Source organism: Bufo gargarizans, chromosome 3, assembly GCF_014858855.1.
Source record: "Bufo gargarizans isolate SCDJY-AF-19 chromosome 3, ASM1485885v1, whole genome shotgun sequence".
Taxonomy (NCBI): Eukaryota; Metazoa; Chordata; class Amphibia; order Anura; family Bufonidae; genus Bufo; species Bufo gargarizans.
Genome location: NC_058082.1, coordinates 518373176 through 518617644, shown reverse-complemented (window position 1 = coordinate 518617644; position 244469 = coordinate 518373176). Strand labels below are relative to the sequence as shown.

The window sequence follows — 244469 nt, the reverse complement described above, 5'->3', positions numbered from 1 at the left end:
GTAACTTAAAAAAACAGTGCAAGACCTCACACATAGGTCTGATGCAGGGGTTTTATATAATGTCAAACCCTTTGGTGTAATACCTGTTTTAAAATAATGCTGTAAAGACTTCACCTTCCACTGTTGTCTTAATTGTTTAATTCGACTAAGTGCATATAATTGGTCCAGGCAGAGACAAGGGTGTGTAATGAAGGTGCTGCCTGTGTCTGCATGGTGGAAACAAAACTGTTGGAGCAGCTTGTGCTTGTCGACAAGTCAAATGACCCTGTCCACCAGAGGTCTGTCTGGGACATCCAGAACCTGTTGGCCGTGTGACTCCTCACAAACACTGTTCCCAACACCTCCTAAGAGCTATGTCAGAACGACCTTGGCATGCAATTTGTCAAAACAACCACGCTGCTTCTATCAGTCCAATGATGCACTCCCTCTGAAAGTCTGTCAACTGGGCAAAACGTCTTCAAGTGCGTCATAAAAGCATGTCTACTGGGTGTGGATGTTGGGGATGTATATTTCTGGACTTTGTGATTATTTGCTTCCCTATATGAGCTCATTTATTACACTGTTCACTCATGAACCAAGTGCATCACTTTTGGATGCATTTTATATTTAAAAAAATGATGGAACAAAATAGTTATATATATATATAAATAAAAAAATAAATAAAAAAAAGGCTTCAGTATGATCAAACCATTTCTCTCAAATAACAGCACCGCGCATGTGTGGCTGCTATTTATTTGTTCCTATGGGAGCAACGAAAATAGCTTTTCGGCAGTCCTGTTGAAATGAATGGGAAGCACAATATGCAAGTGCGGCCACTACTCTATTCACTTGGGGCAGATGGAAATAGCCAAGCCTGCACTCGGCTATTTTCGGCGCTCCCATAGGAATAAATGCAAGTGTGGCCACCCTCCTTCACTTTGCGGCTCCGTTCTAAAGATAGGTGTGTGTCCTAGCGATATGCCCCCAATGTCATAGGTGATACAACTCCGTTAAGCCATGTCCCCAAACCACAACCCCCTTTTTCCTGCATAAACTTGGCTGGTATTTTGTGTTGGGAAAGGGGAAAACCCTTTCCTAAAGTCAATAGGAATGTTCATGGAAACAGTTACTTTATGTAGGCATGGTATTTGAACACTTTCTGCCAGTTCACATTGAGTTTTTTGGGCACTGATTTTGGATCATTTCTGCCTTAAAACAGTCTCCTATTCATTTTAATGGGAAGCAGCACTTGCTTTTTTTCCATGTGGAAAAAAGAGGCAACTTGCCCTATATCTTGGGGCAGAATCCGCACTGAATCTCCTATCAAAATGAATGGGAAGCATAAAAAAACTGCTCTATTTAAGTAATAAATTTTTTGGTGCAGCTGTGCGCAAAAAAACCTCAAGCTGAAACTTTGTATTAAAAAAAAACAAAAACAAAACAAAAAACAAAGAAAAAAGCATAAAAACTCCATAAAATCTGTTGTGTGAACAGACTTATCACACTGACTAAAAGAAATGGCAACCAATCACAGCACAGCTTTTATTATGTATTCACCTCTCAAAACATAAAAGCTGCACAGTGATTGGTTGCTATGGATGGACAACAAAGACAGTGTCATAAACCTGCCCCTTACTGTTTTTATCCCTGTTTTATATGATTTGAACTTAATGAAAAAGAGCCAAGGAAAATCAAATAAATGAGTCAATGCATTCTTAAAAAAATAGTTTTTTTTTATTTTCCAGAAATCTATCTTTTGTTTAACATAGAATATAGAATGTAATAATCCATTAGAGGAGTAAAAGCAGCAGGTTCACGGAAACACTCAATATAAATAATGCATAATAATAGTGAACTACAAGAATCAGATAAAATGAAATTACATAGACGGCAAAAGGAATAAGAAAATGAAGGTCATGTTTAACCAGGCCTAGTCTAAAGATTACAACTTTAAATAATGTACCTTTTATTGTTCTACATGAGGCATTTCAACCCTAAAGGCCTCTACTAAACACATTGTAGCATAAGAAGTTATAATGCTTTTATATAAAACATGAACACAAAGATAGGATTTGATGCAGATGAAATCAAGACATGATAAGGCCAAGGTCACACTTAGCAGTTTTGTTATGTTTTAAACCCGTCTTAGCCAAATCCAGGAGTGGATCCTAAAGGTACAACAGAGGAAAGATTTGTGTGTCCCTGGTCTAAGACTTGATTTACACATATGGGGGGTCATTTATCAAACTGTTGTAAAGAACTGGCTTAGTTGCCCATAGCAACCAATGAGATTCCACCTTTCATTTTTGACAGCTCCTTTGGAAAATGAAAGGTGAAATCTGATTGGTTGCTATGGTGCAACTGATCCAAACACAGCAGTGGCTATAAGTGACAGGTGAAGTTTCTGGGTTTAAAAAAATAAAATAAAAATGTATTTGTGAATGCAGCCTTAGGGCCAATTCAGACGGCTGTAGTGCTTTGCGAATCCGCAAAACACGGATACCAGCCGTGTGCGTTCCGCAATCTGCACATGGCTGCAACCATAATTGAAAATGCCTATTCTTGTTCTATCTTTACCACGGAGCCACGGAACGGAACCATTGATGCAGATAGCACACAGTGTGCTGTCCGCATCTTTTGCGGCCCCATTGAAATGAATGGGTCCACACCCGTTCCGCAAAATTGCGGAACGGATGCGGACTCATTCATGTGGCCGTCTGAATGAGCCCTTATACTTTAATTGCAGACCGCATCTGTACACATAAAGGAGTTGTGAACTCATATCCAGACCTCTCAGACTGATGGGAGCCACGTTGGTGATCATACTCGCCTGGCCCCGATGCTGCTTCCCAACTTTCTTGCTCGTCTTAGGTTCTTCCATGTAAACCTTCTGTTTGACGCAGCTACAGCCAATCACTGCTGCTCCCTTGCCTCATGTCAAATGGGCACATGACTCAAGGGGAGCAGATTTGTGATTGGCTGCAGCTGCGTCAAAACGGTAGTTTACATGGAGGGACTTGAGACAAGCAGTGGAGGCTGGGGAGCGAATGAGCCAGAACCCAGCTCCAGGGATCAGGCAAGTATGATCACCAAAGCGCCTCCTGCCAGTCTGAGGGGCCTGGAAATTAGTGAACAACCCCTTTAATGTTCGGTCCAAAAGATAAGAGACGTTATATTGTAATTGTACATCTGTCATCATGAATAAATCAGCAATAACAATTGATCAGGCTTGTGCCAGACAGATACCCAAGCTAAGTTCTGTGTACTTTAAATGTTTTAGTAAAGGCTCATGCATACAACCGCGTGCTGGCTGGGCCCGTGCTGCGGACCGCAAATTGCAGTCCGCAATGCACGGGCACCGACCGTGGGGCAGCCGCATGTGGATTGCGGACCCATGCACTTGAATGGGGTTCGTGATCAACATCTGACGGTCCGCACAGCAAAAAAGTAGTGCATGCACTACTTTTTGGCGATGCGGAGGCACAGACAGAAAACCTACGGAAGCACTTCGTAGTGCTTCTGATCTGTGCCTCCGTTCCGCATTTCCGTGATTGCGGACCCATTCAAGTGAATGGGTCCGTGATCCGTGGGGCAGGGTGCACACAGCCGATGCCCGTGTATTGCGGACCCTCTGTATGCGTGCTCCAATACAGCCACGGCCGGGTGCATGAGCCCTAATTCATAATTTTTTTTTTTTAGCCCATCAACCGTATGATTTTTTTTTTTTTATTAATGTATAAAACAGCTAAAACACAGTGGCATGCCTTCCATGGAGGCAGACCATGCAACTGTAAAGGGGGGTAAAAGGGGCCTAGCGCTGAACTCTTTCCTCCTCTTTTCTCCAACAAGAAAACTCAGGGGCACATTTATTAAAACTGCCGTTTTAGACGCTGGTCTTAATAAGACCCTATTGCTGGATCCGCCAGAGTTATGAACAGACCGGCCTGTCCCTTTCCCTGCCCATCCCATGGCCCCTTTTTAAGACCTGACTTGAGCGGGGAGAAGTTGCAGATTCCGGCACTAATTTAGGCGTATTTCTGTTTGATTAATGACCCCCTCATTATTTTCATGCAACTACCAGGGAAGCTCAGTGAAAAATGATTTTTAACGCTTCTATTGCATTCAATGGTAACTGTATAAATTCCTAGGCACGGAGCTTCCCTAGTGGCAGTTTCAGACAGTTTTATAATACACTGTATGAGGCAAGCCACAGACATAGAAATGGATGGGGAGATTTACCATTGTATTTATGGCAGTTCTGTGGCTCAGAATGGGCACCATATTTACGTAGCAATTGCTAAAGTGGGTGAGGCAGAAAGTCAGCTTCTCTATTCCAATTCTTTTATTATTATTTATTCTGCTTAAAAAAAAAATAAAAAATCATAAGCCAGAAATATGTTGCCTGTAAGCGTTTGCTACATGCATACTGGGAAATAAGGTGGGCCATGCTAAGTTTTCCTACAGGGCCCTGAACGATCTATGTACGGTACATCCCGTCTGAAACATATTGTTTATTCTATTTTCTGTATAGGATTATGGAGGCAACCATCATGCTTGGGCTGCTGCCCTGCAGAAGAGATGACTCAATTCTGAAGGAAGCTTGGGGGAATGCTTTTCTGAATGGTGTGATCTTGTGTCACCTATAAATAGGTGTCATCTGCCAATGTCATCCTGCCAGTGATAATAATGAGATGACTGCTGAAAAGAGATCACTAGAGAGGTGGCAGTACCTGACTATTGTGAGGCTTGCACAGTGAAACAAATGGAAGATTTTAGTATTATTTTTAAATATGGATAATGAAATGAGAAGTAAAAAAAAAAAAAAAAATCACCAAAAATGATTAAAGGGGTTGTCCAAGTTATATTTATTAATGACCTATCCTCAGGATAGCTCATCAATATCAGATCGGCTGGGGTCCGACACCCAGCACCCGCGCCGATCAGCTGTTTGAAGAGGAGGCGCGCGCCGTGCCAGCGCTGCCTCCTCTTCACTGTTTACCTGCTCGGGGTTGCATCTGCAGCGGTGAGCAGGTGTAATTACACCCAAGCCGTCCCATTCACGTCACTGGTACGGATCGCTCCTATACAAGTGTATGGGAACGATCCGTCCAATTGAAATGAATGGGACGGTTAGGTGTAATTACACCTGCTCACCGCTGCAGATGGAACGGCGAGAAGGTAAACAGTGAAGAGGAGGCAGCGCTGGCACGGCGCGCGCATCCTCTTCAAACAGCTGATTGGCGGGGGTGCCGGGTGTCGGACCCCAGCCGATCTGATATTGATGACCTATCCTGAGGATAGGTCATCAATAAATATAACTTTGACAACCCCTTTAACATAAAATGTCATGTGATTTAAACAACAGGTCATTTAAAGAAACACTCAGCAAAAAGTTTTGCGTGTGTAAAGGGGGCAGTGTATGACACCGATATTCCTTGTGTAATGCTCAACCCACACAGCTTGCACCAGGAATAACCAGGTGTATAAATTAAATATTCTCTGTGTCAGAATATTGGGTCAACATGGCTGCTGTTATCGGGGCACTACACACTAAAGGGCAGCCTCATCCTTTGACTGTGGACACATCTACATATGTGCCAGATAAATAGTGTAATTTATGCAAGTGAGGTTATACACAATCTTCTTTGGTAATGAAGTGTTTTGGAACTGAAAACCACATCAGAGAAAATCAACTAAATTGCCATTATCAGGCTATTCACGTATTCGAGAATTAGTACACATCCATATTACATGCGATAGAGCCTGACCCGAATTCAAAGTATCATACAGTCCCATGATGCTGTAAGTTCAGGTCAGTTAAAGCCATGGTGTGCCATGACACACGTGAATAATATGGATGTTTAATACATCCAGAACACACTAATGTGAAAAGCCCACAAGTTGTATTGCAGACGCCCCCCCCCCCCCACCCCCATTAACAATAAGACCATTTTAAGTAATTAAAATTAGGAACACAATAAATACAATGCATGTTTCATGTTTCTACCCGTTCTCAATTACGTTTCTACCCGTTCTCAAAGTATTGCCAAAAAATACTACTGTAGGTAAGCAAACAGTAGAATGTGCATATCAGCAGAGATATATACACCGAATAATTTAACTGTCCATTACATAATAAGGTCATTCTTTAAAGTTGCTCATTACTGCAGCTTCACACTGGGTAAAACTTCAGCTATTTTTCAAAACAATATTCCCATTTTTTAACTTACATGGAATAAAAATAACATTTCAGACTCAAACAAAGCATTGTCCACCGGACAAGTGGCATGTTTTCTTACTATGTCCACCGGACAAGTGGCTTGTTTTTTACTTTGTCCATTGGGCAAGTGGCATGTTTTTTATGAATTATAAAGCTACCCCAATTTCAGCGATCAAATGACCACTCCAAATGGGTCAATACCTAAACCACAATAGCAGTGCTTGCAAGTTTATGAACCCTTCAAAATGTTCTACATTTCTACATGAATTTGACCTAAAACTACATCAGATTTTCACACAAGTCCTAAAAGTAGATAAAGATAACCAATTCAGTCAAATTAGTAAAAATAATAAACTTGGTCATCTATTGAGGAAAATGATCCAATATTACAGGTCTGTGACTGGCAAATATGTGTGTCAACCTTTGCTTACAGTATCTGGTGTGACCCCCTGGTGTAGCAATAACTGCAACTAAATGTTTCCGGTAATTGTTGATTAGTCCTGCACATCGGCTTAGAGGAATTTAAGTCCATTCCTCCATACAAAACAGCTTCAACTCTTATGTTGGTGGTTTCCCCCCATAAACTGCTCACTTCAGGTCCACAACATTTCTACTGCCTAGTGTTATGTCAAATTTATGTCAAAATATAGAAAATTCGAAAGCGTTCACAAAACTTTTAAGAGCCACTGTACTATAAACAAAGTTATAAAATATGGCCAGCATCTCTTTTACCCATGCTGCAGATAGCTATATTCAGTTCCATTCTATTCATCACTGTTCTTTGCTATCTACACTGTTTTACTAAATATTATTGCATATGCAATTATCCATTACTTAAAGTGAACTTAAAAGGGCATCTGTCAGCAGATTTGTACCTATGACACTGGCTGACCTGTTACATGTGCACTTGGCAGTTGAAGCCATCTATGTTGGTCCCATGTCCATATATGCCTGCATTGCTGAGAAAAAATGTTTTATTATATGCAAATGAGCCTCTAGGAGCAAAGGGGGCATTGCCATTACACCTATAGGCTCTGCTCTCTCTGCAACTGTCGTGCCCTATCCACTTTGATTAACCGGGCCAAGCAGTGAAAATGTCGTCACTGCCTGGCCCTGTCAATCAAAGTGGAGAGCGTGCGGCAGTTGCAGAGAAATCGGAGCTCTAGGTGTAACAGCAACGCCCCCGTTGCCCCTAGTTTACCATTTGCATAAATTAAATATACTTTTTCTCAGCAATGCGGGCACATATTAACATGGGACTAACACAAATGCCTTCAGCTGCCAAGTGCACATGTAACAGGTCAGCCAGTGTCATAGGTACAAAGTTGCTGACAGATGCCATTTAAATACCATCTCAAAATAATATAGTGTCAATCCTTGTTGAACACCAAGATAAAATAGCAGTTAATGCCACAAATCAACTGTGCATAAAAGCTAATCTAATAACAGCAGCGAACTGTTGAGGTACAAAGATCCATAAACAGCAGTGCAAACCTTCAGTTCTGGTTAAATTGAACCAAGCCATCTTTTGTAAGTCACAGAAGGTGTTCTGATCAGCAAGTACTGGCTTTTTTCTTGTAACTAAGACCACTGATAATTCTAAGGCTGGTTTCACACGGGCGTTGCGGGAAAAGGTGCGGGAACATGCTAAATTTTTCCGTGCGAGTGCAAAACATTGTAATGCATTTTGCACGCGCGTGAGAAAAATCGCGCATGTTTGGTACCCAAACCCGAACTTTTTCACAGAAGTTCTGTCTGTCTTCTGTGCTGTGTGGAGGAACAGGACCTGTGGTGACGTCACTCCGGTCCATCACATGATTCATCACCATGGTAAAAGATCATGTGATGACCGGAGAGACGTCACCACAGGTCCTGTTCCTCCACACAGCACAGAAGACAGACAGAAGAGAAGCCGGGCTGCGCGAGCAAGTGGATTAAGGTAAGTTAATTTTTTTTTTTACCCCAGTGCTATTTTACTATGCATTCTGTATTCAGAATGCTATTATTTTCCCTTAGAACCATGTTATAAGGGAAAATAATAATGAACGGGTCTCCATCCCGATCGTCTCCTAGCAACCGTGCGTGAAAATCGCACCGCATCCACACTTGCTTGCAGATGCTTGCGATTTTCACGCAACCCCATTCATTTCTATGGGGCCTGCGTTACGTGAAAAACACACAAAATAGAGCATGCTGCGATTTTCACGCAACGCATAAGTGATGCGTGAAAATCACTGCTCATGTGAACAGCCCCATAGAAATGAATGGGTCGGGATTCAGTGCGGGTGCAATGCGTTCAACTCGCGCATCGCATCCGTGCAGAATACTCGCCCGTGTGAAAGGGGCCTAAGAGTGTTCCCCATTATTATTACAGTGATTTTGTAACCCCAGAAACTGCCCAAATATAAGAGCAATACACATGTCGATCCTAAAGGCGGCCTATTTATTAGCCTTGTACTTTGAAGCATCCCGTGGCTCTCTGCTTGGGTTGCTCCAGTCGTCGGCTTCTGCCGCATTCTTGTAGTGTCGCCATGCTGATTTGTTAAATACTGGCAGTCTCTCAAATGAGTCGCCGGAAACAGCCTAAACGTAAAAAAAAGGTAAAAGATTATTATTAAAAAATCTATGAAAATGTATAAATATATGAGATTTGATGGATTAAAGATCCACAAATCTTTAACCTCTGTAAGTAATACCTTAAGGTAGATAACCGCGTCTGTACCAACACCTTCCATGGAATAGAGTTTAAGGTCACCTTGGAAATAACGAGCATAGAGTCGAGAGATGGGTAATCCATACCCAAAACCAGCCTAAATGTAAATAAAAAATGTGAATTAAGGCACAATGACTTTCTTCTAGACCAGTAAATACATTATTACAGTGGGATTGATAGAAAAAGGGAGAAATATTATTTTGCTCCATCATTGAAATAGAGATATGATTGTTTAGTTTTAGTACGCCAATCCCGTTAAATGAACATTAACTTATGCATTTTCTGTAGCCAAATTTGTAACTACCTAAAAGGACAATGACAGTATGCAACTGTATAGACATACATCCAAAGAGAATGAGCAGACAGTTGTGTGGTTGCCTGCAGACAGGAGAAAATCTACAAGGCTTCACCGGGGGCCCAGGAAGACTTGAGACACTAAGGCCTCCTGCACATGACTGTAGCAGGGCCATGCCTGTATTGCAGCCTGCAAACAGCCACTGACTTGAATGGGTCCACAATTGGGAAGATACGGTGCGGAATCGATGCACAGATCTGAAGCCATTGAAGCACTACTAAGTGCTTCTGTGGGTTTTCTGTCCATGTCTCCGCACCAAAAAAAGTAGTGCATGCACTACTTTTTTGCTGTGCAGACCGCCAGACCGCCGGATGTGTATCGTGGACCACATTCAAATGAACAGGTCCGCGTCCGCAAACAGCGGGCACGCGGTCGGTGCCAGTGCATTGCAGACCGCAGCACAGGCACGGCCGGCCCACAGATGTGTGCATGGGGCCTTACAAGCATTGTAATGTGTATCTCAGTACGTAGAATTTGTTCTGCAAATGTTCAGCACAGATACGAAGCAGCCTTAGCCAGGCCACTTTCCCTGCACATTCGCCATCTTGGGTGAATGCAGGGGCACTATGGGAATACGGTTCAGATATCCCATCAGCACACATAGCTTTGTGGGGAAAGCATCATCATGATCAGACAGCCCACCCGTGCAACCTGAAATGATACAGATCCCATGGGGAAATTAAAAGTTGGAAAAAGTAAAAACAAAAACAAAAAAAGCTGACTATTTGTATGTATAACTATTGCGCACGTGGAGACATTAACATCTTAGCAACTTGTAGTAGTGGGAGGACCTGTCCATATCGGTGTCACCAGTTGTGGTGTGTCCTGCACAGTCTGACACTGGCAGCACTGATTGAATAATGTGAAACTGTGAAGGGACACTTTTATTGTGGACTATTGAACCAAGCGGTGGGGACCAGATAAGTATGATCACCACCGCTGGACGGCCACTCTGTGAGGTCTGATATAATGTTTGATATCCCCAAATGATCGCTAATATTTTTTCTAGTAAGAAAGACCCCTTTAACTATCTTTCAACTTAAAATAAGTAATGGAACAGTTGATACTAAAAACAATAAGTTGTGTAAAATGCTTTAGTTTGCTCAGTTTTCTTACAAAGCTGGGAAGAACCTACATACAGTGGATATAAAAAGTCTACACACCCCTGTTAAAATTTCAGGTTTCTGTGATGTAAAAAAATTTGACAAAGATAAATCATTTCAGAACTTTTCCCACCTTTAATGTGACCTATTAACTGTACCACTCAATTGAAAAACCAAACTGAAATCTTTTAGGTAGAGGGAAGAAAAAATATAAAAATAAACTAATACTTTGTTGAAGCACCTTTTGATTTTATTACAGCACTCAGTCTTTTTAGGTATGAGTCTATCAGCATGGCACATTTTGACTTGGCAAGATTTGCCCACTCTTCTTTGCAAAAACACTCTAAATCTGTCAGATTGCGAGGGCATCTCTTGTGCACAGCCCTCTTCAGATCACCCCACAGATTTTCAATCGAATTCAGGTCTGTGCTCTGGCTAGGCCCTTTCAAAACTTTAATCTTCTTCTGGTGAAGTCATTCCTTTGTTGATTTGGATGTATGCTTTGGGTTGTTGTCATGATGAAAGATGAAGTTCCTCTCCATGTTCAGCTTTCTAGCAGAAGCCTAAAGGTTTTGTGCCAATATTGACTGGTATTTGGAACTGTTCATAATTGCCTCTAGCTTAACTAAGGCTCCAGTTCCAGCTGAAGAAAAACAGCTCCAAAGCATGATGCTGCCTCCACCATGCTTCACTGTGGGTATGGTGTTCTTTTGGTGATGTGCAGTGTTGTTTTTGCGCCAAACATATCTTTTGGAATTATGGACAAAAAGTTCCACCTTGGTTTCATCAGACCATAACACCTTTTCCCACATGCTTTTGGGAGACTTCAGATGTGTTTTTGCAACATGTAGCCTGGTTCGGATGTTTTTCTTCGTAAGAAAAGGCTTTTGTCTTGCCACTCTACCCCATAGCCCAGACATATGAAGACTACGGGAGATTTTTGTCACATGTACCACACAGCCAGTGCTTGCCGGATATTCCTGCAGCTCCTGTATGTTGCTGTAGGCCTCTTGGTAGCCTTCCAGACCAGTTTTCTTCTCGTCTCTTCATCAATTTTGGAGGGACGTCCAGTTCTTGGTAATGTTACTGTTGTGCCATATTTTCTCCACTTGATGATGACTGTCTTCACTGTGCTCCATGTTACATCTAATGCCTTGGAAATTCTTTTGTACCCTTCTCCTGACTGATACCTTTTAACAATGAGATCCCTTTGATGCTTTGGAAGCTCTCTGTGGACCATGGCTTTTGCTGTGGGATGCGACTAAGAAAATTTCAGGAAAGACCAACTAGAGCAGCTGAACTTTATTTGGAGTTAATCAGAGGCACTTTAAATGATGGCAGGTGTATGCTGACTCCTATTTAACATGATTTTGAATGTGATAGCTTAATTATGAACACAGCTACATCTCCAGTTATTTTAGTTTTTTTTGTTCTCTTTCCTCCACCTTAAATATTTAAGTGTGTTTTTCAATTGAGTGGTGCAGTTTATAGGTCACATTAAAGGTGGAAAAAGTTATGAAATTATTTATCTTTGTCTCATTTTTTTACAGCACAGAAACCTGACATTTTAACAAGGGTGTATAGACTTTTTATATCCACTGTACATACAAGATGTTTTCAACTTACCAAAGGAGCTGCTCTGCTTGGCTCTAAACTGGGTCTAGGTGCTGTGGAATACATGTAATTGAACAGGCGATCTATCTTCCGCAATGGCACTCCACCACCTTGGTCACTGATCTAGGGAAGGGTAACATGTTACTTCTCACAATGATTTAACCTGAGGTGACAGTATGCAGTGAGCTCCCAATAACACCTACTGTTTTAGATTTAAAAAGACTATCAGCATGATCGATTCTAAGCATACTGTCTGGTGAGGTTGATCACGCTGATTGAAATGATACCCATCTTTTGTCTGTATGTTAAACAGCTGCAGAAATATCAGTGTTTTTATTCGTATGCAAATGAGCACTTTGGAGCACCATTTGGCAGAACTGAATTCTTTGAAAAGTGCCTGGAGGTAAGTGGTCAGCCTTGCAAATACATGTCCTAGGTTCAAATCCCAGGAGAAAATTCCGGAACTGTTTCTTCAGTTATTTTTTTTCTCCCTCATTTAACCCATAATAAAAGGCTATAGCCTTAATTTTTTGAGAATAGAGGTTGTCTATACTAAGGAAGCTAATACATATTACTGGTGTCTTTATATTCATATATTGTGCCTGTGAGTAAACCAACAATATGTATTAACTTTCTAAGCATAGAAAACCTCTATTCTCAATATATTAAGGCTATAGCCTTTTTTAAAGAAACAGATCCAGAATGCTCTCCTGGGATTTGAACCTGGGACATGTACTTGCAAGGCTGACCACTTACCACCAAGCTATAGCCTTATCATACTGCGAGGAATAGTTTTCTATTCTTAGAAAGTTAATACATATTACTGGTGTCTTTATAATCATATATTGTGCCTGTGAGTAAGGCAGTAAGATGTATTATCTTTCTAAGCATAGAAAACCTGTATTCTCAACACTGTGAGACTAAAGTAAGTAGTGTATATGATATATACATGCTAGGACACAGCTTTGCCCTCAGCATGCTGATGTCTAGCCATGTCATTCAAGGGGAGATGGGAGTAAACAGCACAGGGGTGTTATAAAAGCAGTGCTCCAAGTATTCAGCCCCGCCTGCTGGTGCTCCAACTTGCTCATTTACTGATGAATAAAAACACAGCTATCTCTGCAGCTGTTTAATATACAATGAAAGGTATCATTTTAATAAGAATGATAAACCCTAAAAGCCAGTATGGTTCATTAGGGTTGATAATGCTGACCGGGGCTGTTTAAGGCTTTCAATATGTATAAACTATAGTGACAGACACAAACAGCTTTGTAATTATTTCTTCTTATTTGCCTATTACACGATTAAAAATACTAATTTAATGCATATAGGAGGGAGGATAATATATAGTATGAACATGCCTTTATAGATAGATCTTCCTTTCCAAGTGTGACCAATGTCTTCACAGGTGGCAGGGCCTCAGTGCGGCCTTCATGTTGCTCCACAGTGGCTCTCATTGAATTCTTGAGGGAACAGAAATGTGAGATTTTATGGCATGAATTCTTGAGGGAACAGAAATGTGAGATTTTATGGCATATTTGGACCTAAGAACAGACACACACTGAGTACAGATATACTAACTAGCTAAAAAAAAAATTACAAGGAAAATAAATAAAATGATCATAGATTGCTATTAAGCTGTGCATTGGGAAAATTCTTTAGAGATACATAACTAAAATGAGTTACTAAATGCAAAAAAATACAAAAATTACATGCAATGGCTTACTCATCATTAAGAATACTGTAATATGTTAAAGCAGTAATACAAATTAATGTATTGAGAACATGAGGTCCGGCCGACAGCCTAATGTTTATGGGAGATCCCAACTCTCCTTTGATAGATGATGTTGGGAGAGAGAAGGATCAGGCAAAGTAAATATTTTTGCCTGATCCTTTTGTTCTCCCGGGAGACGAGCTACAGTCAAAAATGTCTAGAAGCGGTTTTCTCCCCTCTTCCTATTGAATACACATTCATATTCAGCCAAACCGAACGTGAAGGTCTATAAGCAAATCATGGGGAGTCGGGAGAGAGAGCTGTCGTACTGCTGACCACTATCAAATGTGTATGGCGCCTTGAATTTCAGGATCCTACAAAGATGGTTTCAGATACATACAGTAGTGGGACACTCACGTCTATCTACAGCATAACTACTCATAATACCTAATGCTTAAACATGGAGACTAACATTTTAAGCACCACAAGCAACCTGTTAAGAGCTTTATACTTCATGCCCATGGTTCAACCAAGAGGGTTCCTGGTTACAAACAAAATCTGAATGGAGAGGCGTTTCAGAGAAAAGAAGCCAGGAACAGGGAGAGGCGTCAACTTTTCTCTGCCTGGTCTTTTTTTTTTTTACTATAGACAATAGGGACAGACCTGTCAACCAGGCCGAGCGGAGTGTGGTAAAAACGGAGAACAGAACCCCCAACTAATCTTCTCCCCATTCTCGGTTTCTTTCTAAACTAAGCTTTCTTTGAAATGCTGCAGTGCCTCAGAGTGCATCATGGCTGTAGCCAGTTAAACTTGTTATTTGATTTAGTGCATGGTTGGCCGAACTGTTCGCTGCGTCGTGAAGACAATGTAATGTGTATGGGGAGCTCCCAATTTAGAATGTGTCGGCAGATAAGAACCATTTGGCCCATCTAGTCTGCCCAATGTACTGAATACTATGAATAGCCCTATCTTATATGAAGGATGGCATTATGCCTATCCCATGCATGTTTAAACTCCTTCACTGTATTTGCAGCCAGTGATGACCAGTTTGCATTGTTCGCCTGCGAACATATGCGGGCTGCCATCTTTTTTCACAAGTCCGGCGAGGCACAGGTAAGCCCTTACCTGTACGCGACCCGGTCTGAAAACAAGTGCGATCAGCGGGAGCAGGCAGTTCTGAGAACAGCCACCGGGGGCCTTCATCAGGCTGTTCTTGGAACTGCCTGCTCCCGGTGACCGCATTTGTTTTCAGACCAGCTCGCGGCACAGGCACAGGTAAGGGCTTACCTGTGCCTCGTCAGACTTGTGAAAAAAGATGGCAGGCTGCATATGTTCGCGGGCGAACAATGCGAACTGGCCATCACTGTTTGCAGCTACCACTTCTGCAGGAAGGCTATTCCAATCTAATGTGTATGGGGAGCTCCCAATTTCACGTTGCCTGATCCTTCTCTGCCCTGGCATCATCTGTCAGGAAAAGAACTGGGCAAGCTGAATTTATTTTTTTTGTCTGACCCAGAGCTGATACACAATGTGATGGCCCCAGTTTTTCCAATGTATTGCAGATCTAATCTTAATGTCGGATATTTACTATACACTAGGGCTTACTTGTAAATGGCAGGTAGCACTCGGGGTGGCCTGGCCCTGCCGGATATGTACAGATATTACTGTGCTGTCCAGCTGACATATGCAAGCTGGTGGGTAAGAGCGGATGCCAGCAACCCAGCAGTGGTGCTGGAGGCGGCACTCCTTGGATCATATGAGGCCCTGACAATTTTTTTTTTAACAGATTAGGTAAATACCCAGCAGGACATTTCACCTTTAACATGACAGCAGTAATAAAAGTATGGAACGATTATGTGTGGGTATGGGGTAATAAGGGGAGGGGGGAGGGATGGTCCCCTGTATTGCCATTGTGGAGAAATGCAAAGTTACCGGAACTAGACACAATTCCAGATTTTGAGTTTTGGCCGAAACATGGAATCAAATACATGACCCAGATATTCTCAGAAGGAACGTATATAGCTGTTCATGAATTAAGGGAGGAGTACTGTTTACCCAGGAACAGTCTCTTTAGATATTTTAAATTAAGACACGCTTCTGTAAAGCAATTTGGTAGCGGCAGGATCGAGATAAAGTATGGAGAGATCGAAAAAATTGTTAGACAAACAAACTTATGCAAGCCAATATCCTCCTTTTATTCAGTACTTATATCCCAATTAGCCTCCCCGTTGACCATAGCTATGGCAAAGTGGCAGAAAGATGTCATCAGATTAGAAGATATGCATGAGAAGGAACTCACACACAACTGGAGGAACACAGTCATAAGCGCTAGAGACCAACTGATACAAGTAAAGTGGCTACAGAGTTCACCTAACCCTGGTCAAATTAGAACAAATGCATCAACTTGAGAGTTCACTATGTTCTAGATGTAATGGAGAGACAGGCACTCTGATCCACATGATTTGGGAGTGCCCCAAAATTGTTAGGACTGGGAGATGATCTATTGCAAACCAAATACTCTAAAAAAAAAATATATCGACATCTAATGTTCTATGCTAGGAAGTCTATCCTATTGAATTGGAAGCCCCCTAAAGTCCCCTCAATCCAACACTGAATGCAACTAATGGAAGAAGCCTTGCCAATGTACAAGATGACATATTTAGCCAGAAATAACCCGGAGAAATTTGATAAAATCTGGGGATTATAGCTCAATGCTAAAACATAGATAGCCTAAAGGAAGGTGGGAATCCAGCGGAGTTGTGGAGGTGTGTATGAGCGAGCGAATGAGGTAAAAATGCATAACATAATTATTATTCAGCAATGGCAAAAACTCTGTTCTGAAGGAAATACAATGACAGACTTCTGTGGTATCTCTTCATTGCTCCAAACCGTTGTTGAAATGTCTAATTGATTGTGTGCATCTACGTTACTGAACTGTTTTAAATGTGTTTTTTCCCTAAAAAATGAAAGAAAAAAAAAAAAAACACACAGCAGGTAACATAAAAGAAAAATAATAATTGAGAATATTACAGTACAACATATGTACAGCTGTGCAGCCCTTCTATAAGTAATGACAGAGCCCCTATCCATTAAGTGTATTTGAAAATGTGACTGCTGAATAGTTTTGTTTAATTCCTAAATTTTGGAGAGGGCCCAACAACCAGATTATGGTGTCGATATCGGCCGAGAGAAGTATTGCGTGCTTCGTGCCAGTAGGGGAATACTGCTGTAAGCAACAAGAAGACTGAACTCAAGTCTTCTTTGAGTCAAAATTACTACTTTCTGCTACTATGATTACTAATTATAAAAGTAAAATAACAAGGTAATAGGCTTAACTTCAGAATAAAGTAGCTATTTAAATGCCCAATTATTAATAAAATTGTTGCTCAAGGACTGCGTGTAACAAGGCACCACAATATATCATTGTGGAAACTGCCAATCTCTTCTCATGAAATGAAATGCTTGCTGCTTCACGCCACCCAAGTCGTGTTATCCCTTATTATAGCAGTAAATTACTCTGGAACCAGGTTGAACTGAAGCCAAGATTAGGATAGTGATACCTCTAATTCTAAATAATTATGGCAAGGCATTTTATCCTTAACTGGATTCCAATACACACTGTTATTACTTTGTTCCGGAAAGAATTATGTGAACATTTCAAAAGGCACAAGTTCTGACCCATAATGCTTTGCTGCTCCTTCACCAAGACATATTTTTAATATGCCTTAAAAAGAAGAATTTCCAATGACCATGTTTTCTCATGAGTCTGGGATTAACTTTTTATTATCCTTTTTTCCAAGTCTGGGCAGTGACCTAAGTCCACAGGAATTAAACCACATAATGCTTGGCTTAACCATTAAAGCAGATATTATTGTAGAGAAGGCTGAACATTGAAGGGAATTTCTGGGACTCATATTGGTTTATCCACAGGATAGGTCATCAGTATCTGATCAGTGGGGGTCCAACTCTTGGCACCCCTGCAGATCAGCTGTTTGAAGAGGCTGCGGGACTCCCATTAGTGCTGCAGCCTCTTTCTAGGCCAGTAACGTAACATAAATCTGTCCCATGGTCTAATTGCAGCTCAGTCCATTCAACTGAATGGGCCTAGGCTGCAATATCAAGCAAAGCCACAATACAATTTACTACACCAAAGTGCCATAGCCTCTTCCAACAGCTGGTCGGAGGTGGTGCGAGGTGTCTGACCCCTAGTGATCAGATATTGATGATCTATCCTGTAGATAGGCCATCAATATCAAAAACCTGGAAACCCTTTTAGACTAATGTAGAACAGCAGATTTGGAAAAAAAAATTGGGATAACCATTGAGTCCCTACCCAAGACTCCACATTACTGTATGATAGTCTCTCAACATTACCAAGGGGCCTGTAATACCAAATCATTGCTCTATGCTAACACACAAATCCAGAACAGACAAACTTTAATGTAACTGTCTTTTTCCTAATAAGGTGGTGCTAAGAAGTTAAAGTGTGACATGATAATTTGCATCTGGAAAATGATATAAAGAATATTTATTGAGAAGGAAAAAGCTTTTTTCTGAAGTGCTATTTTTTTCTGGATATTTGCCCTCATCACCCCAGAACACATAGGCATACTATTTCCCAGTGAGGTGTGTAAATGCCATCTCATGTAGCCATCTACTGTAAATGTCCTAGTGAGACTGGGGAGTTGTGGAGACTTTCCTGCTCAAGGAGGAAAAATATCATTCCTGCTGCATTCTTCTACGTTATTACCCAGTGAATGAACACACCTTGAATAAAAGCGTCCACATGGAGTCTAACTTCTAATTTGCAAAATTGCACACATTAGAATACCCACAAATGGCTCACTGCAATGGACTTCGGCCTTTCTAAAACAAAAATAATTGTAGTACAGAAATCTGCTGTTGACCACAAAGGGTGCAAGTTTCTCTTTCCAGTAATTGGATTTCCCATTAACCTCCACAACGGCACGAACAGGAGGATCTCCCTAACTCTCAAGGGACAGGAAACGACAAAGAAGCCCCAAATAAAAAGCCTCCTCCCTCTTACCTACTTCAGTTTTAGTGACAGAGAAATCAGAGTGACACATAAAAAAATATGTATTTCAACACAAATTTTAAACAGAACAAAAAACATAAGGGTGGGAATCCCCAGTGTTGTTGTCAAGGTTAATGGGAAATTCAATTACTGGTAACAGTAATTTTCATCTTTACCTGACACCTCCACAATGACACTGAAAGGAGGATTTACAGAGAAAAACCAAATATTCATTTGTTAGAATGTCCAAATTATAATGTTTAAAAAAAGGTAGATGGACATGATGCAGAAATAGCTCTGGTTGAATGTGTCCTAAGCCCTATTTGAGGAGATAACGCTTTTTCCTGATAACAGAAAAAATAGCATGTCAGATCCATTGTGTTATTTTAGCTTTACTTGCCGATTTCCCTGTGTTGGGCCCTTCATACTTCACGAGAAGTTGGTGCATGTTTCTGAATGATTTTGTAACCTCCAAGTATGTTATAATGCATTTATGCACATCCAGATTTTGCCTGTGCACAAAAGGAAAAAAGATACTTCCCGCTGGCAATGAAATCTGGAGAAGACCTTTGGGAGAAAAAGCTTGGAAATGTTTCAGGATTATCCTATCCTCTATAATAGTAGGTAATGGTAGTCTGCATGAGAAAGCTTGAAGTTCTTCCACTCTGCAGGCTGTGGGTAGGGAAGGTGGTCTTGTAAGTAAGGTTTTAAAGAAATGTCTGATACAGGCTCAAACAGAGGGAACATGAGGACTGTCAAAACCAGATTTAAGTCTTATGGCGAAACCTGTAACCCTGTTCGATGTTTTTAGGACCCAGGTCGATGAGGTTATATTCTCCTATGCCTGATGGAAAATACAGCCGTCCACTGGAAACCTGGCATTATTGTGATTTTTTGGTGGATCTGTCAGGATTAAACAGGAATTCCTTCGCTCTGCCCTTTGCTGGTTGCCACCTGTGAGTAGATTCCTTTTTTCTTTGTTCTTGTCTTCCCCTTCCCTGGATATTATTATTATTTATTTTAAGGCGCCATTAATTCCATGATGCTGTACATCCAGATGGGATGCGAAAGGAACGCCTCTGCTGGAAAAAACAGGACTCAGAGGGAAATTATTTTTTCTTGTCCGATGCCTTTTCAAAAATGTTGTCCAAAGCAAAACCAAATAATCTGTCTCCTTCACAGGGTATAGAAAAAAAGTCTGATTTTTGACCCTGAGTCTCCTAACAAGGATCAGAGCCAGACAGCTTTGTGTGTGGCATTGGACAAGGCAGCCGATCTAGTTGTCAGCCTCCCCAAGTCTGCGGAGGCATCTGCTAGAATGTTAGAGGCTTGCTTTACTACTGAAAGGGATGCAATCATCTATGCCTGGCCTAAACATGGCTGTATTTGTCTCCCCGAGAGCATAAGGGCTTTTTATATGCGGTGGGTAAGGCTTTCCTACAAATAGCACAATTCTTCCTGGACGTGTCACTGGCAGCAGATTTAGGCCTCATGCACACGACCGTTGTTTTGGTCCGCATCCAAGCCGCAGTTTGTCACCGTAAGTACGTCACAAGCCCACTGGGAATCACTATCTGCAATAGCCGCAGTGACGGACGATCCTGTGAGCACAAAGCGCTAACCCGGGGCTGCCTTAATAAAAAGGGCTTACTGTAAGCCAAGAAGCGGTAAGAAGAGTGCATGAGAGTGCACACTCCACCCAGAGCCCCTGTTCAATACCCAGTCCTCCCAGATTACTGGGAAAAAGTATAGACTGGGTGAAAGGATTCCTAACAGGAGGACTTCCATGCATCCCTCAAGGGACAGGAAACAAAAACTGAAGTAAGTAAGAGGAGGCTTTTTATTTGGGGCTTCTACGTAGTTTCCTGTCCCTTGAGAGGAAGGTAGATCTTCCTGTTAGTACTGTTTTGGTGGTGTCAGGGAAATAGTAATTTCAATTATTGGCCTAAAGGGTGCTATTTAATATGTCACTATTAATGGTGCCTTCAGATGCAAATGGGTAGTACACCTGCCCAAAGCCCTATCTAACTACTTTCCTAGGGATCAATTGTGTTTTACAGTTATTAAAATCAAGGGTCTATCCTTCATATAAGGCTATCAATATTAGGCTCCATTCACACGTCCGTTATAACACTCTGTTTCCGTTCCATTTTAAATCGGAACGTTTTTTCGGATCCATTAATTTCAATTGCCTCAGTAAAAATGCGGACACCAATCATAGTGCTTTCCGAATCACTGAATCCGTTCCGTTTTCCTATTTTCGAGTATGCGGATCCTGAAAAAAAATGAAGCTTGTCCTACTTTCTGTCAGTTTTTCTGGTCCGTTGTCCATTCAAGTCAATGGATCCGCATAAAAACTGATGACATGCACAAAACCATCCGAATGTCATCAGTTTTTTAACTGATCAGTTGACAGGAAACTAAAAAAAAAAAAATTAAGTCCAGCCCTCAGTGCCTGTGGTGAGAGAAGTTCAGGTCATCTTCTGCTCTCCTGCAAAATGGCATATGAAGTGGACCGATTGATCACTATGATCCAGGTACATTATCCAAGTCTTCAGACATGACGATCGGGGAGATAACTGTAGAAAACTAAGCTAGCAAGGCAGAGATTTCTTACACAGCTCCTACTACACCAAAAGCCCAATAAATTGGCACCTGTTCTAGAAGATGTCCTCTGTTTTCACCAGTTTTTTTTTTTTTTTTGGTACCCTAGCAACATCTATTCCTCCTCTTTATTCTTTTGGGAAAAAAAACAAAAAACAAAAAAACGGAATCACAGAAACACAGAACGGATTCGGAAGCACTTTAGTAAAAAAACTGAAGGTTGTACTGAAAAACGGATCCGCAAAAAAAAGGAACGTTTATCTGGAAAGGTAAAAATACTGATGTGTGAATGGACCCTTAGGTGGAGGTTCAATTCTCGGCACCTTCTCCAATTAGCTGTTTGAAGTACCAGCAGCCCTTTGGCAAATGCTGTGTCTTCTTCATTGTTTACACTTGTCCGTTTGTTCCATTCACTTGGGTGGCACAAAGCTGCAATACCCAGCACTGTCACTATTAAATGTAGGCATAAATAATAAAGAGGCTGCAGAGCTCACTGCAGAGCCCTGCCCCCATTAAATAGCTCATTGGCAAAGGGGTTAACAATTGGACTTCCACCAATCTAATACAAAAGGTCAACGATTTAAAAGAAATAGGAAAATTGACAAGTGATCCCTTGTAGACAATGGCAATCCAGGGGTTTCATTTAATGGTTGTCTAGAATGGTTTAGGGCAGTGATGTCGAACCTTTTAGAGGCCGAGTGCCCAAACTGCAACCCAAAACCCACTTATTTATCGTAAAGTGCCTACACGGCAATTTAACCTGAATACTATAGTTCAATATAGTATATATTCCATGTACTTTATCATTTAACTATTAAAGCCTGCCTACATTCAGTGCCCTGTCTGTGCTGTACATAGTGCGCCCTACGCTGATGAATGGCAGGAAAAGTCTAAGGCATATTGGTACACCATAGACTTTTTTCACAGTGCGAGTGCCCACAGAGAGGGCTCTGAGTGCCACCTCTGGCACCCGTGCCATAGGTTCGCCATCACTGGTTTAGGGGATAATAGTTTGGGTGGTCTATGGTGGCTAATAAATATTATTCCTGGCAGGTAAATGGTAACATCATTGGTATTCTGATGTGGAAAAGGTTTTAGTGGAACAGCCATTAATTACTTCACTAGACTCCAGTGCTGTCAGAGATCAGTGCATGGAAATGGGTAGAGAGGACTGCATGCTCATCATTTAAAGTTGGTCTGTTAAAGGGGTTCTCTGGGAATTAAGAAAATGAAAATACTTAAATATTACTTTATAATAAATATATTTCCAAATACCTTTCATTATATATTAAGGCTTGTTTTATCGGGGGAGCAATCATCAGGAGAAACAAAATGGCCGCTGTCCTGTTAGTTCACACAAAACCTGTCCTAATCACACAGGAGAACAAGTTACTTCACAACACTGAGGTAAACAGTTGCCTCATCCTCCTCTCCTACTTGTCAGGGATTATGATCCTGAATACAGCGGATAAGAACTTTAGCAGAATTTTTGGGGAATTTAGTTCAGAGGAGACATGACGTACAGAGAGGACAGACAGGACAGTTTGTGATGACATGGAGCTGTGGTAATGGAGACTGCATACAAGTGCTGCTGCTCATTATCCCCACCCTCCTCTCTGTACTTCATGTCTCGTCATCATTTAAATTCTCACAGAGCAGAGAGGAGGATGAGGCAGCTCTTCAGCTCAGTGTTGTAAAGTAACTTGTCCTCCTGTGTGATTAGGACCTGTTTTGTGTGTACTGGTAGGACGGCGGCCATTTTATTTCTCCTAGTGATTGCTCTGTAGACAAAACTAGCGACTTTAACTAATGAAAGGTATTTGGGAATATATTTATTATAAAGTCATATTTAAGTATTTTTATTTTCTTAATTCCCCGAGAACCCCTTTAACCCCTTAAGGACTCAGCCCTATTTCACCTTAAGGACTTAGCCATTTTTTGCAAATCTCACTTTAAGTGCTGATAACTTTAAACGCTTTGACTTATCCAGGCCATTCTGAGAAAGTTTTTTCGTCACATATTGTACTTCATGACACTGGTAAAATGAAGTAAAAAAAAGTAATTTTTATTTATAAAAAAATACAAAATTTACCTTTTTTTTTTTTTTAAATTGCAAATTTCCAAGTTTCAATTTCTCTACTTCTATAATACATAGTAATATCTACAAAAATAGTTATTACTTTACATTCCCCATATGTCTACTTCATGTTTTGGAATGATATTTAATTTTTTGGGGATGTTACAAGGCTTAGAAGTTTAGAAGCAAATCTTGAAATTTTTCAGAAATTTTCAAAAACCCAATTTTTATGGACCAGTTCAGGTCTGAAGTCACTTTGCGAGGCTAACATAATAGAAACCACCCAAAAATGACCCCATTCTATGAACTACACCCCTCAAGGTATTCAAAACTGATTTTACAAACAATTTAAAATTTTCACTTTTTTGGCAGATTTTCCATTTTAATAATTTTTTTCCAGGTACAAAGCAATGGTTAACAGCCAAACCAAACTTCCAGAAGGAAAGGAATGCCATACGGTTTTTGGAAGGCAGGTTTTGCTGGACTGTTTTTTTTTTTACACCATGTTTTGAAGCCCCCCTGATGCACCCCTAGAGTAGAAACTCCATAAAAGTGACCCCATCTAAGAAACTACACCCCTCAAGGTATTCAAAACTGATTTTACAAACATCGTTAAAGGGAACCTGTCACCTGGATTTTGTGTATAGAGCTGAGGACATGGGTTGCTAGATGGCCGCTAGCACATCCGCAATACCCAGTCCCCATAGCTCTGTATGCTTTTATTGTATCAAAAAACTATTTGATACATATGCAAATTAACCTGAGATGAGTCCTGTCCCTGAGATGAGTCACATACAGGACTCATCTCAGGTTCATTTGCATATGTATCAAATCTGTTTTTTTACACAATAAAAGCACACAGAGCTATGGGGACTGGGTATTGCGGATGTGCTAGCGGCCATCTAGCAACCCATGTCCTCAGCTCTATACCCAAAATCCCGGTGACAGGTTCCCTTTAACCCTTTAGGTGTTCCACAAGAATTAATGGAAAATAGAGATACAATTTCAAAATTTCACTTATTTGGCAGATTTTCCATTCTAATAATTTTCTTCCAGTTACAAAGCAAGGGTTAACAGCCAAACCAAACTCAATATTTATGGCCCCGATTCTGTAGTTTACAGAAACACCCCATACGTGGTTGTAAACCGCTGCATGGGCACACAGCAGGGCGCAGAAGGAAAGGAATGCCACACGGTTTTTGGAAGGCAGGTTTTGCTGGACTGTTTTTTTTTTTACACCATGTTTTGAAGCCCCCCTGATGCACCCCTAGAGTAGAAACTCCATAAAAGTGACCCCATCTAAGAAACTACACCCCTCAAGGTATTCAAAACTGATTTTACAAACATCGTTAAAGGGAACCTGTCACCTGGATTTTGTGTATAGAGCTGAGGACATGGGTTGCTAGATGGCCGCTAGCACATCCGCAATACCCAGTCCCCATAGCTCTGTATGCTTTTATTGTATCAAAAAAACTATTTGATACATATGCAAATTAACCTGAGATGAGTCCTGTCCCTGAGATGAGTCACATACAGGACTCATCTCAGGTTCATTTGCATATGTATCAAATCTGTTTTTTTACACAATAAAAGCACACAGAGCTATGGGGACTGGGTATTGCGGATGTGCTAGCGGCCATCTAGCAACCCATGTCCTCAGCTCTATACCCAAAATCCCGGTGACAGGTTCCCTTTAACCCTTTAGGTGTTCCACAAGAATTAATGGAAAATAGAGATACAATTTCAAAATTTCACTTATTTGGCAGATTTTCCATTCTAATAATTTTCTTCCAGTTACAAAGCAAGGGTTAACAGCCAAACCAAACTCAATATTTATGGCCCCGATTCTGTAGTTTACAGAAACACCCCATACGTGGTTGTAAACCGCTGCATGGGCACACGGCAGGGCGCAGAAGGAAAGGAATGCCACACGGTTTTTGGAAGGCAGGTTTTGCTGGACTCATTTTTTTTTACACCATGTCCCATTTGAAGCCCCCCTGATGCACCCCTAGAGTAGAAACTCCAAAAAAGTGACCCCATTTCAGAAACTACGGGATATGTTGGCAGTATTGTTGGTACTAGTTTAGGGTACATATGATTTTTGGTTGCTCTATATTACACTTTTTGTGAGGCAAGGTAACAAGAAATAGCTGCTTTGGCACCGTTTTTATTTTTTGTTATTTACAACATTCATCTGACAGGTTAGATCATGTGATATTTTTATAAACCAGGTTGTCACGGATGCTGCAATATCTAATATGTATACCCCCCCCCTATTTTTTACCATTTTTTTTTTAACTTTATTTGGGGAAAATTATGTTTTTGTTTATTTTAACTTGAAACTTTAAATTTTTTTGGGGGGAAAACTTTATATTTTCAACTTTTATTTTCACTTTATTTTTTGTCCCACTTTGGGACTTGAACTTTTGGGGGTCTAATCCCCTTTAGAATGCATTCCAATACTTCTCTATTGGAATGCATTGGCTGTATGAATACTGTGTGTATTACTCATACAGCTTCCGGCCTGTGATGTCCAGGGGGCTGGATCTCACAGGCACGTCACAGGAAGGCAGCGGCGATGCCTCTGGAAGGCATCGCGCTGCCTTCCATGCCATCGGGTCCCCCTACAGCCCCATGGGGACCCGATTGCACCGCCGATCGCCGCCGCAAACCTCAGGTAAAGCTGCAAACTGCAGGTCTGAATTGACCTGCGGTTTGCGGCGATCACCGCCCCCCGGCGTTGTGACAGGATGCCCGCTGAATGGTTTCAGCGGACATCCTGTTCCTATTAACCCCCGCTGCAATCTAGTTTTAAAGTTATGATGCACCGGTACGTCATGGGTCCTTAAGGACTCGGGAAATATGTCGTACTGGTACATCATAAGTCCTTAAGGGGTTAAACTAGTCACAATGCCTTGTAGAGCTAGCTCAGCCGAATGCAATGATACCTTTTAATTGGTGATCCATTGCTTCCTTCTAGAGAAAGAGTACATTTGATCCTAATCTAAATGACCAGTTAAGTACACAAAAGGCGTGTCCAAGCCACTCTGTGCACCCTTGCTCCTTCTGTTTCTTCTGTCATCCCCTCCTTCTCCTTTCTGATTGACAAGGAGAGTGAGATTACTAGACAACAAACTGTGGGGGAGGGTGTACAGTACTGCTCTTTGTTTTAAATGCAAAATGGTGCACACCGAAAAAAATCACACGATTAAATCACAAATTTTATTGTTATCCAAAAAATGATCACAAAAACTTGTAAAAAAACATTAAAAATGAAATATTATTTCATGAGAGGTGTAATACCAGATGAGTAAAGTGACCAGCGCATATAACGTGCAAAAAGTAAAAGTGAACATGTATCGCCGCTCCTGTGGATTCGACAGGGGTCGGCAGGAGCAGCGATATGTGTGGGGCTTTGGTCCTTCCACAACGACCAATATGTGAAACTCTCTTTGCACTGAATATTTTGTTCGCTAATTTCTGTGTATGCTTAATCAGTTTTCTTTACAGATATTTGTCATTCTTAATATACATTAATTGATGTAATTTCAGAGTCGTCAAGTTCACTTATAGGACCTTATTAGGGGTAGATTATGTGGAAGGAGAGAGGTGTAGGTTTTTATATCTTGTTTACACTTTCCATTAAATATTGTTTTTAATGGTTTTTAAATGTTCTTGTGATCAGGTTTTAGATACCAATACAATCTGTGATTTTATCATGTGATTTTTCGATGTGCGCCATTTTGTTTTTTTCATTTACTTCTTGTAATTTAATGTATGCATTTGTACACATGGGCAGCACCTTTGAGTTTTTGAACTGATACTGTGGTGGCCGCTTTCTGCAATATATTACACTCTACTACTATTTGTGACCCAAATAATGTGGAACACAAAGGATGTTATTCATGATGAGGGAAGGTTTAAGAGTTTTAACACTAATCTTGCATCCATCTGGAAAGCAGAGCATTCGGAGACCTGCGATTTCTCTTTTCTCATATGACTAAGCACTAAGGTTGGGTTCACATGTGGCAAAAACTGATTGCACCTAAAAGCAGTTCATTGTTAATGGGTCTGCAGTTGTGCAGCTTACCAGCAGTTTACCACAAGGCCTTTAACAATAAAATTACCCTTAGCTGCACTTCTGACAACCACACCGATCTACATGTCACAGTGGTTTTGGTTGAAATGCAGGACGCACTTTGTTTGCACTTCATCTGCAATGTGTGAATCTAGCCTCAAAGTGAAAATGTCTTCTCTATGGTAGGGTTTTAACGCCACCATAGACATTAGTGGCCTTAAAGGCTATGTACACCTTTCGGAGCAATTTTTTTAAATTATTATTGCATTGTACTAATTTTGAGCTAAAAACAATTTTTTAAATTGGTCTTTATTAAAAACATGGTGTCCTTTTTTTCTGTACATAGCTGACATGCTCTAGTAGCACCCAGGGGTGGGCTGAGACAGGCTGGGACTGGGACAGGCTGGGACATTTTTTATTTATTTTTTCCTCAGGGCCGCAACGCCGATCACCACAGGCGGCGCGGCCCTGGATGTAATTGCGGCACCGGCGGGCAGTAGGAGATGAGCGCTTCCATTGTGGAAGCGCTCATCTCCATATTCGTCTGTATCTCTGTCCTCAGGACAGCGATACAGATGCCTGTGCTGCTGGGCAGGGGAGGGAGAGCTGTCTCCCTTCCCCTGTTCTTCTGATAGGCGGTAGGCACTAATGCCTTCAGTCTATCAGAGGCCGGCTCAGGAGGCGCAATGACTTCATTATCATCGCGCCGCCTGAGCCGGGCAGCACACAGCGGGGGGCACAGGCCGGAAGAGGCCTGCATCGCACTGCTGCTGATGGAGGTAAGTATTAGTGTTTTGGGGGGGGGGGGAGCTGGCATTTCTTACAGCCCCATTTTTTTGGGGTGGCATTCTGGGGGCATTTATTTCTTGCCCATTTGGGGGGGCACTATGGGGGCATTTCTTACTGGCACAATATGGGGGGCACCATGGGGGAGAGAAGCACTATGGGGGCATCTGGGGGCTCTTATTATTATTGGCACATTATGGGGGGCACTATGGCATCTGGTGGTACTAAGGGGGCATTTTTTACTGACACATTATGGGAGGCATTATAGGGGAGAGCGGCACTATGGGACATTATTCGGGGGCACTATGAGGGAGTGGAGCACTATTGGGGCATCTGGTGGCACTAAGAAGGGGCATTTTTTACTGGCACATTATGGGGGAGAGGAGCACTATAGGGGCATCTGCTGGGGGCACTAAGAAGTGGCATTTTTTTACTGGAATATTATGGGGGACACTATGGGGAAGGGGGAGAGGAGCACTATGAAGGGATTTACTGGGGCACTATAGAGGGGTATTTTATACTGGCATACATTATGGGTACATTAGCTCAACTGCAAGCACTAAGCGGGGGTATTTAATGTACTGTCATATTATAGGGAGAATTATTACTACTAGGAGGTATTATGGGGAGCTTTACTACTACTGGGGGGCTATGAGGAACATAATTACTAGTATGAGCACTATAGGGGCATTATTACTACTAAGTGTGCTCTGCCAGACAATTATTTGTTAGTGGGATTTGGGGGAGCACTGTTACTTTGGGGGACACCCTGGCACAGTATCAGCTTAGCAAAATTATTTTTGGGGGACATTATCTTTATACTATTATTGTCTGGGTGCAGTTATTTTTTAGAGCACTGTGTGCCAATAATTGTTGAAGGGGGCACTCTCTGTGTGGTAGTAGTATTTCCAGGGGGACTGTTTCTGCAGTATAATATTGGGGGCACTATCTGTGTGGTAGTAGTATTTCCAGGGGGACTGTTTCTGCAGTATAGTATTGGGGCACAGTGGGCACAGTATTGGGGGCACTATCTGTGTGGTAGTAGTATTTCCAGGGGGACTGTTTCTGCAGTATAGTATTGGGGGCACAGCGGGCACAGTATTGGGGGCACTATCTGTGTGGTAGCAGTATTTCCAGGGGGACTGTTTCTGCAGTATAGTATTGGGGGCACAGCGGGCACAGTATTGGGGGCACTATCTGTGTGGTAGTAGTATTTCCAGGGTTACCGTTTCTGCAGTCTAGTATTGGGGGTGGCAGGAAAGGGTGTTCAGAAGATGTGAAGATGATGGAAATGTGGGAAACTAATGTCTGTTTGTCAATCTCTGCAGAGACGGGAGATGGCAGAAAAATAATCATGGCTGTCTGGTCTGAATGGAGAAGATTAGGAAAGAGAACGTCTACAACAAAGGTGACATCACTGGATGTAAGAGGTATGTGGCACTGTGTAGGAGAGGAGATGCTTTGGCTCCTCCCCCTGCCATTTGCAGAAGCAGGATTCAGAGCTGGGTGAGAATGGCCAAAGGGGGCAGCAGGCCACGGGCAGGTGGCAGATGGTGGGGGGGGGGGGGACCACAGTCCTTGAGCAGGATCTGGGGAGGGAGTAGAGAGGAGGAGCTTCCTGGCTGTAGCCTGCTGTCTAACTATTGTATAATGTGAAGCAGGCAGTGCAGCCAGGACATGCCCTCCCCTCTCCGTATGATGTGTAGAGACAGGCCTCAACAATAGAATTTCAGCTGTACAGTGTTTGTTGGGAGTGGCCTATTATATGTAGGAGGGGCTTTTAATAATGGGTGGGGCTAAAAAAAACGTCCACTTGACTGGATTTGCTCCCCAGCACTAAGGCTGCCAGCCCTCCCCTGGACTAGCACCCTTTGGATTTTCTGTTTTTTCCGTCAGACCAGGAGCTGACGGACTCCTCATCTCTGCTCTCTGACCTCCTTAACACTCAATATAGCTTAGTTCTTATCTTAGTGTCTTAGTGATAAGAATGTGGCTTAAATAAGTGTTTATGACCTCTCAGTAGCTTACAAATAAGGTTTATTAAATGACCGCACAAAGTCAAAGTACCAGTCACGTAGTTAGAAAAACAGTTAACCCTTTGTGACAATACAGCTCAATATTTTTAATAAAGGCCAATTAAAAAAATGATTTTTAGCTCTCTGCCTCCTCCCATTGTATGCATGGTTACATGCTGGAGGTTACTGGGAGATTGCTTTGAGTCAGACCTTGCACTCCTGTAATTCGCCCACTGGCTCCTGGTATTGCCCACACGGCCCAGGTAGGTTTAGCGTTAGGTCCCGAGCTACTTGAGAAACCTTGGCACGGTGCTCGGGCTCAGACATGGCCTAACGTAGGACATGTTGGCTAATCTCTCAATTTTAACACCAGTTTGAGGGCTTAGTAAGACCGCAGAGTGCACCTGTCTTTGTTATATTATTTATACTGTTTATCACATCCACACATTTGCTATCCTGTGTAGGATGTCCATTGTGGTACTTGTGGTCCGCTGCAGGCATCCTCCATTGTATGCATTTTTGCTGGGGATTGCCGTTAGCAGCGTACCACAAGTGCAGGATCTGTCCCCCGGTTTAGATGCACCACTGCATATGGGGTTGAGCACTTCCTGCTTTTTAATAGCATGCCAATTTGTAGTTTGTACCAAAAATAAGTAACAAGCAATCATAAAAAATTGCCTCCAAAAGTGTACATAGCCTTTAAGAACAGCAGGCTTGGCTGACAACCTAATGTGTATGGGTATCTCCAATGACCTGAGTACTAATTGGCGGTCAGCTGATCTATGCCCAGCCAGGACAGTCTTTAATGCAGGGCAAAAGGGGCAGCTGCCCCGGGCCCAGTTCCTTCAGGCGGAACCCAAGGCAGCTGCCTCTTGAGCCCCGCTGGCCACTGGTGACGTGAGGAGCGGCGGCAGGGAACAGGAAGATGAACGCTTCCATTGTCGGGCAGCGATACAGATGGAAATGCTGCGGCAGGGAAGGGGAGGGAGAGGCCTGCAGCCTATCAGAGGCTGGTGGAGGCGGCGAAATGATGTGATCGAGCTGCACACCGCGGGACACAGGCCGAAAGAGGCCTGCATCACATCGCTGCCAGCCTGATGGAGGTAAGTATAAGTGTTTTTTTTTATATGGTACTACTACTGGCATATGATTAAGGGGCATCTATGGGAGCACCTGTTACTGGCACATGATTAGGGTCATCTATGGGGGCACTTGTTACTGGCACATGATTGGGGGGCACCTATGGGGCACTTGTTATTGGCACATGATTGGGGGGCATATATGGGGGCACCTGTTACTGGCACATGATTGGGGGGCATCTATGGGGTACCTGTTACTGGCACATGATTGGGGGGCACCCATGGGGGTACTTGTTACTGGCACATTATTGGGTGGCACTATGGGGGCATTTCTTACTGGCACATATTTGGGGGCATCTACTGAGGCCACAAAGAAGGGGTATTTTATATGGGGGCTCTGTGTAGGGGCATTTTATACTGGGGAGGGGAGAGAGGAGTACTATGGGCTCATCTATGGGGGACACTAAGAAGGGGTATTTTATACTTGCAAATTATGTGGGACACTGAGGACCTCTACTGGGGTACTATATATGGGGCATTTTATACTGGTACATTATGGGGGGCACTAGGAAGAAGGGGGAGAGGAGCACTATGGGGGCATTTACTGGGGGCACTATATAGTGGCATTTTATACAGGTACATGATGGGGGCACTATGGGGACATTAGCTCAACTGAGGGCATTAAAAGAGGGTATTTTTTGCACTGGCACATTATAAGGAGAATTATTACTACTGGGGGGCATTATGATGGGCTTTACTACTACTGGGAGTCTATGGGGAACATGATTACTAGTATGGGCACTATGAGAGCATTATCACTTGGGGTACAGTGGGGACATGTTTGGGGCACTCTAGAGGCACTATTACTACCGTGTGTGTTCTAGCAAAGAATTATTCCCATTGGTGGGACTTTTGGGAGCACTATTACTGTGGGGGCACCTAGGCACAGTATCTGCTTACCACAGTTATTTTTGGGGGACGTAATGTTTACACTAGTAGTATCAGGGGCACTATTTGCTGGGCGCAGTTATTTTAGGGCACTGTGTGCCAATAATTATTAAAGGGCACTATCTGCATGGTACTACTATTATCAGTTTTTTTTTCTGTTTCTGCAGTATAGTATTGGGGAGCACAGCAGCACAGTATTGGGGTGGTGGGATGATTTGTCAAGAAGATGGGAGGATGATGGAGAAGTAGTAAACTAAGATTTTGTTTGTCAAACTGCAGAAACGACAAATGGCTGAAAAATGGTGGTCTGGTCTGAAGGGAGAAGATGAGGAAAGAGAACATCTACATCAAAGCGACGTCACTGGATGTAAGAGGTATGTGGCGCTGTATTACCCTGCATGTAGGGGTGGATCGAGGGGTTAGTAGTACACTACTATCTGCACATTGTAAAAATAAAAAGTAATCTGCAAAATACTATATATTTGTGTCAGAAGTTGTGCTTTTAAAATGTTTAGAATAATGGTACAGCCATTTTATTTGATACTTTAGTGCTGATTCTTTTTAATTCTCTATATTAAGGGACACTATAGTCACCAGAACCACAACAGCTAAACATAGTAGTTCTGGTGTCTATAGCATGTCTCTGCAAGCTTTTTAATGTAAACACTGCCTTTTCAGAAAAAAAGGCAGTATTTACATTACTGCCAAGGAACACCTCTAATGGCCACTCATCATCATTAACTTTACTACTCTATGAGGAGTGTGGATTTTTTTTTTCTGTGTGTGTGTTGTGGTGGAGGACGTGATTGCATGCTAGGGTGTGGGAAGGCGGGATCCAGGGGGCCCAAGTAAATTCTTGCCCAGGGTCCAATCAATATTAACCCCTTAAGGACTTAGGGCGTATCGGTACGCCCTATTTCCTGAGTCCTTAAGGACTCAGGGCGTACCGGTACGTCCTAAGTTTAAATAGTGATTGCGGCGACTCGGGGGTTAATCCGAACAGGATGCCGACTGAAATCATTCAGCCGGCATCCTGTCACAACGCCAGGGGGGGTCATGAATTGACCTGCGGTTTGCTGCGCTTTCTGCAGTTTCTGATCCCCGCGGTCAGATCAGAAACTTTAGTGTGCCTAAAATAAAGATTTTGCACCCCTGCATGATTGTGGGCGGTTGGGGGGTTGTGGGCGGTGGGTGTACAGTGGTTATACCAGAGTGTCAGCACATTGCTGACACTCTGGTATAAACGGCTGACATCTGTGCAGATGTCAGCCGTTTAACCCTTTCCATACAGCGGTCCGTACGCACCGCGGTATGGAAAAGGTTAACTGTCAGGGTCAAGGGGCTCCCTCCCTCTCCCACCGGGGGGCTGCTGTGCCTTTGCAGCCCCCAGACAGGATGGGGTCACAGAGGTAGGGAGCCCCCCTCCTTACCTTTCCCCGTCTGCGCAGTTCTGGCCACTACTGAGCAGGCGTCCTGCTGTCCATGGTGCTGAACAGATCTATGCTAAAAGGCATAGATCTGTTCAGACAAAGTGTAAGTAAAATACAGTACAGTGCACTATATAGTGTACTGTACTGTATTATACAGACATCAGACCCACTGGATCTTCAAGAACCAAGTGGGCCTGGGTCAAAAAATGTAAAAAAAAAAGTGAAAAAGTTAAGATAAAAATAAAAAACATTTATCACTGAATAAAAATGAAAAAAATAAAATACACTACACATATTAGGTATCGCCGCATCCGTAACGAACTGATCTATAAAACGGTCATGTTACTTTCCCCGCACGGTGAACGCCATAAAAATAAAAACTATGAAAAAATTGAAATTTTGCCCATCTTACTTGCCAAAAAAGGTAATAAAAGTGATCAAAAACGTCGCATGTACGCCAAAATAGTATCAATCAAACAGTCATCTCATCCCGCAAAAATCATACCCTACCCAAGATAATTGCCCAAAAACTGAAGAAAATATGGCTCTTAGAGTATGGAAACACTAAAACATGATTTTTTTTGTTTCAAAAATGAAATCATTGTGTAAAACTTACATAAATAAAAATAAAGAATACATATTAGGTATCGCCGCATCCGTATCGACCGGCTCTATAAAAATATCACATGACCTAACCCCTCAGGTGACCACCGTAAAAAACAAAAAAACAAAAAACAAAACGGTGTAAAAAAAAGCAATTTTTTGTCATCTTACATCACAAAAAGTGTAATAGCAAGCGATCAAAAAGTCATATGCACCCCAATATAGTGCCAATCAAACTGTCATCTCATCCTGCAAAAAATGAGACCCTACTCAAGATAATCGCCCAAAAACTGAAAAAACTATGGCTCTTAGACTATGGAGACACTAAAACATGTTTTTGGTTTTAAAAATGAAGTCATTGTATAAAACTTACATAAATAAAAAAAATTGTATACATATTAGGTATCGCCACGTCCGTGACAACCTGCTCTATAAAATTACCACATGATCTAACCTGTCAGATGAATGTTGTAAATAACAAAAAAAAAACGTGCCAAAAAAGCTATTTCTTGTTACCTTGCCGCACAAAAAGTGTAATATAGAGCAACCAAAAATCATATGTACCCTAAACTAGTACCAACAATACTGCCACCCTATTCCGTAGTTTCTAAAATGGGGTCACTTTTTTGGAGTTTCTACTCTAGGGGTGCATCAGGGGGGCTTCAAATGGGACATGGTGTCAGAAAAAAACAGTCCAGCAAAATCTGCCTTCCAAAAACCGTATGGCATTCCTTTCCTTCTGCGCCCTGCCGTGTGCCCGTACAGCAGTTTACGACCACATATGGGGTGTTTCTGTAAACTACAGAATCAGGGCCATAAATAATGAGTTTTGTTTGGCTGTTAACCCTTGCTTTGTAACTGGAAAAAAATATTAAAATGGAAAATCTGCCCAAAAAGTGAAATTTTGAAATTGTATCTCTATTTTCCATTAAATCTTGTGCAACACCTAAACGGTTAACAAAGTTTGTAAAATCAGTTTTGAATACCTTGAGGGGTGTAGTTTCTTAGATGGGGTCACTTTTATGGAGTTTCTACTCTAGGGGTGCATAAGGGGGATTCAAATGGGACATGGTGTCAAAAAAAAACAGTCCAGCTAAATCTAGCTTCCAAAAACCAAACGGCGCACCTTTCCCTCTACGCCCTACTGTGTGCCCGTACAGTAGTTTACGGCCACATATGGGGTGTTTCTGTAAACGACAGAGTCAGGGCAATAAAGATACAGTCTTGTTTGGCTGTTAACCCTTGCTTTGTTAGTGGAAAAAATGGGTTAAAATGGAAAATTAGGCAAAAAAAATGAAATCCCCATTTGCCAATAACTCTTGTGCAACACCTAAAGAGTTAACGAAGTTTGTAAAATCAGTTTTGAATACCTTGAGGGGTGTAGTTTATAGAATGGGGTCATTTTTGGGCGGGCACAGGGATAATACTTATATGAATTGGAAACTTATTATAAGACCTAGGGGGGCATATAAAGAGCTAATTATGCTCAGAAGGCCTGTCAGTGTCCCTTTAAGGTGAAGTAAGGCTGAGTCCTTAAGGGGTTAAAGACGTCCCTGTGCCCAGCAGTTTATATACCAGGCAGTTATCTATGGTAGTAGCTGCGAGTGGCTGCACATTTCTACTACATACAGAGAGGTTTTACATGATGTTCAATGACATGAATGGGTCATCTATTTAAATGCATGGTCACGTTGAATTGAGTCCTCCAGAGTGGTAACAGCAGTTTGCTGCCTCCTGTCTGATATCCACTAACCCCAATAAGGCATACTGTATGGACAGGGGTTGAGTTTATAAAGTGTGTAGTCACAATACAACAGATGCAACCTGTATATATTCAGGCATAACTGGTATGATCAAAAGATGCCCACGGAGTATATACATTAAGCATAGACATACTGTATTATGTGCAATATAATGATATGCGTGAAACCAGCCTCTAAATTTTCTTTATAGCATGAATAAAATAAGGCCATGCTCAGGAAGCAGATATCAAAACAGCTGACATACTATACATGTTTAAAGAACTATTTAAAATGCTGAAAATCAAAAAAGTAAGGAACCAACAAATCTTGAAATGTAAAATTTACGTTTATTTAAGCTGACATACCTTAAACAATTCAAACAGCATATGAAACAAATGAGAGGGCACATACACCACTTGGAGCGGTCTACCAGGAGCTTTAGCTACAAAAGAAATCAAAAGAATATATAAAAATCTAATAAGTAAGTGAAATATAATAAGTATAAATGATAAGTCAGTAAACTTCAAATATTCAGTAATGGCAGGGACCGCCAAGATGCCAGATTATTGGACATGAACACAGTACATTCTCCATATACACACTCATCCTATTCTCAGTGGCAGATCCAGGGGTGCAATGTTTTGGAGATTCAGGGCTGATGTTGGTCAGTTGGGAACACTGACAATGATGCAAATGCACATGGTTGATAATATGTACAGACATTGATGATGAAGTATCACAGCCGACACGCACATGTATCCTATAGACAATGAATAGGGTGGCAGGAGGCATACCTGATCTGTTGCTCCATCAGGACGGGGGAATGGGTCAGGCCCCCACTATCAGTTAGTTATCCACTAACCTGTAGATGGTGATAGCTTTAATGTTGGCCACAACTTCTTTAACATTAACTTTGGACCTGTCATTGAGGGCTTAAAGTACCTATCAGGTAAATTTCCGGTAGTCTGGCATGGTACTGGTTTTGTTGCATGTTGGACCATCAGGTGCTAGACTAACTCCATAACATGCAGTGCCACCATTTTTTTAATGATAGCACCAGTCTTTATCTACAAGTACTTGTATATATCCTCACAGAAAGGCTCCATTCACACGTCCGCAATTTAGTTCCACAAACGGAATTGCAGACCCTTTTATTTCTATGGGGCAGCACGATGTTCTGCCCGGATACGGAATTGCAGACCCGCACTTCCGGGTCCACAATTCCGTTCCCCCAAAAAATAGAACATGTCCTATTCTTGTCCGCAATTGCGGATTCTATTAGTGCTGGCAATGTGCGGTCCGCAAAATGCGGAACGCACATTGCCGCTGTCCGTGTTTTGCAGATCTGTGGATCCACAAAACACACACGGTAGTGTGAATGGACCCAAAAAGATAGGAATATATTACTTTCAATTAAGCATCCAAAAATATAACAGACACATTTTCATCTTTTTAGTACATTTGAGTTTGAAAGTTATCCATTTTCTACACATTCGGTTATTCAAATAAATCTTTCTTCAGTGATACATGGAGCTTTATTTTTATGTAATTTTTTACTTTAGTTACTGGTATTTTGTATTTTATTAATACTTAAAATTAAAGAGGACCTTTCACTTGAATAAAACTTCTAAACTAACTATACAGACATGTAGAGCGGCGCCCAGGGATCCCCCTGCACTTACTGTTATACCTGGGCGCCGCTCCGTTCTCCTGGTATAGCCTCGGGTATCTTCATAGTTAGGCTCCACCCAGTTGACCCCGCCAGCGTCTCATTCTCCCATGCTGTAGCGCTGGCCAATCGCAGCGCTCAGCTCATAGCCTGAGAGGCTTTTTTTTCTCTCAGGCTATGAGGTGAGCGCTGCGATTGGCCAGCGCTACAGCATGGGAGAATGAGACGCCGGCGGGTTCAACTGGGTGGAGCCTAACTATGAAGATACCGGAGGCTATACCGGGGGAACGGAGCGGCGCCCAGGTATAACAGTAAGTGCAGGGAGATCCCTGGGCGCCGCTCTACATGTCTGTATAGTTAGTCTAGATGTTTTATTCTAGTGAAAGGTCCTCTTTAAAAGTACTGGTATTCTGTTGCAGTCATTTTTTGTATAGTTAAAGAAAGGTAAAGATAGGGCTGAGCACTCAAATACTGGAATACTGCATATATAAGGTAATAAATTAATAATATTTATTCTCTGCAAGGCATACACAATAAAAGCGATATAAAACTGACATATATAACAAATATGGACATGTACGTCCTAAAATAAACTCTGCATTAAATGGATCCAAATACATTTGATGATATATTGCAATGTAATATCAGTTGATTCTCTCACATGAAGGGGTTAAAATACATGAAGTAGTAGAATCAGCAAGGTTTGGTATGTATCCACCTCAAGTTTAAATGGTGAGTGTGTATACACCTCAAGTTCAGTTTGTTTGTCCACCTGCAGGAAAATACCCACACTGTTCCAGGCCAAATTAGTAAAATGTGAAGCGGTCATATAATGAACAGTAAAACCGTCATAAAATAAGGCAAAATGGCAGAAGGATTCGTAGTGTATTTGTGGCGTCCCACTACAAGGCCATACAAGACATTTTGGGAGCAACATAGCTTTCCAATATTGATTTTTATGAGTGATTTCCTTTATAGCTGGGGCTTAGACTAGTCCCAGTTACAGGTTAAATACAGGTGCTGAAGACTCACTGCAGAGAGGATCTGGGTCTGCTAAGAGCCAGCAGCTACTGCAGTTACTTTGCACCCTGTGATCACATGATCACCGGAATGAGAGCAGGAAGCTACTTGAGTGCCATGTATGAAGCAATTGGGAAAGCACAGACCATACTAAACTTCTCTATGGGGAGTACAGTCGTCACTGACAACTGGCTTTACACTCCTGCAGCTGCATGATCTCCATGCAGCCGCAGACGTGTCAGGGTATTCAAAAACATACTTGCAGAGTTACATGACCTGCTGGATGTTTTAAGTTGTCTGTTGGTATGAAAATTGTCTAAGAGAATTTGTGACCAGTGACCTCTCTATCAAACTGTTAACATAGACACATAGCTGTGGTTGATCTGATTAACACCGCTTTTATTTTTTTTTGATCCAAGGCTCAGCTCCTGAGTTATGATACTTTTTTTTTTTTTACATGCAAGTTAGGTATTTGGTGCAATGAGGGAGTCACCATTGCTCGCCTTTCACTTAAGCTCCACTCCTTTCAGTGGCCTGACTGCTTTGAGTCACAGGGACAGTCAGTGGAAAAACAATGATGGAGGGCTGGCCACAGAAAGGAGTAGAGCTTGGGTGCAATGAGAGGAATGGTGATGCCCTGCTATGTGTCTATGCAAACAATCGAATATGGAGATTGCTGGTGACAGATTCCCTTAAGAGGTTTTTCCAGGGAGATCAATTTTTTTTTAAAACTAGGTCAGAAAGAGTAAAAATTAAAGAAAAAGCATTATTCACCTCCACCAATACCCCACCGCTGCTGCTCTCCACGTCCTGTCCCAGCATATCGTGCTGGAAATGTCAGGAATGGTCCACTCAGCCAACTGCTGGCTGAAGCGGGAAGCCCATAAGGTCAAAGATTGGCTGAGTGGACCTTTCCTCACATTTCCAATGTGTCAAGCCTGGACAGTAATGCTTCTAATGTTTCCCTTCTGACCCATCTCTCCAGGAAAAGCTTGAGTTTTTGCACATCACAAACTCATTTTATGAATACATGATATAGGCTATATTACCATTGTACTCTTCAATCTTAAGTTCAGGTGCTGCCAAGTAGTATTGCTCACAAAGCATTTTTGCCGTTTCATAGGCATCTGTCAAGAAAAACATTTGTTAGTGTTGCCTTACTCAAGACAAAAATATAAAGTGAAAAGTTTCTGTATGTAAGCCATGTCAAAATGCATTTACATTCCAACCTTTTCACATAATGCAAGTGCATATTAAAAATATGCACAATCTACAATCAACTACTTAATATGCGTGATCATCACAATGTCATCTTCTGAACTTACACACACTCCGACTCTTGGAGGCCAACTGAAGGGCTTGTCTCAAATGTCACGAGGAGGGTCCCCTGTTCAAGACCGCACTCTAGGAGTATGAGCTGAGAGGCACACACAAAGAGCAGCTCTTACTCTAGAGGACTCAGCATGCAAGGATATAGTCAGAAGTTTGACTTACCGACTCTACAGCCCTGCCAAGGTGTCCATGTACCATACGGAAAGGTTGGCTATTCAACTGAATGGCCAGCACATAATAGTACATTTCCCATGCAGCATCCACTGCAGGGCAAACATCTGAATAGACATCTACCCTACACAGATTATTACCACCTATAGATATAAACAATGCTGCCTAATTGGTTTAGACTTTGAAGGAGACCATATCAGTTATTTGGTATGCCTCCATGATACATCGGTCCTTCGTTTGAAGCTCACAGTGCCCAACCACTCTTGCTTGCTCAATGTTTGCACAAAGCTTGACCCAATGAATTACATTAAGGGAAATGCTGTACAGTAATTTAAAGTAGGAAAAAATGACTGTGCCACTGCATCATAAGAGCTCTGCTAAGCAGTTAGGGATGAGTCGGGTAGTAAGCTTGTCAAATTTCCAATAAAAGCTAGCACAACTGTGAATGCAGCTCTGGATGAGAATGAGCTAATACAAGCTAAAAAGCATTTAGAAAGTCACTTAATTAATTTTACCGAATGTAGATTATTATTACGTTGAGTTTTTAACCAGAATATAGCATAGGTACAGTTCTTGCTATCCCTAAAGAGTCAGCCCTGTGTGGAGACTTACTGAAAGTGCTCCATGATATACAGGCTTACTGGCAATACACTATGGAAAAACAATATACTAAGAGGTATCTCCCAAGGAAAGAGTGCAATCTCACTAGCACCACCTTGTGGAAGTGGCTCCCTATGAGCCAAAATCTAACTTTTTAACCCCTTAAGGACCTCCGCTGTATATGTACGGCGGAAGTCTGGTCCCCAAACATGGCGCCCGGTCGCACGTGCAGCGGGCGCCAATGCCGCCGGGTTTCTGCTATTTTAAATAGCAGAGACCCGCAGCACATGTATGTGATCAGCCATAAGGCTGATCACATACATTTTCCCCTTCAGATACTGTGGCCAAATGTGACCACGGCATTTTTGCAGTCCGGAAGCGGAGATCGGCTTCGGAGCTTATTACAGACCTATACCAATACAGACCACTAGGTGGCAGCATTGTATTGGTATAGTGCAAATGGAGTCTTCAATGATGGCTATATAGCCATCAATGAACACAATGGGCAATCTAATGATTGCCAGTTATTGTCACCCAAGGCTTAAATAAAGTAAGCAAAAAAGTTTAAAAAAAAGTTTTTACAAATATAAAAAAATAAATATAAAAAAATACAAATAAAAGTTCAAATCACCCATACAATTAAAATATAACAATATTAATGGCATACGGCAAATAACAGGAAAAAAAAATGCCAATTAGCCATTTTTTGTCACTTCAACTACCCAATAATTTATTTATAAAAAGTGATCAAAAAGTTGCACACACTTCAAATTGGTATCACTAAAAAGAACAGATCGTCCCGCAAAAAATGAGCCCTCACACAGAATATGGTTATAAATTTTTATTATTTTTTTTCCTCAAAAGGTTTTAATTTTCTTTTCGGTATTAAAATGCAAGAAAAATTATACAAGTGTGGTATCGTTGTAACCGTACTGACCTGGAGAATGAAGATAACAGGTCAATTTTACCGCATAGTGTACAGTGTAAAAAAATAAATAAAAACCTCTCTCAGAATTGTGTTTTTTCCCAATTCGACCCATTTGGAATTTTTTCCTGCTTCCTACTACATGGTATGCAACCGTAAATGGTGCCATTAGAAAGTACAACTTGTCCTTCAAAAAAGAAGCCCTCATAAGGCTTTGTGAATGGAAAAATAAAAAAGTTAGGACTATGGGAAGGCGGGGAGTGAAAAACGGAAAAAGCAAAAATGGAAAACCTCATGGTCCTTAAGGGGTTAATAAGCCTTGGGACACAATAAGGGAAAATAGCCAAGGCAAATATCCATCAGTTGTTTCAGGGTGCTTGCCCTTCATCAGTATGGAGCAGGATTGTGATTCCATACTGATGAGGCACAAGCATCCCGAAACAGATGTCTACGGGTGGATATTTGGCTTGGCTATTTTCCCTCGTCAAGTCCCAAGGCTTGTTAAAAAGTCAGATTTTGACTCATGGTGAGCCACTTCCAGAAGGTGTCGCTAGTGAGATGGTTCTCTTTCCTTGGGAAATACCTCTTTGCAACTAGAAAATATATATGAACACTGTGGACAGCCTTACCTTTCACTACCTCTGGAACATTGCAGGAGGGATCAATGCTGCCAATATGCTTTGGATGTGCAGGATTTATGTCCCCTCCAAACAGAAGAGCTTAAAGCAAACAGATAAAGAGAAGTTACGTCTGCTGATAGGGAATTAAGAAAATGATGAGGCAAGGCATAAAAATTTTAACAACATGGGTGATGTTGGAGAATTTAGGGCATGATCATATAAAAAGGGGAAATTATATACACCAAATGAGGGTTGTTTTCCTTCTGAAAACCCCTTCACCTACATACACCATCACTCCTATGTTAAAGATAACTGTTCCATATTCATGTAGTTAACGGAAGATTTGAACATGATGAGATCCTGGATGGTTACTGGGCAAATATCAGTCCGTGTTAAAGGATCCTAACACGTTTGAAAGATAAGATCTGTGCACGTCCCTGGTATTTGAGAGTCTGTAATAGTCTGAGATTTCTCCAATTGACACATTAATCTCAGCTGCCATAAAGCACACACACCCTGCTAAACTCTCTATACAGGACGGGTTTGTCTCCAATATGGCTACCCCCATAGAAGTTTCTTAGATAAAACTCAGATTTTCACATATCAACAGGATACTCTCCTACGAGGCACATAGTAAAATAGATGGGAAATATAAATGAAAACAGTACAATAGGTAATAAAGATAAAATACTAAATGTAATAGTGCTCACTCTATAGCTGAAGCTTCGCTTTAGTTACATAAACTCTACCTGTTACTATAAGGAACATGATCTGAAACGTGAAATATAGTAAATCAATATATTGTTATTGTTCCTTTTCTTTTCTGCAACATCTTGAAACAGCTTTCATGCATGACCACCTTTGTGCAATTTTTCCTTCAGGAAAAATTTGCAGCCAAACTAGGGAACATCTACATTTTCAACAAGCAGCTTTAGATACTTACTGTGCTGATTAATGAGCATACGAAATGAGATCCTGTTTGTGTAGAACCTGTCCAGGAAATACTGGATATTACTGCTGACAAACGGGTCAAATCCATATTTCTCCTTGTATTCGATCACACCTTGGGCCATGGTGGGGACCACATCATTGTGTCGATTTCTCACTTCAATGAGAATGTTTAAAAAGCTGAAAAAGGGAGGAGAAAGGAAACGGTCTTTAACTGTACTAATATAAGTAGCTTTTTTAGGAGAAAGGAAGCGGTCTTTAACGTTACTAATATAAGTAGCTTTTTTTTTTTTTTTTACACAATGTAGCACAGCAGCAGTCTTCTGTATACAAGGCTCAAGGTGACAGTCTCCTAAGACCTAATGTTAGTGGTCACAGACTAGAAAAGTGGCCATATTCATTAGTCCATCAAAACAGATGATGTGAAATTTAACAACGATTGTACTAGACGACTGATAAAAATCGCCTGGAAGAAGTTAAACATTTTCATCAGATAGTCACCAGTCCGTGACGTGAAAGAATGTTCCATAGTGAAAGCTTGTTAGTCTTGTGCCCGGCCACTGAACACATATGGCCAGTTTGAACAACTGTACTGTCCAATATGGATTACAATGTGCATGGCCGCATCAATGTACGAAATGATCATTCAATCAATGGTTGTTCAACCATCAACCTACTTATATCTAATGTCTATGGCCATGTTCATTCACACAGAAGGACAAAGACCACCCACAAGCAGTTATCGAATATTTCTTCCTGTCCTGGAGAAGGGTGGGAGGACAGTGCTGTAACGGAGGGAAAGAATGTGCAGAGATGTAGAGGTTTAAAACGTGACACTTAACACAGTCGCATCAAACTTCAAATTGACACAAATATTTAAAAGGCCAAGTTTAGGAGGTTCTCTGCTCTGGATAGGTCCTAAATATCAGATCAGCTGTTTTAAGCAGCCGTGGCGGCGGAAACTATACAGTGTAAGGAACTGGAGGCAGACACCGAGTAGTGGCTGTAACCGAGAGACTGCAGGTCAGCTCTATTTCAAGTGAATGGGAAGTGAACTTCAGTATGCCAGCGCTGGAAACTACACAGTGTATGGAGCCTTCTGCTTCTGTCCATACACTGTATAGTTTCCAGCACCTCAGCTACCCCAAACAGCTGATCGGTGGGGGTGCCAGGTGTCAGACCCCCATTGATCTGATATTGATGACCTATCCTGAGGACAGGTCATCAATAACCGTAGCCTGGAGAAACCCTTTAAACTTTGATGCAACTGTGTATTTAATATGTCAATTATTAAGTTAAACACTACTACATCTGTATGCAAGATACAAGGTAATGTACCAAAAGTTAGGGATTTTGTTAAATTCAGAATAGGGAATTTTTGTTATTGAATTAGGTTTTAAAGAGGACCTTTCACCACTCCTGACATTCCTGGTAACCAGTTGGGGGGGGGGGGGGGGGGGGGGGGAGGGTGTACCTGCAGAGATTGACTCTATCCAATCAGTGCTGCCATTTTCAGACTGGTTACCTCGCCCCCCCAAACTGGTTACCTCGCCTCTGTACCCTTACTGAAGGCTAATAGCAATTCATTCATAAATTCTAGTGCAAATAATAAAGGAATGACACAACATACAGACATAAGATGGGATGCTCCCGAATTGTTAGTACGTGGGGAATGTATGTAGCTATTAAAATAGACATGTCAGGAGTGGTGAAAGGTCCACTTTAAAGTCAATGAACAACTCAGATATCCAATGCACAATACACAGTAGTTCTACATTTGTTTTGTCATATTTGTTATAATTCATTATACCAGAGTTAAAGGCTATGTACATCTTTGGGGGCAATTGTTTTATTATTGCATTCTACTCATTTTGAGCTACAAATCATTTTAATTGGTCTTTATTACAAATATGGAGCCCTTTTTTCTGTACAGAGCTGAGATGCTCTAATAGAGGGATGAACATTTCCTCTCTGCTCAGTCAGCCAGCTAATCTGACGGTTCCTTATCTCTGCTCTCTGACATTATAAACACTCATAGCTAGGTTCTTATGGGTATATTACTGATAAGAATGTGACTTAAATAAGTGTTAAAGAGATCAGGGTTATTACATGACTGTCACAAACAGTTAACCCTTTGTGACGGAATTCCTCAATAAAGACTAACTGAAAAAATTATTTTTAGCCCAAAATGAGTAAAATGCAATTGTAAAAAAAAATTGCCTCAGATTCTTCACCAATCATTATAAGTTGAAAAAAGAAGTAATATATATTTTTTGCAACAAGATGCAGATTGTAAAACTAATAGACCAGATGTGTTGATGAGTCAATTTTTAAATCCATTTTTATTTGCTGAATACATCTGAATACATCTTATTTATGTAGGAGGGATCAGGTTATAGGCCTGCAAGATCTTCGGCTAGGGCTACACGACGACAATAAGTCGTGCAACACATAGGGCACAACTATACTACCACATTGATGTTGCGCGACAATTTTTATAATGATAGTCTATGGTGTCGCACTGCGACATGCTGAGACTTCGCCATTGGTAGAAAAATCCATCTTGGATGGATTTTTTGCTACTGTCGAAGTCGCAGCATATCGCAGTGCGACACCATAGACTATCATTGTCATCGTGTAGCCCTAGCCGAAGATGTTGCACCATATTGTGCAGATGTTGAAGATGTTGCACCATAGGCTATCAAAATTACAAATGCCGTTGTGTAGCCCTAGCCTTCCACTCACATTTACTGTTATTACCAGAAACGGTTTTTACTGGGAAAGTGCTACTCATGAGAAGGACAATTTACTTACTCATACAGGACATCTGGGTCATCAGGGCTCTTATTCTCATACTCTAAAAGTTCAAGAAAACTCTGCATATACCTAAAAGGGAAGCAGAAAGTACATTTCACTACAGCATCTCCCTATCTGAAATCTGCAGAACTATTTGTGTACAATCATGTTACATTATTTCTTTCATTAGGTCAAATCTTCAAATAAATTAAGTTTTGCAAAGTTTGTAGACTTCTGCTTCAAAGATAATTTTGCTTTTACATTTTCAAGACTAGATGGGGGCATTTATATAAATCAGGGCTCATGCACACGGCCGTAGCCGCTTTTTGCAAAATCAGGGGGACCTTGAATCAGCTAGACATGGTAATATATCATGTTTTTAAAAATCTATTTGATCCTGGACAACCCCTTTAAGGTGGTCATACACATTAGCCTAAAGCCTCATGCACAAGACTGTATTTTCCATCAGTGTGCAATTCACATTTTTGTATGGGTTGCACAGACCCATTCATTTCCATGGGTCCACAAATAAAAATGGCCAGCACACAGATGTCATCCGTGGTTTGTCTGCATCCATAGGTCTGTTCCACAAATTATAAAACATGTCCTATTCTTGACAGACAAGAATAATAATTTCTATAGATGGGAGTAAGAACAATGTGGATTGCACAGGTATCCGTATTTTGTGGATCCGTGGCTTGCAGGTTGCAATACAGATACTTTGTGTGTGTGAGGCCTAAAGTTTATCATAATGGATGATCTCAACCAAAACAATCATCCGTCATGTGAAATTTAACACCGTTTTAGACGACCGATGACAGACCATTACTTTCTGAAAAGTTGGCGGGGTTTAATATTTTCTTCTGATATTTGAACAAAATATCTTTCATTCAAATAAAAATTATTCATGGAGCAAAGATCTTTCTTTGAAAGAAGTTTCCCAGAAAAATCTTTTGTCCACCACCCGGTTTCATTTCATCTATTGTCAGCTTGAACAGCTGTAACAGCCAATGTGGACTACAATGTGTATGGCGGCGTCTGTGAAACGATTGTTCTCTAGATGTTTGTTTGTCCAACTGCTGTTCAACCATCAACCAACTTCTATCTAATGTGTATGGCTATTTCTCATAGCCAATTTTCTGACAATGTATATATTTCAGTATCAAGAGAATCACTGCCTATAGAAATGTCTAAAACAAAAGGAAAACATTTTTATTGATGTGAAAATGTATATGAAATTAAGGTAGGTTCCACCTGCAAGTCCATGTGAACTAGTCTGGAGAAACAGGGATGTTATTATCGAGGTTGTAACCTCACACTTTGTTTGGTGCGGGTGGCATCTACCTTTATTTTAATAATTTTCACATCAATAACATTTTTGGTGGTTTTAAACGTTTCTATAGGCAGTGATTCTACTAATGTGTGTGGCCACCTTGTGAATCAATAGGTCACCAATGTAATTTGTGAAAAATCTCTTTAACCTTATATGAGGTGCAACTCACCAGGTCCGGACTAATTTCACAGATGGCCTTTGGAGCAGGTTTTCAGGCAGCAAATTAACTTCCTTTAGTGTATTTGCAATACGTACTGGTAATTCTTTCCGCAAAAAGAGATAAGATGTTTTCTCACAGGCATTGTTGCGACCTGCAATGGAATCAAAAGAATCACTCATTTGGTAAGGGTTTGTGGTAAAATTCTGTTGTATCTATACATGATGATAAGCTGCTAACACTGGGGGAAGCAATGACTGTCCATACATGTCTTATTACATAGGGGCTATTCGAATAGTTGACTAAACAATGCATGAATGCACCAGGACTGCCATAGGGGTAGCCAGTCTTAGATAGCAACTCACCGTTTTGGCCCATAGTGGTGTAGTCCCGTAACAGACCACATGGAAACTATTAAAAGGTTTTTCCAGGATTGCTATGGTTTTTAAAGGTATGCACATGAAGTTGCTTACCTCATGTACATCTTCCCTATGTATTTGGACCCTCCTGACCCGATTTCACGATGTAAACAAATCCCTCTGGGGGGCGTGGCCAGCCGCGGGAATGTACAGACGTGCTTAAGTGAGCTCCGCTCCACGCTATCTCAACTCTTATCATCCTGAACCTTAACAGCCGTCACAATTCCTTAATACAGAGGCAGGAGGTCGGGCAACCCCGGGGACGCAGTATGGCAAGGAACAAGTCCCTCACAGCAGCAGAGAAGCTAAAATTATTTGCACGCACAGAAGCTCAAGATGGCACTGACTCACCATCCAGACCTTCCTCCCCGGAAGCTGCAGATGCAGAGGCGGGAGAGACAGTACCAGACGCTGAACCTACTTTGAAACAGGTCACCGACCAACTACTACATGCTATCTCAGCCTGCAGATAGTTATTATTGGGTAAGATGGAGGAGGTTAAAATGGACCTAGGGCTATTAAGGCACGATATGCAAAACTTGCGTGACAGGGTCCGAGAAGCTGAGTCTCTGAGCTAGAAGACCGTACCGCACCTATCCCTGCGCAACTTGCCTCTCTTAAGAAAAAAGTCGACTTTTGGCTGCAAAAATGTGACGATTATGAAAATCGCTTAAGGAGAAATAACCTGAGAATTATCGGCCTGCCTGAACGGGCTGAAGGCTCTAACCCCTGTGAATTAATGATTCAGTGGCTTAAGGCCACGTTTCTAGAAGCTAAGTTTTCCACTGCATTCGCCATTGAGAGGGCTCATCGTGTCCCAGCTAAGCCTCCTCCAAGTGCTCCTCCTCACCCTATGCTTGCCCGCTTACTTAACTCCACTAATCGAGACCACATCCTACAACTAGCCAGAAGAAAACAAGAAATCAGATTTGAGAACACTTCCATTATGCTGTTCCCGGATTTCTCAGCTGAGCTACAGAAACGAGAGCAGTGGTCAAGAGAAGACTCAGAGAGCTAAACATGCCATACTCGATGGCGTATCCTGCCAGATTGCGAATAGTTGATGGGGAAACACACCCACTGAAGCAAGTGCCTGGATCGACGGCAAGGAAGACCTGCCAGGCCTGTGATGTGAGCCAACATTCTGGAGTCCACTGCCTTGTAGACATAGGACTTTCACTCCTCGCTACCTCCTTGATGCATGAGATATACTCAATTTAGCTAAAATGGCACTATTCTCATTGTTACATGTTTGCACTTTTCCCTTTGTTCACGTGGCAACATTAGTGCAAGTGACGACAACAGTCACCAGCACTCCGTCATGACAATTATTGCACAAACAGTTATGTGCATTTTTCACTTATGGTTTACACACTTTTCTTTTTCCTTTCTAATTTTTTTTTCTTGGTTTCTTTGTAATGCTGCTATACTAGTCATGCATGTCATACGTCTTACTCTAAGGCCCCTTTCACACGGGCGAGTATTCCGTGCAGGTGCGATGAGCGAGTTAAACGCATTGCACCCGCACTGAATACTGACCCATTCATTTCTATGGGGCTGTTCACATGAGCGGTGATTTTCACGCATCACTTGTGCGTTGCGTGAAAAACGCAGAATATAGAGTAACGCAGGCCCCATAGAAATTAATGGGGTTGCGTGAAAATCGCAAGCATCCGCAAGCAAGTGCTGATGCAGTGTGATTTTCACGCACGGTTGCTAGGAGACGATCGGGATGGAGACCCGATCATTATTATTTTCCCTTATAACATGGTTATAAGGGAAAATAATAGCATTCGGAATACAGAATGCATAGTAAAATAGCGCTGGAGGGGTTAAAAATAAATGAATAATAATTTAACTCACCTTAGTCCACTTGTTCGCGTAGCCGGCATCTCCTTCTGTCTTCATCTTAGCTTTGTGTAGCAACAAGGACCTTTGGTGACGTCACAGTCATCACATGAGCCATCACAAGATCTTAACCAAATCTCTTTTTATTGAGATAGCAAATAGTTAGAAAGTGCCACAGTACAGCATATACGCCATACGCAGATGGCATCAGAATAGTGCAATCAAATATAACAATAGTCAAACAAATGAGGGGGAAATAAACACATATAGACAAACAGGACAACGGACAGGGATAAAGAAAACACATACAAGAAGAAGGGAGGAAGGGGGGGGGGGGGGAATGCCATCACATGATCTTTTACCATGGTGATGGATCATGTGATGACTGTGACATCACCAAAGGTCCTTGTTGCTACAAAAAGCTAAGATGAAGACAGAAGGAGATGCCAGCTACGCGAACAAGTGGACTAAGGTGAGTTAAATTGTTTTTTAATTTCACTGCTGCCTTTCCACAGGCCTTGATTATATGCATTGGTGATTATAATATGCTTTTAGACCCTTCAATAGATAAACTTAACCCAACAAACAATGCAGAACCCATCTCCCATACCCCCACCCCGCTAGCTAACCTACTACAGGAGGTGGGATGGGTAGACATATAGAGACTCAGGAATCCTAATATCGCTACCTCCTCTAGTCATTAATCTCTCTCGCACAGACTATGCTTTGGGCAACCCTCTGCTGTACGGCAAAGTTTCAGATGTAAATTATGGGGTACGAGGAATATCTGATCACTCACCCATACAATTAACCATATCTACTTCAATGGATCAACCAACTGTCTCCATGAGAATACATCCATTTTGGCTTACACTTCTAACACCGAATGACCAGATACTTGATCAGCTATCCATATTTTTAACTAATCTGGAGTCCTTTGAAAATCCATCAGTACTATGGGGAACCCTGAAAGCTTTCCTTAGTGGTTGCCTGAAGTCAAACATAGCATATGTTAAATGAGCTTCAGCCCCTCAGGAGGGGGAATTGGCAGAGGAATGTACTAGACTAGAGGCGGCTTATGTAGCTGACCCCACTGATCCCAATAGACAGGAATGGTTATTTAACTCCTTAAGGACACAGCCTTATTTCACCTTAAGGACCAGGCCATTTTTTCCAATCTGACCAGTGTCACTTTGACTTATCCAGGCCATTCTGAGATTGTTTTTAGTCACATATTGTACTTTATGACAGTGGTAAAATGGAGTAAAAAATTATAATTTTTATTTATAAAAAATACAAAATTTTCCCAAAATTTAGAAAAATTAGCAAATTTCCAAGTTTCAATTTCTCTACTTGTATGATACATAGTAATACCTACAAAAATAGTTATTACTTTACATTCCCCATATGTCTACTTCATGTTAGGATCATTTTGGGAATGAAATTTTATTTTTGGGGGACGTTACAAGGCTTAGAAGTTTAGAAGTAAATCTTGAAATTTCTCCGAAATTTTCAAAAACCAACTTTTTAAGGACCAGTTCAGGTCTGAAGTCACTTTGTGAGGCTTACATAATAGAAACCACCCAAAAACACCCTCAAGGTATTCAAAACTGATTTTACAAACGTTGTTAACCCTTTAGGTGTTCCACAAGAATTCATGGAAAATAGAGATACAATTTAAAAATTTCACTTTTTTGGCAGATTTTTCATTTTAATATTTTTTTTTCAGTTACAAAGCAAAGGTTAACAGCCAAACAAAACACAATATATATGGCCCTGATTCTGTAGTTTACAGAAACACCCGATATGTTGTCGTAAACTGCTGTATGGGCACACGGCAGGGCGCAGAAGGAAAGGAATGCCATACGGTTTTTGGAAGGCAGATTTTGCTGGAGTGTTTTTTTTTATACCATGTCCCATTTGAAGCCCCCTGATGCACCCCTAGAGTAGAAACTCCAAAAAAGTGACCCCATTTTAGAAACTACGGAATAGGGTGGAAGTTTTGTTGGTACTAGTTTAGGGTACATATGATTTTTGGTTGCTCTATATTACACTTTTTGTGAGGCAAGTTAACAAGAAATAGCTGTTTTGGCACCGTTTTTTTTTGTTATTTACAAAATTCATCTGACAGGTAAGATCACGTGGTATTTTTATAGAGCAGGTTGTCATGGACGTGGCGATACCTAATATGTATACAATTTTTTTTTATTATGTACATTTTACACAATGATTTCATTTTTGAAACAAAAAAAAAGTTTTAGGGTCTCCATAGTCTGAGAGCCATAGTTTTTTCAGTTTTTGGGCGATTATCTTAGGTAGGGTATGATTTTTGCGGGATGAGATGACGGTTTGATTGGCACTATTTTGGGGTGCATATGACTTTTTGATCGCTTGCTATTACACTTTTTGTGATGTAAGATGACAAAAAATGGTGATATTTTTATAGAGTAACTTATTACAGACGTGGCAATACCTAATATGTATACATTTTTTTTTATTTATGTAAGTTTTACACAATAACAGCTTTTTTAAAAGAAAAAAAAAATGATGTTTTAGTGTCTCCATATTCTGAGCCATAGTTTTTTTTATTTTTTGGGTGATTGTCTCAGGAAGGGGCTCATTTTTTGCGGGATGAGGTGACGGTTAGATTGGTAATATTTTGGTGGGCGTGCACTTTTTTGATCGCTTGCTGTTGTACTTTTTGTGATGTAAGGTGACAAAAAAATGGTTTATTTAGCACAGTTCAGCTGAGGGGTTAGGTCATGTGATATGTTTAAAAGCTGGTCGATACGCACGCGGCGATACCTAATATGTCTATTTTTTTTACTTTATTTGGGGAAAATTACGTTTTTGTTTATTTTTGCTTTAAACTTTACATTTTTTTGAGGAAAACTTTATTTTTTCAACTTTTTTTTGTCCCACTTTGGGACTTGAACTTTTGGGGGTCTGATCCTTTACAATGCATTCCAATACTTCTGTATTGAACTGCAGTTTGCGGCGATCGCCGATATGGGGTGGGTCTCGGGACCCCCCGCGCATTTAGCCGAAGTGCCTGCTCAATGATTTGAGCAGGTACCGGCTTCCGATCACCGCCCGCTGCGGTGATCGGAAATACACAGGGCGTACAGGTACGCCCTGTGCCCTTAAGTACCAGGACATAAGGGCGTACCTGTACGCCCTGTGTCCTGAAGAGGTTTAGGGTCGCCAATACCTTACTCTATTGAAGGAGAAAGCACAACGCAAATTGTTCTTTACTAAACAAACATACTTTGAATTAGGTAACCATTCCAGTAAATTACTGGCACACTTGGTGCATTAAAATCAGAGGTCTCCAGCAGGTTTGCGCATTCAGTCAGTAGATGGTGCCCCGCTGCTTGAGGCAACGGCGATAGTCCACCTCTTTCAGGAATTCTATCATAACTTGTACCAATCCCAAGTTCACGCTACTCTTGAGGAAATAGATTCCTACCTTTCCAAATTACAATTCCCTCAACTTTCCCTTACTGACTCGGCTATAATGGACTCCCCCATCACTAAGGGGGAGATCGCATCGGCGGTGTCCTCTCTGGCTAATGGGAAGTCGGGCGGACCCAGACGGTATTCCATTACAAGCATATGCTAAATATTTAGATCTCCTCTTAGATCTTCTAGAGAAAATTTATACAGCGGCCTTCTCAACAGTCATGTTACCACCATCCCTATATGACGCCACAATAGTGGTTATTCTTAAACCTGATAAGAATCCATTGGAATGTGGCTCGTAGCAGCCGATTTCTTTGTTGAACCTTGACTATAAAATTCTTGCTAAGATTTTAGCAGTCAAGTTGAATAAATGCATCCTCAGTATTATCCACACGGATCAATCTGGATTTATGCTGGGTAAATCCACGACTGAAAATATCAGACGAGTACAAGTACTTACTCAGATAAGAGTTAGACAAGAACAGCGGTAGGCTATGGCGTCCCTCAACGCAGCTAAGGCATTTGACTCAGTTGAATGGCCAAAATTATTGCATACACTCCAGCGATTTGGTTTTGGGACGTCATTTATCAAATGGGTTTCCATCCTATATAGGACCCCAGATCCAATGTGTCCGTTAATGGTGTCTCCTCCCCTTATTTCACTTTGGGGAGAGGAACTCGACAGGGATGCCCATTATCCCCCCTTGTTTGCCCTAGCCTTTGAGCCTCTTGCACTTAAGTTGCAGCAAGACGGCATATATCAGGGCATAGGCGATAGAGAGCACAGAGTTTGGTTGTATGCCGATGATATGATATTATTTATGTCCATTGTGGAAGAAACACTACCTCGAGCCATAACGCTTATCAATGATTTTGGGCAATATTTAGGTTTGTGCATCAACTGGTCAAAATCCTCATTCTTTCCACCAAGAACTATCCATGAACTACCCACAGTTCACCAATTCAAATACCTAGGTATTGTCATCTCCAAAGATTCTGATACCTTTCACTCAGTGAATATACACCCACTTTTAAACTACTGTAAAGATACGTTTCGAGTGTGGGGATCACTTCCCCTATCAGTTGCAGGGCACATAAACCTGATTAAAATGATGGTTCTCCCTAAATGCTTACACATACTGGAACACTCTCCTTACACTATCCCCAAGAGTTTTTTTTCAACGATTAAACTCCTTGATATAACCCTTTATATAGGACTCTACTAGACCTAAGCTCTCCATCTCCACCCTTTGTCGTCCCAGATCTCAGGGTGTCTTTACCTGATCTCTACCTTTATTACCTAGCGGGGCAACTACGTTATCTGAAAATCTGTCTCATGTCATACGAGCAGATGCCGAATTCAGAGGGCCATCTAGCCACGTACCTGAATCGAAGGTCCTTATGGCCAGTGTTGGAGAGACCGCAGTTATTTCCACCAAAATTACTCCCCATTCATAGAGTTGCCATACAGGTATGGTTGGCTGCTAAGAATATACATGACTTCAAAAATGTGATGAGTGACCTGCCGCTTTGGGATAACCCTATGTTTCCGATTTTGTCTGACTTTCCCGACTCCCACTATTGGAAAACACATAACATATGCTGTCTTAAGGATGTATACCAAGACAGTGTGGTTTATCCATTTAGTCACTTTCAACTCAATGTCATATGACCTGTACAGGTTTCTACCGCTACTTGCAGGTCAGACATGCGCTAAAAGCCCAATTTCCTGGCACCGTGGTATCTATATCCAAATATCCTTTAATTGGAGTTTTGAGGTCACAGTGTCCAAGAGGTATTATATCTATTATATACACTAATTTGCTCCCTACTAGAATACAATCTACACAGTTAAAGGTGCTGGATAGATGGAGGACTGTGGTCCCTGACTTGTCTGATGAAGACATTTCTCAATTGCTGAAACTCGCCTATGTATGTGTCCCCGGCGATTAATAATCATTTCATACAGCTATGTATTATCCATCAAAGTTACCTCTCACCAGGCTGCATAAGATGGATAGATTACCCCACACCAGATGCCATCGCTGTGCCAGGGATGGTGCAGATTTTTGGCATTTGCTGTGGACTTGCCCCATTTTCAGAGCATTCTGGACGGAAATCACTCAATTCCTAGCAGATTTGACCAAGCTACCGATTGACACCCACCCTAAGATATGTCTATTCGGTATATTAGATGATGCGGTATACTCTCATTATATCAGAGTATTCCTCCGAGAATCACTATTCTTGGCAAGGAAAGCCATTGCCTTGAGATTGATCGGAGAGAGAAGTCCGTCACTTAACCAGTGGAAAACATTGGTAAATGTCATAATTTCTTATGAATATATTGTATATAAGCATAGGCTTTCAGCACGATACATGAATAACGCATTATCTTCAGCTTAAATAAAATGTATCAATAAAACCCACCTCTGTAACGCCATCATTACCTTCCTTGTGTATGTGCCCTTCCATCCATGTCTGATGTGTTTATAGTCATGTGAAATACGATCATGTACAATAAATACCATGTCAAGAAATGCACGAATATAGCATAAACACTTCAAGTAAGGTAACCCATGTACACCAATTTCATTTTATTTTTTAATAGGGTTGAAATGATTCATCCCTATTTCCTTGCATCGAGGATTCGTTTAAGTCACATGACTATGGAGCATGAGTGAAATTAAGCTTCTCACTCAATGCTCTGTGGCCCCCCGACTCGGCATCGCGCTGCAGGGCCTTGCGTTCACACATCGCCAGCGCGTGTCTTCTGTGGACTCCATGTGTCAGCACATGCCGCACTGCCGGGAAAGGAAAGTATAAAGTTAGCAGCACCAACGGCGGGGGGCGGAAATGGGAGTATCTGTGATTTGGCAATGGCATGTATAAAGCTTTTGGCGGGGGGGGGGGTTAATAGGGGCACCTGTGATTTGGCAATGGCATGTATAAAGTTATTGGCGAGGGGAGGGGTTAATGGGGGCACCTATGATTTGGCAATGACATGTATAAAGTTATTGGCGGGGAAGAGGGGTTAATCAGGGCACCTGTGATTTGGCAATGGCATGTATAAAGTTATTGGAGGGGGGGGAGAGGGGTTAATGAGGGCACCTGTGATTTGGCAGCAATGGCATGTATAAAGTTATTGGCGGGAGGGTGGAGAGGGGTTAATGGGGGTACCTGTGATTTGGCAATGATATGTATAGTTATTGGCGGGAGGGGGAAGGGGTTAATTGGGGCACCTGTGATTTGGCAATGATATGTATAGTTATTGGCGGGAGGGGGAAGGGGTTAATTGGGGCACCTGTGATTTGGCAATTACATGTATAGTTATTGGCGGGAGGGGGAGAGGGGTTAATTGGGGCACCTGTGATTTGGCAATGACATGTATAGTTATTGGCGGGAGGGGGAGAGGGGTTAATTGGGGCACCTGTGATTTGGCAATAGTATGTATAAAGTTATTGGCGGGGGGATAGTGGGGTTAATGGGGGCACCTGTGATTTGGCAATAGCATGTATAAAGTTATTGGCGGGGGGAGGGGTTAATGGGGGCACCTGAGATTTGGCAATAGCATGTATAAAGTTATTGGCGGGGGAGGGGTTAATGGGGGCACCTGTGATTTGGCATGTATAAAGTTATTGGCGGGGGGAGAGGGGTTAATGGGGGCACTTGTGATTTGGCATGGAGGGGCCGATCTGGGGGAGTGGGGGACATGGTGGATGGCATGGAGGCACTGGGGAAGGGAGACATCATGGCAGCCAGTGAACTCCGGCAGTCTGTTCCTCCACCGGAACACACTGACTGAGTTCACAATATAACCTTAGACACACATTCTGGCAAAACAACAGCCTGCAGGAGTATACCGTATTGGGTATATCTAGATACAACCAGCTATATGCTCTCATTGACTATAATGTGGTCCAAGGCTATCTGGCCATGTTTTGGCATACATGCTAGGTATTGTCCAAAGCCTTTTTTTTTGTCCGGGCAAAACCCAGCTTGAATGCTGTAACAAGGCCGGACCCCATTACAGTCAATCGCTGCAGCAGCCGGCAGTATCCAGCTATACCAGATACGGTACATTCCGGCTGGCTGTTCTTCTGACAGAATGTATATTGCTGCTGTGAAAGAAGCCTTATATATGTGTGCAATTATTTTCTATACCACTGTAAGAAATAAAAATATTGTTTTTATAAAGGAATACGTTATTTTATTTTTTATTAGATTACGCGATTAATCGTAAAAATGTAATCGATAGATTACTCGATTACTAAAATATTAGTTTACTGCAGGCCTATTTTGTAACTTATTTTAAATTCCATTGTTCAATAAAACAAGTTTAAAAAAAAAAAATGAAAAAAATGAAAATCCCTCTGGTTTGTTTCCATCCTGTATTTAAAACATCCTGTTGCTGTATCCAACCAAACCCATGATGCACTTCTCCTTTCTCAGCCACACCTCCAGCACTGCCCCCAACAACGCTCAGCTAGTTTATAGCTCCTCCCACCCCGCTAGTTACATAGACACTCTCCTATTATTGCCCCTATTACTGCTTTGACATACCCATGGACATAACATCACACGAAATAAGAAAGAAAGAGCTGCATGGACACAGTCATGCGACCACAGCCCACAACGGAAGATAGGTGCAATAAAGGTAAAATAAATACATTACAAAATTACAGCTATCTTCATAAATGATTACTAGTACATTGACACCAACCAGAGAACCTCTTTAAGTGAAAGGAAAGTACTATTATATATGCAAACACTAATGTAGATAGGGCTCAGATGTATTTAAAGCCATCTGACTGATCTTAGAGAAAAATAAACAACTTAACCTTAGGTGGAGCTTAGCCACTGTGCTTGAAGGCTGCACATTTCTAGGCTCCTGCTTTACATAGGGCTACATAGCTGGTCATTGCATCCCTGCAGCATCCAAATCACCCACCTTCAATTTTGGACAGTGCCCTGTCTTTAACTGGCCTGATGGCAAAAAGAAAAACCAAGTGTGCTTGCAGATTTATTTGACTTAGCTATTCCAAGTTCTACTACCCTCCTGTTCCTCGTTAGATCTCACAATTAATAGAGAGAAGAATCCATTTTATCATATTAAAGATAAAATGGCAGAGTGCAGGAAAAGGAGTTCTTTCCCAGACTTTTCACCAACATTTCAGATGCGCCAAAAATTTGCTCTAATCACCTCCATCCTCTGCAACACTAAGACACAAGTGGAGTTTCCCCACCAAACTTTCTTGAGACCCATTCTCTCACCCCATTTCACCTGTAGTGTGGATCAAGCACAGTGCTTTATTAGTCTAATTGTTTAGGTTAAAATGTTCTGACACATATTTAATGCATCCAGTCAGACAAAAAAGAGAAAGGGGGTACTTATTGCAATTAAAGAGGACCTTTCACCGATCCTGACACTGTGAACTAAGTATACAGACATGGAGAGCGGCGCCGGGGGATCTCACTGCACTTACTGTTATACCTGGGTGCCGCTCCGTTCTCCCGCTATGCCCTCCGGTATCTTCAGTCACTAAGTTATGGTAGGCGGAGTCTGCCCTTGTTCTGCTCTAGCGCTGGCCAATCGCAGCGCAGAGCTCACAGCCTGAGAGGTTATTTTCTCCCAGGCTGTGAGCTCTGCAATGCGATTGGCCAGCGCTACAAGAACAAGGGCAGACTCCGCCTACTATAACTTAGTGACCGGAGATACCGGAGGGCATAGCAGGAGAACAGAGCGGCACCCAGGGATAATAGTAAGTGCAGTGAGATCCCGGGCGCCGCTCTCCATGTCTGTATTCTTAGTAACTTAGTAACTCTTTAAAGATAGCGTTGCATTTACTTTGGATTCCCAATATTCAGACCCTTATGATTGTTTTATTATGTTGGTATGCCATATTAATATTATTCTGTACACTTTTGCAAATGTTAATTTCCTGCATAAGTGACAACATAGATTCTGGTCCAAAAGTATTGACACGTTTAGATAAATTAGGATGGGTCTGAAAATCCTAGGTAGAGACTTATTTCTGTCCTGGGCCCCTTGTTGGATTCTTCCACCACAATCAGGCCTCCTTTGGCTGTTATTCCTCTATTACACAAGAGAGAATTATTTGATGCCTGTCTTTGCCTACAATGCTCTGAGAGGGATTTAACTTTGTTTCTCCTTCAAGAGCATTTTATTCCCGAATAGAACGTGTTTCTGTTAGAAAGTGGAAGAGACTGAGACCAGAACCATAACATGGTTGGACCATGCTCTCATATCGATTACTATAACAGAATGTCTAACTCATGCTTAATGAAGATATACTATCCTATTCAGAATATCAGAGTGCCTTGGAGACTGAGCTTAGAAAGTACTTTGACTCTAATCGTCACTCCTTCTCCAATGTATACTCTGCCTGAGCTGCACGCAAGGCATTTAGGAGAGCGGTTTGTATTAAGGCTTAAAGGGAAAAAAAATGAATAAGGCAAAAAAATAAGTCCTCTGTCAACAGAACTTCAGACTTGTTTAGAGACCAGAGAACTCATCCAGTTAAAACATATGATTCTGATTTAAAAAAAAATATGAATGAACTTTTATGCACCATGGCAACGATTCCTGGGCTTTATTAGCTATAAATCTGAAGGGTTGAGAACAGTTGGAGTCCACATAAATCCCTATCTCCAGTAAAAAAAAAAATGTCTTGGTCTTCAAATCATCTGGTCTGGGCAGATTCTTGAATGGATTCTAAATAGAAATATAGAAAATTCCTTGTACCTTATTTGGCTTCTGTGTTCAATAAAGCTATGGACTTGGATTCATTCCTCTGAGAAAGGCCTCATGCACACGACAGTTTTTTTTCACGGTCCGCAAAAACGGGGTCCGTGGGTCCGTGATCCGTGACCGTTTTTTCATCCGTGGGTCTTCCTTGATTTTTGGAGGATCCACGGACATGAAAAAAAAGTCGTTTTGGTGTCCGCCTGGCCGTGCGGAGCCAAACGGATCCGTCCTGAATTACAATGCAAGTCAATGGGGACGGATCCGTTTGATGTTGACACAATATGGTGCCATTTCAAACGGATCCGTCCCCATTGACTTTCAATGTAAAGTCTGGAGTTCTTTTATACCATCGGATTGGAGTTTTCTCCAATCCGATGGTATATTTTAACTTGAAGCGTCCCCATCACCATGGGAACGCCTCTATGTTAGAATATACTGTCGGATATGAGCTACTTCGTGAACCTCAGATCCGACAGTATATTCTAACACAGAGGCGTTCCCATGGTGATGGGGACGCTTCAGGTTAGAATACACTACAAACTTTGTACAAGACTGCCCCCTGCTGCCTGGCAGCACCCGATCTCTTACTGGGGGATATGATAGCACAATTAACCCCTTTAGGTGCGGCACCTAAAGGGGTTAATTGTACTATCATATTCCCCTGTAGGAGATCAGGGCTGCCAGGCAGCAGGGGGCAGCCCCCCCCCCCTCCCCAGTTTGAATATCGTTGGTGGCACAGTGTGCCCCCACCATCGCCCCCCCCTCCCTCCCTCTATTGTATTAAATCGTTGGTGGCACAGTGTGCCAACCACCATCGGCCCCCCTCCCTCCCTCTATTGTATTAAATCGTTGGTGGCACAGTGTGCCAACCACCATCGGCCCCCCTCCCTCCCTCTATTGTATTAAATCGTTGGTGGCACAGTGTGCCAACCACCATCGCCCCCCCCCCCTCCCTCTATAGCGGTAACATTGGTGGCAGTGTGCGGTCTCAACAGTAGAAGATTCATACTTACCGGCTTGCTGCTGCGATGTCTGTGTCCGGCCGGGAGCTCCTCCTACTGGTAAGTGAAAGGTCTGTGCGGCGCATTGCTAAAGAACTGTCACTTACCAGTAGGAGGAGCTCCCGGCCGTTCACAGACATCGCAGCAGCAAGCAGGTAAGTATGAATCTTCTACTGTTGAGACCGCACACTGCCACCAATGTTACTGCTATAGAGGGAGGGGGGGGGGGGGGGGGGGGGCGATGGTGGTTGGCACACTGTGCCACCAACGATTTAATACAATAGAGGGAGGGAGGGGGGCCGATGGTGGTTGGCACACTGTGCCACCAACGATTTAATACAATAGAGGGAGGGAGGGGGGCCGATGGTGGTTGGCACACTGTGCCACCAACGATTTAATACAATAGAGGGAGGGAGGGGGGGCGATGGTGGTTGGCACACTGTGCCACCAACGATATTCAAACTGGGGAGGGGGGGGGGTCTGCCCCCTGCTGCCTGGCAGCCCTGATCTCTTACAGGGGAATATGATAGTACAATTAACCCCTTTAGGTGCCACACCTGAAGGGGTTAATTGTGCTATCATATCCCCCTGTAAGAGATCGGGTGCTGCCAGGCAGCAGGGGGCAGTCTTGTACAAAGTTTGCAGTGTATTCTAACTAGAAGCGTCCCCATCACCATGGGAACGCTTCTGTGTTAGAATATACTGTCGGAAATGAGTTTTCACGAAGTGAAAACTTAGATCAGAAAAAGCTTTTATGCAGACGGATCTTCGGATCCGTCTGTATGAAAGCAACCTACGGCCACGGATCACGGACACGGATGCCAATCTTGTGTGCATCCGTGTTCTTTCACGGACCCATTGACTTGAATGGGTCCGTGAACCGTTGTCCGTCAAAAAAATAGGACAGGTCATATTTTTTTGACGGACAGGATACACGGATCACGGCCTCGGCTGCAAAACGGTGCATTTTCCGATTTTTCCACGGACCCATTGAAAGTCAATGGGTCCGCGAAAAAAAACGGAAAACGGCACAACGGCCACGGATGCACACAACGGTCGTGTGCATGAGGCCAAATGTTGTAAGCTCCATAGTTACTTTGTCCAAACCTGGTAAAGAAGCCACCCACTCAGCAAATTGTCATCTTATATTGCTTCTGAACACAGATGTCAAGGTGTTATCTAACAGTATTTATAGAGCGTTGTCCACTCTGACTTCGCCGGACCAGGTAAGGTTTGTTCCACAGAGGCAGGTTCCAGACGGCATTAGGAGATTTTTTTGACATTAAGGGGATCATTTACGAACAAATATATGCCACTTTTTGAATTATGTTGCAGATTGCGGTGCAGTGTTTATTTTAAAATAAATATACATTTAGGGGGAGTGGCGGGGGTAGGGAAAAGGGCGGACCGACAGGCCTGTCTCATTTATCATTTTGTACACCTGTTATAGGCATTGAAAATTGTCTAAATCTATTTCAAACAAGGGAGCTGGCATAGATTTAGACAAGTGTAAAGTCTGAGAACCGCCAGTGCAGGAGGGACTGAGAGCGGCGTCCAAATCGTCAGTCTTCATAAATGTCCCCCTAAGTTTGCGTAGGCTGATCAGACACCTTCTCTGCTGCTTTCACTGGATGTGGTGGAGACGTTTGGCTGGATTCACTGGAGATTCATGCTGGACATTCTGGATAGATTTAGCTTTTCGATGGCTTTTGAAATTACTAATGGGACCCATCAGGATTGCTACATTCTTTCCCGACGGTCGGCTGCTCGCTCAGTGGAGGAGAAAGCTGCATTTACATGCAGCGATCTTCTCCGCAATATGAGAACGAGGGATCGGTATTGCGATTGCTCATCCTCACAGAGCAGCATTGTTTCTGGGCAGCAGATCGCTGTTTAGACAGCATTATCTGCTGATACGAAAGGATAATTTAGGCGCCTGTACAAACAGCAGGGTCACTGATGAACAAGCAAGCGTTTTGCTTGTTCATCGGGTGATCGATGGCACCTTAAGGCCTTACGCACACGGCAGTTGTTTTGGTCCGCATAAGATGCGGACAGCACTCCGTGTGCTGTCAGCATCCGTTGCTCCATTCCGTGGTCCGCAAAAAAAAATATAACCTGTCCTAGTCTTGTCCGTGCTTTGCGGACAAGAATAGGCAGTTATATTGAAGGCTGTCCATGCAGTTCCGCAAATTGCGGAACGCACACGGACACCATCCGTGTTTTGCGGATTCGCTGTTTGCGGACCGCAAAACACACAACGGTCGTGTGCATGAGGCCTAAAGGTTCGAATCCGACCAAAGACCACAACTGCATGAAGCATGTATGTTTTCCGAGGGTTTCCTCCAGGTTCTCCAGTTTCCTCCAACACTCCAAAGACATATTAAATAGGGAACTTAGATTATGAGCCCCATTGCGGACAGCCTAATGCTAATGTCTGTAAAGCGTGCTGGAATATAGTATCGCTATATAAGTGTATAAAAAAAATGAATAAAAACCTCTCACAACAGATTATAAATAGGTATAAGACAAATTGCATTTTATTCAGAAGAATAGCATTAACAAGGGGAAAATACATACCGCTATGTAATTTGCTATACATCAACTACAAATGACCAGTCAGTAATTTCGACAAAAATGGATTCTAAGAAAACACAAGGAAACACTCCCCATTAATAAAGAAAATAACCATCATTTACCGTATATATGTAAACGGACTTACACAATGAGTCCTCTTTTAATAGCTGCCTTGTCCACAATATAAACACTTTAACTAACCCACATTGCACTTACATTATTAAATACCCATTGCTTTCAACATTGGACCAATTACCCTGACATTATCGTGGTCTTTTGAATGAAACCATTCCGTTTAAGTATTTACTAAACAAGCCGTTTTCTGGCTGGATTTCCACTAAGTTGGCAAAATCCATTTCTTTTCTTTTGATAATCAAGGGTTTCTTTCACAATGAATCCAGAGGGAAAAAAAGCAGTCTGGTTTGAGAGCTGCACTTATACAAGCAGTCAAACAACGCGAGTTTGTGAGCGTTCGCGTGTTTGATTTCAAGTGTATGTTTGTATTAAGTGTGTGACTTTAGATTACGTGAGGGAGTATCTGTGAGAGCTAATTATTTGTGTGCATTGCTAAGTTGCTGTGCCTGACTTGATTGTACTCTATACCAAGTCAGAGCAGTGTAGTCTAGTGCAGTGTTTCCCAACCAGTGTGCCTCCAGCTGTTGCAAAACTACAACTCCCAGCAAGCCTGGACAGCTTTTGGCTGTGCGGGCATGCTGGGAGTTGTAGTTTTGCAACAGCTGGAGGCACACTGGTTGGGAAACACTGGTCTAGTGTATACACCATGACTTGCTTTTGCTGCCAGGTTTATTTAATAGCAGCAGAGAGTATACTGTGATTACATTTTTTTTCATTTATTTATATTTTTTCTCTTCCTTCTCCAGAGTGTTGCACAGGTGAGTAATTAGGGTGTGGATAAGGAAAGTGAGGTAGCTAGCTGGATAAAAGTTAGAAAGCAGGTTAGAGGGAAGAGTGCCAGGCAGGCTAGCCCTGATCTGACACACCTCAACAAGTTTGCAAGGTTGGCAGATGAGGGGGATGTCAGTTCAGGGAGACCCCTGCTGCAGTATCTGGTGTGAACCTGCCCGTGTACGTGTGTACCCCTTTGACTGTATCTCTATTCTGTTCGGTTTTCCTGGTTGCCATGGGCAACACCCAGTTACAGTTGCAAGAAAAAGTATGTGAGCTCTTTGGAATTATATGGATTTCTGCACAAATTTGTCATAAAATGTGATCTGGTACAGGTAGTATTACGGAAAGCACTACCTAAGGTCCTTTCCCTAAGTTTGTGACATAAATCCCTAAAATCATTTTTAAGGACACTCCACCTACCTTTAACTTTGTCATTGGTTCTGATATGGACCATGACTGCTGGATCTTCTCCAGCCCCCTCCCCCCCCAGTAATCTGTCAACCCGATCCGCAATATGTCAAACTTGAGCCCCAGGAAGACAACACACCCTTTGACGAGCCCGGTCTTTGTGACAGATCGCCCTATTGTACCCATAATAATTGAGTCTCCCACTACCAGCACCTGTCAGGTCTGCCCTGCTCTTCATCTAAGTCACAACAATAGACAATCACAGTCTGCTTAAACTAATAACACACAAAGACTTAAATGTTACCATGTTTTTATTGAACACACCATGTAAACATTCACAGTGCAGATGTAAAAAGTATGTGAACCCGTGGATTTAATAACTGGTTGAACCTCCTTTGGCAGCAATAACTTCCACCAAACATTTCCTGTAGTTGCGGATCAGACGTGCACAACGGTCAGGAGTAATTCTTGACCATTCCTCTATTCAGAACTGTTTCAGTATATCAATATTCTTGGGATGTCTGGTGAGAATCGCTTTCTTGAGGTCATGCCACAACATCTCAATCGGGTTGAGGTCAGGACTCTGACTGGGCCACTCCAGAAGGCGTATTTTCTTCTGTTTAAGCCATTCTGTTGTTGATTTACTTCTATGCTTTGGGTTGTTTTCCTGTTGTAACACCCATCTTCTGTTGAGCTTCAGCCGGTGGACAGATGGCCTTAAGTTCTCCTGCAAAATGTCTTGATAAACTTGGGAATTTATTTTTCCTTCGATGATAGCAATCCGTCCAGACCGTGACGCAGCAAAGCAGCCCCAAACCATGATACCCCCACCGCTATACTTCCCACTTGGGATGAACTTTGGTTTCATCTGGCCACAGAATATATTGCCACTACTGCTGTGGAACATCCAGTTGCTCTTGTGCAAACTGTAAACGTGCAGCAATATTTTTTTGGGATAGCAGTGGCTGCCTCTGTGGTATCCTCCCATAAAATCCATTCTTGTTCAGTGTTTTACATATCGTAGATTCGCTAACAGGGATGTTAGCATATGCCAGAGACTTTTGTAAGTCTTTAGCTGACACACTAGGATTCTTCTTCACCTCATTGAGCAGCCTGCGCTGTGCTCTTGCAGTCATCTTTACAGGACGGCCACTCTTAGGGAGAGTAGCAGCAGTGCTGAACTTTTTCCACTTATAGACAATTTATTTTACCGTGGACTGATGAACAGCAAGGCTTTTGGAGATATTTTTATAACCCTTTCCAGCTATATGCAGTCAACAATTCTTAATTGTAGGTCTTCTGAGAGCTCTTCTGTGCAAGGCATCATTCACATCAGCCAATGCTTCTTGTGAAAAGCAAACCCAGAACTGGTGTGTTTTTTTTTATAGGGCAGCTGTAACCAACACCTCCAATCTCATATCATTGATTGGACTCCAGTTGGCTTACATATCACTCTAATTAGCTCTTGAGGATGTCATTAGTCTAGGGGTTTGCATACTTTTTCCACCTGTACTGTGAATGTTTACATGGGGTGTTCAATAAAAACAAGGTAACATTTAATTCTTTGCATGTTATTAGTTTAAGCAGACTGTGATTATCTATTGTTGTGACCTAGATGAAGATCAGATAACATTTCATGACCAATTTGTGCAGAAATCCATATCATTCCAAAGGGTTCACATACTTTTTCTTGCAACTGTATGTATCAGTGTATGCTGGTTGCCAGGGGCAACGTCCGGTTCTGTTCCTGTGTGTTTGTCTGTCTGAGCTCCGGTTCTGCTGTGCCTGGGTGTGTCTTCCCAGGTGCCTCATTACCCAGCTATATTGACCTGTAGTTGGGGGTCAGTTCTGTTTTGTCTGTCAGTTTGTTACGTTCAGTTGGTCAGTCTTTGTCAGTCTGTCCTGAGTCCTGTCTGTGGCTACTAGGTTGCACCTCGCGTCTGTTCCTGGGGGTTTTCAGTTACCCTTCTGCTTGGTCTCGCCTGTTTTTGCATTGCTAGTCTCTGTTAAGTCTATATCTGCTCTGTTCTGGTGTATTTGATATGTCCTGTACTGCGTCCGATATCTATTTCTGCCCTGTATATTTGTTTTATGTTTCCTCCGGAAGGGGGTTCCTGGCTTCCCCGGAGGGGGAATCGCTAACCTGTGTGTTCCTCTGGTTCTGTTGTCTGTTCCACTGGAGGTTCCACCAGCCTTTTCCTGGCAGGTAGGGGCCAAGTGTACCGGGACCTTCCTGAAGGTGCGTACTGTGAGCCCTTGGCCCAGTCATCCCCACCACTCGGGTTCTGTAGTATGGCGCTCACTGGTCGGCCGGTGCACTTGGTTGTGTGTTTTCGTTACCTACTTTTCTGTCATCTCTGTTCTGTTTGCCTGTGACCTGCTCGTATGACGTCCCAGAGGTCTGCCTTGAACCCCCGGCACATGACACCTGTACATACTAAATGGTAAAACACTGGGTAACACTGACATGGAAAAGGACCTAGGAATTTTAGCGAACAGCAAACTAAGCTGTAGAAACTAGTTTCAGGCAGCTGCTGCCAAGGCTAATAGGATAATGGGTTGCCTCAAAAGAGGCATAGATGCCCGTGATGAGAACATAGTCCTACCACTTTGCAAATCACTAGTCAGACCACACATGAAGTACTGTGTACAGTTCTGGGCTCCTGTGAACAAGGCAGACATAGCAGAGCTAGAGATGGTTCAGAGGAGGGCAACATAGAATGTGTCAGCAGATCAGAACCATTTGGCCCATCTAGTCTGCCCAATATACTAAATACTATGGATAGCCCCTGGCTCCATCTTATATGAAGGATGGCCTTATGCCTATCCCATGCATGCTTAAACTCCTTCACTGTATTTGCAGCTACCACTTCTGCAGGAAGGCTATTCCATGCATCCACTACTCTCTCAGTAAAGTAATACTTCCTGATATTACTTTTAAACCTTTGCCCCTCTAATATAAAACTATGTCCTCTTGTAGCAGTTTTTCTTCTTTTAAATATTCTCTCCTCTTTTACCTTGTTGATTCCCTTTATGTATTTAAAAAAGTTTCTATCATATCCCCTCTGTCTCGTCTTTCTTCCAAGCTATACATGTTAAGGTCCTTTAACCACTTCAGCCCCGCTAGCTGAAACCCCCTTCATGACCAGAGCACTTTTTACACTTCGGCACTACACTACTTTCACCGTTTATCGCTCAGTCATGCAACTTACCACCCAAATGAATTTTACCTCCTTTTCTTCTCACTAATAGAGCTTTCATTTGGTGGTATTTTATTGCTGCTGACATTTTTACTTTTTTTGTTATTAATCAAAATGTAACGATTTTTTTGCAAAAAAATGACATTTTTCACTTTCAGCTGTAAAATTTTGCAAAAAAAAACGAGATCCATATATAAATTTTTCGCTAAATTTATAGTTCTACATGTCTTTGATAAAAAAAAAAAATGTTTGGGTAAAAGTTATAGCGTTTAAAAACTATGGTACAAAAATGTGAATTTTCGCTTTTTGAAGCAGCTCTGACTTTCTGAGCACCTGTCATGATTCCTGAGGTTCTACAATGCCCAGACAGTAGAAAAACCCCACAAATGACCCCATTTCGGAAAGAAGACACCCTAAGGTATTCGCTGATGGGCATAGTGAGTTCATAGAACTTTTTATTTTTTGTCACAAGTTAGCGGAAAATGATGATGATTTTTTCTTTTTCTTTTTTTCTTACAAAGTCTCATATTCCACTAACTTGCGACAAAAAATTAAAAATTCTAGGAACTCGCCATGCCCCTCACGGAATACCTTGGGGTGTCTTCTTTCCAAAATGGGGTCACTTGTGGGGTAGTTATACTGCCCAGGCAATTTAGGGGCCCAAATGTGTGAGAAGAACTTTGCAATCGAAATGTGTAAAAAATGACCGGTGAAATCCGAAAGGTGCACTTTGGAATATGTGCCCCTTTGCCCACCTTGGCTGCAAAAAAGTGTCACACATCTGGTATCGCCGTACTCAGGAGAAGTTGGGGAATGTGTTTTGGGATGTCATTTTACATATACCCATGCTGGGTGAGAGAAATATCTTGGCAAAAGACAACTTTTCCAATTTTTTTATACAAAGTTGGCATTTGACCAAGATATTTTTCTCACCCAGCATGGGTATATGTAAAATGACACCCCAAAACACATTGCCCAACTTCTCCTGAGTACGGCGATACCAGATGTGTGACACTTTTTTGCAGCCTAGATGCGCAAAGGGGCCCAAATTCCTTTTAGGAGGGCATTTTTAGACATTTGGATCCCAGACTTCTTCTCACACTTTCGGGCCCCTAAAAAGCCAGGGCAGTATAAATACCCCACATGTGACCCCACTTTGGAAAGAAGACACCCCAAGGTATTCAATGAGGGGCCTGGCGAGTTCCTAGAATTATTATTTTTTTTTTGCATAAGTTAGCGGATATTGATTTTTTTTGTTTTTTTCTCACAAAGTCTCACTTTCCGCTAACTTAGGACAAAAATTTCAATCTTTCATGGACTCGCCATGCCCCTCACGGAATACCTTGGGGTGTCTTCTTTCCGAAATGGGGTCACATGTGGGGTATTTATACTGCCCTGGCTTTTTAGGGGCCCTAAAGCGTGAGAAGAAGTCTGGAATATAAATGTCTAAAAATGTTTACGCATTTGGATTCCGTGAGGGGTATGGTGAGTTCATGTGAGATTTTATTTTTTGACACAAGTTAGTGGAATATGAGACTTAGTAAGAAAAAACAAAAACAAACAAAAAATTTCCGCTAACTTGTGCCAAAAAAATGTCTGAATGGAGCCTTACAGGGGGGGGGTGATCAATGACAGCGGGGTGATCATTGACAGGGGGGTGATCAATGACAGGGGGGTGATCACCCATATAGACTCCCGGATCACCCCCGTGTCATTGATAACCCCCCTGGTAAGGCTCCATTCAGACGTCCGTATAATTTTTACGGATCCATGGATCGGATCCGCAAAACACATGCGGACGTCTGAATGGAGCCTTACAGGGGGGTGATCAATGACAGGGGGGTGATCAATGACAGGGGGGTGATCAATGACAGGGGGGTGATCACCCATATAGACTCCCTGATCACCCCCCTGTCATTGATCACCCCCCTGTAAGGCTCCATTCAGACGTCCGTATGATTTTTACGGATACATGGATCGGATCCGCAAAACACATGCGGACGTCTGAATGGAGCCTTACAGGGGGGTTATTAATGACAGGGGGTGATCAGGGTGATCACCCCCCTGTCACTGATCACCCCCCCTGTAAGGCTCCATTCAGACGTCCGTATGATTTTTACGGATCCATGGATCGGATCCGCAAAACACATGCGGACGTCTGAATGGAGCCTTACAGGGGGGGTTATCAATGACAGGGGGTGATCACCCCCCTGTCACTGATCACCCCCCCTGTAAGGCTCCATTCAGACGTCCGTATGATTTTTACGGATCCATGGATACATGGATCGGATCCGCAAAACACATGCGGACGTCTGAATGGAGCCTTACAGGGGGGTGATCAGGGAGTGTATATGGGTGATCACCCGCCTGTCATTGATCACCCCCCTGTAAGGCTCCATTCAGACGTCCGCATGTGTTTTGCGGATCCGATCCATGTATCCATGGATCCGTAAAAATCATGCGGACGTCTGAATGGAGCCTTACAGGGGGGTGATCAATGACAGGGGGGTTATCAATGACAGGGGGTGATCAGGGAGTGTATATGGGTGATCACCCGCCTGCCATTGATCACCCCCCTGTAAGGCTCCATTCAGACGTCCGCATGTGTTTTGCGGATCCGATCCATGTATCCATGGATCCGTAAAAATCATGCGGACGTCTGAATGGAGCCTTACAGGGGGGTGATCAATGACAGGGGGGTGATCAATGACAGGGGGTGATCAGGGAGTGTATATGGGTGATCACCCGCCTGTCATTGATCACCCCCCTGTAAGGCTCCATTCAGACGTCCGCATGTGTTTTGCGGATCCGATCCATGTATCCATGGATCCGTAAAAATCATACGGACGTCTGAACGGAGCCTGACAGGGGGGTGATCAATGACAGGGGGGTGATCAATGACAGGGGGGTGATCAGGGAGTTTATATGGGGTGATCATGGGTGATCAGGGGTTCATAAAGGGTTAATAAGTGACGGGGGGGGGGGGTGTAGTGTAGTGTAGTGTTTCGTGCGACTTTACTGACCTACCTGTGTCCTCTGGTGCTCGATCCTAACAAAAGGGACCACCAGAGGACCAGGTAGGAGGTATATTAGACGCTGTTATCAAAACAGCGTCTAATATACCTGTTAGGGGTTAAAAAATTCGGATCTCCAGCCTGCCAGCGAGCGATCGCCGCTGGCAGGCTGGAGATCCACTCGCTTACCTTCCGTTCCTGTGAGCGCACGCGCCTGTGTGCGCGTGTTCACAGGAAATCCCGGCCCTCGCGAGATGATGCGTATATGCGTCGTCGTGCGCAGGGCTGCCGCCTCCGGACCGCACATCTGCGTTAGGCGGTCCGGAGGCGGTTAATCTTTCCTGGTAAGTTTTATCCTGCAATCCATGTACCAGTTTAGTAGCTCTTCTCTGAACTCTCTCCAAAGTATCAATATCCTTCTGGAGATATGGTCCCCAGTACTGAGCACCATACTCTAAATTAGGTCTCACTAGTGCTCTGTAGAGCGGCATGAGCACCTCCCTCTTTGTACTGGTAATTCCTCTCCCTATACACCCAAGCATTCTGCTAGCAATTCCTGCTGCTCTATGACATTGTCTGCCTACCTTTAAAGGGAGTCTGTCACCAGATTGTGACCTTATAGACTGCTTACATAGCGCTCTAGCATAGCAGTCTATGATTCTAATGGTACCTTTGATGTTTGCTTCTGAAGTTCCCCCAAGGCAAAAACTGACTTTTATTCATATGTAAATTAGGGCTCGCAAGTGCCCAGGGAGGGGTTCACCTCGTTGGAGCCCAGGCTGTTCTGCCTCTTTTCGTCATATCCCTGCCCCAGCCTCCTCTGCCCGCCCTGCTCTTCCTTTGCGTCCTCCTTCTCTGCAGCCGAATCCCGCGCCTGCGCTATCCATTGCTTGGCCAGGGCATGCACACTGTGATGCCCATTGTGGGTGTCTCTAGTTCGCCTCCTCGCCGCTGTTTCTCGCCGTTGGCCGGCGCATGTGTAGTAGCTACTGCGATGCCGTGCCCACAATGGGCATCGCAGTGCGATGCCCCGGCCAAGCAATGGATAGCGCGGGATCCGGCTGCAGAGAAGGAGGACGCAAAGGAAGAGCGGGGCGGGCAGAGGAAGAGGCCGGGATGGGGATATGACGAAAAGAGGCAGAACAGCCTGGGCTCCAACGAGGTGAACCCCTCCCTGGGCACTTGCGAGCCCTAATTTACATATGAATAAAAGTCCGTTTTTGCCTTGGGGGAACTTCAGAAGCAAAACATGAAAGGTACCATTAGAATCATAGACTGCTATGCTAGAGCGCTATGTAAGCAGTCTATAAGGTCACAATCTGGTGACAGACTCCCTTTAAGTCTTCTGAAATAATGATCCCTAAATCCCTTTCCCCAGATGCTGAGGTTAGGACTGTATCACTGATTTTATATTCTGCTCTTGGGTTTTTACGTCCCAGGTGCATTATCTTGCACTTATCAACATTACATTTTAGTTGCCAGATTTTTGACCATTCCTCTAGTTTTCCTAAGTCCTTATCCATTTGGTGTATCCCTCCAGGAACATCAACCCTGTTACAAATCTTTGTGTCATCAGCAAAAAGACACCTTACCACTGAGGCCTTCTGCAATTTCGCTGATAAAGATATTAAACAATATGGGTCCCAGAACAGATCCCTGAGGTACCCCACTGGTAACAAGACCTTGGTCTGAATATACTCCATTAACTACAACCCTCTGTTGCCTGTCCCTCAGCCACTGCCTAATCCAGTCAACAATATGGGAGTCCAAGCCCAAAGACTGCACTTTATTGATAAGCCTTCTATGTGGGACAGTATCAAAAGCCTTACTAAAGTCTAGATAAGCGATGTCTACTGCACCTCCTCCATCTATTATTTTAGTCACCCAAGCAAAAAAATCAATAAGATTAGTTTGACATGATCTCCCTGAAGTAAACCCATGCTGTTTTTCATCTTTCAATCCATGGGATTTTAGATGTTCCACAATCCTCTCCTTAAGTATGGTTTCCATTAATTTCCCCACTATTGATGTCAGGCTTACTGGCCTATAGTTGCCCGAATCCTCCCTACTACCTTTCTTGTGAATGGGCACAACATTTGCTAATTTCCAATCTTCTGGGACTGTTGCCAGTGATTGGTTAAATAAATCTGTTAATGGTTTTGCTAGTTCACCGCTTATTTTAATAGCTTTGGGTGTATCCCATCAGGCCCCTGTGACTCATTTGTATTAATTTTAGACAGTTGACTTAGAACCTCTTCCTCTGTAAATACACATGCATCAAAAGATTCATTAGTCTTCTTTCCTAACTGAGGCCCTTCTCCTTCATTTTCCTTTGGAAAAACTGAACAGAAGTATTCATTGAGGCAGTCAGGTAGTTCTTTATCTTCTTCCATATACCTTCCTTCTTTTGTTTTTAATTTGGTAATTCCTTGTTTTAGTTTCCTTTTTTCATTTATGTATCTGAAGAATGCCTTATCGCCTTTTTTCCCTGACTGAGCTAATTTCTCTTCTGCATGTGCTTTAGAAGCTCTTATAACTTGTTTGGCCTCTCTCTGCCTAATCTTATAAATTTGTCTGTCATCCTCGTTTTGTTTTGTTTTTATAATTTCTAAATGCTATCTTTTTGTTTTTAGTGATTTTGGCCACTTCTGCTGAGTACCACAGTGGTCTCTTCCTTTTTTTGCTTTTACCGACAAGCCTAATGCAATATTCTGTTGCCTTCAATAGTGCCACTTTTAAGTAGTCCCATTTCTCCTGGACTCCAATGAAGCTGTTCCAGTCTGATAGGGACTCGTATACCACTAATCTAATTTTAGAAAAGTCAGTTTTTCTAAAATCTAAAACTTTTGTTTTTGTGTGGTGTGACTCAGTCACTGTACTTATAGTAAACCACACTGACTGGTGATCACTAGATCCCAAGCTTTCCCCTACAGTAATATCAGATACCAAATTCCCATTTGTGAATACTAAATCTAAAATGGCCTCCTTCCGGGTTGGCTCCTCCACTACTTGCTGTAGAGATAATCCCAGTAGGGAATTTAGAATATCTGTACTCCTGGCAGAACTAGCTATTTTGGTTTTCCAGTTTACATCTGGAAGATGTCATTTTGTCATTTTGTTCAATGTCATTTTAGCTATTTCCTCGACTAGTAGATCATCTAATTCTTTGACTTGGCTAGGTGGTCTATATATCACACCTACACGAGTTACCTTGTGATTATCAAGCTGCAAGGTAATCCAAACTGACACTAAATTGTTCTCGCTAACTTGTATCAAATTAGATATTATGCTATCTTTCACATACAGGGCCACCCCTCCCCCCTTCTCTATCTTTCCTGTATAGAGAGAACCCTGGTATTGATATATCCCAGTCATTACTCCCCTTGAACCACGTCTCAGTAACAGCCACTACATCTATATTCTCAGATGCCATTATAGCCTCAAGTTCATTGATCTTATTCCCTAGACTGCGAGCATTTGTAGACAAGACTCTGAGCTTGTCATTTCTTAACCTTTGTGCTACTGGCCTCTTCTGGCATTGTTCCGGGGGGCAGTTGGACTGCTGGATTATCACTCTTTTGCCCCCCTTTCCTAGTTTAAATGCTTCTTAGCAAATACTTGGAACTGTTCACCGAGGACATTCGTTCCCTTGAGAGAAAGATGCAAACCATCTTTCTTGTACAGTTCTTTTCCATTCCAACAAGAGCTAACATGAGACACAAAGCCAAACCCTTGGTTCAGACACCATTCACCAAGCCATACATTGAATTCCTTAATGCGTATCTTCCTGTCATGCTGAAGGTTATACGCAGGCAAAACTGCAGAGAATGAAACAGTTGATGCAACCTCCCGTATATCCTTTCCAAGTGTGTGAAAAGCTTCTTTCACCTTTGAAACCTCACTGCAAGCCAGATCGTTTGTCTCAAGATGGAGAATAACATCCACTTCCCTTTCCTGCTTTGCTTGCCTAACAGTATTAAGGATCCGTCGTCTATCCCTGCTGGCGGTAGCACCAGGGAGACATCTCACTAAAGTAATAACTGGAATGGGGCAACTACAGTACCCTAAAAGATTATCAACATGAGGGTTATTCACTTTAGAAAAAAAGACTACTGATGGGAGATCTAATTACTATGTATAAATATATCAGGGGTCAGTACAGAGATCTATCCCATCATCTATTTATCCCCAGGACTGTGACTGCGACAAGGGGACATCCTCTGCGTCTGGAGGAAAGAAGGTTTGTACACAAACATAGAAGAGGATTCTTTACGGTAAGTGCAGTGAGACTATGGAACTCTCTGACTGAGGAGGCAGTGATGGTGAGTTCACTAAAAGAGTTCAAGGGGGGCTTGGATGAATTTCTGGAGTGTAATAATATTACAGGCTATAGCTACTAGAGATGGGTAGTTGAGCCAGGGAGTTATTCTGATTGCCTGATTGGAGTCAGGAAGGAATTTTTTCCCCCTTAAGTGGAGAAAATTGGCTTCTACCTCACCGTTTGTTTTTGCTTTCCTCTGGATCAACTTGCAGGATAACAGGCCAAACTGGATGGACAGGTGTCTTTTTTTGGTCTTATAAACTATGTTACTATGTTAACGAGCTCACTATAATTTGCCTAATGTAATATGCTTTGAGGGCACCCACCAAACAACTGTTGTTACAGTTTTTTTTAAAATTTATTTTCAAATTCCTATAAAGGATAATAGACTTTACGTTCTTGTAAAAGAGATCATTGAGCAGTACCACTTTCCGATATTATTGGGGCTGTCTGAGCAAATGCTGTATAATAGAGGTCCTCTTTATATTCTATGCGCTACCTTCAACTTTGCGTGATGGTTGATGACCACATTCAATTGAAATATGGAGGTACTGTATTTAACACAGAAACACAAAATCTTAAAACTTCAAACCTTTGCAGATACGGATTTCAGATTAAAATTTGACAGACTAGTATTCTGCCACCCAAGTAGGCAGTGCTCTGGGTATAGGAGGGCTCCTATGGTTAGCCACACAACTGGGGAACATGAGCCACTGTTTTGGGACCACTGCTGTAAGATGTTCTAGCAGCCCCCTCTTGATGTCAGCAAGTATGGCACATAACCCGGGGGAGGATTAAGTGCATGACAGGCCCGGGGCTGTCTACCCAACTTGGGCCCCTCCCTCCATTTTAGTTTAGTTTTATTTTGTATGAAGAGGCTGCGGTGCTTCGTGAGCGCCACAGTCTCTTTCTAGGCCATATGACATCTCCAGACTAAAAGAAAATACCCCAAATTGGCTCTTAAACTTAAAAATGTGGTTGCCAAATTTAAAATACATATAATAAAAAAAATAAAGACTTGGAGGAGAATACAGGACCACATACCTCTTACATCCAGGGACAACTCCTTTGTCTTCTTTTTGCCACATACCTCTTACATCCAGGGACAACTCCTTTGTCTTCTTTTTACTCTTCTCCTCTGTTAGACCGCCCACGATAAATTCTTTCAGCCGCATCTCATCTCTACAGAGTTTGTAACACAGACACGTTAGATTTCTCAATTTTGCCATCAACCTCCCTGTCCTGGTGTCCCCACAGTGTCATCCTGTTGCCACTCCCAATACTGTGCCTGTTGTGCTCCCCAATGTCCCAGGTACCATACTGCTGAAAAAATAGTGACCCTAATAGACACAATTGGGGTCATTTATCAAACTGGTGTAAAGTAGAACTGGATTTTCAAAAGAGCTGTCAAAAATGAATGGTGGAACCTGATTGGCTGCTATGGGCAACTAAGCCAGTTCTAATTTACACCAGTATGATAATTTACCCCAAATGTCTCTATTGTATTCACAGCAGCTATAATGTCCCCTAGAGTGCCCCCAGTAATAATAACATTCTATATTGTGCTCCAGGCAATAATCCCTGTATAGTGTCCCCAAAATAATAGAATTGCCCCTACAGTGCCTCCCCAATAGCAAGGCCCCCCACGTTTCCCCCACACTGCCCCCCCCCACACAGTAATTTCTCCCACACTGCCCCATATAGTAGTTTGCCCCCACACAGTAATTTCCCCAACACTGCCCCCATACAGTAGTTTCCCCCACACTGCTCCACACAGTAGTTTACCCCACACTGCCCTCACACAGTAGTTTTCTCCACATTGCCCCATCTAGTAATCCCCCCCATTATAATTTGCCCCCACATAGTGATCCCTCCCATAATAATTTGCCCCCATATAGTAATTTTCCCCAGATGTACTGTCTGTTCACATGTCCTCCTGTGTGTCCCCCAAAGTTGGCACATAAAAAAGCTAAATACTCACCTATGTCCAGGCGCGCAATGGCAGGTGCACACACTTCACTGTGCTGCGTCCCAGCACAGATGCGCACAATGATGTCATCATGCACGCCTGCACCGGGATTTCACTACCGCATAGGCCTCAGGCCTACTAGGCTGGTGATCGGCGGCAGGGAACTATGCGCTCCCATGCCCCACCGCAGTATATGGTGGGTTGGGTCTGCGTTGGGCCCCCAGAGGTGCTGGGCCCGAGGCTGCCGACCCAAATGTCCCTATTGTAATCCGCCACTGACATAACCACTCAGTCAAGCCTGTATATGGCGCAGACCAGTAGGACCTGGCAGACTATCTGCATTGGATTGGCAGGGGACTGAAGAGAGGGGTATTGTTTTTTGATATTTTACTTCTTCTCAACTATTGCCAGGGATCCATACATGCTACCATCTATGGCCGTTGATCAATCAATGGCTTCAGCAGTGATGTGTAAAAGAATGCCATGTGACTGCTACAACCCCTTTAAGGTTACCTTTACCCAAAAACTGAAAAAGTAGGTTTGGGTAATGATCAACAACTATTATAATATATCATTAACTTCTGCTGTCCAGGGTTTTGTTATTATAGATTTGTTTTATAGGGCATTTGTTAAAGACCTGTTCCAATACCTAGTTCATAGTGAGCACCCATTTTTTGGGCATAGTGAAAAATCTTTCCATTTCTACATTAAATATAATTTGACATTTAGAGGTGTTGCACAGGATTGAAAATAGAGGGTGTTTCCTTTACAAAGCCTTGTTCTAGTACAGGTCTAAACTGGTCACATTAGATGAAAGTCATCCAAACGCTATTTTGGCAGGACCGCCCGACTATAATGTGTATGGGGATGTCCCGACTCTTCCCCTGACAACAGATGTAGAAATTACAGACTGAGCGAGCTGGATTTTAACATGCCTGATACTTTGGTTATGTGGCAGATAAGCCACTGAGGAGTCTGCTGTAGGAAAAGAAAACATGCATATTTGGCTGAATGGTCAACCGACAGCTATCTGCTAAGTTTTTATACATACCGATTAATGGTACACTAATCCTAGGGAACTGACAGATGTATAAGGGACCAATGTACACTTGATATATTTTCTTGTTATATCCCCATTATATCAGGTTTTGTGCGCTACAACCTTAAACACATCTACCAGCCAAGAGGTTTAGAGAAGGCCAAACGATGGTAAAGAGCTTATCTCATGAATGATGTAAACATTTAAATGTAAGAATTGGTTGGTCACCGTTTTTAATGGAGAACTAAAACATTTGAATTGTTAAAAAATGTAATTTGCTATCACTAGTGAGGATTGGCTTAGATGTCTACAACTGGTGTATGCTTGTAAGAAAGCTGCGACAGGTATCTCCTTTCACACTAAAGGCTAAAATGTATATGACTGACTAAGAGAACAAAGTGGAGCGGTGTCGTTTCTGTGGTTTATAAATCCTATTAGAGTATAACATCTCCCATATAAAGTTTAATAATAGGAAATGCTGGGACAAGTTTATGGGTCAAGCTGGTCGTCCACAATGGCAGGGCATCTATCAAAATATTTAAAACACTTCCTGAATGCCTCACATACCCACCCAGCTGTTTTGGTGGCGCTCAAAATTAGTTAGATACTGGACTGAGATTATGAATTATATTAATACGATCCTAACTAAAGAATTAAAGCTTGATCCTCTCGTGTTTGTCTTGGGTGATCTGAATGTGGATAAGCTCAAACAGGATAAATTATAATCTTGTTTTCCAGCTATTGTTCCTTGGCCGTCTTTGTATATTACATAAATGGATCTCAGAAAAAAAATCCCAGTTTTAGGCTACATGCACACGGCAGTGGTTTTTTGCAGCCTCCGTTAAAAATGCGGTGGACTTTTCTGTCCACGTCCGCTGTCCGTGTTTCCCGTCCACAAAAAAAAGTATTGCATGTCCTATTCTTGTCCGCAATAAAAGTTTTGCGGACCCATTGAAGTCAATGCGGATGACCAACGGAAGCCATCCATATGTCATCAGCAACGGAAGACACACGGTAACACAACCTACAAAATTTGCAGACAAACGGAACGGATATTGATGTAAAAAAAAACAGGAACACGGATCCACTATTTGCGGACCGCAAAAAACTACTCGTGTGCATGTAGCCTTAAGGACTGGAAACATCAAGTTGGCAGGGTGGCAATTTGAAAAACACTATTTTAGGATGAACCCTTCAGCTCGTTGGATAGGTAAAAAATGGAATAGGTGGGTTAGGTAGTTGTTTTCAATGCTATCAGCCTCGCTGACGAGGCTGATAGTATTCAGTCTGCAGTTCTTATTTTGGCGACCAGATGGCAGGCCAACATAATAAAATGAGCAATTCACAGTAATAAAGTCAATTTAAAAATCCCTGATTGCACAAAATGAAAAATAAAAAACGGAATTTATCGGCTCATATATGAGCTTTAAAATCATTACAAAATTTTTAAAAAGTTAAAAAAATGTTTAAATCACCCTCCTTTACTTATAATAAAAAATAAATACCTAAATAACAATAAATATAAAAATCATGGGTATCAATGTACCGAAAATATTAAAATATAAAAAATAAATTCAAATACGGTGAATGGAATAATGGTAAAAAGCATCAAAATGGCCGATTTGCAATTTTTTCATTGCTTTTCTTACCCCCAAAAAGTGATTAAAAAGTCACACACACACCAAAATGGTATCAATAAATACTACAGATTGTCCCGCAAAAAATGAGCCCCTATACAGCTCAGTAGACATAAGTATAAAAAAGTTACAATTTATTTTTACACTATTTAGACATACAAAACCTATACATATGGAATATCATTGTAATCATACTGACCCAGAGAATGAAGGGCATGGGTCCATTTTGCCACAAACAAAACACAGTGGGAACAAAACCCGTAAAACGGTGGAGGAATTGCGTTTTTTTTTCCCATTTCCACCCCATTTGGATTTTTTTTTACAGCTTCCAACTACATTGTATGCCATAATTAATGGTGGAATTCGAAAGTACAACTTGTCCCGCAAAAAATAAGCCCTCATTATGTGAATGGAAATATTAAAAAGTTATGGCTCAAGTAGGAAAAGAAAAATGAAAACGCAAAAAAATAAAATAAAACTCCGGTAGTAAAAGGGTTAAAATAAAGTTTTGGTGATTTTTATTTTTTGTTTTTTTAATTAATTGTCCAAGTCATTATCTATATTTGAGGACCCAGGACGAGAATGCTTGTCCTAAGTAGCCGGTACTTAGTGCCCCAGGACGAGCATTCTCGTCCTGCGGTCCTTCTGTTCCCCCATATGCGGTGCCGCCAACAGCGGAAGGGATCTGGCTGTTACTGACAGCCGGGCCCCTGCTGCATCCACCAGCATCGGTGATAACACCGATACCTTAACCCCTCATATGCCGTGGTCAACAGTGACCACGGCATATGGAAGGTTTGCGCTCCCTCTCCCCATCCATCGGGTCCCTACGCTACGGTTACGGAGACCTGATGATTGCCATGGTAGTCCAAAGCCATTCAAAAGGCCTTGGGGTCTGACAGCTATGGAGGCCTATGAGGCCCAGCCCCCAGGCTGGGTCTCATAGGTAAACTATCAGTGTATTAGGGCTCATGCACAGTAGTGCATGTCCTATTATTGTCCGCAAATCATGGATCCGAGGCCCCATTCAGGTCAATGGGTTCGCAAAAAATACGGAACGCACACAGAACACATCCGTATATTGCGGATCCATACTGTAGAAATGCTATGCTCAGTCGATATTGCTCATGCGTTTGGTGATTAAAACGGATTGCATACGGAAACCATACAGATGTGTTTTGTGGAATAATAGAACGAAAGAGGACTCAGATATGGAACAGATCCGTGAAAAACGGACCGCAAAACAACAACGGTTGTGTGCATGAGCCCTTACACTGTGTAATACACTGATAGTCATTGCAGTACAATACACATGCTGCATTGAAACAGGTATCAAACCCTGCAATGTTGAAGTCCCATAGTGGGACAAAAATAAAAAATGATAAAAGTGAAATAACAGTGTTTTGAACAATAAAATAAATTAAAGTTTCAATAAAAAAAGCCCCTTTCACATAAAAGACATATAAATTTGTAAAACAAAAAAAAAAAAAAAAACAGCAGACCTATTTGGTATCGCCGCGTCACAACCTGCTCTTTAAAAATATTGCATAAGGCCTCTTTCACACTTGCGTTGTCCGGATCCGGCGTGTACTCCACTTGCCGGAATTACACGCCGGATCCGGAAAAACGCAAGTGTACTGAAAGCATTTGAAGAGGGATCCGTCTTCAAAATGCTTTCAGTGTTACTATGGCATCCAGGACGCTATTAAAGTCCTGGTTGCCATAGTAGTAGTGGGGAGCGGGGGAGCAGCATACTTACCATCCGTTCGGCTCCCGGGGCGCTCCAGAGTGACGTCAGAGCGCCCCATGCGCATGGATGACGTGTCCATGTGATCACGTGATCCATGCGCTTGGGGCGCCCTGACGTCACTCTGGAGCGCCCTGGGAGCCGCACGGATGGTAAGTATGCTGCTCCCCGCTCCCCACTGCACTTTACCATGGCTGCCAGGACTTTAGCGTCCCGGCAGCCATGGTAACCATTGAGAAAAAGCTAAACGTCTCATCCGGCAATGCGCCGAAACGACGTTTAGCTTAAGGCCGGATCTGGATCAATGCCTTTCAATGGGCATTCATTCCGGATCCGGCCTTGCGGCAAGTGTTCCGGATTTTTGGCCGGAGCAAAAAGCGCAGCATGCTGCGCTATTTGCTGCGGCCAAAAAACGTTCCGTTCCGGAACGGAAGACATCCTGATGCGGCCTGAAGGACGGACTGTCCATTCAGAATGCATTAGGAAAATCCTGATCAGTATTCTTCCGGCATAGAGCCCCGACGACGGAACTCTATGCCGGAAGACTATAACGCAGATGTGAAAGAGCCCTAATCCACCCCGTCTGGACAAAACCAGAAAAAAAAAAAAATGAATAAAAACTGTGCTAAAAAAAGCCATTTTTTGTCACCTTTCATCACAAAAAGTGTAATACCAAGTGATCAAAACGTCATATGTACCCAAACATAATACCAATCAGTCATCTCATCCTGCAAAAAATGAGACCCTAAGATAATCCCCCCAAAAATTAAAAAAAGATATGGCTTTCAGAAAATGGAGACATAAAAACATAATTTTTTGTTACAAAAATACTTTTTTGTTCAAAACCAAAATATATATTTTTTAAAACAGACATATTTGGTATCACCACGTGCGTAACAACCGGCTCGTTAAATATGTCGTATGATCCACCCAGTCTGCTCAACACTGTAAAATAAATAAATAAATGAATGAATAAATAAATTAAAAAAAGCTAAAAAAGCTATTTTTTGTCACCTTTCATCACAAAAAGTGTAATACCAAGTGAACAAAATCTAGCATGCACCCCAAAATAGTACCACTCAAACAGTCATCTCATCCCACATAAACTGAGCCCCTACATGAGACAATCGCCCGAAATATTTAAAAAAATCTAGCTTTCAGACGACAGGAGACACAAAAACATGATTTTAAAAAAAATGCTTTATTATGTAAACCTGCAACAAAATAAAAATAAAAGAAGACATATTTGATATCGTCACCTCCGTAACAACATGCTCTATAAAAAATATCACATGATATAACCTGTCAGGTGAACAGAAAAATAAAAACTGTGCCAGAACAGGGATTTTTGGGTTACCTTGCCTCACAAAAAGCGTAATAAAGAGCAATCAAATATATCACAAAATAGTACCAAAAAAAGTGTCCCCTTCTCCTATAATTTCCAAAATGGGGTCACTTTTTTGGAATTTCTACTAGGGGTGCATTTTTTTGGAATTTCTAAGGGTTGTTTTCACTGGGATAACTTTAAGTTGCCATATTAAATCTGCCCTCCAAAATCTACATGGTGCTCCTTTCCTTCTGCGCCCTGCTGTGTGCACATACAGCAGTTTACGACCACATATGAGGCGTTTCTGTAAACTGCAGAATCAGGAATATAAATATTAAGTTTAATTTGGCTGTTATAAGAAAAAATGAATTAAAATGGAAAATCTTCCAAAAAAGTGAAATTAAAAAATGTAATCTCCTTAACAAAAAGGTTGTAAAATAAGTTTTGAATAACTTGAGGGGTGTCGTTTCGACAATGGGGTCATTTATGGGTTGTTTCCACTATGCAAGCCCCACAAAGTGACTTTAGAATTCAAGTGGTCCTTAAAAAAGTGGGTTTTGGAAATTTTCTTAAAAATTGCTTCTAAAATTCTAAGCCCTATAAAATCCTAAAAAATAAAATTACATTTACAAAATAATGCAAACATGAAAGTGGACATATGGGAAATGTACAGTAATAACTCTTTTATAATGCATCGCTATCTGTCTTAAAAGCAGATCAATTCAAATTTTGAAAACTTTTCGGTAAATTTTGGAGTTTTAATAAAGGTGAATTATATTGACTAAAATTTTTCACTATCATGAAGTACAATGTGTCGCGAGAAAACAATCTCAGAATCGCTTGGATAAGGAGAAGCATTCCAAAGTTATTAACAAATAAAGTGACACATGTCAAGTTTCCAATAAACGGCATGGTTCTTAAAGGGAACCTGTCATCAACTTTATGCTGCCCATACTAACGGCAGAACAAAGTAGAGACAGGTGACTTGATTTCAGAGGTCTGTCATTTATAAGTTAAAATTAAGTGGGTGCCGAGAACTAACATCACAATCGTTGCAGACTGGGCCTGGAAAAGAGTCCTGGCCGCCTGAGAAGAGTCATGGTTAGGCTGAGTTCACACGGGCGAGATTTTCCGCGCAGGTGCAATGCGGGAGGTGAACGCATTGCACCCGCACTGAATCTGGACCCATTCATTTATATGGGGCTGTGCACATGAGCTGTGATTTTCACGCATCACTTATGCGTTGCGTGAAAATCGCAGCATGCTCTATATTCTGCGTTTATCACGCAACGCAGGCCCCATAGAAGTGAATGAAGCTGAGTGAAAATCGCAAGCATCCGCAATCGTGTGCGGATGCGGTGTGATTTTAACGCATGGTTGCTAAGATGACGGTCTATTCACTGTATTATTTTCCCTTATAACATGGTTATAAGGGAAAATAATAGCATTCTTTAATACCGTGGTGATGGACCATGTGATTGGACCATGTGATCTGACATCACCACAGGTCCTTTAGCCGGCAGCTCATGATTAAAGAAGTAAGAAGAGACCGGCAGCTACGCGATCAAGAGGAGAAGGTGAGTTTTAACCCTCAATTGACCACCTACTAAGCATTCTGCATTAAAGAATGCTATTATTTTCCCTTATAACCATGTTATAAGGGAAAATAATAACATCTACACAACACCGAACCCAAACCTGGTACCACAGTCACGCGATATGTATACCGGATACAGTGAATACAGGAACAGACTGCCAGAGTTTAAAGCACATATGTGAACCAGGTGTTAGGCTTAGTGACCAGTGCGAAACCTGAACAACTCTGTGACTTTTTAAAAAATAGGCAGTGACATGGAAGCTAAAAAAAAATGAAAATACTAACAATTATAAAAAAAATATATTTTTCAAATAAAAATTTGATTTAAACAATAAGCCATTTTCTGATAACACATTCTCTTTAATAAAGTAGAATCTCTAATGTTAATGGCACCTAGATATTTCTGGATGCCAAAAATTTGTACCTTAAAAAAGTCCTTTAGAATCCGCCATGTTGGCACCTTCGGATGTGGCAGATGACGACCATTCTCTTCTATTATGTTAGCAATAGCGCTCTACATGAGAAGATGCTCCACCAACGGCACACAGCTGTAGAGCAGTAAATGTAACACCATCACAGCACACGTTTTTATGACCTGCAATTTCTTAAAAGCTTTTACAATTCTATTCATTGAATTGTGAGGACAAACTTCACTGCCGATTCCACCGCCACAACAATTGCTATGTACAATGTGTAGTTAATTAACGCGGCTGCTGAAAAGCACTATGACAATCATTTTATAAACCTCTCTAATCAATGAGCTACCTTCTATCTTCTGCCCATTTTTCCCAAATACTATGCCGGAAAAGGTTATTCTTATATGTGGCTACAAACCTTTTATAAATGTTTCATCAAATGGTTACCCTTCAAAGAGCTACAATGTAATGTCCAGCAGGTTTATGAAGCAAACACTTTTCTGAGGCCATTTATAAATAAATTGCTAAACCTTAGCAACTTGATCCCAACAAGATAAAAAAAAAAAATAGATCAACCAAAATGTACTATAAAAAAGGTGTCCACCAGAGGTCGCAATTAAGCCTATACAAGCGTCATAGAAGCCTGTTCAGGCCATTTTACTCCCTGCAAAAAGACTCACATTTTTACGCATGGTCTTTTTCTAGTCAGGAGCGCTGTATCAGAAGCTGCCAGGTCTGGTACACGTGAAGCCCCACCCCTCACATACATCTGTCTCACCAGGAGCAGCTCCAGAGTCAGAACTAAACACTACATTGTGATTACAGGACCTGTGGTGATGTCACAGTCATGTGATCAGCCATGTGTGTGGGAGGAGTTAGGGGAACATAGGCTCCGTATAGGACTGTGCTGGTGGAGAATGCAGAGGTACTTTATGTATGGAAGGTGTGTATAAAGCAGGGCTATGTCAGTGTAACCAGTCTATTGTAACAGTAATATGCACACACTAGTTCTGTTTGTGTAATGGACATCTAGCAGAGCTGTGTGTGCAATGTGTATATATTAAACTATCTGTGTAATGGGCAGAGTTGGGTAGAGCTGTAATGGGCAGAGAATGGGTAGAGCTGTATATGTAATATGTATATAGTAGTGTAGGTGGGCCCTGTGTATGGCAGCGTCAGGTGGGCCCTGTGTATGGAAGCATCAGGTGGGACCCGTGTATGGCAGCATCAGGTGGGACCCGTGTATGGCAGCGTCAGGTGGGACCCGTGTATGGCAGCGTCAGGTGGGACCCGTGTATGGCAGCATCAGGTGGGCCCTGTGTATGGCAGCGTCGGGTGGGCCCTGTGTATGGCAGCGTCGGGTGGGCCCTGTGTATGGCAGCGTCGGGTGGGCCCTGTGTATGGCAGCGTCGGGTGGGCCCTGTGTATGGCAGCGTCGGGTGGGCCCTGTGTATGGCAGCGTCGGGTGGGCCCTGTGTATGGCAGCGTCAGGTGGGCCCTGTGTATGGCAGCGTCAGGTGGGCCCTGTGTATGGCAGCGTCAGGTGGGCCCTGTGTATGGCAGCGTCAGGTGGGCCCTGTGTATGGCAGCGTCAGGTGGGCCCTGTGTATGGCAGCATCAGGTGGGCCCTGTGTATGGCAGCAGTGATCTTATGTTTAGTGTATGATGTTGGATAAATGTAAAATTGTTAGGGATCGACCGATATTGATTTTTTAGGGCCGATACCGATACCGATAATTTGTGAACTTTCAGGCCGATAGCCGATAATTTATACCGATATTCTGGGAATTTTCATTTTTGAAAAAAAAATTAAAATTCCCACAAATCTGCTGAAAATTAATGTTTATTGTTAATGTGTATTTTTATTTTTTTTTGTAAATCTTTCTTTTTCATTTATATTTAATATTTTGGTGTTTTTATTTTTATTACTTTTTTTTTAACTAACTTTTAGCCCCCTTAGGGACTAGAACCCTTGTCCTATTCACCCTGATAGAGCTCTATCAGGGTGAATAGGAGCTCACACTGTCCCTGCTGCTGTGTGCTTTGTGCACACAGCAGCATGGAGCTTACCATGACAGCCAGGGCTTCAATAGCGTCCTGGCTGCCATGGTAACCGATCGGAGCCCCAGCATTACACTGCTGGGGCTCCGATCGGAGGAGCAGGGGAGAGGGAATCCTGTGGGGGGCGCACTGCGACTGGGGTGGGGGGGGCGCACCACTGTTTAATACTGGGGGGGAGGGGGGGCGCACTGCGCCACCAATGCTTAATACTGGGGGGGCTTGGGGGGGGAGGCGCACTGCGCCACCAATGCCTAATATTGGGGGGGGGGGGCGCACTGCGCCACCAATGTCTGATACAGGGGGGCTTGGGGGGGCGCACTGCGCCACCAATGAAGCTTAATCTCACATTTATTCATATACAGGAGGCGGGAGCTGGCTGCAGGATCACATAGCCGGCTCCCGACCTCTATGAGCTGTAGCTGCGATCCGCGGCACCTGAGGAGTTAACTACCGCAGATCGCAGCTACAGCTCATAGAGGCCGGGAGCCGGCTATGTGATTCTGCAGCTCCCGCCTCCTGTATATGAATTAATGTAAGATTAAGCTTCATTGGTGGCGCAGTGGCCATAGCTCCTCCCCTCCTCTTGTCCCCTGTCCTCCCATTGGCTGGAGCGGCAGCAGCAGCACAGGGGGAGGAGACACTGCTCCTTCTCCCCTGTGCTGCTGCTGAGGGAACACGGAGAGCGCTGTCAGCAGCGCGATCTGTGTTCCCAGGACGTTATCGGAATATCGGCAAAATAAATGCCGATACCGATAACGTTCAAAATCCGGAATATCGGCCGATAATATCGGTAAATCCGATAATCGGTCGATCCCTAAAAATTGTCTACATTTATTTCTGCATGGCAGACTAGCAATGGTTTCCCTGCAGAAATATCAGCCTCATAACGATATATATGGGCCTATGCATTATATACAGGTCCTTAAAAAAAAAGATTTGCATATTGTGATAAAGTTCATTATTTTCTGTAATGTACTGATAAACATTAGACTTTCATATATTTTAGATTCATTACACACGAACTGAAGCAGTTCAAGCCTTTTATTGTTTTAATATTGATGATTTTGGCATACAGCTCATGAAAACCCAAATTTCCTATCTCAAAAAATTTGCATATTTCATCCGACCAATAAAAGAAAAGTGTTTTTAATACAAAAAAAGTCAACCTTCAAATAATTATATTCAGTTATGCACTCAATACTTGATCGGGAATCCTTTTGCAGAAATGACTGCTTCAATGCGGCGTGGCATGGAGGCAATCAGCCTGTGGCACTGCTGAGGTGTTATGGAGGCCCAGGATGCTTCGATAGCGGCCTTAAGCTCATCCAGAGTGTTGGGTCTTGCGTCTCTCAACTTTCTCTTCCCAATATCCCACAGATTCTCTATGGGGTTGAGGTCAGGAGAGTTGGCAGGCCAATTGAGCACAGTAATACCATGGTCAGTAAACCATTTACCAGTGGTTTTGGCACTGTGAGCAGGTGCCAGGTCGTGCTGAAAAATGAAATCTTCATCTCCATAAAGCTTTTCAGCAGATGGAAGCATGAAGTGCTCCAAAATCTCCTGATAGCTAGCTGCATTGACCCTGCCCTTGATAAAACACAGTGGACCAACACCAGCAGCTGACATGGCACCCCAGACCATCACTGACTGTGGGTACTTGACACTGGACTTCAGGCATTTTGCCATTTCCCTCTCCCCAGTCTTCCTCCAGACTCTGGCACCTTGATTTCCGAATGAAAAAAGTACTTTGGACCACTGAGCAACAGTCCAGGGCTGCTTCTCTGTAGCCCAGGTCAGGCGCTTCTGCCGCTGTTTCTGGTTCAAAAGTGGCTGTAGCCCATTTCCTGCACACGCCTGTACACGGTGGCTCTGGATGTTTCTACTCCAGACTCAGTCCACTGCTTCCGCAGGTCCCCAAGGTCTGGAATTGGTCCTTCTCCACAATCTTCCTCAGGGTCCGGTCACCTCTTCTCGTTGTGCAGTGTTTTCTGCCACACTTTTTCCTTCCCACAGACTTCCTTCCCACTGAGGTGCCTTGATACAGCACTCTGGGAACAGCCTATTCGTTCAGAAATTTCTTTCTGTGTCTTACCCTCTTGCTTGAGGGTGTCAATGATGGCCTTCTGGACAGCAGTCAGGTCGGCAGCCTTACCCATGATTGCGGTTTTGAGTAATGAACCAGGCTGGGAGTTTTTTATAAAGCCTCAGGAATCTTTTGCAGGTGTTTAGAGTTAATTAGTTGATTCAGATGATTAGGTTAATAGCTCGTTTAGAGAACCTTTTCATGATATGCTAATTTTTTTAGATAGGAATTTGGGGTTTTCATGAGCTGTATGCCAAAATCATCAATATTAAAACAATAAAAGGCTTGAACTACTTCAGTTGGTGTGTAATGAATCTAAAATATATGAAAGTCTAATGTTTATCAGTACATTACAGAAAATAATGAACTTTATCACAATATGCTAAATTTTTTTTTAGAAGGACCTGTATATGAATTACCGCAAAATTCGTACTCCTCCTCGGCTAAAAATACTCCTCAAAATTGTATTTCCACCCTTCTGGAAAAAATGTAGTGCGACCTATGGTGGCCACACACCTTCTATAGCTGTCGGTAGACAGCTAATCTCAAGACTCCCCTCTACACACTCAGCTCAACCAAGCTTGCATGTGCTCCAAATAGGAAGAGGTGAGTAAGCCGATACCAGATTTGGACGTTGAAATTTTTACCCCTTTCTGTCACGAAATCAGCTCGTGACAGACGAAGATATGCACTGAGCAATAGGAGTTGTCATCTGTGAGCAGTTTATTGGCGTTCACACATGACGTATCAGGTAAAGCTAAAGATATTCCAAGTTCCCATATTGAAGCAAATCCAGGAGGAGAGAATGCCTCGGCTTGTTCTCACACCTCCCAACAACTGAATACTACCCCCAGTCTCAGAGATATCCAGAAAACACATCCGCCCCTCCCCTGTCTGTACTCACTAGCAGGGGACCAAACCTAACATTTCCTGGGCGTCACAGAGGTCATCAGCATACCTTATCTGTGGTTCCAGGGAGATGTAAAGACCATCAATACAACCCTCACTATGCAATACAACACACACTGACTAATAAATGAAGCACATTGACCAGATATATACAGAATCATAGGAAAATGACGGTCCATGGCGCCATCCTTCCTTGCTTCTGCTGCAGACTGCTCTTGCTTGGACTAGGACGATGAATGTTTCATCCTTTTTTTCCCCATTTCTGGGGGTGGGAAAAGATTTAGTATAACTGCTTTCTATGCTCAGGAGTCCGGTGGGTGGTCTTAGTGATTAACAGCTATCTGTCTATGTACACTTATACATGGATGGCTTAAAATTATTGAGTAGGACCCCCCACTGGACTACTAGGCATATAAATAGTACGTATTAAAACGACAGGCAGATAAAAGGTTCCCATTAAGAAGTGGAAAACAAAGTCTGATTTGAGAGCCAAAGAGCTGTCACTATCAGTGAAGCAAGCCATCATTAGGCTGAAAAAAACTAAACAAACCCATCAGAGAGATAGCAAAAACATTAGGCGTGGCCAAAACAACTGTTTGGAACATTCTTAAAAAGAAGGAACACACCGGTGAGCTCAGCAAAACCAAAAGACCCGAATACCACGGAAAACAACTGTGGTGGATGACCGAAGAATTCTTTCCCTGGTGAAGAAAACACCCTTCACAGCAGTTGGCCAGATCAAGAACACTCTCCAGGAGGTAGGTGTATGTGTGTCAAAGCCAACAAGCAAGAGAAGACCTTCACCAGAGTGAATACAGAGGGTTTACCACAAGATGTAAACCATTGGAGAGCCTCAAAAACAGGAAGGCCAGATTAGAGTTTGCCAAATAACATCTAAAAAAGCCTTCACAGTTCTAGAACAACATCCTATGGACAGGTGAGACCAAGGTCAACTTGTACCAGAGTGATGGGAAGAGAAGAGGATGTAGAAGGAAAGGAACTGCTCATGATCCCAAGCATACCACCTCATCAGTGAAGCATGGTGGTGGTAGTGTCATGCGTGGGCATGTATGGCTGCCAATGGAACTGGTTCTCTTGTATTTATTGATGATGTGACTGCTGACAAAAGCAGCAGGATGAATTCTGAAGTGTTTCAGGCAATATTATCTGCTTATATTCAGGCAAATGCTTCAGAACTCATTGGATGGCGCTTCACAGTGCAGATGGACAATGACCCAAAGCATACTGCAAAAGCAACCAAAGAGTTTTTTTTTAAGGGAAAGAAGTGGAATGTTATGCAATGGCCAAGTCAGTCACCTGACCTGAATCCGATTGAGCATGAATTTCACTTGCTGAAGACAAAACTGAAGGGAAAATGCCCCAAGAACAAACAGGAACTGAAGCAAGTTGAAGTAGAGGCCTGGCAGCGCATCACCAGGGATGAAACCCAGCGTCTGGTGCTGTCTATTAGTTCCAGACTTCAGGCTGTAATTGACTGCAAAGGATTTGTAACCAAGTATTAAAAAGTGAAAGTTTGATTTATGATTATTATTATTATAATTAGGGAATAACACACACCTGGCCATGGAACAGCTGAGAAGCCAATTGTCCCATTAGTTTTGGTTCCTTAACAAGTGGGAGGTACATATGCAAACTGTTGTAATTCCTAAACCGTTCACCTAAATTGGATGTAAATACCCTCAAATTAAAGCTGACAGTCTGCAGTTAAAGCAGATCTTGTTCATTTCATTTCAAATCTATTGTGGTGGTGTATAGAGCCAAAAAGTTTAGAATTGTGGTGATGTACCAATATTTATGGACCTGACTGTAGTTTTGTGTCTACAGCCTCTATTCAGTCCTATGCATCTCCATGGTAACAGACTACAAACTGACCCAATGTAGTCGGCTCTTTTGGCAGTATTGCCTTCCGTATGCCCACTTCTTTTTGCTAACCTACCAAATTTTCATTAGAGACCACCTTTTCTACTGTGAAGAGTCAAATACCAACTTATTACATAATAGAAAACACCAAACCTTTTTTGCAACTGAAAATAAAAAAGTCATATTTAACATGATAAAAAATAAAAATAGCCATTGTACTAGCGTGATAAATTCTCTGCCACCTTACGGCCTCAGAAAGCTTTGATGTTTTATGTTACGGTATGTCTGTGGAAACTGGACTCTTTTAATTGCTTTCTAAAAATACGTTTGTAACATTACACAGCAGGAGGCTCTGCTTCTAATCTAAGGGGCATTGAATCTCAGCACATCATATCTGCTATGGCTTTCCACAGTCTGAATCATTTGCTCTGCAGGAGTCAAAGGGCTGCACGTCATGATAATGGAATATACATTGAGATTTGGGGTGGGCGATATGGCCTAAAATCTATATTGCGATATAATTTTAAGCATGTGCGATATGCGATATATATTGCAATATTGTTTTCTATATTTGGGTGGGGGGGGTTTAAACTTTATTTTTTTACTTTTTATTTAATAACTATTAGCCCCCTTAAAGGCTAGAACCTTTGTCATATTCACCCTAATAGAGCTCTAACAGGGTGAATAGGACTTTACACTCTCCCTGCTGCCCTATGCTTTGTGCACACAACAGCAGGGAGCTGACCATGGCAGCCGGCCTCTCATGTACCCCGCAGCCTCTGATCAGCTCCCCAGCGTCATGTGCCCCCCAGACTATAATCCGCCCTCCAGCCTCTGATGTGACCCCCAGCCTCTCCCTCTTATCAGCCCCCTCTGGTAACTCAAAGCCACCCCCCTCCCTCCCTAGTATAAATCATTGGTGGCAGTGGCCACAGGGTCCCCCTCCTCCCCCCCCTCATTGGTGGCAGTGGGCAGTGCGCCCCCCCCTCCCCCTCCCCAGTCTTGATCATTGGTGGCAGGGGCCCCCTTCCCCCCAACATCATTGGTGGCAGCAGCAGTTCCGATCAGAGTCCCCAGCAATGCTGGGGCTCCAATCGGTTACCATGGCAGCCAGGACGCTACTAAAGTCCTGGCTGCCATGGTATGCAAGTGAGCAGCATTATACTCACGTGCGCCGTGGCCGCCGGGCGCTCCTTCTTCTGTCTGTGCGGCGCATTGCTAATGCTTATAGCTCACGTGCGCTGTGGCCGCCGCGTGCTCCTTATTCTGTCTGTTTATAGCATTAGCAATGCGCCGCACAGACCTATGAGAAGAAGGAGCACCTGGCGGCCACGGCACACGTGAGCTATAAGCATTAGCAATGCGCCGGACATGGTAACCGATCGGAGCCCCAGCATTACACTGCTGGGACTCCGATCGGAACTGCCGCTCCTCGGTCATTTCGCAGTCCGGCGATATGCACAAAATCCATATCGTGGCACAAATTTATATTGCATATCGCCTATACAGCCCACCTCTACTTGAGATCATAAGAACCACAAAGAGGACCGAAAAGCGAACAATTTACGCAGAATGCTTAATTTGCTAACTATAGATGGGACACAGTAGGATATATATGGTACAACCATGTATGTTGTGCTTTAAAAATTCAGAAGTTAAAAATAATGTCTGTACCTGAGCAGATGGAATGGAAGGAACAGTGTGGCAGACATTCTGACGGGTGGATTCCTTGGAATGAAAACTGGTGTAAAGCAAGGTGTATAGGCTCAGGTCATTGTATATTATCTATAGTCATGTTTATCGTACAATGGCCTAAACATTTTAGACTATCCTATACTACAATATACTTTGTCCAGCACCAATTTACTGATTTTTTTAAGATTTTTTTTTCCCGCAGTGTATATGTTTTGTCTGAAGTATTCCTACCAATGTATACCTTTTAACCCCTTCAGGATCTTGCGATCCCGTTCTAGCGTTTTTATTTTTCACTCTCTGTCTTCCCGGAGCAATAGCTTTTTTTATTTTTTCATTCACGTAGACATTTCAGGGCTTGTTTATTTTTATTTTTTTGCAGGACAAGTTGCACTTTCTATTGGCACCATTTTATGTTGCATATGATGTAGTGGGAAGCTGGCAAAACATTCCAAATGAGATGGAATTAAAAATAAAACTCCTTTTTTTTTTTTTTTTCAACGTGTTCCTTACGCGATGAAACTGACCCTTGCCCCCTCATTCTCTGGGGTTTATTTTTTTGGGGTGTGTTTTAATACTGATTTAATACTGAGAATACTTTTGCTACAGTGCAAAAGTGCAATAAAAAAAAAGTGTCTGTCTTACAGAGTTTTTTTTTAAATGACTTATTGGAGGACATATTAAGAAACCAACTGAAAAAAATGGCTTGGTGTTAAACAGGCAGGAAGTGCTCAAACCCATATGCAGTTGTGCATGTGTAACAGGGGAGAATAGCATACAGTGGAGGATGCCCACAGCGGACCACAAGTACCACAATAGACATCTTACACAAGATAGCAATTATGTGGATGTGATAACCAATATAACAATATAATAACATTTGCAAAGGCAGGTGCACTCTGCAGACATATTAAGAGACAAAAATACATTTAAAAAAAGGTAGGACAATCAAAACAAATAAAACAAAAATATACATAAAGGGCCATTAAACCACCACTTGTGCTTAAATCACACAAGAAGTGCACAGCCATTTTCAGGCCCGGTCATTAAGGAGTTAGGACTGCTATATCATACACCAGTTTCATCTAAAAGTGCACTGAAGTAAGATGCAACAGGCCTCTTCAGCAGATTTGTACCGATAAAAAAATGGCTGACCTGTTGCATGTGTACTTGGCAGCTGAAGACATCTGTGTTGGTCCACTGAATATATGTGGCCGCATCGCTGAGAAAAATGATGCTTTAGTATATGCAAATGTCCCTCTAGAAGCAAAGGGGGCATTGCCAGTACAACTGCAACTGCCATGCCCCCTGCACTTTGATTGATGTGATGTGGCAGTTGCAGAGAGAGCAGAGCCTCTAGGACTCATGGACACGTGCACGGACGCCGCGCGTGCGCTCTCAGGGGTAGGGAGATCTGACGGTCTTTTGTCTTGTTAAATCTCATTAACCTCACACTGCGTACACGCGGATTTCAAAATCTGCTTACCCTCACTACACAGCGTGCTTGAGATTCACTGCTGGCTGGCTTCGATGATTTTACAATCCGCGCATGCGCAGTGTGAGGGTAAGGAGATTTAACAAGACAAAAGACCATCAGATCTCCTTAACCCTGAGAGCGCACGCGCAGTGTCCTTGCACGTGTCTATGAGTCAAGGCTCACTGTAATTTTACCTTACCCATGCACTGGTACTGCGCTTGCGTGGAGGCGCCGTGCCATGGTACTGCGCTTGTGCGGAGGCACACACCCCCGGAAGTCATGTGGGGTAAGGGAATCTGACAAGGTAAGGTCAGCACACGGGCAAGTGCCCACTGCTCCTGGGGGTGCCCACTGTGCCTGCTCACTCCTGCAGCTGTACCCTGGTCTTAATTACCCCAGCAATGCAGACGTTCTGTGCGGGGTAAAAAGAAGAAGGTGGAAGAGGAGGCAGTGCCACCAGCATGGAGTCAATGGGAGAGACACAGGGAGGCACACTGAGGACGTAGGTAACTGTCAGAACTATTGAGTATGAATAAAGTCCATAATTATAAGGCCTATATAAGTGAATGGACATGAGCCTAAGGGACAACCATTTTGTCTTATTTTAAGGCAGAGTGAATTCAGGATTTTTTTTTACTCTGAAATTGCTAACCTAAGGTTTACGATATATACCAAAGTGTTTACCTAGGTCTGTTTTGTGAGAAGGAGATGTCCCAAGGTCTAATGAAATGTGATGGCCTAGATAAGACAATGTATTTGAATTCTGATGATTTTAGTAAATAGAAAGACTCTAATCTTTCTTTGTGATTTTTATATTAATCAATATAGGAGTAGATTGATTTTATATAACCAATTTTAATAGGTGTGCTGAATATATAGTATATATATAAGAGTATAGTCCTCATAGATATATTCAATTGTAAGATTAGAAATGAGGTATAAACTCCTCTGTCATGTTTAGAATCTGTCTCAGTGGAACACACAAATTAATTATTTCTTTCCTGGAATGGGAAAATGTGGACACAGGTGATCATGAACAAACCCTGTCTCATCCAAGAACAATGAATTGAGATAGCCATATTTATCTTGATTTAATCAAGTCTGGTCAAAAGACTTAAGGATACACAAGTTAGTTGACCAAGTATAAAACTCATTGTCTCTTTAAGATCTTCTCAAGGTTTGTCTGAAACCTTAGATTACATTTTAGTGCTATTATATGAATAAGAGAAATAAATGAATGCTTCGATTTTTTTTGTATGGAATACTAGTGCCATCTAGTGTTAGGGTAACAAAGATCTAGGGTATATTTTTCCCTAGAGGAAGGTTCTATTAATTATAAAGTGAGGTCACTAGTTAATGATAAAACTTGGCCAAGCCCTTTCTAAGATAGGATAAAAAGATGGTATGGGCTGACAGAAGGGTTCGATCTGACTCTCTCTCTGAACATCATCTTGACCATCTTGCCAGTCATTGGAGGCAGCCATCTTAGAACCATTGAAACTGATTTCTGCTAGCTGACATTTTGGTATAGTATAACCTTACCTATATTTTATAGGATAATTAATTAATATAATACATATCTATAGATATATTCAATTAACCATACTTTGTGTATAGTATCTGTTTTGGAATAAGATTGGGGGTGTACCTGCAGCATCATCCTGAAAATTAATCCAATACAGGGAGATTAAAAATATACTAGTGAAAACACGGTATTATCTCCAAGGAACTGTATTCAGTTCTAGACCAGTATGGTTGATAATATATATATATTTATATAGATAAAAGATAAACCAGATTTGGGTTTAATCGGACATTTGTCGGCTGAGAGAAATCAAGTATTAAATTGACTTTTAATATAAGTGAGGGGTATTATTATAAGAAGGCATAATTGTGTATATATAGATATATGTTCTCAATTATTTTTGTCTTTACCACTATTTTGCATATCATTGATTAAATTTTATTACCGCCAATTTTGTTATATATATTATTTTGCACTATAAATTGTATTAATAAATTACATATATATTTTGTCTATAACTGGGTTTTGTCTTCAATTCAACGCAGATCACGAGCTTGTTTTAGCTTGATATTTATGATAATAAGTTAGAATCTCCTTTATTACCGATTTTAATTTATTCACATAAATCATATAGACTGTCAATCGGAGACAGCATAAATATTCCGACATAACACTACCACATTATCAGCACTAGTTTTATCAGTGGTTTTACATAGAACTGCAGGTAACACTACCACATTATTAGCACTAGTGTCATCTGTGGTTTTACATAGGACTGCAGGTGATAACTAGTATATTTTCTGTACTCAGAGAGTTATCACTGTGTAAGGGGGCCCACTGAGAATTTATCGCCCAAGGGCCCCCATGAACCTGGAGCCGGACCTGACCGGGTCTGGGTCAGTGCACCAGATGTCGCTGTGCTGGCCACTAGGGCAGAAACGATTATTCGACTGAATCGAGTAATTCGACACAAAAAAAAAAATCAATCATCAAAGCTAATTTTGTGCATCGAGGATTCGTTTGTGTCATGCGACCACGTAGCTGGAGTGAAGAGCTTGCTATTACTTACTGCTCCATGGCCACCCGCCGGCACTTACTGCGCTGCACTGGATCCTGACACATCGTCAGGTCATAGTGCACGTAAGCGCGCACTATGACCCGACGCTGTGTGACATCAGGATCTAGTGCAGCGTGCTGAGAAGAAGAGGAAGGAGCTGTGGAGCGGCGCCCTTACAGGAAAGGTAAGTATTTTATTTCACTGGCGCTGGGGACATGGCACTGAAGGGGGACAGCAGGCAATGGATGGCATGGAGGGGCAGGTGGGAGTGGGGAACATGGAGGGGCTGATCTGATGGCACTGGGGGACATGGAGGGGCTGATCTGATGGCACTGGGGTAGTGGGAGACATGGCATGGAGGGGCTGATGGCACTGGGGGAGTGGCGCTGAAGGCACTGTTGTGGGGGAGTGGCGCTGAAGGCACCGGAGGTGGGGGATAGCTAAAGGCACTGGGGGAACTGATGCACTTGGGCTGATCGCACAGGGGGAAGCGTGTTGGGGACTGATGGCAGGGGGTCTGATGAGTTTTTTTTAAAGGAAAACTGTCTATTCATTAATTTTTCTTATTAGATTACTCGATTAATCGTAAAAAATAATCAATAGAATACTTGATTACTGAAATAATAGTTTACTGCAGCCCTACTGGCCACGCCCACCTGCACTGCTGTCTGCCCTGTGTCTCCCTCTCCCTGGATTCTTCAGGAAACTTTAACCCCTTCTGCAGCACAGACTCAAAACTGAAGGCAGTGAAGAAACAAATGCTCAGGATCTGCCCTCCTCAGTCTGCAGACACAGAGCTGACAGACTGGAGGAGTTCTGCAGAGCATTGCACAAGAATAGGTAGGGGGAAGATCCTGTGTGTACCAGCAGTGTCACTGTACAGCTGAGACTTGTAGTCCTACACACACAACATGCTGCTGAGTATCCCAGCAGTCGGGGCAGCACTGTTATTCACTCCCTTTGCACAGCACATTCATAGATTGTTGTTATTGCAGGTAAACAGAGGTCAGAAGAGAACCAGGGAAATTAGGAAATAGATTTTCTTTTTGCCTGAAACTTTCATTGCTTATGTATATACTGTATTGCTGACCATCAGATTTACAGTGCTGTATTATTATTATTTTTTATATAATTCGGACAAACCCTTTAAATACATCCTCCAGCGGTTTGTGCGCTTCACTTAGGGAGTTGCCCGGTACTTTAACTCTTACCTCCATAACAAGCAGCTCTCTAGTAGTGTGCATTATTGTTGTAATTTATGCGTGTATATTACCTATCATGGTTTCGTAAGGAAAATACCGGTTATTGGGGTAGCTGCTTGATACGCTAATGAATTCATAGTCAATATAATTAATGCGCCAAGTGTTCTTAGCACACAGGGCAAAACAATATCCAGGAACACAGGCTTGCCAATGCTCTGCCAAAGCAAATGACCCGATATGAACTTCAGCCAATCATTCATCCACAATCAGCTTTCTCTGACTAATTGACTGTTGTGGAACAAAATCTAAAGGGAGAATGTTTTGCAACTAGGTAACTAGAAGAAAAGCCAACAAGGAGAAGCGAAGGACATAAACATGGCCAGGTATGAATAATGGAAATATAATTAAATTGTTTTTAAACCTGCTATTGTAAATTACCATCATTACAGCTGCAGGTTCCTCAGTCGGGAGACGAGAAATAACACACTGACCTAAACCTAGTACATTGCAAGCCATAGCATGGCTACTCAGTTTAAAGGGACACTGACAGGCCTTCTGAGCATAATTAGCCATTTATATGCCCCCCTAGGTCTTATAATAAGTTCCCAATTCATATAAGTATTAACCCTGTGCGCATTATAAAACGTTAAAAATAATCTTTATAATCACCTATCCTTTCTTCCCAAGGGGCGTTCTTTGTGCCGCATGTGTGCCCAGCCGCGTCCCAACTGCCGGATCCTTAGACACGCCCATCTCATTAGTATTCACTTCGCTGGGCGGTATTTTCCAGTCCCCGACATTCGGAGATCCTGCGCATGCGCCCGGCACCCTCGCTCGCCGGGATCACATTGCGCCAAGTGAATACTAATGAGATGGGCGTGTCTAAGTATCCGGCAGTTGGGACGCGGCTGGGCACACATGCGGCACAAAGAACGCCCCTTGGGCAGAAAGGACAGGTGATTATAAAGATTATTTTTAACGTTTTATAATGCGCACAGGGATAATACTTATATGAATTGGGAACTTATTATGAGACCTAGGGGGCATATAAAGAGCTAATTATGCTCAGAAGGCCTGTCAGTGTCCCTTTAAGGCCTCATGCACATGGCCTCAGCAGTTTTTGCGGTCCGCAAATAGTGTATCCACAAAACACGGATCTCGACCAAGTGCTTGCCTCCATGTTTTTTCTCCTTCCAAAACGGGCAAGAATAGGACATGTTTTTTTTTTTTGTTTTTTTTTTTGCAGGGGTGTGAAATGAATGGGTCCACATCCAATCCACAAAAGAAGCGGATTGGAATTGGACCAAAACTATGACCTAAAAAAATAGCTTCTAATAGTACATACAGTTGCAAGAAAAAGTATGTGAACCCTTTGGAATTACAGTACAGACCAAAAGTTTGGACACACCTTCTAATTCAAAGAGTTTTCTTTATTTTCATGACTATGAAAATTGTACATTCAAACTGAAGGCATCAAAACTATGAATTAACACATGTGGAATTATATACATAACAAAAAAGTGTGAAACAACTGAAAATATGTCATATTCTAGGTTCTTCAAAGTAGCCACCTTTTACTTTGTTTACTGCTTTGCACACTCTTGGCATTCTCTTGATGAGCTTCAAGAGGTAGTCACCTGAAATGGTTTTCACTTCACAGGTGTCAGGTTTAATAAGTGGGATTTCTTGCCTTATAAATGGGGTTGGGACCATCAGTTGCGTTGTGGAGAAGTCAGGTGGATACACAGCTGATAGTCCTACTGAATAGACTGTTAGAATTTGTATTATGGCAAGAAAAAAGCAGTTAAGTAAAGAAAAACGAGTGGCCATCATTACTTTAAGAAATGAAGGTCAGTCAGTCCGAAAAATTGGGAAAACTTTGAAAGTGTCCCCAAGTGCAGTCACAAAAACCATCAAGCGCTACAAAGAAACTGGCTCACATGCGGACTGCCGCAGGAAAGGAAGACCAAGCGTCACCTCTGCTGCGGAGGATAAGTTCATCCGAGTCACCAGTCTCAGAAGTCGCAGGTTAACAGCAACATACAGAGTTCTAGCAGCAGACACATCTCTAGAACAACTGTTACTGGAGACTGTGTGAATCAGGCCTTCATGGTAGAATATCTGCTAGGAAACCACTGCTAAGGACAAGCAACAAGCAGAAGAGACTTGTTTGGGCTAAAGAACACAAGGAATGGACATTAGACCAGTGGAAATCTGTGCTTTGGTCTGATGAGACCAAATTTGAGATCTTTGGTTCCATTCACCGTGTCTTTGTGCGACGCAGAAAAGGTGAACGGATGGACTCTACATGCCTGGTTCCCACCGTGAAGCATGGAGGAGGTGGTGTGATGGTGCTTTGCTGGTGACACTGTTGGGGATTTATTCAAAATTGAAGGCATACTGAACCAAGCATGGCTACCACAGCATCTTGCAGCGGCATGCTATTCCATCCGGTTTGCGTTTAGTTGGACCATCATTTATTTTTCAACAGGACAATGACCCCAAACACACCTCCAGGCTGTGTAAGGGCTATTTGACCATGAAGGAGAGTGATGGGGTGCTGCGCCAGATGACCTGGCCTCCACAGTCACCGGACCTGAACCCAATCGAGATGGTTTGGGGTGAGCTGGACCGAAGAGTGAAGGCAAAAGGGCCAACAAGTGCTAAGCATCTCTGGGAACTCCTTCAAGACTGTTGGAAGACAATTTCAGGTGACTACCTCTTGAAGCTCATCAAGAGAATGCCAAGAGTGTGCGAAGCAGTAATTAAAGCAAAAGGTGGCTACTTTGAAGAACCTAGAATATGACATATTTTTCAGTTGTTTCACACTTTTTTGTTATGTATATCCACATGTGTTAATTCATAGTTTTGATGCCTTCAGTGTGAATGTACAATTTTCATATTCATGAAAATAAAGAAAACTCTTTGAATGAGAAGGTGTGTCCAAACTTTTGGTCTGTACTGTATATGGATTTCTGTAATGAAAGTTTTTGGAACCGCGCTGCTCTGGACTATAATCTCCGGTCAACGGTGGATGGTGCCGGGCTCCAACACCTTTCCTTTCCACCCACAAAGGTCCAATCTTCCACAGATGGTTTCCTCTATAGGGTTCAAGGAAATTGATACAATAGTGAAGCACCCTTTGGCTTGATGTTTTTTAAAAGGTTTTATTGTACTCACAAGAGTCGATCAACAAAAGGCATATATCAATAGATACAATCGTCTCGTTTCTGCCCGACCCGGGTTTCGCTGCCTCGCTTCTTCAGGGGCGACAACTACGCATATGCGCAATGGGGCCCTTTAAATAGCCCAGCTTGTCTCAATATATGAGCCGGTGGTGATCCGGATCAAATCCCAAGAAGGCCTGAGATGGCAACTCACTCTGATCACTGAAGAGGAGGAGGATTTAATAGGTTGGGAAAGAGTATTGAAATGAATGTGCGTGGAAAGTCATGCAATATATTATCACAGTCCGAAAGAATAAGTTAAAGAAGATTAATAAGGTGATTGATGATTTACAAGAGGTGATTAAACCTAAAAAAAATGGGAACAAAGAGATATATGATAAATGTAGCAAACAGTGTCAGGAAGCAGTACTTAAATCCGAAAAGGAAATAAGGAACAAGAAACACAAGAAATATGTTAAGATTTGTAATGAATATAAAACTGATAAAGTATATAAGTGGAAAAACAAACAGAAAAACACAGGGGAGACTATGTCAGAAACGGGAAATGTGGATGAGCCCAGTGCTAGTAATCCTAATCAAGGACACTACACTGGAGGTTTTAGGAAACCAGAGACTGGGGTTGAGAGACAAAGGGTTTTTAAAAACAATTACAACCAACAGTTTAATAAATATACACCGCAGCGGAATTATGGGCATCATAACAGAAATTATGAAAATGCATATCAGTTTAATAGAGAAAATGCATACACACATGAGCCAAACTTTGAGAATAGGGATGACTATATAAACCAGCAGAATTATACACACCATTATGCTGGTCAACAGGGCAAGCATTATGAGTATAGTAATGGTCACAAAGGAGGCCAGTACAATGGGAATTATGGACGAAATAATGGATTTAGAGGACAACAATATAGACAAATGTATAAACAGCCGTATCAAGGAGGAGGATATAAGGGAAAACCAAAATGGAGACCACAGGAGAAATATAGGACTAACCATTATGAAGGAGCCCATTATGAAGGAAACAGTTATGATGATAAACAAAAAAGGGACCATAGCGAGGGAAACAGATTAAATATTACACAACAGAACGAGCAAAATTTTCCTCATCAGAGCATAAAAGGGGTCCAGAGGGAAGGAGAAATAAGAGAGGTAACAACGAGGACACCACAAAAAAGAAGTCTGGTAGAGGAAGACGGGGAAAAGGAAAGGGGAAGATCGAGCCCAAAAACCAAAAAGATCAAGGAGACATAGGAGGGATTTTCAATTTAAGCGACCATATCTTAACAGAGGGAGAAAAGAGTGTCCTGAACAAGGGCCTTAAATATGCGCCTAGCCAGAAGATCAACAAATTTGAGGCATTCCTGGATATTCATAAATATATTCGGAAAATCAATATGGCTAAATATTGGATTAGCAATCCTGCTTCACAGAGTAAAAATCCTGCTATATTAGACACACAGATTAAGAAAGAGGGAGATATCGTACACACAAGGAAAAATCAAAGTTCTTCCCAAAAAAACGGAATAATGAATGTGTGGAGGCTTTTAAAATTGGCCTGTTAAAAGAGCTAGAAGAGATGGACACGAGTAAGGTGAAACAAAATCTCAATTATAAAGAAAGAAAGGCCCTTAAAGATCTGGAAAATAATCCAGATCTAACAATTAAACCAGCGGATAAAGGGGGGGGGGGGTAGTTATAATGAACAAAGAGAAATATGAAGCAGAAATGGCAAGATTGGTATCGGATGGAACAACCTATAGAAAACTGAAAAGTAACCCCACCCAAGAATATAAAAAGATTCTGGATGGAATCTTGAGAGAGGGTTTCAGAAAAGGAATATTGAATAAAAAAAGAGTATGAGTACCTCACCGTACCGTTTCCTCTAGTACCAGTAATATATCACCTGCCAAAAGTCCATAAAAGTTTAATCGACCCTCCAGGGAGGCCGATAATTTCGGGCCTGAACTCATTGACATGCAGGATCACCGAATACATTGATTTTTACTTGCAGGGGTATGTGGTGCAGAACCCCTCGCACCTGAAGGACACCGGAGCTGTGTTACAACTTATTAAGGAACTAAGCCCCCCTACTGTAGATACATGGATGGCCACAATTGATGTGGCATCTCTGTATACAGTTATTCCGAAGAAGTTGGGTATGGAAGCTGTAGAGAGTAGGATTAAAAAAGATGCAAAATTAGGAGACCCACAGGGAACTTTTATCCTGAAATGCCTCAGTTACTGCCTTGATCATAATTATTTCTGGTTTAAGGACTCGCACTATGTACAGTGCATCGGGACGGCGATGGGGGCGAAATTCGCCCCCAGCTTCGCTAATATTTTTATGGGGGCATGGGAGGAGGCTTCCATCCTTCCCACACTAGGAGCGGACACCCCAGGGGGCAAACTGACCTTCTGGAGGAGATATATCGATGACTGTCTCCTAGTGTGGGAAGGAGGGAGAGAGGGCCTCGAGTCCTTCATATGTCAGTTGAACATCAATGATTGGAATTTAAAATTTGTGGGGGAAATCAGTAATGCCTCTGTCACCTTCCTAGATCTATGCATACGGATAGAAGATGGCCGCTTCATGACAAGTTCACATTTTAAGGACACCGATGTCAACTCCTATATTGACATAAAAAGCTGTCATTACGGGCCCTGGCTCACGAATATACCGAAAGGACAATTCAAGAGGATGGCCCGTAATTGTACGAAAGTCGAAGACTACCGAATACAAAGCAATGTGTTAAAAAACAGATTTATTGAAAGGGGTTATGATGGGGCAAATCTAGACGTATGCATAGAAGCTGTGGAAGTAGAAAAAAGGGAAGAGAGTAAAGATACGAGAGAAAAAGTGAAAAAGGGTGAGAGAGATTACAAATTCTCTTTTGTGACAAAATACTGCTCTATGTCTGATAACATCAAGGAAATGGTGAGAAAAAACTGGGGGATACTTAAAAACGATCCAGTATTAGGAAAAACAATACCAGACAATCCCTCCTTTATCTTTAAAAAAGCGGCTAGCATCAGAACAAAACTTGTACATAGTGCTATCCCTCCAGTCAACATTAAGCCAAAGAAAGAAGGAGGAAAATTCACCTGGTGTGGGATGTAAAAATAGGAATACAAAAGAACGACAGATAAACATCAACTGTATAACATCCAAAAAAAAATGGAATGGAGTTCCGCATAAGAGGAAACTGTTCCTGTGAGAATGAGAATATTATATACGTACTGGAGTGCCCTTGTGGGCTCCAGTACGTGGGCAGGACAGTAAGGAAGCTCAAAACCAGAATACAGAAGCATGTACGGAACATTAGAAAAGGTCTGATGACCCACAGTGTATCCGCCCATTTCAAACTTGCGCATGAAAAAAACCCGAAGGGTCTAAGATTTGCTGGTGTAGAAATTGTCAAGCCATACTGGCGAGGGGGGGACTCACTGGCACAAATTAATAGAAAGGAGGTAGAGTGGATTTACCAGTTAGGAACCCTACAGCCAGGTGGGTTAAATATTGAATTTGATTTAAAACCATGCTTACTGTAAAACATCCCGACCAGTGGCGTTGCTTTGGTTCTCCTGACCCTGCTCCTTGAGGACCTTCGAACGACGTCATGATGTGATGCGGATGTCGGAGGGGGGAGGCGGGGTTCGGAGCACCCAAGCAACGTCACAAAAGTGGGTGGAGTATAAATGACGGCTCTGTGAACATTTAAGTATAGAGTATATCGCGAATCGGACGATTTATGTTATGTTGTAGGTGAATTAAGTGGGATGAAGATCTATATCCATTAAATAATATTGCAGTGTATAAAGTAATGATGAATAAGAGATAAATGTGTTGGAGATCAAGCTGTTCATAATAGCAAGAGTTTTATAATTTTATATCTATTTATATTTATATGTGTTAATCTTTACGTTGAATGTGAAGGTATATGAAGATACTTGTAAAATGCATGATTGGAAACTTTATGTTTCTGCAATGTTGGGATTTGATCCGGATCACCACCGGCTCATATATTGAGACAAGCTGGGCTATTTAAAGGGCCCCATTGCGCATATGCGTAGTTGTCGCCCCTGAAGAAGCGAGGCAGCGAAACCCGGGTCGGGCAGAAACGAGACGATTGTATCTATTGATATATGCCTTTTGTTGATCGACTCTTGTGAGTACAATAAAACCTTTTTAAAAACATCAAGCCAAAGGGTGCTTCACTGTTGTATCAATTTCCTTGAACCCTATAGAGGAAACCATCTGTGGAAGATTGGACCTTTGTGGGTGGAAAGGAAAGGTGTTGGAGCCCGGCACCATCCACTGTTGACCGGAGATTATAGTCCAGAGCAGCGCGGTTCCAAAAACTTTCATTACCTGCATTTCCAGTGTGATATACCTACCACACTACTCCGGAACCAGCAGCAGCGCAAGTAATTTGTCCGTGCTAGGATACAGGACTGACGTTTTCATTGTTGTATATGGATTTCTGCACAAATTGGTCATAAAATGTGATCTGATCTTCATCTACGTCACAACAATAGACAATCACAATCTGCTTAAAGAGGACCTAAAACCGATCCTGACATTGTGAACTAAGTGTACAGACATGGAGAACGGCGCCCGGGGATCTCACTGCACTTACTATTATCCCTGGGCGCTGCTCCGTTCTCCCGCTATGACCTCCGGTATCTTCTGTCACCAAGTTATGGTAGGCAGAGAATTCGGTCACTAATTATGGTAAGCGGAGTCTGCCCTTGTTCTACTGCAGCACTGGCCAATCGCATTGCAGAGCTCACAGCCTGGGAGAAAATAACCTCCCAGACTGTGAGATCTGTGCTGCAATTGGCCAGCACTACAGCAGAACAAGGGCAGACTCCGCCTACCATAACTTAGTGACAGAAGATACCGGAGGGCATAGCGGGAGAACGGAGCGGCGCCCAGGGATAATAGTAAGTGCAGTGAGATCCCCGGGCGCCGCTCTCCATGTCTGTATACTTAGTTCACAATGTCAGGATCGGTGAAAGGTCCTCTAACACCTTATATTTATTTATTTATAAATATAAGGTGTTAAATGGCTTGTGTGCTCCTCTGCTGGTTCTTTTCGTCGGTTGGTCCCAGCAGAGAAGCACAGTTCACAGTGAGTACACCAAACAGCACACTTAGCCCCCAGATTACCCCCCATCACCCCAATTAACCCCTTGATCACCCCTGTCAATCACTAGTGAAAGGGAAAAAAGTGATCAGTGTAAACTGTCACTTTTTTTTCCACTAGTATTGACGGTTAGGTTTTAGGAGAGTTTAGGCCCATTTGTTAGGTAGTTAGCATCGGTTAGCGCCCAGCCCACCGCACCGCAGTCACTGATTCGCTGATTAGCGCATGGCTAATCAGCATTGGTACTTTTATAGTATCTGTAAGGGATCAGAACTGATCACAGTCAGATCTATAATAGTATTAGTGTCACCTTAGTTCGCCCTCCACCCAAAAACGCAGTGTTTGCCCGATCAGGCCTGATCGGTCGCCCACATGTGCGTTCACCCACGCCAGCCCTGCCGCAGTGACAAATTTTCAATTTTTTTTATCGCTGCGCAATCACTACACAAGCGCTGCGGCGATAAAAAAAATAAAATCAGTTTTGAAATTTTTTATCAATCGCAGCGGCTTCCGGTACTTCGCTAGCCTCCCATTTGTAAGACAGGCTTGCTTTTTTTCTTGGGTAGTCTCAGGGAATACCCCCTAAATTTAGTTGACCAAATGGCAAGTAAGGGGTATTCTTCTGAAGAGGCCTACAGGCTTCTGACCCAGTCGGATGAGGAATGGGAACCCTCATCTGACGAATCCAGCGGGTCACAATACGAACCTGTAAAAAGCAGTGGCAGTCTGACCCAAAGTTCGGACGATGAGGTTGAGGTCCCTGATACCACCAGGCGTACCCGGCCTAGTGTTGCTAAACCACAGGTTGCGCAGGATCCGCTTCAAGGGCAGCAGAGTGGGGCTGGCGCTGTCGTATTACGTGGTGAGGCATACACCAGCAGCGCAGCCCATCCTGGACCTAGTACCAGCACTGCCGTAGAACATGGTGAAGTGGCGAGCACCAGAAGGGCAGTTGAAGCTGGTACGGTGGCACATGCATTAGTTCCCCCGTCGCAGCCACCGCACAGACAGGCCCATAGAGCCCCTAGAGTCCCTGAGGTGCTGGCAAACCCTGATTGGCAGCCCCCAACTTCAGCCGCACCAGTAGTTCCCCCTTTCACCGCCCAGTCTGGAGTTCGGGTTGAGACAGCTCAGATCGGATCGGCACTGTTCTTTTTTTAGCTGTTCTTGACTGCGGAGCTCTTGGAGTCATGGCAGAAACAAACCAGTATGCCACTTAATTTATAGCCGCCAACCCAGGAAGCTTTTATGCCCAGTCTTTCCGGTGGAAACCCGTCCAAGTTTCCGAATTTAAAACTTTTCTGGGCCTTCTCCTCAACATGGGCCTAACAAAAAAGCATGAATTGCAGTCATATTGGTCCACGAACCCAATTCATCACATGCCCATGTTCTCTTCTGCCATTTCCAGGACACTATTTGAGACCATTCTGCGTTTCCTGCACTTTAGTGACAACAGCACCTCTCGTACCCAGAGGCCACCCAGCTTTTGACCGGCTCCACAAAATTCGGCCCCTCATAGATCACCTTAACACCAAATTTGCAGATTTGTATACCCCTGAGCAAAACATCTGCATAGACGAGTCCCTTATACATTTTACCGGGCGCCTTGGCTTCAAACAATACATCCCAAGCAAGCACGCCCGTTATGGGGTCAAATTGTATAAGCTCTGTGAAAGGGCCACAGTTTATACGCACAAATTTCGAGTCTATGAGGGTAAAGATCATACCATTGAGCCGGTCGGTTGCCCTGACTACCTGGGGAGCAGTGGGAATACAGTCTGGGACTTGGTGTCACCCTTATTTGGCAAGGGGTACCATCTTTATGTGGACAATTTTTACACAAGTGTGCCCCTCTTCAGGCATTTGTTTTTAGAACAGATTGGCTGCTGAGGCACTGCGCGACCTAGTCGCCGGGGCTTCCCCCAACGGCTCGTTACCACCCGTCTTGCAAGGGGGGAGAGGGCTGCCTTGTGTAACGAAGAACTGCTTGCGATGAAATGGAGAGACAAGCGTGACGTTTACATGCTCTCCTCCATTCACGCAGACACGACAATACAAATTGAACGAGCAACCAGTGTCACTGAAAAGCCCCTCTCGGTCCACGACTATAATTTGCTCATGGGAAGGGTGGACTTCAATGACCAGATGTTGGCTCCCTATTTACTTTCCCGCAGAACCAGACGCTGGTATAAGAAGGTGTCTGTATATTTAATTCAATTGGCACTGTATAATAGTTTTGTTCTCTACAGTAAGGCTGGGAGAACAAGATCCTTCCTCAAATTTCAGGAAGAGATCGAGAACCTCCTGTATCCAGGAGGTTCCGTGGCCCCAACCACCAGTGTAGTGAGCCGTCTACACAAGCGACATTTCCCCAATGTTGTTGCTGGTAACTCAAACCAACCGCCACTCCGAAAAAAAAATTAGTGTCTGTAGCAGGAGTGGAATAAGGCGTGACACCCGCTATTTCTGTCCTGACTGCCTTGACCACCCTGCCCTATGCTTAGAGGAGTTTTTCACGAAGTACCACACATAGGTACAGTATTAGCATAGGGATTGCGTCACACAGGACAGGCACACAGGGCTCTTAGGGCCCATTTACTCACAGCTGCTGCAAACCTCACCTGGGACAAAGTGAATAATGTACTTCGCCACATCTCTGGGCGATTTGCGCTTTGCACATTGTCCCATGGGAAAGGAGAGATTTGTCCTATAAAAGGTAAAAAAAAGCAAAAAAAAAATAATAAAAAATTATGAGCTGAGGGGCGGTGTTCATATGCTTTGGCAAACACTTTATATATTAAAAAAAATAACAAATAAATCCCGGCAATGATTTATTTATCCACATTGATTGATGTGAATGGAGAAATCGGGTTTGCCAGGGCATACGAGCTGAGTGGGTTTGGATGTTGGGCGGAGCTCCTATGTCCTGGCAGTGATGGGCATAGCGAGTTCATGGAAGATTTTATTTTTTGTCACAAGTTAGTGGAATATAAGACTTTGTAAAAAAAAAATTAAAAATCCTCACTTTCCGCAAACTTGTGACAAAAAATAAAAACTTCTATGAACTCACTATGCCCATCAGCGAATACCTTATGGTGTCTACTTTCTGAAATGGGGTCATTTGTGGGGTGTTTTCTACTGTCTGGGCATTGTAGAACCTCAGGAAACATGACAGGTGCTCAGAAAGTCAGAGCTGCTTTAAAATGCAGAAATTCACATTTTTGCACCATAGTTTGTAAACGCTATAACTTTTGAGCAAACCAATAAATATACACTTTTTGCATTTTTTTTATCAAAGACATGTAGAACAATAAATTTAGAGAAAAATGTATATAGAAATGTCGTTTTATTTGAAAAATTTTACAACTGAAAGTGAAAAGTGTCTTTTTTTTTTTTAACAATAACAAAAAAAGTAAAAATGTCAGCAGCAATGAAATACCACCAAATGAAAGCTCTATTAGTGAGAAGAAAAGGAGGTAAAATTCATTTGGGTGGTAAGTTGTATGACCGAGCAATAAACCGTGTAGTGCATAATTGTAAAGTGTAGTGCAGAATTGTAGTGTAGTGCAGAATTGTAAAAAGTGGTCTGGTCATTAAGGGGGTTTAAGCTAGGGGAGCTGAGGTGGTTAAACTAATAAGGGTACTTTCACACTTGCGACAGGACGGATCCAACAGGCTGGTCTCCCTGTCGGATCCGTCCTGTGGCTATTTCGCCGTGCCCTCGGACCGCCGCTCCGTCCCCGTTGACTATAATGGGGATGGGGGCGGAGCTCCAGCGCAGCACGGCGGTGCACGGAGAAAACCCGCCGGACTAAAATTACTGCATGTCAGACTTTTTAGTCCGGCGGCTTTCTCCGTGCTGCACCGGAGCTCCGCCCCCGTCCCCATTATAGTCAATAGGGACGGAGCGGCGGTCCGCGGGCACGGCGAAATAGCCTCAGGACGGATCCGACAGGGAGACCAGCCTGTCGGATCCGTCCTGCCGCAAGTGTGAAAGTAGCCTAACACACAAAGAATTAAATGTTACCATGTTTTTATTGAACACACCATGTAAACATTCACAGTGCAGGTGGAAAAAGTATGTGAACCCTTGGATTTAATAACTGGTTTAACCTTCTTTAGCAGCAATAACTTCAACCAAACGTTTCCTGTAGTTGCAGATCAGACGTGCACAACGGGCAGGAGTAATTCTTGACCATTCCTCTTCAGAGAACCGTTTCAGTTCAGCAATATTCTTGGGATGTCTGGTGTGAATCCCTTTCTTGAGGTCATGCCACAGCATCTCACTCGGGTTGAGGTCAGGACTCTGACTGGGCCACTCCAGAAGGCGTATTTTCTTCTGTTTAAGCCATTCTGTTGTTGATTTACTTCTATGCTTTGGGTTATTGCCCTGTTGATATCTGATTGAGACTATTAGTGAAAACAGTCCCACTGATATTTCAAGATTACAAAGCTATGAGTGGCCCACAATGTAAAGAATGTGGGGAAATATCCTTATTAAAATATAACCTTTATACGATATACATTAAAATATACACCTAAGGATGCATCACAATACAAGACATATAATCAAGGGGTTCTATAGTATCGACCCCGCTGCTGGCAGGAAAGAGAAAGCACTAATTGGCACTGATGCGCCTGTATGGACGCTAACAGTGTTACCCAGCCAACACACACATACAACATGTATTGGGGTTCAATGATAGGTACCCCACTTCTGGTGGAACAAAGATAGATGTAACTGCTGCGCCTGTGTAGACGCAAGCAGTCTTACCTGACCGACCAGGTGACTAGGATCAGCGTAGCAGGGGAACCAGGCCTGATGAAAGGGAGTGTAGACAGGAGATGCAGTCATGAACATGTAAATGCTGTGCCCTATGTCACCCTATATACTTGGTAGGAATGGGGCCTGTTTTCATGCTGCCTGTCTACACAGAGCACTCGCCCTGAAAAGGGCGACCCCGTCCGGATGCCTGTCCCTAGTTTGGACCTGAACCCTAGTATATTGAACAAAAATAATAAAATCTATAGTGACTACAGGCCTCCCGACGTGGCACGTTTCTGTCGTGTCGACTCCTCAGGGGGATTCAGTACATGTAGAAACAAAAAGCAAAAATACCGTCTATAGCCGCAGGTAGCAGTTAAACATACACTGCAGTTAGGCGGTTACATTAGAGACTAGACTCAAAAAGTAAAGGTCAAAGTCTAGGGGCAGGCATCCATGGTGACGGATTGCCATGCTGCAGAGGAATGGATACTTCTCCGCTTCTTGGTGTGTGAGGATATGGTGGTCCTCAATACGGTAATGTCCCTAACAATAAGGGGGTTCCTCAACCTATACCAGCCACACTGACACATACCTTCAGGAGTTTAAATAAATCGCCAGCGCGCCTCTTCCTGGGAGACCGCCCTGTCAGCACCTGCGTGTGACGTCACGCGCATGCGCCGCGACGCACCACACGCCGCCGCCTATGCCACATGGTTGCGGCGACCAATCAGATCAGGAGGCGGAGGGAGATGGCGGTTACCTAGGAGAATATGTCAACAGGAAGTAACCTCACAGTACGTCCCGAAAATAGAGGCGTCCGTGACAACGCTACGATATAAAGTCGTAGCAGAGTAAAGCTGATATTTTTTACACGATTCCAGCGACACCCATAATCCAGCCTCTCATTCAGGCCTAGGGGTGCAGATGTTTTAAGTTGAAAAATCCATCGAGATTCTTGTTGAAGCAGACATCTGTCCCAATTCCCCCCTCTCACAGGCGGTTTGACCAAATCAAAACCCAGGAACTTCAAGGAGGCTTTTCCATTGTGCACAGTGTGTACATGTTTCGAAATTGGGGTGTCTCGTTTGTGAGAGATGTCCCCCAAGTGCTCCCCTATCCACCTCCTGAATTCCCGTATCGTTTTGCCAACATATTCAATCCCACATTCGCACTGGATCCGATAGATGACACCTCTAGATTTGCAATTAATGAAATGTGGGATTGAATATATTTTGCCTGTGACATTGCTCACAAATGACTTGGTGACGTGTATGCGTTTGCACGCTATACAGTTCCCACATCTATAGCATCCCACACTCCTGCATCGCAACCAGGTGGTCTTGGTGCGATCAGGTGCATAGTGACTATGCACTAACTTATCGCGTATGTTCGATCCCCTGCGATAAGTTATTTGTGGTTGGTCACCCAAAACGTCTTTTAAGTCAGGGTCCATTTTAAGAATTTGCCAATGGCGTCCTATAATCTGCCTGACTTGTTTGGACCCCCTATCGAAATTGGCAATAATTCTCATGACCCTAGTTGGCGAAGTGGATGGTTGATTGGGAGTGAGCAGTGAGCATCTTGGTCGGGACAGAGCTTTCTGATACGCCGATCTCAAAACATGGTCGGGGTATCCCCTGGACAAAAATCTACACCTCAGATCCGCTGCTTGGTTGATAAAGTCATGTTTATTTGAGCAGTTGCGTCTGAGTCGCAGGTATTGGCCTCTAGGAATTCCTGTCCTGAGTGGGAGAGGGTGATTGCTCTCCCACCTCAGGAGGGAATTCGTAGAGGTGGCCTTCCTATAAATTGACGTGTCCAGTTCCCCCCTCGCGTTCCTGGAGATTTTTATGTCCAGGAATGGCAGGGTCGTGGGGTGGGACTCACTAGTGAAGCGCATACCAATATTATTCTGGTTAAGATGCTGGACAAAGGCTTCAAAAGGTCCCCTGATCTCCATTCCAGAGAATGAATATGTCATCGATGTATCGCGCCCACAGACCAATTTCGTAAGTGTCCAAAGCTTCATCTTCCTTGAATACGATGGTCTCCTCCCACCAGCCCAGGAATAAGTTGGCATACGATGGGGCACACAGACTCCCCATCGCTGTACCCCTGAGCTGGTGGTAGGTCCTCCCGTCAAAGGTGAAGAAATTACGTGTAAGCGTAAACTCAAGAAGACGCAGGACAAATTGGCTGTGGGCGCGATACTGACAACCCCGTGATCGAAGAAAGTGTTCTACTGCATTGAGACCCAAATTGTGTGGTATAGATGAATATAGGGCCTCAACGTCGATGCTGGAAAGGAGACATGTCTCCTCCAATGTCAGCCCCTCCAAACGCTTGAGGAGGTCAGTGGTGTCTCTGACATGGGAGGGGAGAGCCGTAACAAACGGTGCCAATACCCGGTCGATGTAAATACCCAGATTCTGGTTAAGATTGTCCACCCCCGATACAATAGGTCTCCCCTTGAGGGGACTAACCCCTTTATGCACCTTGGGGAGACTATAGAATGTAGATTTACGAGGATGCAAAGGGAAAAGAAAGGCAAATTCCTCAGCGGTAATGATGTTAGTAGCTTTCGCTTCTTCCAAAATATTTTTAAGTTCCCGCCTGTACCCCTCGGTGGGGTCACTGTACAGTACTTCATACGTCCCTGCATCAGATAGTATACTCCTACACATATTCTCATATTGCGCCGAGTCCATGACCACGACATTCCCCCCCTTGTCAGCGGGTTTGATGACGATTTGGTGGTCGTCAGCTAATGATGAAATAGCAGTGGTCACAGACTCGGCGCAGTTGGAATGATGTGTGGAGACTCTAAGATCCTCCAGATCCCTGGTGACCATATTAAGGAATACGTCTATGCAAGATAGCTTGTTCGCAGTGGGTGGCATCTTCGTACTCTTTACTTTTAGGTTTGTAAAAGGACCGTTGCCCTGAGTGTTGTCCTTATTAGAGTCTAGGGACTGTAGGAGTTCTACATCTTTTAATAGATCAATCGGGATCCCCAACTCGAGGCATTGGCGACGGTCCATAAGTCTAAAGTGTTTGTGCCACCTTAATTTGCGAATAAATAGATTGACGTCTTTGACAGACGAAAATCTATCGAATTTTGGGGTGGGCACAAAGCTCAGACCTAGTTCAAGGGCTTTGATCTCATCAGTATTGAGGACACGTGAAGAAAGATTTAGGACTTGTGGTCCCAAAGCTAATTCGGAGGTTTCTGTATGCGATTGCGTAGCGGATATTCCATATTCTGGTTGAACTGGCCTAAAAAACGGTTATCCTGGCCTCTATATGCGCCCCGACCTCTACCCCTCCTGTACCTTCCCCTGTTGGGGTGTTGACTTACTTTAGGGGCAGTTTCTCTCTCAGAGTCGGATAGGTCAGTTTCAGTAGAAGATCTCTCAGAATTACTTGGTACAATTTCTCTTCTTGTATTGCCAAGAGAGGAGTATATACGGTTTTCTTTAAAATCTGAGAGATCTGGTCAAACCGCCTGTGAGAGGGGGGAATTGGGACAGATGTCTGCTTCAACAAGAATCTCGATGGATTTTTCAACTTAAAACATCTGCACACCTAGGCCTGAATGAGAGGCTGGATTATGGGCGTTTTATATAGATTGTGGGGTAGCTTCTTCTTAATAGAAATAATGCTCATATCAACGGTGGCATTCTATTCCTTGGGATGGCATGTACATATATGAGACACTTTCCCATTCCAAAATATTTGTTAAATACTTGGTATTATGTCCAGTTCTTTCTATTGTGTCCATGTCGCTGGTATCGTGTAAGAAATATCAGCTTTACTCTGGTACGACTTTATATCGTAGCGTTGTCACGGACGCCTCTATTTTCGGGACGTACTGTGAGGTTACTTCCTGTTGACATATTCTCCTAGGTAACCGCCATCTCCCTCCGCCTCCTGATCTGATTGGTCGCCGCAACCATGTGGCATAGGCGGCGTGTGGTGCGTCGCGGCGCATGCGCGTGACGTCACACGCCGACGCAGGTGCTGACAGGGCGGTCTCCCAGGAAGAGGCGCGCTGGCGATTTATTTAAACTCCTGAAGGTATGTGTCAGTGTGGCTGGTATAGGTTGAGGAACCCCCTTATTGTTAGGGACATTACCGTATTGAGGACCACCATATCCTCACACACCAAGAAGCGGAGAAGTATCCATTCCTCTGCAGCATGGCAATCCGTCACCATGGATGCCTGCCCCTAGACTTTGACCTTTACTTTTTGAGTCTAGTCTCTAATGTAACCGCCTAACTGCAGTGTATGTTTAACTGCTACCTGCGGCCATAGACGGTATTTTTGCTTTTTGTTTCTACATGTACTGAATCCCCCTGAGGAGTCGACACGACAGAAACGTGCCACGTCGGGAGGCCTGTAGTCACTGTAGATTTTATTATTTTTGTTCAATATACTAGGGTTCAGGTCCAAACTAGGGACAGGCATCCGGACGGGGTCGCCCTTTTCAGGGCGAGTGCTCTGTGTAGACAGGCAGCATGAAAACAGGCCCCATTCCTACCAAGTATATAGGGTGACATAGGGCACAGCATTTACATGTTCATGACTGCATCTCCTGTCTACACTCCCTTTCATCAGGCCTGGTTCCCCTGCTACGCTGATCCTAGTCACCTGGTCGGTCAGGTAAGACTGCTTGCGTCTACACAGGCGCAGCAGTTACATCTATCTTTGTTCCACCAGAAGTGGGGTACCCATCATTGAACCCCAATACATGTTGTATGTGTGTGTTGGCTGGGTAACACTGTTAGCGTCTATACAGGCGCATCAGTGCCAATTAGTGCTTTCTCTTTCCTGCCAGCAGTGGGGTCGATATTATAGAACCCCTTGATTATATGTCTTGTATTGTGATGCATCCTTAGGTGTATATTTTAATGTATATCGTATAAAGGTTATATTTTAATAAGGATATTTCCCCACATTCTTTACATTGTGGGCCACTCATAGTTGTTGCCCTGTTGCAACATCCATCTTCTGTTGAGCTTCAGCTGGTGGTCAGATGGCCTAAAGTTCTCCTGCAAAATGTCTTGATAAACTTGGAAATTCATTTTTCCTTCGATGATAGCAATCCGTCCAGGCCTTGACGCAGCAAAGCAGCCCCAAACCATGATGCCCCACCACCATACTTCACAGTTGGGAGGAGGTTTTGATGTTGGTGTGCTGTGCGTCTTTTTCTCCACACATAATGTTGTGTGTTTCTTCCAAACAACTCAACTTTGGTTTCATCTATCCACAGAATATTTTGCCACTACTGCTGTGGAACATCCAGGTGCTCTTGTGCAAACTGTAAACGTGCAGCAATGTTTTTTTTGGACAGCAGTGGCTTCCTCTGTGGGATCCTCCCATGAAATCCATTCTTGTTTAGTGTTTTACGTATCGCAGATTCGCTAACAGGGATGTTAGCAGATGCCAGAGACTTTTGTAAGTCTTTAGTTGACACTCTAGGAATCTTCTTCACCTCATTGAGCAGGCTGCGCTGTGCTCTTGCAGTCATCTTTACAGGATCGCCACTCCTAGGGAGAGTAGCAGCAGTGCTTAACTTTTTCCATTTATAGACAATTTTTCTTACCGTGGACTGATGAACAGCAAGGCTTTTGGAGATACTTTTAAAACCCTTTCCAGCTTTATGCAAGTCAACAATTCTTAATCGTAGGTCTTCTGAGAGCTCTTTTGTGTGAGGCATCATTCACATCAGGTAATGCTTCTTGTGAAAAGCAAACCCAGAACTAGTGTGTTTTTTATAGGGCAGGGCAGCTGTAACCAACACCTCCAATATCATCTCATTGAATAGACTCCAGTTGGCTGACACCTCACTCCAATTAGCTCTTGGAGATGTCATTAGTCTAGGGGTTCACATACTTTTTCCACCTGCACTGTGAATGTTTACATGGTGTGTTCAATAAAAACATAGTAACATTTTGTCACCGCCAGACATCTGAGAAGCTCTGACAAAAGTTCTTCAGAACCTCCTGCTTGAGGCTCTTTTGTTTTGCTTTCGTTTTGTCATCTCGTTTCCCTCTCTCAGCTGTCATCTAGTTGCACTGATTGCATCCCTTTAAATCCCCTCACATACTGCATCACTTTGCAGTTTATACAACTTCCTGGAGTGTGTGCATGCTGGATGCTACAACTGATGCTTCTACAGATAAGTCTGTTCATTTATCTGTGATTTTCTGTTTGCTGGATCCTAGGTGACCCTGACTCCCTCCGTATTAAGTGTAGGGAGCCGGTGGTCGTGTCCCCTCACTATTATAGGGTGTTCAGGTGTCATACAGTCGAGGAACGAGGGTATGCAATTATCTACCATAGAGATTTTTGCATAAGCTGAGCAGTAAGGGAGAGAGCTAGGGCTGTTACAGGGCTTACCCTTTGGTTCCTTAGTTTTGGATCAAGTCAGTCGGATCTTCATTTGTGTCTTCTAGTTTTCTGTAACACCTTCCGTGACACATTTAATTATTTGTGTTATTAGTTTAAGCAGACTGTGATTGTCTATTGTTGTGACTTAGATGAAGATCAGATCACATTGTATGACCAATTTGTGAAGAAATCCATATCAGTCCAAAGGGTTCACATACTTTTTCTTGCAACTGTATGTGGTGGTCTCACAGCCAGGGGCGTCTTGCTGCTCAAACCCTACAACTACACCAATATCAATGGTTACAATCCCTGAGGCACTGATGTATTAAAACCAAGAAAGACCAGGCACACATTGACATCAATCTTTTGATTTTAAAGAGAGTCTATTACCTGGAAAGTCAGGCACAATGGGGTCATTTATCATGGGTACCCCCGTGTACTGCTGGAGGATGGGCCTAATTTATGACTAGATGCAGACCTCGCCATTAAATTATGGGCATCCTTCTGGAGTCCATGCGCTTAGACTGAAATCTACTCAAGCCCCGGACTACAGTAGATTTTAATCATTTATGCCTGTAAATAGGCTAAACCTTGGTGAATTTGCCAGATCAATGGTCCTGGCAAGTTACACTTTAAATTCATATGAAATTTAGCATTCAAGTGCACTGAGGGCGGGCTTAAGTCACTCTGTGCACCCTCACTCCTTCTGCTTCCTCTGCCAGCCCTTCCCTCCCTTTCTTGATGGGCAAGGGCAAGGGCAAGTTCCAGCATGGTCATGCTTAGTAATACCTCCAAAAATAGTTATTACTTTACATTCCCCATATGTCTACTTCATGTTTGGATTATTTTGGGAATGATATTTTATATTTTGGGGATGTTACAAGGCTTAGAAGTTTGGAAGCAAATCTTGAAAAACCCAATTTTTAGGGACCAGTTCAGGTCTGAAGTCACTTTGTGAGGCTTATATAATAGAAACCACCCAAAAATGACCCCATTCTAGAAACTACACCCCTCAAGGTATTCAAAACTGATTTTACAAACTTTGTTAACCCTTTAGTTGTTGCACAAGAGCTATTGGCAAATGGGGATGAAATTAGAAAATTTCTTTTTTTTGCCTAATTTTCAATTTTAACCCATTTTTTCCCCACTAACAAAGCAAAGGTTAACAGCCAAACAAGACTGTATCTTTATTGCCCTGACTCTGCAGTTTACAGAAACACCCCATATGTGGCCGTACACTACTGTACGGCCACACAGCGGAGTGTAGAGGGAAAGGTGCGCCGTTTGGTTTTTGGAGGGCTGATTTTTATGGACCGGTTTATTTACACCGTGTCCTGTTTCAACCCCCCTGATGCACCCCTGGAGTACAAACTCCCTAAAAGTGACACCACTTTGGAAACTACGGGATAAGGTGGAGGTTTTGTTGGGATTATTTTTAGGGTACATATGATTTTTGGTTGCTCTATATTACATTTTTGTGAGGCAAGGTTACCTAAAATTGAAATTCTGAAATTTCATCTCCATTTGCCATTAACTGTTGAGGAACACCTAAAGGGTTAATAAAGTTAGTAAAATCAGTTTTGAATACCTTGAGGGGTGTAGTTTCTTAGATGGGGTCACTTTTATGAAGTTTTTACTCTAGGGGGGCATCAGGGGGGCTACAAAAGGGATATGGTGTCAATAAAAAAGGCCATCAAAATCGGGCTTCCAGAAACCATGTCGGTCCTTTCCTTTTGCGCCCTCCCAGTTTACGAACACAAATGTGGCGTTTCTGTAAACTGCAGTATCAGGGTAATAAATATTACGTTTTGTTTGGTTGTTAACCCTTGCTTTGTTACCGGAAAAAACGGATTGAAATGGAAAAGCGCCAAAAATAGCTGTTTTGGCACCGTTTTATTTTGACAGTGTTAATCTGGGGGGTTAGGTCATGGGGTATTTTTATAGAGGAGATTGTTACGGACGCGGCGATACCTAATAAGTCTACTTTTTTACAATTATTTTGGTTTTAGACTATATTATCCTCTTTGATATTATCCTTTTTTTTTTTTTTTTTTTTTTTAGCCAATTATCTTATGTAAGGGCTCATTTTTTCCGGGATGAGAGGACGGTTTTATTGGCACTACAGGGAGTGCAGAATTATTAGGCAAATGAGTAATTTTGACCACATCATCCTCTTTATGCATGTTATCTTACTCCAAGCTGTATAGGCTCGAAAGCCTACTACCAATTAAGCATATTAGGTGATATGCATCTCTGTAATGAGAAGGGGTGTGGTCTAATGACATCAACGCCCTATATCAGGTGTGCATAATTATTAGGCAACTTCCTTTCCTTTGGCAAAATGGGTCAAAAGAAGGACTTGACAGGCTCAGAAAAGTCAAAAATAGTGAGATATCTTGCAGAGGGATGCAGCACTCTTAAAATTGCAAAGCTTCTGAAGCGTGATCATCGAACAATCAAGCGTTTCATTCAAAATAGTCAACAGGGTCGCAAGAAGCGTGTGGAAAAACCAAGGCGCAAAATAACTGCCCATGAACTGAGAAAAGTCAAGCGTGCAGCTGCCAAGATGCCACTTGCCACCAGTTTGGCCATATTTCAGAGCTGCAACATCACTGGAGTGCCCAAAAGCACAAGGTGTGCAATACTCAGAGACATGGCCAAGGTAAGAAAGGCTGAAAGACGACCACCACTGAACAAGACACACAAGCTGAAACGTCAAGACTGGGCCAAGAAATATCTCAAGACTGATTTTTCTAAGGTTTTATGGACTGATGAAATGAGAGGGAGTCTTGATGGGCCAGATGGATGGGCCCGTGGCTGGATTGGTAAAGGGCAGAGAGCTCCAGTCCGACTCAGACGCCAGCAAGGTGGAGGTGGAGTACTGGTTTGGGCTGGTATCATCAAAGATGAGCTTGTGGGGCCTTTTCGGGTTGAGGATGGAGTCAAGCTCAACTGCCAGTCCTACTGCCAGTTTCTGGAAGACACCTTCTTCAAGCAGTGGTACAGGAAGAAGTCTGCATCCTTCAAGAAAAACATGATTTTCATGCAGGACAATGCTCCATCACACGCGTCCAAGTACTCCACAGTGTGGCTGGCAAGAAAAGGTATAAAAGAAGAAAATCTAATGACATGGCCTCCTTGTTCACCTGATCTGAACCCCATTGAGAACCTGTGGTCCATCATCAAATGTGAGATTTACAAGGAGGGAAAACAGTACACCTCTCTGAACAGTGTCTGGGAGGCTGTGGTTGCTGCTGCACGCAATGTTGATGGTGAACAGATCAAAACACTGATAGAATCCATGGATGGCAGGCTTTTGAGTGTCCTTGCAAAGAAAGGTGGCTATATTGGTCACTGATTTGTTTTTGTTTTGTTTTTCAGGAATGTCAGAAATGTATATTTGTGAATGTTGAGATGTTATATTGGTTTCACTGGTAAAAATAAATAATTGAAATGGGTATATATTTGTTTTTTGTTAAGTTGCCTAATAATTATGCACAGTAATAGTCACCTGCACACACAGATATCCCCCTAAAATAGCTAAAACTAAAAACAAACTAAAAACTACTTCCAAAAATATTTAGCTTTGATATTAATGAGTTTTTTGGGTTCATTGAGAACATGGTTGTTGTTCAATAATAAAATTAATCCTCAAAAATACAACTTGCCTAATAATTCTGCACTCCATGTATTTTGGGGGCTATAGGACTTTTTGATTGCTTGCTATTAAAATTTTTGTTATGTAAGATGACAAAAAAAGTTCTTTTTTTGCACCTTTTTTTGGACCGTGTTAATATGGGGGGTTAGGTCATGGGGTATTTTTATAGAGGAGATTCTTATGGACGTCGCGATACCTAATTTGTATACTTTAAAAAAAAATATTTTTGGGGTGTCTCAAGTCTGAGAACCAGTTTTTTTTATCCGATAGTCAGTGGCTAAATTGGGATATAAATTTAGTACTCCATGGAAGTGTGATACTCCCTGAAGCAACAGTCAATGCAGAGGCCCAGATGATCGGGGGCACGTGTCACACCGAGTAGTGGTGTCCTTCCATATCCCCCTCCTGCGACACACACTGCACTTTTTGGGGGTTCGTCCCTTCTTTCCAGTATGGGGGACCACACCTGGAAAGTGTTGGCCAGGGACGATCCGGGTGCCTCCAGTTCCCGAGGTACTCCGGCCTGCTCTTTCCCGGTCTGAAAAGATCAGGGCCTTGAGGACTGCCTCATAGAACTGAAGGAATGTCCCTGTGTTGCCAGCGCTTCGGGATAGTACAAAAAAGAGTTGTACAAGGTTTTGCGCATGGCGTTATATGGCTTGAGGACTTGATCAGAGAGATCAACTCCTCCCATATACCGATTGTAGTCGACGATACCGCGGCAACAGTCCTCAAGCCCGGTTGTATCTCGCACAGGGACAGGGGTGATGCCTTTACCATGAATTGTGGACAGCACAAGGACATCCCTCGTGTCCTAATATCTGACCAGCAACAGGTTTTCACTGCTAAGGGCACGGGTCGCACCCCTGGGGATAGGTACCTGGAGGGGGTGGGCAGAAAGGCCACGTTGATTTTTACGCACGGTCCCACAAGCGGACGTGGATCTGGCGGCAAGGGACTGGAACAAGGATATACTAGTATAAAAGTTATCCACATAAAGGTGGTAACCCTTATCTAGCAGTGGGTACATAAGGTCCCACACAAGTTTCCCGCTAACACCCTGAGTGGGGGGACATTCTGGGGGTTGAATACGGGAATCTCGCCCCTCGTATACATGAAACTTGTAAGTGTACCCTGAGGAACTCTCACAAAGTTCGTATAGCTTCACGCCATACCTCGCCCGGTTGGAGGGAACATACTGGCGGAAAATGAGAGACTCGTCAACAGCGACCTCCCTTCCAGGTACATAGGCCTGTACAAATTTGTCCCCAAAATGATCGATGACCGGCCGTATCTTATACAGACGGTCATAGGCAAGATCACCTTGGGGGGGACATGCTGCCTTATCTGAATAATGCAGACATTTCCGGATGGCCTCAAACCGGGAGCGTGTCATGGCCGTACTGTAAAGTGGGGCCTGGTAGAGGACGTCCCCCTCCAGTAATGCCTGACACTAGGTTTCTTGACCAGGCCCATATGCAGCACGAGGCCCCAAAATTTCCTCATCTCGGCTGCACTGACCGGCGTCCAGCCACCGTGCCTGGCCAAAAAGGAGCCCGGGTGTTGAGCAACGAACTGTTGGGCGTACAGGTTCGTCTGCTCCACCATCAGATTTACCAGTGGGTCACTGAAAAAATAACTAAAAAAGTCATATTCAGTGTAGCCCACTGTGGAAATCTGGATTCCTGATTGGCCTATAAAATCAGGAATCACGGGCTCATATCGCTCTGGGGTACACCAGACAAGTTCACCGGCAGGGTGCTCAGGGAGCTAGGAGTATGCCTCCTCGGCCGAGAACGTCCGGTGGGCCATAGGGGAGTGTGTGTCTGCGTGTGTATGTGCGTGTGTGAAAATATATTTCTTTTGGTGTGCGTGTGTGTGGGGGCACGGGTGTTTGTGGACTTATCCATAAAACTAACAGAAAAAAAAAAGACCAACTAAAAAAAAAAGGGGGGAAAAAATGTGATAAAAAATGTAAAAAAATATTCAAAACCGCTGATCAACCGTCCGAAGTTGATCAGCGGTGGGGTGTTCGATGCGCTAACAGTGGCCGGATGCTAAGAGTGCCAGCCACAGTCAGCGTATGCACAAATTATTATTTTTTTAAATGCCTGTGCCCCAAAAAAGTTGTGGGGGGGGGGGGAGACAAGCAGCAGCACCCCTGGGGGTCTAGGGTCACACAGCTGTGCTGTGGACCCCAGACACCCTACTTAGTGGTAAAAAAAAGTTTGGTTGCATCACCCTAACTTTCCCTTTTATATCCCTGCCTAGCCCAACCTTTCCCTATACTTTCACTAATTACCTGATGATAAAGATGGGGGTGCTGGGGCACAGATCGGGTCCTTAGGAGGAGAGGAGCGCTGCTATCATTTGAAACTGTCACCATCACCATCACCACTCAGGATCGCAGGATGGTGATTGGTGGGGTAAAATTACACCACCGATCACCATCCTGTTCCGGGTTATCGGGTCCTCAGAGACCCGAATAACCCGGAAACGCAGCAAACCGCAGGTCTGAATTGACCTGTCCTTTGCTGCGATCGCGTACACGGGGGAGTCACAAGACCCCCCGGCGCATTTGCCCCAGGTGCCTGCTCAATGATTTGAGCAGGCACAGGGTTCCGATCACCGTGCGGCGGTGATCAAAAATACACAGAGCGTACAGGTACGCCCTGTGTCCTTAAGTACCAGGACATAAGGGTGTACCTGTACGCCCTATGTCCGGAAGAGGTTAAGGAGGTGATTTATAGGCTAAAAAAAATGCCACCACCACAATGGATTTTAAATAAAACGAACAAGATGTGCTTTAACTGCAGACTGTCAGCTTTAATTTGAGGGTATTTACATCCAAATCGAGTGAACGGTGTAGGAATTACAACAGTTTGCATATGTGCCTCCCACTTGTTAAGGGACCAAAAGTAATGGGACAATTGGCTTCTTGGCTGTACCATGGCCAGGTGTGTGTTATTCCCTCATTATCCCAATTACAATGAGCAGATAAAAGGTCCAGAGTTCATTTAAAGTGTGCTATTTGCATTTGGAATCTATTGCTGTCAACTCTCAAGATGAGATCCAAAGAGCTGTCACTATCGGTGAAGCAAGCTATTATTAGGCTGAAAAGAACACAACAAACCCATCAGAGAGATAGCAAAAACATTAGGCGTGGCCAAAACAATTGTTTGGAACATTCTTAAAAAGAAGAAACACACCGGTGAGCTCAGCAACCCCAAAAGACCCGGAAGACCACGGAAAACAACTGTGGTGGATGACCGTAGAGTTCTTTCCCTAGTAAAGAAAACAACCTTCACAACAGTTGGCCAGATCAAGAACACTCTCCAGGAGGTAGGTGAATGTGTGTCAAAGTCAACAATCAAGAGAATATTTCACCAGAGTGAATACAGAGGGTTGACCACAAGATGTAAACCATTGGTGAGCCTCAAAAACAGGAAGGTCAGATTAAAGTTTGCCAAACGACATCTAAAAAAAAAGCCTTCACAGTTCTGGAACAACCTCCTATGGACAGATAAGACCAAGATCAACTTGTACCAGAGTGATGGGAAGAGAAGAGTATGGAGAAGGAAAGAAACTGCTCATGATCCTAAGCATACCACCTCATCAGTGAAGCATGGTGGTGGTGGTTTCATGGCATGGGCATGTATGGCTGCCAATGGAACTGGTTCTCTTGTATTTATTGATGATGTGACTGCTGACAAAAGCAGCAGGATGAATTCTGAAGTGTTTCAGGCAATATTATCTGCTCATATTCGGCCAAATGCTTCAGAACTCATTGGACGGTGCTTCACAGTGCAGATGGACAATGACCCAAAGCATACTACAAAAGCATCCAAAGAGTTTAAGGAAAAGAAGTGGAATATTATACAATGGCCAAGTCAATCACCTGACCTGAATCCGATTGAGCATGCATTTCACTTGCTGAAGACAAAACTGAAGGGAAAATGCCCCAAGAACAAGCAGGAACTGAAGAGTTGCAGTAGAGGCCTGGCAGAGCATCACCAGGGATGAAACCCAGCGACTAGTGATGTCTATGCGTTCAAGACTTCAGGCTGTAATTGACTGCAAAGGATTTGCAACCAAGTATTAAAAAGTGAATGTTTGATTTATGATTATTATTATGTCCCAATACTTTTGGTCCCTTAACAAGTGGGATGCACATATGCAAACTGTTGTAATTCCTACACCGTTCACCTGATTTGGATGTAAATACCCTCAAATTAAAGCTGACAGTCTGCAGTTAAATCACATCTTGTTTGTTTCATTTCAAATCCATTGTGGTGGTGTATAGAGCCAAACATGTTAGAATTGTGTTGATGTCCCAATATTTATGGACCTGACTGTATATATATTTTTTTTAATACACCATGATTTCAGCATATTTTGACGCCTCTTAAGTATCTCAAAAACTTTAATTTTACTTAACCAATCACATGTTCAATAGAAGCCAAAATCAATTACCCGGTTTCTTTTTTGTTATTTTAAAGATCTTAATTTCTTTACATCAATGCATGCATAGCTATTAGTACCTGATAATGCTCTTGCTATAGAGGTCATGCAGTATACAAGCGCCACTTTTCACGCTGTCAGCTTATCTATACTAGCAATAAATGGCAGACACCTAGGTCCATGCTGTGACGGGCAATTTGTATAGGCGGAAAACGGGAACACAATTTGACTGCAGATAAGAAACAATTAGGCTGGCTAGGATGTCAATTGTCACACAATCTTTAAATATATTTTATGATTAAAGCGTTGTCATCTTGTGTTCTCTATGGCATCCTGTGGTTATTATTTATCTACTACACTAAATTTTTCAAATGTACTTCAATTGACTTACATTAAGTACTTTGTGTTTTTTTTATCCTGGTATATCAGCTTTACCTACAAAGAGTGCTAAATAATAGCTTCTAAAATATTTTTTTACCTCCTCTATGTTATAGGAGTACTTTTTTTTACTGTTACCTCTCATCACCGACGAGGCCCGATAGGCATACTTCCTTTTATAAACCTCGAAAAGTTCACAAAAGTAAAAAAGTATAAAGTTATTTATAATACACAAACATTTTGTCACTCAAAGATGATGAGTGAATCTAAACTACCGTATTTTTCTGACTATAAGGGAGCATTCACACGAACGTGTTTTTCTTCCGTGTCCGTTCCGGGTCCGTTCCGCAATTTTGACGGACAATGCACGGACCCATTCATTTCTATGGGTCCGTGAAAATTGCGGTATGCCTTTTATTCTCATCCGTGTGCTGTCCGTTCCGTGTGTCCGTTCCGTGTGTTTTAGAACATGTCCTATACTTGGCCGCAAATCGCGGTCCATGGCCCCATAGAAAGTCATTGGGTCCGTGAAAAACGGATAGCACACGGAAATGCATCCGTGTGTCATCCGTTTTTAACGGACCCTTGGACTGAAAACATTCTAGGAAACCCCATTTCATTACCCATCCGTTTTTTTTGCGGACCGTGAATAACGGATGACACACGGAAGCACCACGTCCGTATTATACGGACTTGCGGAACGGAAAAGGAAAGATAACTGAAGACATACGGAACACACGGATCCGTGATTTACGGACCGCAAAACCAACACGGTCGTGTGAATGCTCCCTAAGACGCACCTAGGATTTGGAGGAAAATAAGGGAAAAAAAATTCCATCAGACCTCAGAACAGACCCTCATCAGACTGAAAAATCAGACACCCATTCTTCATCAGACCTCATATAAGACTTTAAAATCAGACCCCTTAGCTCCATCATCCTCCGATCAGACACCCCAGCCTCCAATCAGCACCCCTAGTCTTCATTAGCCTCAGATCAGAACCCCCCAGCCTCCATTAGCCTCAGATCAGCCCCCATCAGACTCAGATCAGACCCCCAATCAGCATCAGATGGGACCAGACAGCCCCCAGACTCAGATCAGACCCCCAATCAGCATCAGAAGGAACCCGACAGCCCCCATCAGCCGCAGATCAGCCCCATCAGACCCCAATCAGCCTCAGATAGGACCCGACAGCCCCGATCAGACTCAGATTATACAGTTTTTCTTGTGTTTTAATACTGAAAATAGTTGTGGTCGTGGCAACCAAGTACGTGTCTGTCCTACCTAAGCTACCCTACCCCTAAGCGGTCAGTGTTGTGCCGTGACCGTGTCGTGGAGGGACGCCTGAAAGAGGGCATCCCCTTTGAGAGTAACAGGAGAAAAGGGTGGGTGGGAGGGAGGACTCTGCACTACGTACGTTTGTGGGAGGGCGCTGGCCGTTTAAGTAGGTGGCCAAGCCCCTCCCACAAATACAGGCCAATGAATCGGCCTTACACTTGTGGTCGTGGCAACCAAGTACGTGTCTGTCCTACCTAAGCTACCCTACCCCTAAGCGGTCAGTGTTGTGCCGTGACCGTGTCGTGGAGGGACGCCTGAAAGAGGGCAAAAGACATACTGGTAGGCAGAAGTATTTATTGCAAAGACGTTACAAAGCTAAAGTTTGAAATGCTGCCGACATTTCGGCTTCAGGGTGTGGTATGTAACGGTTGAAACAAGACGAGTGCCAACGCCCCAGTTTCTGAATGACATGCGCAGGCACTCGGTTCTTGGAGGCCGCGGATGCCGCGCCTATGCGGAATGAATGGCCCGAAATGGTGGCAGGGTCGCCGCCCGTGCTGGCCACTAGTGACCTAACGTGGGATATGAACTGCTGGGTGGTGAGCGGCACCACCCCGAAGGGTAACAGAGGACTGTTCGGTCCGGCCCCGGACAAGGCGGACCGTAACCGACGAAGCACCGTGACGGGACACCATTGATGTGCTGTGGGAAAGTAGGATATCTGGACAGGGGGTCCCAATTGAGAGGTTTTAGACGTCTTGAGCAGCAACGTGAACCCGTCGGAGTTCTGGACCAGTTGGCTGACCTTGAGGAATTTGTCGCTGCCTGGTGAACAGGTGAACTCCCCAGGTCTCAGGAAGCCGTAGAAGGCCAAGTAGATGGCGGATTTAAGTACCAAGCTGGCCAAAACCCCGAAAGGATTACCGTCCAAGGCATCAGACAGTTTGCGGAAAAGAGGGCCGGTGACCGGCTGCCTGCGTACTTGGCTTTGAGGCCCGCACTTGCTTAAACCCTTGAGGGCGGCTTTGACAGTGTGTAAGGTGAACACTGATGCTAGCTCGGGGTGGCTAAGAGAGAGAAAGTGTTGTACTCCCGCCAGGTATGACCTCACTGTAGCGTGGGAGAGCTTGCGTACAGAGTGGCAATACCCGATGAACGCCAGGATGTACTCTGGAAAACTGGAGTCCTCCTGAGGACATTCTCCTCGAAACCTGCAGAACGTCTTCCACCCGGTGTTGTACGCCCTGGTCGTGTTAGGCGAGAGGGAATGGCGTATTAGAGCGTGGGCCGTCCCAAGGTGGTCGGCTACACTAGCCTTAAGGACTCGAGAGGAGGGATGGTGGCGCCTGTCGCATCTGCCTCTGGCATTATCTGGAAGAAACGAGAGAAGTTAGCCCTCGACAAGGCGTCAGCAGCCCCGTTCTGCGCACCTGGCACATGCGCACTAAAAACATGAAAGTGGTGTTGCAGGGAGAGCTGCACTAACCGTCTGAGAAAACACATGACTTGGCTAGATTTCGACAGTCCACTATTAAGAATGTCCACTACGGCTGTGTTGTCAGTCACGAACAGGACAGACTGACGTGCCCAAAACTTGCCCCAAATGTGGGCGGCTACCACAATGGGGTACAGCTCGAACAGCGCCGAGGTCTGGAGGAAGCCTGGGATTTGTCCCACCTCGGCAGGCCATGCGTCTGCCACCCAGTGGGTGCCGAAAATGGCGGCAAACCCTGAGCCCGCAGCTGCATCTGAAAAGACTGTAGGCGACTGACACGACAGCTCGGGTACAAATAAGGAGACCCCGTTCCACTGGCTCAGGAAATGATCCCACATGTGGAGGTCCGCTAGGGCTTGACTGTCCAAGCACACTGGGCTGTCCTGTTCTGGGGCGGAACTCAAGAGCGCGAGTAGGCGGGATATAAAAGCTTCTGCCCTGTGGGATGATGCGCATGGCGAAGTTCAACATGCCCAGAAGAGACTGAAGGTCCGTCTTAGTGACCACGGTCGTGACTGCGAACCTGTGAATGACTCCTCTAATCCTTGTTAACTTGTCCGCCGGCAATCTAGCTAGCATGCGCTGGGAGTCTAATTCGATGCCAAGAAAGGTGATGACTGTGGCCGGGCCCTTCTACTTTCTTGGGGGACACCGGGACATCTAATTGGGAAAAGCACCTGAGTAACTTGCCCAGCCCTAGGGGGAGTGCCCCTGGCCTCTCAATCAGCAGGAAGTCATCCAGGTAGTGGATGACAAATTCACAGAGGACTACGTGTTCCAGGATCCAGTGGAGTGCCTGAGCCAACTGATCGAAGAGCCAGGGGCTACTCTTGGAACCGAAGGTGAGCTTAGTGGAGAAATAGTACAGGCCTTTCCACTTGATGCCGTGCCACTGCCAGAGGGCTGGCATGATGGGAAGCAACTTGAAGGCATCCGATATGTCGGCTTTGGACAGCCAGGACCCTGGGCCCGTTTTCATGATGATAGCGATAGCCTGGTCTATCGAGGCATATCTCATGCCCACTACCTCCGAAGGAATGAGGGAGTTGAGGCTGGGGACCTGGGAGCCGTGTGGGGCCGACAAGTCGATGATGAGTCTCTCCTTCCCGCTGAACTTGCCTGTGACTACCCCCACGGGACTGACTCTCCAGCGTTGAAAAGGGGGCACACCAAAGGGACCAATTAAGAACCCCTTGCTCAACTCGGCTTCTATCAGTGCGTCTACAGAGGCGGGATTTCTTTCGGCTGACTGAAGGTTTTTGCACTCGTGTGTGGACTCTGGAGTTGTGATCAGTCCCGTGTGGAAACCCTCGTGAAATCCTGTCACCAGGAACTGAACAAACCCAGGGTTGTGGTGGCCTCGCAAGAATTCTTGTAGACGGCTGATATTGACCACACTCATGTAGCTTTTTACGGATTTTAATGAGCATGCTACTCGGGGGTGAGCCCTGAAACAATTGGTGCAGATATGCAACAACCGGCACTGCCCAAAATTACAGGAGGCGTAATTGAAGTTGTTGCATATCTGTGCCCTTCCTAGCTGAATGATGGGCCGACCCAGCTTGTCTACTGAGCTGGGGGGCCTGAAGACCTCAAGAGGACCAGCTGCCGAGGTGGAGGGGTAGGACGCCGTGCTGACGGCGGACTTGTCGCACCACTCGACCGAGTGGAAGATAGATTGACAGGCGGAACAGGAGGGAGCCTTCAGACCTGCAAAGTGTCTGCAGAAAAGCTCAGTGTCCAGGTTGGACCAGTCGGTGATGTGCTGAAACTGGGAGAGAGCCGCTGCCGCCTTAGCTGCAAATGAGCAGTGGTAGTCGTAGAACGCGGTTCCTCCGTACCTATGACCCAACTCTGTGACCCTGAAGAGATAATGGTCTAGTTCCTCCCTCCTGTCCGGCCTGGCAGTGCAAATGACATCCCTGAAAAGACTAAATGCCATGACGAATTCCGGGATGGACAATTTGCGGTTGAGCCGGTGGTCGCGGCTCCTTAGTACCACCGACACTTCTCCACAAGCTATAACCCTGTTATCAGAAAGGTCCCTGGATGCTATGAGTAGAGACGCAAGATTGACATCCCTACCCTCCAGGATGTCCTTCCTGATGTTGAGCGGGACATAGTGGGAGGGAGTCACGTTAGGGACGGACTGGGCAGAATGAATGTCTGCTGTGGCAGAGGTGGAGGCGACCGGAACCTCAAGGGAGGAAACTGGTGCGACTGTGCTGCGAGCCTCGATGGACTCCAACCTCGCCTGCATGGATGTGACGGCCGACGTCAGACTGTTTAGCATGACGTGAATCTGAGTCAGCGATGTCTGCATCGTAGTTGCAGGGGGATCATTGGCACTGGGTGCCAGGGAGTCTCTCCACAGCCGATATAGTTCTGCTTTCCTAGCGGTTGCCGGGAAAGGAACGCCCCGCCTTGTCAACTCCGCCATCAGCCTAGGAATTGTCCAATCACGTAGGGACGGTGTGCTGCCCCTCTCAGATGTCTGTGCTACGACCCCGTCCACCGACGCGTCGACAATGTCCGAAGCACGTGACATAGCGGCTGTGGAAAGAGTAACGTAACATGACCGACTAGCCTGATGGCCGCTGGCACCCGTGCAGCTGTCTAACCACGTACAGAAAAGTGAACAATTGCCGTGAGGTATGCACACTGAACCAGAAGAGCCGTGAAGGAATGGCCAGGAACCGCCACCCGGGAGTCCATGCAAGGAGACCCGACGTACTTACCAACTGAGAATCCCTATGCACTGACTTCACGGAAGTGTAATGAAATGAAAATGACCTGTACGTTAACAAGAAAAACATGAGACCCCAGCCTGGGCCAACCACTTCCCATCCCCCGACGTGTACCTCACTACCTTGGTAGCCAAGGAAAAATCAATTGAGATCCCACCAACTTCTCTCAGACTAACCACTGTATAGAACCTGGAAAACAACAACGGAACAAATGCAAAAGAACCAGTCAATGCGTGAGGCTCAATACCAGGACGTGTTCGTGAGGGGTATGGTGACTGGTGGGGGAGGGTGTTTTTTTTTTTTTTTTTTTTTTTTTTTGCGTTGATGATGGAAACAACCCCTACCTAACTAGGCGGCACGGCGGCCCGTGCCAGACTTTAATGTGGGCGGGGAGCGAGCCGTTGCCTGCACCGCCGTGCTCCATGGTAACCGCGTGGGGAACGCGGAGTTCCCTGGTACCATGAACCACGTGGGGATGGATATTGGCAACGGCCGACAATCCCTGCAAACATGAGACGAGTGCCACGTGGAGAGCTGACGCATGTCCCTGACAGGGCGCTCAGTGCGGGGCCCTCTCTGTCCCTGGGTGGCGCCGTCCGCCGGCTGAGCGCTTCTGCCGCGTGGGGAGCAGCGCAGCCCTCAGGCATGAGGTCGGCCCAGGGGGGCCCCTGGCGACGAGGGCCCCATCTTGCCGAGGCTAAGCGTGCCGCGTGGGGGGCCTCACCGGTCCCTGATGGGGCGCCCAGTGCGGGGGTGCCCCCCTTACTCCACGGGGGGCCGCCTCCCGGGCACCTCCACCGCGTGGGGAAACGGAGCTGCCCCCTGGCATAGGGGGGAGGCCTAATCAGACATGCCTCCCCCCCTTGTGTGTGAGACGTGCCACGTGGGGGGCGCACCACTCCCTGATGGGGTGCCCAGTGCGGGGGTGCCCCCCTACTGGACGAGGGGCCGCCCCCCGCCGGCTGGGCACCTCCACCGCGTGGGGAAACGGAGCTGCCCCCTGGCATAGGGGGGAGGCCTAATCAGACATGCCTCCCCCCCTTGTGTGTGAGACGTGCCACGTGGGGGGCGCACCACTCCCTGATGGGGTGCCCAGTGCGGGGGTGCCCCCCTACTCCACGAGGGGCCGCCCCCCGCCGGCTGGGCATCCCCACCGCGTGGGGAGAAAAATGCGCCCCCTGGCAATTGGGGAAGTGTGGTGTCGCCGATCCACAGCTGTCTGCGCTGCCCACCAGGTGAGGGAGCAAGGCAGCGCAGGCTGTGTACCGGCCGAGAAGAGGGGGGCGGGAGCGGGCGGGGAGTTTGGCCCTCATGTGACCACTGGCTCCGCCCCCCGCCGGAGAGCGGTGCCGAGCACGAGCCTGGGCGGTGGAGGAGGGGGGTGCCGTAAGCGTGGCTCCATCCCCCCCCCCCAGAGGCTGACGAGGTGCCGCATGTAGAAACGGGCAGGAGGGGTGAACCAGACGCAGCGTATGGCGGCCCCTACGTACCAAAGGGCCGACCACCGCACTCCTGCCTGCACTTACCCGATCCACCAACAGGACTGCCAGGTACGAGTGCACGCTTCCAAGGACTCTGCACTACGTACGTTTGTGGGAGGGCGCCGGCCGTTTAAGTAGGTGGCCAAGCCCCTCCCACAAATACAGGCCAATGAATCGGCCTTACACTTATTCTCTCTTTTCTTCTCCATATTCTGATCCATAGCTATACTGTATATTTAGCACAGTAATCCTGTATCTGTTTCTTTACAGGTTTTCTGGAAGTTTCATATTGATGGCCTATTCTCAAAATAGGAAATGTACTATTATAGTGCTTGGAAATAACTTGCTACTAACAGCAACGCAACTGTATGGAGCTAATAGAAAAGGGGTTAATGTACTGCCACAGGCATGCAATAATTAACCACAGACATGCAGTAAACGCTGACTGAAATACACTTTTCTACTGCTTATTTAGGGGGGGAAACCGTAGACTGGCCAAAAAAAAAACCTCATGCCAATCCCATTTTATCCTGATGGTGGCCATAGATATAGATTAGATATAGGTAGATTATACCAAATACACGGCGAGCGGTCTATGTCCAGATTTAGACTACCAGATATTGTATGGACTTACATATAAAGGTCTTAAAGGGGTTGTGCTGGAGTTTTATATTGATGATCTATCCTCAGGATCCTCAATACCTGATCATTGGGGGTCCGACACTGGCACCCCCCCCCCCCCCCCCCGATCAGCAGTTTGAAGAGGAGGTGGTGCCCATGCAAGTGCTGCTTCCTCTTCATTACACTACGTATTGTCTCCACTGTAGTGGTAGCGTAGTGTAATTACAAGTACCTGCTCCATTCAAGTGAAAGGAGCAAGTACTTGTAATTACACTTCCTTCCGAGACAACGGCAGTGTAATGAAGACGAAGTGTCTCCTCCTCGACCAGCTGATTGACAGGGGTGCTGGTGCAGGACCGCCACCGATTAGATAGTGAGGTTTCTGAGGATAGGTCATCAATATAAAACCCCTGCACAACCCCACGAACAGTAATCTCAAGAAGCATAGTGCGTAGTATGGGGACTTTAGTGTGCACATGAAAAAACAAAACAAAGAAATAAACTCTGTGCCTTAAGGCGTTTTCCAGGATACAGAAACCAGCTTTCATTAACTCTCTAATGTGCCGCCATCTTTCACTTTGTGATTAACTATTTCGGTCCCTAGGGCAACGCACTCACGTGACCCCATCTGTTCCTCTCTCCAAATTCTTCTGATGCCATGTCCATTTGCTCACAGTCAGATCTTTTCGTCTGTGCTGTGTCCCAGAGAGTGAACGCCCATGTAATTGGCAAGGCCATGCCCCTTTAATCCTTCTGATTTCTGATGGTGAAGCTGGGAAGATCAGGCGCAGATACTTCTGTTGCAGCTGATGTAGATTTCGGCTATAACTTACGTCATTTTCTGGTGTAAATTATACTAAATCTGACAGGATGAGGGAGGACACGCCCCTTCCTGCTAAGCCCTGCCCCCCTTTCTTCTCAAATATAGAGTGCGCCATAGTGTGTGACTTTCTTTCACACCCCCATTGAGGCATAAAAGCATTGATCAATGTGATCCATGGACTTTGAGTATCACAGTCCACAAAACATACTAGTAGGTGATATGTACACCGCCAATAGACCTTTCAGGTTCTTTATATACAAGTCATACTGGATATGCTCAGGAGTCCACGACTGACGTACCACAGCGCAGGAGCTAATCTAGTAGCTAAACAACTTACTAAATATTTGTATGAAATGCAAAAAGAAAATGGGATGTGTTCACTAAATGCAGCAACAGCAATGAAACAGTTAGACAAACACAAGCGGGTGCACTCAGCTCGTATTTGTTCTTGTCCAGTAAGCACACCAAACACCATAATAGAAAATGTCCTCAAAAGCCGAGCTGCCTTAGCACATTTATCAAAGAAAACTGACTAATGAGTTAGAATGATCATGTTTTGCAGGCAATTTACACTCACCGGCTTAACAAAGGTGACAATGTTTGCCATTTTTCTACGGCTGCAGGTACAATTACAGCTGAAGGGAACATGAACTTCAATTGAAAAACAGTGAACAAATACCATGGTGAAACCGTCCATGCACAGATGTAGAAATAATATGTAGCTATTAAAGGGGTTTTCATGGATAGGTCATCAATATCTGATCAGTGGGGGTCTGACACCAGGCACCCATACCTCCTGCTGGTGTCAGAAACTATACAATGGAGGAAGCCGGAAGCAGAAGGCTCCATCCACTGTGCAGAGGCCATGCTGGGGTACTGTAGCTCAGCTCTCTTTCAAATGATAGGCGATGAGCTGCAGTACGTCAGCGCCAGTAACTACTCAGTGGATGCAACCATGTTTCCTGTACTGATGGCTGCCCGAGACAGGGAGAAGCATAACTAAGCCCTTGACATTATTATCCAGAAGATCCCCATTTATCAGCAATCATCACCACCAAATGTTTCCCATAGCCGAAATAACATCTGCACAATGTTGAGGAGGAATTCTAGACAATTCTTCCCCACAAATGTTTCCACGTATATGAGATGCCTTGCATACATAGCCCTCTTCAGGTCAAGCCAAAGCATCTCGATAGAGTCAAGGTCATACCATAAAGGTTGGCATGAGGTTTTAGTGCGAGTGTGGACTGTGCTAAAAAGTGAAACTTTTCTCTCTTATCCGCCCAAAGAACATTTATCAGAAGCATTATGGAACATCCAGGTGGTCTCGGACAATTAGTTAGGCCTCATGCACACAACATGTTTTTTTCTCGGTCCGCAAAATGGGGTTCTGTTATTCCGTGATCCGTGTCCGTTTTTGTTTCCGTGTGTCTTCCTTGATTTTTGGAGGATCACCAGACATTAAGGAAATAGAAAAAAAATCTAAGTCAAGTTTACCTTGCAAATGATAGAAAAGAAAAAACGGACACGGATCACGGACTACAATCTTGTGTGCCTCCGTGTTTTTTCACGGACCCATTGACTTTAATGGGTCCGCGAACCATTGTCCGTGAAAAAAATAGGACAGGTCATATTTTTTTCACGAATCACGGACGCGGATGACAAACGGTGCATTTTCCGAATTTTCCACGGACCCGTTGAAAGTCAATGGGTCCGCAGAAAATCACGTGTTTTAGGACGTGTTTTATAAGAAATTAAAACTTTTAAGACTTCAGATAACTTCTCAACTGTTATGGTCTAAAAATAAGTTAATTAAAATAATAGCATACTTCCCAGAATTAGAAGATAAGAAGGTCTTGAAGTAATATGCAGGTCAGTAACTTAAAGGGACAGTGACAGGCCCAATAACCATAATTAGCTGTACATATGCATGTACAGGTTTTCTAATGTGCATTAAAAACATATAAGTATCCCCCCTATCCACATTATGAATACAGTAAACTCAAGTTTTATAACCTGAAGTAATCACTGTTCTTTCTGCCCAAGGGGCGGCGTTTCAGCTCCACTTGTGCCCAGCCAGCATCAGCCCAACCGCCGTTTTGAAGCGCCGCCCAGCTCATCAATATTCACTTAGCTGGGCGGCTTCTGCTGTCCCGACCTTCCAAGATCCGGCGCATGCCCAATAGAAAGCTATGGGTGCCGGGCGCATTCGCAGAAGCTGAAAGCGAGTCCGATGCCCATAGCTTTCTATTGGGCATGCGCCGGATCTCGGAAGGTCGGGGACAGCAGAAGCCGCCCAGCTAAGTGAATATTGATGAGCTGGGCGGCGCTTCAAAACGGCGGTTGGGCTGATGCTGGCTGGGCACAAGTGGAGCTGAAACGCCGCCCCTTGGGCAGAAAGAACAGCGATTACTTCAGGTTATAAAACGTGAGTTTACTGTTTTCATAATGTGGATAGGGGGGATACTTGTGGATATATGTTTTTAATGCACATTAGAAGACCTGTGCATGCATATGTACAGCTAATTATGGTTATTGGGCCTGTCAGTGTCCCTTTAATTTTACAGAATTTATGTACTGGATTTTGAGCAGCGATATAAAATAAGCATAGAGATCACTTCCCTCATTATATAACCAGTGCTGGGAAATGAAGTAGGATCCTGATTACACAATATGGACAACTGCTTCATCTATATCTCCCCACACCGTCAAGATATTAGCAGCTGGTTAGAGCAACCAATCATTTCCAGTGACCTCTGTAAGCTTCTGTAACTAGTGAGCGGGGCAGTTAGGAACCTGGGCATTTCCTCTAAGCTAAAAGATGGAATCCTGACTCCATTATATACCCATGCAGCCATCATAAGATAAGCACATCATGGCTTCCAGTATGAACAAAAGCCACAATGCATATGTGAACAGAGCCTTATTGCCAGGAACTTATCTAACCACAATCCTGTGCCAGGAGGATTGCTATGCCAACCAGCCAAGCTCCAGCTGGTCGACAGATCAATGAGTGCGGATGCCAGGCCAATCAAGTCCATGGCTTGGTGTTCAATCCCAGAGCTAGGCAGGGAATTAAAAGGGGCCGTCTCATTTCATATTGTTAGAATATGCCATCGATGTCAGATAGGAGTGGGTCCCAGAGTTGGGACCCACACCTATCTCCAGAATGGGACCCACAAAGTAAATAGAGAGTAGTCGTGCATGCGTGGCCACCCTCCATTCACCGCTATGGAAGTTCCAAAAATAACCAAGCGCTCTCTTTCAGCTATTTTCAAGACTCCAATAGCGATTAAATGCCACACAAGCACGTGGGACCTATGACTGCCATATATCAGCAATATGCCATCAATGCATGACATGAGCCAACCCGTTTAAGTCAAACTCTTTTTGTATGTCCTTACCTATGATTGCATGTGTGTCCTGGCTCCTGTGCTTCTCCCAATTTCTGTACTAGTACTCCTGGTGAACTGACCCTTGGCTTGGTTTCTGGATTAACCCTTTGCCGATTCAGCTTCTAGTGATTCTCCTGTTGAACTGTCTTTAGATTATCTCTGGATTAACCCCTTGCCCTTTTTGTCTGTGTCGGTCCTGGCTTTGACCCTGCTCGCTGAGTACTCTTTTGTACCCTCCCTGATCATTCTGGTAGGTCTGGTCTGATACTATCTTACACCTGCTTTCTGCTACCTTACTCTGCAGATGCAACATGGGTCCCTAGCAGCCAAGTCCATCTGGCCTCTAGTGAAGAGCCTAGGGGTAGCCCTGGGCCCCACTAACCAGAGTAGTTAAGGAAGACTGGTAGTAGTTGGCAATGGGGAAAACAACACAATGATGGTATTAGTAAGGAATGCTGAATGTATAGCTCTATGCCAGGCCTCAGAATAGTCCTACAGACACTGGAACTGGTGTTATACTTCCATGTTACTTTCTGTTGTCAGGGCAAGAGCTGCTGAGAAGGTGGAGGAAGATCACTGAAAATGCTAAATTATATATTTTACCACTGCACAAAAATATACAGGTGAAACTCGAAAAATTAGAATATCGTGCAAAAGTTTATTTCAATAATGCAAATTAAAATTAATTGCATTAATGCAGCTTAAAATTAGAATTTTGTGAAAAGGTTCAATATTCTAGGCTCAAAGTGTCACACTCTAGTCAGGTAATTAATCCATATACCCTGAGCAAAGGGTACCTGAGATTGTGACTTTGGGGTTTCATAGGCGGTAAGCCATAATCATCCAAATTATAACAAATAAAGGCTTGACATATCTCGCTTTGCAGGTAATCAGTCTCTCATATGTTAGTTTCACCTTTTAAGTTGCTTTACTGAAATAAATGAACTTTGCACAATATTCTAGTTTTTTAAGTTTTACCTGTATTAAACATAGTAAGGTAGAATACAGTTTGCCTCAAAATACAAAAAGTTTACAAGTTTCTGCTTTCTTTTATACTTTTTAGCACTGGCAAGTCTCCTAATAAGATTATCAATAATACTAGTTCAAAGCTGCTTGTTATCATGGGGTATCTCTGTTCAGTATGTATACAGGTCAAATAAAAATCATACAGAGGAGAGGAATTATTACCCAAAGCACTGCCTGTCAGAACTGGGTTTACGGAGAACGCCTCATTATAGCACAACCAAAGGCTGGGAAGTCCGCAAGATTGGTCTCAAAATATAGGCTGGAAGAAAGACGAGACAGAGGGGATATGATAGAAACTTTTAAATACATAAAGGGAATCGACAAGGTAAAAGAGGAGAGAATATTTAAAATGGGAAAAACTGCTACAAGAGGACAGAGTTTTAAATTAGAGGGGCAAAGGTTTAAAAGTAATATCCGGAAGTATTACTTTACTGAGGGTGTAGTGGATGCATGGAATAGCCTTCCTGCAGAAGTGGTATCTGCAAATACAGTGGAGGAGTTTAAACATGCATGGGATAGACATAAGGCCATCCTTCATATAAGATAGGGCCGGGGCTATTCATAGTACTTAGTATATTGGGCAGACTAGATGGGCCAAATGGTCCTTATCTGCCGACACATTCTATGTTTCTAATGATCCACAGGACAGTATAGAAAGGCCCAATTTGTGGTTATGGCTGTAAGTGACCAGCACAGTTTGTCATTCACTGCTAGCGTGCCGCCGTGTCCTGTCGCCCACCAACCAAAAAAAAAAAAGGAGGACTGTATGTCTGTCCAGGCCTCGCGCCGGACGGAAGACCAGGAACCAATTTGCGGAACAGAATGGGCGGCCCATTATAGAAACGCCTATTGTTGTCCGACATGCCCTATATTTTTTGCAGGGGGCGCGGAACGGAACAACGGATTAAATGAAACCGGTCCGCACCCATTCTGCAAAATTGCGGAAGGGATGCGGACCCATTCATATGGTCGTGTGAATGAACCCTAATGGGAACTCCATTATACCCCTGTGGAATACAGAGCCATAACATAGAAGTTCGCATGAGGCCTCACCGGGACTGCACTGACGCCGTCTGGATGACTACAGTACAGGGAAGCGACGGAGGATGCATTTTAACCCGTATCAAAAGTATATACCCATCAATGCGACGTGTAATAGCAGCTGAGCGCTCTCGAGCGTCATGGACACCCAGGTCCCCTCCTTACCCTTTGTGCGGCTTTTCTACTAATAGAGCAACTGAATATTAGCCTGGAAAGCTGTTGTGTCAGCACCGTCTACTAGGCAACCAGCAAATGACCTATCCAAAGGGATTAGGAAGTGAGACATATGTCCGGACTGCATGACCTTCACACAAGTGCTATTCCACGAGCCTCTCACCCCTGATCATTGACTATGGGCCTGCTCTACAGACAATGTCTAATGTGGTAGAAGCGCTGCGCACATTACATGGAGGTTACTTTTGATTCCTCAGGATGACTCAGCAATCACACTTCCTATTTTCCTTCCAAAGACGCAGTATGACCGTACCACGGCTCATAAAATAACGAGGGAGACATTAATAAGAATTAGAGGCAGCCTTGCTGTGCCAGCAGAATATTTTAGCTCTGAGAAAATTACTTTGATCACATTAGAATTGGAGGAAAAGTTCATCTACCTAATGATTCAGAGCTGCTTTTTACCAGATTATTATTGTACATTGCTACAAGCACTACTACCACTATTATCCACCCAAACCAGCAATATAAAGAACTGCGTAAATGAATACCAGTGATATTCCTCTATTCCGGCACTTGATTCCTAGTGATAGGGTGGCATCTCACAAGACTGGAAGCAAAAGACAAAATCACCAGCTCTAAGACACAATGCAGCATGCGTCAGCCGAGCTTTTTAGGGCTCTTTCACATCTGCGTTATAGTCTTCCGGCATAGAGTTCCGTCGTCGGGGCTCTATGACGGAAGAGTACTGATCAGGATTATCCTAATGCATTCTGAATGGACAGTCCGTCCTTCAGGATGCATCAGGATGTCTTCCGTTCCGGAACGGAACGTTTTTTGGCCGCAGCAAATAGCGCAGCATGCTGCGCTTTTTGCTCCGGCCAAAAATCCGGAACACTTGCCGCAAGGCCGGATCCGGAATGAATGCCCATTAAAAGGCATTGATCCGGATCCGGCCTTAAGCTAAACGTCGTTTCGGCGCATTGCCGGATGAGACGTTTAGCTTTTTCTCAATGGTTACCATGGCTGCCGGGACGCTAAAGTCCTGGCAGCCATGGTAAAGTGTAGTGGGGAGCGGAGGAGCAGCATACTTACCATCCGTGCGGCTCCCGGGGCGCTCCAGAGTGACGTCAGGGCGCCCCAAGCGCATGGATGACGTGATCGCATGGATCACATGATCCATGCGCATGGGGCGCTCTGACGTCACTCTGGAGCGCCCCGGGAGCCGCACGGACTGTAAGTATACTGCTCCCCCGCTCCCCGCTCCTACTATAGCAACCAGGACTTTAATAGCGTCCTGGGTGCCATTGTAACACTGAAAGCATTTTGAAGACGGATCCGTCTTCAAATTCTTTCAGTACACTTGCGTTTTTCCGGATCCGGCGTGTAATTCCGGCAAGTGGAGTACACGCCGGATCCGGGCAACGCAAGTGTGAAAGAGGCCTTACTTGTATGTGTTCTTGGGTTGTTGTTTTTTAACCTGCCTGTTTTGGGCCTTAGTGACCAAGAAAATGTTTTCAGCATCGCATTCCAAGAGCTACAACTTTTTACTTTCCTGTCGATGCAGCCATTTGACGGCTTGTTTTTTTGTGGGATAAGGGCTCATGTACACGACTGTATGTATTTTGTGGTCCGCAAAAAATGGATCTGCAAAAAATACAGATGACGTCCGTGTGCATTCCGTATTTTGTGGAACGGAAACAGCTGGCCCCTAATAGAACAGTACTATCCTTGTCCGTAATGCGACCAATAATAGTACATGTTTTTTTTTTTTTTTTGAGGAACGGAAATACGGAAACGGAATGCACACGGAGTAACTTCCGTTTTTTATTTTTATTTTTATGGACCCATTGAAATAAATGGTTCTGCATACAGAACGGACACGGAAAGAAAATACGTTTGTGTGCATGAGCCCTAAGTTGTCATAACCTACTTATATTTCTGGTGAGGAATAAAAAGAAAAACTGCCTTGTTATGTTGTCAATTTTGCAACATTCACGTTGGCAGCATAAATAACCTGACAACTTTACTCCCTGGGCCAGTATGATAACATAGAAGAAGGAAAATTCCCCCCTCCCCCCACACACGTTTTACTAGCTGTGTGAGGGCTTGAGTTTTGCAGGACGATTTGTAGTTTTTTATTGGTATCATTTTGGGGTACACACATTTTGATCACTTTTTATTCTGTTATTATAGTGACAGATAAACAAAGAACAGCAATTCTGTTTGTTTCTTTTTTGTTTTTTACATTATTCACCGTGAGAAATAAATGATGTGATAATTGTATAGATCGGGTCCTTATGGATTCGGCCATACAAAATATGTGGAGGGGGGAGCATTTTTTTGTTAAGCAAACTATGACATGTGATCCGCTGATGGCATGTTATAGAGCAGGAGGAGCTGAGCAGGTTAATGTATAGTTGTATAGGAAAATATTCAGTAAAATGTGGAATTTATACATTTAAATTCCTGGTCTTTCTGAGTTTTGAAGTCTAGGAGGTGGACCTATCGGTGATTGACAGCCTTACCTCTATGACTGTGTATACAGAGACAGCTGTCAATCACTGATAGGACGTCCCCTGGACTTCAAAGCCCAGAAAGACCAGGAATTTACATGAATAAATTTACTGAACCTTTCCCATAAAATGATATATCTGCTCAGCTCCTCCTGCTCTATCACATGCTGCCTGCAGCTCAAACATGTTCAACATGACAGGTTCCCTTTAATACATTGTGTATACTGTCAGTAGGATATTGACAGGCACTCTATTAGTCTGCGCCTCTAGCATGGCCTAACAGGCATACACTGAAGGCAGACCTGGGGGGCTTCATTAGGCCCCTGGCTGCTGTGTACAAACATCGCTACCCCACGATCTCATTCTCAGTGGTCCAGATGGCTGACAGAGGTTGCTATTGACCACAGCAGCTAAGGGGTTAAACAGCCGGGATCAGCAATTCTGTCATTCAGGCCTGTTAAAGCAGGAGCTCAGCTGCCATGAGAGAGCCCAGCTCCGGCTCTTCACTGCACGGGAGACACGCTGAGACTAGGCCTTTCTCTTGCTGTCCAATCATCAAAAATACATTATAATCCAGCACTTATCATCTCTAGATAATGCTGAATTAATTATATACATAAAGGTGTAAACTGTTTAATAAAAGTGCAAAACTAGAAAAACCACACATGTAATACACAAATCATCATTATTGTGTCTTATCCAAAAAGACATACAATACATAAATATAGAAAATAATAAATAAAAGTGCAAACCAATGCTGTGAGAATGACAGCCCCCACCGAGCTCTAGGTCCGCATGTATTATATTAGTCTATCTCGCTTAAAAATATATAGTTAGTAATATTGAATATTCAATCAGTAATACAGAGATGTGAACTGAATCACTAAGGCTACTTTCACACTAGCGTTCGGGTTTCCGTTCGTGAGCTCCGTTTGAAGGAGCTCACGAGCGGACCCGAACGCAGCCGTCCAGCCCTGATGCAGTCTGAATGGAGGCGGATCCGCTCAGACTGCATCAGTCTGGCGGCGTTCAGCCTCCGCTCCGCTCGCCTCCGCACGGACAGGCGGACAGCTGAACGCTGCTTGCAGCGTTCGGGTGTCCGCCTGGCCGTTCGGAGGCGTGCGGATCCGTGCGGATCCGTCCAGACTTTCAATGTAAGTCAATGGGGACGGATCCGTTTGAAGATGCCACAATGTGGCTCAATCTTCAAGCGGATCCGTCCCCCATTGACTTTACATTGAAAGTCTGAACGGATCCGCGCAGGCTACTTTCGCACTTGCGCACTTGCGAATTTTTTTAAAGTTATTAATGCAGACGGATCCGTACTGAACGGAGCCTCCGTCTGCATTAATATGAGCGGATCCGTTCAGAACGGATCCGCCCGAACGCTAGTGTGAAAGTAGCCTAACACCAGTGCCATATTAAAGGGCTTCTGTCACCCCCCCAAAAAGTCTTTTTTTTTAGGCTAATTAATATCCTTATACTGCGATTTTTCAATATATAGTGCTCTTACCCTTTTCTGTGGCTTAGTTTCTTTAAAAACTGCACTTTTATAATATGTAAATTACCTCTCTACCAGCAAGTAGGGCGGTTACTTGCTGGTAGCCACCGCATCCTCCTTTCAAAAAAACGCCCCCTCCTCCTGCTGACTGACTGACAGGGCCAGCGAGTGCTCTCCTTCTCCAGCTGGCCCTGTCTGCATTTCAAATCCCGCGCCTGCGCCTTACGCGTCTTCATTCTGCGCAGGCGCTCTGAGAGAAGGACGCTCGCTTCCTCAGCACTCCCTCAGTGCGATGACGTCACCTCTAAACCCGAAAGAGAAGACGTCATCGGCGCAGGCGCACTGAGGGAGTGCTGAGGAAGCGAGCGTCCTTCTCTCAGAGCGCCTGCGCAGAATGAGGTGCAGGCGCAGGAATTGAATTGCAGACAGGGCCAGTCGGAGGAGCAGAGCGCTCCCTGGCCCTGTCAATCAGCAGGAGGAGGGGGCATTTTTTTGAAAGGAGGATGCAGCGGCTACCAGCAAGTAACCGCCCTACTTGATGGTAGAGAGGTAATTTACATATTATAAAAGTGCTGATTTTAAAGAAACTAGCCAACAGAAAAAGGTAAGAGCACTATATATTGAAAAATTCACACGGGCGAAGTTTCCGCGCGAGTGCAATGCGTGAGGTGAACGTATTGCACCCACACTGAATCCAGACCCATTTATTTCTATGGGGCTGTGCACATGTGCAGTGATTTTCACGCATCACTTGTGCGTTGCGTGAAAATCGCAGCATGCTCTATTTTGTGCGGGGTTTTTTGTGCATGAGCCCTAAGTGTGAGCCAAAACAAGGATTGGAGCCTCCACAGACAAGGTATAAGGGAAAGATCTGCACCTGTTATGTGTTTAGACCCGCACCTGGTTTGGTTCAGAATCACTGATCGATCACTGACGTGTGAATAAGCATTCTTCGCATATTACAAAAGAACCACAGGTTTAACCACACTCGTGCCCAGTGTTCAAGTCATATACAGGGTGATTCAAGAAGGGTAGTGAAAAAGCAGAAGGCCTGTAAGTATATAAATTCTTGCAACGTCTTTCTCTGGGGCTACATCAGGAACTCCGTGGGGGAGATTTAGCAAAACTAGTAGAAAGGAAAACTGGCTTAGTTGCCCATAGCAACCAATCAGATTCCACCTGTCATTTTCCAAAGGAGCTCTGAAAAATGAAAAGTGCACTTTGATTAGTTGCTATGGGCAACTAAGCCAGTTTTCCTTTGTACCAGTTTTGATAAATCTCCCCCCAGTGTATCTGTCCACCCAGCCACAGGATATGAACGGCCTGAGATGACGCATAACTGAGATGACGAGGCACCAATGGAGCTGACGGCGAACCTTTGTAGTGTACAGTCGTGGCCAAAAGTTTTGAGAATTACATAAATATTGGAAATTGGAAAAGTTGCTGCCTAAGTTTTTATAATAGCAATTTGCATATACTCCAGAATGTTATGAAGAAGAGTGATCAGATGAATTGCATAGTCCTTCTTTGCCATGAAAATTAACTTAATCCCCAAAAAAACTTTCCACTGCATTTCATTGCTGTCATTAAAGGACCTGAGATCATTTCAGTAATCGTCTTGTTAACTCAGGTGAGAATGTTGACGAGCACAAGGCTGGAGATCATTATGTCAGGTTGATTGGGTTAAAATCGCAAACTTGACCTGTTAAAAGGAGGGTGATGCTTGAAATCATTGTTCTTCCATTGTTAACCATGGTGACCTGCAAAGAAACGCATGCAGCCATCATTGCGTTGCATAAAAATGGCTTCACAGGCAAGGATATTGTGGCTACTAAGATTGCACCTCAATCAACAATGTATAGGATCATCAAGAACTTCAAAGGAAAGAGGTTTAATTCTTGTTAAGAAGGCTTCAGGGCATCCAAGAAAGTCAAGCAAGCGCCAGGATCGTCTCCTAAAGAGGATTCAGTTGCGGGATCGGAGTGCCACCAGTGCAGAGCTTGCTCAGGAATGGCAGCAGGCAGGTGTGAGCGCATGTGCACGCACAATGAGGCGAAGACTTTTGGAAGATGGCCTGGTGTCAAGAAGGGCAGCAAAGAAGCCACTTCTCTCCAAAATAAACATCAGGGACAGATTCATCTTCTGCAGAAAATATGGTGAATGGACTGCTAAGGACTGGGGCAAAGTCATATTCTCCGATGAAGCCTCTTTCCGATTGTTTGGGGCATCAGGAAAAAGGCTTGTCCGGAGAAGAAAAGGTGAGCGCTACCATCAGTCCTGTGTCATGCCAACAGTAAAGCATCCTGAGGCCATTCATGTGTGGGGTTGCTTCTCATCCAAGGGAGTGGGCTCACTCACAATTTTGCCCAAAAACACAGCCATGAATAAAGAATGGTACCAAAACACCCTCCAACAGCAACTTCTTCCAAAAATCCAACAACAGTTTGGTGAAGAACAATGCATTTTCCAGCACGATGGAGCACCGTGCCATAAGGCAAAAGTGATAACTAAGTGGCTCGGGGACCAAAACTTTGACATTTTGGGTCCATGGCCTGGAAACTCCCCAGATCTTAATCCCATTGAGAACTTGTGGTCAACCCTCAAGAGGCGGGTGGACAAACAAAAACCCACTAATTCTGACAAACTCGAAGGAGTGATTATGAAAGAATGGGTTGCTATCAGCCAGGAATTGGCCCAGAAGTTGATTGAGAGCATGCCCAGTCGAATTGCAGAGGTCCTGAAAAAGAAGGGCCAACACTGCAAATACTGACTCTTTGCATAAATGTCATGTAATTGTCGATAAAAGCCTTTGAAACGTATGAAGTGCGTGTAATTATATTTCACTACATCACGGAAACAACTGAAACAAAGATCTAAAAGCAGTTTAGCAGCAAACTTTGTGAAAACTAATATTTGTGTCATTCTCAAAACTTTTGGCCACGACTGTATACATAAATTATGTGATAGGCACTGGGTCAAATTTATCATTAAAGGGGTTCAGCCTTGAACCCGGATATAAGCTCTTCTTTATTCTTTTCCTATATCTGAGTGACGCATTGGAGCATTTCCTTGCTTCAATGCTCCTCCATTGCCTTGTCTGTTTTTTTTTTTTTTTTTTTTTTTATTGCCGGTGATGTACCGGGCTTCACATCACTATGCTAGGCAGAGACCTCCCCCTAGCAGTGAGCCCGGTGAGGTCACCGGCACAAATGGGGGGGTCTATAACGCAGCCCTAGGCTGTTGTGGAGGACAGCACCTGACCATCGCTCAACTGGAAGAGCCCTCCCTGCGTAATAAAAAAATGTTTGTGTTAATAATTGCCATGGATTCAGTCACGTGTGAAGATCCATGATTTATGCCACGAGTCACTTCAGCCTCTTCTGCAACATCTCAAAGGTTAGGAAAAGAGGACAGTCGTCAGATAGCAAATGGGGGGGGGGATTAGTGACCCTCTCCTACTGTGTCCTTCTCCTATACCATGTAGATTGTGGGCCCTCTCTCCTTCTGTACCAGTTTGTAACTCATCTTAGTAGAATTGTCTGGATTATGTATGTGCACCCCTTATGGGTACAGAGCCATGGAATTAATGGCGCTTTATTAATAAATAATAATAATTAGTACAGTATGCCGGCGCCTTAGAGATGATGACACCAAAAATACTTGGTCTTCTGGAAAAGCAGTTCATTTAGACCAGGGATGCCAAACCTGTTCTGGTCTGCGGGCCACATTGTCACTCCTAAAGGCAAACTGGATAACACTGGGGAATAGCCTAAAATGGAGAAAACTGCAACTTACTAGCAGATTCCATGTCACCCCTTTGTTTCTCCCGGCAAGGATCTGCTTAGGGCACACTTGCGTTGTTTGATTCCGGCAGGCAGTTCCGTTGCCTGATCATGCAAACGCACGTCATTTTTTCTGACTGATCAGGCATTTTTCAGACTTATCAGGATGCTGATCAGTCTGAAAAATTCTTGATCAGTCTGAAAAATGCATTGTAATACCAGATCCGTTTTTCCGGTGTCATCTGGCAAAACGGATCCGGTATTTTTTTTTTTCCACATTTTTAAAAGGTCTGTGCATGCGCAGACCGGAATACCGGATCCGTCTATTTGAATGCTGGATCCGGCACTAATACACTCCTATAGAAAAAAATGCCAGATCCGGCATTCAGGCAAGTGTTCCGGAATTTTGGCCATGCTGCGGTATTATCTCCGTCCTGAAATGTCAAAAAGACTGAACTGAAGACATCCTGATGCATACTGAACGGATTGCTCTCCATTCAGAATGCATGGGGTTAAACTGATCAGTTCTTTTCTGGTATTAAGCCCCTAGGATGGAACTTTATGCCGTAAAAGAAAAACGCTAGTGTGAAAGTACCCCTACTTGTTTGCAGTAGTGATGTCATGTTGACATGTGACTGCTGCAGCCAATCACTTGCCTCTTTGGTGCACCGCTGAGGTCAGTGATTGGCTTCAGCGGGCACGTGTTGTTGAAAATGGGCAAACAAAGCCTGGAATCTGCTAGGTAAGTATCTTTATTTCAAGCTATTACTCAGTGTTGTCCAGTTTGTTGCTGAAACTGGACAACCTCTTCATTAAGGGTATATTCCCCTCTGAGACATTTAGGGCACATTAATTAATAAATGTCTTGGGGGCATAATTAAATAATATATTAAGATAAAATGTGTATTCTTCAGCAACAACCACATGTGACGGAAATTCTGCGGATTTTCAGCAGCGGCACGTTGTGTCGAAATTCTGCAACATTTTCAGCAGCAGTAAAGTGGATGAAATTTCTGAAGACTGCCAGCAGCTCTGAGGCTGGGTTCACACCTGAGCGTTTTACAGTGCGTTCCTACGCGCTGTAAAACGCTCAACAAGGAGAAACCAATGCTTCCCTATGAGAATGGTTCTCAACTGGGCGTTTTACAGCGCGTACGATCGCGCTGTAAAACGCCCGACGCCCCAAGAAGTACATGAGCTTCTTTGGGGCGTCTTGTCACGCGTTCCCGTACATAGACTTTCAGGAACGCGCGACAATGGGCGTTCGCTTGTCTCTGTATGTGCGATTGCAAACGCCGGTACAATCGCGCATACAGAGCGCTCCGGTGTGAACCCAGCGTCAGGCTTCATTTACATCTCCGGCAGTGTAGTCAGCAGGCTATTCGGGCGGAGAGCAGCCCATCAGATTTCACCGAATCAGGCATTGCTGGATTCTATAGTTTGCCACCGATTCTCCATTGACTGTAATAAGGTCCAGCAGTGATCCAGCTGCTTTCTGGCATAAATGGCGAGTTTCAGCCGAACAAAAATTGTTGTATGCAACAGTTTTTGGTCCAGCCGACAGTTGTGCTGGATCCGCTTGCCGCAGTTGTGAATGTGGCCTGACAATGCTGAACTGCTGCCAGGAGTAGGTGGGGCTGGGGACAGCAGTACATACATACCTACAGTGTAGTATCTTTTTTTTTTATCATCAGGAGCAGTGTGAATATGAAGTTTTACTCTCTCAGATTTTGCTCTCACAAGTGCCCAGGGCAGGAGTCACTGTGATGTGCTATCTGCATTGCGCTGCTTCACAGCATCTCCCCTCTGCTCTGACGCAAACAGGGTGCACACGGCTCGTCCACTTTTCAGTTGTCTCAGCTGCTGTTTGTTTTCCTGCAGCAGTGACATCCTGTACGCACCACATCAACGCTGCAGCCAATCTCTGATCTCAGCAGTCACATTTCATATACTGCTGAGGCCAGCGATTGGCTGCACGATAATGTGGTGTATACGGGGCATCACTGCTACAGCCAGGAAGATGACGTCAGCCACACAGGACCGGACTGTGGCGAAGGAAGCAACAGGGGAGAAAAGTGTTGCGTATGAGTTATTTTGTTATTTTAGTAGATTTTCTGCTGCTGAATAAGTTTTAGTTTAACCTGAATAACCCTTGTAAAGAAAGTCATACTATGCTGCAGTATTGCGAAACAAAACCAAGAAAGGAAGCGACTTCCCGTCCAAAGTGATGATGGCGACTACTCTGCAGACGTCTGATCAAGACATTTATGAGAATTTGCTAGGAAGGAAAGACATTTGTTACTTTTTTAACTGATGAAATACTTTAAGAAAAAAAATAGAAGTACGATTTGTACATTTCCTACAGCTCCTATGCAGACGTGTGTCTCCATGGGGGACATCTGTCAACCTCTGTACACCAGAAACATTGCGTCAAAAGTTGCAAAGCTTGCAGAAATGATTAGACTTTTAGGGGGTTTATAGACCCGCATGCCACGTTTTGAGTGGGTGGTGTGGGGGCAGACCCGCACATTTATTATTATCTAGACCAAGATACTTGCGAAGAATATACAGATTCTACTCCAGCTTCCTTTTGGCACAAGGACCTGCAAAGACGCACCACAATTATTACGGGATGTGTGCTGCTTAATAAGAGGGGCACATGTGATAGATTAACACAACTTGTCCCCTATTCTGTGTGTCTGATCGGCAGGGATCTTGCCACTGGGGCCCCTGACGATTACAAGAAAGGGGGCCCATGCTCTCCATTATAACGGAGCGGCGGCATACATGTGAATTCGCTGTTCCATTCAACTTTGTGGGACTGCTTGAGACGGCAGAGTACAAGCACTTGGCTATCTCCTGGCTCCCATAGAAAACGAATGGAGCAGCAGGGCGCAGGCTTCCCCTGCCACTCCATCAGAACGGGGAAACAGGACCCCTATTCTCGCCATTGGTGGGAATCCTAGGGGTAGCACCCCCAGCGATCAGCTAGTTATCCCTATCCTGTAAGCACAATTCCTTTAAAGGGAATCTGTCACCTTCTTTTACCATTTTAAGCTGGCACTATGTTGACTAAAGTACCTTATTTCCAGCAGTCTTCTTTTTACTTAATTTCGTTTTGTAGTTTTGATATACAAGCGATTTTTATGTTATGCTAATTAGGCGTTTTTTTCACTGTCCGGTGCCCAGTGACGCCCCCTTCCCCCCTGCAGTGCCCAGGAACGCCTCCTGATCCTCAAATAACTTCCCACAGCCCGGAAAACGGTTCCGCCCCCTCCCCACGTCATAGTCTACCTTATAGAAATGCCCCGTCCTTCTTCCTGTCTGCGGCCAGAAAACTTGCGCAGGCGCAGAACCGCCTGTGGCCTGCGCGATCATCAACGTCCTGAGGGCAACAGCGCTCAGGTCACATCACTGGGCTCAGCGCATGCCCAGTGAGACTTTTGAGGCTGTTGCCCTCAGGAGGTTGATGATCGCGCAGCCCGCAGGCAGTACTGCGCCTGCGCAAGTTTTCTGGCCGCAGACAAGAAGAAGGACGGGGCATTTCTATAAGGTAGACTATGACGTGGGGAGGGGGCGGAACCGTTTGCCGGGCTGTGGGAGGTTATTTGATGATCAGGAGGCGTTCTTGGGCACTGCAGGGGGGGGTGTCACTGGGCACCGGAGAAGGAAAAAAATGCCCCTATGGGCACCTTGGAGCCTCATTAGCATAACATTAAAATCACTTTTATATCAAAACTACAAAACGAAAATAAGTAAAAAGAAGATTGCTGGAAATTGCTGGTGCCAGCTTAAAATGGCAAAAGCAGGTGACAGATTCCCTTTAAGACCAGGGTGTAATAGGTCCACCTCTGTTTGTACTCTGATCCTGCAGGTATACCCAACTTTCTGACATTTGCCCCGACTAATAAACCTACCAAATGAATATAAACATAAAACAATAAAAAAAAAAGATTGCAGTTAGATATGCTATTTAGCAAAACGAAAGGACAATATACTTTCTAAACAGGTTTTCCATTTTGGCTCGCCTTGCCAATATTCAAGGGGCTGTACTTTGTATTACATTGTGGCAGGTCATTCACACGGGTACATCAGGGGGCCCAGGAAGTAGGGGCCACTTCATGGTTCACTCATTACAACCACAGCACTAAAAGATAATTGGAGCAGAAGATGAAGGTTATTTTGTCTGCAGATTCTTTGGCTTAGGGCACTTTCACACTTGCGTTTTTCTTTTCCGGCATTCTGTCACAGGGGCTCTATACCGGAAAAAAACTGATCAGTTTTATCCCCATGCATTCTGAATGGAGAGCAATCCGTTCAGTTTGTATCAGGATGTCTTCAGTTCAGTCGTTTTGACTGATCAGGCAAAAGAGAAAACCGCAGCATGCTACGGTTTTATCTCCGGCCCAAAAAACTGAAGACTTGCCTGAACGCCGGATCCGGCATTTTTTCCCATAGGAATGTATTAGCGCCGGATCCAGCATTCAGAATACCGGAATGCCGGATCCGTCGTTCCAGCATGCGCAGATCGGTAAAAATGAGAAGAAATGTACAAGACGGATCCATCGGTCCGCATGACAAGCGGAGAGACGGATCCGTCCTTGCAATGCATTTGTGAGACGGATCCGCATCCGGATCCGTCTCACAAATGCTTTCAGTCAGCGGCAGATCAGCGGATCCGGCGGGCAGTTCCGACGACGGAACTGCCCGCCGGATCACACTGCCGCAAGTATGAAAGTAGCCTAAGGGCACTTTCACACTTGCGTTGTTTGATTCCGGCAGGCAGTTCCGCCTGATCAGGCAAACTGTATGCAAACGCATGTTATTTTTTCTGACTGATCAGGATCCTGATCAGTCTAAAAAATGCCTGATCAGTCTGAAAAATGCATTGCAATACCGGATCCGTTTTTCCGGTGTCATCAGGCAAAATGGATCCGGTATTTTCTTTTTTCTCATTTTTAAAGGTCTGCGCATGCGCAGACCGGAAGCACGGATCCGGCATTCCGGTATTTTGAATGCATTCAGGCAAGTCTTCAGTATTTTTCGCCGGAGATAAAACCGTAGCATGCTACGCTTTTATCTTTTGCCTGATCAGTCAAAATGACTGAACTGAAGACATCCTGGTGCATCCTGAACGGATTACTCTCCATTCAGAATGCATGGGGATATGCCTGATCAGTTTTTTTCCGGTATAGAGCCCCTGTGACGGAACTCAGTGCCGGAAAAGAAAAACGCTAATGTGAAAGTAGCCTTTTCCTTCTGATCGGAGGAGACGTCATCGGATCACTATGGGGCTAAGGCCAAGTTTAGGCCTCATGCACACGACTGTTGTTGCGGGTGCGGACCTATTCACTTCAATGGGGCCGCAAAAGATGCGGACAGTACTCAGTGTGCTGTCCGCATCCGCTGCTCCACTCTGTAGCCCCGCAAAAAAAAATAGAGCATGTCCTATTCTTGTCCGTTTTGCGGACAAGAATAGGCATTTCTACAAAGGGCAAATTGCAGAAGGCACACGGGTGGCTTCCGTTTTCTTGTGAATCCGCAGTTTGTGAACCACAAAAAAAAAAAAAAAAAAATGGAACGGTCGTGTACAGAACGGGCCTTACATCACTATTCAGTTTTTCGCTCTGATTCGTCAGAAGAGCAGAAAAATAAAAAAATAAACAGATCCTGTATTTTCAGCATCCATTATACTCAGTTATGCGCATTTTTCATCCGTTTTAGCCATTTCTGTTTGAGATACGTTATTTTAGACAGAAAATAGAAAAAACTTTGTGTAGGACTTTTTTTCATTTAAAATAACGGATCTCAGTTGGAAATAAAACCAATGCAAAATGTGCATAACGGATGCTTTAAATACAGGATCCGTTTTTTTTTTCCCTGTTCTTCTGACGGATCAGAAGAACAGAAAGCTAAACAGTGATGTAAACCCGACCTTAGGGCTCACGCACGAGAACATGTGCACCCGCAAATAGCAGTTTTTGGTTTATGAACATGGGGAACACATGAAGATGTATACTTTGCAACCCACGGCTAGGGAGCGGTCACATGTGGTGTGCGATGTGCAAGAGACTTTCTCTGGTATGAGATGTCACGCTCTGTATATAGCGCAGGGAGTGTTCACACACAACCACAATGAGTAGGTTTGGAGCATGTACGCCAACATCCACACGCAAATTAGCTCTTTCTAAAAAACTGCGCCCTTGGTGCTGCCAGGTAGTTAGCTGTCCTAGAAATCAATGTTTGACCTTTTAAACAGGCCTTGAGACATAATTTAGGATTACAGCCCAGCCAGAATCTCATGTGCATAGGGGGATTGCTCCTCATCAGTACAGGGCAGAGAGAACTAGCTTAGCTGGATAAAGGGTCTTTGTCTCAAATCTGGGGGGGGGGGTCTAAAATCTGGGACCCCTGCAGGACAGCTGTTTAAGAAAGGCAGCGGCGCTCACAGAAGTATCGCAGCTTCTCAGCTTTTCCTAGGGCTAGGCCAAGTGATGTCACGGGTCAAGTGGCCTAGGCGCAGCTCACTTCGTTGAACTGAATGGGACTGAGCACGATACCAGGCACTGGCGCTATACAATGTACGGAGCTATGATTGGTGAGCAGGGCGAAGGCCATGGCACTCACAGGAGCACTGCTGCCTTCTCAAACAGCTGATCAGCTTGGGTTCTGGGTGTCGGACCCCCACCAATCAGATACTAATAGGATAGGTCACCAGTTATAAAGTCTTGGTGACCCTTTTAAGGAGTCTTAGGCCCCTTGCAGACGAGCGTGTCCGGATAAGGTCCGGATGCGTTGCGGCAAACCCGCGCCAGTAGGTACCCAATTGAAGTCAGTTTTGACTGCGATTACGTTCCGTTGTTCAGTTTTTATCGTGCGAGTGCAATGTGTTTTGCACGTGCGTGATAAAAAACTGAATGTGGTACCCAGACCCGAACTACTTCACAGAAGTTCAGGTTTGGGTTCAAGGTTGTGTAGATTGTATTATAACATGGCTATAAGGGAAAATAATAGCATTCTGAATACAGAATGCATAGTACAATAGGGCTGGAGGGGTTAAAGAATAATATAACTCACCTTAATCCACTTGATCGCATCTCTTCTGGTCGTCTTCTTTGAGGAATAGGACCTTTGATGACATCACTGTGCTCATCACATGATCTTTTACCATGGTGATGGATCATGTGATGGACCATGTGATGAGAGCAGTGACATTAAAGGTCCTTTTCCTGTGCACAGCAAAGAAGAAGACAGAAGAGAAGCCGGGCTGCGCAATCAAGTGGATTAAGGTGAGTTATATTATTTTTTTATTATTTTTTTATTATTTTTTAACCCCTCCAGCGCTATTGTGTTATGCATTCTGTATTCAGAATGCTATTATTTTCCCTTATAACTATGTTATAAGTTAAAATAATAATGATCGGGTCCCCATCCTGATCATCTCCTAGCAACCGTGCGTGAAAATCACACCGCATCTGCACTTGCTTGCGGATGCTTGCGATTTTCACGCAGCCCCATTCACATCTATGGGGCCTGCATTGGGTGAAAAACGCAGAATATAGAACATGCTGTGATTTTCACGCAACACATAAGTGATGTGTGAAAACTACCGCTCATGTGCACAGCCCCATAGAAATGAATGGGTCCAGAATCAGTGCGGGTGCAATGCGTTCACGTCACGCATTGCACCCGCGCGGAAAACTTGCTCATGTGAAAGGGGCCTTATAGGTCTTCTAATGAAGAGGTGCTGGCTTGACTATGTTCCAAAATGATGTCTCAAGGCCTGTTTAAAGGGTGGAACATTGACTTACACCATAGCTACCTTCCAACTGGTGACACCACATTTTGGAAAGAAAGCCAGTTTGCAAACCCTTTTCCCATACGAACGTTTCATGCCAATATTCAGACACATCCATCTGTCACTGCTATAAATAGGGCAAACGTCTGCTAAAATGCTGCAGTTCTCACAGGTTCTGAAATGTGTAAAAACCCAGAGTCATATGTATTACTACAGAGAACCTGAGGAACGGGGCCGCACTCTGTGCAGGCGATGGAGGCCCCACACATGGGTGAGATTTATCAAAACTGGTGTAAAGTAGAACTAGCTTAGTTGCCCATAGCAACCAATCAGATTCCACCTTTCATTTTTCACAGCTCCTTTGGAAAATGAATCTGATTGGCTGCTATGGGCAACTGAGCCAGTTCTACTGGAGATGGGCACACAGCATTGTAGGACCCTCTCCAGTGACAACCATACGCTGGACTATATTTTTTCTCCACTTATTACTAGTTATAAAATTAAAACAGATCAAGAAGGATCTTGTACAAAATAATAGAAAAGATGCTTTTGGCCTCAGTCTCCGGCGCGCGCAGATTAATCTGTACTATAATAAAGTCCAAATACCTGCACAGAACAGGACTCATTCATTACAGACCTCACTGCTGTGGAAAATAAAAGGAGTCACCTAAGTGGTTGCTATGGTGACCTCCACTGCTGTCACCATGACGTCATCACATAAGGCTCAGTGACGTCAGCAGATGCTACACATGTGCACATCAACTCACCGAAATCCAGGAACTGCTTGATGGACAGGGGGGAGGGGGAGAACTTGGAGTAGTACTCGATCTGATTAGGGATGGAGTTCTTCAGCAGGTACATACACAGCCTCATGATGCCCCTCTGGAGGTAGGTGGTCACCGACAGTGATGGAACCAGTGGTATCTACATCTTCACAAGTGCCTGACTGTATGAATGGAGAGCGCTGCAGCCGCCGGCGGTGCGGACAAGTGTCCAGCGCTGAGGTAAATAATACAGATGGAAGGAAGCAACGAGCCAGTGCTGGACAGAGACCTCCTACCCTAGCGGCTGAGGCCTTGGACACGCCCCCTTGACCGCGCGTTCCCGCACCCAGCACGTTCACACAGGCATTCCTACACCAGAAAACCAAGCGCGGTCACGGCAGGAAGGGGGCGTGTCTCTCAGGCGATTTCTCTCTCCTGATAGGCGGAGAGCTGGAAAAGCTTTTCGCTTCATTCAGGAAAGTTGCGCAGGTAATTACATAATGGGTGATGTGATAGAGGGAGCTGATTGTCAGAGAGCTGCTCCCAGAACGTGGCAGGGTACTAAGCGTCAACGGAAAATGTGACCAGTCACCTACTATGGGACACTTCACCTGTCACCTGTTATGGGACACTTGACCTGTCACTTATTATGGGACACTTGACCTTTCACCTGTTATGGGACACTTGACCTGTCACCTACTATGGGACACTTGACCTGTCACCTACTATAGGATGCTTGACCTGTCACCTACTATGGGACTCTTAACCTGTCACTTACTGTGGGACTCTTGACCAATCACCTATTATGGGACACTTGACCTGTCACCTACTATAAGTCACTTGACCTGTCCCCTACTATGGAACACTTGACCTGCAACCTACTATGGGACACTTGACCTGTCACCTACTATGGGACACTTGACCTGTCACCTACTATAGGACGCTTGACCTGTCATGTACTATGGGACGCTTGACCTGTCACCTAATATGGGACACTTGACCTGTCACCTACTATGGGACACTTGACCTGTCACCTACTATAGGACGCTTGACCTGTCATGTACTATGGGACGCTTGACCTGTCACCTAATATGGGACACTTGACCTGCAACCTACTATGGGACACTTGACCTGTCACCTACTATGGGACACTTGACCTGTCACCTACTATAGGACGCTTGACCTGTCATGTACTATGGGACGCTTGACCTGTCACCTAATATGGGACACTTGACCTGTCACCTACTATGGGACACTTGACCTGTCACCTACTATAGGACGCTTGACCTGTCATGTACTATGGGACGCTTGACCTGTCACCTAATATGGGACACTTGACCTGTCACCCACTATGGGACGCTTGACCTGTCACCTACTATGGGACAATTGACCTGTCACCTACTATGGGACAATTGACCTGTCACCTACTATGGGACACTTGACCTGTCACCTACTATGGGACACTTGATCTGTCACCTACTATGTGACAATGCTGGTCTAATGCTCATAGTGATAGAATGGACATTAGATTACATTAGATTGTGAGCCCCACTGGGGACAGTGTTATGCTAATGTCTGCAAAGCGCTGCAGAATATAGTAGCGCTATGTAAAAGTATGTAAAATAAATAAATCTATTCACACTCTATAGGATCCGGTTTTAAATGATCCATGAGGGATTCATCTTGTGAGGGCCATGTCACAGGCAAAAATGAATGAGAAATAAAAAAGGAAGGACTTCTGCCTGTTGAAGCTACTTCTGGCTTTGGCTGAAAAAACGGAATCCAAAACTATGGCTTTGAACATAAAAAACAAAACAAAGTGCTGGGTGGGTGACTACTCCCCATGTTCCCCATAAAAACCAGCCAGCACTGGCAGGTGGAGAGGATTTACCTCTGTCTGACACTGGAGCTCACAAGGTCTGTGTGCTGTGATCTGAGGGCTGTGTTGGGATTTGCGGCTTGAGCCGGGTTGGAGGGCTCAGACCCCTGTGAAGGTGAACAGGCCGCCTAACGTCTGCCTGTGGACTTGACAAGGCAGAACTTCCAACAGGGTGTAAAGTAACACCCAGGAGAAAAGGTGACTTTTTTTATATATATATGAACTTTTTATGTGTGTGAACGATCACCAAGTAACTTGCGTTTTTGTTTTGCTTTCATGTGTGAATAAATACTGATGTTTTGAACCAAGAACTTGTACTTGGCCTCTGTGCTGCACCTGTTAATCCTAACTACCAGAGCGAATCCCCACAACACTTTAAGGGCTCTTTCACACGAGCATCAGGGATCAGGTTCAGATGCGTTTAGAGCTGTGATTGCTGGTGGATATTGAGACCGAGGAGCTGGAATTGTTTTGTTTTGAATCAAGATAAAATCGTCTTGTGGAAGTGTTGCTGTGTGTGAACTGTTCCTTACTGATGAAGTTCAAGCGCGGACCCTGAATTGCAGTTTATCACATGTGCTATGGAGGATAAACTATCACCTATTCTAATGGAGGATAACGTATCACATGTGCTATGCTATGGAGGATAAACTATCACATATTCTAATGGAGGATAACGTATCACATGTGCTATGCTATGGAGGACAGCAAGGATCAGACATGTATATACATTGGCTACTTACCCAAATTCTGGCAACTTTGCCCTTTGGATTTCTCCAAGATGGTGGCAAATAGCTCCTGGGTTATCTCCACCCAGGCTGCATCTTTTTTATAACGGTCATGGTAGTCCCCACTTTGCGTATCCCAAATGCAGGGTCTCTCCTGCACGAGGACAATGAGCCTCTCAACATCCATAGCCCGTGGTGTCTTCGGCATGGTTGATAAAGGTCCGCAAGGGCTGGAAAACTGTGCAGCAAACTCCTGCCTGAAGCCAGAAACTCAACTTCCTGTCTTAAATCCATTCTGTGTTTCTAAGTTACTTGCCATCCGGATGCGATGCGATTTTCACACAGCCCCATACACTTATATGGGGCCAGGGTTGCGTGAAAATCGTTGAATATAGAACGTGATGCGTGAAAAGCAAGGCTCGTGTACACAGATCCATTGAAATAAATGGGTCTGGATTCAGTTCAGGCGCAATGAGTTCGCATCACGCATTGCACCTGCGTGAAAATCTCGCTCATGTGAAAGGGGCCTAAGGGGGGGTTCACACAGTGGTTTATGCCAGTGAATGTTTGGTGCAGTGTGTAGATGCCACGTGGGTGTCCACTGTCGGTTTAGCACCATTCAGTGGAGCTTATAGCGAGTGTGTCTACGTCATTCAAAGTATACAACCGTGACAGAAACTAGATATAGATAGATATGAGATAATTAGATAGATAGATAATAGATTAGATAGATAACTAAATGATGCACCTGGATAAAAATGTCAGATTGCTGCAAAATTCAGTATGCAGTTATGTCTCAGACAGTTATGTAAATGATTACAGGTGAGGTCTGATTAGACCAAGCATCCTCAAACTGCAGCCCTCCAGCTGTTGCAAAACTACAACTCCCAGCATTCCCGAACAGCCTACAGGTATCAGCCTACACCAGGGCATTGTGAGAGTTGTAGTTTTACCACAGCTGGGGGGCCGCAGTTTGAGGATGCCTGGATTAGACAGTGGGTCTTGCCACAAGAGGGAGTAAAATGGCTTTCCCTGCTGCCATATAAAAAGGTTCACAGAGGCTACCTTTGGGCAGTGTACCTCTTGGTGAGAGATTGTTGACTGTTAGACATGCCTCTGCGATGCCCTCAGACATTTTGATGAGATGACAGACTCTGAGCAGGGTGCTTCATTGGACTAGAGAATCAGGAAGGTTGTTTTGATGAACTGCTCGCTATTTAGGCAGTTCTGACCTACTGAAGCTGTTAGAAGATGTTGGGAGCAGTGGTTACATGAGGGCACAAACACATGGTGAACAGTTTCCAGATGGCCCAGACAACCCACCAGTGAAGAGGAGCGTTTGATCCACCGACAAGTATGAGCAGCTTCCACAGTTTCGTTGTCCTTTATAATACACATTCATGTCTCTGCCCGGACTATTTCCAGGGTCTTAGCAGAAGAAAATATGGTGTCACAGTGCCCATTAGGTTTCCTGTCATTGACAACCACCCATCATCACCTTAGTTTGCAGTGGTGTCATGAATGAGAAACCTGGACTGGAACCATATGGTCTTCAGCAACAAATCCAGCTTCTGTTTGGGATCTGATGATGGTCAGGTTCCATTGTAGAGGCCTGATGGTGATTTATTCAATCCTGCCTTTGCTGTGAAGTGACACACTGCCTTGACTGACAGTAGGTCACCCCTAAAAGAGATATCAGGGACACTTAACTGCTCAGCAATATTTGCAGGACATCCTAAGACCACATTTGTTACAACACTTCCTTCGCCTGCTTGATCGCCAGATTTGTCGCCAATCGGGAATTTATCAGACCTGGTGGGATGCCAGCATCAACAACCTATGAGTGTGCAGGCGCAGCTGCAACATATGTGGGCAAATGTGCCTCAAGATACCTGTCACAACCAGACAGCTGAGAAGCTCTGACAGAAGCCTTTCAGAACCTCCTCCTTGAGTTTTCTTTGTTCTGGTTTTCAGTTCCTCATCTTGTTAGCCTCTCTCAGCTGTCATGTAGTTGGACTTATTGCATCCCTTTAACCACTTCAGCCCCGCTAGGTGAAACCCCCTTCATGACCAGGCCACTTTTTACACTTCGGCACTACACTCCTTTCACCGTTTATCGCTCGGTCATGCAACTTACCACCCAAATGAATTTTACCTCCTTTTCTTCTCACTAAGGCCTCGTTCACACTTCAGTGTTTGGTCAGTGATTTCCATCAGTGATTTGTGAGCCAAAACCAGAAGTGGAGCCTCCATAGACATGAGGTAGAAGGGAAAGATCTGCTTCTGTTCTATGTTTAGAGCTGCACCTGGTTTTGGCTCACAAATCACTGATGGAAATCACTGACCAAACACTGAAGTGTGAACGAGGCCTAATAGAGCTTTCATTTGGTGGTATTTTATTGCTGCTGACATTTTTACTTTTTTTGTTATTAATCAAAATGTAACGATTTTTTTGCAAAAAAATGACATTTTTCACTTTCAGCTGTGAAATTTTGCAAAAAAAACGACATCCATATATACATTTTTCGCTAAATTTATAGTTCTACATGTCTTTGATAAAAAAATGTTTGGGCAAAAAAAAAAATGGTTTGGGTAAAGTTATAGCATTTACAAACTATGGTACAAAAATGTGAATTTCCGCTTTTTGAAACTGCACTGACTTTCTGAGCACCTGTCATGTTTCCTGAGGTTCTACAATGCCCAAACAGTATAACTACCCCACAAATGACCCCATTTCGGAAAGTAGACACCCTAAGGTATTCGCTGATGGGCATAGTGAGTTCATAGAACTTTTTATTTTTTGTCACAAGTTAGCGGAAAATGATGATGATTCAAAAAATAAAAAATTCTAGGAACTCACCATGCCCCTCACAGAATACCTTGGGGTGTCTTCTTTCCAAAATGGGGTCACTTGTGGGGTAGTTATACTGCCCTGGCAATTTAGGGGCCCAAATGTGTGAGAAGAACTTTGCAATCAAAATGTGTAAGAAATGACCGGTGAAATCCGAAAGGTGCACTTTGGAATATGCGCCCCTTTGCCCACCTTGGCAGCAAAAAAGTGTCACACATGTGGTATCGCCGTACTCAGGAGAAGTTGGGGAATGTGTTTTGGGGTGTCATTTTACATATACCCATGCTGAGTGAGAGAAATATCTTGGCAAAAGACAACTTTTCCCATTTTTTTATACAAAGTTGGCATTTGACCAAGATATTTTTCTCACCCAGCATTGGTATATGTAAAATGACACCCCAAAACACATTCCCCAACTTCTCCTGAGTACGGCGATACCACATGTGTGACACTTTTTTGATGCCAAGGTGGGCAAAGGGGCGCATATTCCAAAGTGCACCTTTCGGATTTCACCGGTCATTTTTTACAGATTTTGATTGCAAAGTACTTCTCACACATATGGGCCCCTAAATTGCCAGGGCAGTATAACTACGCCACAAGTGACCCCATTTTGGAAAGAAGACACCCTAAGGTATTCCGTGAGGGGCACTGCGAGTTCCTAGAATTTTTTTTTTTTTTGTCACAAGTTAGCGGAAAATGATGATGATGTTTGTTTTTTTTTTTTTTTTTTTTTTTCTTACAAAGTCTCATATTCCACTAACTTGCGACAAAAAATAAAAAATTCTAGGAACTCACCATGCCCCTCACAGAATACCTTGGGGTGTCTTCTTTCCAAAATGGGGTCACTTGTGGGGTAGTTATACTGCCCTGGCAATTTAGGGGCCCATATGTGTGAGAAGTACTTTGCAATCAAAATGTGTAAAAAATGGCCTGCAAAATCCGAAAGGTGCACTTTGGAATATGTGCCCCTTTGCCCACCTTGGCATCAAAAAAGTGTCACACATCTGGTATCGCCGTACTCAGGAGGAGTTGGGGAATGTGTTTTGGGGTGCCATTTTACATATACCCATGCTGGGTGAGAGAAATATGTTGGCAAAAGACAACTTTTCCCATTTTTTTTATACAAAGTTGGCATTTGACCAAGATATTTATCTCGCCCAGCATGGGTATATGTAAAATGACACCCCAAAACACATTCCCCAACTTCTTCTGAGTACGGCGATAACAGATGTGTCACACTTTTTTGCAGCCTAGATGCGCAAAGGTGCCCAAATTCCTTTTAGGAGGGCATTTTTAGACATTTGGATCCCAGACTTCTTCTCACGCTTTAGGGCCCCTAAAAAGCCAGGGCAGTATAAATACCCCACATGTGACCCCACTTTGGAAAGAAGACACCCCAAGGTATCCAATGAGGGGCCTGGCAAGTTCATAGAAATTTTTTTTTTTCCGCATAAGTTAGCGGAAATTGATTTTTTTTTTTTTTTTTTTCTCACAAAGTCTCACTTTCCGCTAACTTAGGACAAAAATTTCAATCTTTCATGGACTCAATATGCCCCTCAGCAAATACCTTGGGGTGTCTTCTTTCCAAAATGGGGTCAGTTGTGGGGTGTTTGTACTGCCCTGGCATTTGAGGGTCTCCGCAATCATTACATGTATGGCCAGCATTAGGAGTTTCTGCTATCCTCCTTATATTGAGCATACAGGTAATGAGATTTTTTTTTCCGTTCAGCCTCTGGGCTGAAAGAAAAAAATGAACGGCACAGATTTCTTCATTCGCATCGATCAATGTGGATGAAAAAATCTCTGCCAAAAAAAAAAAATGGAGGGGAAAGGCGTCTGCCAGGACATAGGGGCTCCGCCCTACATCCATACCCACTTAGCTCGTATGCCCTGGCAAACCAGATTTCTCCATTCGCATCAATCGATGTGGATGAATAAATCATTGCCGGGATTTTTTTTTTTTTCATATATATATATATAATATATATATATATATATATATATATATATATATATATATACAAAGTGCTTGCCAAAGCATAGGAACGCCGCCTCCTCCTCAGCTCGTATGCCTCGGCAAACGTATCTGTCACTGCAGAGGAGAAAATCCCGTCTTGCAGCACCGCATACACCGACTTGCGTGTAATCTGACAGCAGCGCAATGCTTCTGTCAGAATGCACATCGGTGCTGCAGCTAGTAGATCGGTTGGTCCACCTGGAAGGTAAAAAAAAAAAAAGAAAAAACCAGGCCACAACGCAATAATTTTATTAACTTTGGAACAGAACATGTAACTTTAACTTTTGGAACTAAACATTAACCTGTTTGCTTACCTGTTTTTTTTTTTTTTGTTTTTTTACCTTTATAGAACAAACCTCTCCTTCCCCATGGGTCAATGTGCAAAGCGCAAATCGCCCAAAGATGTGGCGAAGTGCGTTATGCACTTTGTCCCATGTGAAAGGAGACGTTTGCAGCAGCTGTGAGTGAATGGGCCCTAATAGCCCTGTGTGCCTATCCTGGTGAGATGATCCCTATGCTAGGTGTACCTGTGTGTGGTACTTTCGGAAACACTCCCCTAAGCATAGGGCAGGGTGGTCGGGACAGTCAGGACAGAAATAGCGGGTGTCACGCCTTATTCCACTCCTGCTACAGACACGACATTTTTTTCGGGGTGGCGGTCGGTTTGAGGTACCAGCAACGACACTGGGGAGGTGTCGCTCGTGTAGACGGCTAACTACACTGGTGGATGGGGCCACAGAACCTCCTGGATACAGGAGGTTCGCGATGATCTCTTCCTGAAATTTGAGGAAGGATCCAGTTCTCCCAGCCTTACTGTAGAGAACAAAACTATTGTACAGAGCCAATTGAATTAAATATACAGACACCTTCTTATACCAGCGTCTGGTGCGTCGGGAAACTAAATACGGAGCCAACATCTGGTCATTGAAGTCGACCCCTCCCATGTGGAGGTTATAGTCGTGGACTAAGAGGGGCTTTTCAATGACACGGGTTGCTCGCTCAATTTGTATTGTCGTGTCTGCGTGAATGGAGGAGAGCATGTAAACGTCACGCTTGTCTCTCCATTTCACCGCGAGCAGTTCTTCGTTACACAGTGCGGCCCTCTGCCCCCTTGCAAGACGGGTGCTAACGAGCCGTTGGGGGAAGCCCGCGCGACTAGTTCGCGCGGTACCACAGGCGCCAATCCGTTCTAGAAACAAATGCCTAAAGAGGGCCACACTTGTGTAGAAATTGTCCACATAAAGATGGTACCCCTTGCCGAATAAGGGTGACACCAAGTCCCAAACTGTCTTCCCACTGCTCCCCAGGTAGTCAGGGCAACCGACCGGCTCCAGGGTCTGATCTTTTCCCTCATAGACCCGAAATTTGTGTGGTATAGCCTGTGGCCCTTTCACAGAGCTTATACAATTTGACCCCATACCGGGCGCGCTTGCTTGGGATGTATTGTTTGAAGCCAAGGCGCCCGGTAAAATGTATCAGGGACTCGTCTATGCAGATGTTTTGCTCAGGGGTATACAAATCTGCAAATTTCTGGTTGAAATGGTCTATGAGGGGCCGAATTTTGTGGAGCCGGTCAAAAGCAGGGTGGCCCCTGGGACGGGAGGCGGTGTTGTCACTAAAGTGCAGGAAACGCAGGATGACCTCAAATCGTGTCCTGGACATAGCAGCAGAGAACATGGGCATGTGATGAATCGGGTTCGTGGACCAATATGACCGCAATTCATGCTTTTTTGTCAGGCCCATGTTGAGGAGGAGGCCCAGAAAAGTTTTAAATTCGGAAACTTGGACTGGTTTCCACCGGAAAGGCTGGGCATAAAAGCTTTCCGGGTTAGCGGTGATAAATTGTGTGGCATACCTGTTTGTCTCTGCCACGACTAAGTCTAAAAGCTCCGCAGTCAAGAACAGCTCAAAAAATCCCAGGGCCGAATCGATCTGAGCTGTCTCAACCCGAACTCCAGACTGGGCGGTGAAAGGGAAAACTACGGGTGCGGCTGAAGTTGGGGACTGCCAATCAGGGTTTGCCAGCACCTCTGGGATTCTAGGGGCTCTACGGGCACGTCTTTGCGGTGGCTGCGACGGGGTCACTACTGCACGTGCCACCGTACCAGCTTCAACTGCCCTTCTGGTGCTCGCTACTTCACCAGGTTGTACGGCAGTGCTGGTACTAGGTCCAGGAAGGGCTGGGCTGCTGGTGTATGCCTCACCACGTAATCCGACAGCACCAGCCCCACTCTGCTGCTCTTGAAGCGGATCCTGCGCAACCTGCGGTCTAGCGACACGGGGCCGGGTACGCCTGGTGCTATCAGGGACCTCAGCCTCCTCGTCCGAACTTTGGGTCAGAGAGCCACTGCTTTCTACAGGTTCGTATTCTGACCCGCTGGATTCATCAGATGAGGGTTCCCACTCCTCATCCGACTGGGTCAGAAGCCTGTAGGCCTCTTCAGAAGAATACCCCCTGTTAGACATGTGGGCAACTAAATTTCGGGGTATTCCCTGAGACTACCCAAGAAAAAAAAAGCAAGCCTGTCTTACAAATGGGAGGCTAGCGAAGTACCGGAGGCTGCTGCGGTTGATAAAAAATATCAAAACTGATTTTTTTTATCGGCGCAGTGCGTGTAAAGTGAATGTGCAGCGATCAAAAAAAAAAATTGCACTGCGGTGGGGCGGGCGTGGGTGTACGCACGTGTGGGCGACTGATCAGGCCTGATCGGGCAAACACTGCGTTTTGGGTGGAGGGCGAACTAAAGTGACACTAGTACAATTATAGATCTGACCGTGATCAGTTTTGATCACTTCCAGATACTATAAAAGTACAAATGCTGATTAGCGATACGCTAATCAGCGAATAACGGACTGCGGTGCGGTGGGCTGGGCGCTAACCGATCCCTAAACTACCTAACCAAGGGGCCTAAACTATACTGTAACCTAACGGTCAATACATACCAGTGAAAAAAAAAAGTGACAGTTTGCACTGATCACTTTTTTCCTTTCACTAGTGATTGACAGGGGCGATCAAAGGGGTGATCAAAGGGTTAATTGGGGTGATCTGGGGGCTAAGTGTGGTGTAGTGGGTACTCACAGTAATGATGTGCTCCTCTGCTGGAACCAACCGACCAAAAGAAGGAGCAGAGGAGCACAGTAGCCATATAACCCCATCATATTTACTAATATGTGGGGTTAAATGGCTGCTGATTGGTTTTTTTGAAAATCAGCAACCTGCCAGCCAATGATCGTGGCCGGCAGGCTGCTGACGAAATACTCTGCAGTGAAATGCCGGCCCGCGATGCGCATGCGGCTGTGACGTAATCTCGCGTCTCGCGAGAAGACGCGCCGATGCGTCCAGGAGGAACAAATCAACCACCTCCCGGACGCATCGGTGCGTACAGCGGTCGGGAGGTGGTTAAATTCCTCCCCATAATGCATTAGTGAGCGGCTTATACAACTTCCTGGAGTGTGTGTGCATGCTGATCCTATTTTCCAGTCTTCTACAAGATAAGTGCTGTACATTTATTTGTGATTTTCTGTTTGCTGGTTTCCAGGTGACCCTGACTCCCTCCGTGTCTAGTGTAGGGAGCCGGTGGTCGTGTCCCCTCACTATTATAGGGTGTTCAGGTGTTATACAGTCGAGGTACGAGGATATGCGATCATCTACCATTGGGATTTTCGCATAGGCTGAGCAGTCAGGGTGAGTGCCTGGTCTTATGCAGGGGTCTCCCTTTTGTTCCTTAGTTTTGGATCCAGTGAGTCATATATTCATTTTGCACTGTCTTGTTTCCTGTACACCTTCCGTGACATTATAAGCCACCAAAACCGTCTCAAGCATGGATCCGGTTTCACTTTTGACTGAACGCTTCCAGGGTCTTTCATTGGAGGTAGCTGATCTCCGTAAGACTCTTTCTCAGTTTCTAGTGACCGGTTCAGCTTGCGTTCATGGAGTTTGTTCTGAGCCTAAGATCTTGCTCCCGGATACGTTCTCCGGGGGTAGTGAGAATTTTGTGCGTTTCAGAGAGGCTTGCAAACTCCATTTTCGCCTTCTTCCCCATTCCTCTGGTGATGAGGAACGAAGGGTGGGGATCATTATATCGCTGCTCAGGGGTAACGCTCAGTCATGGGCCTTTTCGCTGCCGGTGGGGGCACGGCCCCTCCGTTCAGTGGATGAATTCTTTTTAGCCGTGGGTCAGATATATGATGATCCGGATCGTGTTGCTTTGGCTGAGTCTAGACTACGTCTGTTATGCCAGGGTAAACAATCCGCAGAGATATACTGCTCAGAATTTCGGAGATGGGCAGTTGATACTGGTTGGAATGATGCTGCACTCCAAAGTCAATTTTGCCATGGTCTTTCAGAGGGATTGAAAGATGCATTTGCCTTTCATGAGAGGCCTATCTCCTTGGACTCTGCTATGTCTCAGGCCGTTCGTATCACAGGCGTCTTAGAGAGAGAGAAGAGATCTCTCCTTCCTGTCATACTCAGTCCCAGAACAGTGCAGCGGTCTCATTCTGTGCGCAGGGGTCTCAGTCGCTGTCAGCCCCTTCTGAGCAGGAGCCCATGCAGCTGGGGTTGATTGCCTCTGACAATAGAAGATTCAGCCCGCATGGGAAGGTTTGTTTTTGTTGTGGAGGTATAAATCATTTGGCAAATGTTTGTCCCTCTAGGAGATTCAGGCAGTTTTCTGGGAGTAATAAAGAAACAAAAAGGAAAAAATCTTTTAAAAATGTTCCATCTGTTACTATTGGCAGGGTTGAGGCGGAAATTGAAGGTTTTCCGTTTGCTTGTTGTTCCCGTTTTGTCCTGCCTGCCAGGGTGGCGCTAGAGAGCAAGAACATTTTTTGTGAGATTTTTGTAGATAGTGGAGCAGCTGTCAATCTCATTGATAATCATTTTGCGATAACTCATGGTTTCCAGGTGTGCACTTTGGGAAAGGATATTCCTGTTTTTGCTATTGATTCCGCTCCACTTTCTCAGAAATCATTAAAGGGCATAGTTCACAATATTCATTTAATTGTGCGTGATGCTCATGTTGAGGATGTGTCATGTTTCGTCCTTAGCGGATTACCTACTCCTCTTGTGTTGGGGCTACCCTGGCTCACTAAACATAACCCCACCATTGATTGGCAAGCGAGGCAAATAAATGGTTGGAGTGACTTTTTTGCAGAGAGAATTGCCTCTACTAAGACTGTACCACCTTTTCTCTCTGAATTTTCGGATGTCTTCTCTGAGAGTGGAGTTCAGGATTTGCCCCCGCACAGGGAGTACCATTGCCCTATTAATCTCATCCCAGGCGCCAAGCTGCCTAAATCTCGTTTATACAATCTTTCCTAACCTGAAATGGTCGCTATGCGTACTTATATCTCGGAGAGTCTGAGAAAAGGACACCTACGACCCTCGAAGTCACCTGTTGCTGCTGTTTTTTTCTTTGTTAAGAAAAAAGATGGTTCTTTAAGACCTTGTCTGGATTTCAGGGAGCTGAACAGTATCACTATTCGTGACCCTTATCCGCTTCCTCTGATCCCGGACCTGTTTAACCAGATTGTTGGGGCTAAAGTCTTTTCCAAATTAGATCTAAGAGGGGCATACAACCTGGTCAGGGTCAGAGAAGGAGGCGAATGGAAGACGGCCTTCAATACCCCTGAGGGCCAACAGCATTTTTTATCATTTAATGGGAAAATTTGTATTAGTGTATTTGGATGACATTTTGATTTTTTCTCCTGATTTCAAAACTCATAAGGAACACTTACGTCAGGTCTTGCTCATCCTGCGGGAGAATAAATTATACGCGAAACTGGAAAAATGTGTGTTTGCGGTTCCAGAAATTCAATTTCTGGGGTTTCTTCTCTCCGCTTCTGGTTTTCGCATGGACCCCGAGAAGGTCCGCGCTGTGCTTGAGTGGGAGCTTCCTGAGAATCAGAAGGCGCTGATGCGTTTTTTGGGCTTTGCCAATTATTACAGGAAGTTTATTTTGAATTTTATTACATGACACGGAGGCTCATATTGCTATCTCTTTCTTTACTAGATTAAACAGCAGCAAAGAAAAAATACAAGTCAAACAAGTTGCCATGGCAACAGAACCCTCCCCTATGATCCAGTATAATAGGTCTGGACCCCGAACACTCCTCCTCTTTCTTTGCTGCTGCTTCCACAGATAAGTACTTGTGTGGGCTAATCTGTGGGGCTTCATTTTGTTAAGGGCATTATCTCCCTTCTCAATTTATTTAGGCAATTGTCCTATTACTTTACTGTGTATATGGTTTACTGTCCGTGTATTTCTCCTTAGGTATATATATATATATCTATGTTAATTTCGTTATTCTATTGTTCTGTGGGTCTCCCTGTGTTGTTTTTTTGTTCCACAGGATTCGGTCGGTTAATTCGGTCTACCGCCCCCCGCCTGTTTACCCTCTTACTTTACAGGTTCGCTCTCCTGTGCGCTCCCGTCGGCGGCCGTTGTCTCGCGGGACTTCGGCCGCCATATTCTTATCTTGTCTTCTGTCCTGCTTCTTCTCCGATTCTTCGCGCCGTTTCTTTGCCCTGTTCTCGCGAGATCTCGCGCTTCCTTGCCCCCAGCATCGCGAGATCTCGCTCGCGTCCGTTCACTGTGTATTCCTTGCTCCCAGCATCGCGAGATCTCCCTTGTGACCGTGTGTTAGTATATTGGTGCGGACGGTTTTTTCCGGCAGTAGCGCTCTGTTCCTTGCCTCAGTGTTTCCTGCTGGCTCTAGGTTGGTTATCTCTGGGGTCCTTACACATATTAGTGCCCCGTCCATATATTCTCTACTCTATATATAGTCAGGCATATATAGCTGCTTTTAGTTTTACCATGACTGATCACAATCAGCGCACCCCCACTCCTAGGGACTTGGAGCAGTTGTCTCTGGCCCAGGAGTCTGTTGCTGGTCAGTCTGATGATCAGGCGCTGGCGATTCAGCGTTCTGTTGCTATGGCCATTCAGTCCGCTATGGGGTCCATGGCTTCGGCCATATCGCACTCCATTTCTGAAGCTTTCCTTTTGCATAATCCGCCCTCTAAAGATAGTTCCATCCCTGCACCCTCTAGTTCTCGGGCACCTGCCCCTGAATTACCTGCCTCCAGAACCAGTAATGTTGGTGAGTTACCTGCCACCCTAGATAGCGCGCCTCGTCCGCGCAAAAGAGCCTACGCCCGCCAGGCAGAAAAGGCGAGGCAGTGGAAATGCGCCAGAGCGCAACATGACACTGAATCTGACTCCGATCATTATTCGGATGAGGAGGCACAGGATGATTGTTTTTACGGTACAGAGGAGGAGGGTTTAGTCCCTTTGGATATGGACCCCCCCGGTCCTTCTTCTAACCCGGCCTTACCCCTTACTTCCAATACTGACGATTCCGTGGAACCCTCCTTGGCCATACTAGACCCAGCGGGAGAACCGCTTTTTGATCCGGATGCACTTCTCCATCCCAGATCCGCTGAATGGCTCCCCTCTGAGCATGTTGCCAAATACTTGGAGGCGAGAGTTCGCCAACCTCTTAGTAAAGAGGCTAGAAAAAAGTTACGGGCTGAATGCCCCAGGCCAATTGTTCCCAATAAGGTCTGTGAGACCCCTCTGGTGGACCCGAAAATGTCCCAATATTTAACTAAGTCAGGATGGAATCCCCGCAGAGGGCTTGAATCTGCTCTAAAAGCCTGCCAAGACAAGGTCTTAGATATTTTGGGCCCCCTGACTAAAATATTTGAGTTGGCTGAGGCCGCTAAAGCTCAAAACACGCTGGTTGACCCGGAAGAGCTACGAGGTTGGGTCCAGCGTGCAGTATGTATCACTGGAAATATCAATACGTCCCTCTCTATTGAGAGACGTAAGGCCATATTGTTTAAAATTGAGCCGAAACTCTCAAATTTGGCATTAACGGAAGCAGGCAAGGATGCTCAAGGCCTCCTTTTTGGAGATTCTTTTATAAAAGATCTCTCCCATTTTGTTGGGGCCTTTACAGCCTTGGATAAGGCTCAAACATCTATGAGACGCGTTTTTCAAGGTCAGGTCTCCACCAGGGCCGGCAGCTCTAGGGGCCGCCTGTCCGGCCGTTCATCGTTCCAGACCCGTGGTTCGGGTCGAGGCTCCTTCATGTATCCGCAACTCCAATCAGGAATCCAGACAGCCGTCTACCTTCTTCCCCTCTCGTGGCCCGGCTTGGAGATCCAGAGGCTCCAGAGGTTTCCCAGCTTCAAGACGTCCATTCGGTAAGTCTACCAACCCCATCCCTTTCTTCAGTTTCCTGTGTAGGGGGAAGACTCCGTCTTTTTTCCCACGTTTGGGCTACAATAACCTCGGACCCATGGGTTCTCTCTACTGTACTAGGTTTCCGAATAGAGCTAACCAGATCTCAGATCTACATTCCCCCTCCAGACCCGTACCACCTTCCTGCTTCAAAACTCCTCCTTTTGCACAAGGAATTATTGGCCCTATTCCGGAAGGGCGCCATAGAGCCGGCCCCATCTTATTCCCTGGGAGTGCTAAGCAATATGTTTCTTGTGGCCAAAAAAGGGGGCCAAATGCGCCCTGTGATCAACCTCCGGCCACTAAACGCCTTCGTCCTTTACCGCCATTTCAAAATGGAGGGTATTCACCTCTTGAGAGACATGCTCCTTCACGGCGATTTGGATGGTAAAGTTGGATCTGAAGGACGCCTACCTGACTGTACCAGTGTCCGAGGTTTCCAGGGACCTCCTTCAATTCCGATGGGGCAAGGAGATATGGAGATTTACTTGTCTCCCATTCGGTCTTTCCTCAGCTCCTTGGGCCTTTACGAAATTATTGCGCCCGGTTGTCTCCTACCTTCGCAGTCGAGGGATCCGTCTCATCGTCTATCTCGACGATATCCTTCTTATGGCTCTGGATCGAACTACCCTTCTGACGCATTTGAGTTGGACAATGGACCTACTGTCCCGTCTAGGTTTCCTGCTCAACCTAGAGAAATCCTGTCTCACTCCGGCCCAGGAGATGGAATTTTTGGGTTTTTCCATCAATTCCATTACAGAAACTCTCAGTCTCCCGTCTTCCAAGGTCCAGGCGATTCGCAAAGAGCTTTACCGGACTCTATCTCTCCCGCAGGTCTCCCTGCGTCAACTGGCCCGTGTCATCGGCCTCCTTTCGGCCTCTATCCAGGCAGTTTTTCCTTCTCCCCTGCAATACCGGGCCATGCAACGCCTCAAGAACTCTCATCTTCTGGCGGGCCTTTCGTATTCGGACCTGATCACCTTGGACGTGGCAACCAGGAACGAGTTGACTTGGTGGATTGGCAACCTGGAGGTCTGGAACGGCAAAGCGATTTTCGCCTCTCGTCCGGATTTTACTGTCGATTCGGATGCCAGCCTTCTGGGATGGGGAGCCTTCTGCGACGGAGTGACCACTGGAGGACGCTGGTCTGCGGAGGAATCTGCCTTACACATCAACGGCCTGGAGTTGCTCGCGGGCACCTTCGCGATTCGCAGTTTTGCGAATGGATTGACCGGGACCTGCATCAGACTACGGATGGACAACGTGTCGAGCGTCCGTTATGTCAACGCCATGGGAGGCACGCACTCATCGACCCTGTCCCGACTGGCTCGGGAATTTTGGACCTTCTGCCTTTCCAGGGACATCACCGTAGTTGCAGAGTACCTACCCGGTCTCCACAACACTCACGCGGACTGGAGTTCGCGTTTTCTTTCCGATTCCAGCGATTGGAAGCTAGACTCGACTGTGTTTGCTTCTATATCCTCCCTTTGGGGACCCTTTTATTTCGACCTTTTTGCATCCCGCTTGAATTCTCCGCTGCTCCGTTTCTACAGCTGGCGTCCAGATCCGGACGCGGAGGCAATAGACGCCCTGTTGCAAGACTGGTCGGGTCACCTGATGTATGCCTTCCCGCCATTTGCCCTTATTCCCCGTGTCCTGGCTCAGATTCGCCAACAGAGGGCCGAACTAGTCCTGATTGTCCCGTTCTGGACCACACAATCTTGGTTCCCTCAACTGTTGGAAGTCCTGGTTCAGTGCCCATTTCTTCTCCCAATGTTTCCGGACCTCTTACTGGATCCTTTGGGTCTTCAACATCCTCTCATCCTGGAGGGATCTCTACAGCTCCTCGCTTGCAGGGTCTCGGGGGACCCTGGCAGGGCGCTGCAATTTCGGACTCAGCTAGACGTCTTTTGGAAGACGCATGGGCTCCCGGAACCAGACGGTCCTATCGTGCGGCCTGGAAATCTTGGGCTGACTGGTGCATGGCTAGGAACGTGGATCCCTTATCAGCTCCTGTAACGGAGATTTTGGAATTCCTCACATCTCTGTTTGACAAGGGTAGGGCTTATCGTACGATCAATTTGTTTCGTTCGGCAATTTCGGCCTCTCATCTGGGTTTTAGTGGGGTTCCTGCGGGTCAACATCCCTTGGTGTGTCGTCTTCTTAGAGGCTCTCGCCTTTCGCGTCCTCCCAGGCCACGTTTTTCTTCTACCTGGGACGTTTCTTCTGTCCTTTCTCTTTTTTCCTCCTGGCCACCCAATCCAGAACTTTCCTTGCGTCAGCTTTCCGCTAAATTGGTATCTCTTTTTTGTCTAGTCTCTTGTAAGAGAGTCTCTGATGTTAGGGCCTTGGACTACGATGCTCGTTCTTTTACTTCAGAAGGGGTGGTGTTTAATATTACCCGTCGCACCAAGACCAATATTCGATCAGTGTCTTACCCATGTTTCCCGGATTCTCCGTCTCTATGCCCGGTCGCTTGTCTTAGAGAATATGAGTCCCGTACTTCTTCTCATCGTATCTCCTCCTGTTCTCACCTTTTCCTATCATATCGCCGTCCTTTTCAACCTGTCACCAGCGTCACCTTGGCCAGATGGGTCAAATGGATTATGTCCCAAGCGGGAGTGGATACCGCGGTTTTCACCGCACATTCCACCAGGGGTGCTGCTGCAAGTTCCATGGCAGTCGCCGGAGCACGATTGGAGGACATTGTGCATCTGGCGGACTGGTCCCGGGTGTCTACATTCCGTGAGTTCTATTTTCGGCCTTCTTCTCATGCTTTTACTTCAGTTGTTTCCCAGCTTTAAACTCGCAATATGAGCCTCCGTGTCATGTAATAAAATTGCATGATTTTCCTATTTTATGACGTAAAGTCATGATTTTATTAAGGACACGGAGGCGAGTATTGCCCCTCCCTTCCCTCCCTAATTTATGCGGTTGTCATTTTACTTCTGAGATTGATACCTTCATTATGCCATGTTTTTTAGTCTCCTACTGTATTTGAATGTTCCCTTGCTGCAGAACATCTTGTTGATAGCTTTGTCCTTCTTCCTTAAAAGGTCGATTACCCTTTGTTTTTCTGTTTTTTCTTTCTCAGGATGAACTTACCTATTACGCTACAACGGCTGACTGCAGCGTCTACCTTTTCGTTTTCCAGCTCTGCGAATCCGGTTCCATGAGGATTTCGTCTTAAGTTTTCCTTTTCAGCTGGAACTTTTCTTCAAGTTGGGTTGTTCAGTTCTTCTGTTACGGAATCACCATCAAAGAAAGAGGAGGAGTGTTCGGGGTCCAGACCTATTATACTGGATCATAGCGGAGGGTTCTGTTGCCATGGCGACTTGTTTGACTTGTATTTTTTCTTTGCTGCTGTTTAATCTAGTAAAGAAAGAGATAGCAATACTCGCCTCCGTGTCCTTAATAAAATCATGACTTTACGTCATAAAATAGGAAAATCATGCAATTATTCCTCTATTGTTAAACCACTCACTGATATGACCAGAAAGGGGGTAGATTTTTCTTCCTGGTCAGTAGAGGCGTGTAAGGCCTTTTCTAATATCAAGGAGAGTTTTGCTTCCGCTCCCATCTTGGTACAACCTGATATTTCTTTACCCTTCATAGTTGAGGTTGATGCTTCTGAGGTGGGTGTGGGTGCGGTCTTGTCTCAGGGTTCCTCTCCTGCCAAATGGCGACTGTGTGCCTTTTTCTCGAAGAAACTCTCCTCCGCAGAGAGAAATTACGATGTGGGAGATAGGGAATTGTTGGCCATCAAGTTGGCTTTTGAGGAATGGCGCCATTCGCTAGAGGGAGCCAGACACCCTATTACCGTGTTTACTGACCATAAAAATCTGGCCTACTTGGAGTCAGCCAAGCGTCTGAACCCGAGACAGGCCAGATGGTCTTTGTTCTTTTCAAAGTTTAATTTTGTTGTCACGTTCCGCCCTGGCGTTAAGAATGTGAAGGCAGATGCCCTGTCACGTTGTTTTCCGGGAGGTGGGAATTTTGAAGACCCGGGTCCCATTTTGGCTGAAGGTGTGGTGGTCTCTGCTCTTTTTCCTGAATTGGAGGCAGAGGTGCAGGCAGCCCAGTCAGAGGCTCCTGATCTTTGTCCTCCTGGGAGGTTGTTTGTGCCTCTCGCTTTAAGACACAAGATTTTTAAGGAACACCACGATACGGTCCTTGCTGGGCACCCGGGGGCAAGAGCCACAGTGGATCTCATCGCTCGGAGATTCTGGTGGCCTGCGCTTCGTAAGTCGGTTGAGGGTTTTGTGGCAGTCTGCGAGACTTGCGCTCGTGCCAAAGTCCCTCATTCACGGCCATCAGGTCCTCTCCTTCCCTTACCCATTCCTTCCCGTCATTGGACACATCTGTCCATGGACTTCATAACGGACCTGCCTCGTTCCTCGGGGAAGACTGTGATTCTGGTGGTGGTGGACCGTTTTAGCAAAATGGTGCATTTCATCCCTTTTCCTGGTTTGCCCAATGCTAAGATGCTGGCGCAGGCATTTATTGATCACACTGTCAAATTGCATGGTATTCCTTCAGACATAGTCTCTGATAGGGGCACACAGTTTGTTTCCAGATTCTGGAAGGCTTTCTGTTCTCGCTTGGGGGTTCGGTTGTCATTCTCTTCTGCGTTCCACCCGCAGTCGAATGGCCAGACAGAGCGCGTCAATCAGAATCTGGAGACATATCTGCGCTGTTTTGTGGCGGAGAATCAGGAGGATTGGTGTTCTTTTTTGTCCCTTGCTGAGTTTGCTTTAAATAACTGTGGTCAGGAGTCCTCTAAAAAGTCACCATTTTTTGGTGCATATGGGTTTCATCCGCAGTTTGGGACTTTCTCTGGAGAGGGGTCTTCTGGTTTACCTGATAAGGACAGATTCTCCTCGTCTTTGTCATCTATTTGGCAAAAGATTCAGGATAATCTAAAGAGCATGAGTGAGAGATATAAGCGTGTGGCAGATAAGAGACGTGTGCCTGGTCCGGACCTGAATGTTGGTGATCTGGTGTGGTTGCCTACCAAGAATATCAAATTGAAGGTTCCCTCCTGGAAGTTGGGTCCTAGGTTTATTGGGCCTTACAAAATCCTGTCTGTCATCAATCCTGTTGCCTACCGTCTTGATCTTCCTCAGACTTGGAAGATCCATAATGTTTTTCTGACAGAAGCCTTTCAGAACCTCCTCCTTGAGTTTTCTTTGTTCTGGTTTTCAGTTCCTCATCTCGTTAGCCTCTCTCAGCTGTCATGTAGTTGGACTGATTGCATCCCTTTAAATTCCTTCCCATAATGCATTAGTGTGCGGCTTATACAACTTCCTGGAGTTTGTGTGCATGCTGATCCTATTTTCCAGTCTTCTACAAGATAAGTGCTGTACATTTATTTGTGATTTTCTGTTTGCTGGATCCTAGGTGACCCTGACTCCCTCCGTGTCTAGTGTAGGGAGCCGGTGGTCGTGTCCCCTCACTATTATAGGGTGTTCAGGTGTTATACAGTCGAGGTACAAGGATATGCGATCATCTACCATTGGGATTTTCGCATAGGCTGAGCAGTCAGGGTGAGTGCCAGGTCTTATGCAGGGGTCTCCCTTTTGTTCCTTAGTTTTGGATCCACTGAGTCATATATTCATTTTGCACTGTCTTGTTTCCTGTACACCTTCCGTGACAATACCATACCGAACATGTATACCTCCATGTCCAACAGAATCTCATCTTGGATCCAGGCTGGAGGTGGCCCTAACAGAGTACGAGAGCCTCCTGGCGACAGGACTTTGTTTTCAGTCCTGCATAACGGAAACAAGATTAATCAGTTATGCTTGCCCATTGACTTCTATTATGATGGATCAAAACGGAATACCTCTTAAAGGCTTCCGTTTTGCATTCCGTCTGGGAATTCCGTTATATTCTGTTATAAACTAAACCTATAAAGGAATGCCATAACGCAAGTGCGAACCCACCCTTAGATTGATAAGCAGTTTATACTGGGTGCTGAAATGCCATAAATGTGGATGTAAACTGCAGTTTGGTTTTTGGCTTTTGCAGCGTAGATTTTGTTAGATTGGTGTTTTGGCACCATGTTGCTTTCGCAGCCTCTGGGGTACCAGTACAGCTTATTTTATGAAAACCATGCATTTTTCTCATGACTGAGCTGTGTGAGAGCTTATTTTTTGCAGGATGAGTTTCCATTATCATTGTGTCACCACCAGACATCTGAGAAGCTCTGACAGACGTTCTTCAGAACCTCCTGCTTGAGGTTCTTTTGTTTTGCTTTTGTTTTGTCATCTCATTAGCCTCTCTCAGCTGTCATATAGTTGCACTGATTGCATCCCTTTAAATCCCTTACCATACTGCATCACTTTGCGGTTTATACAACTTCCTTGAGTGTGTACATGCTGGATGCTACAACTGATCCTTTCCTTCTACAGATAAGTCTGTTCATTGATTTGTGTTTTCCTGTTTGCTTGATCCTAGGTGACCCTGACTCCCTCCGTATTAAGTGTAGGGAGCCGGTGGTCATGTGCCCTCACTATTATAGGGTGTTCAGGTGTCATACAGTCGAGGCACGAGGGCATGCAATTTTCTATCATAGAGATCTTAGCATGGGCTGAGAAGACAGGGAGAGTTTCAGGGCTTAAATAGGGGTCACCCTTTTGTTCCTTAGTTTCGGATCAAGCCAGTCGGATCCTTATTTGTAACTTCTTGTTTTCTGTTACACCATCCGTGACACATTGGTTCTTTTTTGGGGTACGTACAACTTTTTGAATGCTTTTTATTTAACTTTTTAGGATGCAGGGTGAAGAAAAGACAGCAATTTTTATTTTATTTTTTTCTGGCTATGGTCTTGTGTGAGGGCTAGTTTTTGGGGGGATGAGGAGATGTTTTCATTAGTACCATTTTAGGGTACATATAAACTTTTTGATTGCATGATATGATTTTTGGGAGGCGAGGTGACAAAAAAATTGCTTTTTTAATGGCGTTTACCCAACGGATATTCTTATAGAGAAGGTAATTTTGGGCTCTATTACGGGCTGGTTAGGTGGCGATACCTAATATGCCTAGTTTGCTTGTTTTTTCTAATTGTTACAATGTTTAATTTTTATAAAACACTTTTTTACAATGCATTACAATATATAGTTCAATGCATTGTTACTGTCCGCATTGGAGTATTCATTGCTGCAGTAACAGCCAGGTCTCTGCTCTGATTGGGCAAGCACAGCTCCTGTGCCTCTCTGATCTCCACGCTGCGATAGTATGGTGCAGGTCGTTAACTCTCTTTGTGCTGTACTGTATATGTATGGCGAAGGGGTTAAAACATGTTTTGCTCTGTTATGTTTTTCAGGGTTTGCTCCGTGTGCCACACTGACCCCTTGCAGTAGCCTCATCCCTTTCACCTCTCCTCTCCATGTTATTTAGGCAGAGCAAGCCCTGGGAAACATTACAGAGCAAAGCATGCTGGGTTTAGCAGGAGGCTGGTAAAAACAGGAGGTAAGTCTTGGCCATGTAAACATCCTGTAAGTATGCAGCTATACTGCGAGCAGGGGAAGGACAATGCTTACATAAAAAATCAGGTAAACAGGGCAAAAATATGTAGGTTTTAGAGAACTAGGGATAAATAAATAAAAATCATTATGGGACCAGAGAACCCCTTTAAAGTGTAACTGCCATTTCACTACCAAAAATGAAATTCCTAACATATGTGATGCTGAAGGGAAGATATTCATGAAGCTGCATTTTTCAGCTAATTTTACCTTTCTGATGTCTGTATTCAGCCCTTAGCAACCATATTTCTCTGTGCCTCTATTTCAGCAACTTCATAAGATGGCCTCTGCTGCTCTTTCTGTGATGATCTTTGCCCTTCCTTGAGGCCATCCTGTATTTCCCTCACTTCCCATAAGCCCTTGCTCTCCTCATATAAACTAGCAGGACCAATCAGAACGCAGATAACTTCCCACAGTATCTAGAGCAGTGTGTATCCTCACATACAGCTAGCCAGAGACAAGCCCTGCAATTACATTAAATCAGTAAGCATTTCTTTTAACCTCTTAATAGCCAGCTGTTCCGCATTCTCTTTCAGACTTACAGGGAGTGAGGGGGGGGGGGGGATGTTTTAGCTGCTTATATCTCTGGTTTGGTACCAGCTAGAAATATGGTCTTTGTATTGTATGAAAGCTGACATTCCAACACCAGAATGACATAAATCTGTTTAGTACAGGGGAAGATATCAATGATAGAAATTGGGATGCTGTGAATGAAGCTGAAAGTAAAAGCAGATTTTTCCGATAATTCCCAACTCTATTTCTAACAGTGATTTATCCTCTGCAATTCTGGTCTTATTTGAAAGCCTGGACTGTCAGCTTTCAAACAAGACCAGTTGCATATTTTCAGCTGCTAACATTGAGAAGATATCACCATATAAAGCAGCACTCCCCCCTCCACTTTCTGCCTCAGCCTAGCTCCCGGCTGTCAGGACTGAGCTCCTCCTCCCAGAGCTCATCCGTCTCTTGTTATAATACTAAGAAGACAGACTGCACATGGCAACGCTGTGAGATGAGAGCTGCTGAATAGGAAAGTAGCATGCATTTGTGGGAGTTATTAGCAGGTAAAACTGAAAATGATAACATTTTAAATCACAAAAGCACTTATACAGCAGGGTGTACTATACCATTAGGGAATAAAGAATGAAACAGCAGTTACACTTTAAGTTGCCCATAAACATTAGATTAAAGGGGTTGTCCCATCTGGATATTTATGGCATATTTATAGGATATGCCATAAATGTCAGTAGATGTGGGTCCCAACTCTGGGATCTGCACCTATCTGAAGAATAAGACTACACCTTGAATAAAGAGCATGCCATGCATAGGCCACCACCAGAAAGGTTTCAGATACCCTTTTAATATGCAGATTTTAGCAGGACTAGTTGATCTTCTAATGTGTATAGGGGGTCCCAAATTTCCTCCAGTGTTCGGTGAAAAAGGATCAGGCTGTTGGATTTTGGCAGGACCATTTGACCATGTAATATGTGTAATGGGCTCCCAACATTCCTCCAGTGTCAGGGTGAAAAGAATTAGATTGTTTGATTTCTACATTGATCCTTCTGTACTCAGGAAGGACATATTCACACACACGTAGCCTTCAGCACTTAAATAGGGCAGAACATTTTATGTCCTTTAAAGGCAATTATTCTTTATGATTGAACTTTACTCATTTTGGGCTAAAGAAAATCATTTTTTTCAATTGGTCATCAGTTTTTATCATAAAGGGTTAACTCTTTGCCTAGCTGTGAGCATCTTACTTTCATTTTCACTTTGAGCGGGGGACTATGTCTATTCTTTATCTTCGAACTACTGACAGCTCATAAATACGTATTTAAGTCATGTTCTTACCAGTAAGATAACGGGAAACGCAGAGCCTGGTACTAGAGAATCTCAAGGTTGTACAGAGAAAGAGGCTGAACATTTTTAATAAACACCAATTAAGAAAATGACATTTAGCTCAAAATCAGTACAATGCAATCATAAAGAATGCCCCCTTTAACCCTTTCTACCCCTGGCCAGTTTTTGCAAATCCGACATGTGTCAATTTATGTGGTAATAACTTCAGAACACTTTTACTTATCCAGGCCATTCTGAGACTGTTTTCTCGTAAAACATTGTACTTCATGACAGTGTTAAATTTAAGTCAATATATTTTTCTTTATTTATAAAAAAAAAATTACCAAAAATTGGGAAATAAATATTTTCTAAATTTGAATTTCTCTACTTTTAAGACAGATAGTAATGCCTCATAAAATAGTCATCAATCATCATTTCCCATATGTCTGCTTTATGTTGGCATCATTTTGCAAATGTCATTATATTTTTTTAGGACGTTAGAAGTTTAGAAGCCATTTTTCTAATTTTCAACAAAATTTCCAAAACCATTTTTTAAGCAAAAATTCAGTTATAAAGTGATTTTGAGGGGCTTACATAATGACAACCACCTATAAATGATTTTAGAAACTACACCGCTCAAATTATTCAAAAGTGATGTTGCAAACTTTGTTAACTCTCTAGGTGTTCCACAAGAATTAAAGGAAAATTTTGGCAAAATTTCAAAATGTAAATTTTTTTATGCAGATTTTCATGCTAAATAATTTTTCTTGCAACACAGCAAGGGTCAATAGAAAACTAAACCTCAATATGCATTACTCTGATTATGCAGTTTACAGAAATACCCCATATGTGGTGGTAAACTGCTCTATGGGCACGTGGCAGTGGTCAGAAGGAAAGGAGCGCCATATGGATTTTGGAGGCAGATTTTGCTAGAATGGTTTTTGGGCACCATTTTGTATTTGAAGAGACCCTGACATGGCCCTACAGTGGAAACCCTCAGAAATGTACCCCATTTTGAAAACTACACCCTTCAAAGAATATATTAAGGGGGGTACTAAGCACTTTGACCCCCTAAAACACTTGGCTGTGAAAATAAAAAGTTTAATTTCTTCCAATAAAATGTTGCTTTAGCCCCAAATTTTTCATTTTCACAAGGGGTAACAGGAGAAAAAGCACCCCATAATTTGTAACCCATTTTCTCCTAAATATGGCAACACCCCATATTTAGTCGTAAAATGCTGTGGGGGCTCATGGCAGGACTCAGAACGGAAGGAGCACCATATGGCTTTTGCAGCGTAGATTTTTATGGATTGGTTTACGCCATTGGTTTTTATTTTTTGAGTGATTGTCTTATGTGGGGGCTCATTTTTTGAGGGTTGAGGTGACCTTTTCATTGGTACCATTGGTACCATTTTAGGGTACATAAGACTTTTTTATGGCATAGTTTAAAAAAAATCAAATTTACAGCATTCACCTGAGGGGGCATATAATGTGATATTTTTATAGAGCAGGTTGTTACAGGCACGGCGATACCAAATATGTTTATTATTTTTATTTTTGTTAAGTTTTGCACAGTAAATGCATTTTTGAACAGAATTAAATCTTGTTTTTCTGTTGTTATTTTCTGACTGCCCTATTTTTTTTCATTTTATGGCGATTGTCTTAGGTAGGTTCTCATTTTTTGTGGGACGAGATGGCGGTTTGATTGGTACCATTTTGGGGTACATGAGACTTTTTGATCGCTTAGTATTACACTTTATGTGAGGAAAGGTGACCAAAAATGGCTGTTTTAGCACAGGTTTTTTTTTTTGTTTTTTTTTTACTGCATTCACCTGACAGGGTGGATCATGTGATATTTTTATAGGACCGGTCGATACGGACGCGGCAATACCTTATATGTATACTTAAATTTTTTTTAATTTTTTTTCAAATTTTGTAATACTTAATAATGGAAAAAGAACACTTTTTTTTTTTTTTTTTACTTGAAACTTTTATTTTATTTTATTATGCCAAACTTTATTTTCATTTTTTTTTTCCTTTTTCTTTTTCCCCCACAACTTTTGTGGTCTGATCCCCTGTACAATGTATTACAATACTTCTGTATTGTAATGCATTGGCTGTTAGTGTATTACACAATGTAATACACTTACAGCCTTCCTGCCTGTGAGATCCAGGGGGCTGGATCTCACAGGCTAACATGGAAGGCAGCCTCGATGCGTAAGGAAGGGGAGGCAGCTCCCTCAACAATCCCCGCACATGCCATAGTCAGTGCTGACCCCGGCATAGTGAGGGTTAATGCACCGGCATCTGTGTTTTCACCAATGCCGGCGCATACAGCAAGGGTCTGGCTAACGGGAACAGCCGGTCCCCTGCAGCTGATCAGGCAGGCGCAGCTCCTGCACCCGCCCAATCAGCGCGCTGTAGTACTACGCCACTGGTCGGGAAGTCACTTCCCGCAGCGCCATACTATTACAGCGCTGGTCGGCAAGGGATAAAAAGTGTAAGTGTCATTCTTTTTTTTTTTTGTAATGTGTAGGGGCAGTGATTCTGATCATTTTTGTAATATAATTTAATTACTGGAATTGTACATTTCTATTCGAAAAATAGCTCCTCTGTCTTCTGTTTACAGAACACAGTCAGTATTAGCAAGTCTCCACAGTTATGTAAACAGAAGACAGAGGAGCGTTGCTAAAGCTCAAAATGGGCCACTTCACAGCTATTTTTCGAATAGAAATGTACAATTTCAGTAATTAAAGTATATTACAAAAATGGTCAGTATCACTGCCCCTACACATTACAAAAATAAAAAAGAATGACAGTTACACTTTAAGTAGTAAGAAATGAGTTGCTCCTACATGACACAGCTTCAAATTCTTACAAATGTTAGTATGATAGAATAACATTTTCTAAAGGAATCCATTCATTGCCACTACAGTCAGTTTCTCTGTGTGGTTACATATCTGAAGCTTGTATTAAATAAAATTGTGCTGTACTGATAAAGACAATGATAATTACAGCATGTCTCACACACATTTGTAGTCCTGCGTAAGAGGACAGGCGGTTGGATCTTTCCCTTCAGAGATAGGTGCAATTTGCTTATCCGTTCTCTTGTTTCCTCTGCCATAATATTTCATTAAAATGTTTGCACACAGGAATAATTGTGTCATCGTTTGTAGTGGTGCACAGTTGACATGATGTGCGTAAGTACCCACATAAATTACTGTGAATGAGAATCTCATGGGCATAAGAAATGAAGCAAAACAAACAGCAGAAATGATATAGAAGCGCTGAGTTCTGCTTTTAGGTAGTGCACATCATTACCCCTTGTGCTGTGGGACAGTTGTAATCAGGGCCAGACTAATGCCAGTTACAGGGGACGCAGCGTAAAGACTTATAACAAGATTATTAGGTCTCCTACAAGTTCGTATTTGGCCAATATTTCTGACTGTAACTTGCTGGAAAAGGTTTCCCTTGACCTTTTTGGGCATGGTCAACCTTGCTAGGATGGTAGAGGTCCCCAAATTATTGTACATTTCACAAGCATTGCTACTTTATCTCCATCCCGGAGATGACCGGAAATTCAACTTTCTTTATAGCAATCACATTTGTGGAAACAGAAGACCCTGTCACCGCTCCTGACATGTCTCTTTTATAAATACCTGCATTCCCCATGTAATAACGATTCTTATGACTGTGATGTGCCGTTCCTGTATTATTCCTGCTAGAAGTTTACAAATAAATTGGCAGCAGTCTGCAGTGAAGGTACTGCTGGGTGTTACCAGTAGCTGGTGTGTCTGACTCTGTCCAATCAGTGCTGCTAGTGTGAGACTGTGCAGGGACACACCCCCAACTGGTAACACCCATCTGTACCTTTACTGCAAGCTGCTGGCAATTTATTCATTCATTCATTCATTGAGTAGAAATAATAGAGGAATGATACAACATAGAGCCATTAGAATAGGTGCTCCAGAATTAGTATTACATGGGGAATTAAAACAGTTACTAAACTGGTCCTCTTTAAACAGAAAAAAAAACAAGAGGGGGGTTAAATGAATAAATATTGATGACTTATTTTCAGGATAGCTGACCAGTGGAGGTCCGACTAACAGCAGCCCAGCTGATAAGCTGTTAGAAGAGACTGCAGCGCTTTGCTGATTTCACATTCATATGGCCAAGCCACAACTCAGCTATTCAATCAACAGGCCTGAGCTGTATTACCAGACACAGCTGCTATACAATGAATAGTGCTGTACTTCGGATACTGTGAGGAGGGCACAGTGCACACCAGAGCACCAGGGCCCTGGATCTAAGTGGCAGCGGGCAGTAGGAGATGAGCGCTTCCATTGTGGAAGCGCTCATCTCCATATTAATCTGTATCACCGACCTCAGGATGGCAATACAGATAGCTGTGCTGCAGCGTGGCAGGGGAGGGAGAGGGAGAGGCGTCATTATCATCACCAGGCAGCATACAGCGCGGGACACAGGCCGGAAGAGGCCTGCATCGCATTACTGACAGCCGCATAAAGGTAAGTATTAGTGGATATATATTTTTTTATAGATTTTTTATAGATTGCATAATATAGCAGAGAAGAACCATGGGGGCATCTAGGGGCATTTTTTTACTGGAACATTATAAGGGGCACCCAGTGGTACTAAAGGAGCATTTCTTCCTGGCCCATTTTGGGGGTAGCACTATGTGGGCATCTGGGGACATTTCTTACTAGCACATTATGGGGGGCACTATGGGGGAGAGGTGCACTATGGGAGCATCTGGGGGCATTTATAACTTGCCTATTTTGGGGGGCACTATGGGGGAGAGGAGCACTATGGGGGGACACTTTCTTACTGGTACGTTATGGGGGGACACTGTGGGGGCAACTGGTGGCTCTAAAGGGGCATTTTTTACTGGCACATTATGGGAGCACTATGGCATTGGGTGGCACTAAGGGGGCATTTTTTTATGGCACATTATGGGAGACACTATAGGGGAGAGTGGCACTATGGGGCATCTGGTGGCACTATAGGGGCATTATTTACTGGCACATTATGGGAAGCACTATGGGGCATCTGGTGGCACTATAGGGGCATTATTTATTGGCACATTATGGGAGGCACTATGCTGGAGAGGGGCACTATTGGGGCATCTGGTGGCACTAAAGGGGCATTTTTTACTGGCACGTTATGGGGCCACTATGGTTGCATCTGGTGGCACTAAAGGGGCATTTATTTACTGGCACAAATATGAGGGTACTATGCTCGCATCTGCTGGCACTAAAGAGGCATTTTTTACTGCCACATTATGGGGGCATCTGGTGGCACTAAAGGGGCATTTTTACTGTCACTTTATGAGGGAAAGTGCACTTTGGGGGCATCTGGTGGCACTAAGGGGTGTTTTTTACTGCCACATTATGGGGGCATCTGGTGGCACTAAAGGGGCATTTTTTTTACTGTCACTTTATGAGGGAAAGGGCACATTATGGGGGCATCTGTTGGCACTAAAGAGGCATTTTTTTTTACTGGCATATTATGGGGGTCACTATAGGTTCATCTGCTGTGGGCACTAAGAAGGGATATTTTTTTACTGGCATATTATGGGGGCTGTGACACAGTGAGGGGTTGTGTCTGGCAAGACAGGTATTTTCCTCCCAGCATGTGCAGCTGGGCTGGTTTCCAGCCAGGTTAGGTCAAATACCGGACCAGAGTTTAAATGCCGGTCCGGGTTTTGGCAGCACCAGGCTGTCCTTAAATAGGCAGCTGGACTCAACAGAGATGTCTCTTTTTGGGATCTGAGGCTTTGTGCCGTGCTGGAGGGCTGAGAGCCGCATGCTGGGGAAACAAGCCCCCTAAAGCCTGCTGTGGACTACTGGAGGCAGAACTGCCAGCAAGGTGACTTGTGTTATATGAACTTTCCATTGTGTGTGAATGACTGCAAAGTTACGTGCTGTTTTGTGCAATTGCCTCAAGTGTGAATAAACACGGACGATTTGAGTTAGGAACTTGTATTTTGCCTCTGTACTGCGCCCGCTTACCCTATCTACCAGAGTGAAACCCCACACTGCCCACAACATTCAACCATGTCTTTTTATTATTATTTCTGGGCACCGCTCCGTTGCGCCGCTGTGGCCCCCGTTTCATTCTCCCGCGCTGTACGCTAAATAACAGCATCTGAACACCAGGAAGGAGACATCAGCTTTTCTCTGTGGGCGTTCCTTCTCCTTGGCTGTAGCGCTGTCCAATCGGGAGAAAAAAAAAATCACCTTCGCCCAGGGAGAAAAGATTATGTCAGGTTCCTGGTGTTCCGATGCTGTTACTTAGCATACAGCGTGGGAGAATGTGACGGGGGCCACAGCGGCGCAATGGAGCAGTCCCCAGAAATAATAGTAAATGCAGGGACATCCCCCATGTATGCCCTACATGTCCTGCTACTTAGTTAATAAAGCATGGACCCATGAATGCGGCAGCCGCGCTTGTCTTCTCCCCCTTTCCCAGGGTCCAATTCATATTAAAGACGACCCTGTCTGACTCCAATATCCTATACGTAGAGGAGTCCATAAGTAACTCCTTATCACATTTCTTATAAGGACCTTCATTCAAGATCACAGTGCAACCTTCCTTATCCGATTTCATGACCACCAAATCCTGATAATCCCTTTGAGTACCCAATGCCTTTCTTTCTTGCTTAGTAAGATTAGCCTTAAATTTTTTATTTTGTTTTAAATATTTCACTCTATGATTTAAAGACACCAGATCTTTTTTCCCTAGCTCCTGGAACTTGTCCAGGGCTGGTACTCTAGAATTCACAGTGTAAAAATCAGGATTAGGTATCTTAAAGCTTTTTCCCCTATTATCAGAGATAGGACCCGATTGCAAAGAAGACATAACGCGATTACATTGATGTTCTGCCAAATTTAGAGGTGCTACATTGATAACATCCACAATGCCATCTCTATCCCCCACAGACATATCCTTACTTTCAACAGGATCCCCTATTAAATCAAAGAGTCTTTTTACTGTTAAGGGTATTGGCAAATCTGTTCACATCTAATATTGTACGGAACAAGTCAAAGTCAAAAGCAGGAGAGATAGATAGTCCCTTTCTCAACAGGCTCAACTCAAGATATATAGAATATACGTATTTAACTCGAAAGGTTCAATATTTCTTCCTCTATTTCTGCTTCATTCCTGCCCTTTTTGAATATCTGGAGCCTTGACCCATGTTTGCGGCTCGCTCTCCGTATCAGTTTTTTTGAACCTACCTCTTTTCCCATGATTATTATTCCTGCCCCTCTTGTTTTGTCTCACAGAATTTATTTGCTTTTTGTATTTTAGGGGTGGTCACAGGGAAATGATCTTCCTCTTGGGTAGAAATAGATGAATCCAGAGATCCTTCGGCACTAGTAAAACTAACTGTTGAGAATATCTCCTAAGGCTATTTTCACACTAGCGGCAGGGCGGATCGGACAGGCTGTTCACCCTGTCGGATCCGTCCTGCCTCTATTTTGCCGTGGCACTGGACCGCCGCTCCGTCCCCATTGACTATAATGGGACGGGGGTGGAGCTCCGGCGCAGCACGGCCGTCGGACTAAAAGTACTGCATGTCCGACTTTTTAGTCCAGCAGCCTCTCACCACGAACTGCCATGCTGCGCCGGAGCTCCGCCCCGTTCCCATTATAGTCAATGGGGACGGAGCGGCGGCACGGCGAAATAGCGGCAGGACGGATCCGACAGGGTGAACAGCCTGTCTGATCCGTCCTGTCGCTAGTGTGAAAGTACCCTAAGACTCTTGTTCTTTAAGATAGATTTGGGCGTACCAACATATTTTTGTCTTCACGTATACACTCTATCCAATGAGAAGTCCTCAAGATCTCTTTTAACCGCCTCCGGACCGTCTAACGCAGATGTGCGGTCCGGAGGCGGCAGCCCTGCGCACAGTGACGCATATACGCGTCATCTCGCGAGGGCCGAGATTACCTGTGAACGCGCGCACACAGGCGTGCGCGCTCACAGGAACAGAAGGTAAGCGAGTGGATCTCCAGCCTGCCAGCGGCGATCGCTCGCTGGCAGGCTGGAGATGTGATTTTTTTTAACCCCTAACAGGTATATTAGACGCTGTTTTGATAACAGCGTCTAATATACCTGCTACCTGGTCCTCTGGTGGTCCCTTTTGTTTGGATCGACCACCAGAGGACACACACAGGTAGCTCAGTAAAGTCGCACCAAACACCACACTACACTACACCCCCCCGTCATTTATTAACCCCTTATGAACCCCTGATCACCCATGATCACCCCATATAAACTCCCTGATCACCCCCCTGTCATTGATCACCCCCCTGTCATTGATCACCCCCCTGTCAGGCTCCGTTCAGACGTCCGTATGATTTTTACGGATCCAAGGATACATGGATCGGATCCGCAAAACACATACGGACGTCTGAATGGAGCCTTACAGGGGGGTGATCAATGACAGGCGGGTGATCACCCATATAGATTCCCTGATCACCCCCTGTCATTGATCACCCCCCTGTCATTGATCACCCCCCTGTAAGGCTCCATTCAGATGTCCGTATGATTTTTACGGATCCACGGATACATGGATCGGATTCGCAAAACGCATACGGACGTCTGAATGCAGCCTTACAGGGGGGTGATCAATGACAAGGGGGTGATCACGCATATAGACTTCCTAATCACTTCCCTGTCATTGATCACCCCCCTGTCATTGATCACCCCCCTGTAAGCCTCCATTCAGACGCCCGTATGTGTTTTACAGATCCACGCATCTATGGATCTGATCCGCAAAACACATACGGACATCTGAATGGAGCCTTACAGGGGGGTGATCAATGACAGGGGGGTGATCAGGGAGTTTATATGGGGTGATCACCCCATATAAACTCCCTGATCACCCCCCTGTCATTGATCACCCCCCTGTCAGGCTCCGTTCAGACGTCCGTATGATTTTTACGGATCCACGGATACATGGATCGGATCCGCAAAACACATACGGACGTCTGAATGGAGCCTTACAGGGGGGTGATCAATTACAGGCGGGTGATCACCCATATAGATTCCCTGATCACCCCCTGTCATTGATCACCCCCCTGTAAGGCTCCATTCAGATGTCCGTATGATTTTTACGGATCCACGGATACATGGATCGGATCTGCAAAACGCATACGGACGTCTGAATGGAGCCTTACAGGGGGGTGATCAATGACAAGGGGGTGATCACGCATATAGACTTCCTGATCACTTCCCTGTCATTGATCACCCCCCTGTCATTGATCACCCCCCTGTAAGCCTCCATTCAGACATCCGTATGATTTTTACGGATCCATGGATACATGGATCGGATCCGCAAAACACATGCGGACGTCTGAATGGAGCCTTACAGGGGGGTGATCAATGACAGGCGGGTGATCACCCATATACACTCCCTGATCACCCCCTGTCATTGATCACCCCCCTGTCATTGATCACCCCCCTGTAAGGCTCCATTCAGACGTCCGCATGTGTTTTGCGGATCCGATCCATGTATCCATGGATCCGTAAAAATCATACGGACGTCTGAATGGAGCCTTACAGGGGGGTGATCAATGACAGGGGGGTGATCACCCATATTAACCCCCTGTCATTGATCACCCCCCTGTAAGGCTCCATTCAGACGTCCGCATGTGTTTTGCGGATCCGATCCATGTATCCGTAAAAATCATACGGACGTCTGAATGGAGACTTACCAGGGGGGTGATCAATGACAGGGGGGTGATCAGGGAGTCTATATGGGTGATCACCCCCCTGTCATTGATCACCCCCCCTGTAAGGCTCCATTCAGACATTTTTTTGGCCCAAGTTAGCGGAAATATATATATTTTTTTTGTTTGTTTTTTCTTACAAAGTCTCATATTCCACTAACTTGTGTCAAAAAATAAAATCTCACATGAACTCACCATACCCCTCACGGAATCCAAATGCGTAAACATTTTTAGACATTTATATTCCAGACTTCTTCTCACGCTTTAGGGCCCCTAAAAAGCCAGGGCAGTATAAATACCCCACATGTGACCCCATTTCGGAAAGAAGACACCCCAAGGTATTCCGTGAGGGGCATATTGAGTCCATGAAAGATTGAAATTTTGGTCCCAAGTTAGCGGAAAGTGAGACTTTGTGAGAAAAAAACTAAAAAAAAATCAATTTCCGCTAACTTATGCAAAAAAAAATAAAAAATTCTATGAACTTGCCAGGCCCCTCATTGAATACCTTGGGGTGTCTTCTTTCCAAAATGGGGTCACATGTGGGGTATTTATACTGCCCTGGCTTTTTAGGGGCCCGAAAGTGTGAGAAGAAGTCTGGGATCCAAATGTCTAAAAATGCCCTCCTAAAAGGAATTTGGGCACCTTTGCGCATCTAGGCTGCAAAAAAGTGTGACACATCTGGTATCGCCGTACTCAGGAGAAGTTGGGCAATGTGTTTTGGGGTGTCATTTTACATATACCCATGCTGGGTGAGAAAAATATCTTGGTCAAATGCCAACTTTGTATAAAAAAAATGGGAAAAGTTGTCTTTTGCCAACATATTTCTCTCACCCAGCATGGGTATATGTAAAATGACACCCCAAAACACATTCCCCAACTTCTCCTGAGTACGGCGATACCAGATGTGTGACACTTTTTTGCAGCCAAGGTGGGCAAAGGGGCACACATTCCAAAGTGCACCTTTCGGATTTCGCAGGCCATTTTTTACACATTTTGATTGCAAGGTACTTCTCACACATTTGGGCCCCTAAATTGCCAGGGCAGTATAACTACGCCACAAGTGACCCCATTTTGGAAAGAAGAGACCCCAAGGTATTCCGTGAGGGGCACGGGCGAGTTCCTAGAATTTTTTATTTTTTGTCACAAGTTAGCGGAAAATGATGATTTTTCTTTTTTTTTCTTTTTTCCTTACAAAGTCTCATATTCCACTAACTTGCGACAAAAAATAAAAAATTCTAGGAACTCGCCATGCCCCTCACGGAATACCTTGGGGTGTCTTCTTTCCAAAATGGGGTTGTCTTTTGCCAAGATATTTCTCTCACCCAGCATGGGTATATGTAAAATGACACCCCAAAACACATTCCCCAAAACACATTCCCCAACATTACTATAGTTTGTAAACGCTATTACCCAAACCATTTTTTTTTTGCCCAAACATTTTTTTTAATCAAAGACATGTAGAACAATAAATTTAGCGAAAAATTTATATATGGATGTCGGTTTTTTTGCAAAATTTTACAGCTGAAAGTGAAAAATGTCATTTTTTTTCAAAAAAATCGTTAAATTTCGATTAATAACAGTAAGTAAAAATGTCAGCAGCAATGAAATACCACCAAATGAAAGCTCTATTAGTGAGAAGAAAAGGAGGTAAAAATCATTTGGGTGGTAAGTTGCATGACCGAGCAATAAATGGTGAAAGTAGTGTAGTGCAGAAGTGTAAAAAGTGGCCTGGTCATTAAGGGGGTTTTAGCTAGCGGGGTTGAAGTGGTTAAACTTTATGTCTTTAGTATTAATTTATTTTGCAAAACAATCATTTTCTCTTTAAGGCTTTTAACTAATGCCACAAAGTTGTCCTTTTCATTGAAAGATGACAAATAGAGATGAGCAAATGAGATGAGCAAACTCCTGTTTTTTGGGGCATTAGCAATACTGATGGATTATTTAGCAAATGGTGACCAAGTGAAGGCGTATGCTCCACAGACAGGATCCGTTTTTTGTGGGTTATTGTTCCGACAGATCAGAGGAAGGGCAAATTAATCAGTGACATCAACATAAACTTGAATAACAAAAGCAAAGAAGGGGCACACTCAGAAGGGCTCACTTGAAAAAACAATGATGCACAATTTATTTAACCTAAAAACATATCCCCTAAAAATAAATGTACATAAAATGCAGGCTCTATACAGATATATGACCTCTATAAAAATAGGAATGAGTCCCGTATATCAATGCACCGGTCCCAGGGTGATTTCTATAGCATGTATGCCGGCTGTATACCGTTTAAATGAGGCCCGTGCTGATCAATAGAAAAGATGCTACTAAACGCTTTTAGCAGAAATAAATGCACCAGTGAAGTGCGTATATATTTTTCTTTCTGTACTAAAATAGGCCACTAAATGCTTTTGCAACAAATAAATGCACCAGTGAAGTGTGCATATTTTTTTCTTTCTGTGCTGAAATAGGCCAGTAAACACTTTCAACACATATAACTGCAGAAGTGAACTGAGAATATATTTTTCTTTTTGTACTGAAAAAAGCCAGTAAATACTTTTATCAGAAATAACTGCACCAGTGAAGTGTGCATATATTTTTCTTTTTGTACTGAAATAGGCCAGTAAACGTTTTCAACACATATAACTGCAGAAGTGAACTGAGAATATATTTTTCAGAGCAAATTTTTCAAAAATTCTATTTGCCGGTTCGCCAAATTTTTGGGGAAAAATTTGGTTTGATCCGAATATATTAGCGGCATTAATATATTAACTGGCATTGTGAATGCACCAGTTGACTTTTGGCTGTGCTACCAACTGTAAATATTGCCGCATATATTAATTGGACTATAACTGGGAATGACCAGAAGTCATTGGCATTAAGTGCTACACAGCATTTACCATCACACCTGTACATGTTCTGTATGTCCATTGATTTATATCTGGCTGCGGTATACTGACACACGTGCCACATTCCCAGTGCTATATAGCTGGCATATATGTACCATCTTTTCTATTGATCAGCACGGGCCTCATTTCAACGGTATACAGCCGGCATACATGCTATAGAAATCACCCTGGGACGGGTGCATTGATATACGGGACTCATTCCTATTTTTATAGAGGTCATAGAGCCTGCATTTTATGTACATTTATTTTTAGGGGATATGTTTTTAGGTTAAATAAATTGTGCATCATTGTTTTTTCAAGTGAGCCCTTCTGAGTCACCATTTGCTCAATAATCCATCAGTATTGCTAATGCCAAAAAAAACAGGAGTGGATGTAAAACAGAGATGACACAGGAATGGAATATTTGCATGTCTTCTGTGTGGAAACAGCATGAGAAGTCCACAGAGTGGACCTATGACATGTTGATGAGGTGGAAGCAGCATCAGGATACCACAGAGGGGCAAGGTGACATAGTGTGGATATGGCAGCAGCAGCAGGAGGATACCACAGAGTGGCAAGTTGACATAATGTGGAGATGGCAGTATCAGCATCAGGATACTACAGAGTGGCAAGGTGACGTAGTGTGAAGATGGCAGCAGCAGGATAATACCACAGAGTGGATAGGTGACATAGTGTGGAGATAGCAGCATCAGTATACCACAGAGTGGCAAGGTGACATAGTGTGGAAATGGTGGAAATGGCAGCAGCAGGATGATACCACAGAGTGGCAAGGCGACATAATGTGGAGATGGCAGCAGCAGCAGCAGCAGGATGATACCACAGAGTGGCATGGTGACATAGTGTGTTGATAGCAGTACCAGCAGCAGCATCAGGATACCACAGAGTGGCAAGGTGACATAGTGTGGATAAGGCAGCAGCAGCAGCATCAAGATACAGTAGAGTGGCAAGGTGACATAGTGTGGATATGGCAGCAGCAGCAGCAGCAGGAGGATACCACAGGGTGACATAGTGTGGAGATGGTAGCAGCAGCTGCATCAGGAGACCACAAAGCAACCTGGTGACAGAGCTGAATGGTGGGTGGCAATACCAGTTCCCTCTGATACTGGCTGAAAGAAGGAGTACTTGACATAAGATGTGTGGCATCAGGCGTGTGGAGGCAACACAGTAGCAGCTGAGGCAGATAGTCAGAGGTAATCGGTCTCTTTTATCAAAGTTTTAGTGTGGGATGAAGTGGATGACCGAGTTAACCAATCAAGAACTGCTGGGTTGCTGGTCAAGACACGCCTGCTAGATGACACCAGGAGCTCAGGCCTCTCGCTGCCACTCCTGCTGCCACGCCCCTTACTCTGCTGCGACCTCTGCCTGCGCCAGAAACATTTAGGGCTCTTCCCCTCATCTGTGCATGGCCTGGCACTTCTCTGTCTGACATACTTTTAGCTGAACTAAATAAATTAAAAGCAAATTAAAACACCCCTAAAAGCGACAAATATATTTTTCTTTCTGTACTGAAATAGGCCACAAAACGCTTTCAACACATATAACTGCAAAAGTGAACTGAAAATATATTTTTCTTTTTGTACTAAAATAAGCTACTAAATACTTTTAACAGAAATAAATGCACCAGTGAAGTGCGTATATATTTTTCTTTCTGTACTAAAAAAGGCCACTAAACTCTTTTGCAACAAATAAGTACACCAGTGAAGTGTGTATATTTTTTTCTTTCTGTGCTGAAATAGGCCAGTAAACGCTTTGAACACATATAACTGCAGAAGTGAACTGAGAATATATTTTTCTTTCTGTGCTGAAATAGGCCAGTAAACGTTTTAGACACATATAACTGCAGAAGTGAACTGAGAATATATTTTTCTTTTTGCATTAAAATAGGCCACTAAACGCTTTTACCAGAATTAATTGCACCAGTAAAGTGCGTACCGTATTTTTCGCCCTATAAGATGCACTTTTTCCCCCCCAAAGGTGGGGGGAAAATAGCAGTGCGTCTTATGGGGCAAATGCTGCATTTTGCCGAACTGCGATGCCGCGCGTCAGGTGTATCAGCTGAGAGGGAGGAGAAGCTGGGGGCCGGCATCTGGTTTTATAATGACAGCGGGGCTCATGCAGTGACTGTATTTTACTACACGGGCCCCGCTCACTGTATATACCTATAATTGTGGCATTACTTACAACAAGTGCTCGGTAGCAGCGTGAGTCATACATCATGCGCCTGCGCCACCCACTTTCTGAATAAAGCAGGTGGTGTGGGCGCATGACGTATGACTCACGCTGTCAGCGCCCGGCCTGCCTCCTCCCTCCTCTCTGCTACAGAGCGCTTGTTGTAAGTAATACGCAGCGCTGATTACTATTAACAATGCCACAATTATAGATAAGATTATGGTATATACAGGCGCTGATTACTATTAACAATGCCACAATTATAGATAAGATTGCGGTATATACAGTAAGCGGGGCCCGTGTAGTAGAATACAGTCACTGCACGGGCCACGCTGGCATTATAAAACCAGATGCAACCCCCACCCCCTGTATTGGGGGTCATTCACACTACAGGGACACTGTTATGGAGGGGATCTGTGGATGACACATATACAGACGTGGACAAAATTGTTGGTACCCTTTGGTCAATGAAAGAAAAAGTCACAATGGTCACAGAAATAACTTTAATCTGACAAAAGTAATAATAAATTAAAATTCTATAAATGTTAACCAATGAAAGTCAGACATTGTTTTTCAACCATGCTTCAACAGAATTATGTAAAAAAATAAACTCATGAAACAGGCATGGACAAAAATGATGGTACCCCTAACTTAATATTTTGTTGCGCAACCTTTTGAGGCAATCACTGCAATCAAACGCTTCCTGTAACTGTCAATGAGACATCTGCACCTCTCAGCAGGTATTTTGGCCCACTCCTCATGAGCAAACTGCTCCAGTTGTGTCCGGTTTGAAGGGTGCCTTTTCCAGACTGCATGTTTCAGCTCCTTCCAAAGATGCTCAATAGGATTGAGGTCAGGGCTCATAGAAGGCCACTTTAGAATAGTCCAATTTTTTCCTCTTAGCCATTCTTGGGTGTTTTTAGCGGTGTGTTTTGGGTCATTGTCCTGTTGCAAGACCCATGACCTGCGACTGAGACCAAGCTTTCTGACACTGGCTAGTACATTTCTCTCTAGAATTCCTTGATAGTCTTGAGATTTCATTGTACCCTGCACAGATTCAAGACACCCTGTGCCAGACGCAGCAAAGCAGCCCCAGAACATAACAGAGCCTCCTCCATGTTTCACAGTAGGGACAGTGTTCTTTTCTTGATATGCTTCATTTTTTCGTCTGTGAACATACAGCTGATGTGCCTTGGCAAAAACTTCGATTTTTGTCTCATCTGTCCACAGGACATTCTCCCAGAAGCTTTGTGGCTTGTCAACATGTAGTTTGGCATATTCCAGTCTTGCTTTTTTATGATTCGTTTTCAACAATGGTGTCCTCCTTGGTCGTCTCCCATGTAGTCCACTTTGGCTCAAACAACGACGGATGGTGCGATCTGACACTGATGTTCCTTGAGCATGAAGTTCACCTTGAATCTCTTTAGAAGTCTTTCTAGGCTCTTTTGTTACCATTCGGATTATCCGTCTCTTAGATTTGTCATCAATTTTCCTCCTGCGGCCACGTCCAGGGAGGTTGGCTACAGTCCCATGGATCTTAAACTTATGAATAATATGTGCAACTGTACTCACAGGAACATCTAGTTGCTTGGAGATGGTCTTATAGCCTTTACCTTTAACATGCTTGTCTATAATTTTCTTTCTGATCTCTTGAGACAGCTCTTTCCTTTGCTTCCTCTGGTCCATGTCGAGTGTGGTACACACCATATCACCAAACAACACAGTGATTACCTGGAGCCATATATATAGGCCCAATGGCTGATTACAAGGTTGTAGACACCTGTGATGCTAATTAGTGGACACACCTTGAATTAACATGTCCCTTTGGTCACATTATGTTCTGTGTTTTCTAGGGGTACCATCATTTTTGTCCATGCCTGTTTCATGAGTTTATTTTTTTACATAATTCTGTTGAAGCATGGTTGAAAAACAATGTCTGACTTTCATTGGTTAACATTTATAGAATTTTAATTTATTATTACTTTTGTCAGATTAAAGTTATTTCTGTGACCATTGTGACTTTTTCTTTCATTGACCAAAGGGTACCAACAATTTTGTCCACGTCTGTATGTGTCATCCACAGATCCCCCCCCCATAACATAGTCATCCACAGATCCCCATAACAGTGTCATCCAGAGACCCCAATAAGAGCCATCCAGAGATCCCCATAACAGTGTCACCCACAGATCCCGCATAACAGTGTCACCCACAGATCCCCTATAACAGTGTCACCCACGGATTCCCCCATAACAGTGTCCTCAACAGATCCCCCATAATAGTGTCATCAACAGACCACCATTAGTTCAAAACCCACCAAAAGCACACCTTTTTGTTCAAACTATTTGTTTTCTTATTTTCCTCCTCAAAAACCTAGGTGCGTCTTATGGGCAGGTGCGTCTTGTAGGGTGAAAAATAACGTGTATATATATATTTTTTTCTGTACTGAAATAGGCCAGTAAATGCTTTTAGCATAAACAAATGCTACAGTGAAGTGCGTATATTTATTTCCTTTTTGTACTGAAATAGGACACTGAACCCTTTCACCACATATAACTGCAGAAGTGAAATGTGTATATATTTTTCCTTTTTTGTACTTAAATAGGCCATTAAACTCCTTTACATATACGGTAACTGCAGAAGTGAAATGCATATAATTTTTTCCTTTTTTGTACTAAAATAGGCCGCTAAATTGTTTCACAAATAAATGCAACAGTGAAGTGCATATATATTTTTTCCTTTTTGTACTGAAATAGCACACTGAACGCTTTCACCACATATCACTGCAGAAGTGAAATGCGTATATATTTTTCCTTTTTGTACTGAAATAGGCCACTAAACTGTTTCAAAACAAATAACTGCAGAAGTGAAATGCGTATATATTTTCTTTTTCCACAGATATAAGCCACTAAAGGTTTTTCAACACAGCACTTGCACCCCAATAACAAGAACAAATTGCTAGAATGCCAGAGCTGTATAATGGCTATTTGGATCCCCAAATAATGTTTCCCTGCACTTGTAAATAGCTTTTTTTTTTTCACAATGAGGTTTTTCTAGCACTGTCCCAAGTGACTTCAGACGTCTCTCCCTGCACTAAGATGCTGTGAAATGATCCCTCCCTATCCTTTGACTGCACTTATAAATAGCTTTTCTAGCACTGTCCCTAGCACCTTATGACATCTCTCCCTGCACTAAGATGCTGTGAAATGATTCCTCCCTATCCTTTCCTCCTTTCCCTGCACTTATAAATCATTTTTTCATTTTTTTTTTCCACAATGAGGTTTTTCTAATTGCTGTCCCTAGCACCTTCTCACGTCTGTCCCTGCACTCTGAATGCTGCAAAATGTCTGACTCTAAGATGGCTGCCGTATTTATAGGGCTGTGACATCACAGGGCTGGCTGGCTGCTGATTGGCTGCATGCATAGCATTATGGGTCAGCCCGCCTTCCCGGAGTTCCTTGCCCCATGTCCTCATACATGTAGCCGCCATTGTAGCTGCCATTTTAGGAAAATTGTGATTCGCCACAAAATACAAGAAAATTCGCATTTGTTGCGAATAGAATTTTTCCGGACATTCGGATTGAATTCCACTTTGTCAGCTTCGATTCGCTCATCTCTAATGGCAAAGTATTCTGTACCAATCTGATTTTGTCACGAGTATCATCTAGGAGTTTTTCTTCCTGCTCTACAATCAGCTAATCAGCTTCAATGAGCATTCCAACAAAGCGGCATTCCAACCTTGCATAAAATCCGATGAGTAATTAAACTTTGGAGCAGCCGCAGGCCCCTAGGGATCATCGATTTGTTCAGGTAGGATCTTAATTTTTTAGCGTCCCACCATATCCGCATTTTTTTGAATAATAAAGACTCAAGTTCCCGCATTAACAGTTTCATGTCAGGAGTATCGCTCGCTGTACGGGCTGTTGATTGTAAATTAAAATTAGTGACTGCTTTATTAAGCCTTTCACTACAGTCCAAAATATCATAAAGGCACATTGCCCTCAGCACGCCTTCTGACACCTCTGATTCAGCCATTGTATATCAAGCACTTTTGTGCATATATGACCGGTGGGGAGCAATGAAAAAAATGTCCAACTTAACACGAAATGTAAAAAGATTTCAGCTCACCCACCGTTCTCCTTCGCTGTGCACGGACCCTGAACTGGAAGGTGATCAAAATAGTAGAGAAACTCAAGCAGCAGGCTCGGGATAAAATCCAATTTAGTTTATTACATCTTCATAAACTCCATAGGCTAATCAGACAGGTAAAGGTCTATGCGTTTTGACTGACCGTCTTAATCATGACCACGTTGTGTTATCGTAGTCCTTGGTTTAAAAATCCACTCTTGCCAAAAACACTCCCCTAATCAGGTGCTGAATAATGATCAGCTCCGAATCAGTGCTGCGTCCAATGGCTTAATTAAAATATATACAAAGTACTAACTAATCAAACACAACAACAACAAAAACTGGAAAAAAAAGAAACAAGTCAATATTCATAATAGGTAAGACGTTTGAATCCAGTACTACAAAAGAAGTTTTTAAAATCAAAACATATATTAATTGTAACACAAGTAATGTTATTAATTTGGCTACTTGTGCTGTCTGCAACATTCAATACATGGGGTGCACATCGAACAGTTTAAAGGTAAGAATAAGGAAACATTTGTCGCATGTTTCCAATCTCAAATTGGTAAAAGTGTCTATGCTACCTCAACATTTTAGGGATGTTCACCATGGGGACTTAACAAGCTTGAGAATCATGGGTATAGAGAAAGGTTTTGCACCCTTGCGTGGTGGCGATATCAATAGATTACTCCTGAATAGGGAATCATTTTGGATTTTTTCATTGAGTACTAGGAATCCAGAGGGTATGAATAATAGATACGATCTGATTTATGAATATTGACTAGTTCCTGTTTTTTCATTTTTTTTGTATTTTGTTGTGTTTGATTGGTTAGTACTTTGTATGTATTTTAATGAAGCCATTGGAAGCTGCACTGATCCGGAGCTCATTATTCGGCACCTGATTAGTAGTGTGGATCGTGAATATTCATATTATGAATTTTTATCGCGAATATTGGCACTTTGAGAATTTGCGAAGTGCAATATATAGTACAATATATTCGTAATGACGAATATTCACTTTTTTTTAACACAGTACACATCAGGTGATCATCCCTCCCTTCTTCTAGCTTGAAGGGCCAATGAGAAGGCTTTGTCACAGCTTAGCAACATCCCTAGCAACTAATCGGAAAGTTGCTTACCCCTTCACTATATAAATGAAGACACTCCCCAGCAACCATTTTGTGGAGTTTGATGTGAGAGAGAGAGAAGCTTGATTCTAGTGCTGTGCTTTGTCTGATATAATTTCCAATCGAATATAAATGCTCTTGATCGTTAGTGTTAGATAGTAATTAGGGCATAGTGTAGATGAATAGCTAATAGGGTCCAGTGCAGGGTGTAGTGTAGGATATAGAGATAGCTGAAATATATAATCCATATAGTTAGTGTTAGTGTATAATACAGATAGTGCTAGATAGTGTAGGTTAGTTAGGGAATAGTTTAGCTTGGCTGATAGGGTCCAGTGCTGGGTGTAGTGTAGGTTATAGAGTTACTTAGCTTAAATATAAAGTGAAAAAAATAAAAAATAAATAAAGTCTTTTAGTCTCAGGCTTTAATTAGTGTCTGCGTCTTTTGTGTTTAAAAAAAAAAAAGTTTTAAAGTCTTAGGGTACTTTTACACTAGCTACATTCTTTTCCGGCATTGAGTACCGTCCTAGGGGCTCAATACCGGGGAAAGAACTGATCAGTTTTATCCTAATGCATTCTTAATGAGAATGAGTCTTCTAGTCTCAGCGTTTTAGGCTTTAGTTAGTGTCTGTGTCTTTTGTGTGTGGAAAAAAAAGTTTGTCTTAGTTTTTTAGTCTTCAGTTTCTGTAGTAATTAGTGTTTTCGTCTTTTGTTTGTGAAAAACCAAAACAAAAAAAAGTATTTTACTCAGTGTTTTAAGCTTTAATTAGTGTCTACGTCTTTTGTGTCTTAAAAAAAGGAAAACAAAAGTTTTATAGTCTTAGCTTTTTAGTCTTCAGTTTGTGTAGTAATTAGTGTTTTCGTTGTTTGTTAGTGAAAAAAAAAAAGTCCTTTAGTCTCAGTGTTTTAAGCTTTAGTTAGTGTCTGCATCTTTTGTGTATGAAAAAAATGTATAGTCTTAGTTTTTTAGTCTTCAGTTTGTGTAGTAATTAGTGTTTTCGTCGTTTGTTAGTAAAAAAAATCATTTCATTATTGCCTCATTGTCCCCACCCCAAGTTTGCCCAAATTCCCTCTTTATAAAAAAAAAATTGGGGGTGTATATATAAACCCACATATTCATCATGAGTGCACATGGGCGTGCAGGCAGCCGTGGTCATGGTAGGGGAGTTGGTTCCAGTGCTTGACTGCTGCCAGCACGGGGCCGCTCCTCTACCCACGGAGGGGCAGGCACAGGTGGCAGGGGCCTTCGCCTCATCCATGATTTCTTCTGGCGTGGCGGACACCCTCTTTCCTCGCAGGACGCCGAGGCAGTGGTGTCATTCGTGACCCAGACTAGTGGCACGGAGTCCTCTGCCTGGCTCTCAGCAGCAGCAGCTCTCTGACTCCTGCAGGACCAGCCCCTAAGAATCATCCCTGATGCTGTTTGACAGCGACAGTGAGAGGGACATCTTGGGGGTGGTAACGCAAGAGAGTGAGCTAGAACTTGGTCTGGATGGTCAGGACCTTTTGGAAGGGATGGAGGAGGAGGGGGTACCTCCTGTCAGTACCCCAGTGACATCCGTTCCAACTGGTGTGGGTGATTTTAGCCACAGAAACCCCGTATCTTGTCAGACCCAGGCGTCAGCGAGGGGACAGCGGAGCCAGGTCAGGGGGCGAAGAGGAGGGTGACCCAGAATGGGTGCCACCTCCCTTGTTAGGTGACAGCAGCACTGATGAGGAAGATAGGCACTCAAGGGAAACAGTGCGCCAGGTCTCCAGTGAGGCCAGTGTCAGTGGCTCCACTGGTAATGGCAGCAGGAGGAGGCATCAGCAGCCAGCTACACCTGTGTGGACCGAGCCCGAACAGGCACAGGTCAGCACAACCCCATCTGACACAAGGTTAGTGTGTAAGTCGCCTGTTTGGGCTTACTTCACCCTGGCAGCAGACAATGTGACAATTGCCATCTTTCAGCTCTGCCATGCCAGGGTGAGGAGAGGGAGGACTGTTGCTCAGCTGGGTACTACTGCCCTTACCCAGCACATGAGAGTAAACTACTGGCGGCAGTGGGAACAGATGCAGGGTGGTCGTATCAGCAGCGCCACTAGCAGTGCACAGAGGACAGCAGTTCCTGCCACTGTACTGCAGCCACTCTAACCCTTCCAACAATGCATACCCACTCCCCCGCTCCCTCTCCTAGAGGTACTGGTACCGGCAGCCAGACCTCTTCCTCGACTGCCCACTCCTCTATCGCCTCCACTGCCGTCCAGCGCCAGCCGTATGTTGCCGACGCATTTAAATGCACCGTGCCCTAGGCCCCCGGGACCGACGAGTGCGTTCACTCAATAGGCTACTGGCAAGCGTTATCGCCCAACACTGGCTGCCCTTCAATGTTGTGGAGAGCAATCCATTCCAGCAGATGTTGGAGCAGGCCCAACACAGATGGCATAACCCCAGCCGCTATTTCTTTGCCAGGACCGGCGTCCCTACCCTACACCAGCACATTATGCAGAATGTATCGCTGTTGCTGGATCACGCTGTCAGCAACGGGGTGCATCTGACAATAGATGCATGGACCAGCAGACATGGACAGGGACCATACATCAGTTTTACTGCCCACTGGATGTCCCTCCGAGGCGCCGGGGAGGGATCATCACATGTGGCGGCATCTGAGTTTGTGGTGCCGCCCCGGTGTGTCCAGGTGAGAACTGCTGCTCTCACTCAAGCCACTGTCTTTACCGCTGCTGAGCCCCTCCAGCAAGCATCCCCGTAGCTACGCAAGTGTGGGGCACGTCCACTGCCAGGCTGTGCTCCAGCTTGTGAGCTTAGGGGAATGGAGACACTCTGGACCTTATGTTCTGGCCACACTACAGGCTCACGTCCAGAAGTGGCTGACACCCGAAGGCTAAAGGCAGGTATGGTTGTCTGTGACAATGGCAGCAACCTCCTGACCGCCCTCCATGTTGGCAGCGACGGGCGATCAAGGAATACCTGCTGGACCAAGGCCTGAGCACAGAAACCAGGTTCACCTTGCCTGGGCCTGGGTCTGGAAGTGTCCCTGGCTCTAGCCGCCAGGATCATTTCCCCTTCCAATCGGTAATGACTCAGCCACGGTCCACTGTTGCTGGCCGGGTGCTCTGCGGCTGCCTCCAGTGCACAGCCTGGATCATCGATCGCAGGTCAGGCTGCTGAATAAGCCTTTAGCTGTGATGCTTGACTACACATGGGGTGTAGTGTCACAGAACCCGGGCCAGACATCACTTGAAGGGGCTGATAGGCACCCGGGAGCACCTCCACTGTCATCCAGCAGAGGCGAGTTAGTAGTCTGTTCTGTTAGCCACCATGTGTTCACCAAGACATAGAACTGAAGGTAAACTTCATCCACAAAACGAATGCAGCTCTGCTTTATCTCTGTCGACTTGAAATAGAAAATGAGATCCGTTAGGTTCATGAAAAACGTACAGTAATCCGGTCTGATACTATTGTTATGTCTGGAGGGTATGAAGAATGCAGCACTTCCAGGGAGAGATGGGATAGATAGATAGATATATCTATATATAGCTGCATTCGTTTTATGGATGACGTTTACCTGCAGTTCTATGCCTTGGTGAACACATGGTGGCTTCAGAACAGACTACTAACTCGCCTCTGCTGGATGACAGTTGGAGGTGTTCCCCGGTTCCTGTCAGCCCCTTTCTAGTAATGTCTGGCCCGGGTTCTTTGACACAACCCCCCGTGTGTATTCAAGCATCACAGCTAAAGGCTTATTCAGCAGCCTGACCTGCGATCAATGATGCAGGCTGCGCACTGGAGGCAGCCGCAGAGCACCCGGCCAGCAACCGTGCACCGAGTCATCACCGATGGGAAGGGGAAGTGATCCCAGCAGCAGAGCCGAGGACACTTCCAGACCCAGGCAGAGGCAAGGTGGCTCATCACTGATTTCTGTGCTCAGACGGGCAGAGGACGGATGGCAGGAGCACAGCTTGTATGTGGAGCCGACCGTGTATGGGTGGGGAGAGCGGCGGTCCCATGCCTCCTCACAGACAAAAAGAGGATGAGAGAGCTGCTGCTAAACCCCGCCACTCCTACTGCCCTCTGGCTTGGAGGAATCAGCACACGGTGAGGCAGGCCGCGTTACTGCAGTGTTCTGCTACAGACTCGATTTGTCTGATATGGAATCTGAGAGCAGACCGGTACTGGCGGCATGTATAGATATTTTTTTTAACCAAATAATAGTGTGCTTTCAAAAATGAAAATACCTTTGATAAAAAAAAACATAATGTAAATGGTAAATAGAGCATTTTGTATTAATGTTACCACATGAATAATGTAGACAAAGAACATGCTGCTGTCAGAGGTGTCTTAGTATATCTTTGGTGTTGCCCAGGTCTGCTGGGAACACATTCCTGCTGCAAACTAAGAACCTGTTGCTGTCAGAGGTGTTTTATTTTATTTGTGGTGTTGCCCTGGTCTGGTGGGGGCCCAATCCTGGGAACACATTCTGGGAACACATTCCTGCTGCAAACTAAGAGCCTATTGCTGTCAGAGGTGTCTTAGTTTATTTGTGGTGTTGTTCTGGTCTGGTGGGAACCCATTCCTGGGAATACATTCCGGCTGCAAACTAAGAACCTGTTGCTGACAGAGGTGTCTTAGTTTAATTGTGGTGTTGCCCTGGTCTGGCAGGGGCCCATTGCTGGGAACACATTCCAGCTGCAAACTAAGAACCTGTTGCTGTTAGAGGTGTCTTAGTTTATTTTTGGTGTTGCCCTGGTCTGTTGGGGGCCCATTCCTGGGAACACATTCCTGCTGCAAAATAAAAACAAGCGTCTGTCTGTCCTGAAGAGTTAGGCTGAGCTATGTGTAGGTCTAATACTCGACCGTCAACATCTACCTGCTGCTGATGCTGTCTGTCCTGATCATGCTGAGTTATGTGTAGGCCTTATACTACACCATTACCTTTACCTGCTGCTGCTTGCCCTGTTAGGACGATCTATGTGTAGGCCGTATACTGGTCCGTTATCATGTACCTGCTGCTGTTATCTGTCCTGATCCTACAGTGTTGAGTCAAGCAATGTTAGCCCTGATACTACAGAGTTTACATGCTGCAGTCTGTCATGATCCTGCTGAGTGTGGCCCATTGATGTGTAGGCCTTATACTGTTTCTTTACTATCTACCTACTATTGTCTGCCTTTATCCTGCCAAGTTATGTGTCGGCAGTATAGTACATTTTTAAAAATTACCTGTTAATGCTGTCTGTCCTTATACTGCGGAGGACAACCAGCATGGACCATTTATTCGCCCCAGGGCTTTGTCAACAAATGAGTATTATAATTCTCTTAAACTGGTGTGCATGTTTCATAGTTGCGCATGTGCTCTGTTCAGCATATATTGTCAATGTTTATATATATATATATATATATATATATATATATATATATATATATATATATAAATAAAATATTTTTTATAAAATAGAATCATGAGGTGTTACGCTTCATTCTCAAATAAAAATTTCTTACTTTTTTTATTTTATATTTTATTATTTTGCTTAAATTGGGTTTTGGGGGGCCCTGTTGTGGTTCTTACTGTAGAAAGGTGGGAACCACATGTGGCTTTCCCTTGGCAAAAGGTTTTGTGCAGTTAACATTCTACAGGACTGATTGACGAACCTAATAAGGTTGTATTATAATTTTTTTTTCTTAAATACGGATTTTGGTTCGAACACGCTGTTGTCTGTCGTCCTGAACAAGATGCCTGACTTCTGTGTTGACCTCTCAACATGGTTGGGTGTGACTGGTGTTATACTCATCCGTGTGGTAATCCGTATTTGGAAATGGAGCATTAATGCCACATGTAGCTATTGATATATACATTTATATTTTATGTAACTTTTTGCCAAATATTTGATGATAATTAGCGCATGCTGATTTGATCTAAACACAATTTTAAAATTTGCTGTATAAACTGTGTAATATATAATGTTCTGTAAGGCATGTGACCATTTTGAGAGTGATTATACTCTTTTCCATGGTTGTGATCATGTGACCGCATAGATATGATGCATTTGTGGCTCAGTCTGCGTTCAATTCAGGTGCAAACTGGTGATCTTTTATCATCATTTTACCGGAGTATGGACGCTCGCATCCTTTGTGCGTTCCTAAATGCAATGCGAACACATGATTGCATCTCCTGTTTCTGTCAGGAGGAAGCTATACTCCGACATGCAGAGTTAACAAAACAGGACGCTATCTCGGATCCATGCTGGTTAGTTCTTCGCCAAGGCCATACATTTTTTTTATCAGAACAGCAGTTTTTTTTAAACTCCATTGGTTTTTGAACAATTTTTTTTTACTTGTCACTCTGATTAATTAAGCACATATTGTTAAGCAACATAATGTTAGTGAATTTATTAATCTCTTCACTGTATGGATACTTGTCTATTATGTACCTTATATCTTATATTTTAAAATATACTTTATTTATACTCACATTGCAAAGTATGCAAATTTTTGTTGAAGCACTTAATAATATTTTTAGTTTGAAAAATATCCTGATTGGGTATTTAGCTTTGCACTTGGCACTATTCACTTTTGTCACTGCATGATAAAGGTCCCATTGTGTGGACCAAAAATGTGCTTTTTGTTTAATAAACACAATTTCTTCAGGAAATGACGTGGCATTTGGTTTTCTCCCTCTTTCTTTCTTCTCTCTCTCTCTCTCTCTCTCTCTCTCTCTCTCTCTCTCTCTATCTATCTATATATATATATATATATATATATATATATATATATATATATGGAAGAGTCCAGCGAGAGCAGCAGCCAAGGTGTGGGTGCAGAGTCCAAGGTGGGGTAACGGCAATCCCCAATAGTATAAGCAGAAAAAGTAGGACTGCACTCAGAAATAGTGGTGAAAGCAAAAAAGTTTTATTCACCCATGTGGCAAATCGTGGGACGCTTCAGCTCACACGAGCCTTCCTCAAGCATAGAGATAGTGAAAGTGAAGACATATAAAGGCATTACAAAAAGTGTCCCACCAATCAGGGTCTGGTTATAATCAACTTGAATTACATCCATCTGATACAAATAAATAAAGTGCATGTGCATAAAGTGACCAGTGGCGTACGATCTACAACTGCAGGATATACACACCCTGATTGGTGGGACACTTTTTGTAATGCCTTTATATGTCTTCACTTTCACTATCTCTACGCTTGAGGATGGCTCGTGTGAGCTGAAACGTCGCAAGATTTGCCACATGGGTGAATAAAACTTTTTTGCTTTCATCACTATTTCGGAGTGCCGTCTTACTTTTTCTGCTTATATATACAGGTCCTTCTAAAAAAATTAGCATATTGTGATAAAGTTAATTATTTTCTGTAATGTACTGATAAACATTAGACTTTCAGATATTTTAGATTCATTACACACAACTGAAGTAGTTCAAGCCATTTATTGTTTCAGCCATAATATTGATGATTTTGGCATACAGCTCATGAAAACCCAAAATTCCTATCTAAAAAAATTAGCATATTTCATCCGACCAATAAAAGAAAAGCGTTTTTAATACAAAAAAAGTCAACCTTCAAATAATTATGTTCAGTTATGCACTCAATACTTGGTCGGGAATCCTCTTGCAGAAATTACTGCTTCAATGCGACGTGGCATGGAGGCAATCAGCCTGTGGCACTGCTGAGGTGTTATGGAGGCCCAGTATGCTTCGATAGCGGCCTTAAGCTCATCCAGAGTGTTGGGTCTTGCGTCTCTCAACTTTCTCTTCCCAATATCCCACAGATTCTCTATGGGGTTCAGGTCAGGAGAGTTGGCAGGCCAATTGAGCACAGTAATACCATGGTCAGTAAACCATTTACCAGTGGTTTTGGCACTGTGAGCAGGTGCCAGGTCGTGCTGAAAAATGAAATCTTCATCTCCATAAAGCTTTTCAGCAGATGGAAGCATGAAGTGCTCCAAAATCTCCTGATAGCTAGCTGCATTGACCCTGCCCTTGATAAAACACAGTGGACCAACACCAGCAGCTGACATGGCACCCCAGACCATCACTGACTGTGGGTACTTGACACTGGACTTCAGGCATTTTGGCATTTCCCTCTCCCCAGTCTTCCTCCAGACTCTGGCACCTTGATTTCCGAATGACATGCAAAATTAGCTTTCATCCGAAAAAAGTACTTTGGACCACTGAGCAACAGTCCAGTGCTGCTTCTCTGTAGCCCAGGTCAGGCGCTTCTGCAGCTGTTTCTGGTTCAAAAGTGGCTTGACCTGGGGAATGCGGCACCTGTAGCCCATTTCCTGCACACGCCTGTACACGGTGGCTCTGGATGTTTCTACTCCAGACTCAGTCCACTGCTTCCGCAGGTCCCCCAAGGTCTAGAATCGGTCCTTCTCCACAATCTTCCTCAGGGACTGGTCACCTCTTCTCGTTGTGCAGCGTTTTCTGCCACACTTTTTCCTTCCCACAGACTTCCCACTGAGGTGCCTTGATACAGCACTCTGGGAACAGCCTATTCGTTCAGAAATTTCTTTCTGTGTCTTACCCTCGTGCTTGAGGGTGTCAATGATGGCCTTCTGGACAGCAGTCAGGTCGGCAGTCTTACCCATGATTGCGGTTTTGAGTAATGAACCAGGCTGGGAGTTTTTAAAAGCCTCAGGAATCTTTTGCAGGTGTTTAGAGTTAATTAGTTGATTCAGATTAATAGCTTGTTTAGAGAACCGTTTCATGATATGCTAATTTTTTTAGATAGGAATTTGGGGTTTTAATGAGCTGTATGCCAAAATCATCAATATTAAAACAATAAATGGCTTGAACTACTTCAGTTGGTGTGTAATGAATCTAAAATATATGAAAGTCTAATGTTTATCAGTACATTACAGAAAATAATGAACTTTATCACAATATGCAAATCTTTTTTAGAAGGACCTGTATTTATATATATATATATATATATATATATATATATATATATATATATATATATATATATATATATATATACACAAATATATTTGACAAATTTATTGGAGCCTTTACAATCTTTAAAATGTAATCGAAGAAAAAACATACTGCTGTTGGGGTTGCATAATTTTATTTTAATAGTTTCACCAGTATGACAGGGGCTCATTCTTGTGAACACTTTCCTACTGCAAACTAAGAATATGCTGCTGTCTGTTCCTGCAGACTTTAGCCGAGCTATGTGTAGGCCTTAAACTACACCATTAACTTAACATCTAGCTGCTGATGCTGTTGTCCTTATTCTTCTGAGTTATGTGTAGGCCTTATAATACACAATTACCATTGACTGATGCTGTTGTCCTTATCCTGCTGAGTTATGTATAGCCATTATAATACAACAATACCATTACCTGTTGCTATTGTCCTTATCCTTTTAAGTTATGTGTAGGCCTTTATAATAGAATATTACCATTAACTGCTGCTGTTGTCTGTCCTGATCATGAAGAGTTTGCACCAGGACTAAAGGGTACTTACAGCAAAGTAATAGTTTAAAATTACACCATAGCATAACATTATTAAAAAACGAAAGCACATGCTAAAACTGAAAAAAAAAATAAAAATTATTAATAATGATTAAATAACCAAAAATTTGATCTATGGCAATTTGGTCAGTTGCTCCTGGAGGTCACATAATTCCTACAGATCGGTACGCTGTATCTCCAGCTGCTGCACCCTTTTGTTCAGACTCTGCAGCTGCACCCGGATGTCTGTCACGGCTCGTTGCTGAGTCTGCTGGATTTAACTTTTTTTTTTTTTTTCATTTTAAGGATTACTGTATTAAAATAACAAAAAAATAATTCATAATTAGAGGGAATTAGTTTATAGTATGTAGTATTTGTGGAAGCACTGCCGATTGACATCTCAGTCAGTTATTTACAGATATCTTTATATATATATATATATATATATATATATATATATATATATATATATATATATATATAAATTAGTTTCTGTCTGTTTGTTTAGATGTCTGTACGTTCTTTATGTGCGACCAAACGACTGGACCGATCTTCACTAAATGTGGCACACAGGTACATCAGGTGTCTGGAAAGGTTTTAGACCGGGTCTCAGCTCTCTAGGACTTACTGTTCCTGAGATATTCCCAAAAAATGACCTGTATTAGCCTGCAAGTCTTTCACTCACAGCTCAACTGCCATACACACGGTCACATGTCCCTTATCAGCCAATAGAAGCTTGCAGGTCCTACATCAGGTTGCCATAACAACTGATCACAGGTTTCAGCAGGACGCAGGTCTTTAAATATTCAGTCATATGACGTAGGACGGTAAAACTACACTGCTACATGCATGGGGACAGGGGACACTATTAAACGGACGGGCGCTGTGGGGTTCACTGTTAAAAGGACAGACACTGTAGAAGTCACTGTTAAAGCAGCGGGTACTGTGGAGGTCACTGCTAAAAGGGCGGCCACTATGAAGGTCAATGTTAAAGGGGGTGGGCACTATGGCAATCACTGTTAAAGAAGCGGGCACTGTGAAGGTCACTGTTAAAGGGACGGGCACTGTGGAGTTCACTGTTAAAGGGGCAGGCACTGTGGAGGTCACCGTTAAAGGGGCGAGCACTATTAAAGGAACAGGCAATGTGGCGGTCATTGTTAAAGGGGCAGGCACTGTGGAGGTCACTGTTAAAGGGGTGGTCACTGTTAAAATGGCAGGAATTGTGGAGGTCATGGTTAAAAGGGCTGACACTGTTGAGGTCACTGTTAATGGGGTGGTTACTGTTGAAGGGGCGGACACTGTGAAGGTCACTGTTAAAGGGGTGGGCACTATGGAGGTCTCTGTTAAAGGGGCAGGCACTGTGAAAGTCACTGTTAAAGGGGCAGACACTTTGAAGGTCACTGTTAAAGGAGCGGCCACTAAGAAGGCCTCTGTTAAAGGGGTGGTCAATGTTAAAGGGACGGGCACTGTGGAGGTCATTGTTAAAGGGGTGGGCACTGTGGAGTTCACTGTTAAAAGGGCGGGCACTGTGGAAGTCACTGTTAAAGGGGCGGACATTGTGAAGGTCACTGTTAAAGGAGAGGGCACTGATAAAGGTCACTGTTAAAGAGGCTGGCACTGTGGAGGTCATTGTTAAATGGGCGGGCACTGTGGAGGTCACTGTTAAAGGGGCGGGCACTGTAGAGGTCACTGTTAAAGAGGCAGGCACTGTGCAGGTCACTGTTAACGATGCGGTCACTGTTAAAGAGTCAGGCACTGTGGAGGTCAATGGTAAAGGGGTGGCCATTGTGAAGGTCAATCTTAAAAGGGTGGCCACTGTGGAGGTCACTGTTAAAGAGGTGGGCACTGTGGAGGTCATTGTTAAAGGGGCAGCGGTTGATATCTTTTTACGACACACGAAAACATAAAATGAAATAGATTCAATATACCCATACAAAGCTGGGTCCTTCTGCTAGTCTCTTATATATATATATAAAAATTATTTTCTGTCTGTCTGTCTGTCTAGATGTCTGTTTGTCTGGACGTTCTTTATGCACGACCAAACTACTGGACTGATCAGGTGTCTGGGAAGGTTTTAGACCGGGTCTCAGCTCTCTAGGACTTACCGTTACTGAGATATTCCCCAAAAATGACCTGCATTGGCCAATAGAAGTCAGCAAGCCTTTGACTTAAATCTGAACTGCCATTTACACAGTCAAATGTCCCTTATTAGCCAATAGAAGCTCGCAGGTCCTACTCCAGGTTGCCATTACAACTTATCACAGGTTTTAGCAGTTTGCAGGTCCTTAAATATTCAGTCATATGACCTATGACAGCACAACTACACTGCTACATATATGGGGGGCAGGGGCCACTATTAAACAGACGGGCGCTGTGGAGTTCACTGTTAAAGGGGCAGGCACTGTGGCGTTCACTGTTAAAGGGGCAGGCACTGTGGAGGTCAATGTTAAAGTGGCGGGCACTGTGGAAGTCACTGTTAAAGAGGCGGCCACTATGAAGGTCACTGTGAAAGGGTTGGTCAATGTTAAAGGGGCGGGCACTGTGGAAGTCACTGTTAAAGGGGCAGGCACTGTGAAAGGGGGGATACTGTGGAGGTCACTGTTAAAGGGGTGGGCACTATTAAAGGGACAGGCACTGTGGAGGTCACTGTTAAAGGCGCAGTCACTATTAAACGGACAGGCGCTGTGAAGTTCAAGTTAAAGGGGTGGGCATTGTGAAGGTCTTTGTTAAAGGGGCAGGCACTGTGGAAATCACTGTTAAAGGGGTGGGCAATGTGAAGGTCACTGTTAAAGGGTCGGCCACTATAAAGGTTACTGTTAATGGGGCGGGCACTGTGGAGGTCTTTATTAAAGGGACGGGCACCGTGAAGGTCACTATTGAAGGGGCAGGCACTGTGGAGGTCACTGTTAAAGGGGCAGGCACTGTGGAGGTCACTGTTAAAGGGGTAGGTACTGTGGAGGTCACTGTTAAAGAGGCAGGCAGTGCAGAGGTCACTGTTAAAGGGGCGGGTACTGGCGAAGTCACTGTTTAAGCGGCAGGTACTCTGGAGGTCACTGTTAAAGCGGTGGCCACTATGAAGGTCACTGTTGAAAAGGTTTTCAATGTTAAAGGAGCGGGCACTGTGGATGTCACTGTTAAAGGGGAGGGCACTGTTAAAGGGGTGGGAACTGTGGAGGTCACTGTTAAAGGGGCGCTGGCACTGTGGTGGTCACTGTTAAAGGGGTGCAAATCACAGTGGAATTTATAGGGTTATGAAAAGTATCAATATATAAATCACAGAGAAAAATGACTTTTCATATAAAACATAACTTTTACTATCGTTGGTTAAAATAATACCCCATCTTAGTATGTATGTTAGGGCTACGTCAAATAAATAGACAAGGCCTTACTTTGGACGTATCATGATAGTGCAGTCTGATATATAGAAAAATTTACGACAACTTACAGTTAGATGACTGTGGACCTGGTCAAACGGTGAAAAAAGAGAGGTGGTGGATAAGGGGAAGGGAAAAAATATTCCTAATACATCCCTCAATGTACCCCTGCCAACAGGCGGAGCACCCGCCCTGAAAGGGGGCGACCCCACCTCTCGGTGGCTAAGCCCTCGCTATCGCCTAATGTTACCCTGCCTGTAAGGATCGATGATGTTCGTTCCTTCTTTAGCAGTTTGTCCCGACGCCTTTCCCCAGACGTAATTAAGGCTGGTTCATCAGGGTACTCAGGATAGTTGATAAGTTCTTGCAGGTTTCATTAGATAAATGCCCATCTGATAATAGTGGGCAAAACTTCTGATAATTGCATAGCAGACCTCCTGGTATCATAAGGTGCACTGGTATTATTGGGTTGGTGATTCAAATACCTGTTTTTGGCGCCTAGAAGTGAGCCCCGCCTCCTGGATAACCCTATTGATGCCTTGGAATAAATAAAAAAGCACCACTTCCGGTATTTTGAATGCACGCGGCGCCAGGTGGAACGCACATGTGATTCCAAAACCAGAAGTGAGCCGGTATTCACTCGCATCGTCACATCCTGCCTGTGAAACGCAAGCAGGGATGTGGGAGGAGAATAAGGACGGCAGATAACGATACTGCCAACCTGATTGTGGAGGGGGAGGGGAGTAATAGTAGGTATATAGGTTCTTGGGCCATACATTGTAAAACTGTGCATCTTTAAAGCGATCATCCCACATGCATGTAGACGGGGTGTATTGAGAGGCTGGATATAATAAACTGTATTAACATAAAGTTATGTCAAAGGAACAGGCCCCCCATATTGATATATATGTATAACTGAACCAATTTCAGGTCCGATATAAAGCAAGATTTACATTTATAAAGGGTAACCATAGTGCTGGCTACTGCATGAAAAACGTGAGGGAGACTAAATAAAACACCCAAAGGAAATCTGTTTATTTAGTTCCATTGGAAATACTGTTTTGAGGCGGTATATCCACTGGGCTTCCTTACGGAGAATCCTAATATCCCAGTCGCCACCCCTTGGTGACTGCCGTATGACTTCAATGACCTGGAATTTGAGTGTACTCACGTCGCCATCATGTGCATGACGTGCGATCGGTTTGTCTCTGCGGTTCCTGACATCACCTAGGTCAGGGGTGGCCAACCTGCGGCTCCTTGCACCTTCACCTGCGGCTCTCAGAGGAGCGCGCTCTCGTTTACATATGCGGCTCGCAGGGGAGCGGGGATCAAAATATTAGCAGCACAGGGGAGAAGGAAGAAGAAAGCAGTCCGCCCTACCCCCTGTGCTGCTGCCGCTGCCACCAATAAGAATACGGAGGGGAAGAGGAGGGGCTGTGGCCACTGCCACCAATGAAGGTAACTCACTCATTTATTCAAATACAGGAGGCGGGTGCTGGCTGCAGAATAATTTAGCCCGCACCCGACCTCTATAGCTGAAATCCGTGGCAGTTAATTGACATGTCATTGGTGGCGCAGTGCCCCCCCCCTTAATACGTGAAGGCCCGCGCTCTGACCTGACGCTGTGCATGTCAGGTCACTGTGGAGAGGGCGCCACAGTCTTCAGAGCAGCGGCAGCAGAGGTAGGATAAGCCTCCTACACAGTTTTATTTTATTAAAGTACTGATCTGGGGGTAGTATGAGCTCAGATAAGACCCCCAAATCCTCATCAGACCCACAAAATAAGCCTCACCAGTGCTCATATAAGACACGAAAAATCTGACACCCCATGCTCACATCTTCCCTATTTCAAATCACCCCTGAGCATCTGAGCATGGGGCGTCATCTGAGCATGGGGCGTCATCTGAGCATGGGGCGTCATCTGAGCATGGGGCGTCATCTGAGCATGGGGTGTCATCTGAGCATGGGGCGTCATCTGATAATAAGGAGGTCATCTGAGCATGGGGCGTCATCTGATAATAGGGCGGTCATCTGATAATAAGGCGGTCATCTGAGCATAGGGCGGTCATCTGAGCATGGGGCGGTCATCTGATTATAAGGCAGGTCATCTGAGCATGGGGCGGTCATCTGATTATAAGGCGGTCATCTGAGCATGGGGCGTCATCTGAGCATAAGGGTGTCATCTGAGCAATCTTGAAACACATTGTGAAAAACAAAGATTGCCCAAAGTCTCACTAAAGCTGTCTACACTACAGGTAGGAAAGGTGGTTTAAATGCATTTTTAAATGTTTGATAACTCACTTGCAGTAATACTGTCGTGTGCACGCATATTTGTGTAAAAGGATAGCTTGTGGCTCCTGGCAGTCATACGATTTTTTTTTTATGGCTCTTTGTGTCTGTAAGGTTGACCACCCCTGACCTAGGTGTTCCCCAACCCGTCTCCTATGAAGGTCACTGTTGAAGTGGTTGTCAATCATAAAGGGGTGGGCACTGTGGAGGTAACTTTTAAAGGGGCGGTCACTGTTAAAGGGGTGGGCACTGTGGAGGGCACTGTTAAAGGGGCAGACACTGTGGAGGTCACTGATAAAGAGGTGGGCACTGTGGAGGTCACTGTTAAAGGAGCAGGAACTGTGCAGGTCACTGTTAAAGGGGTGGTCAAAGTTAAAGGGCAGGCACTGTGGTGGTCACTGTTAAAGGGGCAAACAATGTGGAGGTCACTGTTGAAGGGGTTGTCAATGTTGAAGGGGCGGGCACTGTGGAGGTCACTGTTAATGGGTGGGCACTGTGGAGGTCACAGTTAAAGGGGCAGGCACTGTGGAGGTCACTGTTAAAGGGACGGGCACTGTGAAGGTCACTGTTAAAGGGGCATCCACTATGAAGGTCACTGTTGAAGCAGCTGTCACTGTTAAAGTGGCGAGCACTGTGGAGGTCACTGTTAAAGGGGCAGGCACTGTGCAGGTCACTGTTAATGGGGTGGTCAATGTTAAAGCGGCGGGCACTGTAGAGATCACTGTTAAAGGGGCGAGCAATGTGGAGGTCACTGTTAAAGGGGTGATCAATGTTAAAGGGTCGGGTACTTTGGAGGTCACTGTTAAAGGGGCGAGCACTGTGGAGGTCACTGGTAAAGGGGTGGTCAATGTTAAAGGGGCGGGCACTGTAAAGATCACTGTTGAAGGGGCAGACACTTTGGAGGTCTCTGTTAAAGGAGCAGGCACTGTAGAGGTCACTGTTAAAGGGGCGGTCACTATTAAAAGGACGGGCACTGTGGAGGTCACTGTTAAAGGGGCAGACACTTTGAAGGTCACTGTTAACCCCTTAGGGACACATGACGTACCGGTACAGCATGTTTCTTGAGTCCTTAAGGACCCATAACGTACCAGTACGTCATGGATTTAAAGCGCGATTGTGGCGCGGCGGGGGTTAATCGGAATAGGATGCCCGCTGAATTTCAGCGGGTATCCTGTCAACCCCAGGGGGGTCATGTGAGGTCAATTCAGACCTGCGGTTTGCGGCTTTACCTGCGGTTGCGGCGGTGCCATCGGGTCCCCATGCGGCTGTGGGGGGGACCCGATGGCATGAAAGGCAGCGCGATGTCTAAGGAAGGCATTGCGCTGCCTTCTGGTGAAGAGCCTGTGAGATCCAGCCCCCTGGATCTCACAGGCCCCGGAAGCTGTATGAGTAATACACACAATATTACTCATACAGCCAATGCATTCCAATACAGAAGTATTTGAATGCATTGTAAATGAATATACCCTCCAAAGTTCAAGTCCAAAAGTGGGACAAAAAATAAAGTAAAAAAAGTTGAAAAAATAAAGTTTTCACCCCAAAAATTTTTAGTTTCAAGTAAAAATAAACAAAAACTTCATTTTCCCCAAATAAAGTTAAAAAAATTGGTAAAAAATAGGGAAAAAATAAAGTATACATATTAGGTATCACCGCGTCCGTATCGACCGGCTCTATAAACATATCACATGACCTAACCCCTCAGGTGAACACCGTAAAAAAGAAAAAATACAAACTGTGCTAAATAAACCATTTTTTTGTCACCTTACATCACAAAAAGTACAACAGCAAGCGATCAAAAAGGCGTTTGCCCACCAAAATAGTACCAATCTAACTGTCACCTCATCCTGCAATAAATGAGCACCTACCTGAGACAATCTCCCAAAAAAAATAAAAACTATGGCTCAGAATATGGAGACATTAAAACATCATTTTTTTTGTTTGAAAAAAGCTGTTATTGTGTAAAACTTACATAAATGAAAAAAAAGTATACATATTTGGTATCGCCGCGTTCGTATCGACCGGCTCTATAAAAATATCACATGACCTAACCTCTCAGATAAACACCGTAAAAAAAAAAAAATTGGTCACCTTACTTCACAAAAAGTGTAATGGCAAGCGATCAAAAAGTCATATGACCCCCAAAATAGTGCCAATCAAACCATCATCTCATTCCGCAAAAAATGAGACCCTACCTAACATAATCGCCCAAAAACTGAAAAAAAAAACGATGGCTCTCAGAATATGGAGACATTAAAGCATGATTTATTTTTTGTTAAAAAAATTATATTATTGTGTAAAACTTACGGATGCTTTTTTTTAATTATGTATCGACTGTCTCTATAAAAATATCACATAACCTAACCTCTCAGATGAACAGCGTAAAAAAATTTAAATAAAAACTGTGCTAAATAAACCATTTTTTGTCTCCTTATATCACAAAAAGTGTAATAGCAAGCGATCAAAAAGTCACACTCACCCCAACATAGTGGCAATAAAACCGTCATCTCATCCCACAAAAAATCATACCCTACCCAAGGTAATTGCCCTAATACAAAAAAAATGATGGCTCTCAGACTATGGAAACACTAAAACATGATTTTTTTTGCTTCAAAAATGAAATCATTGTGTAAAACTTACATAAATAAAAAAAGTATACATATTTAGGTATCGCTGTGTCCGTATCGACCAGCTCTATAAAAATATCATATGACCTAACCCCTCAGATGAACACCGTAAAAAATTTAAAATAAAAACTGTGCTAAATAAACCATTTTTTGTCACCTTACATCACAAAAAGTGTAATAGCAAGCGATCAAATAGTCACACGCACCCCAAAATAGTGGCAATAAAACCGTCATCTCATCCCACAAAAATCATACCCTACCCAAGGTAATCGCCCTTTTTTTGCTTCAAAAATGAAAGCATTGTGTAAAACTTACATAATAAAAAAAAGTATACATATTAGGTATCGCCGCATCCGTGACAACCTGCTCTATAAAAATACCACATGATCTAACCTGTCAGATGAATGTTGTAGATAACAAAAAATAAAAACGGTGCCAAAACAGCTATTTCTTGTTATCTTGCCTCACAAAAAGTGTAATATAGAGCAACCAAAAATCATATGTACCCTAAACTAGTACCAACAATACTGCCACACTATCACATAGTTTCTAAAATAGGGCCACTTTTTGGGAGTTTCTACTCTAGGGGTGGATCAGGGGGGCTTCAAATGGGACATAGTGTAAAAAAAACAGCCCAGCAAAATCTGCCTTCCAAAAACCGTATGGCATAACTTTCTTCTGCGCTCTGCCGTGTGCCCGTACAGCAGTTTACGACCACATATGGGGTGTTTCTGTAAACTACAGAATCAGGGCCATTTATATTGAGTTTGGTTTAGCTGTTAACCCTTGCTTTGTAACTGGAAAAAAATGGATTAAAATTGAAAATCTGCCAAAAAAAGTGAAATTTTAAAATTGTATCTCTATTTTCCATTAATTCTTGTGGAACACCTAAAGGGTTAACAAAGTTTGTAAAATCAGTTTTGAATACCTTGAGGGTAGTAGTTTATAGAATTGGGTCATTTTTGGGTGGTTTCTATTATGTAAGACTCACATAGTGACTTCAGACCTGAACTGGTCCCTAAAAATTGGGTTTTTGAAAATTTCTGAAAAATTTCAAGATTTGCTTCTAAACTTCTAAGCCTTGTAACATCCCCAAAAAATAAAATATAATTCCCAAAATGATCCAAACATGAAGTAGACATATGGGGAATGTAAAGTAATAACTATTTTTGGAGGTATTACTATGTATTATAGAAGTAGAGAAATTGAAACTTGGAAATTTGCAATCTTTTACAAATGTTTGGTAAATTTGGTATTTTTTTATAAATAAAAATGATTTTTTTTACTTCATTTTACCAGTGTCATGAAGTACAATATGTGACGAAAAAACAATCTCAGAATGGCCTGGATAAGTCAACGCGTTTTAAAGTTATCAGCACTAAAGTGACACTGGTCAGAGTCCTTAAGTGGTTAAAGGGGCGGACACTGTGGAGGTCACTGTTAACGAAGCTGTCACTGTTAAAGGGGCAAGCACTGTAGAGGTCACTGTTAAAGGGGCAGGCACTGTGCAGGTCACTGTTAAAGGGGTAGTCAATGTTAAAGGGGCGGGTACTGTGGAGGTCACTGTTAAAGGGGTGGTCAATGTTAAAGGGGCGGGCACTGTGGAGGTCACTGTTAAAGGGGCAAACACTGTGGAGGTCACTGTTAAAGGGGCAGGCACTGTGCAGGTCACTATTAAAGGGGTGGTCAATGTTAAAGGGGTGGTAAATGTGGAGGTCACTGTTACAGTGGTGGTCAATGTTAAAGGTGCGGGCACTATGGAGGTCACTGTTAAAGGGGCGGTCACTATTCAAGAGATGGGCACTGTGGAGGTCACTGTTAAAGGGGCAGGCAGTGCGGAGGTCACTGTGAAAGGGGCGGGCTCTGTGGAAGTCACTGTTAAAGGGACGGGCACTGTGAAGGTCACTGTTAAAGGGGCAGCCACTATGAAGGTCACTGGTAAAGGGGTGGTCAATGTTAAAGGGGCAGGCACTGTGGAGATCACTGTTAAAGGGGCGGGCACTGTGTAGGTCATTATTAAAAGGGCAGGTACTCTAGAGGTCACAATAGGGGAAACTGTCAATATCTTTTTATAACACACGGAAACATAAAATGAAATAGATGAAATATACCCGTGCAAAGCTGGGTCCTTCTGCTAGTTTTTTACAATAATTATACAGTTGGTTAGTTAATAATAGTTCAGTAGTGTATAATGTTAGTTATTTGATTAGTAAATGGTTTATATTTCGAATATCGAGTTTTTGTCCAGGGTTGTTTTTTTCTATTACTGTAGTTGGTATAGTTGCACATTTGGGGGGGAAATGGGGAACTAAATGTGTGGTGTCTTTAGTCCTATTACCCCTTGCGTTAGTTAAAAATGTGGAGGAATAACAACTTTTTCATGACAAATTCTTTTTTATTTTAAAGCGTTCACAAAATTTGTGAAATGCCTGATGAGTAAAAGTGCTCACTGCACAGCTTGAAAAATTACTTGGGGTAGCTTTTTTTTGTTTTCTGCCTTTGGGTTAGCTTTGGATTTCTTCACATGCGACATAGCGAATTACCATTTGAGCTAAACCATCTCTCCTTACGCCATATGGTGCTCTTTTCACTCTGAACACTGCTGTGCGCCCATACATCAGTTTCTGATTGTACATGGGGTGTTTTTGTAAACTCCGGATTCAGGGTAATAGATTAAGTGTTTAGTTTTGCTGTAAATCCTTGATGAGTTGCTTAAAATATAATGAAACATTTTAATTCTGCAAAAAAAAGTTAATATTGGTCTTTTACTTTTTCAGTGAATTTTCTTTAGGCAACAAAAGGGTTTACAAAGTTAGCTAAATTATTTTTTAATAGCTTGAGGGGGTAGTTAAAAAATGGGGTGATTTATGGGTTGTTTACACTATGTAAGCCCCATAAAGTTACATATTAAATGAATTGGTCGTTTTCGTATAAATTTGGATATTTGCTTAAAAAATTAAAAGCTTTGTTGTGTCAAGAATAAATGAAATGTAATTTTTAAACTGATCCAAACATAAAGTAGACATAATGGAAATGTTAAGTAATAACTATTTTTGAAGGTATTGTTATTTAGTACAAAAGAAGAGATATTTAATTTATTAAATTAGAAAAAAAAAAATTGTGATAAAATCAAAGATTTTTTTTTATTTATTCATATTTTTTAAATGGATTATGGAGATGGAAAGGAACTGCTCATGATCCTAAGCATACCACCTCATTAGTGAAGCATGGTGGTGGTAGTGTCATAGTGTAAGCATGTATGGCTGCCAATTGAACTGGTTCTCTTGTATTTATAGATGATGTGACTGCTGACAAAAGCAGCAGGATGAATTCTGAAGTGTTTCGGACAATATTATCTGCTCATATTCAGCCAAATGCTTCAGAACTCATTAGACGGCGCTTCACAGTGCAGATACTGCAAAAGCAACCAAAGAGTTTTTTAAGGGAAAGAAGTGGAATGTTATGCAATGGCCAAGTCAATCACCTGACCTGAACCCGATTGAGCATGCATCTCACTTGCTGAAGACAAAACTGAAGGGAAAATGCCCCAAGAACAAGCAGGAACTGAAGACAGTTGCAGTAGAGGCCTGGCAGAGCATCACCAGGGATAAAACCCAGCATCTGGTGACGTCTATGCGTTCCAGACTTCAGGCTGTAATTGACTGCAAAGGATTTGCAACCAAGTATTAAAAAGTGAAAGTTTGATTTATTATTATTATTATTATTATGCTGTCCCATTACTTTTGGTCCCTTAACAAGTGGGAGGCACATATGCAAACTGTTGTAATTCCTACACCATTCACCTGATTTGGATGTAAATACCCTCAAATTAAAGCTGACAGTCTGCAATTAATACACATCTTGTTCGTTTCATTTCAAATCCATTGTGATGGTGTATAGAGCCAAACATGTTAGATTTGTGTCTATGTCCTAATATTTATGTACCTGACTGTATACGGATTGAAAATATTTTCATCTACAACACAGCAAAAACTATTTAAGTATTCAAAGGTCACATATTTGAGTTAGAACTAAGGCACATGAACGTGTGCCGGCCCTTCCGTACATTGGGGACCACAATATCTGTCCCCTATGCACGGGCAACATCTTTGCATCTGCTGCAGACGGATCCTAGACCCATGAACTTGAAAGGGTCCGTGATCTGTCCGTTCTGCAAAAAAATAGTGCAGTAACAACTTTTTTTGTGGTTCGGAGGCACAGCCAGAAACACCACAGAAGCACTTCCATGGGGTTCTGCATCTCATCTCCTGGATCGCGGACCCATTTAAGTGAATAGTTACGTGATCCGTGATGCAGGGTGCATAAGGCCGGTGGCTGTTATTATATATATAGTGTGTGTTATTATATATATAGTGTGTGGCAGGCAGGAAAATAAATGTGCAATGTGCATGTGAGAGATTTCTCTGCTGTACATACGGTACATACAGAAATAGTGCTGTGATGCCCCAACAATACTAAGTTCAACAATCAATATTAAGTTGTCAGAGCTGATTAAAGGTGAAGTTGTATGTATTGCGCTATTGGGATAGTGGGGATTTGTGCAATCTTGAATACTTTGAAAAACTCTATATGACATGCATGGAATTACTTACCGTGATCAGGACTTCTTCCTCACCATCTCGAAAGTTGCTTCCAACCATTTTCATCACTTCACTTACTAGCTGATAGTGCGTGTGTGCGTACGTGCGTGCGCACATAATAGCGCATTCGAAAATAATTTCATGAATATTGCGAAATCATGATTAATTGACGAATATTCGTCTAAATATTCGTCATATATTGCAAATTCTAATATTGCCCCTGCCGCTCATAACTACTGATTAGGGGCATGTTTTTGGCAAGAGTGGATTTTTAAACCAAGGAGTATGATAACACAATGTGGTCATGATTAAGACAGTCAGTTAAAATGCATAGACCGTTACCTGTCTGATCAGCCTATGGATTTTATCCCGAGCCTGCTGCTGGTGTTTCTCTACTATTTCGATTACTTCCCAGTCTAGGGTCCGTGCACGGCGAAGGATAATGGTGGGTGAGCTGAAATCTTTTTACATTTTGTATTAGCTTGCTTCTTTCATACGCTGCAATGCATTACCATTGGAGTGTATTAGAAATACACTGTCTCCCTATGGAACTCTGCCCCAGACAGGGGCTCCATAGAAACTAATGTGCATCAGCTCCTATTCATTCAGGAGGACAGAAGCTGCTGCACACTGCATCTGGCTTCTCCGATCCTCACCAGGGGAAGCCGGAGCACACCCAAAAGCACGCACTCCAGGTTTTTGCTTGTTCGGATGCAGTGGTCATCTTTGACCATGGCATCTGAAGGATGAAAAGTCCACGATCAGCATTACTGCTGGTAGTGGACATTTTTCCTGGGTGCCATGGCCCCCACTCCACTTGTGAGCGGGTGCCATGTTTAAATTTAAAGTCCCGGCCAGTGCCATACATGTCAGGAAGTAGTTAAAAGGATTGTTTTATTAAGACAACTCTATATTTAAATGTAATAATACGTGTCGTTTAGCTTATCGCTATGGTTTAGGCACAGATCAGGTCCCCTATTTATCTATGCAATATTTGCAGTTTTTTACACTCGATCACTTTTTATTTTAATGCACTGTTCACACTGGACATGCTTGTCACAGATGTTCCCGCAACAGGTGGCATGAGATCGTTGAGACTGGCAACACGTGGTTTGATCAGAAATGTTTTCCGTTTGGGTCAAATGACGTCTGTGTTGTTTCTGGTGCTTGCAACACTTTCTTTCCCCAGGTGTGGCTATTATGGTCATTTAACATTCTCTATTTATTGTTGTTTCTCCCACTATGCTATGCAGTTTATAGCTTCTGTTTGAGTTGTGGATTGCTGGTGTGTGGATCTCGACTGAGTTCCTGGTGCTGCCATACAGTGGGATGCGAAAGTTTGGGCAACCTTGTGAATCGTTATGATTTTCCTGTATAAATAGTTGGTTACGATAAAAAATGTCAGTTAAATATATCATATAGGAGACACACACAGTGATATTTGAGAAGTGAAATGAAGTTTATTGGATTTACAGTAAATGTGCTATAATTGTTTAAACAAAATTAGGCAGGTGCATAAATTTGGGCACCACAAAAAAGAAATTAAATCAATATTTAGTAGATCCTCCTTTTGCAGAAATTACAGCCTCTAAACGCTTCCTGTAGGTTCCAATGAGAGTCTGGATTCTGGTTGAAGGTATTTTGGACCATTCCTCTTTACAAAACATCTTTAGTTCATTGAGGCTTGATGGCTTCCGAGCATGGACAGCTCTCTTTAAGTCACACCACAGATTTTCAATTATATTCAGGTCTGGGGACTGAGATGGCCATTCCAGAACGTTGTACTTGTTCCTCTGCATAAATGCCTTAGTGGATTTTGAGCAGTGTTTAGGGTCGTTGTCTTGTTGAAAGATCCAGCCCCGGGGCAGCTTCAGCTTTGTCACTGATTCCTGGACCTGGATATCCAGAATCTGCTGATACTGAGTGGAATCCATGCGTCCCTCAACTTTGACAAGATTCCCAGTCCCTGCATTGGCCACACAGCCCCACAGCATGATGGAACCACCACCATATTTTACTGTAGGTAGCAGGTGTTTTTCTTGGAATGCTGTGTTCTTTTTCCTCCATGCATAACGTCCCTTGTTATGGGCAAATAACTCAATTTTAGTTTCATCAGTCAACAGCACCTTATTACAAAATTAAGCTGGCTTGTCCAAATGTGCTTTAGCCCACCTCAAGCGGCACTTTTTGTGCTGTGGGCGGAGAAAAGGCTTCCTCTGCATCACTCTCGCATACAGCATCTCCTTGTGTAAAGTGCGCCGAATGGTTGAACGATGCACAGTGACTCCATCTGCAGCAAGATGATGTTGTAGGTCTTTGGTGCTAGTCTGTGGGTTGACTCTGACTGTTCTTACCATTCGTCGCTTCTGTCTATCTGAGATTTTTCTTGGTCTGCCACTTCAAGCCTTAACTTGAACTGAGCTTGTGGTCTTCCATTTCCTCAATATGTTCCTAACTGTGGAAACAGACAGATGAAATCTCTGAGACAGCTTTCTGTATCCTTCCCCTAAACCATGATGGTGAACAATCTTTGTCTTCAGGTCATTTGAGAGTTATTTTGAGACCCCCAATGTTGCTACTCTTCAGAGAAAATTCAAAGAGGAGAGAAAATTACAATTGACCCCCTTAAATACTCTTTCTCATAATTGGATTCACCTGTGTATGTAGGTCAGGGGTCACTGAGCTTACCAAGCCAATTTGAGTTCCAATAATTAGTTCTAAAGGTTTTGGAATCAATAAAATGACAACAGTGTCCAAATTTATGCACCTGCTTAATTTTGTTTAAACAATTATAGCACACTTTCTGTAAATCCAATAAACTTAATTTCACTTCTCAAATATCACTGTGTGTGTCTCCTATATGATATATTTAACTGACATTTTTTATTGTAACAACCAACGATTTATACAGGAAAATCATGACGATTAACAAGGTTGCCCAAACTTTCGCATCCCACTGTAGCTACTTGAAGTTAAGTGTTTTTTTTCCCTTTTGTATTTTGTTTGGGTTATTTTGTATGTTGCATTTACCTGTCATTTGTATTAAGGCCTGAGGGAGACTCCTCTTCGTCCTTCCTTTTGGAGGAACAGGTTGTCTCAGTCCTGACATGAGTACCAGGGTCCTATAGGGTGAGTTAGGACACTAGGTATTCCTGTGTATGAACTCACCTACCTCTGGTGTCTGTTCATACTAGTTGTTAGTCATGTCTTTGATTAGGGTTTTCCTAGGAGGTGTCCATCTAATTTCCCTAGTTTCCAGGCTTTGTTCCCTCACCCTCTTTCCCTCCTATGTTCGGTGTGGTGTTTCCCTCCGACACCCGAACGTGACATTATATACCGCCAAAACCGTAATTTTATTGCTTGTTTCAGTACAGCCATGGTGGCGGTGATGGTTACCAGGCCTATCTCAAGCCTAAAGTTGCCCTCCCGGACAGATTCTCTGGGTGAAGTGATAATTTCATTTTGTTTAGAGAGGCATGCAAATTGTATTTTAGGGTACGTCCACACTCATCTGGGGATGAGATTCACAGAGTTGGTGTGGTTATAGTCATTGCTTAAAGGGGACACTCAGTCATCGGCTTTTACTCTGCCGACCGGATCGCAGTCTCTCTTTTCAAAGCTCTGGGACTCCTCTATGATGACCCGGATCGGACCTCCCTAGCCGAGACCAAGCTATGTGGCCTTCGTCAGGGAAAGCGTTCTGCTGAGATCTATTGCTCTGAGTTTAGGAGGTGGGCTACGGATACTGAGCGTAACGACCCGGGTCTCTGTAGTCAGTTTTGTCAGGGATTATCAGAGAGGCTGAAGGACGCTTTGACCTTTCATGAGAATCCTGAGTCTCTGGAAGCCGCTATGTCTCTTGCAGTACGCATTGATAGAGGCCTGAGAGAGAGATCTAGGGACCCCCACTCTCAGGACGTACTATCACATAACATATCATCTTCCTCTGACACTTTGGGTGAAGATACTTCTGGGCTTATGTCTCCCCCCATGCAATTAGGGGGAACTAATCCTGGATCTTCTTTTAAGCGTATTAGTCGTAGAAAGGGAGTGTGTTTTTTCTGTGGACAAAAGGGACATTTTATCGATGTACAGTCATGGCCAAAAGTTTTGAGAATAACACAAATATTAGTTTTCACAAAGTTTGCTGCTCAACTGCTTTTAGATCTTTGTTTCAGTTGTTTCTGTGATGTAGTAAAATATAATTACACGCACTTCATACGTTTCAAAGGCTTTTATCGACAATTACATGATATTTATGCAAAGAGTCAGTATTTGCAGTGTTGGCCCTTCTTTTTCAGGACCTCTGCAATTTGACTGGGCATGCTCTCAATCAACTTCTGGGCCAATTCCTGACTGATAGCAACCCATTCTTTCATAATCACTTCTTGGAGTTTGTCAGAATTAGTGGGTTTTTGTTTGTCCACCCACCTCTTGAGGATTGACCACAAGTTCTCAATGGGATTAAGATCTGGGGAGTTTCCAGGCCATGGACCCAAAATGTCAACCTTTTGGTCCCCGAGCCACTTAGTTATCACTTTTGCCTTATAGCACGGTGCTCCATCGTGCTGGAAAATGCATTGTTCTTCACCAAAGTGTTGTTGGATTGTTGGAAGAAGTTGCTATTGGAGGGTGTTTTGGTACCATTCTTTATTCATGGCTGTGTTTTTGGGCAAAATTGTGAGTGAGCCCACTCCCTTGGATGAGAAGCAACCCTACACATGAATGGTCTCAGGATGCTTTACTGTTGGCATGACACAGGACTGATGGTAGCGCTCACCTTTTCTTCTCCGGACAAGCCTTTTTTCCTGATGCCCCAAACAATCAGAAAGAGGCTTCATCGGAGAATATGACTTTGCCCCAGTCCTCAGCAGTCCATTCACCATATTTTCTGCAGAAGATCAATCTGTCCCTGATGTTTTTTTTGGAGAGAAGTGGCTTCTTTGCTGCCCTTCTTGACACCAGGCCATCTTCCAAAAGTCTTCGCCTCACTGTGCGTGCAGATGCACTCACACCTCCCTGCTGCCATTCCTGAGCAAGCTCTGCACTGGTGGCACTCCGATCCTGCAGCTGAATCCTCTTTAGGAGACGATCCTGGAGCTTGCTGGACTTTCTTGGACGCCCTGAAGCCTTTTTAACAAGAATTAAACTTCTTTCATTGAAGTTCTTGATGATCCTATAATTTGTTGATTGAGGTGCAATCTTAAGAGCCACAATATCCTTGCCTGTGAAGCCATTTTTATGCAACGCAATGATGGCTGCATGCGTTTCTTTGCAGGTCACCATGGTTAACAATGGAAGAACAATGATTTCAAGCATCACCCTCCTTTTAACAGGTCAAGTCTGCCATTTTAACCCAATCAGCCTGACATAATGATCTCCAGCCTTGTGCTTGTCAACATTCTCACCTGAGTTAACAAGACGATTACTGAAATAATCTCAGCAGGTCCTTTAATGACAGCAATGAAATGCAGTGGAAAGTTTTTTTGGGGATTAAGTTAATTTTCATGGCAAATAAGGACTATGCAATTCATCTGATCACTCTTCATAACATTCTGGAGTATATGCAAATTGCTATTATAAAAACTTAAACAGCAACTTTTCCAATTTCCAATATTTATGTAATTCTCAAAACTTTTGGCCATGACTGTATGTCCATACATTCAGCGTAAACAATAAAGAGAAAAGGGGACATCTAATTCCCATCTGACTCTTGGAGGGGTCAGAGGAAAGTCAGAGAACGTGCATTTGTCTTTGACTGGTAGTATCCGATTTCTCCTGAATGCAGAGGTGGCGCTAGAGTCCAAGACTGTGGGGATTGAGGTGTTTATCGACAGTGGGGCAGGGATGAACCTGATTGATGCTCAGTTAGTCCGTATGCACAGATTGTCTCCAAGTGCATTAGAGAAAAACATCTCTATTTTTGCCATTGATTCTGCACCTCTAACTCAGAAGTGTTTATCTCCAGTGGTGCATGACATCTGATTAGGAATTCATCTCGTATTTTGTGTTGGAGGGTCTCCTTGCTCTGTTGGTTCTAGGTTTACCGGTTTACATCGATTGGCAAGCTAAACAGATTCTGGATTGCGGTGATTAATGCATTGACAATTGTCTGAATACATCTTTTTCTGCTTTAACCACTAAAACATTACCCTCTTTTATATTTGATTTTTTCAATGTATTTTCTTAAAGTGGATGCCAGGATTTACCTCCGCATCGGGAATATGATTGTCCTATCAACCTTATTCCCGAAGATAAATTGACCTAATCTAGGTTGTATAACTTTTCTGGACCTGAAAGAACGGCCATGAGAGAATATATTATCGAGAGTTTGGCTAAAGGACACATAAGACTTTCCAAATCTCCAGTGGCAGTAGGGTTTTTCTTTGTTAAAAAAAGGACGGAAATCTTAGGCCATGTCTGGATTTCTGTGAGCTCAATCGGATTACTGTCCATGATCCTTACCCCCTTCCTTTGATTCCTGATTTGTTTAACCAGATTGTTAATGCCAAGGTGTTCTCCAAGTAGGACTTAAGGGGGGCATATAATCTGTTCAGGATCAAGGAAGGGGATGAATGGAGGACGGCTTTTAATACCGCAGAGGGTCACTTTGAGAACCTGCTCATGCCTTTTTGGTTGACCAATGCTCCTGCGGTTTTCCAGCATTTTGTGAAGTACATTTTTCATCACATCGTGGGGACATTTGTTGTTGTGTATTTGGATGATATACAAATTTATTCTCCATATGTGGAGACTCATCAGGATCACGTTAGACAGGTGTTACAGATCCTAAGAGATAATAAATGTACGCAAAATTAGAGAAGTGTGTTTTTGCTGTACATGAGGTGCAATTCTTGGGCTACCTGCTGTCATCTTCACGTTTTCGAATGGATCCAGAGAAAGTCTGTGCTGTATTGACTGGGATTGACCGGAAAATCTGAAGGCTCTTATGTGGTTTTTGGGGTTCACCAACTATTACCGAAAATATATTCAGAACTATTCGACAGTGGTGAAACCTTTAACTGACATGACTAAGAAAGGGATGGATGTTTCAATATGTTCTGATTTGGCATTGCAAGCTTTTTCTGCTGTTATGGAGTGCTTCACTTCTGCCCCTATATTTCTGCAGCTGGATGTATCACAACCTTTCATTGTGGAATTTGATGCGTCCAAGGTGGGGGTAGGGGAGCAGTCTTATCGCAGGGCCCATCACCTAGTAAGTGGCGCCCATGTGCTTTTTTCTAAAAAAAAAACTCTCTGCCACAGAGAGAAATTATGATGTGGTTAACAGAGAGTTGCTGGCCATTAAGTTGGCTTTTGAGAAAAAAAAAAATATAATGTATAATATCTCTCCCCCTACCCCCCCATCCCTCCACATCTCCCCAGCCCATCCACCCAAAATCATATATTATTTAATTTAGCCATTTCTGCCATGTTCTGGCAAATCTAGATTTTTTATTTTTATTTACCAAGTGAAATTCCTCACTGGCCAGCGAGACTCTGGTGGAACTCTCCCATTCATTAACCGTGGGAGCAGCACTCCCCCCCCCCCCCCACCCCACCCCCAGTGACGAACAATGCATCTCCTGGAATAGAATAGTAGTTTAGATGCTATCTCTCGGTGTTGAGGGGTATCCACTCCTTCCATCACCCCCAAAATGCAGTTTTCAAATTGGCTAGGTACTTTAAATCGATGGTATTCCTCTATTTTTTCATTAACCTTTGTCCAAAACTCTTGAATTCTTACACATGTCCAAAGTATATGTGTATCGTCTACTCCTACGTATCTCTCCACAATTTTGACAGCAAAACGCTTTAGATTTATAACACTTCATTAAGGTCTTAGGAGAGTAGTAGAGACGCTACAATATGTTAAATTGAATAATTCTATGCAAAAAATTATTTGAGACCCTGATTTTTTCCCGTGTAGCCAATTCCCAGAGCTCTTGCCGTTGTGGATTTAAAGCCCCTTGCCATTTATGAATTAAACTACCAACTGCTTTACTCTTGGTTTTTTGGTGTAACAAGCCTTCATATATTTTGGAAACTAGTTTCTTGCCTGGTGTCAATTCCATAATTTTAACTAGTGGTGGCGGTAACATGGCAATTTGTGTACCTTTCCCTATCATTTTTCTCAATGCTTGTTATTTAATTGTATATAATAAAACCACAACTCTATATTGTTCAGTTTAAACTTATCTTTAAGGTCTTCATAAGGAATTTTGTCCCCCTCGTCCCATACCTGTCCCAACTTATATATCCCGTGTTTCCACCAAATTCTCTGTTCAATAGACTTAAATTCTGTAAGATAAATGTTATCCCACAGTATGGTACCGTTATGGGCCCACTCTGCGACCACAATTCTCTAGCTTCCTTCCATACTTTAAACATCAGCTCAAATAGTGGTAGCTTTTTGTCTCGCTGTTGCAGCAGAATACCTGCCTCCAATATTTGGAAGATGTTACATTTTTCCAGTCTTTTATTAGTCTCCGCTATCATATTCTTATATCTTTGCGTACTACTCCATTTTAACATAATTTTTATATGGCCGGAAATGAAGTAGAGTTCCAAATCTGGTACGGATAATCCGCCCTCCTTCTCGCGGATGCAGAGTATTTGAGCCTTTATCCGTTTTTTTTTTCCCTCGCCATATTAAATCCGTTAATAAGCTAGTTATTATTTTGAAAAACTCTTTTTGGAATTATCACCGGCTAGTTCCACAAAATGTAATTTAAGCCGGGTAATAAGCACATCTTTACCAGTGAGATACGACCTGCCATCAAGACATATAGTTTTTTCCATATCTCTATTTTTTTTCCTGATTTCCTTTAATTTTGGGGCCACGTTTATCTGGACAAAGTCCCTGGGGTTTGGGGTGATATAAATACCTAAATACTAAACCGGTTCATTGGTCCTCTTAATTTCCAGTGGTCCCGGTCTAAAGTCATTTAGCGGGTCAATCGGGCCACAGGCCGATTTGGACCAGTTTATTCTAAGTCCAGCATATTTACCATACTAGTCAAAAACTTGAAAAATCTTAGTGAACCATGTGAACCGACAAACAGCATGATGTCGTCTGCATAAAGAGCAATTTTTTCCTCATGTCTGCCAAATTTAAACCCTACAATTTCTTTATCTTGCCTGATCATATCTGCAAAAGGTTCCATCGCTATAGCATAAAGCAGAGGAGAGAGACGGAAAACCTGTCTGACTCCCCTGCCTGTAAATATATTATCGGAATGTTGTCCATTTACTAACACCCTTGCCAAGTTGTCAGTATACAAGAACTTTACCCAGGAAACAAAATTTTCACCAAATCCCATTTTTCTCAGCATATTAATTAAGAAGGGCCATTCTACAGTGTCAAAGGCCTTTGAAGCGTCTATGGTTACAATCATTCGTTCCCCGCAGTTTGTAGGTTCAAGTTGAGTGTTTACAAAATATCGCATTATATTGTCGGTTGTGGTTTTTCCTGCCATGAATCCCGTTTGATCCTCATGAATAAGCCCCGAGACCAAACTCCTAAGTCTAGCTGCCAATGCTAATATTTTATTATCCGTACTAATTAAGGAAATGGGGTGATATGAATCCAGAAAGGCTGGATCCTTTCCAGGTTTTAGAATAAGTATGATTAGGGCTTCGCGCAGGGAGACTGGCAGTTTCCCACCTTCCTCGATTCTGCCCACATAGTGAGCAGTTTCGGTGTCATTATTTCTTTGTATTGTGCATATACCTCAAAAGGGATGACGTCTATTCCCGGGGTCTTATTTTTAGTTATCCTGAATAATTTATCATCTACCTCTAAAGAGGTTAAAGGAGCTTCCAAGCGCTCACATTGGTCTACTGTTAATCTATAAATAGAGATCTTATCCAGGAACTGTTGTATTTCCTCTGAGTTCTTATTAACCTTACTGCTGTATATATCTTCAAAGTATTTTTTAAACAGTTGTATTTTTTCCGTATGTTCAGTGATTTTATGTCCCGATTCGTCAATTAAACAGTGACTATAATAAAAAAAAAAATCTTGGGTCGCTACCAAAGCTCCTAGCTTTTTACATGGTAAATGTGCCTGAATGTAATTATCTCTTACACAGTTTTCTTTTTGATGTTCTGCCATTAAAAATAGTTTGTCCTGTAATTTAGAAGCTTTCTCTATCCAATCCTTATAACTTTGTTCTGTACAGTCGTGGCCAAAAGTTTTGAGAATTACATAGCAATTTGCATATACTCCAGAATGTTATGAAGAGTGATCAGATGAATTGCATAGTCCTTCTTTGCCATGAATTAACTTAATCCCAAAAAAAACACTTTCCACTGCATTTCATTGCTGTCATTAAAGGACCTGCTGAGATCATTTCAGTAATCGTCTTGTTAACTCAGGTGAGAATGTTGACAAGCACAAGGCTGGAGATCATTATGTCAGGCTGATTGGGTTAAAATGGCAGACTTGACCTGTTAAAAGGAGGATGATGCTTGAAATCATTGTTCTTCCATTGTTAACCATGGTGACCTGCAAAGAAACTCGTGCAGCCATCATTGCGTTGCATAAAAATGGCTTCACAGGCAAGGATATTGTGGCTCCTAAGATTGCACCTCAATCAACAGTTTATAGGATCATCAAGAACTTCATGGAAAGAGGTTCAATTCTTGTTAAGAAGGCTTCAGGGCATCCAAGAAAGTTCATCAAGCACCAGGATCGTCTCCTAAAGAGGATTCAGCTGCAGGACCGGAGTGCCACCAGTGCAGAGCTTGCTCAGGAATGGCAGCAGGCAGGTGTGAGCACATCTGCACGGACAGTGAGGCGAAGACTTTTGGAAGATGGCCTGGTGTCAAGAAGGGCAGCAAAGAAGCCACTTCTCTCCAAAAAAAACATCAGGGACAGATTGATCTTCTGCAAAAAATATGGTGAATGGACTGCTAAGGACTGGGGCAAAGTCATATTCTCCAATGAAGACTCTTTCCGATTGTTTTGGGCTTTAGGAAAAAGGCTTGTCCGGAGAAGAAAAGGGGAGTGCTACCATCAGTCCTGTGTCATGCCAACAGTAAAGCATCCTGAGACCATTTATGTGTGGGGGTGCTTCTCATCCAAGGGAGTAGGCTCACTCACAATTTTGCCCCAAAACACAGCCATGAATAAAGAATGGTACCAAAACACCCTCCAATAGCAACTTCTTCCAACAATCCAACAACAGTTTGGTGAAGAACAATGCATTTTCCAGCACGATGGAGCACCGTGCCATAAGGCAAAAGTGATAACTAAGTGGCTCGGGAACCAAAACGTTGACATTTTGGGTCCATTGCCTGGAAACTCCCCAGATCTTAATCCCATTGAGAACTTGTGGTCAATCCTCAAGAGGCGGGTGGACAAACAAAAACCCACTAATTCTGACAAACTCCAAGAAGTGATTATGAAAGAATGGGTTGCTATCAGTCAGGAATTGGCCCAGAAGTTGATTGAGAGCATGCCCAGTCGAATTGCAGAGGTCCTGAAAAAGAAGGGCCAACACTGCAAATACTGACTCTTTGCATAAATGTTATGTAATTGTCAATAAAAGCCTTTGAAGCGTATAACGTGCGTGTAATTATATTTCACTACATCACAGAAACAACTGACTGTAGGTTTTTCAATGTGCTTTTTGTTTTGGTTTTGCTGTATGTAAATTAAGTAAATTGTCTGTAAAAAAGAAACATTAATGTACAGTTCTTACGGGACACCCTGGGAGTAGATCCACTGCCGATCTCATCTCTTATAGATTCTGGTGGCCAGTGTTGCGTAAGTGTGTTGAGGACTATGTTGAGGACTATGTGTTGGCCTGTAGTATCTGTGCACGTGCTAAGGTGACCCATACTTGACCTTCTGGATCTCTACTTCCATTGCCCATACTGTCCAGACAATGGACTCACTTGTCTATGGATTTTATTACTGCCTAATTTGTCTGGAAAGACAGCTATTCTGGTGATAGTTAGTAAAATGGTGCACTGTATAGCATTGCTTGGCCTACCTAATGCTAAAACACTTGCGCAAGTGTTTGTAGACAACATTGTAAAACTTCATGGCATTCCCTCTGACGTGGTCTTGGATCGTGGGACTCGGTTTGTGACCAGATTCTAGAAGGCGTTCTGTACTCTACTAGAGATACAACTATCTTTTTCTTCTGCTTTTCATCCTCAGACGAATGGACATTCGGAGTCCACTAATCAGAGTCTAGAGACTTACTTAACCACCTCCCGTCCACCCGTTGACTATAAACATCCGGGAGGTGGATCTCTATCTCTGAATGGAAGTTTCTGAACGTCCATTCAGAGATCACAGCTGTATGCTAATTGTGCAGCTGTAGAGCGTGTTGCCTGCTGTCAGTGACAGCAGGGCAACCCAGAGAGAAGGCAGGGACAGTTCCCAGGTTTCCCTGCCTTCTAGATCACTGTATATGGGTCTACATGTCGGGTCTACAGACCTCGATCAGCCCTGCACTGAGGCTGTACAGCGTTGTATAGTGCTCTGGGGGTTGTAATTTCCCTGTAACTGGGGCTACTATGTCATCCCCTGTTACAGGAGAAATCAATAGTGAAAAAAAAAAGTGAAGTTTAATGTCCCCCAGAGGTCTTGTATGACCTTATGGGGGACGCAAAGTATAAAATAAAAAGATAAAGTGTTTAAAAAAAAAGGGTTCACAAAAATCCCCAATTAATTAATTTAAAAAAATGTTAAAAATAGAAAAAATAAAAGACATATTTGGTATTGCCGCGTCCGTAACGACAGCTCTGTAAATATATCACATGATCTACCCCATCTGATAAGCACCAAAAAAATAATAAATGTGTCAAAAAAAGCAATTTTTACATCCCAAAAAGTCCAACTCCGAGTGATCAAACAGGCGTATGTCCCACAACATGGTACCAATAAAACAGTCACCTCATCCCGCAAAAAATTAGTCGATGCATAAGAAAATTGCTCAAAAAAGAAATAAAAAATGGCTCTCAGAACATGGACACATTAAAACATTTTTTTTTTGTTTAAAAAATGCTATTATTGTGTTAAAGTGAAATAAAAAAAATTATACATATTAGGTATCGCCGCATCCATAATAACCAGCTCTATAGAAATATCACATGACCTAACCCCTCGGGTGAACACCGTAAAAAAATAAAAATAAATAGTGTGCCAAAAAAAGCAATTTTTTGTCACTTAACTTCACATAAAGTGAAACACAAGCGATCAAAAAGGCGTATGCCCCCCAAATTAGTACAAATCAAACGGCCACCTCATCCCGCAAAAAATGAGACCCTAACTAAGACAATCGGTCAAAAAATAAAAAAAACTATGGATCTCAGACTATGGAGACACTAAAACATAATTTTTGGGGTTTCAAAAATTCTATTATTGTGTAAAACTTAAATAATTAAGAAAAAGTATACATATTAGGTATTGCCACATCCGTAACGATCTGCTCTATAACAATGTCACATGATCTAACCCCTCAGGTGAACGCTGTCAAAATAAATACATAAAAACTGTGCTAAAACAACCAATTTTTTGGTCACCTTGCTGTCACCGCCAGTTCTGTGAGAAGGTCTGGCAGACGTTCTTCTCTACCTCTTGTATGACGTTCTTTGTTTTGGTTTCACTTTGTCATCTCCTTTCCTTCTGCCAGGTGTCACTTATTTAGACTAATTGTCTTCCTTTATATTCACTCCCATACTGCCTCACTTTGCGGTTTATACTACTTCCTGGATGAAGTGTTCTCTGCTGGAGGCTGCTGCTGCTGTTTGCTCAGATAAGTCTTTTCCTTTATTGTGTTTCCTTGCTTGCTTGATTCTAGGTGACCCTGACTCCATCCGTATTTAGTGCAGGGAGCCGGTGGTCGTGTCCCCTCACTATTATAGGGTTTTCAGGTGTCAGACAGTCTTAGGTACGTGGGCATGCAATCGTCTACCATTGAGACCCTTACATGTGCATAGCACTCAGGGAGAGCTCTTAGGGTTTTAAAGGGCTCACCTTTATGCTCCTTAGTTTGGAATCAAGCCAGTCGTTCATTTATTTATAAGTTCCAGCTATCTGAAACTTCATCTGTGACACTTGCCCCATAAAGTGTTATAATGAATGATCAAAAAATCATATGTACCCAAAAATAGTACCAATAAAAATTTCAACTCTTCCTGCAAAAAACGAGCCCCTGCACAAGACAGTTTACGACCAAATGTGGGGTCTTTCTGTAAACTGCAGAATCAGGGTAATAAATATTGAGTTTTGTTTGACTGTTAAACCTTGATGTGTTAAAGAAAAAATTTTATTAAAATGGAAAATCTGCCAAAAAAGTGAAATTTAAAAATGTGATCTCCATTTTACTTTAATTTTTGTGGAACACCTAAAGAGTTAACAAAGTTTTTGTAAAATCAGTTTTAAGTAACTTGAGGGGTGTAGTTTCTACAATTGAGTCATTCATGGGGGGTATCCACTATGTAAGCCCCACAAAGTGACTTCAGACCTGAACTGGTCCTTAAAAAGTGGGTTTTTGGCAATTTTCTTAAACATTTTAGGAATTGCTTCTAAAATTCTAAGCCTTCTAACGTCCTAAAAAAATAAAATGACATTTACAAAATGATGCCAACAGGAAGCAGAGATATGGAGAATGTTAAGTAATGAATATTTTATGAGGAATCACTTTCTGTTTTAAAAGCAGAGAAATTGAAATTTTGAAAATTGCTAATTTTTCAAAATTTTGGGTAAATTTGTGATATTTTCATAAATAAAAGTGGAATATATTGACTCAAATGTATGACTATCATGAAGTACAATGTGTCAAGAGAAAACAACCTCTGAATGGCTTAAATAAGTAAAAGTGTCCCAAATCTATTACCACATAAAGTGACATATGTCAGATTTTCCAAATTAGGCCTGGTCAGGAAGGGGCAAATGGCCCGGATGTGAAGTGGTTAAGATGTTTTGTCTCTGAGAAACAGGAGGAATGGTCCTCATTTTTGTCTTTGGCAGAGTTTGCCATAAAAAATCGTAGACAGGAGTCCACTGGTAAGTTGCCATTTTTGGGGGGCATATGGGTTTCACCCGCAATTTGGCACATTCTTTGGTTCAGATACAATTTTTTTTTCGTCATCATTGTCTTCTATATGGCAGAAAATTCAAATAACTTGTTGAATATGGGCAACAAGTATAAACGTGTGGCTGACAGAAAACATATGAATGTTCCGTTATCTAAGTTTGGGTGATTTTGTGTGGCTGTCAACAAGAAATATTAAGTTGAAGGTTCCTTCTTGAAAGTTGGGTCCAAGGTTTATTGGTCCATATAAGATCACTGCCATTATTAATCCTGTAGCTTTTCGTCTTGAACTTCCTGAGGTGCTGAAAATTCATAATGTGTTTCACAAATCTTTGTTGAAGAGATATGTTAAACCTTTGGAGTCGTCCACCTTGCCACCCGCTCCTGTCATGGTGGACAGCAGTTTGGAATTCCAGATCGCCAAGATTATTGACTCCTTTTCCTTAGATCTCTTCAGTATCTTGTTCACTGGAAGGGTTATGGACCAGAGGAGAGAATGTGGGTACCGGCATCTGACGTGAATGCCAGTCGTTTGGTGAAAGCCTTTCACAGGCCTCATCTGGATAAGGTTGGTTCTGGGTGCCCGGAGGTCATCCGTAGAAAGGGGAGTACTGTCACAGATGTTCCTGCAACACGTGGCAGGAGATCAGTGAGACTGGCAACACGTGGTTTAATCTGACATGTTTTCCGTTTGGATCAAATGATGCCTGTGTTGTTTGTGGTGCCGGCAACACCTTCTTTCCCCATGTGTGGCTATTATGGTCATTTCACCTTTATTGTTGTTTCTCCCACTATGCTATGCGGTTTATAGCTTCTGTTTGAGTTGTGGATTGCTGGTATGTGGATCTCGACTGAGTTCCTGGTGCTGCCATAGCTACTTAAAGTTAATTGTTTTCTTTTCCTTTTGTATTTAGTTTAGGTTATTTTGTGTGTTGCATTTCCCTGTCATTTGTATTAAGTATCACTGTTGAGCTGAGTGTACCTTATTGTAGTTATTTAGAACATAACATTTATTTCATATAATTTTTAAGATATTGAGACACTAATTTAAAACAATGCTGTTGATGCACTGCTTTGTTGGAGGGGTGTCAGATATGGCTGGCAGCTCTAGTCCCATATACGTCAAGCGGTAGTTTGTCAGAGGGGTCGTTTAGACAATGTGTTGCTGCGGGTTGCTCGGCCTAGGTTCTTTCCCTATATATACAAAAGAAAGGGCTGGGCACTCACTATATCTAGTAGCCGTGGTACTTTATTAAATAAAATCAATTCTTATATTATTAAAAACACATATTCTAACACACATTCATACACATCGATAATAATATCTAAAATATATATAATCACTGTAACACAATGGTAAAAGGACCTATTTGATATATATAAAAAAAATCGGATGTGACCAATAATTCGCATATATGGAGGATGAGAACAATCCAAAACTATCCAAATGTTCAGTCCAATATCAGAAGTGTGCCATATACAAAAAGGACTGATAAAATAGTCGATCCGATATCCTAGGATCTTTTGCAGAGACTAATAGTCCTGAATTCAAATATGTTCGCACAGTTCAAAGTAACAGCATTAATTTCCAAATAGATTATTTGTCAGTTGTATTATAGTCTACTCACATAATAAATGTACTTAGGCGGCTCAGATCAGCAATCCGCGGTGTCCTTCTTTTGTATAATTTTTTGCTTGTTAGATTGGGTGAATCTGCGGGCTGTGAGCACCCACCCACCCTTAAAAAGGCGACCCACAACCGCTGGAACCTTGGGTCTATTTCTGTCAAGCCCTGACAGCTAGTCCTTCCTAAAGTGCAAATGTCCGACGCGTTTTACCACAAAGAATTATGGTTCTTCAGGGACAGAGAGTATATCATCGGGGCGTCTGGTGCAGTGTCAGTGCTCCCGCATGTATATCAAAGCAGTGGCAACTAACCCTGCCCACCTGGTTAATTAACCTATGGTTGCAGACTGAGCGCTCTTTGAACCCCTTCCACCCACTTGTCATATCGTCCAGAACAATATAGCTTCTGTTTGAGCTGTGGATTTCTGGTGTGTGGCTCTCGACTGAGTTCCTGGTGCTGCCATAGCTACTTGAAGTTAAGTGTTTTCTTTCCCTTTTGTATTTTGTTTGGGTTATTTTGTGTGTTGCATTTACCTGTAATTTGTATTAAGGCCTGAGGGAGACTCCTCTTCGTCCTTCCTTTTGGAAGAACAGGTTGTCTCTGTCCTGACATTAGTACCAGGGTCCTAAAGGGTGAGTTATAACACTAGGTATTCCTTTGTATGAACTCATCTACCTCTGGTGTCTGTTCATACTGGTAGTTAGTCAGGTCTTTGATTAGGGTTTTCCTAGGAGGTGTCCATCTCATTTCCCTAGTTTCCAGGCTTTATTCTCTCACCGCTTTCCCTCCTATGTTCGTTGTGGTGTTTCCCTCCCACTCCCGAATGTGACAGCGCTTGTGATTTTACATACCTTGAGGTCTGGTGACCTGCCTCATCAGGTGTGGTGCAGCTTCTGCCACACACCATGTGACGACGTGGACGCCAGCAACCAAATAATTATGCTTATAATGTTTACATATGTATTAGCACATGGAGCACATTTACTTTTATACACATTTTATGTGTATGCGTATATGCTTTTTGTGTATATAAGGTTGCCATGGCTACAGTATCTTTCCTACCTGACACATAGTGAATGGGCTTCCTGGTATGACCTCATCATCATGTGATGAAGGTCATGTTATAGTGGAGGCTCATTTAGAAGGCTGGACTGGGTGGTTAAGCCTGTCCCCTATGACATCAGTTGTGCCCTAGCTAGGCTAGGGAAACATCCTCATTTATGTGCTTAGTCACCTGATGTGCGGGTCCTGTGACCCAGCTTTCCTGTATGTTAGATGTTACCTGCATATACTCCTCACCATCCACTGATCTAATTAAGGTAAAACACTTTCTGCTCTGCAGCACAACTTTGGGGTACTGAAAGAGTGTTGAGACCCTCATGGACTTCCCCCCTGAGGAAGCAACGCAAAACAAGTTTTTAAGTATCTGTGTGTGTCATATTTGGGTATGTATTATGTCTATTTATTGGTTGGACCTGGTTGGTTATTTTGTATGTGTGTACTTGTACTATTAGTATTTTGTGTCCATTCCTTACAATTTGAGATTCTGACCCTATTAGGCACTCCCCTTGCGGATTATATGTCCTTTGATTATATGTGTTTTTTTACATAATATTGTTTAAATAAAGATGGTATTTGTTTTTAATACATTATAGCAGTGAGCTACTTTTATCGGTATTGCTAGTTGCATGCACTTTACCCTTTGCAGCCCATTTTGTATAGGTGTAACAGATCAAGTCAGGCAGCGGAAGGTCAGAATCCAGTAGACCAGCATAAAGTCAGTACATGGGCAGAAAAGTTAGCCTTCCGTGTTCATGGGAAATATTTTTTATTTGCATACACTACTGTCATATTTTGATACACTTGGGCCATTGATAGACATTATGAATAAGCTAAAACTATGTGAAAATTATATTCCTCACATACTTAAATATGGTATTGATCAGGTACTGTATAAGGTGTACATGGTTGATATTAGTATTTATCTGTCCTAAAAGACGTGTCCAATCAATAGTATGTTTGTAATCATACATATTACCCATATTTAGTTTATTTTTACAAACTTGTTTAACATAGTGATGTTCTTTTCAGTGGTGTTCTGGGAATCCTTCAGCCGTACAAGCTGTTAGGTAATTAGATTAATTAAGTGGTTACCATACTATTGAAGCAAGAGGTATCACTTCATAAAATGTAAGTTAGAGTCTATTTTTAACGTGTGGAAAATAAAAGATTCAAGTTTTTAATCTCCTGAGTGCTGGACAATCTTTACCATGTTTGAATATGCCTACTTGAGGCTGATCCCATGCACCAGAGTGAAACTATCAACAGAACCTACACCTTTGCAGGGCACACTACACTGAGAAACAGGTACCCTCCCACAGAGGAAGGTGCCTAAAGTACTCAAGGGTTCCCAGCCATTGGCTGGGGAAGAATAGGGTGTTGCTGACCCTTTAAGATTCAGTGGGAATGTGTCCCCCACAGGCAAAGAAAAAGAGGTCAAGCCAGCAAGCGGGCTGCAGCCTGTAAGGAGGAGGTGCAGAGTAAGCCCGGCGCCCAAACCTGCCTGGAAGAAGAGATTAGTAGGTGGGTCTGTGCTACCAGGAAGCTGAAACCCGGAA

The 244469-nt window shown here is 43.6% G+C and overlaps 1 protein-coding gene across 1 annotated transcript; it reads right to left on the bottom strand.

Moving 5' to 3' along the window:
• Window positions 1-8437: 8437 nt before the first annotated feature.
• Window positions 8438-157994, bottom strand: PDK3 (pyruvate dehydrogenase kinase 3). The gene is made up of 11 exons (XM_044284005.1): window positions 157659-157994; window positions 47679-47820; window positions 46195-46266; window positions 43376-43560; window positions 42442-42531; window positions 39834-39911; window positions 36461-36537; window positions 13346-13447; window positions 11997-12107; window positions 8896-9009; window positions 8438-8782 (listed from the first exon to the last, which is right to left on the bottom strand). Exons 1-11 carry the CDS (start codon window positions 157762-157764, stop codon window positions 8639-8641), a joined length of 1221 nt encoding a protein of 406 aa, XP_044139940.1. The 5' UTR covers window positions 157765-157994; the 3' UTR covers window positions 8438-8638.
• Window positions 157995-244469: the final 86475 nt, after the last annotated feature.

Coding starts and splice junctions, on each gene's coding strand:
- PDK3 (XM_044284005.1), bottom strand. CDS start 157,764: ATGAGGCTGTGTATGTACCTGCTGAAGAACTCCATCCCTAATCAGATC. Junction 12,108..13,345: donor AGGAAGATCTATCTATAAAG/GCATGTTCATAC, acceptor ACCCTTCCCTAG/ATCAGTGACCAAGGTGGTGG. Junction 9,010..11,996: donor CAAGCAGAGCAGCTCCTTTG/GTAAGTTGAAAA, acceptor ATTTACATTTAG/GCTGGTTTTGGGTATGGATT.